The 239767-nt window shown below is 43.1% G+C and overlaps 3 protein-coding genes and 1 non-coding gene across 9 annotated transcripts in view; 3 read left to right on the forward strand and 1 right to left on the reverse strand.

Annotated features, from left to right (window-relative positions):
* The window catches only part of nin (ninein (GSK3B interacting protein)), a 163315-nt gene extending 63503 nt beyond the window's left edge, over positions 1–99812 (forward strand). Inside the window, exons 4-29 of one of the 4 annotated variants that reach the window (XM_078233948.1) lie at positions 749–903; positions 24750–24792; positions 32229–32419; positions 40741–40881; positions 42235–42402; positions 42575–42711; positions 43748–43888; positions 45589–45763; positions 46970–47080; positions 49349–49438; positions 52218–52356; positions 53086–53207; positions 54169–54707; positions 58088–59785; positions 63435–63560; positions 65072–65141; positions 67095–67301; positions 71771–71884; positions 72003–72116; positions 76004–76150; positions 77813–77995; positions 79724–79864; positions 81264–81377; positions 85429–85629; positions 95015–95128; positions 98478–99812. In XM_078233948.1, the coding sequence (XP_078090074.1) occupies positions 749–903; positions 24750–24792; positions 32229–32419; positions 40741–40881; positions 42235–42402; positions 42575–42711; positions 43748–43888; positions 45589–45763; positions 46970–47080; positions 49349–49438; positions 52218–52356; positions 53086–53207; positions 54169–54707; positions 58088–59785; positions 63435–63560; positions 65072–65141; positions 67095–67301; positions 71771–71884; positions 72003–72116; positions 76004–76150; positions 77813–77995; positions 79724–79864; positions 81264–81377; positions 85429–85629; positions 95015–95128; positions 98478–98690 (5594 nt within the window). In that variant the 3' untranslated portion in view covers positions 98691–99812. Of the gene's footprint in view, positions 1–748; positions 904–24749; positions 24793–32228; positions 32420–40740; positions 40882–42234; positions 42403–42574; positions 42712–43747; positions 43889–45588; positions 45764–46969; positions 47081–49348; positions 49439–52217; positions 52357–53085; positions 53208–54168; positions 54708–58087; positions 59786–63434; positions 63561–65071; positions 65142–67094; positions 67302–71770; positions 71885–72002; positions 72126–76003; positions 76151–77812; positions 77996–79723; positions 79865–81263; positions 81378–85428; positions 85630–92791; positions 93522–95014; positions 95129–98477 lie in introns of those variants that run through there. The other 3 variants (XM_078233946.1, XM_078233947.1, XM_078233949.1) reach the window with 3 other exon arrangements.
* LOC144507433 (U2 spliceosomal RNA) lies at positions 98935–99123 on the forward strand. Its single transcript, XR_013500107.1, has one exon. It is a non-coding gene; the product is annotated as a U2 spliceosomal RNA (small nuclear RNA).
* A 12801-nt stretch (positions 99813–112613) lies between the features above and the next one.
* sav1 (salvador family WW domain containing protein 1) lies at positions 112614–153667 on the forward strand. Of its 2 annotated transcripts, none has more exons than XM_078233951.1 (5): positions 112614–113103; positions 115223–115660; positions 120181–120451; positions 121913–122062; positions 127475–128615. In XM_078233951.1, exons 1-5 carry the CDS (start codon positions 113010–113012, stop codon positions 127686–127688), a joined length of 1167 nt encoding a protein of 388 aa, XP_078090077.1. In that variant the 5' UTR covers positions 112614–113009; the 3' UTR covers positions 127689–128615. The 2 variants fall into 2 exon arrangements, with proteins under 2 accessions (XP_078090077.1, XP_078090078.1); XM_078233952.1 differs by lacking the exon at positions 127475–128615 and adding an exon at positions 153320–153667 and having other exon boundaries at positions 112755–113103.
* On the reverse strand, positions 140537–228660 carry atl1 (atlastin GTPase 1). 2 transcript variants are annotated; one of them, XR_013500037.1, is made up of 14 exons: positions 228529–228660; positions 213334–213578; positions 185963–186097; positions 184563–184667; positions 176844–176894; positions 176695–176751; positions 171292–171384; positions 161831–161969; positions 161508–161635; positions 159313–159369; positions 154513–154584; positions 151104–151535; positions 142029–143104; positions 140537–141015 (listed from the first exon to the last, which is right to left on the reverse strand). XR_013500037.1 is itself a non-coding variant. In XM_078233950.1 (13 exons), exons 1-13 carry the CDS (start codon positions 228575–228577, stop codon positions 142997–142999), a joined length of 1671 nt encoding a protein of 556 aa, XP_078090076.1. In that variant the 5' UTR covers positions 228578–228660; the 3' UTR covers positions 141656–142996. The 2 variants fall into 2 exon arrangements, 1 of the variants encoding a protein (XP_078090076.1); XM_078233950.1 differs by lacking the exon at positions 140537–141015 and having other exon boundaries at positions 141656–143104.
* Positions 228661–239767: the final 11107 nt, after the last annotated feature.

The following is a 239767-nucleotide window of genomic DNA, read 5'->3' on the forward strand; positions in this document are numbered from 1 at the left end:
CCTACACCTCTCCGGGATATATGTTCTCCTCCAATTCTAGGCAACTGTGAGCAACTCTGATTTTAATCACTCCGCCATTACCAGCCGTGCCTTCAGCTGTCAGGCCTTAGCACTGGAATTCAATCCCTAAACCTCTCAGCCTCTCACTCTCCTTTGATTCCTTACTTGAAACCTCCCACTTTAACCAAGCTTTTAGTCATTTGCTCTCCTAATTCCTAATGTGGCTTAGCATCAAATTTTGTTTGGTAGTGCTTTTATGAAGCACCTTGAGATTGTTTACTACATTGAAGGCACTGTACAGATACAAACTCTTGTGGTTGTACCAAAAAGAAGTACATTGTATCCAGTTGAACTAAGTACAGAGGTTGAAGTCCTCTTAAATGTGGAAAGAAAACATGAGTAATGGATGACTCTATTAGCAATAATTCCATATTCATCATTCTACAATTATTAAATGATGTTCTGTCAGAACGATAATTGGCTTCTTTCCTTATTCTAAATTGCAATCTGCTCTTGCCCAAAGTCTATTCATGCATTTCCAATAGAAGACATGCCATAGTGATCGGGAATGATAACCCTGGTCAATTGTATCATTCTTATTGCAGCACTGATTGCCATGACGTCAGTCTGGGCAGGGCTTTTGTGAAATTTACTGGATAAAATTGGTGAGCTAGCTGAAAGCCTCTAAAGCTTATGCTAATGCAATTTGAAATGATTAGGCTGACGAAAATGCATTGTATTCCTGCAGATTCTACGGAAGTACAGCCAAAATATGTCAAAGATGGAAAACGATATGGGCGAAGAACAGCACCAGAATTTCAGGATTCAATGGAAGTCAAAGTCACAGAACCTTTAGCTGATGAAACACAACCTGAGGATGCTCCTTCTGGGGATAATATTGAGGTGGGCTGAAATGGTTTGTGTTGTTAATTCAGGTGTTTTTGAGGAAAATTCCAATTAATTTAAAATTTGGTTTTGGGTGAGATAAATTTCTAGGCATTGATTTTTGTCCTTGATATTACACAAGAGTTTACTTATTAGTGTCACAAACAGGCTTACATTAACATTACAGTAATGATGTTACTGTGAAAATCCCCTAGGAGTTCCCTGAGGAGTCCAGACTAAATGTAGTCTTCAAGTGAAGTGGAGTTAGAGGAGAAGAGATGATTGGACCAAGCTTTTACATTTCATTTACTGCAGAAGCATATATTATGTTGCTTATTTATGGTGGCAGGAGGCAAAAGCAAAACCTGTCTCAACACTTTGCGCAAGGTTGGAAATGTGCCTCAGCTGTGGAGAACAACCAGTGTGTGGCAATATCAAATTTAAAACTCACTTTAAAATCTTAGTTTTAACTTTTTACTCACTTCTTGCGGATAGCGAAGAGCATTGTCGGGCAATACAGCAGGATATAGATAGGCTGGAAAATTGGGCGGAGAGGTGGCAGATGGAGTTTAATCCGGATAAATGCGAAGTGATGCATTTTGGAAGAAATAATGTAGGGAGGAGTTATACAATAAATGGCAGAGTCATCAGGAGCATAGAAACACAGAGCGACCTAGGTGCGCAAGTCCACAAATCCTTGAAGGTGGCAACACAGGTGGAGAAGGTGGTGAAGAAGGCATATGGTATGCTTGCCTTTATAGGACGGGGTATAGAGTATAAAAGCTGGAGTCTGATGATGCAGCTGTATAGAACGCTGGTTAGGCCACATTTGGAGTACTGCGTCCAGTTCTGGTCGCCGCACTACCAGAAGGACGTGGAGGCGTTAGAGAGAGAGTGCAGAGAAGGTTTACCAGGATGTTGCCTGGTATGGAGGGTCTTAGCTATGAGGAGAGATTGGGTAAACTGGGGTTGTTCTCCCTGGAAAGACGGATAATGAGGGGAGATCTAATAGAGGTGTACAAGATTATGAGGGGGATAGATAGGGTGAACGGTGGGAAGCTTTTTCCCAGATCAGAAGTGACGATCACGAGGGGTCACAGGCTCAAGGTGAGAGGGGCGAAGTATAACTCAGATATTAGAGGGATGTTTTTTACACAGAGGGTGGTGGGGGCCTGGAATGCGCTGCCAAGTAGGGTGGTGGAGGCAGGCACGCTGACATCGTTTAAGACTTACCTGGATAGTCACATGAGCAGCCTGGGAATGGAGGAATACAAACGATTGGTCTAGTTGGACCAAGGAGCGGCACAGGCTTGGAGGGCCGAAGGGCCTGTTTCCTGTGCTGTACTGTTCTTTGTTTTTTGTTCTTTAAATTTCCTCCTTATTTGTTCTCTCTCTCTCACTCCACCCTCCCCCCAATGGTTTATGGGTACTGATACTAAGTGACAACAACTTCTTTGGGGACTTAAGAATTTTTTAAAAACCAAAGCAAGCAGTCTTCACCATAGAACTAATTCAGAAATATACCTTTAATCAGGCCACAAACAACTGCTGGGCAGAGCAGGTTAAAGCAGAGCAGGAGAACAAGGCAACATGAATATATTTTGATCGAAGTGATTTGCATTGAATTAAGCAACTTATTATTTTATTAAAAAGATCTCTGTAATGGCTGCTTTGGGAACAGTTGTGATTATGGATGAGTGTAGTCCAAAAACACCCACGAGTCTTTACATCAGCCAGGACAAAGTAGTCCATTTGATTGGAACCCACCCTAAACATTTACTCCCTCCACCACCGACGCACAGTGGCAGCAGTGTATAAGATCTACAAGATGGTCTGTATCAACTCGCCAAGGCTCCTTCAACAGCACCTTCCAGTCGCACAACCTCCACTACCTAGAAGGACAAGGGCAGCAGATGCATGGCAACACCATGACTTGCAATTTCCCCTCCAAGTCACATGCCATCCTAACTGGAACTATATCTTCATTAATTCACTGTTGTTGGATCAAAATCCTGGAACTCCCTACCTAACAGCACTGTGGCTGAGTCTATACCACAGTTCAAGAAGAGGTTCACCACCACTTTCTCATGGGCAATTAGGGATGGGCAATAAATGTTGGCCTAGCCAGTGGTACCCATATTCTATGAATGGATAAAAAACACACTAGAAGCAGTTGCATGAGTTGGGCCTTGAACTCTTGGTTGAACTGTGAGACAGTTGATAGGGGAGGCTGGGGGAGATGTATATTTAATTTCAAAGAGATCAAGTGTGGGTGGAGATGGTATGAAGAGAGCTGAGGAAAGCACAGTTTTTATGTTTAATTTGTAAGCTGGTGGGATTCGGAGGCTGAATGGCGGTAAGAGCCTTGAGGAGAATATAAGAGTAAGATTTAATTTTGGGAAAAGATTGCTGGGAGGGGGGGAGAAATAAAAGGGCTAAAGTTACCAGTTGATAATGCTGGAAGACAGCTGAGAAACCAGAGCTGCCTGATTGTACAATAATTGTGACAAGTTTACATAGGCAAAATCCAGTATAAAGGTGTACATAGGGATATAATGGGGGAAGGGAAAATTGTTTCAAAATGTGACATAGAAAGTACATATAGGTGCAGATAAAATATAGATAGACATGTGGGATGTTTTACATTGAAAATTGGGCATGAAACCAAAATTGTTTTGTCCAAATGTGTGCTTTAGCGAACTTTGTTCTTTACAGAGGCCAGGGAGGAACATGATGCCTATAGGGTTGCACTATCACAGTATGTCTAAAATAAAGATGAACAACAGCTGGAAGCTCTACTTACTTGGGTGAAATTTGATGAGTCTGTGACTGTTGCAAAACAAGTTATTTAAACAATTAGCAACAGGAGCTATTTAAGCAATTAGTTGCTATGATGTTCAGTGACATTACTGTCTGCAAACTGTATTGAAACGTTTGTACACTATCTGCATTGAGGTTATTTGTGTCACTGGTCCCACTAGTTTAGCTACTCTTTTCCAGGAGCTCTGTATCTCTCAATGTGTGTATAAGCTGCATGAACAGCTGGCAGGAAACCTGCTTTCACAGTCATGCTGGATATGACATTCATTCTGTAGCCAAATGGACTGCCCCACACTACATTGATGCGGCACCGTGGTTAGCATTGTTGCCTCACAGTGCCAGGGAGCCGGGTTCAATTCCTGCCTTTTGTGACTGTCTGTGTGGAGTTTGCATGTTCTCCCCGTGTATGTGTGGGTTTTCTCCGGGTGCTCTGGTATCCTCCCACAGTCCAAAGATGTGCGTGTTAGGTGGATTAGCCATGGTGAATGCGCGGGGTTTTGGGGCTGTGTGGGATGCCCTTTTGGACTCAATGGGCCAGATGGCTTCTTTCTGCAGTGTAGGAACTCTGTGGTTCTATAGGAGTACACACTGAACTGTTTTGGCCTCATCCAGTTCTCCTGGGTTGGCTCTAAAATGCACAGTGGGTGGGTTTCTCTGACCCATGCCGTTGACGGGATTTTCCAGTCCCATCGAAGGCAACTATCCGCACCCCAACCCCCCCCCCCCCCTCCACTGGCGAGCCACTGGAAAACACGCCCAGATGGGGAGAGGGTCAGTATTCTGCGGGGGGGGGGGGGGGGGGGGGGTATCCCATCCTAGATAGCCCGTTGAGTCTGGAAAATAAATTAAGGTGCTGATTCTGCCTGACCGAAGTAAATAGGTGGGGTGCTATTCTTATGATGTAATTATGTCAAGCTAAATAATCTAAAGTTTGACTGGAATCTAACATCATCTTGGGTATTAGCATAAAATAGTGATAGAAAATTGATAGTGAAGTTCATGGAAAAGAAAATGATGTGGGATATAAAAGGGGTTGTCAGTTCACCACAGCAGCATTCCTCGAAAGCAAACGTTTGTTGTGGTGGTATTCGGTGAACAGAGAATAAATCGGCCCGAACTCTCAATGCCACTGAACGCACAGATTGAATGTTAGTTTAACATTCATCCAAACAACAGCATCTCAGGTCCTGGTGTGAGTCTCATAACAACAATATCCTGACTGTGAAGTGATGGAGCTGCCAATTGAATCAATTTGACAATATTCTAATCCACTGGGCTGCGGCAGTTTTCTTTTCCTGACGGGTTACCATTTCTCTTTTGGCTTGATCATGGCCTGTCAGGTCACCTATAAATTTTCCTTTCTCACAATGTGAAAACAGCCCTGATGCCTGATCCTACCTCATTCTTCTTTCATGGGGGCTGTAATGACCCTTTACTGTTGCTGTGAATAATGCAGGCTGGCGAGTATATGGGAGATCTTTATTCTTTGGCATTAAAAATGAGAATTATGCTAATCTTGGGGAATTTTCCAACCCCATCCCCTCTTCCTTCATCTATTGCTCATTCTTTATATTTAGAATATGGAATCATATCTTTTAAGGTAACCTGCTATTTTTGAGACTCCTTTCCAGATTTAAAGATTGAGCCTTTCCCCCTAAAGTTAGTCTGTTTCATTTTACCTATTTTTTTGGACTGGTGGGCGTGCTGTATGTTTCCAACTTTTCCTCCATTTATTTTGGATCTTCAGTGCTGTTTCTTTCACCTTCCATATTTGTTGCCTTTTTCTTTGAATTGATTTGATTTATTATTGTCACATGTATTGGGATACAGTGAAAAGTATTGTTTCTTGCGCCATACAGACAAAACATACCGTTCATAGAGTATATAGAAGAGAAGGAAAGGATAGGGTGCAGAATATAATGTTGCAGTTAACGATAGAATGAAGAGGAAGATCAGATTAATATGTGATAGGACCATTCAAAAGTCTGATACCTGAAACAAGGCACCTGTATCATTTCTATATCCTCCAAAATTCTTTATAAAATGTTAATTAGGCATTTGATTTGATTTATTATTGTCACATGTATTAACATACAGTGAAAAGTATTGTTTCTTGCGCGCTATACAGACTAAAACATACTGTTTATAGAGAAGGAAAGGAGAGAGTGCAGAATGTAATGTTACAGTCATAGCTAGGGTGTAGAGAAAGATCAACTTAATACAAGATAGGTCCATTCAAAAGTCTGATGGCATCAGGGAAGTAGCTGTTCTTGAGTTGGTTGGTACGTGTCCTCAGACTTTTGTATCTTTTCCTTACGGAAGAAGGTGGAAGAGAGAATGTCTGGAGTCCGTGGGGTCCTTGGATTATGCTGGCTGCTTTTCCGAGGCAACGGGAAGTGTAGACAGAGTCAATGGATGGGAGGCTGGTTTATGTGATGGACTGGGCTATGTTCACAGCTTTCACCGTGCTTTTAAGCATTTTAGCTAATGACACTTCTGTTCTTGTGATTGCTATTAATAGCTTCAGTTGATTCATTCCTCCTTACAGGTGACTGTTGTTCTGTTAAGAGTTTTGCATTTATTCAATCAGTTCATTTACTCTGTGTGGTTACAGTATCTTCCTTTCCTATACTTTATTCTCTCCCCCTCCCCCTCGCACCCCAACCTTCTCTTCCATCCTACAAAGCTGCTCCATTGTCTTAACGTTTTTCAGAATTGAAAACTGTAGCATTCTGTAACTGTATAGATAGTCCAAAGATGTGCGGGTTAGGTTGATTGGCCATGCTAAATTGCCCCTTAGTGTCAGCGGGATTAGCAGGGTAAATATGTGGGGTGATGGGGATAGGACCTGTGTGGGATTGTGGTCGGTCCAGGCTCGATGGGCCAATTGGCCTCTTTCTGCACTGTAGGGATTCTATGATCAACAGATTTCTTACATTTTCAGTGGTTTCTATTATTGTTTTGTTTGTGTCAGGACGATTGTAACACACAAAATCATTGCAACGGCTGAAATTTTAACTATAAAAATATCAGCAGTTCTTGTAATTGTTGTTAATAAATTCATATGAAGAAAACCAGAGTCCACCCTAACGTACTCAACTGGAGTATTGTGTCCAATTTGGGGCACTGCACTTTAGGAAGAATGTAAAGACTTTGGAGAGGTTGCAGAAAAGATTTACATGAGGGATAAGGAACTCCAGTTCTGTGGGTATATTGGAGAAAATGGAGTTGTTCCCCTTAGATGAGATTAAGAGGAGATTTAATAGAGGCATTCAAAACCATGGGGGACCTAGACAGCATAGATAGGGAGAAACAGTTCCTGTTGGTGGAAGAATCGAGATCCAGAGGACTTCATTTTAAGATGAATGACAAAAGAATGAAAGGCAACATAAAGAAGAACTATTTCTTTATGCAGCGATAGTTAATGTTCCACGTGGTGTGTAAAATGACTATTGCCTTAAAAGCTTGGTTTACAAAAAGATAACATCAGAGGGCACATGAGTATAGCAAGCCATAGCGTACAAAGGTATTTCTTCAAACATATCCCATTGAGGAAAAAAAATGTATGGATTATCATTTTCCAAGTTACCTACATACATGGTCTATAGGGAGAATCACACATGAACAGAAAACTGTTGTTTGTTCTTGTCTGCCCTTATGCATGCATTGCATACACAGCCTTTGAAGCATTCAGGTCTTCCAATGGTATGTGAGTTGTTGGCTGTTCATCTGTGTAATGACTCAGGAAGCCCGACTGGAAAGGAACATAGTTTATTACAGAATGCAAAGTAAAAGCACTATTGTGGTGTACACACACTAGTCCCTGCCTGGGACTATAGTTCAGTAAGAAGTCTCACTACACCAGGTTAAAGTCCAACAGGTTTATTTGGTAGCACAATAGTAGCACTATAGTTCAGCAGGCCCAGTCCTGGGTCTGGCTTATAAAAGGCTCAGCTAATGACTTGCAGCTGGACAGGCCACTGCCTGTTACCAGGGGAATTCATACTCAACGAGACCCACAGGGAGATCAATCAGTGATTCCCCATGCACCTTGCGGGGGTTATCACAGTCTGGTGTCTGTTGGTTCCTGGGATGTTGTTGCCTCTCCAGGGAATGTCATTACCATGACAAGTGTTGCTGCTGTAGTAATTATTGCTACTGATCCACTGGGGAAGAGTTGACCTCTGGGACTGGTGGTTGTTCAGTTCTTGTTCAGCTGACAAAATCAAATCTTTCTCATCAGCTGTTTGTCTGCTGTGAAGGAGTATCTTGTCCGATTGTACCTGTATGTCTGTGTTTGTGACGATATTATATGTCTGTGTACATATCGTCACTGTGTATAATAGAGGTGACAGCCACTCTGCACAGGTTACAAGTTGTCAAGTGGCCTAACTTTTGTTGAATTTGTTGAATGTTTGCACTGTGGCCGACTCTCCAACTCTTAGCCCTGGCAATGATTTGGCAGCTTTATCAAAGTGAAGTTTGGCTTTCTGTTGTTTTGCTTTGCTTTTATCACTCACTCCTATTACCGTATGTGACTTCAGCAGATTTTTAGCCGTTGGAAGAGTAATTGCTGGACTAAGTCCATGTCTTCAGTAGTGTATTCCTTCAATCTAAGATTGCGTTGTACACACCTGTGCTGGAAATACTCAATTTTTGGATCATCTCTTTGGCAGTTTTCACTGCTGCCTCGGCCTTTCCATTTAACTGGGAGTGATGTGGCGATATTGTGTAGCGCTGAATTTCCCAGTCATTTGCGAAACCCCTGAATTCTTCATTCATGCACTGAGGGCCGTTGTCACTTCTGACACCGTGGCCGGAACTCTACCACCTCACCCACCATGGAATCGGAGCGGGCGAGGGACCGACAACAGAAATCTCTGTTGATGTCAGGCGGGAATTTCGGGTCTCGCCCGAGCGAGGCCATAAAATCCCGCCTCATATTCCACGTGGTGTGTTAAATGGCTACTGCCCTAAAGCATTCATTTTAAAAAAATGACAATAGAGGTTACATGATTATGGCAAGCCATAATGTACAGTGCAATTTCTCCAAACAGTTAGAATCTGGAATGTGTTGCCTGAGACTGTGGTGGAGGCAGATTCCATCATGGCTTTCAAAGGGCAATTGGGTAAGCACCAGAAGAGTAAACATTTGCAGAATTGCAGGAAAAGGGTGGGGGAGTGGAAATTGCACTTGCAGAGAGCAGGAATGGGCAAAACAGGCCAAATGGCCTCCTCCTGCGCTGTTACCATTTCCTTCCTTCAGCCAAAAAACACCAAGAAAAGTATATGGGTTAATTTGTCATTCACCACACCATTGTTTTTAAGGTCTTGCTATGCACAAAATGACTGCTACATTTACCCATGTAACATTAATACTTCAAATTAATTCTGTGTGTGTGTGTGTGAAGTGCCTTAATGCATTTTTAAGGCTTTGAGAGCTGCAGAGTTCCCACAGCTTCTGACTGAGATGAAGTGTAAAGGAAGAAAAAAAATGGTGTAATTCACAAACTTTGGATTTCCCAAGGTGCTTTCCAGCCAATTAAAATACTTCTGCAATGGAGGAAGCACTGTAGACAATTTGCTCTTCCAATTTACACAAGCTGACCAAAATACATTGTTTCTGTTCACATATGTTCAGGCCCACTGCTGATCATATAAGAAATGCCCTATATATGATTTGTGGTATTCTATACTATATTAAAGGCACTAGTAGTTAAGCTACCACCACACTCCCTAAAGCCTTACAGGGAATGAGGATATTCTGGCAAGAACAGAGCTGAGAGGAATCTATCACCAACGTGAGTTGTGTGTTGCAATGCTAAGCTCGTGAAAACCCCTGGAGATTTGTTAAATGAAATATTGATATTCACTGCTGGGAAAGACCTGAATATTTGCTCAATGACTTGGAAGATATAAAGCTGCTTTGATTCTTTGACCATCTCCCTGCTTTTTAATTTTATTGAACAGTTGGAAGCAACTGTAAACTAATTGGAGTTTCTTTTTCATCAAAGATATTCAACTGAGCAAAAACAAAGATGGGAACAAATCTCTGATTATTCAGCCATAAATAGAGTATAAGCACAAACTGCCAAGTGTACACAAAATTACTTCTGGCTGATGAGCTCATTCAGACTGGGATCATGTTACACACAGTCCAGAATTATTTAAGATAACTCGGAGGGAAACTTTTCAAATCTGTAGTGATTGCACGATATGTAATTATCACGGCTCTGGAAGGAGCAGAGATGCTCGAAGCTGGAATTCCAGTTTCCTCAATTATAACAAAGCTTATTTTGTGACTGCACTATACTTTCATGTTTTGAATTATAATTTGATTCAGTGTTGGACAAGAGTTGGAAATGTGGTTCTTGGTGATTTAATGAAAATGAAATAAGCTAATGTTGAATGCACATTAGCGTAAAACCCCCCCCCCCAGTTCCTTTTTAGAAAAAATGTAAAGTTTATTTATTAGTGTCACAAGTAGGCTTACATTCACGCTGTAATTAAGTTACTGCGAAAATCCCCTAGTCGCCACACTCTGGCGCCTGTTCGGGTACACTGAGGGAGAATTTAGCATAGTCAGTGCACCTAGCCAGCACGTCTTTTGGACTGGGAGGAAACCGGAGCAACTGGAGGAAACCCATGCAGACACGGAGAGAACGTGCAGTCTCCGCACAGACAGCAACCCACCCAGGAATCGAACCCGGGTCCCTGGCGCTGTGAGGCAACAGTGCTAACCATTGTGCCACCATGCTGCCCCACACATCAGTAACAGTAGCATGCTTTTATACAGCTAGTTTGATTAATCAAGAAAATGTGTTTAGATTGCTGGAAACGAACATTTTTATTTAAAGTACTTGCTTTATGTGTTTTCCTTTTTCTTGATTTTAAACTTCAGAGCTACGGAGCTTGAAAACTTGCATTGAATGCTTTTTCACAGATATGCGTTCTATCTGATGCTGCTTGTTTTCTTCTATACAACTGTCTGTCTGTGTCACCTGTCTCTTAACACTTTCCATCATTGTCAAACTTGCTTAGACCATTATACCACTTCTATGACATAGCTCAGTTTTAATTCTGTGCATCGTCGAGTCTGCACATTATGGTTGTAAGCTTTGAATCAAATCTTTGGAAATCAGTATTTCACTTTCAATATATTTTCTAAAACAAAATATATATTTTATCTGATGGTTTTTCTGGTTCTTGTTTTTATTTTTTCCTCTACGGTCCCACATAAGTAATGTTTCCAATTTGAATGGGACTTAAAACCTCTAAATTCCATTTCTTTTTTGGTGTTGCTTGAGTGCACCAACATAATCGTGGCGTGTTTGCTAATCAAGATCTTTAAACATGAATTTTATTTGACACTAACTTTCTGCACTAATAATATCCATGGAGTCCTCTGATTTCAGGATTTAAAACCATAAGAACTGGGAGCAGGAGTAGGCAATTCAGCCCCTCGAGCCTGCTCTGACATTCAGAACATGGCTGATCTCATCTCGGCCGCTTTCCTGCCTGTTCACCATAGCCCTTAAAACCCTTAGTAATTAAAAATCTGTCCACCTCTTCCTTAAATTTACTCAATGTCCCGGCATCCACCACGCTCTGGGGTAGTGAATCCCACAGACACACGACCCTTTGAGAGAAGTAATTTCTCTCATCTCTATTTTAAATCTGCTACCTCTTATCCTAAAACTATGACCCCTTGTTCTGGATTGCCCCACAAGAGGAAACATCCTCTCTACGTCTACCCTGTCGACCCCTTTATCATCTTGTACACCTCAATTAGATTTCCTCTCATTCTTCTAAACTCCGGGGAATATTGGCCTAAACTGCCCTTTGTAAGACAAACCCCTCATCTCTGAATCCAAATTCGTGCTGTTTTCATTTGGCATCCACATATTAATATAGAACAAACAATATGCAGTTTAATTGTTTTTACCATGTTTTGGAGAAGCAGTTTGCGCAGAATTTGAACTAGATTTGATAATACAACAAGCAATTTATTAGCCCAGTGTGGTTTAATTTGTTGTGACAAGGACTACAATAAGATTAGTTGGTCTGAGTAGGTCATGAGTAACAGCAAATTTCTGTTCAAAATTGGTTGGGTTTCCTGTTTCTGACCACGTATCAAATCAGCAAAAGCCAGGTGGAGCTTAAAGCCCTCACCCCTGCCCGGGAGTGGGCTGGGAGGTAAGGAGGCCATATAATCAGGTGAGAAGCTGCAGCGTGGAGAATCTATTGCTTCCCTGACTCCCCCCGATTAATGTGGAGATGCCGGCGTTGGACTGGGGTAAACACAGTAAGAAGTTTAACAACACCAGGTTAAAGTCCAACAGGTTTATTTGGTAGCAAAAGCCACAAGCTTTCGGAGCGCTGCTCCTTCGTCAGGTGAGTGGGAATTCTGTTCACAAACAGGGCACAAAGACACAAACTCAATTTACAGAATAATGGTTGGAGTGCGAATACTTGCAGCTAATCAAGTCTTAAATGTACAAACAATGTGAGTGGAGAGTTAATCCCCCCGATTAAGTCGGGGATGGGGGAAGGTCCACCCCAAGGCTGATCAAGGCCCATAAATGGCTACTTAAAGGCTACACAATCTGCCTGCAGATTCAGGGGATGCCCTCCTAATTGAGCAACCTCTGCCCCACAGATATTCTTGCCAGTGAAAGACCTCCATTCCCGTCACACCAACTCCCCATCCACCTTCACCAAAGCCAGCCCGAATGAGCTCCCCATGGTCCCCTACCGACTGGTGTTCAGGGACCTCCATTACTGCTGTGGCTGCTGCACGCAGTCTCAGCAACGGCCATCATTCCCTGTGGCGCTGCTGAGTCTAAAGAGCTGCCGGTCCTCTGCTCTGCAGATTTTGGTGGAGAGATCTTTACCTGGGGTCCCCACACTTCAGGATAAAAGTCGCAGCAAGACCACGTCAGCTGAGCACCCTCCCGAGTCCTTAAGTGACCATTAATTGGCCTTTTAAGGGCCTCAATTTCCCACAGGCAAGCAAAATGCTCGGCACCTCCCCCGTTACAAATAAAATCACTGCCAAAACAGGTAGGCGGCAGGCATGTGCCACTGCCATGGCACCCAATTTTACAACCCTCATGCTCATCATCCCACTCCAGAGGGGGCCACAAAGTCCAGCCAAAGACCTGGACACCAGAACAGTGGGCAGTTAACTTCAGGCATTTAATTCTGTTGGTGCTCTTCCAGCCTTTAAATTCAGCCTATTAAGTGTGGGGGTAAATCCAATTCAACAGTTACGGGTCCTGTAATAGAATCGTCAGCCCACATGTACCTTCAAGACTCACATGAATAACAGTAACTTGAGAGAAGTGCAGGAGGGTGTCGCAGGGATGTGGAAATATTTTTAACCAAAAGTTCATTCAAGGGAGGAAGAAAATCATGAGGGAAACAGTCAGAGAAAAGACCTTATGCAATGCTTTATAAATGCAGAGCTGGGATTTCCACCAGTACCTTATAGAATCATAGAATCCTACAGTGCAAAAGGAGGCCACTTGGCCCATCAAGTCTGCACCGGCCACAATCCCACCCAGGCCCTATCCCCTTAACTCCATGCACTTACCCTAGCTAGTCCCTCTGACACTAAGGGGCAATTTAGCATGGCCAACCCACCGAACCCGTACGTCTTTGGACAAAACTGGAGCACTCAGAGGAAACCCATGCAGACACAGAGAGAACATGCAAATTCCACAAGGACAGTGACCCAAGGCCAGAATCGAACCCCGTCCCTGGCGCTGTGAGGCAGCAGTGCTAACCATTGTGCCACCATGCCGCCCTTTGTCCATACTGTAACATTCAAATTAAGAATTTTTTGCAAGTTTTGCTCAGAATCTAATGCTTTAACACAACAAGATGAACAGTTCTATATATTGACAATTCAATAAAATGATGCTTCATATCTATGTGAACATGGTACACTGATGTGCAACCTAATCCTAATTTCCGCAAATCAAATTGATTGACTCCCACTGGACAACAATCCACTAAATAAGTTGTTAAAAGCAGTCGTGCTTTATTACTGTCATCCCACAAGTGGCACACATATACACAGTCTACTCTAACTCTGGAGTAGGTTTCAGTAGGATTGCATTTTTTGGAAGTGTTTGTGAAATAAGTTCAAAGAAGGTATCTAGGTGTTAGCTTAAGCTCACCAAGTCCAGTTTTGGGATCTAATGTTAATCAGTTTGCCACCATTTTATATGACATTGCTAAGGTAATGGTTTTGCTGTTGAAAGTAGTTAATATCATTGCCTGATCTTTCTGCAGCAATGCCTGCAATTATGATTTGCTTTAAGAATAAGACTATTTACTGGATGAGTTTCTGCCATAATGATAAACTCATCCGTGAAACTGCAGGTCAGAAGAACTTGTGGCTTCATACATAATTTTGTTTTAACTTTTTGGTTTCCAAATTTTTATGCAGTGCATGATTTGATCATTCTAGAAATGCATAGTCTATTAAGTCTGTGCACAAGCCTGGATGAATGCAGCTTCAACAACACTCAAGAAGCTCGACACCATTCAGGACAAAGCAGCCAGCTTGATTGGCACCCATCCCTCCACATTCACTCCGTCCACCACCATTGTACAGTGGCAACAGTGCGTACCATCCCAAAGATGCACTGCAGCAACTCACCAGGACACCTTTCAAACCCGTGACCCATGATGAGGAGTCCAGAACTAGGGGTCATAGTTTGAGGATAAGGGGTAAATCTTTTAGAACTGAGGTGAGGACAAATTTTTTCACCCAGAGGGTGGTGAATGTGTGGAATTCACTACCACAGAAAGTAGTTGAGGCCAAAATGGTGTCTGATTTCAAGAAGAAATTAGATATGGCTCTTGGGGCTAAAGGGATCAAGGGATTATGGGGGAAGGGGGGATCAGGATATTGAATTCGATGATCAGCCATGATCAAAATGAATGGTGGAGCAGGCTCAAAGGGCTGAATGGCCTTTTCCTGTCTCTAGTTTCTATGTTACCTAGAAGGGCAAGGATAGCAGATGCATGGAAATGCTACTACCTCCATGACCCCTCCAAGCCACATACCATCCTGACTTGGGATTATATCGTCATTCCTTCATTGTCGCTGGGTCAAAATCCTGGAACTCCCTTCCTAACAACACAGAGTGTTTCTACACCACCCAGGCTGCAGCAGTTCAAGAAGGCAGCTCACCACCACCTTCTCAAGGGCAATTAGGGATGGGCAATAAATGCTGACTGAGACAGTGACACCCACATCCTTTGCAGTTACCACTTCTGCTTTTCCAGAACAGAATTGTAGATGAATGGTCAAAACAGACACTTTAATAGATCTAACCTCATTCTTGACGTGAGAACAATAAATTACAGTGAGGTTAATCCAATTGTATAATGAAAAACAAAATGGAACTTCTCAGAGTTCCCCAAGGTACTAATTAGAACTATTTTGATTTTTTTGTTAAGAGACTCGGATATATACCTAAGGATAGGATTTATCATCCAAGTATGGTGTTTTACCTGGGAGAATCACAGAGAGGGATGTCAGGCAGAGATTCATACAACAGTAATAGACCCCGCCCCATTTTTTTCCTCTTAATGTAAGAGGAAGGGAACTCCTTCTGATCGTGAAGAACTCCTGTAGATATTTTTAACCAAAATGGCTAATATGAAAATGCACCCCAGGTTGAATTGTAGAAGTCAATTAAATCAAATCTGATTCACGACAGAACCATGACACTGTAAGTTGTCTTCCTCACATGATCAGTAAAAGTAAATAAGAAAAGGAACATGTTATCGATACTGCTTTCCAGAAAATTAGGATATAGCACTCATACCTTTCTCTTGAATGGTATTTTCCTCAAAATATAACTCTTTGTGGTGGAAAGACATATTACTTCAGTGTCTTCACATAAAGATGACATCCCAGCTCCAGGAGTACAACTACATTCCAATGAAAGCGAATGCTTGTGAAGATGTTGTTGTCTGTCACATGAACCCTTTTCCATTAATCCAAGTTAATGTGAGTTTGAGAATGTTTTCACAAAGGTGAATAGAGGATATGCCTTAAATTGATGGTCAGAAGCTGCATTTCTACTTCTAAATTAAAGAGGGGGGGGGGAATCTGCTTTGGGAGGGCTAACTTCCTAGTTATGAATATATTTGGTATTACGTTGGGAGCTAGGGTGTGCCAGTCAACTAGGCAACATTGTTATTGCTGTTTTTCCTGCTTTGGCTGAGCTTGGCGGATATGTCAACAAAAACAGTTTCCCCAAATGACATTAATATGGGAAAAAGATTATTGTTAACTTTTATAATTCAAATTAAAAGATTTCAATGTCGCTTTTACTGGGTCCAAAAGTATTTGTAAAATTATTGAATGGGTGGCATAGCAACGGTGGTATAATGCGGTTCCCATTTCAATTAAATAAATCAAGCCAGTGTATTGCAGCCAAATTCATTTAAAAAAATCTTGTGATTGAATATAAGTTCCATTTTCTATGTTCTTGCTGGGGATAGTGGAAGAGGTGAGCAGGTTAGACCATGCCCATGTCCATTTTCAAGATGCAGAGCATAATAGGAAACTGTTTCAAACATATACCAAAGAATAATCATGTCCCTTACGACTAAGAAAATTATAAATATTATCCTTAATAGCAAGAATGAAAATCTGCTCCTGAAAATTACTTGTGAAGCCATGGCCCTACAGTACTTCAAGCATGTCACAAATTGTGCACCAAATTATTTGGGTGGCCACTTCAATTCCTTATTTCAGGATGGTTTAGAATAGCAACAGTTAATTTCTACACTGGACCCATACACTCTCATCCTGCAAAACTCAAATATTATGAAGTTGCATTGTTTTCAATGCAACAAAAGTTTTCTCTTTAATATAAATTTCTCTAAATTCATATATTTTTGGTGTGCCTAACAGTGATTTAATATTTCTACTTGCATTAAATAGAGAAATGCTCGGGTGCTATACATTTGGGAATAGTCTTTCTGATCTTTTAAGGTGATTTCTTATTAACTAACTTAGATATTTACAGTTTGCAGATGGGCTGATCTGAGATTTATGTTGCAACTTGCTAGTTCATAAGTAACCACAGTGCTGGTCCAAACAAGCAACTGCAAAACTGTACAACCAATATGGTATTCACAGAATTGTTAAAGCGCAGAAGGAGGCCATTTGGTCCATCATGTTTGCACCAGCTCCCCGAATGGGTAGTTCACTTAGTACCATTCCCCCTCCTTTTCCCTGTAGCCCTGCACATTCTTACTTTTCAGTTAACAGTCTAATTCCCTTTTGAATGCTTCAATCGAACCTGCCTCCACCACACTCTCAGGCAGTGCATTCCCTTGCACAGGAATCCAGATCGAGTATTCATGCTACAATTCTAAATACATTGTGGATTCAAGAAGTGCGGGTCTGTATTCACAAGGTATTCCCAAACAACAGTAAATACGATGTTAAAGGTTCCAAATATTTAGCTTCTTTCCTTATCTCCAAACATTGATGTGATTATACTGCATGCATTGATCTTTGCATCTTTAGTGTTATGTTAATGAGATGCTGACAAAGGCTGGACTTTTTGTAACAGTTATTTGGGTGTCCTTAATTTATGAATAAGGGTCTGCTTCTATGAAACAGATGGTGAAGTGCAAAAGGTTGGTCGGTTTATGCATAAAGGGTGAAAGAGGCTATGACAAGTAAACAATAGCAAGTGTAGCATGTGCTTTTTTCAGTCCAAAAGATATGGTCTAGAATACTAAACTATACCATCTGTTCTTTGGTTCAGCTGTGCATGCGTCCATCTGAATAATGTATTTGCAATGCTCTGCCTTCCACACGGGTTTCAATAAGTGCTGACTTGTATCAAACCAAGCTGTCCTCTTGATCATGCACAAAATGCCCCTGCATGACATTAAAATACATAGTTCCCTGCCAGTAAGAGTTCATTCCTGACGTTCGAAGGCCAGAGCCATTTTGTTCCTGGCTTTGTGAAATTTTTAATCCACCTTTATATAATTAATTAGTTGTGAGTTGATCTGTGTGTTAATCAAAGTACAGATGCCTGAATGCTTCTATGCCAAATATCCAAGAACAATAATGATGCTGAAAGGCACTGATGAGTTATTTGAATTTCGGCAAGTCCAGGATTCTAGTTCAATCATTGTGCATTTATCAATAATGGTGTATATTGAACAGACATGTTTGAATGATGATAGTAAATCGATTTAGGTAACTTGAGAATTTTAACTGTTTTTTGGAAAAACTTTGCCAGGAAGCCTTTTAAGAGAAACAAGGGCGGCACGGTCGCACAGTGCCTCGCAGCATCAGGGACCCGGGTTCGATTCCCAGCCTGGGTCACTGTGCAGAGTCTGCATGTTCTCCCCGTGTCTGCGTGGGTTTCATCCGGGTGCTCTGGTTTCCTCCCACAGTCTGAAAGACGTGCTGGTTAGCTGCATTGGCCATGCTAAATTCTCCCTCAGTGTACCCGAAAAGGCATGATGTGGAGATGCCAGCGTTGGACTGGGGTAAACACAGTAAGAAGTCTCACAACACCAGGTTAAAGTCCAACAGGTTTATCTTGCAGTCGACTTGCCTGGGCTTGCAAAATCTCACTAACTGTCCTGTCTGGAGATAATACACATCTCTTTAACCTGTGCTTAACGCTCTCTCCACTCACATTGTCTGTACCTTTAAGACTTGATTACCTGTAAAGACTTGCATTCCAATCATTATTTTGTAAATTGAGTTTGTGTCTTTTATGTGCCCTGTTTGTGAACAGAACTCACACTCACCTGATGAAGGAGCAGTGCTCCGAAAGCTAGTGGATTTTGCTACCAAATAAACCTGTTGGACTTTAACCTGGTGTTGTGAGACTTCTTACCCGAAAAGGCGCCAGAGTGTGGCGACTAGGGGATTTTCACAGTAACTTAATTGCAGTGTTAATGTAAGCCAATTTGTGACACTAATAAATAAATTTAAACTTAAAGCAGTCCCACCATTAAGACTGTTAAGTTTACTGGCAAAGGAAATACAGAAAGTTGGTGTGATTTCTTTTTCTCTCCCCTATGGGAAAACTCCATTGTTTCTCCTCCTTTTACCATTTGGTGCAGGAAAATGCAGGGGGGGAAATAAATCACCACAAACTAAATGGCTCCCACGATCTATCAAAGTTACGGCTCTGGTTTCCTCTGCAATAATCTCTCCAATTCTGTTTCCTTCCCACACTCCACTTTCAGCAATATAAATTAAAAGTGCAAATCCTGCTTTTGGCCTCATTCTCCCTCTTCTCTCTTTCCCTCTTTTTCCCCCCAAAAAAAGGTCCGATCCTGTCAGACTAAGCCTCCAAACTGTCTGATCCGCTACTCTTTACATATCCTTTCTCTGCACTTGTCTGCAAAATAGCTATGTCCAAGGAAGCAAATAACAGCTGGAATTCTCCAACCTTGTCCGCGGCTGGGATTCTCCAGTCCCGCTTCAGTGAAGGGAGTTTTGGCTAAGCAGCAAATTCTCCGTTCTCGCTGGCAGCAATGGTAAGACGAATGAGATTGGAGAATTCCGGATAAAGTGTTTGAATTTCCCGTCCCGCCTGCCATGGGAATCGTAGCAGGCGGGACACAGACCATGCAAAGGTCCGTTGACCTCCGGCAGGATTTTCCGGTCTTGGGGTGAGCGCAGCTGGAAAATCCCACCCTTTATTTTTCAATGAAAGATGGAATTTGGATCGGATAGGTATCTAATTGAAAGATTTGATATCAAATTGATTGGAAGTATTGTGTGGAATGCTGCATGATCTCAGTCTTTGTATCTCTGCTGTTCCTAACCATATAGATGAGCTGCGCACCTAAAGTAATGATGTGGAGATGCCGGCGTTGGACTGGGGTAAACACAGTAAGAGTTTTAACAACACCAGGTTAAAGTCCAACAGGTTTATTTGGTAGCAAGCGCCATTAGCTTTCGGAGCGCTGCTCCTTCGTCAGATGGAGTGGAAATCTGCTCTCAAACAGGGCATAGAGACACAAAATCAAGTTACAGAATACTGATTAGAATGCGAATCTCTACAGCCAACCTGTCTGGAGACAATACACGTCTCTTTCACCTGTGCTTAATGCTCCCTCCACTCACATTGTCTGTATCTTTAAGACCTGGTTGGCTGTAGGGATTCGCATTCTAATCAGTATTCTGTAACTTGATTTTGTGTCCCTGTGCCCTGTTTGAGAGCAGATATCCACTCCATCTGACGAAGGAGCAGCGCTCCGAAAGCTAATGGTATTTGCTACCAAATAAACCTGTTGGACTTTAACCTGCTGTTGTTAAAACTCTTACTGCACCTAAAGTAATGCAGGGTTGTCAATTTTACAGAAGGTGCTGAAACAGGAAGGGTGGTATAAAGTTACAATTTTCAAAAAAATCCTCAATCACCACATTCCGTGAGAGAAATGGCAAATTAAACTGAATACAAGCAAATGGCATCTTAATGTGTAACAGGATATATAATGAATGAAAAAATGTGATGGTAATGTAGTAGTTAAGTTGGCTTTGTAACATAAGATCATAAGTTCACACCCCAAACATTGGCAAGTTCTGGAATTGGGTTTAATATATCTGATCATTTATGATTAGTGCCAGAACATATTTTCCCTTGAAAGCTGCCAGTTTGTCATAAAATACCAACTGATTCACTGAAGGAGAAGGAACCCTGTTACTTGTACCTATCACTGCTGCTCTGTATGATTCTTAGAAGCTCTAAAGATGAGTCATATGAACTCAAAATGTTAACTCTGTTTCTGCCTCCACAGATGCTGTAAGAAGTCTAACAACACCAGGTTAAAGTCCAACAGGTTTATTTGGTAGCCTGTTGGACTTTAACCTGGTGTTGTTAGACTTCTTACTGTGTTTACCCCAGTCCAACGCCGGCATCTCCACATCACGTCCACAGATGCTGCCAGACCTGCTCAGCTTTTCCAGCATTTTCAGTTAGATTTCCAGCAGCTGCATTATTTTGCTCTTAATTTAATTGTGCCCCGCTGTATGGAGAGTGCACCTTTTGGCTAGTGCACTGAATAATAGAGAAAATATTGTTGGCAAAATGAGTTTCTTCATTGGATTTAGATGGGATTTTTATTTTCCTAAAGCAAATAATCATGATCTCAGCCTGGGTTCCATTAAACACTGTGTATGGCAATGAAGGAAGGTCTGATTATTTTACAACTTTTACACCGCCGACCAGAGTTATGCTCAGTAACAGGATAATTGAAATATTCCACCAGCTGCTGCAATTTTTAAAGCCACTATATTTAATCCTGTTTCTATGGAAACCATGCAGAATGAATGTAGCCTCTATTTTCAATTAGATGGGTGCCCATCTGCAGTACCCTGTATTTATAGCCACACTTTCATAGGCTGCATATCGTACTGGCTGCCGTTATGGATGCAATCCATCTAGTTTACTATCTGGCTTTTGGCGGATGATACTGATTGTTGTCAGACTGCCTAGATGAAGGGCATATTAAATTTAACTCTAGGACTTGTGTATGTTCTGATCAAAGCTGAATATATTCCAGTTGATCAGGTGACTCTACTGTAATGCACGCAGCAACCATAATGAAGTAGCTTGGCCGAGAAGCCACTTCTTTGCAATCAGAATCAGCCAGAGTCCCTGCTTTGTCTTTAGATATGTCTTTAGAACATCATCAATAAGAAAGGCTTTGATGTTCTGACTTTGAAATGCAGTGAATGCCAATAAGTCCATAGAATTCTGCATTTGAATCATGTCTGTGCAGGCCCCACATAATTACATCTCACTGATTTATTCGGTAATTTATTTCCTAACTGGATCCATTTAAAGGTTTTTTTTTTGAAACACCGTAAAATGAAAATAATCTCAAAAATACCAGTGTTTTATGGGAAGAGTCAATTTGCAAATAATTGGCCTTGCAAGGGACAATTCATAATCCATATCATTTTAACGAGTGCTTTCAGAGGAGTAAGGAAAGGTTATAACTATTAACACTTGCTATGTCAAAAAAATGTTTAATGTTTTTACAGTATGGCTCTGAGGGGGTCCATGCAAAAGTACCCATCACACTTTTGCACACTGTTTCCCAATATGCTGGTTTTAGCTGAAATAATGTGAATAGATAGAAAAAACAGCATGTGGAGCCTTGTCCAGTATTATGCATGGATTATTATTGTGCTTGAATCTGAAATCGAATCTAATCGTAACAAACTTGAACTGATGTGTGCCGACACTAGGTGGGTAGTTATCTGGACTACAGAGAGAATTAAATGTAGTTAATCACATCAACATTCTGCCATTGTACAACTATTTAAGAGTCCCGTTCTGTTTTGTAATATTGTTCTTTATGTTTAGCGAGTAAATCTTAGGCATCTGCCCATTCCCTTTTAAATATTTACTTTTTAACCATGGTTTTTTTTTGTACATTCAGCCACAGCTTCCTACTAAACTGAGATTCACAATCAGCTGCTGAGGGAGATTTGTTTGTCTTCTGCCTCCCGGTAGTAAAGTATCTATCGTGCACTTAGGATTTGAATCATGGACAGAGGATTGGCTAATTGATAGTAGACAGAATTGGGATGAAAGGTCCATTTTCAGGATGGCAACCTGAAACTTGTGCAGTGCCACACAGATCTGTGCTGGGGCCACAATTATTTACAACATATAGTAATGATTTGGACGAGGGAAGTGAATGTACTATTTGCGGACGACATAAAAATAAGTGGGAAGGCAAATGATGAGGATGACACGGAGTCTACAGAGGAATATAGACAGATTAGGTGAGTGGGCAAAAACTTGGAAAATAATGGCCAGAATTCTCCAACCTCGTCCGCGGCTGGAATTCTCCAGTCCCACTGCCATGAATGGAGATTTGGCTGAGCACCAAATTCTCCATTCTTGCTGGCAGCAGCGACAGGGTGTACGGCATTGGAGAATTCCGGCCCATGTAGGAAAATGTGAAGTTATGCACTTTGGTGGGAAAAAAAGGATCTGAAAATTATTTAAATGGAGAAAGACTGCAGAAAGCTGCAGTACAGAGGGATTTGGGGGTCCTCATGCGTAAATCACAAAAAGCTAGCATGCAAGTTCAGCAGGTAATAGGGAAGGCAAATGGAATGGTGACCTTTATTTCAAAGGAAATAGAGTATAAAGATAGAAAAGTCTTGTTAAAACTATATGAGGCACTAGTTAGACCACATCTGGAATACTGTGAACAGTTTTGGTCCCCTTATCTAAGGAAAGATAGAACATAGAACAGTACAGCACAGAACAGGCCCTTCGGCCCACGATGTTGTGCCGAGTTTTGTCTGAAACCCAGATCAAGCTATTTCCTCCCTATCATCCCGAAGTACTTCATGTGCCTATCCAATAGCTTCTTAAATGTTCCTAAAATTTCTGACTCCACTATCCCTGCAGGCAGTCCATTCCACACCCCAACCACTCTCTGAGTAAAAAACCTACCCCGGGCATCCTTCCTATATCTCCCACCATGAACCCTATAGTTATGCCCCCTAGTTACCGCTCCATTCACCCGAGGAAATAGTCTTTGAACGTTCACTCTATCTATCCCCCTCATCATCTTATAAACCTCTATCAAGTCTCCTCTCAACCTCCTCCGCTCCAAAGAGAAAAGCCCAAGTTCCCTCAACCTTTCCTCATAAGACCTACCCTCCAAACCAGGCAGCATCCTGGTAAATCTCCTTTGCACTCTTTCCAGTGTCTCCACATCCTTCTTGTAGTGAGGTGACCAGAACTGCACACAATATTCCAAATGTAATGGAATATACTGGCATTGGAGGCAGTCCAGTCCAGAGAAGGATCACTAGGTTGATCTCGGATATGGAGGGATTTTCTTACGAGGGGAGGCTAAGCAGGTTAGGCCTGTATTCATTGGAGTTTATAAGAATTAGAGACTACTTTATTGAGACATACAGAATTCTCAGGAGGCTTGAGGGGATAGATGGCGAGAGGATGTTTCCCCTTGTGGGAGAGTCTAGGGACAGAGGGCTTAACCTCAGAATAAGGAGTCACCCATTTAAGGCAGATATGAGGAGGAATTTCTTCTCCGAGGAAAGTGAATCTAGAATCCTTTACCGTAGAGAGTGTCGAGGCTGGGTCATTAAGTATGTTCAAGTCTGCGATAGACAGAATTTTAATCAGTAAGGGAATCGAGGATTATGGGGATAAGGCGGGAAAGTGGAGCTGAGGATTATATCTGATCGGCCATGATCTTGTTGAATGGCAAAGCAGACTTGATGGGCCAAATGGCCTACTTCTGCTCCTTATGGCCTTATCTCAGCAAGAATTGCTACTGGAAGGGTGTCCTGGGTGCCACTCCAAACACTTCAGGGAAAACACTGCAAATAGTCGTGCTCATTAATTTTTTAAAAATGAAATACACACTTATAACTCATGCTTTACTTTTTACTTAAGTTGCTCAGTGGGAGCCTTTGGATCAGAGGATCGTGGATTCGAGTTCCACTCCAAAAGCTGACACTACACTATGTTGCGGGAGTGCTGCACCATCAGATGTACCTTTAATCAAATGAGACATTAACCAAGGCCTTGTTAGCTCTCTCAGGTGGTTATATTGATGGAAGAGCGGGGAGTTCTGCCAGCATCTTGATCAACATTTATCCCTCACCCAACATCACTATAACAGATTAACTGATCATTATCTCATTACTGTATGTGGGGATTTGAACTGCACAAATTGACTGCCATATTTCATCAAAAAAACATAAGCCATTGGCTCTAAAGTGCTTAGAGAAGTACTGAGGATGTGAAAACCACTGCATAAATTCAGTTTGTTTTTCAAAAATATATATAAGGCTAGAGCTTTCTAGTTTTCTCTAGTCATTCCTATAAAAGTAGGCTTTTTGTCCTCTCCCATTTCTTGTCACTTGGGTTTTGTGATGTTCACACATTTTAAAATTGTGTTTTTGATGAAGTCAAAATATAAATGAAACTTCTAATTATTTGACTTAGTTCTATTTCTTTTAATAGAAGTGGAAGACTTCCACAGAAGGTGAAGAATATGAAGCTGAAGGTAAGAATATCATATAGTCATTGAGGTTTACAGCATGGAAACAGGCCCTTCAGCCCAACTTGTCCATGCCGCTCCTTTTTTTTAACCACTAAGCTAGTCCCAATTGCCCGCATTTGGCCCATATCCCTCTCGACCCATCTTACCCACATATGTTGCAGAATGGAAGAAAATATCTTGCAACTATTGAAATGTTTAGTTTTTTAAAATATATATTTAGGGTTTTTTTAAAATTAGATTGCTCATTAGTTCAGTCAGTTTGCTATAAATAGCTGAAGTGTACAGACCAGGAAGATCCTGAGTTTGATCTGTACTTGATGAATTAACTGGGCTCAGTTGAGATGAAAGTCAGGCACTACAGGGCCTGAGGAGTCCTGGGCAGCAACCTTACTCCTGATCACTGAGTGGTGGGAGCATGTGGCCTCATGTGAGGATAGAATTGGGTTCAAGTTGATAGATAGAATATGATAGAATCCCTACAGTACAGAAAGAAGCCACTTGGCCCATCGCGTCTGCACCGACCACAATCCCACCCAGGCCCTACCCCCACATCCCTACATATTTTACCCACTAATCCCTCTAACCTACGCATCCCAGGACTCTAAGGGACAATTTTTAACCTGGCCAATCAACCTAACCCGCACATCTTTGGACTGTGGGAGGAAACCGGAGCACCCGGAGGAAACCCACGCAGACACGAGGAGAGTGTGCAAACTCCACACAGACAGTGACCCAAGCCGGGAATCAAACCCAGGTCCCTGGAGCTGTGAAGCAGCAGTGCTAACCACTGTGCTACCGTGCCGCCCACGGTATGTTCCTTTAAGTGAGCCACTGGAGACCAACCAGTACCCCATTATCCGTAATCCAGCAAGGAATCAAAGGTTTCAATGTAGAAAGAGGGCTAATCATTGAGATAGGAGGGTGAATTCCCACCTGACAATGCCATCATGTAAAAAATAAGGGGTATAACATATGGTATAGATGCAAGAAATTAATTTCAAATTACTTTTCAATAAAACCTGCAGCAAGCTGCATTTTCTAAGAGTCATTTTCTAAGGTCAACTCCCTTCACATCAATGTGACATTGCTGATAAAGATTACACACATCTGGAAGCCACTATCCCAAGGATCCTTACAATGACAACCAACACTGACACTAAATGCTCATTTAGATAAGTAAAGCCACAATCTGATAAAGGAACACTAGACCCTAAGTCTTATTATGTTACTGGATGCAGTACGTTAGCCAATTAGATTGATCAACATGACCATTACCCAACCCTAGTTTTTCAAGAATAAATTCAGAAAAACATTTCTCAGAAGTTGAATGGGCAATCATCATAGGAGAATCTTCTCACCCAATATGGGATAATGATTAGGGGTGGTCTGTTATTGAGCAAATGACCATCTTCTACATCACCTTTTAATTGTGCAACACAAAAAAAAAATGATTTAAATATCTCCACGTAATTTGAATAATCAAGCTTTGTTAGGGGAAAGTGCGTTAGTGGTCACCTGAGACCCATCCTGAACCTAACAAGTCTCTCACTCTGGGGATCAAGGTAATATTACTTTAATGTTTGATGGATATCAAGTTCTCTTTTAAATTCTAGTATTTGTATTAAGTAAAAGTATTGTTTAGATTCTTTCATAGAAATAAGATTTAGTTATCTTTTTTTCAGACTATTTTATAAATGGAATATTTTGTAAATGTTGCGATTTATACTCTTTGTAGAACCACCAAATTGCATGTTTTTTCATAGCATTAAATGTATGTGTTTGCTTAAAAGTTAAATTGTCTCATTTGACCTTCTGTATCAAACACTCCACAAACCAAAGTTCTATTCCCTTCAGTGGGGTAATAATTTCTGAGGAGTTCATATCACTTGGGCAAATGTGGGTTAATTAAGGAAAGCCAGCATGGATTTGTTCAGGGCAAATCAAGTTTGACTAACTTGCTTGAGTTATTTTGATGAGGTAACAGAGAAGGTTGATGAGGGTAATACTGTGGATGTAATGTACATGGACTTCCACAAGACATTTGATAAAGTGCCACACAATAGACTTGTGAGGAAAGCTAGAGCACATGGAATAAAAGGTACAGCAGCAACATGGATATAAAATTGACTGCATGACTGGGAACAGAGAGTAGTGGTTAAAGATTGTTTTGGAGACTGGAGTAAGGTTTATATTGGAGTTCCACAGCAGTCAGAAGTGGAACCCCTGCCCTTCCTGATATATATTAAGATATAGACCTTGGTTTATAGGGCATAATTTCAAAATTTGTGGATGATACAAAACTTTAAGTATTTTGAACTGTGAGAAAGATAGTGTAGAACTTCAAAAGGACATAAACAGTTGGTGGAATGGTTGGACAAGTGGCAAATGAAATTTAGTGTAAAGTGTTTCATTTTGGTAGGAAGAACACAGAGAGACAATATAAAATAAAAGGTACATTTGTAAAAGAGTATGCAGGAGTAGAGGGACCTGGGTGTATATGTGCTTAAATCATTGAAGCTGGCAGGACAGGTTAAGAGAGCAGTTAATAAAACATATGGCCTTCTAGGCTTTATCAATAGGAGCGTAGAGTTGTAGAGGAACTTAGGTTAAACATGTCTCAGCTGAAGTATTGCTTCCAGTTCTGAATGAGGTAAATAAGATGATAAATGATGGTGCTGAATGGTGAAGCAGACTCAAGGGGCAGAATTGCCTACTCCTGCTCCTAGTACTTATGTTCTGGGTACCACATTTCAGGAAGGAAGTGAAGGCATTAGAGAGGGTACAGAAAAGATTTATGAAAATGGTTCGAAGGATGAGGAACTTCAGTTATATAGATGGGGCGGCACAGTGATTAGCAGAGACCCGGGTTCCATTCCCGGCTTGGGTTACTGTCTGTGTGGAGTCTGCACGTTCTCTCCGTATCTGTGTGGGTTTCCTCTGGGTGCTCTGGTTTCCTCCCACAGTCTGAAAGATATGCTGGTTAGGTGCATTGGCCATGCTAAATTCTCCCTCAGTGTACCCAAACAGGCACCAAGTGTGGCGACTAGGGGATTTTCACAGTAACTTCATTGCAGTGTTAATGTAAGCCTACTTGTGACACTAATAAAGAAACTTTAATTTTTGGAGAAGTTGGGACTGTTTTCCTTGGAGCAGAAAAAATTGAGAGATTTGATAGAGGTATTCAAAATCGTAAGGGGTGTGCACAAATGGGAGCAATTGTTCCCATTGGTAAAAGGATCGAGAACCAGAGGCACAGATTTAAGGTCATTGACAAAGGAAGCAATGGTGACTTGAGAATCGCCAAATGGTTACAACAGGGAAGGAGGCCATTCTTGTCTTATCTGCACTGGCTCTACGAAGAAGCAATTTACCTTGTGCTACTCCCCGGCCTGGGGCCATGGACATTCCTCCTTTTCAGGTAACAATCGAATTTCCTCATAAATGCCTCGATTGAACAAGCCTCTGTCATACTCTCTGGCAGTGTATCCCGGATTCCAACCATCCACTATGTGATAATGGTTTTCCTCATGTCTCCATTACTTCTTTTGCTAATTAACTTAAATCTGTGGGAAAAACTCCACAAATACAACCAGCTGAATGACCTTCTTTTGTGCTGTGATCGTTCTATGATTCTATGATCAAACTGGTTGACTACTGAGTGGGGAACGGAAGGAGAAAACAATAATGAGGTCCTGCCATTAGTAGCGACAGGAACTCCTTGTTTTTGTGTTTTAGATGTCCCTTCCCTTCTTCCCTATAAATATCAGGTTCATTGTCTCCCAGAACTCTCCCAGGTATTTGGGAAAAGAAGTGCTGGCGCATCTTTTATTTCTGAAACATGGTTAATTTTAATGTTAATAGACCAGGATTGTATGATAGTTGGTGCATTGCACACACTGCATACAAACATTTCTCAATGTGTGAGGGGGCAGCTGACACACTCCCAAGGACTAACTGTCCTAACTTGTGAAAAACTTATCAGATACCAGAGGAAATAGTACAATCATTTCAAAGGGCAGCAGTAGGAACAGCCTGCTAGTAAACCAACGATACAGAAATCTGACGACCTTCAGCCCCTTTTAACAGATAGCTTAGGATCCAGGGACCCAACTTTCAAATTTTCTGCAATGATGTTCAGCAGTGCTGCCTAGGAACTTAATTGGCAAGCCTCCTTATTTGGATTGGTGGGTGAGCTTAATTGAGTTTGGACAGTGATAACTCTATTTCCTGGTGAAAATTAATTAATCCACAACACTGAACTGTGCGCCATTCAGAATCGGTCAACAGTTTGAATCTGAGAAACAAAGATAGCTGATGTGGGAAATGGGAAGTTTTGTTTTTGAAAGGTAATGAATTTTCTGCAAATGTTAATTATGACTTCCTGACATCTGCTATACTAAGAGGTCTCACAACACCAGGTTAAAGTCCAACAGGTTTATTTGGTATCACGAGCTTTCAGAGCGAAGCTCCTTCTCCATTCACCTGATGAAGGAGCAGCGCTTCGAAAGCTCATGATACCAAATAAACCTGTTGGATTTTAACCTGGTGTCGTGAGACTTCTTACTGTGCCCACCCCAGTCCAACACCGGCATCTCCACATCATCTGCTATACTACAAAGTAGAAGTGGTAAGCTATGTGAAGGAACTCAAGAGGGAGGAACAGCAGGAGAGACAATATTGAAGAAGACACTACCTAAATTGGTTATTCTTGCTTCCCTGCAGTTATTCAGTATGTGATATTGCTCCTTCACATCATGATGGTGGTGGGTGCCCTATAGAAGTGGGAAGGGTTTTTTAAAAATCTTCTTTCCAGAAGATGTTGATTCCTTTCTGAATCATGCTTCCAACAATCCAGCTGTCTCTTGTGTAAAGCCATGGTGGCTCTATGACCATTAGGTTGTCACAGCAAAGTTCAAGCCTGCCTTCACCCAACATCCATACATATATTTCTCAACAGTAATTGCTTGTCAGTGAATGAGGTACACACCTCTGGCTGAGTTTCTCACCTGGTGGTGCTGAGTTCAGTTGTTTTTGATTTGATTTATTATTGTCACATGTATTAACATACAATGAAAAGTATTGTTTCTTGCGCTCTATACAGACAAAGCATACCGTTCATAGAGAAGGAAACAAGAGAGTGCAGAATGTAGTGTTACAGTCATAGCTAGGGTGTAGAAAAAGATCAACTTGATGCGAGGTAGGTCCATTCAAAAGTCTGACAGCAGCAGGGCAGAAGCTGTTCTTGAGTTGGTTGGTAGATGACCTCAGACTTTTGTATCTTTTTCCCGACAGAAGAAGGTGGAAGAGAGAATGTCCGGGGTGCGTGAGGTCCTTAATTATGCTGGTGTGTCTGCCACCCCTGCTGAGATCAGTAATTTGTCAGAGATAGAAGTTTGTGGCTGTGACCTCTTCCACTGTATGAGTCAAGAACTGCTTCATTGATTATTGAAGAATTATGGTAGCATTCACATGACCAATGTTGCCAGAATATCTCACTAAGACTAGCAGTTACATTAAGAAATGAGAACCCTGATCTTGAAAGTGAAGGTCTGAATACTGAAATTGGAAACCTAAATCTAGATTTAAAATTCGCTCATCTTGTTTCTGCCTAACTAAAATTTACTACAAGAAATGCTCACGCCTCAACTAATCTTTTCACCCAATTCATACAGATTCAGATTCTACAGGTATGTATGCTGGATGGTGCAAACATAGAACTAACTGTAAATTGTCAATATCTGCAGCTTGCTTAGGTAGAGCAATTGGCTGAGAAATAAACATTTCTTGCAATAACTTGACATAAACCCCAGCCAGGCGAGAACAAGCTGACAAAAAAAAAGGCAAATTTAGATTTACAGCTCCCATATTCAGGTCTCAGTTTTTGTAATCCAGTTCAACATTTTTAATAGAGTGGACAACATTAACAGGTCGTGGCAATCTGCTAGAATGCTGATGTGGATAGCAGTAGTACACTTTGTTGTTTAGACATTGTTTTGAATTTTCTCCGTAGTTCAAAGATGTGCGGGTTAGTTTGATTGGCCAAGATAAATTGACCCTAGTGTCAGGGGGATTAGCAGGGTATAAGAGGGTTATGGGAATAGGGCCTGTGTGGGATTATGGTTGGCACAGACTCGATGGGCCGAATGGCTTTCTGTACTGTAGGGGTTCTCTGATATTCTATCAGGTAGAGTGTGAATCATTCAGAAAGGAGTCACACAAAATAAACTAACTTTCTCAATGTTTGATCCTTCTGAAATTTTGATTGCCTCATGGCAGCCATTGGCCTGAATTTTTCAGATGGTAGGAGATCAACCTCCACCACCTGGATAGTTATCGGAGAACACACCTCCACTGACTCTGACAGGCCTGCTTCCTTTTAACACTCAACTGAGCGTTGATGGACAGCAGGTGGGACTTTGCCTGCACTTGGAAAGAAGTCCCGCCTTGGAGAGCTGATGGCCAATCAGGCTGGCAGCTCTCCAGCCCATCCAGGCACAGCATTGCAGTGACCGGGAGAGGCACTGCAGTTTTGTCAGGCCTGAGACACAGTGCAGGGAGTTGATGTGAATGTAAGCAGCAAGGGTCCCAGGGAGACTCGGTGGTACCTAGGGGTTTGCGAGAAATGCAGTTGGGTTATCAGGGGATAGGCCGGGCTCGGTGGGAGGGGTTCAGAGATATGCGATGCTTGAAGTGAGGGTGCTGCCAGTCAGAAGGGGGCTTCTGATGGAGGTGCGTGTCACCACTTTCCTGCCTGAGATCGAGGATGGTGAATCTTTCTATTTCCCACCCTAAGCTACCTGAAGCCTGTCAGCCTGAAAATAGTGGCTGGATGAGAAAAGGCCCTTAAAGGCCTTATGTTGGGCAGAAGTGCACTTCCCGCCGGAGGCCCTGCCCACGCTACTGTAAAATTGTGTCCGGGGCAGGCAGGATTCCAGATGGAATCTTGTCCATGCAATTTCACACTCCTCCCATTCGCACCTTTAAACCAGGAAATAGATTTGTCAAATGAGAAGTAACCATGTATGCTGGAATGGAAGATTAACCATGCAAACAGCTTTATGTAAATGTGGTGGGATTTTCCATCCATTCCTGCCGGCGGGATTGTCCGGTCCAGCCGACAGCGAGCCCCCATCACAGGTTCCCCTGCAGCAGAGGTACGAACAACAGGAAACCCCGTTGATGGCAGTGGGACTGGCAGATCTGGCCAATGGCGGGCCTCCTCCACCGCAAAGTTCATCATGACACGGTTGATGGGAGGTGGGATGTGATGGGGAAATTCCATCCATTATAGATGCCCAATGGGTGCTCTCGAGAAAATCCATGTTGAATATCTTGGTTCTGAAAGCATTTTTAGTGGTTGCTTATCAATTCCTCTATCCTCATTGATCAACCTTTCCACTCCATAATAAGCCATTAGAAAAATGATGTATGTTTTCCAGGTCAGTTGAGATTTTGGAACCCAGATGATTTGAACACTTCCCAGAGTGTGTTCGGCGCTGACCCTAAGGATATTCAAGAACGACTTCAAGCAGTTTCCGAAGAGCTTGGAGTGACCAAAGACAGTTACCTGAGTAGCAAAGACCTGATTTCCATTTGTGATCAATGTGGCCTTCAGAATGTAGATGCGGAGGTGAGTTGAATGGACTTTTTAAAACTGATTATGGATTTTTTGTCCTCGGGTATAAAGTCCTTTCTTTTTAAATGGAAAAGGAAACAATTTAATTTCCATCCTCCAAAGGTCCACTGCACACTATGCTCCTTCCTCAACAAGCAGATAATCAACTGTTAAGGCATAGATCACTTCTAACTCCTCTGGTCAGAGATGCACAAGAATTACTTGATTTTTCTTTTCATTCATGCATTTTGTTTTCTCCCAAAGATGCGTCCACTGCTTGGTACTTCTCTGCTATCATCTGTGATAATGTGTAAAGCTGTGAGAGGCAACACTGAAATTTCGATATTATACATTTCTTCATTTCAAATGTAACAGGTTGCCTAACTGAGTTTAATTTATAATTTACTGCATGGTCTTAAGTTTAAAAAGTCGTGCAAATGTTCTAACTTCAGTTCTGCTGGATACATATACAAAATTTTATAGAACAGGGGGTTCCCAAACTGGGGTCTGCGGAACCCCGGTGTTCGTAAGAGGCCTCCGGGGGTCTGTGGAAGCTCCAGCAGCCACCTGACAAAAAGGCAGTATTTATTTTAAACTTGAAAAAATAGCGCACAAACGAAAATGCGCTCGTTAGACAGCTGAAGAAGCCAAGGTTTGAGAAAGAGTAACGGTCACAAATCAAAGAAGAACAAAACATTCAATTGACAATCGGAGCCCTCTTTCTCTGGGCGTTGGCTAGTCAGCCTATCAGTAGCCAATGCTCGGAGAGGTAGGGCTCTGATTAGCCAATTTGATTTCTTGCTTGTTTTCTGTTGCTGAGCAGAAAAGCGGCTGTGCAAGTGGAGCTGTGGCCTGTGTGACAAAGGGGTGGGAGCTGTAACGGAGGTAAACACTCTTACTCAGTAAGATAAATTGTTACCCCAGCAGTCTCAACCACATCCTGAGAACACATGTTTTTAAAAAATGTAAACCCTGGCAAATAAACTAAATGCTAGGTAAGGGGGGCTTTGGCAGGGGATTCATGGGAAGGGGGCTTTGGGATGGAATTATTTTGAGGGGGCCAAAACATGTTGTTGACACAAGAACATTTTGGGGTTCCGCAATGCTCTTGGGAGGTCACGAGAGGTACCGCGGCTGGAAAAGTTTGGAGAACCCTGTTATAGGATCTAGTATTGGTCCCTCACTGGCACAGAGGAAACTGTTATAATATTTTAAATATTGTTTTGAAGAACAAATTATATTTTAATGACTTTATACTGAGCAGCCTGAAGTGTTTAATTATTATAATTGTTGCATTAAAATCAGGCAATAGTAAAAGCTGCTATATTTCATTCATGTTTTTTGGGTGATCATAAAATTTATATTTTTTTCAATCATTTTTAAATCTGAAGTATAAATATACTTGGATTTAGTTTCATCTTGATAATTGTGCAACTAATTTACTAATAAATGCTGTGCACTAATGAGGAATATGCTTGACTTTGGAGTTCTAGTTCATTGTAATGATACATTGAATTTCCATGTGCTTAGATCAGATGTGGGTTTATATTGATTCGAATGAATTGCACAATGACAGTAACAATACAAAAGAATTTCTTTGTGAAATGCGCTGAAAACTGGGACACATTGTAGCTTTAGTAACCAATTATGCTAGAATATTTCTGTGATTTGCCCAAGGTCTTTCTCTGTGTGCTGCAGCAACTCATTGCCTGACTGGAATATGCCTCCTGCTGTGTGTTTAGATGAGAAATTTTTCAGTGTGTCTTCTAATTGTTTCCAGTGGAGCCTTGTCAGTTGCAGTTATACAAAGGTTGGAAGATTAAAGAATAGTATTGGAAGCTCTAAATAAAACTGGTGACACATTTTGCTTTGTTAGGTAGGATAACAAACTCGATCATTTAAAATTGCATGTGTGTCATTTGAAAATGTCTGAAGTTAAATCTTGAAAAGGAATTTTAAAAGTCCGACATCCTATAATGCGGTCAATTTTTTTTCAGTCCTTTGTGTACACCTTTCTGGATGGGTCGTGGAGAAATGTAACACGTGGTCTCCTTGCTTTATTTAAGTATTTTTAAAGCCTTTGAAATTTACCTTCCATACCACTGAGATCAAAAAACAACCCAACGTTTTTGATTAAGAAAGCATCTGAAGGTGATGGGTATGTCGCCCGTACGATTGTAAATGAGAATTTAAATTGAATATAGCATGCTAATATGCTTTGAACAATTTGAAGTAATATACTCGACAATTAGCTTGGAAAATTGATGGAAAAAGCATTGTAAATCCATGGGTAAATGTGCCGGGTAATGTCAAACTGCGCTGAATCTAGAATTTCTTCTTGTCAGTCACCTGATTTTTTTTTTTTGGCGGGCTGGTGGTAGTTGTGAGACTTTTTTTGGCCACAACTCTCCTGGGCTAAGAGAGATAAAGAAAAGCTATTGCTGTACGACAAGTTTGCACTTTTAGGGCAGGATTTTCCAGCCCTTCCAAGCAGCAAGCAACGTAAATGGCCATTGACTTCTACTGAACTGAAATATCCCCTGTTGGCAGTCAATGGCGAGCCGCCTCTGCTGTGGGTGAATGTGATGGGGGGGTGCATGCAGAAAATCCCAGCCTTAGATATCAGCTGAAGATAAAATTGAGACTGGCCGGGCTCCCTCTGATTGAGTAGCTTGCTGAGACTAATACAGAAAACAATACAATGTGGCCGATGGGCCTAGCTTTCAAATTTTGAAAATTCCTGTAGTTGAAGATTGCTTGCAATTTTACTAAATGTTTATTGACATCAGCCCGAGTTCTATCATTATAGGATTACTTCCATATGACTGGTTCCACAGCCCATCATTATCACAGTGCAGGCCTGGAAGTTCATAATTGATTGACAGTTCCAAGTAGTTATAGAAAAATTAACTGTCTTAGATATGGTCCTAAGAATACACATAATTGTTTCATAAGGGATTAAATACTTGAATGGATTTAAATGTATTGAATGGGCCTTAATCCATGAATGTGTCTGCAACAGATATTTAGAATTTTATTTTATTTCATCTCAGCTTGGCTCCTGAGGTCTGCCATAGGGGATTCTGGGTGATTTGGCATTGAGGGCATAAGGGCAAAGGATGGTGGGGGGCATGGGTTGGCATGAGCTGGCACTGTGCATAGAGGCTATCATGGAGTGTACTAAGGGTCATTGGGGGATGAATAAAGGTTCATAAGTTGGCATAAGGGGCCATGGGGGTGGGTAGAGGAGCATAGGTCAACATGGAAGGTCTGCGGAGCCATGGAGATAGGTAGACGAACATAGATTGGCATGGAGGGCATGAGCGGGTGGGGGGGCATTGGCATAGATGAGGCAAGGGGAATGTATGAGGGGTGAGAGCTTTAGGGTTGTTTTTGTTTTTACTGTTTTGTTTACAAACCTTTGGCTGCCTCCGAACCGTTTACGGGAAGATGGACACAACTCCAGGCTCCTGAATCAGAAGCAGAAATTCAGCCCATAGTTTTATGGTAGCCTTCATAGCCTCAGGAAGGATGGCTATATCTTGCCTGAACAATCTCTTTGAGGAAATGACATGTAAAGTGCACTGCATAAAGCTCAGCAACTTGGCGTTCCTAAACTTCTAAAAATACATTTAGCAAACTATCATACATACTAAAGACTATTAGTTCGGCTCAAAACTTGAAATGTGCATTTGGAGCAAACCTTCCAAAATGATTTCTTGTTTGAGGATTGTTGGAGTGGTGGGAACTATTCAGTGAGATGCTGCAGGAATCGGCATTAACCCTCCTACTAGTTCTAATTCATATTAACAACTCAGATTCAAAAACTAAACGCAAACTGGTAAAATCTTCAGATGCTACAAAGCTCAGAGAAGACAATTGTTTCTGAGGAATTAACCTGGGAACTACAATGAATTGAACAAAAAAGGTAATGGATAGAATAAAAGGTGAAATTTAATACGGACAAGTGTAAAATATCATGTAAGTTAACAACTGGTAAAATAAGTGCTCTGAATAATGTTGAAATAACTAAGGTAGGAGTTCAAAGAGATCTAGTGGTTTTACTGGACTTGACACACACTGTGGCTGGAATTTTCCTGCTCTGATGTCTTGGGACCCTGTTGCAGGGGTTGTGGCTGGCTAGCCTAAAGTCCATCGATTTCCAGCAAGACTGGACAATCCCGGCAGCAGGCGGACCCGGAGAATCCCGCCCTAAGTCTGACAAATGCAGTGCAACAAACTAACAAAGCAAATAGAATGTTGAATTATTTAGCAAAGACAATGGAGTACAAGTTAGGACATATCTCCAATTCTGCCTTCAATTCTCGAGGGAAACATTCAAGCCCTTTGAGGCAGTCTACAAGGCTGATTCCTAGCTCCAGGGGACAGTGGAAAAGATTGACGGCACCTGGATCCTTCACCTTGGAGAAAAAGGTTGAATGAGAGGTGACATAGAAGTACAGAGGATAGTAGATGATAGGGAAATGGTAAATCCAGGAAGTTATTTTAAGCTAATCTGAGGGTGCAAGATGGTGCATAGGTTCATGCAAATATAAGTAAATTGAAGTCTGATGTCAGGGAGACTTTGTCCCCAGGAGTATCAACCAGATTTCCATTGAAGCCATGTCAATGCAATCATCCAAAATAAGTTAATGGATGGCAAGAGCCCTGTTCACAAATGAATGGACATGCAGAGCGGAATGGTGAGAGCAGATATACTAGTAGAGTCCACAGGGCCAGCAGTGGAAGAGTTGAATTGAACAGAAAGGAGATTGGCAAGATGTCCCCAATAGACATGTAGGGCAGGCAATTCAGCAAGAGAGCAGGATGGGGCAATTGAGGTTGTTCCTCACAATGAGCCGACTGTGAGTACCTTGATAAGCTTTCACAGGAATGCCAAGAGAGGCACACAGGGAAGCTGTAGCCAAACCTGGGACAACGGCAACACAATACAAAGGTCAAAGAGTACTGAAGGGTTTAGTTGGGGAATTAGGAGAGTAAAGTACCTGAGGCGGGAGGAGTGAAAGGAGTCATGACGACAAAAGAGAATGATCAAGGAGGGATAAAGACAAAAGAAGATAGAGAAACATTGGAAATAGATTGGTGAACTTAGATCCAGAGCAGCTAGCGGCTAAAATGCTCATGTGAATGGACTCTGGGAAGGTTCAAATGACACACCAGGTTACATAAACAATTAAGATACAGAAAAATCCGACAGTAAATAGGAAGGAGTTCAGAATTAAAATCGGAAATCCCGTGGTGGGATAACGATGCTTGGAGTCTCAACCTATTGACTGAATTTGGAGGTGTAGTGAATTAAGTTCAGAAGCTATTCCAAGGTAGTGTATTGGAGGACGCATTGGTGGAGGTATACAGGATCAATTTTCTGATGGAAAAGATGATGGCAAAGTTGGAGGACGCCATAAAATCCAGAAGCCTCGGCCCAAGCTTGTGCATTTCTGACCATTGTAACATTCGACCAGGAGAGTGTATTGTTAGCTCGCTGGATCTTCCCATTATTCACATTGTTGTAAGTGTGTTGATGTGTGTATGACCATTTAGAATGAAGTCGATATGGTGATTACTGTTTTGAGTCACTGAAAGCTGCCTGTCAGAGACAATAAGAGTTTTAACAACACCAGGTTAAAGTCCAACAGGTTTATTTGGTAGCAAATGCTATTAGCTTTTGGAGCACTGCTCTTTCATCAGATGGAGCAGCGCTCTGAAAGCCAATGGCATTTGCTACCAAATAAACCTGTTGGACTTTAACCTGGTGTTGTTAAAACTCTTACTGTGTTTACCCCAGTCCAACGCCGGCATCTCCACATCATGTCAGAGACAACACAATTTCTGGTGTCCTGAATGAGCAAATGGTTTATCCATGTGATTGTCTAGAAACCTGGATACTCTAAAACGTTATCATGCAGTCAGTCAAATTGTACTTTTTTGTTTATTTTTGAAGTCTAATATCTTGGCATACTATCTGTTTGTCCAAATTATCTATAGGTTCTCGACACAATTTTGTAACACCAATGACACAGCACAAACCATCACCTACTAATTTTTTGATGGGGTACTTCAACAGGCATTAGGCTCCCAATTTACATATTGAAATAGCCTAATGCCCCTAAGTGCTGTCCAGGGCACCTTAAAAAAAGTGTTGCATGAATCATAGAATCTCTACAGTGCAGAAGAAGGCCATTCAGTCCATCAAGTCTGCACCAACCACAATCCTACCCAGGCCCTATCCCCATAACCCCCCATATTTATCCTGCTAATCCCCTGACACTAAGGGACAATTTAGCATGGCCAATCAACCTAACTCGCACATCTTTGAAGTGTGGGAGGAAACCGGAGCACCCGGAGGAAACCCACGCAGACACGGGGAGAATGTGTAAACTCCACATAGACAGTGACCCGAGGCTGGAATTGAACCTGGGTCCCTGGCGCTGTGAGGCAACAGTGCTAACCACTGTGCCACCGTGCCACCCAATGTAATAGTGAATATAATAGTGGAGCAATGCCTGTGAAAATTGTTAACCTTTGCAGCAGATTCCAATTTGTACTTTATTAACTGTTTTAGTTAGAAGAAAATCTATCATGTTGTGAAAAGTCTGAGGTGGCAGTATGTGCAGTAACTGCCCAGCCAAGAAAGAGCATGTCTGTTGTGGTATTTCAGATTACTTTTAACTCCATATACCCAGATTACTGCAAATAAGGCAATCCTCTGGTCATGCAATTGAAAAAGAAGCCCGTTCCAAATTTAAAGGATCAGGTTAGTTTAGCGGGATTACACTGAATGCTTGAAATTGTAAAATGGACAGTATAATGGAATAGGACTGCACATTTGTATCCATTCACACGGTACGTAATAGAGAATTAAAGGATAAAAAAGTTGGATCCTATTATTCGATTAAAGCCTTGGAAAAAGTACGCCTCCTCAAAATCAACTTGTTTTGAAATTGGCGTAGCAAATCACATAGCTACATTTCCACAGAATCAATTAAATCAAATTATTGTTGAGACTTTTTCACACTGTCCCCGGATTCCCAAACATAATGTAGTGGGTGAATTTCTCGTGAATGGTTTCTTATCAATGTTTAGTTTAACTTGATTCACCTGTAAGGTAATCAGACAGGCATAATTAAACAAAGAATGCTGTCAACAGAGCCTCCATGGGCACACAGCCAAGCGCTGATTTAATTTAATGGTTGTGTGAAATGTCCTTCTCATTGTAGACATGTTGGCCCCCCCTAGTGGCTAACATGGAAGCTAATCAGAAATGTGCTACACATCGCATCTGCTTCTATTCACAAATGTTCACACTTCAGCTTGCTGCCACCTCCAAATATCGTTGCGCAGTTACTTTGGAGCAGGCATCTACTGCATCATTTTGTTTCTTAAGAACGCCTGCCCTTTCTATGCATTAGATTCTATTTTTATTAGTTTTATTTTTTTCAAAAATACAATCTATGGGATTGGCCCTATGTTTGATCCCAGTACTTTGTCAATAATGAATGTGTTTCACTTACATGATGCTTTTATACAGATGGATAAAATGTATTCAGTTTGCAAAAAATACAATCAATGATGCATCAGCACATATTAGCACAGCAAAAAAGGAGCTGCTTTATTATATTTGTTGTGCTAATTTATATTATGTGGTAGTAGCAAGTTGAAGGATTATCTGCAGTACCTCCCCAAGACAGGGTTGCTGTTTAGGCTGTTCCATCAGCAGGGGAATAGCCCCAAAAGTGGAGTCATGGAAGGGGGTCGTTCCTAGAAGGCCTGATAAACTACCAGGAGCTGGCTCAAGAACAGTGCTGACATATCTGAACATTGATTTCTGCTTGAGGAATAAATTGTACGGTGAAGAATCTTAAAGTAGAAAGAGTTTTTTTTTAAATCATTTGCTTTTAAGATAATTTAAGTTACAATATTGTTTAAATTGGAGTCTGGGTTATAATTTCCACAGACTTCTTACTTCCTGTTTTAATCATCCTTTTCCTTTTTTTTGAGAAAGAACGACAGAATAATCAGATCAGCAAAGTTAGTTGTGGCTGCTGAGAAATTCACAATGTCGAAACTCCTGAAACTATTCGGATTTGTTTTGATTATCTGAGCAAATTCTGAATTTTATTGAGTTAAACTATTAAGTGGAATCATATAATATCTGAAACCAAGATTCCCGGATATGCTGTTTACACTTTTAGAAAATAGGTATAGAATGTATGCTTTGAAAACTCTACAGTAGTCATATAATTACAGAGGTTTGTTACCACTGATGTTTGCATCTTGTTGCATTGAATTTCTGAACACTTGCTTCTGGTTTACAGGTTCTGGATGACATATTTCAAAAACTAGACCAAGATGGTTTAATGCGTCTTGAAGATTTCCTTTATGGCATCTTTAAAAAGTCAACACCTTCATCTTCTTCCACTCCTTACAGGCAACTAAAGAGGCATCATTCCCAGCAGGTAATGAGCAATTAATGAATGGAGGCAGCCTCAAACAATTGAATGGTGTTGCAGTGATTTCACTAAAGTACGTGCTGTTGTACTGACTTTCCAGCTATTACATCTTTTAAAAAATGGTTTAACTAAAATGCCAGAAAAAGATCACCTTGTTACTCCCCCCTTGGGGATAAATTTTCTGGTCCTGTCCGCCGTGAGAATTATTGTGGGCAGGATGGACAATTTGACAGACAATTGAAAGGTCCGTTGACCTCTGGTGGGAATTTCCAGTCCCGTGGCTGGAAAATCCTGCCTTTTTCTCCTTTCACTTGAGATCAACAAATCTTTTCTCACTGCCTTCCCATGTTACGCTTTTGGGTTTTCACTTAACCAAGTTCAGCAGCTCTGATCGGTCCTGAGAGCAAGTCCCTGAATCTTGTAATTCAGTGTGTGAGGGTGCCCGTATCTGCTGAAACATCGCGTTCATTTGTTGTGAGCCCAGCCCAGGGATTGAACAGGGAGGTAAAAGAGTAAAGGAGGTGGAGGTTGGGGAGGGTGAGAGGAGAATGGCGAAGGCAAAGGAACTATCTAAATATTGAGAAGCTTTGAAAATTTCATTTGAGGAAGTGGGTCATGAACTAAACCTTGGCCCCAATTCCCATTTTATGAGGGAAAGAGATCAAATTAGTTGAACTTTCCCTCCCCCGGGCTCTAATAAGAATCACTATGGGGCTGATGGATGAACTAGTGCATTAACACCGACACTCAGCGTATTATTGAGACAGTGTGATGGGCTGAATCTTGAATATAGTAAGCTCAATCTCTTCTCTCCCAGAGACTGAAATTCCTGTCAGTGGGAGGGGATGGCACAAACTATAGGGTTAAAGATTTCAAGAGGTAAAAATTCCTACCGGTGGATAGGTTGAGCTGCATTATGTGTGTCCGCCCCCCCCCCCCCTTGCAGATCTAGTAATTGGTCTTAAAGAGGTTCCTGTGGAGTACACTTTAACTTTCTCTCTTGCTTCTACAGTGATCTTAGTGAGAGGGGCAGGTGGGTACAGCTATTTGTTTGCTCCATTATAAGGGTTTAGATTAATGTTGCAGGGGGAAGGGGGAAGGTTTCCTGCACACTTTGGAATGCTGAAGCTTCTAATATTTCTTTGGTATATAGGTCAGGGCTGAAGCCGAACAAAAACTTCCTTCAGCAAGCAATGCCAGTGTATCCGTGTGGTTAAATAGGTATAAAACCAGAACTTAATGAGGAAGAATTGGCTTAGGTACTAGCAAAGCCTGGGAGACATGCCTTGTTGCTAAGTTCACAAGTTCAGATAAGTAGTCAATATCATTACATTTTTTTTCCCTCTGTTCACGTGTTAGCCATTTGATGAAAGTGGACGGCGCACTGCTACCCCATCTGCTATGACAAGTACTATTGGTCTCCGCCTGTTTTCATGTTTGGATGATGGGACAGGTTACACCTCAGCAGATCAGATCTTGGACACCTGGCAGGATGAAGGAATTGAAAACGGCTTTGAAATCCTAAAGGTATGACAACAGATTCAAGTCCTTGGGTGGAAAATATGCTCACCTGCTTGAGTTTTATTTTGATCACTGCGACTGAAGATCTCAAATGTGATTGTGATGCGCCTCTGATTAATGGCGGCTTGTGCTGAAACGATCCTACACGGTGACCAAACTCAATGATTACTGTTTTCAGACCTTGGATTTTGCTCTGTATGGGAAGGTCAATCTGACAGAACTTACCCTGGCTCTGGAGAACGAACTTCTGATAACAAAGAATGGAATCCACCAAGCTGTCCTGGCCAGCTTCAAAAATGAGATTAGACATTTAAAGTAAGTCAATTGTTTCCTTTTCTTTTTAGTTGAAACAAGGAAACCAAAGAACTCTTTCAGATTACTTTTGCATATGCCCACACATTTCCTGGTTTATATACTGATTGAAAGACACTGATTGATTGTACTGGTGTCATTGTGATTCAGCTTCTAAAGCTCAGTATAGGTGAGTTTAATACTGTCTTATTAATTTACTTATTTTAATTTTTTCAGTTTAATTTTAAGGGAAAATGTTATATCTAGTTACAATGCAGTTTCTAAATTAGTGGCAAGAAAAGAAAGTAGTCAACTTAAATGTTCAGTGCTGCAGTAATTAGGGATTTCAATTTATTTTTAAAAACATATTTTGTAGTGGCTCAGAACAATAAAAAAAAGGATTATACAATTCACTTATGGTGCAGCCAATAAGTGTTCTGTGCATTATGGTGCTGAGCCATAAAGACCATGATGATCTTGGATTTGGCCCTGATGTGTTGTGAGTTGGTCAGTCTCAACCAGCATAGTAAGCATGGATGTCACAATAATCCTCAGCATCATCCCATAAAGTGGAAAAGATTAGGTAAAATACCATCCAGCAAACCGTGCTGGCGCTGTGTGTCTGTGTGTGTACCTGATGATAACCTTCAAAGTTCAGATATCATTTTCAATGTCAGAAAGTAAATTGTCCAGAAATGTCTTTGTACCACAGTGACATTGTGAATTGGAACAGTGGATGAGGGCAGCACTTTCCATTCACAAAGCCATTGGAACAGAACTCTGTAATACAACATAAGGGTGGGTTTTAAACACAAGCTGTGCTTTCAGACTCCCTATAAACAATCAGTGCAACAAGTGTAACAATTTGTAACAATGAGGAATCACAGAGGAACTCAGCAAAATCAACTTCCACTTAAAGAAAATGAAATAAACCATCGCAGTAAATCCCAAAATTATTACCAATTTCAGTAAAATTATTCTTTAACCAAAATCCTTCAGTTTGAGTTGAGTACATTGTGATAAACTGACTGTCATGAAATCTAATCACTTTTCCTTGTAGGGAGCGAGTTGATCAAGTTTTAAGAGAAAAAGAAAAACTTCGAATGGACTTGGAAAAAGCAGAAAAGTTGAAAAATCTGATGGCCTCTGAAGTGGATGATCGCCATGCTGCTATAGAACATCTCAATGAATGCAATCTCCGGTACTTGACATCTTTTGTGATTCTGGCACACACACACACCACGATCTTGTTTTTTGTTCCGCTTTAAGGATTTTGAATTTGTTACGAATCAATCACAATTATGTTAGAGCGGAAGGTCACTTCATTGAATCCCTACAGTACAGTAGGAGGCCATTCGGCCTATCGAGTCAGCACTGACCACAATCCCACCCAGGTGCTGTCCCCATAACCCCATGCATTTACCCTAGCTGCTCCCCCTGACACTAAGAGGCAATTTAGCATGACTAATTCACCTAACTTTCTTGCAAGAGGAGAGGGTAGACCACAAGAAGAGTCACTCAAGGCTATCGTCATTTACTTCTTTGAGCCTCGCCTAAATAAAATATTAGCCGATTCTTTTTTTTCGTCCAACTTAGTTAGCAGTTAAACTAGAACTTTGGAAGAACAGGCCAGCATAAACACAATAGTAAATAATATGTTGAACACTTATATGGTACATAAAATACTCCTGTCCTTCTAACCTAGCATATCATTCAACTTGCAATGTAACACATTATTGTGTTATCTGGACCCCATGATTTGGAGTAATTATCACTACGCCAAACAATTATGGATTAACTATTGTAAATAAATATATCAGTTATGGCAGTTAGTGAAATTTGAGTCTTTTAACACAGACTGTAAAATCCAGTAAAATTAATCTAAGGGGACAACTGTTAATCCTTAGGATATTGTTTCTGCAAGCGCAGATTACATAGCCCCATTTCTAGGTTATAGACGCCAAGTTCATTCAGAGGAATCAGTGTTAGACCTTTGAATGAGGGGGTGGCGCCGTAAAAATTATAAATATCTGCTTTCATTGGCTGGCATTGGGTTTTATCAGTTGAGTCTCCAGATGATTATTTTACATTGCTATTAACCACTCCTTGTATTTTTTTTATGTATCTGTGGGAGCAAGGAAAAGACAAATCTGATTGGAGAAGTACTTAACAGAATCGTTGAAAAAACATTTTTACAGTAGCAATGTTGAGAATGAGGAAGAAACCACTGCACAGATCATTGGAATGGAAAATGCTTTGGTTGGCAGGGTGGTATTGTGTGGAGATGTAAAACATAGCACTGCTGCCTCACAACACAAGAGACGCGGGTTCAATACCGGCATCGGGTGTCTGTGTGGAGTTTGCACATTCTCCCCCTGTCTGCGTGGGTTTCCTCCGGGTGCTCCGGTTTCCTTCCACAGTCCAAAGACGTGTGGGTTAGGTTGATCAGCCATGCTAAATTGCCCATTAGTATCAAGGGGATTAGCAGGGTAAATACGTGGGGTTATGGGGATAGAGCCTGGGATTGTTGTCGGTGCAGGCTTGATGGGTTGAATGGCCTCCTTCTGCACTTTAGGGATTCTATGATAAATATGGAGTAAGTCTGTTTTAACAATGTGCCAATTTACTGCAAATCCTCAAGTCAAGTCAGTGAAAAGGTGCAGAATGAAAATAAACTTGATTCTCTGATGAGTTTCACCATATAATTGAAAATTTAATGGTAAATATTAATATCCCACATTTCTCTTGTTAACTTTCAATATTAGTTCTCTGACCTGAGTTCTCTGACTTATTTACAAGTTGTCTGAAAATGTTCTGCTGTTCTAATGTACCTACATTAAAACTAACCCAGTACAAAAGCAGATTGCCATTGTTCATACTGGCGTGCTCTTTGGTGTTTAGCAAGCTGGAGCAAGAATACAGGAATCGCTTTGCTGCTCTGAAGGCAGACCTAACCAAAGAAAAAGACCAGATTTCCCATCAGGCCAGTAAGCAGAGAACAGAACTTGAGAAAGAGATCGAGAAAATGAAAGTGGAGGATGGATACCTCAGGGACCGACTTGCACTGTCTTTGAAGGTGAAAATTCCCTTTTTCCATTATAATCCCATGTGTGAAAGGGGAGGAACAATTTAGAGTGGTTAGATTCATATTTCAGAGCTCCAGGCAAGAAGCCAAACAGCTCCCTTTCAGCTGCAACAATAGCTGAACGTTACTGTTTAGACTGAAATTGTGATAAAATATTGGAAAACATTAAAACACTTGGGGTATTCTTTTTTCATCCGCATACACCACATTCCTACTGCATATCTTCATCGCTTGTGAAATGGCAACACGGTGGCACAGTGGTTAGCACTGCCACCTCACAGCGCTAGGGACCTGGGTTCAATTCCCAGCTTGGGTCACTGTCTGTGTGGAGTCTGCACGTTCTCCCTGTGTCTCCGTGGGTTTCTTCCAGGTGCTCTGGTTTCCTCCCACAGTCCGATGCTTAGATGCATTGGCCATGCTAAATTCTCCCTCAGTGTACCCGAACAGGCGCTGCCGGAGTGTGGCGACTAGGGGATTTTCACAGTAACTACATTGCAGTGTTGATGTAAGCCTACTTGTGACACTAATAAATAAACTTTAAAAATAAACATTGAAGATACGTGAACACTATCAGCCTATGGCGATCTTCCTAGGTACAGATCATTTTAGGTACAGCAAATAATGCAACGTGCAGAGGTATTGGCAATAAATTTAACACTGGACACACTTCCAGGCTGTTGTTCCCAACTCTTCTCTGTACACAGGGACCAATGTGAATGTGAAGCCACCCACTCTAGATTCTGTTAAAGGTCTGCTTAAAGAAGGAAGAACCTGCCATTATTCCTTGCCATGGCAAATCAGTATATAAAAAAACATTTCATTTGCCTGACAAGGCCAACAGCACAATAACAATGACATTTGCAAAAATCTTAAAGCACCACATATACCTGAACTGCAACATGAATGGAAATGTGTAGCACTTCTCCATGACAACCAATTCCTAATATTTCCTGTGCACACACATCAAATATACAGTAGTTAACTCTGTAGCAAAATAGATCACTTTTCCCACCGTATTTCTTCTTAACTTTTCAACGTACAGTTGGGAGTGCTGAATAGCTTGCTAAAAAAGCTGATTCTGTCTGTTGTGTTGCATTATTCACAATTCTATTAAGCTGTTCAATCCAAAATTGCACTTGCATCTCAGCAAATTCTTCCTCGTCAGAGATTATTCAAATGTCTTTTCATATCTTAAAGGAAAACAGTCGGCTGGAAAAAGAACTTTTAGAAAATTCAGAGAAGATGTTTGAGTTTGAGAACCTGGCAAAGAAGTTACAAAACAATTTGGACACAATCTTGAAAGAGAAGGTAATGCATGTGATTTTTCAACACCTAGATCATGCTTAGTATTGGATGATATGAGGAGTTTGACCTGTTATATATTCTTCAGTTATGTTTTTCGCAAGGGGAAAAATTAGTCCTTTGTAAATAAAAAAAAGTTTACTTTTCACATAATTAAATGAAACACAAGCAAAATCCTGCAGATGCTGAAAATCTGAAATAAAAACAGAACATTGGCTTGAGTTATCGTGAAGATGGAGAATGTCTCTTGTCGTGAAATTAGCAGAAGAGGCCTGAATCAAGAAGTCCCAATCCTGAAAATGACATCTACCATGGGCGGCACAGTGGTTAGCGCTGCTGCCTCACAGCACCAGGGGCCTGGGTTCAATTCCAGCCCTGGGTGACTGTCTGTGTGGAATTTGTACATTTTCCTGTGTTTGCATGTGTTTCCTCCGGGTCCTCAGGTTTCCTCCCAGAGTCCAAAGATGCGCAGGTCAAGTGGATTGGCCATGCTAAATTGCCCCTTAGTGTCTCAAGATGTGTAGATTAGGGAGATTAGGGGGTAAATACGCAGGGTTGCGAGGATAGAACCTGGGTAAAATGCTCTATTGGAGAGTCAGTACACACTCAATGGTCCGAATTGTCTCCTTCTACTCTGTAGGGATTCTATGATCTCCATTTTCGCAGAGGCAGGATTAGTTGGGATTCACACACATGCATTTCCCAAGGCAGCTGCCCATCTAAACCAGCAGTTGTCTCAACTCATGATTTTGATGTGAAATGCCTGAAACCCAATTTGCGCAGATTAGTCCAGCTAGGAGCATGTATAAACTTTGTGGATCATTTAAATAACCAGGTATGCTTTTGGAGAGGTGATGTACCCCTTTGGATATGGTCCTGGGACACCATTGGCAGAGGGCATGTGCCATTTGGAATTGTTAAAATTAGGCACGATTGTGTGTAAAAAGTGTATAAAGTCATTGGAACAGTGAAGCTGATCGGAAATGTCATAAACAACTGTCTAAAATTCCTGTCCTTTAACTCTATGGAAAAAATCAGTCAGGAGTGTTGAAAAAAATGATTGTTTACTACTTCACTCTGTTGACATAAGCCTTATGATAACCATTACTGGATTAGTGCTGCATGACTGATTTCACAACCATCCATTGTCATAGCAGGTTGTCTGCCATTTCTGTTTGCTTGACAGCTCCAAGTGGTTATGGACTTTTTGAACTGGGATTATGAATTCCATTGCTTGTTTTTGTAAGGGATTATGCAATTGAATGAAATGCTTATTGTTCTAAGGGATAATATAGTTGAAGGAGTGTAAAAGTAGTAAATGGGTTTTCATGAATTTGTTTTTAAATAAGATCTGCTTGCAATTTTATTTTATGTCAGCATGGGTTCTGAAGTTTGCCCATGGTGGATACTAGGTGTATTGGCACGGAGGCAGTAAGGGCAAAAGAATGGTGGATGAGGGTCATGAATTGGCAATAAGTTGGTATAGGGCCTATAAATGACCATATGAAATAGGCAGGGAGCAGAGGTTGGCATGGAAGATATGAGAGACCTTTGGGGGGGTGGGTATTATGAGGTAGCATGGGTTGGCATGGATGAGGGATAAGGAGTGTGTGGGGTGAGAGCTTTTCTTTTACACAGATGGGATGAAATCCAGATCACTGAGGCAGACCTCTTATACAGCCTACCTCCACACTCAACCGTCCCTGTGGCTGCCTCCGAACTCTTTCCCGGAGTGGTGAACCTGACTCCCATTAGCACCTGAGCCCCCTCTCCTGGAATGAAAATGACACCACCCGGGGCACTTTTTTCCGAGTTGGGGTTTGCAGAACCAGGAATTATACAGACCCTGTACTCCGGACTTGGGAGTGAAAACTCAGGCCGTTAACTCTGCTCCTCTTCCCCACAGACGCTGCTAGACCTGCTGAATATTTCCAGCATTTTCTGTTTTTATCTATAATTAAATGGAACTTGCATTGAAGATTAAGATTTGTAATAGTTATATAAATATATTCAATGACCATGGAAATATCATTGAGACAACAGTAATCATTCAGATCAATAGAAAAGATGGTTAGTTTTTGAAGTAAGTTTGCTGGCCTTGTTCTTGCACTTTTAACACTGCATTCATTTTGATTTTTTAAATAAATAATATATTACGTAACATGGGTCAGGGAAAACCGCTGACCAGATTCGCTGTAAACACATTTACAAATGGATCAATTCAAAATAAAGTTGAAAGTACTGGAAATAATTTTTCCTATCTATTGTTAACAGTTTGGAGACCTTGATCCAACCAGTGCTGAATTTTTCTTACATGAGGAGAAATTTGCACAGATGAGAAAGGAATATGAGCAGCAGTGTAGGGTAAGTAACCAGACTTAACGTAACATAGCAATCAGAACCTGGCCACATTTTTAGGCGATAAGCCGACAGTATCTAAACAGAGGGGGTGACTGATGGTGCGCCATAGACCAATCTCCCCATCTGTGTTGACATTGCTTCCATTGTTTCTTTAATGTTACTTTTAAGTTTCATTTCCTCACTCTTTTATGCTCTAAATTGCTTTCAGTTATTTATCCTGGCAGAGATCTGATGACACCACCCGGGGCACTTTTTCCCCCGAGTTGGGTTTGCGGAACCAGGAATTATACAGACCCTGCACCCCGGACTTGGGAGTGAGAATTCAGGCCGTTAACTCTGCTTCTCTTCCCCACAGACACTGCAAACCTGCTGAATATTTCCAGCATTTTCTGTTTTTATCTATAATTAAATGGAACTTGCATTGAAGATTAAGATTTGTAATAGTTATGTAAATATATTCAATGGCCATGGAAATATCATTGACTCAACAGTAATCATTCAGATCAATAGGATCTTCAACCTCAGTAAGAAATTTTCAGAGTGAATGCTGTCAAACCATGTACATGTTTCCAAATATAGCATTTCCGAATGACAGATTACCAAAAGTCCAGGGTATTCCTGATGGCATGCTTATGTGCTTCTGGAAACATGCCCCATGTATCAGCTGCAAGGGTTTCTGTTCCATTATTGTTCGGCTTGTGTGTGACCATCTGCACGGGACATTGCAGATCAATGCCCCACTTCCCCGACAACACTCATGAAGCTTTCATGTTATAGTAGTTCACTGTACACCCATTATTTGCTGGTACCTACCCAGCAAGTTAAAGATTGGACCCTGTGACCTGTAGCTTTAGTTAATTACCCTTCTACAGATCTACAGACAGCAGTGGAGCACTAATACAAAGTTGTGCACACTTCCGTCAGATCAATTATTGAGGATCTGATAGGTCTGGTAAAGCAGAGATACCAATGTCTCAGCCCTTGGACGTGCTCCAAGTACAGCCATGTCAGAACGTCCAGGATCACACTGGACAGCTATATCCTTATGACCTCTCAATTTAAAGAGGCATCCGCATGGAGCAGTGGAACAAGAACTTTCTGTTGAGCAGTCAGAGGATGTCATTGAAGAATGTGAGGAACTCTGAGCTTGCAGGAGCATAAACACCATAGGCAGCAAGAGGTATTCAGCAGACTTTCTCCTACTCACCTCCTGCATTTGCCCCATTGCCATGCCACCCTATATCTGCCCCATACTATGGAGTAAGTTAGTTACAATCCTCAACATTTGTGGTGCCATCCTATTTATCTGATGGTTTACCACTCCGACTAGATGTTTGAATGTGATTAAAACTTCTTTGGGATAGAGTTTTTCCTAATGCTGACACAGAAGGAGTTATTATAAAGTAAGTTCATTTATTAGTCACAAGTAGGCTTACGTTAACACTGTAATAAAGATACTGTGAAAATCCCCTAGTCGCCACACTCCGGCACCTGTTCGGGTACACTGAAGGAGAATTTAGCATGGCCAGTGCACCTAACCAGCACGTCTTTGGACTGTGGGAGGAATCCAGAGCACCTGGAGGAAACCCATGTGGACACAGGGAGAACATGCAAACTCCACACAGACAGTGACCCAAGTCGAGAATCGAACCCAGGTCTCTGGCACTGTGAGGCAGCAGTGCTAACCACTATGCCACCGTGCTGCCCATGGGGCATTGACCTGCAATGTCCCGTGCAGATGGTCACACACAAACCGAACAATAATGGAACAGAAACCCTTGCAGCTGACACATGGGGCACCCTATGTTTCCAGAAGGAAGTGCAGCTGAAAGCAGATATTGGGAAGTGGTAGTGAGTAAGATGAGGAAATTATTGGAGACAGTTTTGTCAGTACTAGACTCACTGGAGTAGGAAGATCACGGGAGCTATCAGGGGCTGTGGGGTGACCATAAATGGGGATCATTTCTTCAAATAGAGAGTTTGAAAATACACAAGAGATTGATGAGTTTAGAGGTCAGACGCAAAGGTTGGCTGAGATGAAAAATTAATTTACAAAAGATGGTTGCTGAAAGAGGCTGCTGAAAGAAATGAAAACTTATTCCGGAAGGAACTCTGGGAATTTGGAGAGGCTGTTTTCTGAAGACAGTCATCATCTGTTGGCGTTAGGAAGACATCCTTATTTGATGATAAAGGGTTTCCTTGAGATAGCCTTTTGGTCAACAAAATATTGAGGCACTAAACAGCCACATTGTGGAATGTAAGATTGGGTGGACATTTGGAGAACTTCCTACTGTTCTTTGAAGATGACATGGGATTTTTCATCCCATGTCATCAGTTGAATCACTGAAGCAGCAAACTGGGCCATGTTCATTATCTCACCCGAAGGGCTGTGTGCCCAACAATGCAGGACTTCCTTTAGTACTGTGTTAAAGTATCAACCTAGATCATGCCCAGGAGTGGGGCTTGGAGACAGTAGTGCTACCATATGAACCAAGCATCAGGGATAGAATAAAGCAAATATGTGTTAGTTCCCTTCGAGAAGAGCAGATCAGCCAATGTCCTTTATTTAGCTTCTAGCGACTGTTTACAAAGTTCTACTGGTTCAGTTTTGAGAAGTATCTTGTGCACATGTCAGCAACATTAAAGGGAGAGGAAACTATAAAGGGAGGAATAAAACTCAAAATCTTTCATTTTATTTCTCGCAGGGCTGGAAAAGAAAGCTGGTCACTTTAGTCTATGCAAATTAATTTCTATTTATGTTTTAATTATTTACCTGGTGTAGGAGCTCCAGGACCGAATTGATGAGCTCCAGTCTGAGCTACAAGCATATCAGACACAGGGGAGAAGTTTTAAACCATTGATGAGAAGTCCCTTAGCAGAGGAACTGGAGAGTAAAAGTGATGTTGTTGACTGCGATCAAGGTACTGCAACAAGCAAAGACCAAGCTTTTGAAATTAGTTTAGTTTCTTGAAATATTCATAGAAACCCTACAGTGCAGAAGGAGGCCATTCGGCCCATCGAGTCTGCACCGACCACAATCCCACCCAGGCCCTACCCCTACATATTTTACCCGCGAATCCCTCTAACCTACGCATCCCAGGACACTAAGGGGCAATTTAACATGGCCAATCAACCTAACCCGCACATCTTTGGACTGTGGGAGGAAACCGGAGCACCCGGAGGAAACCCACGCAGACACGAGGAGAATGTGCAAACTCCACACAGACAGTGACCCGAGCCGGGAATCGAACCCGGGACCCTGGAGCTGTGAAGCAGCAGTGCTAACCACTGTGCTACCGTGCCGCCACGCATTCAGCCACGCATTGTTAGATTTATGATCTAAGGACACCCTACTGTGGCCCAAATCCTCATGTAGACTTTACTACATTTCAGCAATATTTAAAGAGAAAAATAAATGCTTTTAATTCATTTAAAAATTCTTCTTCATTCTGGCATGGTGCATAGTGCTAATGTTGAATCAAATGTATTCTGTATTCACTTCTATACACCTAAGATTCTTATAGATGAGTGGCTATGTTTTATATTAAACTTTTTTTTTACCTTTAAGGGGCAGAAAAAAAAATCATCACAAATAATTTTTCGTTGCCAAATTCTGACTGGTTTTTGACAAAATGCTTTTATTTTTTCAGGTTTTGGGTCTGAAGAATGTAATCCACTAAACATGAGTTTGGAAGCGGAAATGGTCATAGAGCAAATTAAAGAGCAACACCATCAGGCGGTTGATAGTTTGAAAATTGAACTTGAAGCTAAGGCAAGTTTAAAAACAAGATATTTGGTTGAAAGTTGGCATAAAATTTTCAACTGAAAATCTCTCGATCTCATTTTACTATTCCTAGGCAAATTGCATTATAGTGTTGCATATTTAAATATTTGATAAACATTTCTGTTTTGATGAGAAAAGTTTGAGATCTGAGTTTTTAACAAAGTGTAGTAGATTGCTGACCAAAATAAAATCACTAGGTGCACCTACAAGATTTTATATCTTAATTTTCTCTGAGTTTAATGGCCAAATTTACCTATTTACTTATGTTATTTATCCATGGGATTGATCATTGCTGACAAGGCCAGCATTTACTGCCAGTTCATAGCTGCCCTTGAAATAAAGAGTCATAGAGTCGTACAGTGGAGAAAAGGCCATTCGGCCCATTGAGTTGGTGGTGGTGAGCTGCCGCCTTGAACAGCTATAGTTCATGTGGTGTAGGTACAACCATAGTGTTGTTCAGGAGGGAATTCTCGGATTTTGGCTTAACATAATTATTTATTTCCAAATAAGGGAAAACTAGCAGGTGACAGTGTCCCCTTGGATCTGCTTCCCTTGTCCTTCTAGATGGTAGAGGTCAGAGGTTTAGAAAGTGCTTTTGAAGGCACCTTGGCAAGTTGCTGCAGTGCATCTTGTGGATGGTACATACTGCTGCACTGTGCACTGGTGGTGAAGGAAGTGAATGTTTAAGGTGGTGGATAGGATGCCAGTCAAGCAGACTGCTTTTTCCTGAATGTTATCGACATCCTTGAGTGTTGTTCAAATGGCAATTATATAGTACGAATAACTACGCGGTACTAGTATGCTATCATCTCTGAATCTTTGATGACATTTTGTATCCTTGGGTTGGGAAGAGGCATGGGTGTGTGCATTTGTGTGTGTGTGTGTATGTAACATCTGTGTCGAAATTGCTAGCATGCTATATGATATTTTTCTCAATATACCATTTCAGGTAAATTATTACAAGGAGCAGATGGAAGAAACAAAAGTTAGATATGAATTGGAGAAGGATGACGTTAACCAGGAGCACAGCAATGAGATTGCAAAAATGAATGACGAGCTTAATAAACTCAGAAGCCAAATTTCCGAACTCCAAGAAAAGATAGAGACCCTTAAAATATTACAGCAAACGACAGAATGTAAACACAAAGAAGAAACAAGCAAACTGCAGAATAGGTTCAATGTAGATAAAGCTCAGCTAGGAATGCAGTTGAAACAGGAACATGAAGAAACACTCCAGAGCAAAATGAAGGAAGTAAGCCAATGTCTCCACAAGGAGAAAGAAGAATTGTTAGAAAAGCTGACTTCCACTGAAATGCTACTGGAAGCTCAAAGAGAAGAACTGAAGGAAATGTTCCGAAGAGAAAAAACGGAGCTGGAGCAGATTTACCGCGCACAAATTTCTGAAGTCACACAAAACATTGAACAGGAGAAAGAAGAATTGCAAAGGAATCTCTTACACGAAAAGCAAAATGAACTGCTTCAGGAAAGGTAAGGATTAGAGTGAAGAATGTTACGAAATGTCTTGATCTAAAATAGGAGGACAACTTTAAAACATTAAAGGCTATTCCAGGATTGTAAACAGAATGCCAAGTGGTGGATTGACACAAACTGAAATTAGAGCTTTCATCTTTAGATTTTTGACAATTTCTGATCTAAAATGTAACCTTATTCTTATAGATTTACAACTCTTTCAGTATCAAATTCAAAAGAAAACTTAGTGCCCTTATTCGGCCATTTTGGCTACAAAATTACATCCATGGTGTGAATACACATTTCTGGTGCAACTGCACTGGACATAATTAGATCAGGGCACTATCATGAGCGCAGGATGCATCCACCAGGAATATACGCAGATTGTGACATTAGTCATTGCAATACACTCATTTGACACCAGTGTTTGCCAGTTTGGAACTCAGTGCTCCCGCCGACACCATCACTTAAATGTGAACAGCAGACGACTCCTTCAACATCGGGAAAGAACCCCTACCCCACCTCTCCCAACACCAGCAATATTTAGAGGGATCATCAACTACTTGCAGGTTAGCTGCTGCTTGATTTCTACTGACTGTTGCTGCTGTGAAAAATTGCCCCATACATCTCTTTTAATCTTTCCTCATCTAAATCTATCATTGCCAACTTATATCCCCTTCTCCCGCATATACTTGTCTAGCTTTCCCTAAAATGCTACTCACTTCAGTCACTCATGTGATAGCAAGTTCTACATTCTTACTACTCATAGTATATTGCATTCAAACATTAACTAATGACCTTTGTGAGTTCCCTCGGGTTATATTTGTCTGGCCTAGTGCTCAGTATGGATGTTGGAAAGTTGCTGACTTTCAGTGAAGGGGACTGCAGAGGGTCTTAGAGGATGACTTTGGGCCTAGACTTTGAACTACACCACCTTAGTAAGGGCAGCAGCTATCTGGACTGGTTGGCTTATAGTCAACCTGAGGGCACTGGCTGAGTGGTAGGGGTGGGAAGATGAATGCTATCATCCTGAGAGAGGACAAGTTCACACCACTTCCCTAAGATGATACCTCAGCACTCCTAGTAACCTGTTGGAATACAGATTGCTAGACTATTGGGAGAGCCTGCAAGCCCTTTGAACACTGGCATCTGCAGGGATGATGGCAGCAATCCGGGCCTGCCTAGCAGCAGGCTGCATTACAGTAACCTGAGCTTCCATTGCAGCACTTGGACACTGGGAGGCCTCTGCTGCAAAGGAAAGAGAGACACTAACCTTAGACCTCCATATGGGTGAGGTAATGAATGCTAGATATGATTTGTAATTGATAGATTGTGTTTGTAGGTTAATGATGGGGTGTGGTGCAATGATCAGTGTGAGAAGTCTATGGTGCAATTGTTGGGATGTAGCATTTGAAGACACATTGGCCAATGTGAGGTCAACGAAGCTTTTGCTCCATTGCATCCAGGTCCTGGGAGTTTGAAATCTGGCATTGACCACCATGGCCATTTGCTCCGATTATCTTAGAAAAGTTTGTCTGGAGAGCACTGTCTCGCCAATTGTACTATAATTCATTCTTGTATAGATGCCACTGAAACTGGCCATTCAGTCCAACCAGTGTTCATGCCCCACAATCCTCCTCCCATCTTTCCTCCTCTAAATCTACCATCGTAACCATCTATTCCCTTCTCCTTCATATACTTTTCCACCTTTCCCTTAAATGCATCAATACAATGCACTTCATCCACTCCCTATGATAGAGGGTTTGGCATTCTCATCAGTTTTTGGGTAAAAAAGTTTCTTCTGAGTTCCTATTGAGTTTTTTGAAGACTATCATATTAATTGCCTCTAGTGGAAACATTCTCTCTGTATCCACTCTATCACAATTTTCAATACCTCTATTAGGTCACATCAAGAATAAAGAGACCCAGCTTTCCTGATATGTATACCCACGCATTTCTGGTATCATCCTAGTAAATCTTCTCTACAATCTCTCCTGTGCCTCTAAATGCACAAAGTGCTCGTCATTGTAGTCTAAGATTCGATATGGGTTTAGCATAATTTCCCTACTTTTTAATTCTGTCCCTCTAGACATAAAGCCCAGTGCTTGCTTGCTTGCTTTTTATGGCCCTGCTAACCTGTGGAATAACTTTCAGTGATTAGTGTATTTGTATTGTGAGATCTCTGGACTCCTTTACGAAATTTAGACTTGCACCTTCCAAGTAATAAGTGACCTCCCTATTCTTCCCACCAAAATGTATAACCCACATTTAGCTGTGTTGAACTTCATTTGCCAATGATTTATCCATTCTGCAAGTTTATTAGTTCCCTCCTATAATTTGTTGCAATCCCCCACAGTATTGATTATTTCCACCACCCTGACAAATTTGCTGTCACCCTCAAATTTAGGAATTGTTATTTTGATTACAAACTCTAAATCACTAATGTAAATTGTGAACAGCAATGGTCCCATCACTGATCCTTGTGGAACACTACTTCTCACCTTCTGCCCTCTAACTAACTGCGTAGGCTTCATTAGTTTGTTATAGGGCACTTTATCGGAGGCCATTTGAAAATCCAGGTACATCAATAGCATTACCATTGCTTGATTACTCTGCAATGTCCTTAAAAAAAATCAGTAATGTTGGTCAAACAAGATTTTCCCTTTTGAAATCCATACTGACTATTCATTATTATATTTTTTGTATCAATATGTTCTTCTATTCTCTCCAATAGTGGGGTCTGCATTATTTTTCCCACCACCGATGTTGAGCCAACAAAGTTTGTAATCCCTCTTCCTGCACAGATTCTCTTCCGCAAATAGTTCCAGCAGCTGCTCCAGTTAAAATACACCTTCCCATTAAGAGTGCAGGCTGCCTTTAAACAGCAAGTGGTGCTAGCTTCACAGAAACAATGGCACTCTACTGGGGTGTATACTCACGCAACAGGACATTTAGCAATGACTGCAGGCAGCAACCATTTAAACCAGCAGGCAGCACAGAATTGGCATGCTGCCTGCATCAAGCAATGGGTGCAGGTTAATCACACAACATGATTCCCGCGCCTATTTTTGAGACCTATCGATCTTTGCGCCTCCCATTGAATCCTTGATGCATTACAGTTCCATGGACCCCCAATTTCCTCTGCTACCTAATATTCATGTGAAGCTGTGTGTCGCTTTACTGTTTAACACTGATGGCCACCAGAGGTTAATCTGAAGATGTCCTCACCCAGCGGTTTTCACAAGCACAGTTCCAGTAGGTACCAGTGGATGGTAATTAGAAATTGGCTCCATGAGTAATTTTTCTCTACTCTATTAGAGAGACTGAGACTATTTAGTGTTCTCACTACTGCCTCAGCTGAGATCGATGTGTAACATTTATCATTATTTGTCTCACAGAAAAACCGTGGAAAATGAATTTAACCAGAAGATTTCTGAAATGGAATCCCAGTTTGCTAAAGAACATCAAACAATTGTCCTTAAATTCAAAGAAGAAACATCTGAACTTGAGGAAAAATATCAACTAGAACTTCTACAACTTGAAAAACAACTTCAGGAGGAGAAAGGGCAGTGGGAATTTGAAAAAGAGGAGCTTTTACAGGAAAATGAAGATGAAAAGGAACTGCTGAAGGAAATGTTAAAAGAGAAAACTCTACTTTCCCAGATACTCACTGAAGAGAGAGACAGTTTAGAGAAATCTTGCAAAGATGAATTAAATAAATTAGCTTCTGAGCACCAACAACTGCAGAAAGAACTGCAGGAATTAAAAGCTGCTACCTCGAAGAAAGAGGGTGTTTTGGCAGATGAAATTATCGACTTGAGGAAGGAATTGAAGACACAATTACAAAAGAAAGAAGAACAATTGGCCGAGGCTGAGGACAAGCAGGAACAGACCAGAGTGTTGATTGAAAAGGTAGAAGCAGAATCTGAAATGGAAAAAATTAGATTGAAATCGGAAAAGGTTAGATTGGAAGAAAACAACACCGTGGTTTCTGGTCAACTCCGGGCAGTGTGTGAAAAATTTGAAAAGGAAAAGGCAGAACTGTGCTCTGAAATCTCCAGACTGCGCGAGAAGATCAAAAATATGGAAGAGAACACGGTGGCCCTTGGTGAAAAGCAGAAGTCCAACAACAAGTTCAAGGGGAGAAATAAGGAAATGAAAAATAAGACCCCCCAGCCGCAGGAGAGGATGCTACAGTTGGAAGAAGAAACATTGCCACTTGCAGGAGCAGAAATAGTACACGAAGAATTAAAAAAAGATAAGGCGGAGAAGGAAACATTTTGGTTAGAAGAAAGTTCTAAAGAATTGAAAGGAAGATCACCAAAGCTGCAGGAAGCCAATGAACTCCTGAAAAGAGAAGGGGCAGAAATAATGAAGGTAAATTTTGAACTTCAAGCAAAGGTTGAACAACTGCAAGGCAAAGTCACTGCTCTTACAAACTTGGAGAAGATGTCCAAATTGTCTGAGAAAGAAATAAGATCAGAAAATGCCAATCTGAAACTGAGGATAAAGGAACTAGAAGAAACAACACTGAATGCCTCATACCTCCAAAGAACAGCTGAGTTGTTGAAAAATGAAATGGCAGAGATGAAAATGAAGAAGCTAGAAGGTCAAGAAAAAGTCGAACAGTTGCAAGAAAAAGTTGAAGTTCTCACAAAGGTGCGTGAAGAGTCTCAGCAGCAACTAGCAGAAATAAAATTACAGAATGCAAGCTTGCAAGGTTGCACAAAGGAATTACAGGAAAAATCTCTGGAGCTGTCAAACCTACAAAAAACTATTGAGCTGTTTCAAAATGAAAAAATAGAAATGATACAGGAGAGGGTACAACTTCAAGAAAAAGTTGAACGATTACAAGACAAAGTAAGGGTTCTTTCCAGCTTAGAGGCTGCACATGATATCTCTGAGAAAGAAATGGTAAAATTAAGGACTCAGAACACGAGCCTGCAAGAAAGGATCAAACAATTGGAAGAGAAGGTTGTGTCCATTTCAGGACGTCACAAGAGAAATGCTCAGACTGAAAGAGAGAATGCTGAGTTAAAAGTTGTTGTCGCCAAATTGCAAGAGCAAATAAATGAGCAGCAAGCCAGAACGAACAGGTAATGGTTATGGCAGTTTTATGTAACTTCAGTAAATTCCCAGTCCTTTGTGATAAAGGTCTTTCGGTTAAAATGAAAAAATTAACAAACTTTCATTTCCAATGCTTTTTTCCCCAAACACATGGACAGCTGACTTCTTTGAAATGTGGTAAGCTGGAAACCATAATGATTTAAGGTGGTGCATTTTAGTTGAACTAAAGGCTAGATTTCCCATGCCTTGTTCATAAATAGATGGAATTCTTGTCTTCTTTAAAGGCATGTCTTGTCCTTTGGTAGTGTTGGTTCTAAAGATTGCTGTGGAAAACCATTGTGAAAGTTAATTGTGCTTTGAATCACAAAATTCTAAGTGTATCATTGTTTCAACTGATGATTACTTTAAATGAGATTGGCACGCAGTAAGGAACATGGATGTTTAGTCCCTGTTAAGATACAAGTTCATGATGTTTCTTGCAGTTGTTTCTGATGTTGTTTGGTTATTTTGTTTTAAACGTTGCTGCTATCACCCCAACTATCATGTTTAATGTCATTTTAAAGTGAACTGAACTTCAGTTAATGATTAGAAGCAGAAAGGAGATGTGGATAATATTTTCTTCCTGTGCTTTTCTTAATTACATTCCAGGAATATTTTAAGGGAAGATGATTGCAAATGAACAAAATAAGCCATTATAATTATCATAGAATGCTACAGTGCGGAAGGAGGCAATTTGGCTCATCGAGTCTGCACCGACCACAATCCCACCCAGGCCCTATCCCTATAACCCCATGCATTTACCCTAGCTAGTCCCCCTGACACTACTCCGCACATCTTTGGACTGTGGGAGGAAACTGGAGCACCCAGCGGAAACCCACGCAGACACAGGGAGAATGTGCAAACTCACACAGACAGTGACCCAAGCCGGAAATCGAACCCAGGTCCCTGGCGCTGTGAGGCAGCAGTGCTAATTACTGTGCCACCGTGCCACCCCATTATAGCTGCTAAAACTGCTGCACTTCAATCAAATTGAGTTTATAAAAAAACAGAATTGCATGAAAAATTGGAATTAAGAAATAATGCATTTTGCTTTGCAATCATCAACTATGTATTTCCTTTAATGAAGTTTGTTTAAAATGGAACTTTGTTGATAGCTTTATTTAAATTTGTGAGCATTCAACGCTGTGTTTACTGTCACCAACCACCCTGTTGCATTTGTTGATGAGTTTGTAAGCATCATAAGAGCAAATATTCCTTTTGTAATCTATAGCATCTATAACTGCCCAAATGTTGGATGTCCAAATATATTATTGCAAGTTTACTATTCGGAATTAAATTCAGCAGCAACGGGAAGAGGGCATATTGTTAATGGGTGAATCTAAACTATCATAACCAAGATAGCAGATATTGACAAAAAACTGCAAATACAGAAACAAAATGATGGACTACATCAAATGTTCATTCAAAGCATATTTCAGAATGGAAAATAGTTTTCCTCTGTTTCAAAAACTTTTGGAATTTGGTATACTGTGGTATATAAAATGCACCACCTTGCCTGTTATTCATACAGCATGACAGAATGGTGAATGTTGATGTGTTAGTTTGTTGCACCATAAGGTGAAATGCATGTAAGACTGTCTTGCACAATGTCCTTCTTACCCTTTTGCTCATTTGCATGTTTACGCCTAATCCCAGATTAAAGATAAAGCCATGACCACATTATAGTTGCATAGCTAAATGACAAAACATTTTAAATATGCCAATGCTTCAACGTCAACTGTTCTATTTTTTCATGTGTTTGTGTTGGTATGTATGCATCCACACTGATCCGTGGAAATAATAGGTGGGCAGGGGCCTTGCCATGTGGGGAACACAACAAACAGCACATCAAGCAAGCCCATGCAGGGTCAGCGGCAGGCCACCAGGGTGGGGATCCTTGATTAAAGGCACTTTTAGGGACCCCCATATTGGGAAGAGGGGGGTCCCCCATATTGGGAAAAGGGGGGAGTCCCTGCTGAGAACCACCTCCACTCCCTTGCTGCCAACCGCCACCCAGAAAACACCCCCCACCCTCTCGCCATCACTCACCCATGACCTGGGCTCCAGCAATTAATGATGCCAGGCTGCAGCTAGATGTTGTACCAGCAGCAGCCACTGCTTCCCCAATGGTGCTGGCATTCCCAAGAGAACTGCCAGCCTTGATCAGCAGGCAGCTGTTAGCAGGCAAGACTTCCATCTCTGGGGTCCTTGATCCCAGAGAAGGCCCGTCACTTCAGTTAAGTTGCACTTAAATCAACAGGCCTTCCTAAAAGTGATGATGCAGGACACTGGCTAGTTATTCATTTAGTACCACCCTATATAAACTGCTAGCAGTGCAACCTAACCTTACAGAGGTGATTGTGATTAGTTCTTAGTGAGCAAGACAGGAAGTTTAGAGCCCATACCTATTAGCCATAGCTCAGTGACAGCAGTCTGCCCTCCATTTCAGATTCAAGCCCCAGTCAAAGACATAAGCCATTAGTCTAAGCTGACACATCAATGCAATACAATGGTGAGACAGTGCTACACTGCTGGAGGAGTTGTCTTTTGGGTGCAATGTTAAAGCAATGACTCTTCTTTCCTCGCAGGTGGATATAAAATCATAGAATAGAATCACAGAATCACTACAGTGCAGAAAAAGGCCATTCAGCCCATCAAGCCAGCACCGACAACAATCCCACCCAGGCCTTATATATCCCCATAACCCCACGTATTTACCCTGCTAATCCCCCTTACACTAAGTGGCAGTTTAGCATGGCCAATCAACCTAATCTGCACATCTTTGAAGTATGGGAGAAAACTGGAGCACCCGGAGGAAACCCACACAGACACAGGGAGAATGTGCAAAATGCACACAGACAGTCACCTGGGTCCCACTGAGACAGCAGTGCTAACCACTGTTCCATCGCGCCGTCCACAAACAATCCTCTTTCACAGAACCATACTGCGCAGGAGACCATTTGGCCAATCGTGCCTATGCCAGTCCTTTGAAAGAGCTTTCTAATTCGTTCCATTCCTCTCTTATCTCCCTTAGCCTTGCAATTTTTTTCCTTTACGAATATGTATCAAATTCCCTTTCGTAAGTTAATTTTAAACTGACTTCCATCATTCTTTCAAGTTGTGCATTTCAGATCGTAACAACTTGTACTGTAAAATAAATTTCTCCTCATCTCCCCTCTGGGTCTTCAGTCAATCGTTTTAATTCTGTGCCCCCTGGTTACAAGTCCTCCAGTCACTAGAAATAGATTCTCCTCATTTAACCTATCAAAATTCTTCATAATTTTGAAGAATACAGAGACATTTTGCCTTAAATTTCTCTGTGCTAAGGCCAACTAACCAACTTCTTTAGCCTTTCCACAACACCAAAGTCCACCATCCCTGGTATCATTCTGGTAAAGCTGCTCTGCACCCACCCCTGGCCCTCCACGCTTCCTCGAGGCCTTAAACCCCTTCCTCTATTGCCCAGAATTGGATTGGACACAATATTCCAGCTAGGGCTGAATCAGTGATTTACAAAGGTTTAAGAATCACTTTTCTTTTTTTTTTCAATTTCCTTTCCTTTCCATCTTTATTTGTTCTTTTTCTTCATCCAGCTGAGTTGAGCTCAAAGTTTTGCAGCTTTTTCTTTTTATTCTGCAGTGGTGAATCTGAAGAACTTGTTGGTGCGAATGACCTCTTTAAAGATCCAAAGGCCACACTGAGGGAGAAAGAAGGAGTTAATCACAAGAAAATCATAGAATTGAATGACCTGCAACAGGAATTAAAGTAAGTTGCTGGAAAAGTTCCTGGAGATCTCTTTACGTTTGTTAAAATCATGACCACAACATTCAATATATTCAATTATATCCTAAATTACCATGTTTCTGATGTTTTAACCTTTCAGGTTGGCTGTTTTAATGTAATTAGAATAATTTGAAAATGAAATTATTAACTAGCACTGATCTGACTGCTTAAGAATTTGTTTTTAAAATGTTTGCATTTTTCGCTAATTCTGATTGTTGCATTTTCTTGCTGCTACTTGTTTGAGAAAGAAATTGGGGGAACCTTACCAAAAAATGGCAGTGTTGTTTCCAGCAAGAAAACTGGCGTGTTTCTCCAACCCCAGCCCCCCAGAATGTCGGCCCCTTCACCCCTTTTCCATCTGAACATCGGCCCCTTTCCCCTTCCACAGTCAGAGCCAACGGCCGCTGCCCCCACTCCCCAAACGGCCATCGCTGGCATCCCCTCCTCCACTCCCAGCCCACAACTATACCTGAACGAATTTCCCTCCCCATGAGGCTCCCACTGGGGCCTACCCCTTGACAAGGGTTGGCACTGCCAGGTTGGCATGGTGCTAATCTGGCAATGCCAACCTGTTTGTGAACAGAATTCCCACTCACCTGAAGAAGGGGCTTGGAGCTCCGAAAGCTTGTGTGGCTTTTGCTACCAAATAAACCTGTTGGACTTTAACCTGGTGTTGTTAAAACTCTTACAATGCCAACCTGTGCCAGGGGGCATTGCCAGGCCACTGCCCTGGGGGCTATACTCACCTTTACGCCCCTGGGGAGGCCCCCACAACAGTTTCATGTTCTAGGTGAACTATTTGTAAATGGCGCCAGCATGACATCACACGTCACCACTAAATATCCGCCCACGGATGTCCAGGACAGAGTGCTTGCTAATGACATGCTAATGTATTAAAATGAGCTTCCTGGGGTTCCACAGTGTGTTTCACACCACTGCACCAGCAAGGGGCCTGGAAGATTGGAGCTCAGAAACTCACCGGTGCGAATCGCGCTTTCTGGATTTTGAAAGTGTACCGCCATTCCTGCGGATGGAGAGAGTAGGCTCAAAATCTCCCCATTGTTGACACTTGTTACATTCAGCACATGCGAATGCACAATATAATGTGCATAAATCTTGCACTTGATGATAGGCATACAGATGTATCCAACCTAAGACGACACTTAACAAGTACCAACAACATGTAACAATATAAGACAAGGCGTAATGTTATAGCAGGAATGGAGTGTTATGAATCAATACTATGATTGGCCAGCAGCTCTTGGAAGCAGAACATCCTATTTTTACAGGGGTGGAAACCATGACTTCATGGACCACATAAAATTCAGTCATGGCTTCCAGGGTAGGCAGATTCAGGCGAGCTCCCAACTTTTCAGCCAGTGGGTGGGATAGCAGCATTCAACTCTATCTCTATTCTAATCGCCTGTCAAGTGAGTTAGTGAGTCTATCATTAAAGGTAGAACATTAACATGCAGAGCTCTGAATCTTTGCAGGCAACAAGTGGAGATTTTGAAGGGTGACAAAATGACTGCTCAGAGAATTATAGAAGTCCTGAACAAGCAGGTATGTTTTTACTCCTCGCAAAGATATAAATTTGTGCCAGGTTCTCCACTGAATATTTTGTATTACTTTTATAAATCCAGCTACCACAGCAGTCGTGGCGTACTGCTTGTGAAATTCATAAGCAAGTGGACAGAGATTGCACCATGGGCAATTCATGTAGTTATTATCAGGGGTTCAGTTGTCTAACAATCCATTCGGGGAATTCTCACGGTTTTTTTTGAATAAAAAGGCCCAGGAAATTTTCCCAGAAAGAGCATTCCTATTCCTCCCGAGCCCACCAAATTAAAATGGAAGATTTCCTGGGTTTTATTTATCTGTGACACACTTAAAAGTGCCCCCTCCTTCGGATATCAACACCTCAAAACAACCCGTCCCACAGGCCCTACCAGCTGTGCAACCCCAAAGTGAGATTTTCTAACAACAGAATGAGGTGAACTATATCATTTTAGAAATGGGTGTCTTTCCCAAGGGAATGTAGGAAAACAATCCAGTTGGGGGTGATTTCTGGCTCTTCCCACCAAGTTCCCACCTATGGTGACCCCTCCCCCCCCCACCCCCACCATTCCTGTGCACGGGTTTCTCAGCGGTGGGGGATGGATTCAATGGGAAATCCCATTGACAGCTACGAGACCAGAAGATCCCACGCCCACCAATGGAGGGTGCCCTGCCCCGTGCAGAAACATGTTGTGGGGGCGCATGGAAAATCCCCAGGCCCATCAACTCAGATTTGTGTTTACATCAGCAATTATTTGGTTTTTTTTCCCCAGCAACAGGAGCGAGGAGGGATAAAAGTGAACTCTCTGCCATTTAAAATCCCTCAGATTGCTTATAAAAGCCACCAGGAGCTCGATGGTGAAACTGATAAGACTCCTGGCCATTCTGGGAAGGTTGGCAACAACAAGGCTTCTGTTTCCTTGAATGTATCATTTTAAGGGGTGATCCAATTGAGACGTTTAGGATGATTAAAGGATTTGATCGAGTAAATCAAAACTGAGAGTTCAGAACACAAAAGTACAGCCTTAAAATCGGGGTGATCTGAGAAGGCACTTCTTCACACAAAAGGGTGGTGAAAATCTGGAACTCTTCCCCCAAAAATCTGTTGAGGTTAGATCGGTTGAAAATGTAAGGGTTATGAAACCAAAACAAATAGATGAAGTTAAGACACTGGTTGGCCATTACCCAATTGAATGGTAGGCCAGACTCGATGGGTTGAATGGCCTACCTACTCCTGTTCTTACTGGCTTTGTCAATGTGTCACTGTTTGTAAATTGTTTCAACTAACTTGTCACCCAGAAGACATAGATAAGTCAAACGGTGGACCTCGCTCCCAACTAAAGAAAGAACTTTCCCTCCACTAGCTCAGGGCATCATGCTTCCTTAAGTTAATTAAGTTTTTTAAAAAACTTAAGTCACTGTTGTGGTGTAGGTAAAACCACCAACTAGGTATAAATTGGCCATGTCATAAAAATAGTTTAATAAATATTCAAGCATTTTTCTGTCCATGAGGTAATCAGAAGATACAGATTTTACCTGAATAAGGCACCACTTCAGCCAAGAAGGAAAAACTTTCAGCCGCACGACATGTTTAACCGTCAATTAGCAAAGAAAAGATCTAGGCCATGGTGCTTATAATCGTCGAATTAAAGTGCATGTATAAGGAGATACTAATCTATTAATCTGTTGTCACAAATCCATACGGGATTCTGTTTGTCTGCAATTTGAGGTTTGTTCTGAAGGTTGTGACCCTCTTCTTGATCATTTTAAAACCTTTTAAATTATAAATGGTTAATTTTAATTCCAAATAATTAAGCCTTTACTTGATGTGCAGCAGAAATGCAGTTGCTGCTTTCTTTATCGAAGATTTGCGTATGAAGTAATTATTTGTGGAAGTGATTGTTGGTTGCTACCTATCATTCTGAAAACCTTTTTGTTCCAAATGGTGCAATGAATCAGATGGCAGAGCTGAGATCCCAGAACCAACAGCTAGATGCAGAGAATGAAGATCTTTGCCACAGGAACTCAAAGAATCAAGCTGATGTACTGGAATTGAAGCAACGGCTGGCTGAAATAATTCATCAAAAGGAGAAAAGGGCTGGGAATTTTCAGAAAGAACGCGAACAAGAAAAAATTCATATCATGCAAGAAATTGAAAACAGCCATGTAAGGTTAAATTGTTCAGTGATGATTTTGGAGTTTAGAATCATAGAATCTTACAGTGCAGAAAGAGGCCATTCGGCCCATCGAGTCTGCACCGACATCAATCCCCCCCCAGGCCCTATCCCCATAACCCCACATATTTACCCTACTAATCCCCCCGACACGAGGATCAATTTAGCATGGCCAAGCCACCTAACCCACACATCTTTGAACTGTGGGAAGAAACTGAAGCACCCGAAGGAAACCCACGCAGACACGGGGAGAATGTGCAGACTCCACACAGACAGTGACTCAAGCCTGGGATTGAACCCGGGTCCTTGGCGCTGTGGGGCAGCACTACTAACTACTGTGCCGCTCCAGTCTTCCATTTCTTAGGATCATCAAATTTACTCAGCTTCATAGAACCATGTAAATTTCAACATGGAAGTAGGGCCTTCAGCGCATCATATCACTCCCCAATCAGAGCTATCCGGCAGGATTTTCCATGCTCTCCGCGGTGTGTTTTGCCATGGTGGAGGCGGTCCCACCGCTGTTAATGGGGTTTCCCATTGCTTGCATCCCTTGCTGCCAGGGAACTCGCAGCGGGTGGGCTTCAAAGGCAGGACTGGAACATCCACCGCCACATTAGTCAGAAAATCACACCCATCTACTTCTAGTTCACTGTTTGGTCATTGTAGCCATTATTATTTTCTGTAAGTGTTTAGCTGATTCCTACTTAAATGTTCTTATGAACTCAGCTCCAGTAGCTACTTGTGAGTTGTATTCTAATAACCATTTTGCAAGGAAAAAATCTAAACTGCTTTTTGTACAAATAGTACTAATTCTGTGTTTATGTCCCCTTGTTAACAGGGGAATAAATTATTCTCTCAAACCTTTCAATATTCTGCACATTTTTATCACATTCCACTTCAACTTTCTCTGCTGCTGTGAATGTAGGCCTATTTTTGTGAATCCTGCATCATAATTGTATTCTCTCTTCCCCGGTATCACAATAATCAATGAAAATCTCCATCTGCATCCACGAGATCTCTTCCACCACTCTCGAGGAATTTACCACTTGTATTTCCATTTTGTTTGTCCCAAAATACTTGAATACATTTTGCCAAGCTCAAGCAGTTGATGCAGCCAGCAACTTGCTGATGCCCATGTTGAAACCTCTTATGTTCATGGAGAGCAAGAGAAATCCTTTAGCATAGACTCTGGGTTACAACGCTAGCTAAACCTGGGCAACTGAAGAAATATCTATGTCCAAGAGGTGGATTTTCCAGCCATTTTGGTGTGGGAATGGAGGCAGATGGGGCCTGAAAATACCAACACTGGCCAATTTCCTGATGCTGAACCTGGCAATAACCATTATAGCGAAGGCAGCATTGGGGCATGTATGGTTACCCATCCCCCATGGGTAACTGAATATCCATGTTAGGAACTTTGGTAGCTCCAATTAAAGGAAGCTGACTGGAATTTTCCAATCGGTCTCCAGTTTCCTGCACCGGTAGGAGTTAGTTTTAGGTCCCTAAAGGCAGACAGCTAGCAACAGACCAGGGGCCAGCACTCCAGGCAGACCACGAGGCTGCATGCTATCCTGTAGAGGGACCCCACCATGCAGAAGTAGCTTGGCTTCAATAACTATTTTTTCATTAACATTTTAAATAGGATACTGACAGGACATCACCATGTTGAAGTGCCCTCTATTATTTATATACCATTTCAGCCTGCTGCTTCTCAAGCTGCAAGGTCTCCGGTTGGCCTTCCAGCTTTGAGAGTCTGCCCACCACCCTGAGTTGGACAGGGAACCCTCCTCAATGTCAATTAAACATGAAAATCCCGTGCAGTGACCTTTTCACCCTGAGGTGGGTTAGAGATCCAAAACAGTCCCGACTTCTGTCTCCCACCCATGTAGGGAAAATCCGGTCCCTAATGTCTTCTCTTTCCTTCAACTATACCCTCTTTAACACCGTTCACTTTAATCTTTGCAGTAAATCTCGTGTGCCAATTTGTCAAAAATATTTGAAATCCAGATATACCATTTCCTTTGTCTGTGTGCGCCCTTTACAACTCTGTGGAATAATCTCTGGACTAGCAATCCAAAGACCCAGGTTAATGCTCTGGGGACCCAGGTTTGAATTCCACTATGGCAGATGGTGAAATTTGAATGCAGAATTAAAAGTCGAATGATGACCATTAAACCATTGTCGATTTTGTAAAAACCCATCTGATTCACTAATGTCCTTGAGGGAAGGAAATCTGCCGTCCTTACCTGGTCTGGCCTACGTGTGACTCCAGACCCACAGCAATGTGGTTGACTCTCAAATGCCCTCTGAAATGGAGGGCAGTTAGGAATGGGCAATAAATGCTAGCCCAGCCAGTGATGCCCACATCCTGCAAAAATGATTTTAAAAAAAATCTCTGATGACCAATACTTTGCGAAGATTTGTGATTTTCACGTTGTTACCTTGAGTTATTTGCTAGGTTTAACTTTTTTCTGCCAAACTCCAATCTTTTGATGCAATTTCTGTTTCTATAAGTGTTTGGAAAATTATTATTGACACCTCTGTTATTTCCTCATGAGCCTCCTTTGGTATTTGTTAATACTAAAGGAGGCCAATGGTATCAATTTTCAATTTTATCAATTTTCATTCCTGTTGATCCTTTTAATACAGCTTTGTTAACATATTAGCTGTTCCTCCGCATTTTTGTCTTGAATCTTGCAGACCTTCTTTCATCCTTCTTTGTAAATAGATGCAAGCTACTTGGCTAACTCTCCTATTCTTTCGTTCTCTACGAGGAGATTACCTTCTTAGTGGCCTCACCACTTCCTTTTACTATCTGTTTGCTTTTAATGTGCTTATAAAAGCTTAAGTCGACCTATTTTATATTCTTAGCCCTTGTTTTACCACTTTTTTCTTCTCTTCTAGCTTTATTCTCTATTAGTGGTCTTTTTTTTAGTGTGACTCCTTTCCAGATATTTTCGTGGATAGAACTGTCCCTCTGGCTGGGATTTTCCAGTCCCGCCTGCCTTGCAAATTTCTGCCTGAAGTCAACAAATCTTTGGTTGGTCTGGAAAATGTGCTCTCCTACCCACGACAATTACTGCCACGGATAGGACCGGAAAATCCCGGCCTTAATTTCTGATGGAAATATTTTTATATTGTACCCTATCTATCTCATACTAAAATTTTCACTGCCAAATTTTCCATCAATGATTTTGCCTTTGTTTTTTTTTGTTCTCAATCATGCTCTTTTCCAGTCTAACGCTGGCTAATTCCTAAGCAATTCTAATGCCATTACCTTCACTGGCTGATTAATGTTCTAATGGTTTGAAGTTGCTTAATTATTTTATTTGAATTTTGCTGAAGAGATACTTGTTGCCGAAGCTTTTCATCTTGCACTCATCAGGACAAATGCAAGAATGACAAATTTTAAATGTTCGCTGGAACTTAAACTACAAAAGAAAAGGGTGTTGATTGGTTGACAAGTTGACACTAATGGCTGAGGCAGTGGGGAAACTATAGGTACCGCAGGCTCCTGGGTAATTCAAAAAAAGTGCAAGGCTTGAACATATTCCTTTTGTTAGGAGAGAATCGGTCCCTTGTCTGAATGTCGGTCACTTCTATTAAGTAGAAATGAGTCACATTACAAGCTCGACTGATCATCTTAAATTGGTTGTTAGTGTAGCTATTAGCTCACTCAGGATTGTTCAACAAATGCTGCCCAATCGTGGAACTTTGGGTTTTGTAAGTGCAGGCTGGTTCTAATGTTCTATTTTCCCAAATTCCCTGATGCGTTCTCCATGGCAATGCAAGACAAAAAACTTCAGCAACATCTCTTTCCTTTCAGCAATTGAGGAAAGAACTCTGTCTGCATTCTGTGACTAAAGCAAGTGTTTAATTATCAGCAGAAATAAGTGAGATACTTTTAATTATCTGTAACCTATTTAAAACATTGGGGCATGGGATTCATAAACGCTCAGTTTTGTTATGCATTCATGGGATGTAGGCAATACTATTAAGGTCTGCATTTATTGCCACTCCCTAATTGGTCAGAGTTGTTTGCGAGACTATTTCGTAAGGCAGTTAAGAGTCAACCAAGTTGCTGTGTGACTGGAGTCACCTTGGGCTAGACCGGGTAAGGAGAGCAGATTTCTTTCCTTCGAGCACATTGGTGAATCAAATATGTTTTACAACAATCCAGTCGTTTCACGGTCACATTTATTAATACTGACTTTTTAATTCCAGATTTATTTAATCAATAGAATTTAGATTCCCCAACTGCCATGGCGGAATTTGAACTCCTGCCTCTTTGCTATTAGTCCAGACATCTGGGTCTAGTAACATAACCACTGTGCTACCATCCACATACAGCACACATTCAAAGTTATTAATGTTCATGTGATTAAAAACCATGAGTGGAATTACACTTTGGAATGGGTGGATTTTGTGAAAAAAGTTCAATTCCATCTTCTGCATTTACAGTTGTCCAAATATAACAAACTGGAGGATGAATTCACTGCTCTAAAGTGCACACATGAGAACCTGATAAGGGAGAAAGAAACATTGAGTGATGAAGTGAATCGGTGCATTGGCAAGGTATGAAAATTTAAAGTTTAGCATTTTAAATCAGATTCAGAGCACCAGTTAGTAACCACTTACCACAGGAACAGTTGCTTTAGAATGTATTTGTAACTATATAAATACTTGCATTCAGATTGCCAAAATGAACATTATGGCGATGCAGACGGAAAATTTAAGGCAAGAATTGCAGACATCACTTCATGAAGTCCAAAAGTTATCTAGTCAGCTGAACACATCGCAAGAAAAGGTATTGCAGGTGAATTATAAGGAGATACAAGAAAAATGTCATGTCAGTTCTATTGCACCATGTCTTCAAGTTGCTCTGCAACCAACGTACTGCACTTGGTTGAGGTCATGGGGTTACACTGAGGCTTCATATGTTTCATATGAAGCAATTTTTAAAAGCAGCATCTCGGCCTTTTGGCTAAGATGCAAATGAGCTCAAGTCTTGGAGGAGGATCCTCCCCCTTCTCCAATCAGCTTGACTCATGTAGATCAGGCCCAGGACAGGGTGGTTTAGTCGCCCGCCCTGTCTTGTCAACCTGGATCGGAAATGTCTCAACTTGTTGAGACTCTGAATTGGATTTGATTTGATTGAATTGGAAAAGTATAAAAACAGACAGGAGGCCCACTTTCCCGGCATCTTTCAGAGCTACTGGGTATTTTTATTTGAACATAGGATGTGGGCATCACTGGCAATGTCAGCGTTTATTGCCCATTCCTAATTGCTCTTGAGAAAATGGTAGTGGCCTTCTTGAACAGTTGCAGCCCATGTGGTGAAGCTCTACTCACAGCAATGTTTCATTTCATTCCTCCTTACTGTGCATGGTCAGTTTCTTGCACTGCAGGATCTCTTTAAAATTGCTATGTGGCTATGAATGTGTACATATCAAGTGAACATGGACTGCGCATGGTCTATTCTCTGCGCAGTACATTTAGGCTGCACAGCTTGGGATCATTGTCCCACGCTGCTGTTAGGTAAGAAACCCCAGGATTTTGACTCAACAACAGTGAAGTCAGGATAGTGTGTGACTTGGAGGGGAAGTTTGCAGGTGGCGAACAAAGAACAATACAGCACAGGAACAGGCCCTTCGGCCCTCCAAGCCCACGCCGCTCCCTGGTCCAAACTAGACCATACTTTTGTATCCCCTCCATTCCCACTCCGTTCATGTGGCTATCTGGATAAGTCTTAAACGTTCCCAGTGTGTCCGCCTCCACCACCTTGCCCGGCAGCGCATTCCAGGCCCCCACCACCTTCTGCGTAAAATACGTCCTTCTGATATCTGTGTTAAACCTCCCCCCCCTCACCTTGAACCTATGACCCCTCATGAACGTCACCACCGACCTGGGAAAAAGCTTCCCACCGTTCACCCTATCTATGCCTTTCATAATTTTATACACCTCTATTAGGTCACCCCTCATCCTCCGTCTTTCCAGTGAGAACAATCCCAGTTTACCCAATCTCTCCTCATAACTAAGCCCTTCCATACCAGGCAACATCCTGGTAAACCTCCTCTGTACTCTCTCTAAAGCCTCCACGTCCTTCCGGTAGTGTGGCGACCAGAACTGGGCGCAGTATTCCAAATGCGGCCGAACCAACGTTCTATACAACCGCAACATCAGACCCCAACTTTTATACTCTATGCCCCATCCTATAAAGGCAAGTATGCCTTATTCACTACCTTCTCCACCTGTGACGTCACCTTCAAGGATCTGTGGACTTGCACACCCAGGTCCCTCTGCGTATCTACACCCTTTATGGTTCTGCCATTTATCGTATAGCTCCCCCGTACGTTAGTTCTACCAAAATGCATCACTTCGCATTTATCTGGATTGAACTCCATCTGCCATTTCTTTGCCCAAATTTCCAGCCTATTTATATCCTTCTGTAGCCTCTGACAATGTTCCTCACTATCTGCAAGTCCAGCCATTTTCGTGTCGTCCGCAAACTTACTGATCACCCCAGTTACACCTTCTTCCAGATCGTTTATATAAATCACAAACAGCAGAGGTCCCAATACAGAGCCTTGCGGAACACCACTAGTCACAGGCATCCAGCCGGAAAAAGACCCTTCCACTACCACCCTCTGTCTTCTGTGACCAAGCTAGTTCTCCACCCATCTAGCCACCTCCCCCTTTATCCCATGAGATCCAACCTTTTGCACCAACCTACCATGAGGGACTTTATCAAACGCCTTACTAAAGTCCATATAGACGACATCCACGGCCCTTCCCTCGTCAACCATTCTAGTCACTTCTTCAAAAAACTCCACCAGGTTAGTGAGGCATGACCTCCCTCTCACAAAAGCATACTGACTATCGTTAATGAGTTTCTTCCTTTCTAAATGCGCATACATCCTATCTCTAAGAATCCTCTCCAACAACTTCCCTACCACGGACGTCAAGCTCACCGGCCTATAATTTCCCGGGTTATCCTTCCTACCCTTCTTAAATAATGGGACGACATTAGCTATCCTCCAATCCTCTGGGACCTCACCTGTGTCCAGTGACGAGACAAAGATTTGCGTCAGAGGCCCAGTGATTTCATCTCTCGTCTCCCTGAGCAGCCTTGGATAGATTCCATCAGGCCCTGGGGATTTGTCAGTCTTTATATTCCCTAAAAAACCTAACACTTCCTCCCTTGTAATGGAGATTTTCTCTAACGGGTCAACACTCCCCTCCGAGACACTCCCAGTCAACACATCCCTCTCCTTTGTGAATACCGATGCAAAGTATTCATTTAGGATCTCCCCTACTTCTTTGGGCTCCAAGCATAATTCCCCACTTTTGTCCCTGAGAGGTCCGAATTTTTCCCTGACAACCCTTTTGTTCCTAACGTATGAATAAAATGCCTTGGGATTCTCCTTAATCCTGTCTGCCAAGGACATTTCGTGACCCCTTTTTGCCCTTCTAATTCCTCGTTTGAGTTCTTTCCTACTTTCTTTGTATTCCTCCAGAGCTCCCTCCGTTTTTAGCTGCCTGGACCTAACGTACGCCTCTCTTTTCTTTTTGACCAATCCCTCAATTTCCCTGGTTATCCACGGTTCTCGAATCCTACCCTTCCTATCCTTTTTTACAGGCACATGCCTATCCTGCAGCCCTAACAACTGTTCCTTAAAAGACTCCCACATGCCAGATGTGGATTTACCCTCAAACAGCCTCTCCCAATCAACAGCTGCCAATTTCTGCCTAATCCCACTAAAATTAGCCTTGCCCCAATCCAACACCTTATCCTTGGGACACCACTCATCCTTTTACATCACTATCCTAAAGCTAACAGAATTGTGGTCACTATTTGTCACATGTTCCCCTACCGAAACTTTGAAGATGTTCCCATGTGCCTGTAACTTTTGTTCTCCTAGGCGGCAGGTTTGGATGGTCCTGAAAACTGCACCTTGGTGAGTTGCTGCAGTGCATCTTGTAGATGGTACACACTGCAGCCACTGTGCACTGGCGGAGTAATTAGGCACCAATCATGTGCTAGAGAGTGTTGAATTTCTTGAGAAATGTTGGAGCAGCACTCATCCAGACAGGTAGAGAATATTCTATTATACTCCTGACCCGTACATTGTAGCTGGTGGAAAGGCCTTGGGTGCAGAATACCTAGTTTCTGAACTGCTTTTGTAGCTGGCTGGTATAGTTTAGATTCTGGTCAGTGGTGACCGTCCCAGCATGTAGATGATGTGGGAGGTGGCAATGCCATTGAATGTCACGGGGGCTGGTTAGACTCGTGTTCGTGATGGTCATTGTCCGGCATTTGTGTGGCACAAAGGTTACTTGCCATTGATCAACCCAAGCCTAAATGCCTGAAAGGAAGATGTGTTGACTCATCCTTCCCTCAAACCCATCAGAAAATATCTTGTTTTCACTTAGTAATTGCCCAGTGGTGAAGGTTTAGGGCACAGCTTTAAGCTCGTTAGTGGCATTGAGTTACTGGATCACTCCAAGGAAATTGTGCTTAAAGGAATTAACTTTGTTGAGTACTCATAAGAACAAGGTGAAAACGCCAAGTCTGGAGCAAACGTACCATCGACCATAAGAAGCTTGCCTTGTATTTTCGATGGCCTGCTGTTGGGAGGTTATAATCGTTTGCTGAATTTAATAAAATTCACAAGAGATATTTGACTTTTTTAGATACAGAGTTTGGAGGAAAGTTTACAAAGTGGCAATCTCCAGACAGCAAAATTGAAATCAGACTTCCGTGTAGCTCAACAGGAAAATGAGGCATTGAAACAGGAAGTGATGTCATTGCACAAACAGCTACAGACCACCAAAGATAAGGTAAATGTTGCCTGAATTCTTTCAGCCTATAACATTTTTAAATCTGTATGTAACTTTGTGTGCTCCCATGCATATAGATGAAGTTAGCTTTATTGTATTGGACATTTTTGAAAAGAAGTCCAATCCAAGGCTTAGTGTAAATTCCATTGAGAGCTTTATTCAGTTATTCATAAGAACATAAGAAATAGGAGCAGGAGTAGGCCATCTGGCCCTTCGAGCCTGCCCCGCCATTCAACAAGATCATGGCTGATCTGAAGCGAATCAGTTCCACTTACCCGCCTGCTCCCCATATCCCCTAATTCCCTTATCGATCAGAAAACTATCTACCCGTGATTTAAACATATTCAACGAGGGAGCCTCCACCACTTCAATGGGCAGAGAATTCCAGAGATTCACTACCCTCTGAGAGAAGAAGTTCCCCCTGAACTCTGTTCTGAACCGGCCCCCCCTTATTTTGAGGCTGTGCCCTCTAGTTCTGGTTTCCCTTCTAAGTGGAAAGAATCTCTCCACCTCTACCCTATCCAGCCCCTTCATTATCTTATATGTCTCTATAAGATCACCCCTCATCCATCTAAATTCCAACGAGTACAGACCCAATCTGTTTAATCTCTCCTCATAAGCTACACCCCTCATCTCCGGTATCAACCTGGTGAACCTTCTCTGCACTCCCTCCAAGGCCAATATATCCTTTCGCAAATAAGGGGACCAAAACTGCACACACTACTCCAGTTGCGGCCTCACCAGTGCCTTGTACAGTTGCAGCAAGACCTCCCTGCTTTTATATTCTATCCCCCTCGCGATAAAGGCCAACATTCCATTCGCCTTCTTGATCACCTGCTGCACCTGCAGACTGAGTTTTTGCGATTCGTGCACAAGGACCCCCAGGTCCCTCTGCTCCCTAACTTCCTACTTCTCCTTACAAATGCTGACACTTGCTGCAATAGAGCATGATACCAGGTGCCTTTTAATATTCAGCTAAATGTAGTTTCTTTGTCACTGAACTTATACAATGAATGGGGAGGCAATGGCCTGGGTGGTATTATCGCTAGACTACTAATCAGCTTATGTTCTGGGGACCCATGTTTGAATCCTGACATGGTAGATGGTGGAATTTGAATTCAATAAAAAATATCTGGAATTAAGAATCTATTGATGACCATGAAACCATTGTCAATTGTCGGAAAAACCCAGCTGGTTCACTAATGTCCTTTAGGGAAGGAAATCTGCCATCCTTACACAATCTGGCCTACATTTGACTCCAGAGCCATAGCAATGTGGTTAACTCTAAACTGCAACTAGGAATGGGCAATAAATCTGGCCAACTAGTGATGCCTATGTCCTACATATGAATTTTAAAAAAATACCAGTGGGAACATCACAGTCAGTCCAATGCTGTTCTCTTCCAATGGAGTTCACATTCCACCAAAGTCACTTCATGAACCCAGCCTCTTCTCCATTTCCCTTTCATAGATAGCGAATAGATAATCCAACATTGAGGCACCTTGTGCTAGGCCTGTGTGCATTTCCGGATCTGGTTGTCATGGTGATGAATGAAAAAGAGGAGCAGGAAAGAATAACAAATGACTTGTTTCTGCCTCTGAAGACAAACACACAGAAAGGAAACACTTTTGCTGATTTACCTAAGTACATGTTTCCTTTCAGAATCAGGTGCTGGAGCAGACTTTGCATTCTGCAGATTTTCATCACCAGCAACAGAAAATGTTTTACCAGGATGACCTGGCACAGCTCGTGGAGGAGGAACAGAAATTTCTACGGCAGGAAAATGAGAGGCTGCAGAAAGAGGGACAGCACACAAAAGGAGAGTTACAGCAGACCAGGGAGAAGGTAAGTGGGAAAATAAACTGACTGACTTCCCAGGCCTGGATTCTAAGGATCCTGTTGTCAGAATTAAGCAGACACTCAACCCTGCTTCAGCAGGTGGCAGGACCGTTTTATGGGTGAGAGCCAATCAAATGCCAGGATCCACACCTGCAATCCAATTAAGAATGGTGGCCCAGCCCCCAAGAGCTGTAGACCCAATCAGAGGCCTGGCAGTTCAGCGCCATTGGAAGTGGTGGCCACTGCTGGAACTGCACCTGAAGTAAGAGGATGCATAATGAACATATGTCCCCATGACCAGCTGAATGGGATTGGGGATCGAGTCATACTAGCCCCACAGGTGGTCGGGGGAGGATTGCTGGGGACAGGCTGCAGAATGTCCCAGGCAGCTGTTGCCCTTTGTCTGCCAAAGGGTGCCCTTAAAAGCAGGAAAGCACGCTGGAACATTGCCAGGGTTTACATGATGAAGGGGTTCCCTGTCTCTGGTAAAATGCCAGAAAAGGCAATTAGCCACATAAGTAGCTTATTTGGGATAAAATAGCTTGGCAACAGGAGGACAATGGGCATGCCACCCATTATCATCCTGAGTCATTTTGCCAGTCTCCCCATCTCCAACCTCAACCTGAAACAGCCTGGAAAATCCTGGCCACAGTGAGCTGTGTAAGATGGACTTCATTTTGAGAGTACAGTTATACTGAAGAGAGTTTTAGAAACATCTGCAGTCCACTTCCTCCTGCTTCATTGGGTGAAAGACACCAGGAAAACAGAAGAGCAGCAGATCAGGAGAAGTAATGAAGTTTTGCCTCAGAAAAGTTTTATACATGTATGTATATGTTACGTAGAATCCATCTCCCCCGTACTTCAACTATTTGATCCATTTGTTCCTTATCAATTTTCACCACTTGCTTCCTTTTCTGAAAGCACAGCTTTTTCATTGGAACTGGTCACATTTTGATGTCTTGCCCAACTGGCTATCACACAATGTGACCTTGTCATTTCTGCTTTGCAGCCTGCTAACACTCAATGTGCAATGTTCACTATCTCCTAATGTCTTGAATTTAAAATTCCCCATCCATTGTCATCTTCACATTTCACCATCACCTCATGCCTTCTGTCCTTTACAATCTTGTTCACCCTGCTGTCATATTTGCGCCCTTTGATTCTCTAACCCTGGCCTTTTGTACAGTAAGGAGTCTAACAACACCAGGTTAAAGTCCAACAGGTTTATTTGGTAGCAAACGCCCCCAAATAAACCTGTTGGACTTTAACCTGGTGTTGTTAGACTCCTTACTGTGTTTACCCCAGTACAACGACGGCATCTCCACATCGTGACTTTTGTACAGTCCCACTCTCTCTGTCTCATTATTGGTCTTGGCCCTATGTTCTGGGATTCCCTCCTTAAACCCTCCCTCCAGTTCACTTCACCATCACACTGCCATCTCCCCTGTAAAGAAACGTCACTGGAATAATAATCCTGAGGCTTAGCCTTATGCTCTGGGGACATGGGTTCAAATCTCACTATGGCAGTTGGTGGAATTTTAATTTAATTAACTAATTAAAAATCTGGAATCGAAAGCTAATCTCAGTAATGGAACCATAAAACTATCATCCATCACCAAGTTTCTAGCAATCATTTGCAGTTAACAAATCGTTCTGTGTAATAATAAATTGGTAACAAATTGACCTTGAAATTTGCAGATGATAAGATTGCAAGTTATTTTCTCTTTCTCACAGATCAAACACCTGGAATCTGCAATTTTAACTCTCAAACACCAGAAACACTATAACAAATCTGCTGCACTAAAGGCTGCTGATCAGGAGAAAGTCTGTCTGAAGAGGGAAAATGATCAGATTCAGAAAGAGCTCAACAGAAAGGTAGGTATAAAAATAATGAAAAAAAATTAATATCACTCTATGGTTGGGTTAGAGTGGAGAAAAATGGCTTAGACCAATCATGTAATAGTATCCCGAGTCACTTTACTGAGGATTAGGTGGACACTCTGCAGAAAGGTGTGATCCAAGAGGCAAACTTCGAAAGGATTTTCAAGGGAGTGAACAAAGAAAGGGGTTTCAACATGGAGTGGCAATTAATGGTGGGTTAGAAGGAGGAAAAGACTCATGTTAGATAAGAGTTGGATAAGTGAAGTGGGCGCTGGGACATATTGCTGAAAGGTTTTACAGAGATCAGGTGGGATTTTGAGACTGCAACTCCGTGCAGGGTAGAGGCTAGAGTTTTGGATGAGTTGGATTTTATGGAATGGTAAATCTGGGTAGACTATCAAGAAAAGGATTGAGCAAAAGATCCAGGGGTATCAACTGCCCTAATGAGAGTTTTGGTGGAGAGTAGGGTAAATAGGGGATGAGCAAGTGATATTCCTGTACTGAAAATATCTTCTTAGTAGTGGGTCAAATGTAAATATAAAGCTCGGGGTTGGTCCGAATACCATGTTGTAAACTGTCAGGAATAGACATGGAATCAGCACTTGAAGTGCAATTCTTCTATTAGAAGCCAAACACAATGGCTGAACAAAGCTCTGTTTATCTGAAATTGTGGATGAAATTTTCTGGCCTTTCCCACTGGCAGGAACTTCTGGTCCCACCTAAGTTGAGCCCACTGCAGGTTCTTTGTTGGTGGGACGGAGGAGCCAAATTAACATTCACTTTGGTATGCTAACTTTAAAGGTGTATTGTAAAGTTACGTATATTATTATGAAGTAAGGGATGGTTTTGATGGGGTATTGGTGTATACTGAAGAGGGCAGTCCTGGCATTGCAACCATTGCAGGAAATGTACAAATTTCAATGGGGCAGGTAGGAATATAAACTATAAAGGGTAATTTCATAATGGACCAAAGGGGAGAAGCAGTGGAGAGGCATATAATAATTGATCCTATCAGACAGTGGGCACAAAGAGGTCCAAACGTGATATAGTTGCAGTTGTTGGGTTGGAATTAAGATGCTTAAGAATTTTAAATAAAGGAAGTTGAGAGGGTGAGCGAAAACTTGTGATGAAGTTTATTTGTCTGCTTTTGAAATGTTTCTGCATGTAACCTAAAATTAAAGAACAGCTACATAAAGTGTTATTAAAATAGTTATTATAAAATGAACACCAAGAAAGGATTAAAATGGATCTTCAGTAAAGCAGATGTTGTTACTCAAGATCCTGACACCACTATTCATTCACAGTCAGAAGCTAAGTCAGACTATTGTCCCAAGATAAAATAATTTCTTCTCGAGTTCAATGTTGCTGACGCAGAATTAATTTCTCTTGACAGATTAATCTGATGGCCTCACTTGAACATGAACTGAAAGTCCTCAATGTCGAGAATGAAATGCTGCGAAAGAAACAGGCAGGCTTGGAGAGCCAATTATTGGAGACTAGTGACAAGGTATTCACTAAGAAACTGAGAAAAATATGATGGCTTGGATTTTGCAATGGCAATGATGGCTAAACTGTTAGCATTTGCCAACATTGTGCCATTGGGCTGATGACAACTCAGGGAGTTCATACATGCACAGAATCCAGAAGTTGCTGTCAATGATTAACACTCCTTCAGAATATTTGCTGCTGAGTTCATCCTCCCCACACTGTCCCCCAGAGTGTAATCCCTAAGCAAGGAATTGATGAAAACTTCCACTTTTAGAACATAGAACATAGAAAAACTACAACACAAACAGGCCCTTTGGCCCACAAGTTGCACCGGTCATGTCCCTACCTACCTAGGCCTATATATAGGCTTACCTACAACCCTCAATCCTATTAAGTCCCATGTACTCATCCAGAAGTCTCTTAAAAGACCCTATCGAGTTTGCCTCCACCACCATTGACGGCAACCAATTCCACTCACCCACCTCCCTCTGAGTGAAAAACTTACCCGACATCTCCTCTGTACCTACTCCCCAGCACCTTAAACCTGTGTCCTCTCATAGCAGCCATTTCAGCCCTGAGAAAAAGCCTCTGAGAATCCACCCAATCTATACCTCTCAACATCTTCTACACCTCTATCAGGTCACCTCTCATCCTTCGTCTCTCCAAGGAGAAAAGACCGAGCTCCCTCAACCTATCCTCATAAGGCATGCCACCCAATCCAGGCAACATCCTTGTAAATCTTCTCTGCACCCTTTCAATAATTTCTACATCCTTCCTGTAATGAGGCGACCAGAACTTTTGCACCACTAGTCGCATTGTAAAATCCTTTGAAAAGATTACACCATATTAAATTAATAATTACTGCCAAATGGCCTCACTGGCTCTGAAAAGCTAATTTTATATAATTGTAAATGTCAAATTTCTCCATTATAATTTTAAAAATCACAATTTTAAAATTGGAAAACAAATTATCAGCTGGATTTTCTAGTCATTGGCCGGTGGTGGGATCTTCCAGTCCTGCCGACGCGGCCGCCATGGGTTTCCCGGCAGCGGAAGGCTGGATGCAATTGGGAAATCCCATTGACAGCAGCGGGACCAGAAGATCCCACTGCTGGTTAACAGCAGGCTATCTCCCAAAGTTGTGCAGGTTAGGTTGATTGGCCGTGCTAAATTAATCCTGGTGTCAGGAGGATTAGCAGGGTGAATATGTGGGGTTATGGGAATAGGCCTGGGTGGGATTGTGGTTGGTGCAAATTCGATGGGCCGAATGGCCTCCTGCACTGTAGGGATTCTGTGATTCCCGTTGCCAAGAAATATGCCACGGGGAGCTCTGAAAATCCCGCCAATCATTGTTTGTTTTATTTTAGTGGCAATCTTGATCCTATCAATCATTTATTTCACTGTTGGAGAATTTAAATCAAAAGTGACGGATGATTAGTACTTTTAGCTTTGTGGTTTGCTATCTGTGCGATCATTTCAATATGGTTGGCTGCTTAGCCTGCTTGCTGACACCACTGCTGCTGGATTCCCGGCAATCCCCTTGACCTGGTACCAGATTTGAACTGCCGTTGGAAACAGAGATGTCCACTCGATCTTTGTGGGTAGTTTTCTTCAAGATCAGCATTGAGCATGTGGCTTATCCCTGACCATAAATTCCAGCTCTATTAAATCAAAGTTTGAAATTACTTTCTATCCTTTAACTCAAATCTGTCCAGTTCTAAATAAAGCTGGCTGACAACTTGTGATCCTCAATGGTTTATGATTGCAAACATAGAAATACACAGACATTACAACATGGAAACAAACCATTCATTTCAACCAGTCCGCCAGCATTTGCCCTTCATGTCAGAGAATGGTACTGATCTCAGTTTCCCCAACCTCTTCCCATTATCATTTCATCCCTATTCCGTTTTTTCACCTGTCCAATCTAATGTTGAATCTTGACATAGAATGGGATTTTCCAGCCCTTCCCACTGGCAAAATCTTCTGGTCCCACCGGCATTGACCCCTGCGGCGGAACAGATGAGCCATGCAAATTACTATTACCATTGACTTCAGCAGGACTGGAGGATCCTGCCAGGGGGAGGTGGGGGGAGGCCTGGAAAATTCCTGCCATAGTTTTTGCCTCAACCATACGCCTGCAAGTAAATTCCTGCATGACTCTTTGTAAAGAAATTGTTCCGGCCCTTTCTTCCAAATTTCTTACATTGACCCTGAATATGTGGCTGGGATTTTCCAGTCCTGCCGGCAAGGATCAAAGTTTGATGGACCCAGCTAAGGGTCCGGCTTTGAGCACGAGTTCTTGGTCCTGTGGCCGAAACGGGAAAATCCCAGCCTATAACAACTCCCTGTTCGAGATTCCCCCAAACAGCTGCTTCAATCTATCCTATCCCACACTTTCATAATTTTACTCACTTTTCTCATACCGCCACATTATCACTTTCTTCTAATGAAAAAAGCCTTTTCCAAGTTCTTCGTATTTTTCCTTACCAAATGGCAACATAGTGAATCTGTGCTGTACTCTCTCCAAAGCCTCAATATTATTGCTTATAGTATGAGGCCAAGTACTACACTACTGAGATCTTAATTAGGTTTCATACAAGCTCAGCATTTGCTCTTAGTTAATATATCATTTATCACTACACATACTACCTATTTGAGCAAATCCCTGCATAAAGCCCCATGGAATGTTTTTGTACATTATCCTGGTATATCAATTAAGGTTGCTGTTGATGAGTATATGGAATTCTAAAACTTCTACCTTTTCTAATTCTGGGTTCTGAGACCATTTGCTTCTCAATTTGTGACTGACAGTGATCAACTTGTTCAGCCCAGAGCAAGCATTAATGCTGAAACTTCCCCTTAGCTTGTGTGGTTATTACACAGGCTTTTGTATAATATCCACTGAATTATTATGGGGTAATCATTAAAATTGTAGGCACAAGTGAATGCATTGTGAAAATTTGAGTTATGGTTTGTTATGCTATCAGCTGCTAGGTGTGCACATTGCATGTATGGCCACACATTATATAGCGATTTTTAAAAATTCGTTTACGAGTTGTGGGCATCAGTGGCTGGGCCAACATTTATTGCCCATCCCTAACTGCCCTCCATTTCAGAGGGGCATTTGAGAGTCAACCACAATGCTCTGGGTCTAGTCACATTTAGGCCAGACCAGGTAAGGACGGCAGATTTCCTTCCCTAAAAGACATGAGTGAACCAGATGGGTTTTTATGACAATCAACAATGGTTTCATGGTCATCATTCGACTTTTAATTCCAGATTTTTATTGAATTAAAATTTCACCATATGCCATGGTGGAATTCGAATCCAGGTCCTCAGAACAATAACTTGGGTCTCTGGATTACCAGTGACAATACCACCATGCCATTGCCTCCCCTCGTAACAGGGAAAATATTCAGAGAGGAAAACAATTAGTTTTGATCATAATATTTTGTTGCATGTACAATAATCTGTAAATGGAAGCCAAATTATCTCTTAATGGAGTATTAAAAAACACATTGGTTATGTTGAAGCTTCAAAAAAAAAAACCACTGAAAACCCAAGAGGCAATTTCATTTTGAAAATGTTCTAGAAACAAAATGCCATAGTATTTACTGATCTATCTTTTGAATAATCACAAGTTGGACTTTATCAAAAATATAAAGGCTGGAATTCTCCAGTCTTGCATGCGCCTGCCACTGCTGCCAGTGAGAATAGTTTAAGTTTATTTATTATTGTCACAAGTGGACTTACGTTAACAATGTAATGAAGTTAATTTGGCGCTCAGCCAAATCTTCATTCACTGCAGTGGGACCGGAGAATCCCAACCACGGGCAATAATTCCGGCCATAATCTTCCACAGCAAAGAATCTTTAATGTGTAGTCTTTGATTTCTTGTCATTTCTAGACATGCTTTAAATTACGGTCCAGTTGTCCTTTTAGAGTTTGAATTATAAACAGACTCAAATAGCATGATGAAATGATACTTGAATCAAAGTGACATTGTTAAGTATTTTAATTAGTGTCACACAAATTACAAATTTTCTTCTTGCATTTTTTTACTTTAGTTGCTACAGTCAAATTCAAGCCTGACATTTACCCATGCACAGGGTCTTAGAGAGCTCCAGCAACTACGGGAACAAGTCTGTACCATGGTACCTAAAGAACAATTAGCGCAGCTTCAGCAACGCCTGAGCCTTGAGGAAATTCAATGCCGTCAATTGCAAGAGCAACTGGACAAGAAAGTCATGGAAAGCAATACACAACAGGTAAATAGCAAGCAATAACCTAGATTGTACGAGAGCTTCCTTTCATTTCACATGCATATTGAAAAATAATCCAGATAATCACAAAAATGGAAGACACCATGGTGATGTAATTGTCATTCCATTGTTATTCTTTTCTGATAGTTGGCTTATATAGAAGATTCTAGAGAGAGTGGTCTTTTTGTTAATTAACAATAAGAACATTAAAATTCTAATTTTGTTTAGCAAGTAGAGTGAGAGCTGACGGGATTTGGCTCATCGGGCTTCGGCGTAAACAGGCAGAGGTGGGGTAGGTTTAGACAGGTTTTTTTTCTGTGTCATTGGAAGAAAGGGGGAATTATGATTGTGAGGCCAGTTTGTTGTTCTCAGTGTCTGATGTGGGAGGTCCTGGAGTCAGCGAGCCTGCCAGACGTCCATATCTGCGCCAGGTGCGTCGAGCTGCAGCTCTTAAGGGACCGCGTTGGGGAACTGGAACTGCAGCTCAATGACCTTCGTCTGGTTAGGGAGAATGAGGAGGTGATAGATAGGAGTTACAGGCAGGTGGTCACACCGGGGCCACGGGAGACTGACAAGTGGGTCACGGTTAGGAAGGGGAAGGGGAAAGGTCAGGTACTAGAGAGTACCCCAGTGGCTGTGCCCCTTAAAAATAAGTACTCCTGTTTAAGTACTGTTGGGGGGAGCAGCCTACCTGGGGGAAACAACAGTGGCCGTGCCTCCGGCGCAGAGTCCGGCCCGGCAGCTCAGAAGGGGAGGGAAAGGGAGAATGAGCAAACTGACCACAGCACCAAGGTACAGGGAGCCGTCCAAGTGGGGGGAGAAACAAAAAATGTCGTCGAAATTGGGGATAGTACACTTTTGGATGCTGTTGGGGGGGACGACTTAACAGGGATAAGCCATGGTGTACAGGTCACTGGCTCAGAGTCTGTCCTTGTGGCTCAGAGGGAAGGGGGGAGAGGAGGAGAGGATTAGTCATTGGGGACTCCATAGTTAAAGGGACGGATAGGAGATTCTGCGGGAACAAGAGAGACTCGCGGTTGGTGTGTTGCCTCCCAGGAGCCAGAGTCCGCGATGTCTCGGATCGTGTTTTCGATATCCTTAAGGGGGAGGGGGACCAGCCCCAAGTTGTGGTTCACATAGGCACTCAAGACATAGGTAGGAAAAGGGATGGGGATGTAAGGCAGAAATTCAGGGAGTTAGGGTGGAAGCTTAGGGCTAGAACAAAGTTGTTATCTCTGGTTTGTTACCCATGCCATGTGATAGTGAGGAGAGGAATAGGGAGAGAGAGCAGTTGAACACGTGGTTACAGGGATGGTGCAGGAGGGAGGGATTCAGATACCTGGACAATTGGGGCTCTTTCTGGGGTAGGTGGGACCTCTACAAACAGGATGGTCTGCACTTGAACCAGAGGGATACCAATATCTTGGGGGGGAAATTTGCTAATGCTCTTCGGGAGGGTTTAAACTAATTCAGCAGGGGGGTGGGTACCTGAATTGTAGCTCCGGTGTACAGGAGGTTGAGAGTAGTGAGATCATGGATGAGGTTTCAGAGTCGCAGGAGTGTACTGGCAGGCAGGAAGGCGGTTTGAAGTGTGTATACTTCAACGCCAGGAGCATCCGGAATAAGGTGGGTGAGCTTGCAGCATGGGATGGTACCTGGGATTTCGATGTTGTGGCCATCTCGGAGACATGGATAGAGCAGGGACAGGAATGGTTGTTGCAGGTTCCGGGGTTTAGATGTTTCAGTAAGTGCAGGGAAGGTGGTAAAAGAGGGGGAGGTGTGGCATTGTTAGTCAAGGACAGTATTACGGTGGCAGAAAGGACATTTGATGAGGACTCGTCAACTGAGGTAGTTTGGGCTGAGGTTAGAAACAGGAAAGGAGAGGTCACCCTGTTAGGAGTTTTTTATAGACCTCCGAAAAGTTCCAGAGATGTAGAGGAAAAGATTGCAAAGATGATTCTGGATAGGAGCGAAAGTAACAGGGTAGTTGTACTGGGGGACTTTAACTTTACAAATATTGACTGGAAAAGCTATAGTTCGAGTACTTTAGAGGGGTCGGTTTTTGTCCAGTGTGTGCAGGAAGGCTTCCTGACGCAGTATGTAGATAGATCAACAAGAGGCGAGGCCACATTGGATTTGGTACTGGGTAATGAACCAGGCCAGGTGTTAGATTTGGAGGTAGGTGAGCACTTTGGTGACAGTGACCACAATTCGATTACGTTTACTTTAGCAATGGAAAAGGATAGGTATATACCAAAGGGCAAGAGTTATAGCTGGGGGAAAGGAAATTATGATGCGATTAGGCAAGATTTAGCTGGCATAGGTTGGGGAAGGAAACTGCAGGGGATGGGCACAATTGTAATGTGGAACTTGTTCAAGGAACAGCTACTACGCGTCCTTGATAAATATGTACCTGTCAGGCAGGGAGGAAGCAGACGTGTGAGGGAACCGTGGTTTACTAAGGAGGTTGAATCTCTTGTGAAGAGGAAGAAGGAGACTTATGTTAAGATGAGACGTGAAGGCGCAGTTAGGGCACTTGAGAGTTACAAGTTAGCCAGGAAGGACCTAAAGAAAGAGTTAAGAAGAGCCAGGAGGGGACATGAGAAGTCTTTGGCGGGTAGGATCAAGGAAAACCCTAAAGCTTTCTATAGGTATGTCAGGAGTAAACGAAAGACTAGGGTAAGATTAGGGCCAGTCAAGGACAGGAGTGGGAAGTTGTGCGTGGAGTCTGAAGAGATAGGAGAGGCACTAAATGAATATTTTTCGTCGGTATTCACACTGGAGAGGGACAGTGTTGTTGAGGGGAGTACTGAGATGCAGGCTGTTGGACTGGATGGTATTGATGTTCATAAGGAGGAGGTGTTAGCAATTCTGGAAAGGGTAAAAATAGATAAGTCCCTTGGGCCGGATGGGATTTATCCTAGGATTCTCTGGGAGGCTAGAGAGGAGATTGCAGAGCCTTTGGCTTTGATCTTTGTGTCGTCATTGTCTACAGGAACAGTGCCAGAAGACTGGAGGATAGCAAATGTTGTCCCCTTGTTCAAGAAGGGGAGTAGGGACAACCCTGGTAATTATAGACCGGTGAGCCTTACTTCTGTTGTGGGCAAAGTATTGGAAAGGATTATAAGAGATAGGATTTATAATCACCTAGAAAGGAATAATTTGATTAGAGATAGTCAGCACGGTTTTGTGAAGGGTAGGTCGTGCCTCACAAACCTTATTGAGTTCTTTGAGAAGGTGGCCAAAGAGGTGGATGAGGGTAAAGCGATTGATGTGGTGTATATGGATTTCAGCAAAGGTTCCCCATGGTAAGCTTTTGCAGAAAATACGGACACATGGGATTGAGGGTGATTTAGTGGTTTGGATCAGGAATTGGCTAGCTGTAAGAAAACAAAGGGTGGTGGGTGGCAGTTCTGGTCACCTCATTACAGGAAAGATGTTGAAGCCATTGAAAGGGTGCAGAGGAGATTTACAAGGATGTTGCCTGGATTGGGGGGCATGCCTTATGAGGATAGGTTGAGGGAGCTTGGTCTCTTCTCCCTGGAGAGACGAAGGATGAGAGGTGACCTGATAGAGGTTTACAAGATGTTGAGAGGTCTGGATAGGGTAGACTCTCAGAGGCTATTTCCAAGGGCTGAAATGGTTGCTACGAGAGGACACAGGTTTAAGGTGCTGGGGGGTAGGTACAGAGGAGATGTCAGGGGTAAGTTTTTCACTCAGAGGGTGGTGGGTGAGTGGAATCGGCTGACGTCGGTGGTGGTGGAGGCAAACTCGTTGGGGTCTTTTAAGAGACTTCTGGATGAGTACATGGGATTTAATGGGATTGAGGGCTATAGATAGGCCTAGAGGTGGGGATGTGATCGGCGCAACCTGTGGGCCGAAGGGCCTGTTTGTGCTGTGGCTTTCTATGTTCTATGTTCTATGATGGGAAATATTCATCCTGGAGTTCAGTTACTAGTGGTGTACCGCAAGGATCTGTTTTGGGGCCACTGCTGTTTGTCATTTTTATTAATGACTTGGATGAGGGCGTGGAAGGTTGGATTAGTAAATTTGCGGATGACACTAAAGTCGGTGGAGTTGTAGACAGTGCGGAGGGAAGTGGCATGTTACAGAGGGACATAGATAAGCTGCAGAGCTGGGCTGAGAGGTGGCCAATGGAGTTTAATGCGGAAAAGTGTGAGGTGATTCACTTCGGAAGGAGTAACAGGGATACAGAGTACTGGGCTAATGGTAAGATACTTGGTGTGGATGAACAGAGGGATCTGGGTGTCCACGTGCATAGATGCCTGAAAGTTGGCACCCAGGTTGATAGGGTTGTTAAGAAGGCGTACGGTGTGTTAGCTTTTATTGGTAGAGGGATTGAGTTTCGGAGCCAGGAGGTCATGCTGCAACTGTACAAAACTCGGGTGCGGCCGCATTTAGAGTATTGCGTACAGTTCTGGTCGCCGTATTATAGGAAAGATGTGGAAGTGTTGGAAAGGGTGCAGAGGAGATTTACCAGGATGTTGCCTGGTATGGTGGGAAAATCGTATGAGGAAAGGCTGAGGGGCTTGAGGTTGTTTTCGTTAGAGAGAAGAAGGTTAAGAGGTGACTTAATAGAGGCATACAAGATGATCAGAGGATTAGATAGGGTGGATAGTGAGAGCCTTTTTCCTCAGATGGTGTTGGCTAGCACGAGGGGACATAGCTTTAAATTGAGGGGTGAGAGATATAGGACAGATGTTAGAGGTAGGTTCTTTACTCAGAGAGTAGTAAGGGCGTGGAATGCCCTGCCTGCAGCAGTGGTGGACTCGTCAACGTTGAGAGCGTTCAAGTGGTTATTGGATAAACATATGGATGATATTGGAATAGTGTAGATTAGAGGGGCTTTAGATTGGTACCACTGGTCGGCGCAACATCGAGGGCCGAAGGGCCTGTACTGCGTTGTAATGTTCTATGTTCTATGTTCTATTTGTGTGATGATCTTAGATTTTTTTTAAAACTGGTGTTGAATTCTTGGAAGGAAACGATTTAATTTTTGTACTGAGATAGTGATATGGGTTTGCAATATATTTACTAATGCCTTTCAAGGCTGCATTAGCAATGTGCTAAACATTATTTTATTCCGACTGTAATTAAATTATTTTTGTTCTAATCCTTGCAACACTAAAAATGTGGTTCACCTCGGTCCATTGGTTCCCGCCTTTTCACATCAACAAAAGGAATGCTGTTGATTTAGCTGTTTGCTTGTGTGTGTGTATGTTTTAATTACTTTTGCAGCTCAAGAAAATTATAGTGTTGACAGGCCCAATTTTATACCACTTCCGTTGCACAGATTGTAGTAGGCACTTTGTCCTTGCTAAATAGAATTTTGTGGTAGAAAGTTCTTTTGGTAGCTTTATGGGTCTATTGGAAAGGTTTACCTCAATGATGGGGCATAATTAAATTATGCCCCTTTGTTCTGAATTAATTCAATGCTTAAACATTTTTGACCTGAAGCAAAGTATTAAAAACACTTCTTGCAGCTTAGAATATGATGGAGCCTCAGTTGTCAGGGCTTCTGCAATTTTTTTTATGAATCTCCATTAAATCCATGAGGGTACATGATCATTAACTGTTAGCAATATTCATGTTTGTTGCAAGAAATTAACATCTGATCAGCCAGCTCACAGCTTTTTCATCCATCCACCCAAAACTCTAGTCACTAAACTCCCACAGACTTACTTTCCTCTTCTACAGAGATGAGTGGTGAATACAGTATTCATTCACCTTCATTTAAACCATTGGCAGCCTTTAACAGCACCTATGTCTGCTGGACCGTGACAGTAAAACCAAAATAGAACCTGCCTGTTTAAATGCACTTTTCACTGGTAGGTCAACTGTTGGGATAATGGAAAGATGTTTGTACCAAAGTTCACTCTAAGCTGCGCAGCAATCTCAGGTCCTAAGTAGGTCACAGACAAAAGTCGGCTCCTTTCATTCACCACGTGTGTGTGTGGCCATGCAAAATATTCAAAGGACCTGAATACAAACGTATCAGCAGTGCACAACAGTAAAAAAGGGTATGTTGGTACAAACCTTTCAAAAAGCCCAAAAAAAGCACCAGTTGGTCTGCCAACAGGGTCAGCAGAGGTAGCACTGCTGAGAAAGCCTATGTTGGTGAGAGGGAAAACCAAACTTCAAAGCAGTAATCGGCAGGGTAATTTCTTAATTATTCTTCAAGATATTCCCCATTTGGAAAAGGGTTGTCTTCAATATAGCATGCTGCGAATTACCGACAAATATTAAGTTTTCATCTTGACCATGATGATGTGAAGAAGTGATAGGTGAAATAGGCTTCTTAATTGGGTAGGAGCAAAACAGTTATCTCTAAACTGTATTCATGAACATACCACCAGAGAACGCCTTTTGTAAAGGATACCAAAGAGGGTCAGACTGTTGGAATATGGTCCAAGGAAACCAGGCGGCAGGGGGGAAGAAACAGAAAAAGAGGGTATGTTGGTACAAACCTTTCAAAGAGCCCCCAAAAAACATGAAATGCAGCAGCCGTATAACATTGTGTGTGAAGAGAACTATTTCTCTTCCATTGGACAAAGAGAGTTGGTGGATTCTGAGAACAAAGGTTATTCTGAATGAATGTTTGCATCTGATTGCTACGATATGATGATTAAAATTACATTTGTGAGCTCCTTCAGTGATTTAACCGATTAAGATTGTGAATAACTGAGCCAGACAGATCAGAAAGGTCCCACTTTGGCCTTCAATCTATCTGCTTTAACTGTTCACAGGCAGGGTGATGGTGAAGTTGGCTTTGGTGCCCTGGCTTAAGGAAGGAGAATTAGCCAGGATTTCCCCTTCTTGACCCACGTGTAGTGATCCCTTGCTGCAAATACAGATAAATATGTGGACATTGGGTGTGGAAACGATTGGGTCACAGTGTGATTATCTTGCAGTATTACATTCATTCCCATACATGAAGAACATGTTCTTACCAGAATAAAACAATATGATTTTCTGGTTATATTGCCACTTTTGGTCCAGATGACTTTACCATGATAGCAAATTGTTTTTAATTTGTTTTGTCTGTAATGCTTTTGTCATGGTGATGCGTAACTATGAGTAATGTGGGATATTGAGGCAATTCTTACATAATACAGGGTGAAGTGTACCACTTACATTCTTTCTGTAGGCCCTACCACCGGAGCAGAGAGCAGTGCATGCTGATACCTACAGGCGGATTGGGCACTTGTGAAGGCTTTCGTTGTAAACAGCTTTTTATCATAAGTAGAAATTCTTCTCAGAAAAAAAAAGAATATTTACACTTCCTTATGTTTTGGATAAAAATATATGGTGTTATAAATTATTCTTATTTATTAAGTATTTGATGTAGAAATGTGATTTTTTTTTAAGAAGACCTATTATTACAAAAGTGCCAAGCGTAACATATTTGTTGAATTTTATTTAAAATATTTAATTTTTCTAGTGTTGTAGATATCCATCACAATTGTCAATTATGTATTTAAGTTTCAAACTTCCACATCAAATGAATTTGTTTTATTTCATGTCTTCTGGTATAATCTTCCTACTCTTAATTGCAGCCTTAAGTTACAGGCTATGAGTTATAATGGACGATGTCAGAAGTTTCCTGCAGCTTGGAGAATGTTAATAGTCCTGATTTTTTTTTATTACCTCTGAGAAAATTGATGCATATATGTTAGTCTCTTATTTTGCAAATATTTTCCTTTCTGTACCTACTCAGTTGCTTTATGCTTAGTACCAATAAATCTGTTTCTTACACTTTTTTGCATCTTCTGTCTAAATTAAAAATACTTTTCTTTCTAGTAATTTAGTGTCCTGATTGATATGGATACCTCCCCTTTGTTATACATTTTTTATTTTTGCAATAAATCTGTGATTTTAATTTGTGTCTGTTTTTTATATAACTTAGTATTTGCTTTATAGTTCGTGGAAAATACTAAATTTAATAAGACAATGCAAATCATTTGAAATTAAACATTGTATGCAGTTTTTCATTGGTTCAAATTTCCCAATTCAACATTGTCTTTGTCTCGACTATTGTAGACACTTAACCACAGTAAATTTATTTCTACTGCTGTGGTGATGGCGTCATTATCCTCTTTCTTGGTCAGAGTAGCTTCAGGTGTTTATTTTTTTTCTTAAATTTCATAAATCTTTATATTATTTACACCTTCATAGAATCATAAAACCCCAACAGTGCAGAAGGAGGCCATTCGGCCAATTGAGTCTGCACCAACTCACCAACAAAATCATATTACCCGGCCCAACCCTCGCCATATCCCCGAAACCCTATGCATTTACCAAAGCTTCCCCCCCAAGCCACATCTTGATTTGATTTATTATTGTTACATGTATTGAGATACAGTGAAAAGCATTGATTCTTGCGCGCTATACAAACAAAACATACCATTTATAGAGTACATAGGGGAGAAAGACAGGAGAGAGTGCAGAATAAAGTGTTACAATCATAGGTAGGGTGTAGAGAAAGATCAGCTTAATATATGGTAGGTCCATTCAAAAGTCTGATGGCAGCAAAGAAGAAGCTATTCTTGAATCGGGTGGTACTTGATCTCAAACTTATGTATTTTTTTCCCCAATGGAAGAAGGTGGAAGAATATGTCCACACATGTCTTTGGACATTAAGGGGCAATTAGCATGACTAATCCATCTAACCTGCACATCTTTGGACTGTGGGAGAAAACCGGAGCACCCGGAAGAAACACATGCAGACACCGGGAGAATGTGCAGACTCCGTACAGACAGTGACCCAAGGCCGGAATTGAACCCGGGTCCCTGGCGCTGTGAGGCAGCAGTGCTAACCACCGTACCACCATGCCGCTTAATTAATTTGAACTCAGAACTTTCTTTTGATTGACTGTTCAAGCAATTCTAAAATGTTGTTGACCTTACTGGCTGTCCTGCCGTTTGTAACATTAACTGACCAAGCTTCCTCTCACTCCAAATATCATTCATTCAGTAATATCTTTTCACAAAATACACAGTCACTGAAGGCATATTGCTTTCTCTTCATTGTGTTGTTCATGAAGTTCAAACATGTTTTTAAATAATTGTCTAACAAGTAGTAAAAATATTAAATAGATGTCTACTGAAATTCAGTTGACTAAAGTGATATAAATAAACCGAAATTATATAAACCAGTTGTAGATTTTTGTATTTTCTGTGAAATTCCACTTAATTAAATATTTTATCGAGTAGCTTTAGAAATTTTTGCACTCAAATATGTTTTGAGGATTTTTTCACATGATTAGAATGTTGCATTCATTTTTTTTTCTATAATTAGAAGTAAATTCATGGTTATGGTTTTCACCTCATTTTTGATCATCATACAATGTATTTAATATTTTTCTTCTAGGAGTCATATGAACGACTGTTAAAAAAGATGGAAGAAAGGATGCAAGATGTTGAAAATAAGTTGAGGAACATGAAGCTACTTCTTCAAGACAAAGCCATGCAACAGAAAGAACAAGTAAGTTGTGCATGATCATTAGGTTTGTTGCTGTAATGAATGTGCTTAGATGTATCTTAATCTTATCTCAAATCTTAATAATATTTAAAGAAAATGTGATAGATCTCCAGTCATTTTTTAAAAAATCACTGTCCAATCATTGAATCCCCCACTGTCAACATCTTTGGGGTTAACATTGACCAGAAACTCAACTGGACTTGATGCATAAACACAGTGGCTACAAGAGCAGGTCAGAGTCCAGGAATACTGTGGTGAGTAACTCGCCTCCTGACTCCCCAGAGCCTGTTCGCCTCCTGACTCCCCAAAACCTGTCCACCATCTACCAGGTACAAGTCACGGGTGTGATGGAATACTCCCCACTTGCCTAGATGGGGGCAGCTCCAACAACACTCAAGAGGCTTGACACCATCCAGGACAAAGCAGCCTGCATGATTAGCACCACATCCACAAACATCCACTCCCTCCACCACTGACGCTCAGTAGCAGCAGTGTGTACTATCTACAAGATGCACTACAGCAATTCATCAAAATCCTTAAACAGCACCTTCCAAACCCACGACCACTTCCATCTAGAAGGACAAGGGCAACAAATACATTGGAACACCACTCCCTGCAAGTTCCCCTCCAAGCCACTCACCATCCTGACTTGGAAATATATCGTCATTCCTTCGCAGTTGCTGGGTCAAAATCCTGGAATTCCCTCCCTAACAGTAATGTGGGTCAACTCACAGCATGTGGACTGCAGTAATTCAAGAAAGCAGCTCACCACCACCTTGTCAAGGGCAACTAAGTATGGGCAATAAATGCTAGCCAGCCAGCGACGCTTGTGTCTCAAACCCATCAGAGGGCCCTTCCCCAGCTGTATAACCCCCAAGTACCTCTTTCCCCCCCCCCACCCCATGACCATCCTATCTTGGCCCTGCATCCTCCTCACTCCATTCACTGAGCTTGGCCCCAGGAAGAACACAGTAAGAAGTTTAACAACACCAGGTTAAAGTCCAACAGGTTTATTTGGTAGCAAAAGCCACACAAGCTTTCGAAGCTCTAAGCCCCTTCTTCAGGTGAGTGGGAATTCTGTTCACAAACAGAGTTTATAAAGACACAGACTCAATTTACATGAATAATGGTTGGAATGCGAATACTTACAACTAATCAAGTCTTTAAGAAACAAAACAATGGGAGTGGTGAGAGCATCAAGACAGGCTAAAAAGATGTGTATTGTCTCCAGACAAGACTGCCAGTTTCCAGATGCAACTTTACATCTCATCCGCTTCATCCTGGACCACAATATCTTCACCTTCAACAACCAGTTCTTCATCCAGACACACGGAACAGCCATGGGGACCAAATTTGCACCTCAATATGCCAACATCTTCATGCACAAGTTCGAACAAGACTTCTTCACCGCACGGGACCTTCAACCGATGCTATACACTAGATACATCGATGACATTTTCTTCCTTTGGACTCATGGTGAACAATCACTGAAACAACTCTATGATGACATCAACAAGTTCCATCCCACCATCAGGCTCACCATAGACTACTCTCCGGAATTGGTTGCATTCTTGGACACGCGCATCTCCATTAAGGACGGTCACCTCAGCACCTCACTGTACCGCAAGCCCACGGATAACCTCACGATGCTCCACTTCTCCAGCTTCCACCCTAAACACGTTAAAGAAGCCATCCCCTATGGACAAGCCCTCCGTATACACAGGATCTGCTCAGATGAGGAGGATCGCAACAGACACCTCCAGACGCTGAAAGGTGCCCTCATAAGAACAGGATATGGCGCTAGACTCATTGATCAACAGTTCCAACGCGCCACAGCGAAAAACCGCACCGACCTCCTCAGAAGACAAACACGGGACACAGTGGACAGAGTACCCTTCGTTGTCCAGTACTTCCCCGGAGCGGAGAAGCTACGGCATCTCCTCCGGAGCCTTCAACATGTCATTGATGAAGACGAACATCTCGCCAAGGCCATCCCCACACCCCCACTTCTTGCCTTCAAACAACCGCACAACCTCAAACAGACCATTGTCCGCAGCAAACTACCCAGCCTTCAGGAGAACAGTGACCAAGACACCACACAACCCTGCCACAGCAACCTCTGCAAGACGTGCCGGATCATCGACACAGATGCCATCATCTCACGTGAGAACACCATCCACCAGGTACACGGTACATACTCTTGCAACTCGGCCAACGTTGTCTACCTGATACGCTGCAAGAAAGGATGTCCCGAGGCATGGTACATTGGGGAAACTATGCAGACGCTGTGACAACGGATGAATGAACACCGCTCGACAATCACCAGGCAAGACTGTTCTCTTCCTGTTGGGGAGCACTTCAGCGGTCACGGGCATTCGGCCTCTGATATTCGGGTAAGCGTTCTCCAAGGCGGCCTTCGCGACACACGACAGCGCAGAGTCGCTGAGCAGAAACTGATAGCCAAGTTCCGCACACACGCGGACGGCCTCAACCGGGATATTGGGTTCATGTCACACTATTTGTAACGCCCACAGTTGCGTGGACCTGCAGAGTTTCACTGGCTGTCTTGTCTGGAGACAATACACATCTTTTTAGCCTGTCTTGATGCTCTCACCACTCCCATTGTTTTGTTTCTTAAAGACTTGATTAGTTGTAAGTATTCGCATTCCAACCATTATTCATGTAAATTGAGTCTGTGTCTTTATAAACTCTGTTTGTGAACAGAATTCCCACTCACCTGAAGAAGGGGCTTAGAGCTTCGAAAGCTTGTGTGGCTTTTGCTACCAAATAAACCTGTTGGACTTTAACCTGGTGTTGTTAAACTTCTTACTGTGTTTACCCCAGTCCAACGCCGGCATCTCCACCCCAGGAAGAACCGCAGCTCTCTAAGGCATGACCTCCTGTTTCTGAATGGTGGACATCCCATCTCAATTCAGTCAATGTCCACTTGGCCATTTAATCCCTGCCCAGCAACCATTGGTGTTGTGGATGGACTACTCCCTTGACTTTTTAGCCGGGGTTGGGTGGAGTGGGGAGGGGGGGGGGGGGGGGGGGGGTGGGGAGGGGGGGTGGGGGGTGGGGGTGGGGGTGGGGAGGGTGGTGGGGAGGGGGGGGCGGTGTGTGGGGGGAGGTGCAGGGACTATGGTCCCCATTAAATTGGGTCCATAGCATAGGGAAACAATAAAATTAGGCTAAAGTAGTCATATAACTGATTTAATCAAATCAAGAAAAATTTCACAGATGAAACAAGAAAACTCTACAAGACTTCACCGACTTTCCAATGTACATCTCTTTAAGCAAACAACAAAATAATGGAATGGCTTTTATAACTTTATTTACTATTCATTCCCAGTTGTCAAAGAATGCTAAAGCAGATGAAAAAGTCAAGGACTTGTATGTTGAAAATGCTCAACTCCACAAGGCTCTTGAAATGTCTGAACAGAGACAGAAGACAACAGAGAAGAAAAACTACTTGCTTGAAGAAAACATTGTAGGCCTTAATAAAATTCTCAAGGACCTATCAGCACCACCATTGTCTGGGGCCTCAACTCATTATTCATCCTGATGGATTCTATCAATAAAATCGCAAGGTGCAGTGCAAAGAAGCAAAACACTTGAAACACTAGTGCACTTTAAAGACTGAATATTTCTTTTAACAACTGCTTAGTTTTTCCTGGACTCCAGCATTTTGTGGATTTCAGAAAGGAAAACCTAAAAGGTGGCGCTGCGCATGAATTACATAATACTGCCCGAAAACTGCACATCATTGCTCCAAATTACACATTCAGTAATGAGATATGAACTGCTAATTCGCTTCTCGGCCTTTTGGCTAAGATCAAGTGTAGTATGGATAGGATGCTGCGCTTGGTTGAGGTCATTAGGTTACATTTAAGCTTCATTTGAAGCAATTTTTAAAAGCGGTATCTCGGTCTTTTGGCTAAGATGCAAATGAGATCAAGCCTTGGAGGAGGTGAGTCTGCACCTACTCCAATCAGCTTGGCTCATGTAGATCAGGCCCAAGACAGGAGTGGAGGCCCTGTCTTGTCAGCTTGGATTGGAAATGTCTCAACTTGAGACTCTGAATTGGACTTGATTTGATTGAATTGGAAAAGTATAAAAAAAATATGAACTGCTAATTACTTTTTTGAGATCATGGGGCGTTTTTTTAAAAAAAGAACTGCTGTTTATAAGTGGGATATTTGGTTTGCTTAGTTTTTAAACATCCTAGACCAAAGAATACCGTAACTGGGAGAAAAGCCACAGGAAAGAAACTGTTGTGCTGGTGTTGAAAAATATTAAGTGTATTTGTAAATAAGACCAATTTTGGCTTCTGTATTATCCAAAGTATGAATGCTGATAATTTAAATGTAAAGAAAGATTGTACTGTGTATAACGTGTACAGTTTGTATGCCAGAATGTAAATGTGAATCAGTCATGTGTTTGAGAAATAAATGTAAATACTGTTATTTAAGGTTAGACTATGCAGAACAATCTAATCAAATCAATGTGTTTCAAACTCCTGGAAAATCCATTAATATGCAGAATTTTAAGGAGTATCATGCTGCCTAATATTTAATTTTGTACTAAATAAACATTATTTGTATTAGAAAACAAAACTTCAAATTAATGTAACAATACAAGTCGTTTGTATATGGTGTTTACAAGCTATAAATATACATTTTCATCCATGTAGCTCCTCTGAAGAAGAAATCCGTAATATGTAGGACTTGCTATTTAAAGCAATGGTTCTCCCCATAAAATTAACATTGGTTACAATTTATAGAAAATCAAACCTTTTTAATTGCATGAAAACCAAACTTGAAGGTGGATAGAACTTTTCTTTTTCGATCAATTTTGTATTTATTTCAGGAATAACATGGGGGGGGTGTACACAGCCAGTGTTTAAAAACTTATACATTTATTTAAACTCCGAAAAATGAAAATGATAGTGATGAACCAATTTTCCCACTTAGTTTCACTGGTAAGTGTTTAACCCTGTTGAGTAAGGTGGGATAAGCAAAACCTGAATGAAGACAACACAAAATCATCTTTTACTGCTTCCTTCAACAGGGTTTTCACAGATGTTGACATGAAGCTGGAATTTCAAATAGGTTCCGCACTATTTATTTTTCCCTTTTGTTCTGTACCGTTCTTCCTTTAGTAATGTAGAGGAACACATAGGCAGGATCTCTGGAATGCAGAACTTTGAAACTACTTCTCTTGCTGCCTATCAATGCAATTAAATATTTAGGGGGCGGTTCTCCCAAAAAGGTTCAAAGTGCTGCTTTCGCGGGAAAACTGGTGTAAATCACGATTGTTTTTTTCAGTGGGAGTTCATACTCCAGTCTCCCACACTCTGCAGAGGTCACAATCTTGAAGATCAATAAAAACTCCGGGGGGGCCTATTCACGCTGGAGTCTGACAGTTCCGGAACTCTGTGCATGCGCGGTGGCCCAAACTGTCAGCCTGCAGTTTGCTGACCAGCTCGATCGCTGGCCAGCCCGGGATCCCCGCAGGGCTGCACCTCCATCCCCTCCCCTCACTGCCCTATTGCAGCACCCATGAGCATTCCTGGGCCAGCCCTTCTCCCCCCACTAGTGATGATTCCCCCGCCCCCCCCACAGGAGGGAGAACCCCCTCCACCCAGTCTGCCACAATTGCTGGCCTCCTTCCAGTCCCGACCAATCCCCCATGCAGACTGAGAATTCCCCCCCCCCCCCCAATCGCCTCTATGCCCCACCTCTTGGCGATGCCTGGTGGGCAGTACCAAGGTCCCCTAGGCATAGGCAATATGCCCAGGGGCACCACCCCCTGCCGCCCGACCCCTTGGGGGCCACGACTGTCCCCCTTCACTCCCGTGGGGTCGCATGCTAGTTCTCCGAAAGTGGGGAGCTACTCTAAATCCCCCCCAGAGTGAAATTGTACTGGCGGGGTGGGAGAGGCTATTGGACCCGGAGAATTCAGTCCCGGGCCCAATAATGACATTTAAATAACATTCAAATAAGATTAAAATCACTTACCTGCTGTTCCCGCCGGTTTCCAGTGTGGTCATGACTGCACTGGATATCCGTCGCTGGGAGATGCACGCACGCACGCCGGGAATGCATGCGCGAATCCCGCAAATCGGTGCACACGTGATTCTCCCGGCCCAACCCGTCAAAAAATTAGCGGGTCGGGATGGGAGAATCGCTCCCTTGGTATTTCAAACAATATTTCATAAGGTTATCAATTGTATTCTGCCTTGTGAATAAAACGTTAGATTTTGGGGGCAATGCTCCGGCCTTTCGACACAGGCACTATGGCACAAGGGGGGTGTAATGGGATTCGTGTCACAGATATCTTAGAATGAGATCTTCCACACCTGGCGATGTCATCCGGTTCCTGGCCAGCGATGCTGGGAACCTGACCATTCACCTAAATATATTTAAATATTCAAAACAAGCTTAATGCCGTGCCTTCCAGGAAGGTCATATGTTCCCACACTACTGGTCTCCAAAACAGAGATCAGACGTAATGACCACACCAGGAGCTCGCCACTGTAGCCCCTGGGAGGTCGGGGACATGGCAAGGCAGTGACGCCTGGCAGTGGCAAGCTAGTAGTGCCAGATTCGGGGCTTACAGCAAGTGGGAGTTCACATGGAGGGGGGAGGGAAGGAGGACAATGCCGATGATTAGAGGGAGGGCCTGATGTGGGTGGGTGGGGGGGGGGGGGAGGATACCAACAATTGGAGGCATGGAGAGTACTTTAACATTCATTTGAGATTGGGGCATCGTGTTTAGCACCATCTTACTCTTTGATTGTTTGTAATTTTTCTCTACCTTAAATTATCGGTTCTTAGATCATCCCTTCACTTGTTATACAGCCTGTCGACACTTTACACATACTGATTATACTTAAGTGCTTGCACTTATCTATTCGCACTCGTGATTACCTGTAAAGACTTGCTATTCAGCCGGTCTACACTGCACTACATTGTCTGTACTTATCCATCGACACTCTTGATTACCTGTGAATGCCGGGCTATCATCACTCCGCCTATATATTCCGTGCCTGCACGCCTCTCTCCACTTCACCTGATGAAGGAGCAGCGCTCCAAAAGTTTATGGTTTCAAATAAACCTGTTGGGCTATAACCTGGTGTTGTGTGACCTCTCATCATTTCAACACTGTTACCATGGCAGGCTCTGATGGATCTTTCCCTGACCCCTGCATCTTCCTCATTAACTTAACACCCCTGATCACCTATTACTCCAGTTCTCTCTAAACTGTATTGGTTTCTACTCCTTGAAGGCTTCAAATTTGATCCCTCACCTGCACTCAAACATCTGTATATCTCCTTATTTTTGACCTCCCACAGCTCTATACCAATCCACTTTCGTAAAGCACCTTTCCTCTGATACTAGTCTTTCCTCCATTACCCCTTCACCCCACTATTGGTAACCGTGCCTTCAACAGCCTGGACTCGCCCCTGCCCATTCCCACCCCTATCTCCAAGAATCCATAATTTAGGAAACATTCCCTCAACATCACCATCCATCTCACTTTCTCCTTTAAAACAAAAGAAAATATTGACATTGTTGCTGTGGAAGTTTCCTCATTCTGTAAAACACGAAGGAGGTGTTTTTTGGGCATTTAGAACTTATCCAACTGGCTAAGCCTATTAGTGGTCATTATTCTTACAGTTTTTATTTGGCGCCTGCAGCCTAATGGAACTTACCTTGGAATTGGCAAGTTCACAGAAGTACTGAATTTTCATGGGGTAGAAGGCCACTTAAGCCCATCAGGCAGGATTTTACAATCTCGCTCGGGCGTGGCTCGTAAAATCCCACCCGCGGCCAATGGAGAATCGGGACGGACGAAGCGGTAAAATTCTGACCAATGTGTCTGCACTGCCTCTCCAAATGAACATTATAACTTTGTGCTATTCTCCTGCCTTTCCCCCATAACTTTACATGTTTTTAATTAAGTAATCATCTTATGTCCTCCTGAATGCCTCAATTGAACCTGCCTCGGTCGCACTTCCAGGCAGTGCATTCCAGACCCAAACCACTCGCTGTGTGATGGAGTTTTTTCTCACGTCAAATTTGCTTCTTTTGCAACTCACTTTAAAGCTGTGACCTCTTGTTCTTGATCCTTTCACACAGAGGAACAGTTTCTCCCCTATCTACTCTGTCCAGCCCCCTCATGATTTTGAACATCTCTATCAAATCTCCTTCTAGCCTTCTCCTCTCCAAGGAGAATAGTTCCACCTTCTCCAATCTATCCTCAGAACTGAAATTCCTCATCCCTTGAACCATTATTGTAAACTACCTTTGCATTTTATAGCTGCAATATTTTAAAGGTAAACTTACACTATTTTACATTAGCTAGTACAGTAGACAGCTTTAAGAACAAAGAACAGTACAGCACAGGAACAGGCCCTTCAGCCCATCAAGTCTGTGCCGACACAGATGCCTTTCTAATATTTTCTTGCCTCTATGTGTTCCATATCCCTCTATTCCCTGCCTATTCAAATGCCTCTTGAACGTTTTTATAGAATCTGCTTCCACCACCTCCTCCGGCAGCACATTCCAGGCATTCACCACCCTCTCTGAAAAACCCGCCCCTTACATCTCTTTTAAACTTTCCCCCTCTCACTTTCAACCTCTGCCCCTGAGTAATTGACCCTTCGACCCTGGGAAAAAGACTTATTATCCACTCTATCCAAGCCTGTCATAATCTTGTAAACCTCTTATCGGGTCCTCCTTCATCCTCTGACGCTCCAGTAGAAACAATCCAAGTTTGTTCAACCTTTCTTCATAGTCTATATCCTCCAAACCAGGCAACATCCTGGTAAATCTCTTCTGCACCCTTTCCAATGCATCAACATCCTTCTGGTAGTGTGGCGACCAGAATTGTACTCCATACTCCAAATGCAGCCTAACTGAAGTCTTATACAGCTGCAACATGATTTTCCAGTTCCTATACTCAATGTCCTGACCAATGAAGGCCAGTATGCCATACGCTTTCTTGACCACTTGTCCACCTGAGTTGCCACCTTCAGGAAACTGTGGATCTGCACCTCTAGATCCCTCTGTAAGCTAATATTTCTAAGGACTCTACCATTTACTGTATACTTTCCTTCTGCAGCAGACCTTCCAAATCACATCCCTCACGTTTGTCCGGGTTAAATTCCATCTGTCATCTTTCGGCCCTGGTCTCCAGCCGATTTATATCAATTTTAAACCACTTCTTTAATTCGCTTTATGTAAATTCTTATTGTTCATCACAATATCAAACCACTTGCCTTCAAACTTCTTCTATTTGTTTGACCTTTACAATCTGTATTGAATAGAATTAAACAAGTCACACTTCCACAAGCTTGTTTCCCACTTTATGACCATATGACAAGGATATTTCAAAAAGGAAATATTAAACCTCGCGTTTTCCTCACAATACACTCAAAATACTGGGGCTTCATCAAGTGTATTTCTTAAAAGTTATCTATGTGATTGCTAGACTGATATATTGGTCGGAATTCTCCAACCTCACCCACGGCTGGGATTCTCTGGTCCCACAGCTGCGAATGAAGATTTGGCTGAGCACCAAATTCTCCATTCTCACTGGCAGCGAGGCTTGGGTGTACGACCTGAGAATTCTGGCCAATGTTGTCCTTCCTGCAGTGCAGCAGCAAATACGTCACCCCCCAGGATAGATGTTCACACAAAAATCAGTTCCTAGCTCTTTACAAATATAGTACTACAACAATATAACATTGGGTTTAACTTCCATCGGCCATTGGAAAGAGGAAGGCTGCCATAAATTCAACCAAAAGATATGTGCCGACCTGCCCTGCAAACTAACGCCCACACTTCCAATCACGGGAGCTGCTTGGGGCCAGCATTGGGGAACTTCACGCAGTGAAGTACAACCCCCTAACAATGCAACCGGACCAGGGAATACCCTGCGAGGTCAGCTTTTGACAGATAACTTCCGAAAAGACAAAGGATTCCCCACAATTTTAAATATATATCCCAACATTTCTTATTTCTTTTAAACAACTAATGCTGTTATTATTGACTCACTATAAGTGTAATTATTACATTTCTTTTACTGATTGAATACAATTATTAGTGTGTAGCATGCTTAAAGGCATTCATATTTTTGCATTCAGATTTGGCAACTCATGATATAGGGGTGAAAAAAAGGTCAAAACCTCATATATGAGAAATTGAATATGTTATCAAGTAATTTCTGAAACTTAGAACTCCCAGTTTCTGAATTTAAAAATTAAGGAAGGGCAGAAATGTTTGTTCTTTGCAGTTCCTGAGGTATCAAATCCAAACTAGGTGAGACACAGTCCTTGCTAACTTTGAGGTGCCAAAAATGCAGGTGCTTTGGATATGAAATGAACTAGTTCTCCCCCCAGTCTTCATTAGGACAATATAGTTTCTTTGCTAACTTGCTGAGGTGTCATCATCGCGGCAGTGAAGCACTGTAGCTGAAGCAAAGGAGGGTGAGATTTTAGACTTTTGAGGGTGGTGATGAGAAAGATCTGGTGGTAATCCTAAATTTAGTAGCGGTTTGGGAGGGGGGAGGCCTATGGTATGGCTGCTGTGTCGGAGGGAAAGCACGGTGGAGCCTGCAGCATTGGCAGCAGAAGCTCCCACACCTCCACAACCTCAAAGGCAACCTGCAGACCATGCAAGCGATGATGAAGATGCCGAGGTTATGGTTGATCATCTGTATCAGAATCTGTTACGGGGTGAAAGTTGTGAGGCCAGCTCACAGCTGCAACTCCAAACCTTAGCGTGTTTCCCAGCAGCTGTAAAGGTTGAGGTCAATACTCAGCACGTGTAGATTTCTTAGGAGCAGAATGAGCTGATGAGATGGCAAAATGAGTTGCTTCATGAGATTCTCACTAAAATGCTGACACCCGTCCACCTTATAACCAGAATCCTTACAGTACAGAAACAGGCCATTCAGCCCATTGCGTCTGTACTGACCCTTCGAAAGAGCGTTCCACCCAGGCCTTCCCCTCCACCCAACCCTGTACACTTGCCACGGCTAATCCCCCTTAGCTACACATCTTTGGACACCAAAGGAGCAATTTAGCATGGCCAATCCACTTAACCTGCACATCTTTGGAGTGTGGGAGGAAACCCAAGCAGACACAGAGAGAATGTGCAAACTCCACACAGATAGTCACCCAATGCTGGAATCAACCCGGGTCCCTGCCGTTGTGAGGCAGCAGTGCTAACCCACTGTGCCATCCAATTCGGAGACTGCTGGGAAAGCAACAGGGCCTGTACCTTCTGTCCACTAGCCACCCAGTTTAAATACATTTGCTGCTGGGCATGCATCTGGGACATGGGTGGTTATTTCACGGCAAAAGGGCTGGGGGCAAGGTGGAAGGAATTAGCATCACTCTTCTCTCACTCCCAATTCTACCTCATCCACCCCTTTAGCATGATGAGTATTTTATTCCATTGCTGTTATCTTTGATTTAATTTATTGTCACATGTATTAACATAGTGAAAAGTATTGTTTCGTGCATGCTATACAGACAAAGCATACCATTCATAGAGAAGGAAATGAGAGAGTGCAGAATGTCGTGCTACAGTCATAGCTAGGGTGTAGAGAAAGATCAACTTAATGCAAGGTAAATCCATTCAAAAGTCTGACGGCAGCAGGGAAGAAGCTGTTCTTGAGTCGGTTGGTACGTGACCTCGGACTTTTGTATCTTTTTCCCGACAGAAGAAGGTGGAAGAGAGAATGTCCGGGGTGCGTGGGGTCCTTAATTATGCTGGCTACTTTGCCGAGGCAGTGGGAAGTGTAGACAGAGTCAATGGATGGAAGGCTGGTTTGCGCGATGGATTGGGCTACATTCACGACCTTTTGTAGTTCCTTGCATTCTTGGGCAGAGCAGAAGCCATTACAAGCTGTGATACAACCAGAAAGAATGCTTTCTATGGCGCATCTGTAAAAGTATCTATTGCGCATCTGACCATTGACTTGAATGTAAACTGTGTTTTGTTACACTGGACTTATTTCCGGCTTGTTTTGTTTGTTAGTATGCCTGTGCCTTCATTTGAAAGTTTTCTTGTTCAGATTTGCTGTTTGTGTTTTGTTATTCAGTTGTAGTTATTTTCCATTTAAATGATGTCATAATAACACTTTAGACTGCTACAAAATGTGTTATGAAAAGCATTTATTCACAAAAAGAATTTGATGTACAAAATCTTGTAACCTTGACAACTCAGTAATCTTTTAAATTAAGCAGCTGCACTGTGACATTTTGAATAAGAACTACTCTAATTTTTCAGAAATTAAACTGTTTTTTAAAACTTTACCGTAACAGTTCTCATCTTATTTTGGAATAAAGGAGGGGAGGAGGAAAGAAGGAACATGTTGTTAATTTGAAAAGCTCAGATCTCCAAACCTAACAGCGACCAGGCGATCTCGATCTGCTCTCGCAGCAGCTGCAGCCTGGGCATCCTCACCCACTCCAGAAGGTATTTCTTCATCCAGCTCTACAGTGCCCTCCTCGATCTCTGGTGGCAAGTAATCGCCAGAGCGAAGCTTCAGTCCTTGCTGGAGGGCAAAGTTGTGTAAAGCGCAACACACTACAACAATCTTTGAGACAATCTCAGGGGTGTACTGTAACGTGCCCCCTGACCTGTCCAGGCATCGAAAACGTGACTTTAAAAGTCTAATTGTCCTCTTCACCACCTGATGTGTGGCCGCATGCACGTGGTTGTATCGCTCCTCTGCTTCGTTGGTGGTCCTCCGAAATGGTGTCATTAGCCACCGCCTCAGCTGGAATGCCTCGTCACCCAGTACCCAGTTTGTAATTTTTTGTGATGTTGTCATGGCCCGGTATAACATGGAGTTTTCCAGGACGAATGAGTCACGGACACTTCCTGGGTAGCTAGCGTTTACATTGAGGATCCTCATTTGGATATCGCACACTATCATCACGTTTAGAGAATGGAAACCTTTCCCGTTCAAAAAGAAAAGAGCATCATCCATTGGCGCCTTCAAAGGAATGTGTGTCCCATCGACAACCCCCATAACTTTCGGGAAACCAGCAATCTTGTAGAATGCAACAGCCCTCTCCTTTATCTTCACAGGGGACATGTCGAAAAAAATTAACTCTGAAGCCCGATGAAAAATGGCCTCAGTTACCTGGTGAATGCAAGCCCTCACAGCATTCTGCGAAAAATTATACATGTCACTAAGGCCATGTTGAAAACTGCCAGATGCAAAGAAATTCAATGCTGTCGTGATCTTCATCTCCGCTGTTAAGGCAGTGCGACATTTCGAATTTGGCTTCAGGTCTTCCTTGAACATTGCACAAAGGAGTCCCATTGCTTCCTTGCTGAAGCCTAGTCTCCTGAAACACAGCTCCTCTGACATCATTTCATATGATGTCCTTTGCCTGTACACTCTCAGGTTTGGGTAATTGATCCGTTTTTTCAGCACGCGGACATGTTGCTTGACTCTCCTCTCGTGGTCCCTGCGCCTACGTCGAATCTTCAACCGAAGTGCAGTGATTTTAAGAAGGCAAGCTATGATGCACCAGTGTGGTGTGACGTACTGGTAGTCAAACATGACTCCTGATCAAGTTCGCAATCTGCACTGGATTCTGGAATCCCTGTCAGAAAGATTGTTCACATCAGCTTACTGGGGGCTTGCATAAGTCCTTTTTAAATATTACGCTTTTCTAAAGCCATTGAAATAGTCAAATTACATTCTTGTCAAAGTAAATGCGGAATTTATTTTCCCATATATCAAATTTACTATTTAAAAGATTTCTAAATCAACACCGGGGGGTGGGGGATTTTCCAGGCCCGCTGGCCCCGATTGCGAATCACGACAGCCCGGAGAATTGGGAATCAGCAGGAAAGGAAGAATCCCACCTGTTTGACGCTGCTATCACCAGCATTCCCCACTAGCATGGGCACTTAATGCCAATTCGGGAGAATTACCCCCCATATTAAAGATTCTTAAAATTGGAACACTCCACATGCGTTGTAAACACAAATTTTACAAAATAGCTTTAGCTGAAGCTTATTACAGACAACCATGATTCATACCCACCTTGTTACTTATAAAAACAGTGGAATTACGAGTAGAATAGCATGACTAAGTTGTAAAGTTGTTGTGCTGAGCTTTGTCCGAAACCAAGATCAAGCTATCCCACTCCCTATCATTCTGGTGTGCTCCATGTGCTTATCCAATAACCGCCTGAAAGTTCCTAAAGTGTCCGACTCCACTATCAAAGCAGGCAGTCTATTCCACACCCCAACCACTCTCTGAGCAAAGAACCTACTTCGGACATCCTTCCTGTATCTCCCACCTTGAACCTTATAGTTATGCCCCTTAGTAATAGCTACATCCACCGAGGAAATAGTCTCTGAATGTCCACTCTATCTATCCCCCTCATCATCGTATAAACCTCTATTAAGTCGCCTCTCATCCTCCTCTGCTCCAAAGAGAAAAGCCCTAGCTCCCTCAACCTTTCCTCATAAGAACTCCTGGCACAGGGTCACTACCAGAACCACTGGACTGCCATGCTTTTTGGGGGGAGGGAACCTGAATTGCTGGAGATATGGGCTGGTAGCATATACACACTGACTTCACTGGGAGAATGTGCTACATCAGGAGTTAGTGAGTAACAACCATCCTTCTGAAGTGGAAACAGTGAAGTTCAGTCTGTTCATCACAGAAGGGCCCAAGTCCATCCTCAGTCTCGACTGGTTGTAGAAGTGCTGGAGTTGGTCTGCCCCTGGGCTAAATTTACTCAGTGTATTCACGTGACTGAGGTCAGGTTTGAAGGTGTAGAGATTTATTGAAACACTGATCCATAGTCTAGGCTTGGGGGAGGGGGACAGTGCAGGGGTTATGTCACTGGACTACAGATACCACAGAAATCCTGGGCAAGGATCTGAGGACCCGGGTTTGAATCCCACCACTGCGGATGGTGAATTCAATAAGCTCTGGAATTAAAAGGTTGAATGATGTTGGTGAAACAGTTGTCGTAAAATCCCAGCTGGTTCATTAATGTCCTATAAGGAAGGAAATCCGTCATCCTGACATAGCTTGGCCTACATGTGAGAGATGCTGGTTAGCTCAGTAGTTTTAATGGCTGTTATATTGACCAAATGAACAACAAACCACAGGAGTGGTTATTAGGCCTCGCATTAGACAAATGCGAGGTGATGCATTTTGGTAGACTGAACCAGGGCAGGACTTACTCAGTTAATGGTAGGGCGCTGGGAAGAGTTACAGAACAAAGAGATCTAGGGGTACATGTTCATAGCTCCTTGAAAGTGGAGTCACATGTGGACAGAGTGGTGAAGAAGGCATTCGGCATGCTTGGTTTCATCGGTCAGAACATTGAATACAGGAGTTGGGACGTCTTGTTGAAGTTGTACAAGACATTGGTAAGGCCACACTTGCAATTCTGGTCACCCTATTATAGAAAGGATATTATTAAACTAGAAAGAGTGCAGAAAAGATTTACTAGGATGCTACCGGGACTTGATGGATTGAGTTATAAGGAGAGGCTGAATAGACTGGGACTTTTCTCTCTGGAGTGTAGGAGGGTGACCTTATAGAGGTCTATAAAATAATGAGGGGCATAGACAAGGTAGATATTCAATATCTTTTCCCAAAGGTAGTGGAGTCTAAAACTAGAGGGCACAGGTTTAAGGTGAGAGGGGAGAGATACAAAAGTGTCCAGAGGGGCAATCTTTTCACACAGAGGGTGGTGAGCATCTGGAACAAGCTGCCAGAGGTAGTGGTGAAGGCAGGTACAATATTGTCTTTTAAAAAGCATTTAGATAGTTACGTGGGTACGATGGGTATAGAGGGATATGGGCCAAATGTGGGCAATTGGGATTAGTTTAGGGTTTTTTTAAAAAAAGGGCGGCATGGACAAGTTGGGCCGAAGAGCCTGTTTCCAGGCTGTAAACCTCCATGACCTACCCGCCAAACCAGGCAGCATCCCGGTAAATGTCCTCTGCACTCTCTCCAATGCTTCCACATCCTTCTTATAGTGAGGTGATCAGAACTGCACACAATATTCCAAATGTGATTAAAATTTCTATTTCTTCCACTTTCTGCATATCCTTTGGACATGTTTTAAGTATGGATACAAAAAAAACAGTAAGAAGTTTAACAACACCAGGTTAAAGTCCAACAGGTTTATTTGGTAGCAAAAGCCACACAAGCTTTCGGAGCTCCAAGCCCCTTCTTTAGGTGAGTGGGAATTCTGTTCACAAACAGGGCTTATAAAGACACAGACTTAATTTACATGAATAATGGTTGGAATGCGAATACTTACAGCTAATCAAGTCTTTAAGAAACAAAACAACGTGAGTGGAGAGACGGCGACACACGACGGCGCAGAGTCGCTGAGCAGAAACTGATAGCCAAGTTCCGCACACACGAGGACGGCCTCAACCGGGATATTGGGTTCATGTCACACTATTTGTAACCCCCACAGTTGCCTGGACCTGCAGAGTTTCACTGGCTGTCCTGTCTGGAGACAATACACATCTTTTTAGCCTGTCTTGATGCTCTCTCCACTCACATTGTTTTGTTTCTTAAAGACTTGATTAGCTGTAAGTATTCGCATTCCAACCATTATTCATGTAAATTGAGTTTGTGTCTTTGTATGCTCTGTTTGTGAACAGAATTCCCACTCACCTGAAGAAGGGGCTTAAGGCTCCGAAAGCTTGTGTGGCGTTTGCTACCAAATAAACCTGTTGGACTTTAACCTGGTGTTGTTAAACTTCTTACTGTGTTTACCCCAGTCCAACGCCGGCATCTCCACATCATAACTACAAAAAAAACACCCACCAAGAAAACTCCAAGATGTCGGCTGCCTTTCCTCGCTGCAACTAGACGAAGAATGAAAGCGTCTAAAGAAATCAATATAAAGATTTACCGTTCGATTCCCGGCTTGGGTCACTGTCTGTGTGGAGTTTGCACATTCTTCTCGTGTCTGCGTGGGTTTCCTCCAGGTGCTCCGGTTTCCTCCCACAGTCCAAAGATGTGTGGGTTAGATTGATTGGCCATGACAAATTGCCCCTTAGTGTCCTGGGATGCATAGGTTAGAGGGATTAGCGGGTAAATATGTGGGGTGGGATTGTGGTCGGTGCAGACTCGATGGGCCGAATGGCCTCCTTCTGCACTGTAGGGTTTCTATGATTTCTATCGAAGCATCTGTGCGAAGTTAGCGCTGTCCCATCAACAACTGAAGCGCCTCAGCGCAGTGAAGCCGACAGTGAACACATTCCCGGCCGGAACATTAAATCCAGCGCACTTTTAGTACGCATGCGCATTTCCCGCCGGATCGAGGGACAGCCCCGACACACTGCGCATGCGGAGCTGCGCGCCGTTCATTGGCTGATGTTTGTAAACATTGGCGAGCACCTTGCCGTCTGGCGTTCCCGGCATTCCGCGGGCTGGCCAGGCCCCCTGATTCCCGGCATTCCGCGGGCTGGCCAGGCCTCCTGATTCCCGGCATTCCGCGGGCTGGCCAGGCCCCCTGATTCCCGGCATTCCGCGGGCTGGCCAGGCCTCCTGATTCCCGGCATTCCGCGGGCTGGCCAGGGCTCCGCCCAACCGGTTATCCGGCATTCCTCGGGCTGGTTAGGGGGATTCCCGGCATTCCTGCTGGCCCTCCCGGCGTTCCTTGGGCTGGGCAGGCCTCCGGATTCCCGGCATTCCTTGGGCTGGGCAGGCCTCCGGATTCCCGGCATTCCGCGGGCTGGGCAGGCCTCCGGATTCCCGGCATTCCGCGGGCTGGGCAGAGGGGCCGGGATTGTGCTGCGAGCTCCGGGCAGGATGCGGGTGCCGCCATGTTAGAGGGGCGGAGCGCTTCTTTAAAGCAATGTTATCGAGGAAGAAAAGTAAAAACGAAGCGTCCAAACCGCCCGAAGTGCAAGGGAAGTACGTCAAGAAGGAGACCTCTCCGCTTCTGAGGAGTGAGTGGCGGGCCAGGAGGGGGAAGGTTGGGTCCGGGCTGGGAAAGGCCCGAGGTGGGAGGGAGAGGCCGGGCTGAATGGGGCAGCTTTTAAATTTCCCTCACTGTTTCTCAGGGAAGCCCACTGGACACCTCTCTCTAAAGATAACATTATGCTGCATCTTGCATTTATTTTTACAAAAGTGTTTACAAACGTCGGAAAAGAGAGTTGTGATTTGCTCGAGAACGGCAGTAAGTGAGGAGAGGGATATGGGCGAGGTTTCTGGTGGATTTTAACTTGTGTTGTTGAAGCCCAGCACAGCAGATGTGTTGCGAATCCTGTTTTATTTGCACTTTTTAGTGTCCAGTAATGTTAGTTGCAGAAACAGGGCAAGGTATCTTCAACAGAAAGTAGCTGATCCCCGTGCTTTGCAATTTAGGCTGCGTCTTGTACTCCACTCAGTCTGACAACAAAAGCATAGATGGTGAGGATTTCAACCATGGTGAGTTTGAGGCAGACATTGAGGTGGATGACGTTAAGGAGGTGGAAGCAAATTATCTTTGTGATGGGGACATCTCAAGGCTGAAAGGATACCAAGACTGGCAAACAGCTCAGCCTAAGACAATGGCCATGGAGGGGAATGGAGTTGTGACTGAGTACAGGAGAGGTAATGTGGTACCATTATTCAAGAAGGGAAGTAGGATAAACCAGGTAATTGTAGGCTAGTGAGTCTAACATCAGTGATGGGAAATTATTGGAAAGAGTTCTGAGGGACAGAATTAATCTCCATTTGGTGGAGATAGTCAACATGGCTGAGTCAAGGGAGATCATATGTCTGACAGATTTGATTTAATTTTTTGAGGTGGTGATTAGGTGTGCAGATGAGGACAGTGCAGTTGACGGAGTCTGTATGGACTTCAATAAAACTTTTTTGACAAGGTTCCACATGGGAGACCAATCAACGGGGAGGAGTCTGTGGGATCCAGGGCAGTTCAGCAAATTGGATCCAAAATTGGCTTAGTGGCTGGAAGTAAAGGGTGATGGTCGAAGATTGTTTTGTTACTGATAGCCTGTGTCCAGTGGCGTACTGCAGGGGTCGGTGCTGGGTCCCTTGCTGTTTGCGCACATAATCTAGATGTGAATGTGGGGGCTGTGATCAGTAAGTTTGCAGATGGCACAGAAATTGGTGGTGTCGTAAATAACGAGGAGGAAAGCCTTAGATTACACGACAAGATAAACAGGCTGGTCAGAACGGTGGAATGTAACCGCAAGTGTGAAGTGAAGCATGTTGGGAGGACTATCAAGGTAAGGGAATACACAATGAACAGCAGATCATGAAGTACAGAGAGGCAGAGGGATCTTGGGGTGCATATGCAAAGATCCCTGAAGACAGCAGGACAGGTAGATAAAGTGGTTAAGAAGGCATATGGGATATTTGCCTTTTATTAGCTGAGGCACAGAATATAAGAACAGGGAAGTTATGATGGAGGATCATTAGAGCTAGAGTACTGTGCAGTTCTGGTCACCGCACTATAGGAAATATGTCATTGGATTAGAAAGAGTGCAGGGGAGATTGGGTTGAGATGTTTCAGCTATGAAAAGAGGCTGGTTAGACTGAAGTTGTTTTCCTTAGACCAGAAAAGGCTTGATTGCAAAACTGAGGGGACATGGATAAGAAGACATTTTTCCCTTTAGTAGAGAGGCCAGAAACTGGGGCACATAGATTTAAGGTAAAGGGCAGGAGATTTAGAGGGGACTTGAAGAAAACCTTTTTCACCCAAAGAGTGGTGGGAGTCTGAAATTCACTGCCTGAAAGGGAGGTAGAAGCGGGAACCCTCAACATTTTAAGAAGTGTTTAGCTGAGCACTTCAAATGCCAGGGTATTTAGTTTTGTTATTGAGGAAGTTACTGGAGATTAACTTGGAGGCAAGTTCTTTGTCTTGCCCTGCATAACTTTGTAGAGGATTTTGATATCTGGTTTTGAAGAAATAACTAGATAGAATTCAACATGCCTATTAACAGTAAGAACCTGCTTTAAACTGTTAGCAGCTGAGATAAGTTGAATATTACACTGAAAACATTATTCTCCTATTTAAAAGCTATAAGACAGCATGTAATGCTTGCTATCTTTTAATTACAGATTTAATGCCGTCATTTATTCGCCATGGGCCAACTATTCCAAGGCGAACTGATGTTTTAGTAGAGACAGGAAGTTCTGTTTACCCATCGATTGATATTGTTTCCCGAAACCAAAGTTTCCTGCGCATACCTGTCCATAGGCCAGCACGTGAAATCATTAGACGTGAAAGCAGCAGGCCTTCAGGACCTTCCTACATCACACGTAATGAAGTTCCTCAAGAGTATGGTGTCTCATCACAAACCTATCTAGCTGAAATTAACTCTGAGAATGGTGATGCTGGCCAGCCTACAGCCCGTTATTATTACCATGAACCATATTATGAAGACGGACAAAGACGGCGGCAGGTAACCGAGCGTATCTGGGATGACTATAGATATTACGATCACAGTCCTGATCCTTTTCCACAATTACCACAGGGACAAAGCAGGCATCCAGGAGGTAAGCTTTCTGTTCATGACTATCGGCTAGGTGCAAGTATAGGTTAAAGCACGTGGAGTGTTTAATTTGACTTTTGACTTATCATTTTGCTACTTTCTCATGTTACATGGCACACCCTTCATTACTTTGTTAGCTTCTTGTGGTATAATTTGAAAGATATTCTATTTTAAACGTGTTGGCTGCAATCAAATATTTCACCGTAAGCCTAAGAAATTTCAGCTGTGAAATTATCTGACCTCATTACTGTCATCAGTACATTTTTTTGGGAAGCAACTGCACCCATCTCTGCTGTATTCATTTTAGTTTCAGACTCGCTCTAGTAATTTGCACTGTATATTTACATCTTTAAGAACATATTAGAGAGCTTTTCCTTTTGAAGTAGTTCAGAACCACAAATTCTGGAATTGAAACTTATAATTAAGTCAGGGTTACTGGTTTAGATTGGTGGTTCAACTTTCAACATTTCTTTTCTTGATGTGTGTCAGTTTTGAAGTTCTAAAATTAAAACGAGCAGCTATAAATTTTAGGTTTCTGGACCTGTATTAACTATTTTCGGTCATGAGTGAGATGTTGCAGCTTGTGATGGAATATTCTCTCCCCCCCCCCCCCCCCCCCCCACATCTTTGCTAACAAATGGCAATGTTAAAATCACTCCTATGAAGGCTTGATAAGAATAAGTGCATGCTCTACTGTGCCAGAGCTTCAAATGTTATCCATTTCTTATGCCAGTTGTAATTAAGGCTTCTGTAACATCAATGTTATTTGTATTTGGAATCCCTTCTTTTCTAAATTCTGAAATCCAATAATACAGGTTCGGCTTAGGGATTTATTGAGTCATCCAATCTGCAGATACACAAGGGCAGTGATATTCATCTCTGCTTACAGGCACACAGTCCCAGAAATAAAGGAGCTCAGCTCGTCCCTGTCTGTAGCAAATTTATCTTTTTGACGTAGTTGCAGAATCTTGTGTACCTGTGCAATTAGCTAAGTTTTTCAAGCATCAGAAAAGTACAATGGGTAAAGGCTCTGGACAGGAATTATCTCTGGCGGTGAAAATTATGAGAAAAGTAGGCCATGCCACAAGTCAATTGAATTTTTATGATGTATCTTACCGTGTGTGTTCATAAACCTTATGGACATGTTTCATACTTGCATCTAAGGAAACGGTTGTATTTGTTATTGTATAGAGTTGGGTAGATCAACCAGAGTTAAACTGCACACAATACCACAATCGTTTATTCTGCACTTAAGCACATCATTTTCAAAAGGCCAAAAAGGGTTCACTCCTGTTTCCATTCTCAAAAGGCAGGGCAGCTTGAAGAAAAGTTCACGGTTGTAATATTTTCGTGCCTTTTTGTGTTAAAGGCTAGTGGACATTAACAGTGGAGAATTTTCACTGTTACTTGAGGATGCATCACCTGATAGCTCAACAAATGTATCCAGTCAGTAACTTTCAGGATGGCCCAAGCTTCAGTCCCTAGCCTGTGGCAAGCTCATTGCACTCAGCTGAGGTGAGAGAAATTGGTCTTTTTAAAAAAAATGCCCAGAAATTGAAACAAGAGAAAATGTTTGAGGTCAGCGTACCTGCATGAATGGACATGAATGATCTTCAGCTGTAGTTATCCATCATTGCCAGAACAGTGGAGGTACCAGTCTGGCTAACAGGATCCTGTCATCACAAGAATTTTTCACAAGTTCTTAACAAAGCAAACCGATGTACTTGGCTTTCAGTTGGCCTCATTTGAACAACCAAAATATTCATGAAGCTGCTGCTTTGCTGTCTGCTTGAACCATTTGTAGGCAGAGCAAATGTTGAAAATATGCAGCAAGTTCACATTTTGGGTGTAAGTTTCACCAGGTCGGAAAATTGAAAAATGAATGTTTTCATAGGGTTTGAAGGAGAACAGAGGAATATGCAAATCACAAGTAAATGAGTTGGAATGACCTGTATTAGGAAAATGAAGGTAGGTTTAAGGAACTTGTATTCGTAAACATTAGAAATAAGGCATAGTTTTATGTGGGTTTAATTTGATATTTCTGTGCCTGGAAAGGGAGCTATAGTTGGGTTTCATGCTGGACAAGGGTGTTTATATGCGTGGGGGTTTGCTTCAGTTCCAGCTGGAATTCCATTTTGCTTACAGAGAGCTATGGCGTGAAAATAAATATAGTTGCTTAGCTCCAGTTTTAGCTGGAAGCCAGAGTCAGTTGGTAGTGACAGGCAGCTAGAGAAAGAACATCTCTCTCTTCTTTGTTAGAAGAAAAACCATACAGTGGAGTAATGTTTTAAAAAGTCAGTGCCAGAAATCTAAAGAGCAGCTATTTAAGGAAACTTCAGAAATGAAGCTGAGTTTCCAGAAGGTCTGAATTTAAAGGAAAAAAGAGGAACTGGGAGCAGAACAGGGTACTGTTCATTTCAAGTCACAGAACTGAGAAGGAATCTGTTGGTGAGGAGGTTAGAGAGAGGCTTCTAAAGTATTCCTAAATTTTGTAATGTCTTATTACTGTCTGGGAGACAAATTTTAAAGTAATTGGGAACAAAGTACTAGTTGGATCTCAGTTTGTGTAACTGTGGAAGACAGTCAAGGTAAAGAAATCCTAAAAGGGTTGGCGCAAAATCTTGGAATGGAGTCTCTGTTAAAAGTGGAGCAGTAGCTTTGTTTCAGAGTGTTATTTGGAAATTCTGGACTGGATTCAGGGATGCAGTAAGTGAAATTACTGTTATGGGAGGTTTTAAAGCATGTTTTTGGTAGTGGAATTTGGAAACTCTCATAAGACAATCATCTGGGGGGAAATTCTGAGGGGATATCCAACAGACACTAACTTGTGTGTTGATTAGACCATTGTAGCTTTAAGTGTACTGTGTCATCTGTGGTGTTCTTAAAACCTGCTGTTATTTGTTACACTAAGGGGAATATAATGGATATTGTATTGTAATCCATTTTTTCATGTTAAATACATTTTTTTTCTTAAAACTAATTAACTGTCCGGTGACACGCTTCCTCTGCATTTAGATGTAAAAGTTACAGTCTTTAGAGCCAGATTTCCATTCTGGGACCACCATATCCATTGTAACATCAACTGGGATTGTCTTCAGATTTATTTCATATACAGGGAACTATAGAATGACATAAATGATCTTGGTGAGTCAATGAACGACAATAAAAAAAATGTGCAACTAGCTAAGATAGTAAAATGATATGGGAAGAGCCCAACAAAAAGGCAAGAATGTAGGACAGGTGGGGTGAGAGCAGAAACGGAAGGAGAAAATTAAAGAAAATCCACTGATACAGGAACCAAAAGGAAAGAGAAAATATTGAAGCCTCTTCAGTCTACCAGTCCCCCAAAAATGGGGGAGAACTATGTTCTGCCAAAGAGTCTGCCTCTTTCACCTGCTCCCCAACACTGCAATATGCTATCATCTCAGCACCCTCTCCTGTACGGAAATGGGTTTTAGTTGAGATATGAGGTTGCTGAAGTCAGTATTCTGAGCGGCAGAATGAAGAATGTCTGGCTAAAGGTGAACAGGGTTCCTAACGTTTGCATTGTGGAAGACCAAGATCCTCTACAGACAAATCAAAGATATAAAGCAAAACAGTCATCCGGTTTGTTCTTTTCCCATCACAAAGTGCTGTATTTTTGTGTTTTTTTTAATCCAAATTGTGGAAATTGGTTTACTTGAATGCTCTCGCTCCCTCTATGATGTTGTACAAATAGTAGTCCAGGTCTTGTTTGTAGCAGGAAAAAGTAGTTTCAAACTTTAATTGAACAATGATAGTGACAGTACTGTTATGTATTGCCAATGTCCTGAGATTTCAGCCCTGTTTCGATATGCCCATCTCTGACCTATCCATTTTAAACACCTGTCAAATGATTTGTACGGTATTTGCATAAGATCATGTGTACAATTACATGAATTTAGTTTTGGTGTTTACCATTTATCTGCTCTGTATTGTGGGCTAATACGAAGGAAAGGTCACTTGGATATATGATAAGCACAAGTGGACCAATGTTTAATGTATTGCGATGTCGTTTTCAGCGGGAAATTTAATTGTACTTGCATTAATACTTTGGGCCATAAAGTTTTAAGATCAGTTCTGAAATTAACTTCAGCAATATTGCAATTGTCGAATAAATCTGTGAAAACCAATGGGTAATTTGTGTAATTCTGTGACAACAGTCCAGATTCGGTCCTTTTGTGGCATTGGAATTTCAATCATATTAAAGATATTTCTTAAAAGCATATCCGTTTAGAATCATGGAAGGAGGCCATTTGGCCCACTGACTTCATGCCAGCTATTTAGAGCAACCTAGTTCCAACCTTGTAGCCTGCATGTTTATTTTCCTCAAACGTCTATCCAATTTTCTTTTTATTTGAGTAAGGTTTTAAATTTTACTTTTTGAATGTAATATAAAATTTTCTGTTGACAACCCCAGAATTGATATTTTTAAGACAGAGATCCACATGTGATTTTGCTTGCTTCGAGGGAAGAATATTTAGTTTATTTTCTGTCCATGTTTAGGTATAGGAAGAGTTCCTTCAACATCCGTGGGAAACCTAACAAATCATGGCTCTGACGAATTGCCTCTTCCTCTTGGTTGGTCAGCGGACTGGACTATTCGTGGAAGAAAGTACTATATAGACCATAATACTAACACAACTCATTGGAGTCATCCGTTTGAAAGAGAAGGCTTGCCGCCTGGGTGGGAGCGAGTGGAATCGCCTGAATTTGGTGTTTATTATGTGGATCACATCAACAAACGAGCTCAGTATAGGCATCCTTGTGCTCCCAGGTGCAGTAAAGGATTTGTTTTATCAAAATTTGAGAGCAAGTTTATGTAACAAATAATATTATATTTAAATACACCAAAAGTTAATGGATCACTTTAACATTGCTGTATATAGCCTTACAGCCTACTCGTTATTTTACATTTAAGAATTGAAATTATTCAGTAATTTCTACAAAATAAATACAATGCTTAAAACGTAAACCATAAGATCATTTCAATTAAGATTAGATTGTAAATCATGTTAAATATTGCAGAGTACAATGAAGTACTGATCTAATATGCAAATGTACCTTCTACAATCTTCATCTTACTGCTTACTGTTCAATTATCAGTTGGGTGTAAAAGCAACGTATGTTTTCAACATTACATTTGTATTTTGCTAATGGAGCTTGTCTTGTAAGTTTTTTTTCAAAACTTCATTCTTCTGTGGGTAATAGGTATGATGTGTTTTGTGTGAAATTCTTTTTATCTTGGGAGACGCAGTACCAGCATTCATGCCCAATATCCACTCAGCATAATTACAAGGTGTTACATTTTAGGGGATCCAGTCTCTCATTTGTCTCAAATGCCAGTACCACACTGTTCACTGCATTGAGTACCCTGCAAGAATTTTCACTTGGATGTCAAAAGCCCTCATTCTGTAGTAACTTGACAACCTTGTTTTAGTTCCCTGTGTGTCTGTGTAAATTTGTTGACATTGCAACAGGATGTTAATCTTGTTACAGATGTCATCAGGCATGTATATTCCATTTTGTTAAAACTTTTCTGTACATGAAAAATATTTTAATTTTCAATGTATAGATATATTTTACGTCTTATGGTTGCTATCAATTTACTTGTAAATATATTTTCTTTCATGCAGGCACAATGACACCTGAGCTTCCATTTTGTATTCCCCTCGGATATCTTACGTAAACTTTCCCAAAGTATACAAATAGATATTTTTCCGAATGACACATCTTTCCTGCTCGCCTTTTTTTTTACTGAGTTCACTTTTGGAAGTTCTTCTATAATTTTGATTTGAAGCTAGCTGTTTTATGTAATCCAACAGATTTCAGCCTGGTCTTGGCTACTAGTGTAACTTTTTCTTGAATTGAGCAATGGCTGTGCTAAGAGCTATTGAAGGGAGTAAGAACCCTTTTTCCTGATCCCCACAATAAGAGGCATTTTGTCAAAGCAGCATAGCTAGCGTTGGTAACTTGGTAGATTGGAGGAATAGACCTGATTCCGTGTAGATAATGAAAGCGCCAATGTTATATTAATAAAACCAAATGTTGTACATCAGGATCCAAATAGATTTATTTTCTGCATGGCAAACAGCACCCGTTGAACTTTATGTAATAATTCAAAATTCGATGTAATTGAATGTATCTCTTCACCTTCTACTGGAAAATATTTGGGTAAAGTAAGGCTGGGTACGTGTCCACATTTTGTTGTTTGATGTGTGAACTTTTTTTTTTGCAGTGTTCCTCGGTATGACCAGCCTCCACCTCTTGTTCCTCCTGTAGCATATCAACCACGACAAACTGATCGAAATCAGCTGGTTCCTGCAAACCCATACCACACAGCAGAAATTCCAGATTGGCTGAAGGTCTATGCCAGGGCTCCAGTGAAGTAAGCATTCTCTAGAAATACTTAAGCAGGAATAGTACTTTAGTGTCATTCCTGTAGCAGCATATTTCATTTCTCCAAGAATCTGAATAAAATCAATGCAAAGATTTCTGGTTTTTACCAATCTGAAATTTAGTTTTTCACAAAATGGAATGAATTGAAGAGTAGATGGTGCATCCTCTACTCAGTAGTTTGCCTGAAGTACTTTTTTATTTTGCGCACTTTCCTGCAGCATGTCCATGAGCTACAGTGAGGGCTATATCTTAATTCTTCAACAGCTGCTAGCAGTGTGCTACAGGATTAGTTTTTGGGACCAGAAACAGGAAATATACATATTTTCTTGCCCTCGCAGCTTGGAAGCTCCCCTTCCAACCAGCAGGATAGCAGAGGCCATTCTATCACATGTTATGATGCTCCTCGGTAATTGACTGACTCATTACCACTGAAGATGTATATAATGTTCACCTGAATGCTCCTGTTCATAGAGTCATAGAGATATACAGCACTGAAACAGGCCCTTCAACCGAACTCATCCATGCCGACCAGATTTCCTGAACTAAACTAGTCCCATCTGCCCTGCGTTTAGTCCATATCCCTGAACCTTTCCCATCCATGTACCTGTTAAAATGTATTTTGAATTTTGTAATTGTACCCACCTCTGGCAGCTCATTCCATATATGTACCACCCTCTGTGAAAAAACTGCCCCTCAAGTCCCTTTTTAAATCTTCCCCTCTCACCTTAAACCCCTATGCCCTCTAGTTTTGGAATCCACAACCCTGGGGAAAAGACTGTGGCTATTCACCTTATCTATGCCCCTCATGATTTTATAAACCTCTAAGGTCACCCCTCATCCTCCTCTGCTCCAGCGAAACAAGTCCCTGCCTCTCATAACTCGCACCTTCCAGTCCTGGTAACACCCTTGTAAATCTTTCCAGTTTAATAACATCCTTCCTGTAGCAGGGCGACCAGAATTGTACGCAGTATTCCTAATATGGCTTTACCAATGTCTCGTACAGTTGTAACATAAGGTTCCAACTCTTATACTCAATACTCTGAGTGATGAAGGCAGTTTGCCTGATTTTGAACCTTTGTGCCTGGTATCAATCATCTACAATGATGGACACCACTGACGGAAAAAAAAATTGAAGGCAATATGGGCAGGTGGACTTTGTTAACCATCTGAGCCAGGATTTTGTTGCTTGATTTTCTTAACTATTGTATCCTCAAAGTTTATCCCAGCATGTGCATTGTCCTAAATGTAATTCACTAACAGCCTACTCTATGGAGAGAAATTCCTAATTTTTAGATTGGGTTGACAATGATATCTTATAAAAGGACCAGATTATCTTTGAGATTGTAAGTTCCGTATTTTTCCCTTGTTGGATTTTTCACAGGTGCAATATGGCATTGCTAACAAGGGCATTTTTAAAAGATCATTTTTACATGCGTAAAACCACTGCCAACATTGCCGATACATAAATTTTAACTTTACTGTTAACTATGGTAAAGATTCTTTTATTTTTAAAAATTGAAACAGTGGTATTATGATCATGTAATCAACTAGTGACCAGATAATCTATTTTCTTACTATTTGAGAGACTTGGCTACCACAGTTTCCTACTTTACAAAAGTTACTACACCTGAAAAGTATTAATTGGCTGGAAAAGATTTGGACTTCCTGAAATACATTATGTAATTACAAATTCTTGGAGAAAAATACACAAGTTATTCATTAATTTGTAATACTTTTCTACTCCATAAAATATTTTGGAGAGGATCTCACATTATTCATGTAGTGCATGATGGCGACTCCTCTTGTTCTGTGGTTTTCGAGTTGTGTAGAAATTACATTTTCTTTACCTGTCCTCCTTGCCCCAAAAAATGGTCAGTCCTTCAAATCAATTGTTGTACAAACAAAATGAACTATTTGATTTTGAATTTATCACAGATGAACTGCACAGTCAGAGGAATATTCAGAAAGACTCGCTTGTTCTGTTTGAGCCATTGACTTGTGTAGAACAAAGAGGAGTTGCTAGCACGTTACTCAGCCATGTAAAAAAGGCCAAGAGATTTATTACATGTATTGCTATAGTTGGAAGTTAGATGTGCAGAAATAGTTGAGCTGTTTCCAGGAGAATGTACCTCAGGATGGAGGTTGAGTTAAGCGATGTGTGGGGAGATGGGAGCAAGAATGTGTTTTGAATACTTTTTTTCAAATGTGAGAATTTAATTTACAAGGTCTACCATTCCTTCACCTGTTTTAAAAAAATCTTTCGTTTTTCATTATATTATAGTGTTAAATCTGGTGAAATGTGATGGGGCAATTTGATGGGTGACAAGTGGAGAGTTTATGTCTAGTTCTCAAAATTAATTGCACGCTGCTGTATCTTGGTGGAACTCCTTTCATTCACCAAATCTCATGTGGCAATTGCAAAATGAGTGTTTAAGGAGCAATATGTTTACTGACTGTAAACAGCCGATGTAGACTTAGCAACTTTTTGTTTGGATGATGTGGGGGATGTAACTTTCTGACATGATGTTGATCACTGGAATTTAATAAACGGATCAGCAAAGCCAGCTTTCATCTGTCTTAATAGTAATTTGGTAGCTAGATGAAATTTATGGCTACTTGTTGACCTGCACGAGCAAAAAAGGTTTTCCTTGCTCGGTAGTGTAGGGAAGTGGTTACAAAGTACTTTAAAGGGAAACAATGAAGTTGGCCATTAAATAGAGAAATCATGTTGGTTTACAAAGGTGTCTCTGAAAGCATTTCAGACCTTTCATGTGTCTGTAACAGATGCAGGATTCTGTGTTCTACAGCAGGGTGACAAGGACAATGGCCTGGTGGAGTTTGATTTTGGTCTTCAGCTTAATGCCACGCTGCTTCAGCAAAGGCACCCAAGATCTATCATGAGAATTCAGTGGCAGGACAAACCACAAACAGCGAGGTCCTCTATTGTGCTGGGCTCAGCAGCATAGAGACCACCCTCCAGAAAATTCAACTTTAATTCAAATGTGTTCACTGTACCAGATATCCCAAGCCAACTATGAAGTTCAAAATCAAATAAGAAGCAAATTGTTATGTTGGGGAAGTGGAATTTTTCTACTTTGATTAGTATGGAAGACTAGCAAATTCTCAATCAAAGATGAGAAATTTGTGCTCACCAGAAAGGTGCATGGTGATCCTCAAGAGCTTTTGAGGCTACACAGCTGAGCCATGGGGCTGCTACGTCCATCTTTATTTGATGAAGGTGGCTGTCGGATGCTAAATTAGCTTCTGTGATCAGGTGTGAAGAAGTAATGATAAACTAAAGTTGTCATTCCTGGATTGCCATAAAGCAAGTCCTGTTGCAAGGACAGACATGAATATCTGGCTGAGGATCAGAATATACTTCAATATTATGTTGCAGTGTAACACTGGCACTTACTGTTCAAACTGAAGTCACTAAGATGAGATTTGGGTTGTGACTGGTGCCATATAAGCACACCCTGGAAAACAGCACTTTTAGCAGAACATGGGATGAGAGGAATTTGGAGAAATAATGGTGGGAGGAGACAAGAATTTCAACCAAGTTGTCAGCATTTTTAAATAGCGTACATAAACTGAATGCAATGTGGGTTGGGGGGGGTCAACATTTGTTTTTAAACATAGCAACCTACAAATTACGAGTAGGACACTCAGCCCCTTGAGCTTGCTCCACCATTAAGATGATGGCTGATCTGATTTCACCAAATTCCCACCTACCCTAAAGGGCAGCACGGTGGCACAGTGGTTAGCACTGCTGCCTCACAGTGCTAGGGGCCAGGGTTCGATTCCTAACTTACGTCTTTCAGTACGAAGTCTGCACGTTGTCCCTGTGTCTGCCTGGGTTTCCTCCGGATGCTCTGGTTTCGTGTCTGTCTGAAAGACGTGCTGGTTAGTTGCATTGGCCATGCTAAATTCTCCCTCAGTGTACCCGAACAGGTGCCTGAGTGTGGCGACAAGGCGATTTTCACAGTAACTTCATTGCAGTGTTATTGTAAGCCATCTTGAGACACTAATAAATAAATTTTACCCCCCACCTAACCTTTCACTCCCTTATTTTTTAAGAATCTACCTCTGCCTTAAAACCCTCAGGATCTTGCATGTTTCAATCAAGTAACCTCTTGCTGTTCTAAACACCAGCAGATACAAGCCTAGCCTGTCCAACCTTTCCTCACAAGACAACCTGTCCATACCAGGTATTGGTCTAGTAAACCGTCTCTGAACTGTTTCCAATGCAGTTACATCCTTCCTTAAATAAGGGGACCTGTACTGTATGCAGTACTCCAGATATGGTCTCACTAATGCCCTGTATAACCGAAGCATATCTTCCCTATCTTTTTATTCAATTCCCTTCGCACTGTACAGCAGCATTCTATTAACCTGCTTAATTAACTTCTTATATCTATATACTAACCTTTTGCAATTCATGCATTAGGGCACCCAGATCCCTCTGCATCTCCAAATTCTAAAGATTTTACAAACAACAGATGGGGGGTAACTTTTATTCTAGATATAAAATGCTGAATTTAAATTCCAGGTGTACGGCTGTGTGGTAATTCTCTTTTGTCCTGGTCAACCAGTCTCCATTTGAACTAGACTACATGAAATTCTGACTTGGGCTGTACCCCTGGAGTGACTCCAGAATCAGTTAAACCTTTTGTGTATATGAAAGGTGTTTTTATATTAATATGGCCATACTGATACAAAATTAGGCCCATCGAGTCAATGTTAGCTTGCTGTTGAACAATCCAGTCATTCCCAACTCTTCTCCCCAACCCCGTAGTCCTGCAAGTTTATTTTCCTTAAGTGCCGATATAACTTCCTTTTTGAAATCATTTTACGATCTATGCTGCTACCACCTTTGTAAGCAGCAAGTTCCAGGCCATCATATTTGCTGTGTGAAAAATGTTCTTCCTTGCTTGCTGGGACTTTGGGAAATGCTGAAGTGTTAGCAACTATGTTGACAAGGAATCCAATTTGAAGCCAAAATATATTTTGCTTTAATCCGAACTACTTTTAAAGGGTATGTTGCGAGGAATGACTATATTGTGTTACAACCTGATCAAAGCAAACTGTTCACTATATGAAGGTTTCAAGTACCAGGATGCACCAATTAAAAATTTGGAATAGTTCATATATTTTTATTTTGGGGAATATGGCAATTAAAATAGTTTTATTTTGGGATGCAGGAAAATCATTTGGAATTCTTTTGAATATAGGATTTACTGCATGTTGCATATAATGGCTAGCGTATTATTAGTCAGTGACTTTCTTCTACAGTTCCACTCACCTATATTTGAATAATTTTTAATTGCAAATGAACTATGTTAAGATTAGGGATATGCTGTTTTCAACACAATGTTGATGTTGGTCTTTGACATCATTACAGATATGATCACATTCTGAAGTGGGAGCTCTTCCAACTAGCAGACTTGGACACTTACCAAGGATTGCTGAAACTGCTCTTCATGAAGGAATTGGAAAGGATTGTAAAGTCATATGAGGCTTATAGACAAGCACTTTTGACAGAACTTGAAAATCGCAAACAAAGGCAGCAGTGGTATGCACAACATCATGGCAAGAATTTTCCAGCAAATGTCTGACAGCCCAAGTATTTGAACACTATAAATGGTTTTACTTCAGAAAACAATTTTCTTTCGAATGCAAAATACCAGGTTTGCTGCATTTCTAATGAAGAAAAAGAAGTTCGGCAAGGAGAAGATCTTGCCTCTAAATTTCAACATTATGACCAATGACACTGAACATGCTGCATAGAATTTGTTTCTGTATACGCTGGTTTATCTATTTTACCAAGTCTTTGTGCACTTCGTGCCTCAACGTAAAAGTACAAATATTCCTCCAGAAACAACAATTTTCAACAGACATCAAGGTCTGCTTGTAAAACTTTGTGTGGGCGTTAACTTTGGTTCATGAAATAAGCTAAAGCATCCAACACTAACTTGGTAAGAGGACATTAATGTGTCTGTGTTTACATACGAAGCCAAACTCCCAAAGGTTTTCTTGTGAACATTGGAAGCAATGTTTGACATTATGGCATTGTTGTATGCCAGCTTTTTTTAAGAGTCGTGACATGAAAAATCAAAAACAACCAGTTTGGCATTCCACTGTGCTCCCTTTGTTTTTTTTAAATTACTTTGGCTGCATATATTGCATTCATTGAGGACAACTTTGCATTGGGTGCAATGAGGCTTATTTTGGCTTGCAGTTTATTTAAACTGACCAGTCACCAAGTTATTTCAATTATTTTGCAAATAAATCAGGGATACAATATTTTGAATCTTGTTATCTATAAACTGAAGCATTTTATACAAACTGTAATAATGTTTTGTACAAATAAGCTGATTAGCAGGAGTGTATTTTCATAGATGCCATGCTTTAAATAGATTGAAATTTCACACTGTATGTGGTTTCTGCAATTCCGTAGTAGACAAGATTGCTATTTATTTTTATTTAGTGCAATAATATGTATAAACTTAAATTTTCAATAAACCTATTGTAAGTGTCCCCTATATTCCTCATTCATTCTCCAACATCAGTTAGAAATTGCTACCTACTTTGGACAGAGATCCTATCACTAACATTAGTAACTTGCCATAATTGAAAAAATAAAGAGCAGTAGCATATTTTTTTAAAAACACATGTTTCTGTGCACTATGCTTTTTGGAGCATATAATTTTCATAGCCTTGTAAATTCTTCTGAAACTCCATTGTTTGGTTTCAATGAAGTTCCTAATTCCAAAGTTTTTTTCTTTATTTTTTGGCTAACTGTGGGTACTATGATGTCTGCAAAAAATTCCATATTCGGACCAGAGGACAAAGAGGTACTTGAAATTGCAAGAGCAAAAATAATTCTTTAAAAAGTGACATCTTGACAAGAAAGTGTTAGTATTCATGCAATTTGATTAGATATGGAAAGCTACAGCAATACAGAGGACAAAGTGGAGGGCAGCAGGAAGAGTGATCAGTCTAGGGATGGGTGGCACAGTGGTTAGCACTGCTGCCTCACAGTGCCAGGGACTTGGGTTCAATTCTGGCCTTGTGTGGAGTTTGTACTTTCTCCCCATGTCTGCATGGGTTTCCTCCAGGTGCTCTGGTTTTCTCCCACAGTCCAAAGATGTGCCGGTTAAGTGGATTGGTCATGCTAAATTGCCCTTTAGTGTCAAGGATGTGCAAAAGTTGGGTGGATTAGAGTGGGGTTACCGGGAGAGGGCCTAAGTAAGATACTGTCAGAGAGCCGGTGCAGACTCAATGGGCCAAATGGCGGCCTCCTGCACTGTAGGGATTCTGATTCAAGTTGGATGATAGATGTCAGAGTGGTTGCAGATGAGCTACAGTAGATGTGAGGATGATGCAAGGCAGTTGAGTGTGGCGTATAATGGCAGAAGTAGCGACAAGCAGCAGCAGGATTGGCCCATTGAAATTCTTCACTCATCTAACCATGAAAGAATCTGGTTTGGTAAAGAGCACTTGGGATTGCTGAGCAAGGCCAACAGCATCTCCCAACAGTTGGTGATGATACAAAGAGTTCTGCATTTGGGCAGCTTTCTCCAGTGTATGTCACAAACTTATCCATGTCCCAAGTGCTCCAATGCAATATCTCAACCAATTGAGTAAAGCATTTAAACGCAGTGGCATTATTACTAGCTTTGCCTGTCCATTCTCGCTACTACACAGTAACTTGTATTTTGTCAGCAATTCCCATTCTGCACAGAAATAATGCACACTGGGAAGCGGCCACAGCCAGTACGTCACCTACTTGTACTCAACAGTAACTTTTCAAATTAGGTAGGGTGCATGCAGTCTTTAACTTTCACAGTGGGCAGTGTGCTGATGGTTGTACTAAAAGGTTAATTTATTTCAAAGAATGACAGTCATGGAAGTTTATTAGTGGTTTGGAGTAATCCTGCATTTAGCAAAAAACTGCTCAAGATCTTTCTAGCTATTTCAGGAAGACTATGAAAAAGGCCAGTACTTTTGATTTGAAGGTACATTGGAACTGCTGCAATTTGTGCTTGAACAATCAAACCCCAAGTCCAGACAGTTCTAATTTTATTTTCTAGTTTGTGATATGTAAATAATGTGGGTCCTTGGAAAGAGTTGTTTTCTTGAGGAATAAATCCTAACTCCGGATATCACAATCTTAGTATTGGCAAGAGGAACAAGAAATCTATGTTGAGGGTTGTTCATCTTTGGAATTCAGCACCTCCAGTCAAGGCTGGGTCATTGATTACTTTCATGGCTGAATTAGACAGACTTTTTTGGTCTACAGGGGAGTCGAAGGTTACGGGAGTGTGTGGGCAGGCAGGGAAGTGGAGGTAAGCCCACAATCAGTTCAGCCATTATATTAAATGGCAGAGCAGTCTAGAGGCACTGATGACCTAGTTCAGTTCTTAAAGAGTTGTTTGGGTTTAATCTCAGTTGTTTGGATTTAATATTAGTCGTTTGGGTTTAATATCAGTCGTTTGGGTTTAATATCAGTCGTTTGGGTTTAATATCAGTCTGGGTTTAATCTCAGTTTGGGTTTAATCTCAGTTTGGGTTTAATCTCAGTTTGGGTTTAATATCAGTCGATTGGGTTTAATATCAGTCGTTTGGGTTTAATATCAGGTTGTTTGGGTTTAATATCAGGTTGTTTGGGTTTAATATCAGGTTGTTTGGGTTTAATATCAGTTCATAAGAACATAAGAAGAAAAGAAATAGGAGCAGGAGTAGGCCATCTAGCCCCTCAAGCCTGCTCCGCCATTCAATAAGATCATGGCTGATCTGATAGTGGGTTCAGTTCCACTTACCCACCCGCTCCCCATAACCCTTAATTCCCTTAATGGTTAAAAATCTATCTATCTGTGACTTAAACACATTTAACGAGATAGCCTCTACTGCTTCATTGGGCAGAGAATTCCTAAGATTCACTACCCTCTGGGAGAAGAAGTTCCTCCTCAACTCTGTTCTAAATTGACTCCCCCGTATTTTGAGGCTATGCCCCCTAGTTCTTGTTTCCAATGTAAGTGGAAATAACCTCGCTGCTTCTACCCTGTCTAGCCCCTTCATTATCTTATATTGTCTCTATAAGGTCTCCCCTCAACCTTCTAAACTCCAATGAGTACAGGCCCAGTCTACTCAATCTCTCCTCATAAGCTAACCCCCTCATCTCCGGAATCAACCTGGTGAACCTTCTCTGTACCCCCTCCAAAGTTAATATATCCTTTCTTAAATAAGGGGACCAAAATTGTACATGGTACTCTAGGTGCGGCCTCACCAGTACCCTGTACAGTTGCAGCATGACCTCCCTGCTTTTATACTCCATCCCTCTCGCAATAAAGGCCAACATTCCATTTGCCACCTTGATTACCTGCTGCACCTGCAAACTGAGTTTTTGTGATTCATGCACAAGGACCCCCAGGTCCCTCTGCACAGTAGCATCTTGTAATTTTTCACTGTTTAAATAATAGTCCATTTTACTATTATTCCTTCCAAAGTGAATAATCTCACACTTACCAATGTTATACTCCATCTGCCAGATCCTTGCCCACTCACTTAGCCTATCCAAATCTCTCTGCAGACTCTGTGTCCTCCACGCAATTTGCTTTCCCACTCATCTTTGTGTCATCCGCAAACTTTGTTACCCTACACTCGGTCCCCTCCTCCAGATCGTCTATGTATATGATAAATAGTTGAGGCCCCAGCACCGATCCCTGCGGCACGCCACTAGTCACTGATTGCCAACTAGAAAAGCACCCATTTATTCCGACTCTCTGCTTTGTTAGATAGCCAATCCTCAATCCATGCTAACACTTTACCCCCAACTCAGTGTACCTTTATCTTATGCAGCAACCTTTTGTGAGGCACCTTCTGGAAATCTAAATACACCACATCCACCGGTTCCCCTCTGTCAACCGCACTCGTTATATCCTCAAAAAATTCCAGTAAATTAGTCAAACATGACTTTCCCTTCATGAATCCATGCTGCATCTGCTTGATTGAACCATTCTTTTCCCGGTGTCTTGCTATTTCTTCCTTAATGATAGATTCCAGCATTTTCCCAACTACGGATGTTAAGCTAACCGGCCTGTTGTTACCTGCCTTTTGTCTACCTCCTTTTTTAAACAGTGGCGTTACATTAGCTGTTTTCCAATCAGCTGGCACCTCCCCAGAGTCCAGTGAATTTTGATAAATTACAACTAATGCATTTGCTATTTCTTCTGCCATTTCTTTTAGTACCCTGGGATGCATTCCATCCGGACCAGGGGACTTGTCTACCTTTAGTCCCATTAACCTACCCAGCACTACCTCTTTAGTAATAGTGATCGTTTTAAAGTCCTCGCCCCCTACAGTCCCATGACTGTCAATTATTGGTATGCTATTTGTGTCCTCCACTGTGAAGACCGACACAAAATACTTGTTTAAGGCCTCGGCCATTTCCTCGTTTCCTATTATTAAATCCCCCTTCTCATCTTCTAAGGGACCAACATTTACTTTAGCCACTCTTTTCCGTTTTATATATTTGTAAAAACTTTTATCAGTTTTTATATTTTGTGCTAGTTTACTTTCATAATCTATCTTTCCTTTCTTTATTGCTTTCTTAGTAGTTCTTTGTTGTTTTTTAAAGCCTTCCCCAGTCTTCTAGTTCCCCACTAATTTTGGCCACTCTGTAAGCATTGGTTTTTAATTTGATACTCTCCTTTATTTCCTTAGTTATCCATGGCTGGTTGTTTGGATTTGGCCAAACAGGACAGTTTGCACCTGAACCAGAGGGGCATCAATATCCTGGGAGGGAAATTTGCTACGGCTCTTCGGGGGGGGGGGGTTTAAACTAATTTGTCAGGGGGATGGGAAAATGAGCTGTAGTCCAGAAGCCAGTGTTGAGTGTAGTGAGGTACTGAGGAGGGTATCAAGGTCGCGGGAGTGTACCGGCAGACAGGAAGGTGGGTTGAAGTGCGTCTACTTCAATGCAAGGAGCATCCGGAATAAGGTAGGTGAACTTGGAGCGTGGATTGGAACAACTGAACAATCTCAGTTGTTTGGATTTAATCTCACTTGTTTGGATTTAATCTCGGTTGTTTGGGTTTAATCTCAGTTGTTTGGGTTTAATCTCAGTTTAGAGTCTCCCACCCTCCCCCCTCCTCTAACCTGAAAAAAAAAGGACTCGGAGTGAGAGCAGTTAAGCTTTTTTTTCTTTCTTTCGTTTCTTATTAAGGGAAGTTAGCAGGGATGTCAGTGCAGGCAGTGCAATGTTCCTCCTGTGGGATGTTTTGAGGTGAGGGACACCAGTAGTGTCCCAGTTGAGTACACCTGCAGGAAGTTCATCCAATTCCAGCTCCTTGAAGACCGTGTTAGGGATCGGGAGCTGGGTGAACTTCGGATCATTCGGGAGGCAGAGGTGGTTATAGAAGCTTCAGGGATGTAGTTACTCTGAAGAATGAAGATAGATGGGTGACGGTGAGAGGGGCTGGGAGGACGCAGTCAGTGCAGGAATCCCCTATGGTCGTTCCCCTCGGCAACAAATATACCGCTTTGGATACTGTTGGGGGGGGACGACCTACCAGTGGTAAGCCACGGTGACCGGATCTCCAGCACTGAGTCCATCCCTGTGGCTCAGAAGGGAAGGGGGGAGAGCAGGAGAGCAATAGTTATTGGGGATTCGACAGTTAGAGGGACAGATAGGAGGTTCTGTGGCAGCGAGAGAGACTCACGGATGGTATGTTGCCTCCTGGGTGCCAGGGTCCGTGACATCTCGGACCGTGTTTTCACGATCCTTAAGGGGGAGGGGGAACAGTCACAAGTCGTGGTACACATCGGTACCAACGACATAGGTAAGAGAAGGGATGGGGATTTTAAACAGAAATAAACAGGGACTTGGTACTGGGTAATGAACCGGGCCAAGTGTTAGATTTGGTTGTGGGAGAGCACTTTGGAGATAGTGACCACAATTCGGTGTCTTTCATTATTGCAATGGAGAGGGATAGGGCCTTACGGCAGGGCAAGGTTTATAATGGGGGATGGGGTAGTTATGATGCGATTAGGCAAGAATTAGGGAGCATAAGATGGGAAGAGAAACTGTCAAGGAAAGGCACAAATGAAAAGTGGAGCTTGTTCAAGGAACAAATACTGTGTGTCCTTGATAGGCATGTTCCTGTCAGGCAGGGAGGAAATGGCTGAGTGAGGGAACCATGGTTCACAAAAGAGGTTGAATGTCTTGTCAAGAGGAAAAAGGAAGCGTATGTAAGGATGAGAAAACAAGGTTCAGTTGGGAGCTAGGGTGGAAGCTGAGAGCCAGGACAAACCATGTTGTCATCTCTGGTTTGTTGCCGGTGCCACGTGCTAGCGAGTTGAGGAACAGGGAGAGAGTGCAGATAAACACGTGGCTGCAGGGATGGTGTTGGACGGAGGGTTTCAGTTTCATGGATAAGTGGAGCACATTCTGGGGGAGGTGGGACCTGTACAAACAGGATGGTTTGCACCTGAACCAGAGGGGCACAAATATCCTGCGAGGGAAATTTGCTACGACTCTTCGGGGGGGTTTAAACTAATTTGTCAGGGGGATGGGAAAATGAGCTGTAGTCCAGAAGCCAGTGTTGAGTGTAGTGAGGTATTGAGGAGGGTATCGAGGTCACAGGAGTGTACCGGCAGACAGGAAGGTGGGTTGAAGTGTGCCTACTTCAATGCAAGGAGTATCCGGAATAAGGTAGGTGAACTTGGAGCATGGATTGGTACTTGGGACTACGATGTTGTGGCCATTACGGAGACATGGTTAGAACAGGGACAGGAATGGTTGTTGGAAGTTCCGGGGTATAGATGTTTCAGTAAGAGTAGGGAAGGTGGTAAAAGAAGTGGAGGAGTAGCATTGTTAATCAAGGATAGTTTAACGGCTGCTGAAAGGCAGTTCGAGAGGGATCTGCCTACTGAGGTAATATGGGCTGAAGTTAGAAATAGGAAAGGAGCGGTCAAGTTGTTGGGGGTTTTCTATAGGCCCTCAAATAGTAATAGAGATGTGGAGGAGGAAATTGCAAAGCAGATTATGGATAGGTGTGGAGGTCACAGGGTAGTTGTCATGGGTGACTTTAACTTTCCAAATATTGATTGGAACCTTTATAGGTCGGATAGTTCAGATGGGGCAGTTTTTGTACAGTGTGTGCAGGAGGGTTTCCTGACACAATATATGGATAGGCCGACAAGAGGTGGGGCCACATTGGACTTGGTACTGGGTAATGAACCGGGCCAAGTGTTAGATTTGGTTGTGGGAGAGCACTTTGGAGATAGTGACCACAATTCGGTGTCTTTCATTATTGCAATGGAGAGGGATAGGACCTTACGGCAGGGCAAGGTTTATAATTGGGGGAGGGGTAATTATGATGCGATTAGGCAAGAATTAGGGAGCATAAGATGGGAACAGAAACTGTCAGGGAAAGGCACTAATGAAAAGCGGAGCTTGTTCAAGGAACAAATACTGCGTGTCTTTGATGGCCATTTTCTCCCTGCCTGACAAGAACATGCCTGAGTGAGGGAACCAGGGTTCACAAAAGAGGTTGAATGTCTTGTCAAGAGGAAAAAGGAAGTGTATGTAAGGATGAGAAAACAAGGTTCAGTTGGGTCACTTGAGGGTTACAAGGTAGCAAGGAATGAGCTAAAAAAAGGGCTAAGGAGAGTTAGGAGGTGCCATGAGAAGTCCTTGGCGGGTCGGATCAAGGAAAACCCCAAGGCTTTTTAATCTTATGTGAGAAATAAAAGAATGACCAGGGTGAGGTTCGGGCTGGTCAAGGATAGTAGTGGGAACTTGTGCATGGAGTCAGAAGAGATAGGAGAGGCGATGAATGAATACTTTTCTTCAGTGTTCACCAAGGAGAGGGACCATGTTTTTGAGGATGAGAATGGGATACAGGCTGATAGGCTGGAGGAGGAGGGAAGGTGTATTAGCAATTTTGAAAAACCTGAGGGTCGATAAGTCCCCTGGGCCAGATGGGATATATCCTAGGATTCTTTGGGAGGCAAGGGATGAGATTGCAGAGCCTTTGTCCACGGGGATAGTGCCAGAGGACTGGAGAGTGGTGAATGTTGTTCCTCTGTTCAAGAAAGAACAAAGAACAAACAAAGAACAAAGAACAATACAGCACAGGAACAGGCCCTTCGGCCCTCCAAGCCCGCGCCGCTCCCCGGTCCAGGATTGAATCCTGAATCCAGGATCCCCGCCTGGAAAAAGGAAAAAGAAATGACCCTGGTAATTATAGGCCGGTTAGTCTTACTTCGGTGGTCTGTAAGTTAATGGAAAAGGTCCTGAGGGATAGGATTTATGACCATTTGGAAAGATGCAGCTTAATCTGTGATAGCACGGATTCGTGAAGGGTAAGTCTTGCCTCACAAATTTGATTGAATTCTTTGAGGAGGTAACTAAGTGTGTAGATGAAGGTAGAGCAGTTGATGTCGTATACATGGATTTTAGTAAGGTGTTTGATAAGGTTCCCCATGGTAGGCTCATGAAGAAAGTATGGAGGTGTGGGATAGAGGGAAATTTGGCCGATTAGATAAGTAACTGGCTAACTCATAGAAAGAAGTTTAACAACACCAGGTTAAAGTCCAACAGGTTTATTTGGTAGCAAAAGCCACAAGCTTTCGGAGCCTTAAGCTCCTTCTTCAGGTGAGTGGGAATTCTGTTCACAAACAGGGCATATAAAGACACACACTCAATTTACAGAATAATGGTTGGAATGAGAATACTTGCAGCTAATCAAGTCTTAAAGGTACAAACAATGTGAGTGGAGAGAGCATTAAGACAGGTTAAAGAGATGTGTATTGTCTCCAGACAGGACAGCCAGTGAGATTCTGCAAGTCCAGGCAAGCTGTGGGGATTACAGATAGTGTGACATGAACCCAATATCCCGGTTGAAGCTGTCCTCGTGTGCGGACTTTGGCTATCAGTTTCTGCTCAGCGACTCTGCGCCGTCGTGTGTCGTGAAGGCCACCTTGGAGAACGCTTACCCGAATATCAGAGGCCGAATGCCCGTGACCGCTGAAGTGCTCCCCACGACACACGACGGCGCAGAGTCTCATTCCAACCATTCTGTAAATTGAGTTTGTGTCTTTATATGCCCTGTTTGTGAACAGAATTCCCACTCACCTGAAGAAGGAGCTTAAGGCTCCGAAAGCTTGTGGCTTTTGCTACCAAATAAACCTGTTGGACTTCTTACTGTGTTTACCCCAGTCCAACGCCGGCATCTCCACATCATATCTCATGGAAGACAGAGGGTGGTGGTGGATGGAAAATTTTCAGACTGGAGACCAGTTACCAGTGGTGTACCACAGGGATCAGTGCTGGGTCCTCTGCTATTTGTGATTTTTATCAATGACTTGGAGGAGGGAGCTGAAGGGTGGGTCACTAAATTTGCTGATGACACCAAGATTGGTGGAGTAGTGGATGTGGTGGAGGGCTGTTGTAGGCTGCAAAGAGACATTGTCCGAGATTGGATGCAGAGCTGGACCAAAAAATGGCAAATGGAGTTCAACACTGATAAGTGCGAGGTGATTCATTTTGGTAGGACAAATTTGAATGCGGATTACAGGGTCAACGGCAGGGCTCTGAGGAATGTGGAGGCAGTAAGAGTTTTAACAACACCAGGTTAAAGTCCAACAGGTTTATTTGGTAGCAAATGCCATTAGCTTTCAGAGCGCTGCTCCTTCATCAGATGGAGTGGATATCTGCTCTCAAAACTGTGGAGGAACAGAGAGATCTTGGGGTTCATATCCACAGGTCTCTGAAGGTTGCCACTCAAGTGGATAGAGCCGTGAAGAAGGCCTATGGTGTGTTAGCGTTTATTAACAGGGGGTTGGAGTTTAAGAGCCGTGGGGTTATGCTGCAACTGTACAGGACCTTGGTGAGACCACATTTGGAATATTGTGTGCAGTTCTGGTCACCTCACTATAAGAAGGATGTGGAAGCTTTGGAGAGAATGCAAAGGAGATTTACCATAATGCTGCCTGGTTTGGAGGGTAGGTCTTATGAGGAAAGGTTGAGGGAGCTAGGGCTTTTCTCTTTAGAGCGGAGGAGGATGAGAGGTGACTTAAGAGGTTTATAAGATGATGAGGGGGATAGATAGAGTGGACGTTCAGAGACTATTTCCTCGGGTGGATGTAGCTGTTACTAGGGGGCATAACTATAAGGTTCATGGTGGGAGATATAGGAGGGATGTCCGAGGTAGGTTCTTTACTCAGAGAGTGGTTGGGGTGTGGAATGGACTGCCTGCTGTGATAGTGGAGTCGGACACTTTAGGAACTTTCAAGCGGTTATTGGATAGGCACATGGAGCACACCAGAATGATAGGCAGTGGGATAGCTTGATCTTGGTTTCGGACAAAGCTCGGCACAACATCGAGGGCCGAAGGTCCTGTACTGTGCCGTACTGTTCTATGTTCTATTTAAAGAGATGTGCAAATTCATGAGCATGGATTTAACGTTTATCCCACAGAACCTTATGGCTACATATAAAGGCTAATTACTGTGGATGTTGGGAATCTGAAATAAAACATAATATCGAAAGTATTCTGCAGGTCAAGCAGCAAGTGCGGAACAAACAGCCAAAATCTCAAGTTGAAGTTCCAACAATCTTCACCAATCTGCTATTTTAACTGTTTCTCTCTCCACAGGGTACTCCTTGACTTGCTGATTGTTTCCATTACTTTGAGGGTTTGTATGTTTTGAACTACCATAACAACTATCAACATTTCATCAGTTAAAGTTAGCCTGCAATGAATTCCTTTCAATTCCTCAATGATTGATCCACAAGGTATCTCAATTTTCAGTTAGGCTGGATGGATCAGGGGGTCTTTCCCATCTGCCATTGTTAATGGGTTCATATGAACTTGGTACTTTTATCTATATGTTTGATTTTTGACCCTGAACCATAAGGTCAGACCAACTCGATGAATGAACCTCCTTCATGGTAGTTTTCGTTACTTCAGCCAAAGCACTGGGGCTGAAATTCTCAGGGCTGATGGGATGTTATTTGGGTTTTTTTGTGGGCATGAGTAAAATTTGGGTTAAGCCCTCCATCCACCATGTTTCTGTTCCCTCAGTGGGGTGAAGACTTTGGTGCCATTAGAAGTCAGTGTGGGCAACATGAATTGGGTAGCATATTCAAAGTTGTTAACAGCACAAAGTTGTTGTGCAGGATTTGGTGTTAAGGCAATAGAAAGATCAGTATTTTTCCTATAGGTTACAATGGTATCCTAGAATTGAATGACCTTTTTCTCATTACTTGTGAATACTGCCCAATTACACTTCAACAGGTACCCGTTAGTCATGTTTATGCCTTGATGCTCAGTAACATTGCAGACGTTTTACTGGGGAAAGCATTATAATTGTGTTCAATCCTATCATGCACATCTGGGAGGGTTTAATGCGTAGAAAATAGAAGTGGACGGTCCGGCAGTCAATTATATCATGCCAATCAATGGCGCTGCTGAGATAAGCTACGTCTTAGCATGGGTTAAAGACCTAAGCTCCTTTGTTGGGTTCAGAGACAGAAATACCTCAGAGCTATTAGAGTAATCACCCTTATTTCTTCCTACTCTGCCAACCAACCACAGCTCTATTTTTAACAGACTCTTTTATCCCTCAACCTTAATCTTAAGTTAATAGCAGAAGGTTTGATGTGAAGGTTACTTGTTTTTTTTTAAGGATAACTTCTGTCTGGCAGCAAAAAATAGTTTGCAATTTGGCAGAATTGCTAAAATCGCATGACAATGTGTATGTTACAGTGGCAGCAAGGTTATGCACTGATTTTCTTTACCTTGGTTTAAATCCAACCTTAAAATGGCTATTGCCTCTTTGGTAGCAGTAAGGACTCTAATGGAAATGGTTTCAGAAAATCTCAATCTAGTTCTTAATCAGACCATGTCCACAGAGCAAAACGGTGAACAACTGGATCATCTGCTACTTTGACTCAAATTTTGTGAATTTTTTTAATGTAGGGCTGTACATGACAGGTGTATGAAATTATTTTTGATCAATTAAATTAGGAAATCCACGATTGAGCTGAAGTGTACTGGTCAGAGAGATGGAAAATGTTTTCACAAACACGTGCACATAACTAGGCCTATAAAATAATGTATTGATTGTTTTATAAGTTAGTTAATAAGGGCAGCACGGTGGTTAGCAGTGCTGTCGGACAGTGCCAGGGACCTGGGTTCAATTCCTGGCTCGGGAGACTGTCTGTGCAGAGTCTGCACGTTCTCCCCGTGTCTGCGTGGGTTTCCTCCAGGTGCTCTGGTTTCCTCCCACAGTTTGTAAGACGTGCTGGTTAGATGCATTAGCCATGCTGAATTCTCCCTCAGTGTACCCGAACAGGCATAGGGGATTTTCACTAACTTCATTGCAATCTTAATGTGAACCTACATGTGACGCTAATAAATAAACTTAAACTTAAATCATATGGCATACCAGTTATGGTCACTATAGCACTAAGTATTTATTTATCAAATTATTTAAACATATACAATAAGGCAAGAATAAATTGCAGTTTTTGCAGGATAGTTACAATATTTGCTACAATTTAACTGCAGTTCAGCTTGCATATTTTAAACGGAATTGTAAAAAGTGCAAAGAATAAGATCACACCGATACGAACAGATAATCTGAAATGTCATTTTAAATGGGACCAATTAAATTGGGTAGAATACAGATAAAACTTCAAATACTTACTGTTGTTTCCAGGAGAGACCGGGATATTTTTTGTATTTACTTAAGCTGATAATCTCATTAGTGCAATAGTAATATTTCTGTTGAATTGCCACCTTTTGAAATTTAGAATATAAACATTCCTGAATCTGGCACTCTTAGGCTCTTAAGGCTTTGAAGCTTTATGGCACATCTGCAATATTTGCAACCCTGTGATCCAATGAGGCTATCCAGTACGTGATGTGATCTGAGAAAACAATTGTACAATTTTTGTGATCTTTGCAGAATTTTCAGTTTCTGTTCATTAATTTTGTCATAATTATGCAAACAGTTTGTGTATAAATCTCTCAATATTTCCTATAACCTAAAATGACATTGGTACTGAGTTACAGCTATTCCAACCTCGATTCTATTTCTACCATCAAATAAGAACTTTAGTCAGTGCTGCTACTTTATATTGAAAGCCCTTGTGCAATAATTTTACAACTGGTAGTAGATATAGCGTTGAACCTACTGAACTGAGGCAAAGCTTCCTTTAAGTATTCAAGGCTTTTAGTTTTTATGCGTTATAAAAATGGCATGTTGCGTCACATACATCATTTCTGATTAAGAAAGAACAGCTAAATGAATCAGATTCCCCACACCCACTTCCACTTTGACGGAACCAAAGCTGCTGCTGTTAGCAGTTGAAATGGATAGGTTTGTGCAGCGATCCTCTAACCATAGTAAAAAAGAACAGAATTGATTAAGTGGAGGAAGAATTTGATGTGAGCAAAAGAAACCGTGGGTAAATAAAGCAAGATAGAAGGGGTAACAAGATGTATAAAAAGTGTGTATGAATGGACAGTTGAAAAGCTAATGACGGAGCCTTCCAGAATAACAATGCTAATATCTTATCCTTGCGTGTTTTATTGTCCTCCAGATCAAACAACCAAGTTTTTAGCTTAACAGCTCGTAAAAGAGACATAATACAAATAAAATTGGAAAATAAAGCCTCTTAATCGTGAACAGCTGATTACCTTGTAAAAATATTTTATTTGCATTGGGTAAGGGGGTCTTCTGAGTTTTATCTGATTGGAGATTAAGGACGATAACTACTTTTAAGTTTGGAAATCAAATTTCATACTCGTGAATTTCAGTAAATGCCTCCCATGGTGATTGACTAAAGTCTATACAATCTCATAAAATAAAATCTACAAAGATTTTTGGTCGCATCCAACAGACCAGAAAACAGCACTACCAGACTGCAAAACTCTTTACCTGGAGATCGTTCTTCAATTTTGATTTCCTGTATGGGCGGACATGTATACTTCCATTGCAACAAGTCAAAACTGTGCTTGGTGGTGAGGGACAAAAATTGTAGGAATTTCAAAAACCTCCGGCCACACTAAGTTTCATTAGCTTTTGACTCAAACAGATGGTGTGAATTTTTACTTTCCATGAAGAGGAACAACTTTGTACTCTGGAAATTCGGTTACATTTGTGCGTTGGAGCCATTAATATAGGGCCTTTTTAAAGAATTCGGCCACTGAATAACTTGGATTTTATACATAGTGTTTGTGCTCTTTTGCTACTAGTAACACTGCTATTTTTGGTCTTAAACTGAAGCAAATGTTGCATTTAAGATTGACTTGAATAGTTTATAAGGACACATAAAACAAAATGATTTGTTAAGGACAGCTAGCATATAGTAATAAAACAAATTTATTTTACACATGTGGAAACATTTGACTGCAGCTATGAGCAAAAGTGATGATTCTTTTTAAAATATACTATATTGCAATCTGTTAAGACAGTAAAGAAAATTTGAGTTTTAAAACATGTTTTAACATTCAATAAATAGTAAATGTTTTAAATGTGCAATGCTTAAAATGAAAATTAAAGTTCTTATGGAAGACAAATGTTCCGTTGAAGAAAAAAACATCAGTTGTTCTTTAAAGTGATTTAAAAAACATTCATTGTACATTCTTGATGGAAGAACATTTGACTCGTATATCAACAGTTAACAAAATCATGCAAACTAGCACATTTTCACGATACAATTTGCAACATAACTAGAAGTGAAAGCCAGCACAGTGTTCAGTGTTGATACGTGATTTCATTCAGTTACAAGCTATCATTGGCTTTCCATTTATATAGCACTTCTTGGATTAGTGGCATGGGAATGCACAATAATAATGAATGAAAAAAATTCCCTTGTGAATGTGCAGAAGAGGAATCCAATCAAATCATTTTTTCTTCTTGGTGTCTGCATTGGTTTCTGGTTGTGCTGCAGAGAAGGTGTGGTGATAAATATGTCTGTGGCTTGTAGCAGCATCGTATAGCCTGAAAAGAGCCTATTTGGGTACAAAAATAACACACATTATGCTCAGAGAAACCAGCAGAGCCAAATAAAATGCATAGTTAAATCAGCACTACTTCCAAATCATTAAGTCACTGTTGAGAAACATTGTAGCTAAACTGGACTTGATCACAATTCAATCTCATTATGACTGAAACAGACCTTTTTCGGGTGTGTTGATATGGCAGCTCACACTTAATTTTACAAGCCTCTATTGATTTGCCATTTTTGTTTGATTATCTAGGTTTACACACACAGCAGGAATGGATGGTGTCTTAATTCACAAACAAGAAAACCTTTAGCTTATTGTAACTCCAAAACAACAGGTCTAATTTGCTAGGTTTCCTTGGGGAAATTAATTTCTATGGAATAGAGGGGAACACAATTTTGATTTTGACTGGGAGGAATAGCTAACTTGAATAGTCATGGATAAAGATGTGTGTTTCTCCAATCAGAGGTACTTAATGTCTTAAAATCTCAGGTAAGATAGTACAGATGAATTGAACGACTGTTAGAAGATCGGTACACTATTTTATAACATTTGAATCTATTTAATAGGCTATACAATGGCATGGTACGTTGCCGCCATGGCTCTACATAGAGGGAGTTCCCTGTTCTTCCTCTTGTGCTGGGCAGATGCTTCTGTTAACAAATAGAGGGGAGAATAAAATAAATGGGTAAAGGTTTCCAAGTGTACAATACTGAATGTTTAAACAGGCTTATACCAAATGCTTTTGTTAAATCTATTATACTAATCAACGGGTTATATTTAGATAAACATAATCCTTCAAGATATTAGTTTCATGCTGTTTGTTACTTCCAAATGAAAATAACTACCCTATTATGCTGCGAATAGCCAATGCAATTACAGACTTGTGTCAAAGTTCATTGCCATTTTTGTTTGAAAAACCATTCGAGATATTGCAAATGATGCTGGCTTGATATTCATGCTGGTCCTGAATTAATTGTATTAGCATCCCCTGCTGGCCAACAATGATCAACACAGTCAAAGCAGTGAGTATGAGCTTCACCTCTAGCTGAAGTGCAGCAAATAGGTAGATGATTGACCCCTTCTTTAAGGATCACAAAGCTTAACTAAAAATTCCATATTGAAAAGATTGCATAAGACTCAACTATCAAAACTCCATACGCAGTTAATCCATACAAATGAATTATTTCTGGGGCAGCACAGTGGTTAGCACTGCTGCCTCACAGCGCCAAGGACCCAGGTTCAATTCCGGCCTTGGGTCACCGTCTGTGTGGAGTTTGCACGTTCTCCCCGTGTCTGCATGGGTTTCCTCCGGGTGCTCTGGTTTCCTCTCAGTCCAAAGGCGTACGGGTTAGGTGAATTGACCATGCTAAATTGTCCGTTAGTGTCAGGGGGGACTAGTTAGAGTAAAGTTATGGGGATAGGGCCTGGGTGGGATTGCGGTCAGTGCAGATTAGATGGGCTGAATGGCCTCCTTCTGCATTGTAGGATCCTATGATTTCTCATTTATTTTAAGGTAGCAAAGGTAAAGTAATTTACTATTTAAGTTCTTGATGCAGCTTGTGTAATTTGGTCCATGATAGAGTTCAGTAATAGTGGATTAACCTTTCTCAGTTCCCTACCCAAAGGCTTGGTTAGAGTCATAAAGGTTTACAGCATAGAAACAGGCCCTTCAGCCCAACTTCTCCATGCCGCCCTTTTTTTTTTAAAAACCCCAAAGCTAATCCCAATTGCCCGCATTTGGCCCATATCCCTCCATACCCATCGTACCCATGTAACTATCTAAATGCTTTTTAAAAGACAAAATTGTACCCGCCTCTACTACTACCTCTGGCAACTTGTTCCAGACACTCACCACCCTCTGTGAAAAAATTGCCCCTCTGGACACTTTTGTATCTCTCCCCTCTCACCTTAAACCTATGCCCTCTAGTTTTAGACTCCCCTACCTTTGGGATAAGATATTGACTATCTGGCTGATCTGTGCCCCTCATTATTTTATAGACCTCTACAAGATCACCTCTCAGCCTCCTATGCTCCAGAGAAAAAAGTCCCAGTCTATCCAGCCTCTCCTTGTAACTCAATCCATCAAGTCCCGGTAGCATCCTAGTAAATCTTTTCTGCACTCTTTCTAGTTTAATAATTTCCTTTCTATAATAGGGTGACCAGAATTGCACACAGTATTCCAAGTGTGGCCATACCAATGTCTTGTACAACTTCAAGACATTCCAACTCCTGACCGATGAAACCAAGCATGCCGAATGCCTTCTTCACCACTCTGTCCACCTGTGACTCCACTTTCAAGGTGCTATGAACATGTACCCCTAGATCTCTTTGTTCTGTAACTCTCCCCAACACCCTACTATTACTATTAGCCGAGCCACAGAAAAGTGCCATGAACTTTCCACCATCGGAAAGGGTGCAGAGGCAGATCCAAATCTGCCTCAGTAGGAATGGGGATTAGACCCCGAGGCATTGGCAAAAAATCTGATCTACATGCTAGCCATCTAGCGAACTGAGCTAAGCAGCCCCCCCTCTGGTTGATAATGAGGCCCTTATGAAGCAAACCCTTTTTAAGATAAGTATTTATGTTGAAGAGTTATGCCCTCTGAAATTTATGGAAACTATGTTTAATAATAAATGATCTACCATGAAGGAGTGAATATTAAGAGATGGAGAACTACCTAAGATGCTGTTTGTTAATTTTACAATAATGTAATTACCTTTTTATATTTGTTTCATGCAATTTATCAGCTTGAAATCCCCCTGAATTATCTATGAATCAGAACATAATATAATATATTGAAACACTTTTCCAGTATGCCCCTTTTGGTCTTGGGTGTTAAGAATCTCTCCCAAATTTGGATTCAGCCAAGTCTGCCAAACTCTCTCTCTCTAAATTGGTTTGATTAAGGTGATGAGAAAAGTTGTTCTAATCCTGCAAACTGCAACCATAACTATTAAAAAGTTACTTTAGCTTTGAGTTATTTTGTTACATAAGAATCTCTCTTTTTGATCTAACCCCACTAATGTAGCCACAATATTATTGATATGGCTACTGAACTGCCATTAAACTTGCTGCCTATATGCAACGTTTTTATTTTGAGTACCAGTGGTTGCCATTTTTCTCTATCTATAGTGAACACATTGCCTCATTGGTTGGTAAATTTATTGGAATCATCAAAAGAAAATTGGATAAATACTCAAAAGAACAACAATGCAGGGATATCTGAAAGAGTGGAGGAGTGGCACTAACTGGATTCTTGACTCTTGCTGGTGCAAACTTGATGGGCTGTTGCATTAGTTTTAAACTAAAGGACGTGCACAAAAATAGCAAATAAGTTTCTATACAGTAAAAGTCTAATTTTGACAAAGTAATGGTGCTCCACTGTACTTCACCACAGAAAAGTTAAGGTAAATTTTGTCTGCACTGTTTGAGAGAATAGCCAAGAAAGAATGGCGAATCGAAAGGTCAATTATCACAGCCAGTCTCGTACATCTCAGTGGTCAGCTCCTGAGCAGATCCAAACGTATAAGATTGCATCGTCACATTGGAATGATGGCATTGTGGAAGGGAAGGAGGAAAGCAATACATTTAAAAGGGGACATCTGAAGTGATCTTACTACCTGTTTATGCCATGCTCCTGCTGCAGCGAAGACAAAGAATTTGGCGACAAGCCAAATTTCCATTCACTGCAGCGAGATGGGAAAATCACGCTGGCGTGAATGGTAGGAAAATTCCAGCCATAATGGTGGTGGAAGCAGACACATTAGCAACATTTAAGAGGCATCTGGATGGGTACATGATTAGGGAGGGAATAGAGGGATTCGGACCAAGTAAGGGCAGAAGGTTTTTTTTTAGTTTACTTAGGGCATCATGATTGGCACAGATTTGGAGGCCAAAGGACCTGTTCCTGTGCTGTAAGTTCTTTGTAATTTTAACATTTGCATTTTGATCTGTTAAGTTTAACTTCTATGTTCTTAGTCTAATGTATTGCCTAATCTAATGAAGGGTTTTTACCCTCCAAAATGCAATGGTTGTTTATACAATGAATCATACATTAAAAGGAGAGACAAACTTGCATTGGGAGCAATTCAGAGAAGATTCACCGAGCTGAACCCTGGGATGCATCTTATGAGGAAAGATTGAGTGGGTAGGGCCTTTGCTCATTTGAGTTGGGAAGATTGAGAGGTGATCTCATTGAAACATTTAAGATTCTGAGGGAGCTTGACATGGTAGATGCCCAGAGTAGATGTTGAGAGGACGTTTCCACTCATGGGAGAATCTGAAATTATGAAACTCAGTTCAAAAATAAGGAGCCTCCCATTTAAGAGAGATGAGGCAGAATTTCTTCTCTCAGTGGGTGTTTGGAATTCGGAATTTGGAATCTTCTCCAGGGAGCAATGGAGGCTGGGTCATTGAATACGTTTTCAGGCTGAATTAGAAGATTGTTGATTGACAACTGAGTTAAGGATTATGGGGTCAGGAATGTGAAGGTAAGGCCACAATCAGCCATCTTCTCCTTCTAATTCTGATGTTCTTATCTGATATTAACTCAATAGGCTCAGAGATGAATAGTTTCGGAACTAAGAGACAACATTTATACAAATTCCTGGTAATATAGTAAAATAGAAAATAATTCTGTTATACAAGAATAAGTATTTTCTAATATATTCTGCAAATTTATTTATCAAGGGGGAGGGAAGAGTATTCCTACTCCTCCAATCCACGAGAGGGGCAGTATGGTGGCACAGTGGTTAGCACTGCTGCCTCACAACGCCAGGTGCCCGGGTTCAATTTCGGTCTTGGATGACTGTCTGTGTGAACATTACACATTCTCCCCATGTCTGCATCGGATTCCTTTGGGTGCTCCAGTTTATCCCACAGTCCAAACATGTGCGGGGTAGGTGGATTGGCCAAGCTAAAGTTGCCCTTACTGTCCCATTATAGATATATAGGTTAGGGAGATGAACGGGGTAAATATGTGGGGTTACGGGGTAAGCCTGGGTAAGAGTTGGTGCAGACTCGATGGGCCAAATGGCCTCCTTCTGCACTGTAGGAATTCTATGATTTTCAGATGTTGCGCAGGATTCAGAAGAAAATCCATTTTACAGAAATTTATCAAACCTGAAACCTTGTCAAATAAAACTGTTTTTCTGTTAGGCACCAGCACAAGGTGAAAATGATTTTAATATATACAATCTATGGAAAAATGCAGGCAAAAGATTGATGCACAATGAAATTTTTTTGACTTTACAATGCAGCCTGTTGCAAGATAGTACATAAAATAAAGGCTTACCTCATTAGTACTTCCCTATGAATTGCAGAAAGGAGAGAGACAGTGTTGAAAGGAGAAAGCTAAACTGAGCACCAGTTTTTAAAAACAGCAGGCAAAAGAAGAGATCTTAACTTTGTATATATTGCATTTACAAAAAGTAGATTTATGGAATGTGTTTAATTGAGACCATTTAGGGTGCATCTTTATTCGATTTCCTTTTGGTCCTGCCTCTTACGATCCCTGCTGTTCCGGATTTGTTTCGATACAACAATATTCAATAACTTTTTTCATCATTGCTACGTGCTCTTTTCCTCTGAATCATACTTTCTTATTCCTCCTAAGCTTTTACGGGCTTTCAAGTCCAAATTTTAGAATTACTTAAACATTACATCCTGATTTATTTCATGTTCTATTCGACTGTTTTCACCCTGGTAGTGACCTGCCTTGGTCCTTTGCATTCTAACAACAAAATAAATCCATGCCCATTCCCTCCCTCCTTTCTAGGTTCTCTCCTTCAGATGAGGAAATTATTACACAGTCTGAGCTTTACAATTAAGTTCTCCTGCTATTCACGTCAGCATGTGGAGATGCCGGCGTTGGACTGGGGTAAACACAGTAAGAAGTCTAACAACACCAGGTTAAAGTCCAACAGGTTTATTTGGTAGCAAAAGCCACTAGCTTTCGGAACAGGCTATTGGAAGGAACAGCCTGTTCCGAAAGCTAGTGGCTTTTGCTACCAAATAAACCTGTTGGACTTTAACCTGGTGTTGTTAGACTTCTTACTGTGTTCACGTCAGCAGCAGATGTGCTTCCTAAGTAAAAAATTTGTTGAATCAGTTTTCTCCTCCTAAGACAGAATGATCTCTGTCCACTGGTTCAAATGACCGTACCAATGAGGACAGTTAAGATTGGATTGAGATGCAAAATTTACTCCCTTCATGTGGGTGGGAATCCAACACCACACCTCAACATAAATGCACTGCCTTAATGGTATGATTTATCAATTTGGCAATTGTCAATATTTGTTGTATTTTGTTAAGTAATGTGTTATCAGACACAATTGAGCAGTAGATTTCAATTGGGTGCCTGGAACTCGCTGCCGGGGAAGGTAGTGGAAGCAGATACAATAGTGACTTTTAAGGGACATCTGGACAAATACATGAAGAGGATGGGAATAGAGGGATATGGTCCCCGGAAGGGTAGAAGGTTTTAGTTCAGACAGTCAGCATGGTTGGTGCGGGCTTGGAGGGCCAAAGGGTCTGTTCCTGTGCTGTAATTTTCTTTGTTCTTTATATATTTCAATTAGTTTTGTTTTACTGTGTTACTCTTTCTATTGTTAGATATAAATAACATGTTGTTGGCCACAATTGTTTTTTACTAGATCTGTCCCTTCTAAGTCCCTCTTTTAAATGGTCAAGAATTTTGACAAGAGGAGGCTCTCTCTGTTTGGCAACTACAAAGCACCAAGTGAAAACTTAAGATCATAATTGCGAAACATAAAAATAAATGGAGTAAAGCAGTGCCCTTTTCCTCAACTTTTTCTGGCAATATTTTTCCTTCTCACTTTGTTCTCCTGAAGACCTCAATTCCTTGCAGTGATAAAGTTCCACTGATGCTATCCACTTTTTGGCCAGGTGTGCATTTCCCATGCATGAATGAATCTTGGCAGTGATCATCGGGGAAGGGCAATCATAACCTCTCTTTTCTAATGCTTCCCCTGAACCACGTGCCCACTTCCAACAGAGGTCACTTGGTAGTTATCCAGGAACGCCGGCCAAACCGACTGGCACCGAAGTCAACACAGTCTTGCTCCTACCATTTAAGATCAGCTATCACAGATGGGAAATATTAATCTGGAACAGCATGTGGGATTGGATGGCGGTTGGGAGATTATAGAGGGAAAACGTTGGAACATGTTGGGAAGTTAGCCTCCAGGCAGACAAGGAATGGGCAGCTGAGCCACTGTCAGGAAGTGCGTTGGCGTTTTAAATATGTTAATGAGGCTGGCTGCCTCTGACTTAACTGTGAATTTAACTAACACATCAGGAGAGCTAACACTGTGCTGTTTGGAAATAATATTTGCTGAACTATGCTCCAATGACTTGCATGGATCAATATTCAAATCTCAAAACCAAGATTCTGAGGCGGCACGATGGCACAGTGGTTAGCACTGCTGCCTCACAGCGCCAGGGATTTTCACAGTACCTTCACTGCAGTGTGCATGTAAGCCTACTTGTGACTAATAAATAAACTTCGACTTTGGGACCCGGGTTCGATTCCCGGCTTGGATCACTGTCCGTGCAGAGTTTGCACGTTCTCCCCGTGTCTGCGTGGGTTTCCTCCGGGTGCTCCGATTCCCTCCCACAGTCCAAAGATGTGTGGGTTAGGTGGATTGGCCATGCTAAATTGCCCCTTAGTGTCAGGGGGACTAGCAGGGTAAATGCATAGGGTTATGGAGATAGGGCCTGGGTGGAATTGTGGTCGGTGCAAACTCGATGGGCCGAATGGGCTCCTTCTGCACTGTCGGATTCTATGATTCTATTCCAAATTTCTTATAATGAGAATTCAAATCTAAAAGGAAATAATGTTACATTGTTAGGCTGTCTCGTAACATTATGTATCTCTATTTTAATGCTGTTTGGAGTAATTCTGTGTCATGTATACAGCAAAATATCACAGAAATATTTAATTGTACTAGAATACAGAAAATAAATCAGCAACACACTTACCTGATCCCATAAGGCTCCTGCTACTTGGTCTATGACAGCTCCAAGCTCTCTGTATTCTCCAGAGTATCTAATATATGCCCATGTGCACAGAGTGATCAGAGCCAGCCCCATTATCATGTTGCACAGACTGGCTATAATGTCCACTCCAATAAATCCTGTCACTCCAGCTATTACATACATAATAAATATCACCACAAATAGAGTGGCAGGGGTACGAGCAGCGTGGAAGATGTTTTTACTATCGTTGTGTTTTATGTAGTTTATGTACAACTCATCAATTTCACTCTCCAGCTGTTGCAAATAACGGCGACTGAATTCCTCTCCTCCCATCTTCTTAACTCCACGGAATAGCTTGACCGCTTCATCTCGGAGGCCCAGGTGTTTGTTCTGGAGGTCACTGGGTGCAAGGAATGGTTTGTCTCCTCCACAAATCTACAGGATAAAACATATTTGTAAGAGAAAGGAATAAAAATGTATCCTACAAGAAGCACCAAAATCAGCGCTGCATCAAATTTGCCAGCGCATGAATAACATTGTGATTAAAGATAATACAGCAGGTCTCCGCCTTCGCCCAATGATGGCCAGGAGCAGTGCACAGAAAGCTGTGACTTTCTGTTCTGGGTCATTTATACAGTCAGGGCTACTGTCAGTGCAGGCTTGTCCCCTGGTGTGACCAAGCACAGTCGAAAGCACTTAGTGTCAGGGAGATTAGCAGGATAAATACGTGTGTCTACAGGGATAGGGGCTGGGTGGGATTGTGGTCTGTGCAGACTCGATGTGCCAAATGGCCTCATTCTGCACTGTAGGGATTCTATGGAGTCTATGAATTCTATGGAGACTGTGAGATTGGGATCTTCCAGACGCTAGTGGTTATGTTTAAAAGAAAGTCTACTTTATTATCTTCAGCAAACAGCTGGGAACTCTTACCTCATTTAAATAAGCCTGGAAATCCCAGGGCAACATACAAAAAGGTGGAGATTGGGTTGCCAATCCTCCAGGGTTGTCCAGAGGTTAAGGATTAATCTTGATGTCATTGGTGCAAGGAAGCCAGCAGAAAAATTGAGGGGCACTGGAAATATTGGGAGAAATTGTATCATGGAGGAGTGCATTGGATTTGAGGTGGATAAGGGGGTGAGGGGTTAAATTAGGAAAACGTCCGAGCATGCTGGGAACGTGGCTCCAATTCTCCAACCTCCAGGTTTTTGAAGGGAAGACAAGGGATGGACAGCTGACTCACTGTGAAGTGGGTCTGAACTTAGAGATGTTAATGAGGCTGGCAACCTCTAATTTGGGTTGCACTGTGGTCAACCGGGCTTACTAGGCCTCAGTAGGAGCAGGACATCTGGGCCCAAGGCCTTTGCTATACAGTAAGTTTCCATTCCACATTGCATCGTTTAACACTGCTTCACTTTAACATTGGGAAGTTAATGGGGCCCTAATTATATTGAGCAAGCAAGATTCATTTTAACTTGATTTCCCACCTGACCCAATTGGCAGCATTTTGGAGTAGCCTCTCCTGCTCTCTAACTGACTTGGGGCCTTTCCCCATGCTCAACCCTGCGACCTTCCCCAACTTCCAACCTTCAGCCTCTTCCATGCCTGACCTACCCTCCTGCTCCATGACTCACCCTTTCACTGCTTCCCCTTCCTGATCCTGTGTTCCCATTCAACTGCCAGATCCAATCCAGAGCCCAGAGACTGCAAAAGCGTGGTCCCAATGGTGCAGAAATAAGAAGCTGGGGCGGTTATCATCCAAGTTTTTAAAAAAAATAACTGCAAAGCTTCTTCTCCTGTCTCTTGTTGCTCATCTCCAGAGCTTCATTCATAGCAAGAGGTCAGGAGAGGGAAGTGGTGAGCAGGAGTATTTAAAAAAACAGGCAAGGACAGCAGATTTCCTTCCCTAAAGGACATCAGTGAACCAGATGGATTTTTACAACAATCGACAATGGTTTCATGGTCACCATTACTGAGACTAACTTCTTATTTTACATTTAATTTGGTGATGTGAATTTAAATTCCCCAACTACCATTTGAATTCATGTCACCTGAACTTTAACCCAGCTTTCTGGATTACTAGTCCAGAAACATAGCCGCCAGGCTACTGTGCCCATTTGTACTTTTTCCATTTCATACAACAACCGTCCTTGAAGCCTCGGGCCTCTCTGACAGACGATGGCAATAAGTCTCCAATTTATGGATTGTTTTGTGTTTTGCAGGCCCTGGCTCACTGGAAACTGAATGAAGACTGCCTCAAATCATTTCACATGTGATGCTTACCACCAGCAACCACAGGAACTGTTCATTCCAGATGTGAAAGACCAACGTCACTTACTGCACCAACCAGTTCTTAATCTTTATCTGTGAACATGCTTGTGCAGGGATCCAGATCCAGCCAGTCCACTATGAATCATTTGATGATGTTGACAAGGGCATTTGCTCTCTCAAAATAAATTAGCTTTGCCTGGATTTCTGGAGTGCCAAAGAGAGCCACATGGATCCACAACCATGTATTTAAACCTGGCTTGCTACTGTACTGGAACCAAATTAAACATGTTGTGGAGTCCAAGAGAAGGTATGAGACTGGATGACAAAGCTAGTCTCCTCACCTGCTGTCTTTTTTTTTGGTACCTTATTTCTCTTCAAAAAAGCCGATTCAAATTAAGTCCAATCACGGTCCCCACGTGAGGGACAAACTAGATCCAAGCTGACAAGATAAGACATTGCATCGCATCTTGGGCTCGATCAAACAAGATCTAAGCTGACACCCCCTCCTGGGCTCGATCGAACATTTCATCTTAGCCAAAAGGCCGAGATGGCTTTAAAAAGTTATGTCAGATAAAGCCTCGGTTTAACCTCATTGGCTACCCTGATCCTTTACTCTACCCTAATTTAGGCAAATCACAATCTTGAAACCGGATGCCAAAACATTTCCTCCATTCTTTGCATAGATAACATATTTCTGTCATTCTTGAGATTAGACAGTGAGTAGCAATTAAAGCACATGAGAATTATTTGTGGATGTCCTGTAGACAAATTCTGGTGGCCAAATCCAATTTCAGCCATTTAAATCGTTGATCTGTGCTGAGCAAGAGCAACAGTTGCAGACAAAATCAATGGGATTAACTGAATTTGACTGAGAGGAGAGAGAAAGCAGCTGATTAAATTAGGAATTTAAAATGCCTGGCAGTATAACACACTGAAACCAACTACAGAATCCTCTGATTATAATAGGAACTTGGGCCACCGGCCAAATCGATCAATATAACTAGATTCAAACATATCTTCAAATAGTTTTCAAGCAATTCTCTCTGCACCCCCGCAATTGTGCACTCAGCTCAGATTAAAGCTTCAGCCTTTGAAGGACATCGAAACAAGATTCTTTCATGTTTAAGACATGCAGCTTCCTTACCTCCTCCATTTTTTTACCATATAAGTCTTTGGCTGCAGCTACAGCTGCTAAATTGTTAGCTTCTGCTGTGGCCTAAATCATGTGAAGGGACAAAAAGAGTGATTAGAGCAAATTATGAATCAACTTTTGTTAGTGTGCATTGAATAAATGGTAATTATCAGGAATCAGGAGAAGTTATATGAAAACAAGATTTAAACGTCTGTTAAATTCCTTCAGGATAATTTCTTAAAAATCGCAAATAACAGATTTGACCTGTTTTAATCTCTTGCAATATTATATATCAATGCTGCATTAATTATACCATGGAACAATCAATAATGCAAACCTGACCTAGGATATTTCCACCTTGCTGGCTTTTCTAGGAGACTGTGTAGGTGTCTTGTTGGGAACAGGTAGCAATTGCACTGTGTTTAAGGTGCACCATGATGGTATAGAATAGGCTCGCTGGGTTGGGCCAAAGATGTGCAGGTTAGCGTGGGTGGCACAGTGGCGCAGTCGTTAGCACTGCTGCCTCACAGTGCCAGTGACATGGGTAACCGTCTGCGTGGAGTTTGCACATTCTCCCCATGACTGCGTGGGTTTCCTCCAGGTGCTCCAGTTTCCTCCCACACTGCAAAGATGTGCATCTAGGTGGATTGGCCATGCTGAATTGACCTTTACTGTTAGGGAATTAGCATGGTAAATATATGGAGTTACAGGAATAGGACCTGGGTGGGATAGTTGTCGGTGCTGGCTCAATGGGCCAAATGGCCTCTTCCTGCACTTTAGGGATTCTATGATTCTTCTATGATTGGCTGATTGATACAATGTGTATTTTACCATGAGAATTCTACTGTGGAGAGGTCTATCAGAAGGATCCTGGGCAGGTTTGGCTGTACCAGAGCTATTCTCGGCCCAAATACCATTAACCCATGACTACTGGAGTGCATGCACCTCATTCTGTCAGGATCTGCACATCAGAGGTTCCAATTCTCAAGGGAATTGGTGACAGTGGACTAGATGGCATGTGAAAGGTGAAGACTGACCTCTTTCCTCCCACTTAGATAAGTATCTGGTTCTCCATTGAAGTGGTACAGAATTGAAGACAGGACACACCCTCTTTTATGACACGTGCTGCCATATAAGAATAGAATAGAATAGAAACCCGACAGTACAGAAAGAGGCCATTCGGCCCATCGAGTCTGCACCGACCACAATCCCACCCAGGCCTTACCCCCATATCCCAACATATTTTACCCACTAATCCCTCTAACCTACGCAACTCAGGACACTAAAGGGCAAATTTAGCATGGCCAATCAACCTAACCCGCACATCTTTGGACTGTGGGAGGAAACCGGAGCACCCAGAGGAAACCCACGCAGACACGAGGAGAATGTGCAAACTCCACACAGACAGTGACCCAAACCGGGAATCGAACCCAGGTTCCTGGAGCTGTGAAGCAGCAGTGTTAACCACTGTGCTACCGTGCCGCCCGTATAAGTTTAAATGTCCAGACTTTGAATGTGAGTCAAAGAGTGAGTGGATGAAGAGTAGCCAGGTAGGTTAGATGGGTAGTTGGGTCAAGTCAAGTTGGGAGAGGGGTGTTAGTTTGATGGGGTTGGGAGGGTAGTCAGAAGGGATAATCAGGTCAGAGGGGTAGTCAGCTTGTGGAGGTTAGACAGGCCTGGTCAGGCAGGGTAATCAGAAGCACAAAGGGACTTGGGAGTCATTGTTTAAGACTCTCTTAAGGTTAACTTGCAGGTTCAGTCGGCAGTTAGGAAGGCAAATGCAATGTTAGCATTCATGTCGAGAGGACTAGAATACAAGAGCAGGGATGTACTTCTGGAGCTGTATAAGGCTCTGGTCAGACCCCATTTGGAGTATTGTGAACAGTTTTGGGCTCCGTATCTACGCAGACAGTTACCCTTGGAAAGGGTCCAGAGGAGATTCACAATAATGATCCCTGGAATGAAGAGCTTGTCGTATGAGGAATGGTTGAGGACTCTGGGTCTGTACTCATTGGAGTTTAGAAGGATGAGAGGGGATCTTATTGGAACTTACAGGATACTGCGAGGTCTGGAGAGGATATTTCCACTAGTAGGAAATACTGGAACCAGAGGGCACAACCTCAGGCTAAAGGGACAAACCTTTAAAACAGAAATGAGGAGGAATATTTTCAGCCAGAGAGTGGTGAATCTGTGGAACTCTTTGCCTCAGAGGCCAGGTCATTGAGTGTCTTTAAGTCAGAGATAAATAGGTTCTTGATTAATAAGGGGATCAGGGGAAAAGGCAGGAGAATGGGAATGAGAAAAATATCAGCCATGATTAGTAGCGGAGCAGACTCGATGGGCCAAGTGGCCTAATTCTGCTCCTATGTCTTATGGTCTTATAGTAAGTAGTTGGGTCAGGGGTAGTTAGGTCAGGTTGAGGGTGTAGCTAGGTCAGGGGGTGGTCGGGTGGTGACCAGGGTCAGGCTAGGGGCAGTCTGGTCTGATCAGGTTGTGGGGGATGGGGGTGGCAGGCAGATCCTGTTGGGGTGGTTGTCGAGTGGTGGGGGAGTAGGGGAGATTTTCAGGGGTGTCAGTTGTGGCATTACTCAGGTGTTAAGACTAGGTTTTAATCTGTCTAACAACTCTTGGGTAACTATCCAGGTAAGTACAGTAATTTCTGGCAGCAGATAAGATCCACATGGAAGTTTCTGGATTATTATAAAAATTCTACTGGCTACCTGGTCTGCCTCACCCACCCTGTGAAATTCAGTCAATAATATCACTAGAAGATTATACTTGACACCAATACTAACTGCCTGGGTTTAGGAGCTCGCTATGACAGAGCAGCAGCTACCATCTTGATGCATGTTAGAAGGCTCACGACAAGAAAGAAATATTGTTATAAATAATGAAAGGACCCTTTACACATTCCTGAGAAAGGCAGTGACATAATTCTAGTTATAACCTTTATCAGCTGATCAGGCTAAACGAATGCCTCACTGATTAAGTTAATCTATGTTACCATAACCTTGGCTGTGAGTTTTGCACTGAATTCATGTACGTTCATATAGTACGCAATGCAAATTCAATTTGTATGGACTGCACAGTGGTTAGCACTGCTGCCTCACAGCGCCAGGGACCCGGGTTCGATTCCCGGCTTGGGTCACTGTCTGTGCGGAGTTTGCACGTTCTCCCCGTGTCTGCGTGGGTTTCCTCCGGGTGTTCCGGTTTCCCTTCAGTCCAAAGATGTGCTGGTTAGGTGCATTGGCCATGCTAAATTCTCCCTCAGTGTATCCGAACAGGTGCCGGAGCATGGTGACTACGGGATTTTCACAGTAACTTCATCGCAGCGTTAATGTAAGCCTACTTGTGACACTAATAAATAAACTTAAACTTAACTCAATTTTGCTTTATTTGTAAGGGCATAAATCCTCCTATTGCAGACACACCTATCCTCCCAATATACATCCTTCCCCCAATTTGCTGGTTCCCTTGGGGCATCTTGCTTTCTGCTAGAAAAGCGTGGAAATGGCATCTGGTTCTTTCTGTCAGTGACACCACTGACTGCCTGACCAGAGCAGTATGGTGGAGGCTTCTCATCCAATTATCTGTTCTATTCTCTTTGTCTTGCCCTACTCCCATCTCCCAACTAAGATTGTTTGGCCTCGTTAAGGACTCCTCTAGAGCAAGACAACCAAGATCAGGAACTTACTCTGAGATTTTCCACAACTTGTTGCATTTCCAAAAACAAAAGTTTCATCAAGGATCTCTATTTAATGACCAGAAAATTGTTGCATTTTAATTTAATCATGCTTTGTGGGCAATTGTTATGCAGCAAAACTGAGTGAAATAGATGGGATGGGCACTTTACTTCAGTGTAGACAAATGCACATGTTGGAGAGGGATTTTAACCTATCATTTTGGGGGACAGGAATGGTGGCGGGGATGGAAAATCCCACAGGTGTCCCAAAATAGCATTTACACCGGCAGGATTTTCCCCAATTGATTGGGAGGTACGGTGGCACAGTGGTTAATACTGCTGCTTCACAGCGCCAGAGACCCGGGTTCAATTCCGGCCTTCGGTGACTAGCTGTGCAGAGTTTGTACATTATCCCTGAGTCTGCGTGGGTTTCCTCCGGGAGGCCCGGTTTCCTCCCACAGTCTAAAGATGCGCACATTAGGTGGATTGGCCATGCTAAATTGCCCTTTCGTGTTGGGTGGATAGGTCATTGTAAATGTGCAGAGTTATGGATATGGGGGGTGGGGCGGGGGGGTGGTGATGGTGATGCGTGTAAGATGCTCTTTCGGAGAGTTGGTGCAGACTCGATGGGCTAAATTGCCTCTTTCTGCCCAATAAGGATTCTATGGAGATTGCCCCTGCCCCTGCCAATGACACAACGTGAATCCTCACTTTAAAAAAATCAGGATCCCTATTTAAATACATTATTTTGGGGATGGGGGAGTCCCGTGGTGGGGAAGTCCCATGGTGAGGAGTGCTGCATTGGGGGGGACAGAATGCAGAGGGGTGTGGGTGTTTCTACTTTATCTATTTTTATTTTTTAAATGGGTGCCCCAATCTTCTGAAAATCTAAGTTGCTGCTCCTCGCTATTTATTTTTTCTAAGAATCTCACAATACGGCAAAGGAGGCCGCTCACCCCAATTTCTCCACCCCCCCCCCCCCCCCCCCCCTCCACCACTGCGGCACTCCGCCAAATAATGAGAAAATACCACCCATCGTATTGTGTCAGGTACAAGGTTAGAAAGTAAAGAGAGAGCAAGAAATAATGACTTGCAGAAGAGTAAGAGTATTAATAATGGAGCTACAGTACCTGCAACATGGACTTGGGATGCGGTAGTTCTTCTCCTTGATAGATCTTTATGTATGCCTAAAATACAATTTAAACAGGGAGAAGTCTGGGTTCATCGGTAACTGGCAACCATTCAGAATTAAACAGACATGTCATTTTTTCAACTTGCTGGAATCAAAGATAATAACAAATCCTAAATTTAGGTGAAGAGTTTATGAGTTTATCATAGAATCATAGAATAGAATAGAATCCCAGAATTCCTACAGTGCGGACGCTCAGCCGGGGCAGACTGGTTTCTGCCTCCCATCTCCGTGCCAAGCTGATCTTCATGAGCAACACCGTGCTCCTGGGCCCATGAACTCACCTGTGTCACTGTGTCACTCGACAATCACCAGGCAAGACTGTTCTCTTCCTGTTGGGGAGCACTTCAGCGGTCACGGGCATTCAGCCTCTGATATTCGGGTAAGCGTTCTCCAAGGCGGCCTTCGCGACACACGACAGCGCAGAGTCGCGGAGCAGAAACTGATAGCCAGGTTCCGCACACACAAGGACGGCCTCAACCGGGATATTGGGTTTATGTCACACTATTTCACATAAATATTTCTGCTTTTTTCCTCCTGAGTCTTTATCATGCGATCCTAGAATCAGAATTTATGTCACACTATTTGTAACTCCCACAGTTGCGTGGACCTGCAGAGTTTCACTGGCTGTCTTGTCTGGAGACAATACACATCTTTTTAGCCTGTCTTGATGCTCTCTCCACTCCCATTGTTTTGTTTCTTAAAGACTGGATTAGTTGTAAGTATTCGCATTCCAACCATTATTCATGTAAATTGAGTCTGTGTCTTATAAGTTCTGTTTGTGAACAGAATTCCCACTCACCTGAAGAAGGGGCTCAGAGCCTCGAAAGCTTGTGTGGCTTTTGCTACCAAATAAACCTGTTGGACTTTAACCTGGTGTTGTTAAACTTCTTACTGTGTTTACCCCAGTCCAACGCCGGCATCTCCACATCATCACTGTCTTAGACCAGCACCTGGGGTTGGGGAGTACAGGGGTCTCCTTCCCCCAGGTTCCACATACCAGCATCTATCTGGACAGCACAGTGCTGCGGGACTCATGCAGCCACTGCAACAAAAGTCCAAAGTTCAACCGGGGGTGGAATGCGAGATGAGGTTGGGGGGGGGGGGGGGGGGGGGGTTGGGGAAGGAGTCACCTGATGAAGATGAGTCACCTGATGAAGATGGGGGGGTGGGGCAATTTGGAAGGAGGGCTATGGATGGCAGGAGGAAGGACGAGGCCTCACGACGGCAGGCAGAGGGGCAAGGAGATGGATGAAGAACATGAACAATAGAAGGCAGAGGGAAAACCGAGGGGAGGGAAGATGAACCCTGACAAGGCTCCATGGAAAGCTCACAAACAAGGGGCTCAAAGAGATGCCACATTGTTTACTGGAAGGGGATGGATGAAGACTCCAAATGCAGTCAGCAGAGGTTCAAGTGGGCTTGGGGTGGGGGGGTAGTTGAATCAAAGAAAATACTTTTTCTTGAGGTTTCCAGCTTTTTCCCTCTGGGTTGCTGACATCCTGCATGGTCTGGTGAAGACAGGTGGGCTGGAGAGAGTGATATGAGTGTGCTGGACTGGTGTTTAAATATGGCACCGGGACCTTTGAATTGCCAGCTGAGGACAGGCGGATGAATCAGCTGCCGGCCCGTCAGGTGACTTGGAGGAGAACTCGCCTGCGCATAATTAATGAGGTTCCAAGTGCAGAATCTGGCGTGGGGTCCCACCATTTTGGTTGGCGTGAAAGGAGGCGCCAGAGCCACCCGACATCACACGTAGCCTCAAAATGGGAGAATTCCACCCTCAATGTTCTGTTTCCCTTCATTCCAAACTTCCATTCCTGATTAATCTTTTACCTCTTCCCAATTCCCAGGTCAGAAACTATCAAAATGGAAAACGCAAGGATATTGTACATTGTTCCAATCACATTCCAGATATAACTTGAAGCATTCCCAAGCAAATTTCTGTAAAACATTCACATGTGCAAATAGCTTGCATATGAAAAAACTTCACACGCAACAAAAAAACTCTCTCTTATGTGGACACCCCTTCCAAAGAAAGGCCAAAAAAAAAGTGACCACTATATTTAGGGAAAAGGCACCCATTTTTTAGTAACGTTATGAATCTACAACTAAGATAATAGCCTGTGATGTTACCTTAAAATACTCCACAAGCCCTCGACCTGTTATTTTATTCCCATTGATTTCTTTCAACTCAAGGTTCTCGGGACTCAGAAGCCAGGAAACCAGCACTTTCAGATGTTTTATAAACTCGTCATCAATTTCTAAGCAAAATGAAATAAACACTTCTTAGGATTTGATTAAAAATATGTATCTGTATGCAATAATAAATACATTTTCAGAAATGTATAATAAAAAATAGAATGGAAATCTTTAGGTTTCAGATATTACACAAACGTCAGTGAAGGCATATCTGAAATGGGTCTAACGTAAGCGGGCAATGAATGTGGAATCTGTACCGTTTAGCCGTCCATCAAAGTTGGGGTTCGTGGCCACTTTCAACCCAGGGTGTGGCATTAGGAAGCAGGCGATATTTGTGAAACAAGAATAGATGTGTTTCCTGACATTCTGTAGCTCCTCGTGCTGGTTTTCCGAAATCTGGAGTTAAGTTTGGACAGTGAGGGGAAAAAGCAAAGATCAAGTAAAAATATAAATAAAAATTGCTCCAGTATCCACAAGTAGCTCAAGGAAATTTTACGGTCCTTGTTTTTAATTCACTGAACAGTAAAACGAAGGACGCAGTTTCAACAAGGAGGAAAAATAGAACCACACCAATTCCCGTGCACGTGCAAGAGGGGAAGTGGAATACCTACTACTTCACCATGTCTATTTTCCTTATCTCCCCTGTTCTGTTCCTTTTGAATTTTGTATTTTCCTTTGATCATAATGTTAATGTGCCTGTTCTCAGATACTGTTTGATCTGCTGAGCACTACTGTTTCTGTTTCAGATTTCCTGCAATTCTTCGAATGAAGTAAATGATTTTCACTCTATTTATGTAAATTTGCTTAGAAAAGTTCACTTCAATGTACCACATTGCACGGGTTGGCTCCTTTTGGCTATAAATTAACAAACTGGAATATTATCCATTACCCTGTTACATGCCTCACGTGTCTATCTGTGGACGTTTGCACGTTTTCCCACTGTCTGCATGTGTTTTCTCTGGGTGCTCTGGTTTCCACCCACAGTCCAAAGACATGCAGGTTAGGTGGATTGGTCATTTAGTTTGTCTGTGAATGAGTGTGGCTATGCTTGATGTGGTGTGTCCCTCAAGCTATAAGCCCCTGATGACGGACTAATGACCTTATCCGGGAATGATTAGCTACAGAAACAGATGAAAGTCTGACCTATGCACTTGGCAAGGGATTTACAATATAGCACAACAAGAGCTAGGAACTTGAAGATACGTGTCATTCTGAAATTACCCCACTGATCATGGCATATAAATTGACCTTTGAAACCTCAGGGAAAAAACCTTCCAAAAAGGGAATCCACTTATAGACCAAAAATAAAATGTGAATTGCCAGTGTTGTAGGTAGTCACCATTTTGAAATGTGAAAACTAAACACAACACCAGTCATTCAAGTTAAATCAATTAACATCAGGGCGTCACAGTGGCACAGTGGTTAGCATTGCTGCCTCAGCGCGCCAGGGACCCGGGTTCGATTCCCAGCTTGGGTCACTGTCTGTGTGGAGTTTGCACGTTCTCCCTGCGTCTGCGTGGGTTTCCTCCGGGTGCTCCGGTTTCCTCCCACAGTCTGAAAGATGTGCTGGTTAGGTGCTGTGACCCGAACAAGCGCCGGAGTGTGGCAATTAGGCGAATTTCACAGTAACTTCATTGCAGTGTTAATGTAAGCCTTACTTGTGACTAATAAATACACTTTAAATTTTAAGGTGAAATGTTTCAATGAATGAATTAAGTCTACAAGAATACCTCTAAACCACAATCAAAACATTTAAGAAACCGTTTCACCCATGTTGCCAATGCGACATAATGTGTACATGTGTTTTTACCAGGGGCCTGATGATGAATTGCTGGAAACTAGTAATTTTGGCATCGAGGTCTTTTGGTAGTCTCTGAGCGATCTTAGTCTTCAGCCACAACACAAAACATTTTGTTCCATCAAGACTAATAAATACACTTTAAATTTTAAGGTGACATGTTTCAATGAATGAATTAAGTCTACAAGAATACCTCTAAACCACAATCAAAACATTTAAGAAACCGTTTCACCCATGTTGCCAATGCGCTTGTTCGGGTCACAGCACCTAACCAGCACATCTTTCAAACTGTGGGAGGAAACTGGAGCACCCGGAGGAAACCCACACAGATGCAGGGAGAACGTGCAAACTCCACACAGACAGTGACCCAAGCTGGGAATCGAACCCAGGTCCCTGGCGCGCTGAGGCAGCAGTGCTAACCACTGTGCCACTGTGACGCCCTGATGTTAATTGATTTAACTTGAATGACTGGTGTTGTGTTTAGTTTTCACATTTCAAAATGGTGACTACCTACAACACTGGCAATTCACATTTTATTTTAGCTGCTGGTATGAAATCTTTGCTGGATTTGGCCCAGTTAAGTGTCTATATAAGCACTGCGTTTCTACTGATGATGCAGCTATTCTGACGATTTCCGAGGAACCATTTGGATACATGATGCTCAAGGCTGGTCCCTGCTCTCATGGCAAATCAGGTCTTGAGCACCTCCTTTAGGGCAGACTCCTTCTTCCCCCAACCTCTCACCTATTTCTCACTAACACAAATTTTCCTTGTCTTAGCAAGTTACATACAACTTTCAACTTGAAACCTGTTTCAAACTCAACCCATTTTGCTGGAAGACCCACTTCTGTTTGTCGCTTAATGTGTGCAGTCTGCTTTAAGCATGTTTCAAACTCTGCGTCTTCTTGATAACGTGGCCTGTATCCCCCACTGGATCCCATGCAGGTATAAAGTCAGTAAAACAAGCATCTCGGAGGTGAAAAATTGAAGCCCGCTCCGGATGTATTTCTTGGCAAAAAAGGGGGTCAACTTATGTGGCAGGTTTGACAATGAATAAAGGATGTCATCTTATATGCTGTGTCGACTTATACACTGTGATCTATGGTATCGGTTTTGATATTTTAACACGACCAGTAATGAGCTGCAAAATGACAAAGAACAAAGAACAAAGAACAATACAGCACAGGAACAGGCCCTTCGGCCCTCCAAGCCCGCGCCGCTCCCCGGTCCAGGATTGAATCCTGAATCCAGGATCCCCACCCAATTTTCCAGCCTATCTACATACCAATATCCTATCCACCGAGCTGTCCCTCACAGCTACGATGCTTTGTTCATTACAACCTATTAACTTACCCCCACCCCCCCATTCCAGACCATGTGATCTCCAGGGAGAGGCGAAAACCCAGAGTGAAAAACCCCAGGGCCAATATGGGGAAAAAAAAATCTGGGAAATTCCTCTCCGACCCCCTGAGGCGATCGAAACGAGTCCAGGAGATCACAATGGCCCCGATCGGAAAATGCTTCCCAACCCTAGTCATTTCCACTTCCACGAACACCATATGAATTCCCTGCCCCCGAGACAGGTTCCCAACTATCCGCAGTCTCACTCTGTACTGGCACCAGCAAGATGATCGTAGAATGAAGCCTTGAAACGAGAAACCAGGAACAATTAGCCCGCGCCGCTCCCTGGTCCAAACTAGACCACTCTTTTGTATCCCTCCATTCCCACTCCGTTCATATAGCTGTCTAGATAAGTCTTAAACGTTCCCAGTGTGTCCGCCTCCACCACCTTGCCCAGCAACACATTCCAGGCCCCCACGACCCTCTGTGTGAAATATGTCCTTCTGATATCTGTGTTAAACCTCCCCCCCTTCACCTTGAACCTATGACCCCTCGTGAACGTCACCACCGACCCGGGGAAAAGCTTCCCACCGTTCACCCTATCTATGCCTTTCATAATTTTATACACCTCTATTAAGTCTCCCCTCATCCTCCGTCTTTCCAAGGAGAACAACCCCAGTTTCCCCAATCTCTCCTCATAACCAAGCCCCTCCATACCAGGCAACATCCTGGTAAACCTCCTCTGTACTCTCTCCAAAGCCTCCACGTCCTTCTGGTAGTGTGGCGACCAGAACTGGACGCAGTATTCCAAATGCGGCCGAACCAACGTTCTATACATCTGCAACATCAGACCCCAACTTTTATACTCTATGCCCCGTCCTATAAAGGCAAGCATGCCATATGCCTTCTTCACCACCTTCTCCACCTGTGACGTCACCTTCAAAGATCTGTGGACTTGCACACCCAGGTCCCTCTGCGTCTCTACACCCTTTATGGTTCTTCCATTTATCGTGTAGCTCCTCCCTACATTATTCCCACCAAAATGCATCACTTCGCATTTATCAGGATTGAACTCCATCTGCCATTTCCTTGCCCAAATTTCCAGCCTATCTATATCCTTCTGTAGCCTCTGACAATGTTCCTCACTATCTGCAAGTCCTGCCAGTTTTGTGTCGTCCGCAAACTTACTGATCACCCCAGTTACTCCTTCTTCCAGATCATTTATATAAATCACAAACAGCAGAGGTCCCAATACAGAGCCCTGCGGTACACCACTAGTCACAGGCCTCCAGCCGGAAAAAGACCCTTCCACTACCACCCTCTGTCTTCTATGACCAAGCCAGTTCTCCACCCATCTAGCCACCTCCCCCTTTATCCCATGGGATCCAACCTTTTTCACTAGCCTACCATGAGGGACTTTGTCAAACGCTTTACTAAAGTCCATATAGACAACATCCACGGCCCTTCCTTCGTCAACCATTTTGGTCACTTCTTCAAAAAACACCACCAGGTTCGTGAGGCATGACCTCCCTCTCACAAAACCATGTTGACTATCGTTAATGAGTTTATTCCTTTCTAAATGCGCATACATCCTATCTTTAAGAATCTTCTCCAACAACTTCCCCACCACGGACGTCAAGCTCACCGGCCTATAATTACCCGGGTTATCCTTCCTACCCTTCTTAAATAACGGGACCACATTGGCTATCCTCCAATCCTCTGGGACCTCACCTGTGTCCAGTGACGAGACAAAGATTTGCGTCAGAGGCCCAACTACTTCACCACTCGTCTCCCTGAGCAGCCTTGGATAGATTCCATCAGGCCCTGGGGATTTGTCAGTCTTTATATTCTCTAACAAACCTAACACTTCCTCCTTTGTAATGGAGATTTTCTCCAACGGTTCAACACTCCCCTCCGAGACACTCCCAGTCAACACATCCCTCTCCTTAGTGAATACCGACGCAAAGTATTCATTTAGGATCTCCCCTACCTCTTTGGGCTCCAAGCATAAGTCCCCACTTTTGTCCCTGAGAGGTCCGATTTTTTCCCTTACAACCCTTTTGTTCCTAACGTATGAATAAAATGCCTTGGGATTCTCCTTAATCCTGTCTGCCAAGAACATTTCGTGACCCCTTTTTGCTCTTCTAATTCCCCGTTTGAGTATTTTCCTACTTTCATTATACTCCTCCAGAGCTCCCTCCGTTTTTAGCTGCTTGGACCTAACATACGCCTCTCTTTTCCTTTTGACCAGTCCCTCAATTTCCCTGGTTATCCACGGTTCTCTCATCCTACCCTTCCTATCCTTCTTTTTTACAGGCACATGCTTGTCCTGTAGCCCTAACAACCGTTCCTTAAAAGACTGCCACATACCAGATGTGGATTTACCCTCAAACAGCCTCTCCCAATCAAGAGCTGCCAATTTCTGCCTGATCCCAATAAAGTTAGACTTCCCCCAATCCAACACCTTACCCTTGGGACACCACTCATCCTTTTCCATCACTATCCTAAAGCTAACAGAATTGTGGTCACTATTTGCCACATGTTCCCCGACCAAAACTTTGAAGACCTGACCGGGTTCATTCCCCAGCACCAGGTCCAGTATAGCCCCCTCTCTAGTTGGGCTGTCCACATATTGTTCCAACGAACCCTCCTGGACACATTTTACAAATGCCTCACCATCCAGAGTCCCTGCCCTCAGCGATTTCCAGTCTATACCAGGGAAATTGAAGTCTCCCACTACAACAACCCTATATTTCCTGCACCTATCCAGTATCTCCTGACATATCCATTCTTCCACTTCCCTTGGGCTGTTGGGGGGCCTGAAGTACACCCCCAACATAGTGACTGCGCCTTTCCTGTTTCTAAGCTCCACCCAGAGTGACTCGCTACACGACTCCTCCGAATTGTCCTCCCTCTGCACCGCTGTAATATGCTCTCCAACCAATACCGCTACTCCCCCACCTCTTTTGGCCCCTCCTCTGTCTCGTCTAAAACACTTGTACCCTGGAATATTCAGCTGCCAGTCCTGTCCCTCTTTCAACCAAGTCTCCGTCACCGCAACCACATCCAAATTCCTCGTGCGCATTAAGGCCCCAAGTTCGTCTGTTTTACCTGCTACGCTCCTTGCATTGAAGTATAAGCACTCCAGACCCCCAGGCTCAGTGAGGTCGTCCTCCCCCAGAGTGCTCTTCTTCTTTGCCAGCCTTGTCCCAGCCCCAAGCTCGTCCCCAGCCACCACACTTATAGACCTAATAGTTTGATCCCCACCCCCCTGCCACACTAGTTTAAACCCCCCCGAACTGCATTAGCAAAGCTCCCAGCCAGGATATTTGTGCCCTTCCAACTTAGTTGTGACCCCTCCCTCTTGTACAGGTGCCATCCTCTCCTGAAAACCTCCCATTGGTCTATGAAAATAAAGCCCTCCCTCCTGGACCAGTCCTTTAGCCAGGCATTCATTTGAACCAACTCCCTATTCTTATCCTCACTGGCACGAGGCATTGGGAGCAGCCCAGAGATGGCCACCCTAGTGACCCTACTTTTTAACCTATTTCCCAACTCCCTGAATTGCTCCCTTAGGACCCCCCTACTCTTCCTATCTACGTCATTTCCACCAATGTGTATAATGACATCCGTTTCTTTATCTTCCCCTTTTAAAATGCCTCCTATCCGCTCGGAGACATCCGTGACCCCAGCACCAGGTAGGCAGACTACCATCCTGGAGTCCCGTTCGCCCCCACAGAATCGCCTGTCTGTCCCTCTAACTGACGCATCCCCCACCACTATCGCTCTCCTAACCCCTCTCTTCCCTTTCCGGGCCACAGAGCCTGACTGTGTGCCAGTGACCTGGTCACTGTGTCTTACCCCTGGAGAGGCACACTCCTCCACACTATCTAAAACAATGTACCTGTTTTGGAGTGGGACAACCACAGGTGACCCTTCTTCTAACTGTCCACTCCCCTCCCCTCCCCTCTCACACCTGTCACCAAGCCCTTCCTATTTTGAGACACCTCTGGAGACCTCCCTTGTACTTTACCCTTCTGCCCTTTACTCCTCCTAACTGTGACCCACGTGTCATTCTCCCGATGCCCAGGTGTAACTAGTTGCCTATAACTGCTGTCAATTTTTCTCCCATTTTCCCTGATTAGGCTAAGGTCAGCGATCTGCAGCTCCAGTTCCCTAACACGGTCTCTCAAGAGCTGCAGTTCCACGCACCTGGCACATATGTGAACCTCTGGGAAGCTCGGTGTTTGCAGAAACTCCCACATCCCACATCGGAAGCACTGAACTGGCCGATCAGTCATACCTGCCCTTATCCTTTATAGGGTTGGGTAAAAAATAACTAGCCTTGCCTTGCCCTTTTAGCCCAAGCCCTGTGAGCCAAAGCCCTTATAATGCACACTCTGCTCCCCACTCACTCCACTGCCCGCTCCCGACGCTGCCCGCTGTATAGTGCAGACGGCTTTTTATGCTCCCGACGAACCCCCCAAGTAACTGCCTTTTATACTAAGACTCAACCTCCCAGAATCCCCTTCAGCTGACCTCACTTCCTCAATTCAAAACCCTGAAAAAAGCCCGCGAAATATACTAGGAATACCCTTAAATGAATAAATGAATAATTAAATCACTTCTTAGCTTACTCTCAGCACTCCTGCTAAGACTCTCTCCCCCACTCTCACTCCAGTTAAACAAAGAGATCGAACCCCCCAGGTAACTGCCTTTTATACTAAGACTCAACCTCCCAGAATCCCCTTCAGCTGACCTCACTTCCTCAATTCAAAACCCTGAAAAAAGCCCGCGAAATATACTAGGAATACCCTTAAATGAATAAATGAATAATTAAATCACTTCTTAGCTTACTCTCAGCACTCCTGCTAAGACTCTCTCCCCCACTCTCACTCCAGTTAAACAAAGACCGGAGAGAGCTGGCAGGGGTTTGAATTGAGTACATACATTGTCATTTCCAGCTACACCTGCGGGTCACGACAGTCCTCATTTTTCTTCCTGGCTGCATTTTCCAGCACAAGTGAAAGAATGTGTGACTGCAGATGCACTCATTGCCTTGTGCCTGAGGCCTCCCCAGCAGCAAAACTTTGTACCCAATATCGGAATGACGTTCTGCAAGGGGGTGAGTGACAGGTACATATAGGAACAGGAGTAGGCCATTCAGCCCATTAAGCCTGTTCCAATTATTCTGTTTCGTAACTGGCCTGATCTGGAATTACAAAGCAACTCAATAGAGACATTGGTCATTTTGGGCCCTCACTGAGCTGCATCCAACCTTTCTTTGGCTCCCATCTCTGTCCCTTCTGTAACTGATACTACTTTCTCCAAATCTCAGAAATCCTCCAGAATGTTTGCCTCTGGGCTGGTGCCTGTTTTAAGTGGTGAAAAAGCAGAATGCATTTATTGCTTCATAACTGCAGAAACCACAGGGGCCTGGATAGGGTATGTGCATTCAGCTGTAGAAACCTGAACAAAACTGCAGCAATAGTTGTAGAAACAGGTTATTTTCTCTCAACGTCTATGCCACCTACATTGTATACTGTCCTATCCAATGATTTTCAGGATCACCCCCTTTAAGGTTACTGTACCAGTTTTATGTATTATTCAGGCAAACCAGGTAGACAGCTCGAATGTAGATTGATTAACATCAATGATTAGCTGCACATACGGCAGCTACATTCTCACAGTCATGTTAATTTCTCACCTTGATACTTTTCTACAAGTTAAACATCTTCTTCCTGATATCCTTGCCACTTCTGTGGGTATCTAAGCTGCATTTATGGCCAGAGCAATGGTCTCCCAAGCCTCCGGTTATTAGTTGGTCACCCTTCCATTGTGTAGAAAGAGACTAACCTTCATTCTCATGGCAATCACCAACAGATTTTTAATATTAAATCATGAATTCTGCTATCTGCACGATCTGTGGTTTTCTGTGACTGCATTGGTTTACAAAGTGCTACTTAAATCAGTTAATTGGCTGTTCAGTTCGTTAAGCAGTAGTTTGCAGATGCCTTTGGGTTGGGTGTGCAGCATTCTCCGTGTTCAAGCTTCCAGACAGCTAATTAAGTAAAGTTTTTGGCTGACACTCGGGACGATTTCAATACTGAAGATCTCTGTGAAATATTTTAGACACCTGTCGCAGTGAATGCTGCTGCATTCTGGTTGCGAATTTGGTCAGTTTGCCACAGAGCAGAGAGCGCACATGGGAGAGCGAGAAAGAAACAGAGAGCGACAAAGGGAGAGAAAAAGAAAGGGAGAGAAAAAGAAAGACAGAGAGAAAGAAAGACGTTCAAAGTCAGTGGTTTGTTTGTGGCAGGTTCATACTTGCAATACATTTGCATGCCATGAATACTAATTATAATCACGTGGAAAAAAGCAAATACTTTGCAGAAATGGTGCACAGTTCCAGTTACAATATTGGGAGTGACATGCTGGCAACAAAATCCTGGTCATTATGATGATATCCAATGTTACTGCATTGGTCCAACTCTATTTTTACTCATTGAAAATACAGCACAAATTTCATTCCAAGTTATTTAGAATTGACTAGTTTATAATTGACTAGATCTCACAAACCTTTAGTCGTTTCTCCAGAAATTTGATGCCTCCATCCATTCCGTAGTTGAATTCATACGGAAAGCTCCAGTCACGGACTAGAAATATAAGTGACTGCATATTAAAAAAAAAGAAAGTAATCTTTAGTCTGAGAGCTGTTATGCAGGGATATGTTAGAATATAGTTTCTCTTAAGTTTAAAACATTTCCAGAAGTTTAAGAGGCAACTATAATGTTCAATAACTTCAATAGTTCATTGTTTACACCCACGCGCACCCATCATGAACAAAGAGACAACAAACTAATGCAAACATGATGCCATTTTTCGTTTGCAATATTTAGTCAATCACATGCCCCTATTTTAAAATCAATGGGGGCGATTTTCCCAAAAAAATTCTAAGTGTCAAATTTGCGTAAAAACTGGAGTGCGGGACGTTTCGGTTGGGACCCGGGTGGGGTGTGTGTGGGGGGGGAGGGGGGGGGGGAAATCTTCCAGCTAGCTTCTCTCGCCAGGGTGACATGGCAGAGGACAGCCGAGTGAGTGGCAATGAATGCCGACATTGCCAGCACAAGCGTCACGCAGCGGAGGAGAAGGAGCCGGAGAGCAAGAAGCAAAAACAGCTGCACCAAGAAGTGAAGAAAATCAAACACGTCGAGACCTTGTAAGGACGGGAGAATAAAACCAAAAAAAAAAAGCGGTCGATGAGAGATGGAGCCGCGGGGTGGGCGAGTGTAATTGCCCAAAGAGGTCGCCATCCCCTCCATTCACTGCCCTGTTGCCCACTGCAGGGGCTGCCACAGAATCAGTGTCCTGCTCTAAACTCAGCGGGACTGGCGGCTGCGCAGAGACCCTCCTCAGGATGGTCTTTATCCAACCCATGTCCCAGGGCATGGACACAGGGAATCTGTGCCTGATATTATTATTTCAGATTTGCAGCATCTATAGTAAAAAAGATTCTGATGATCCAAAGCATCTACTCAGTTTCTTTCCATAGTTGTTGCCAAACCTGCTGAGTATTTCCAGCATTTTCTGTTTTATTCCAGGCAATCTGTGGCTTGTGTGAATAGGATAGGCAACAGTGAGGTTGGTCAACCACGTACAATCTTCAATGGGCTACCAGCAAGTATAAATAGAAAATACAAATTATATGGAAATTGTCTGCAAAGTGAAATAATGTTTGGAAAATGCAGGTGGGATTAAGGATTGTGGAATCTGAATCTTTGTTTGAAATCATTGGTGATACACCAAGAACAGGAAGAAAAGAATTTGATAGTTCCAGCTACCAGAACAGTCATAGTGATAGAGCCATAGAATTTTACAACACCAAAGGATGCCTTTTGACCTATCGTGTCTGTGCCAGCCAACAAGCATTTATCTATTCTTGTCTCATTTTCCAGCACTTGGTCTGTAGCCATATATGTTATGGTGTTTCAAATGCTTATCTAAATGCATCATGAATGTTGTGAGGGTTCAGCCTCTACCACTCTTTCAGGCAGTCAGTTCCAGATTCCCACCACCCTCTAAGTTTTTTTCTCAATTCCCCTCCAAAATCACCTACCCCTTACCTTAAATCTATGCTCCCTGGTTATTGACCCCTCTACTGAGGGGTAAGGTTCCTTATCTACCCTACCTACGTCCCTCATAATTTTGTACCCTTCAAACAGGTGCTCCCTCAGCCTTCTCTCCTCGAAGGAAAAGAAACGCAGCCTAACCAGCCTCTCTACATAGCTCCAGCCCAAGGAACATCCTGGTGAATCTTCTCTTCATCCTTTCTAGTGTAATCACATCCTTCCAATAGTGTGGCGACCAGAACTGCACACACGCTACTCCAACTGTGGCCTAATGAGCTTTTTATACAGATTCATCATAACCTTCCTGCTTTTATATTCTATGCCCTTACTAATAAGGTATATGCTTCCTATATATCCTCTTAACAACTTTATCTACATGTCCTGCTGCCTTCAGGGTGCTCTGGACATGCAGCCCAAGCTCTCTCTGGTCCCCTGTACTTCCTAGTGTCCTACTGTTGTATCCCCTTGCCTTGTTAGTCCTCCCAAAATGCATCACCTCATACTTTTCAGGTTTAAATTTCATTTGCCACTATTTTGTCCATCTGACCAGCCGATCTATCATCCTATAATTTATTAAATTATATTCCTCCTTGCTATTTACCATACCCCCAATTTTGATATAATTTCCAAATTTACTGATCATACCTCCTACTTTTATTCTAGATCATTAATGTACACTACAAACACAAGGGACCCAGCACGAATCCCACAATACACAAGCTTCCAGTCACAAAAATAACCTTCGACCATCATCTTCTCTACCTCCTGCCATTAAGCCAATCTTGGATCTAATTTGCCAAGTTACTCTGGATCCCATGGATTCTTACCTTTTTGACCAATCTCCCATGCGGAACCTTGTTAAAAGCCTTACCGAAGTCCATGTAGACTACATCAACTGCATTGCCCCCATCTATACACCTAGTCAACTTGAAAAATTTAATGAAATTTGTTAGACATGATCTCCCCCCGACAAAGCCATGCTGATTATTCTGGATTAATCTTTGCCTCTCCAAGTGAAGATTAATTCTGTCCCCTCCAAATGTTAATGATTATTGCTGCTGATCACTTTGCAGTTAACATAATTCTAACCTGTCATGTATATTAAGAGTGCCAAAACTATGTCTTATAAGTAAGTTGTGTTAACATTGTCACCTCTGAGTCAGAAGGTTGTGGGTTGAAATTCCAGAAACAACCACTGGGACTCCAGTGCACTAAGCACTGGTGCTGGGTCCACTGTTATTTATGATTTGGATGAGAATTTAGGAGACATGGTTAGTATGTTTGCAGATGACACCAATATTGGTGGCATAGTGGACAGTGAAGGTGGTTATTTAGGATTGCAACGGGATCTTGATCAATTGGGTACAGGTTCATAGTTCCTTGAAAGTGGAGGCACAGGTGGACAGAGTGGTGAAGGCGGATTCGGCATGCTTGGTTTCATTGGTCAGAACATTGAATATAGGAGTTGGGACGTCTTGTTGAAGCTGTACAAGACATTGGTAAGGCCACACTTGGACTACTGTGTACAGTTCTGGTCACCCTATTATAGAAAGGCTATTATTAAACTAGAAAGAGTGCAGAAAAGATTTACTAGGATGCTACCAGGATTTGATGGTTTGAGTTATAAGGAGAGGCTGAGTAGACTGGGACTTCTTTCTCTGGAGTGTAGGAGGCTTTGGGGTGATCTTATAGAGGTCTATATAATAATGAGGGGCATAGATAAGCTAGATAGTCAACATCTTTTCCCAAAGGTAGGGGAGTCTAAACTGGAGGGCATAGGTTTAAGGTGAGAGGGGAGAGATACAAAAGGGTCCAGAGGGGAAGCTTTTTCACTCAGGGTGGTGAGTGTCTGAAATGAGCTGCCAGAGGTAGAAGCGGGTACAATTTCATCTTTTAAAAAGCATTTAGATAGTTATATGGGTAAGATTGGTATTGAGGGATATGGGCCAAATGCGGGCAATTGGGACTAGCTTAATGGTAAAAACTGGACGGCATGGACAAGTTGAGCCGAAGGGCCTATTTTCATGCTGTAAACCTCTATGACCATGACTCTATAAATCACACTGGTTTCTTCAGCGGGAGTTTCAAAATGAATCTCCCACACCCTCGGCACCGCAGAGTGCCTCAGCATGAATCACGCAGAAAATCAGTGGACATTCCCACTGGAGAGGCTGGCAGCATTGGGCTGAGCAGGCCACTGCACATGTGCCAATCTGTCATAGCAGAGATTGGTGCATGCGCAGTAGCCCACACTGCCAGCCTCCCAATTGCTGGCCAGCCCTCGACCCCCCCTCGGCCCGATTGCCAGCCCTACAGACCTGCCCAGGCCCGCCTCGAATTCCCACCCCCTCCGCAGTCCTGACCACCCCCCCCCCCCAACCCCATTGGCCAGCCCCAATCGGTGGATTCCCTCCCTCTGTCATTCAGCCCAAATGCAGAGTGGCAGCAGGACCCCCCACCTGCACCGATCGCCCCCCCCCCCCCGATCGCCCCACCTCCCCTCTCCCCCCCCCCCCCGATCGCCCCCCCCCACCCCCCGATCGCCCCACCTCCCCTCTCTCCCCCCCCCCCCACCCCCCGATCGCCCCACCTCCCCTCCCCCCCCCCCCCCCCGATCGCCCCACCTCCCCTCCCCCCCCCCCCCCCCCGAGGCCCAGCCCCATTAGGCCCTGCCTCCTTGGCACTGCCCAATAGCCAATGGGTTGTGCCAAGATACTCCTGGGAATTGGCATTTGCCCTTTAGGCAGTGCCGGAGGCCCAGGTTGGCACTGCCCAAGGTGGCACTGCCCAAGGGCAGCCCCCCCCAGCGCCTGACTGTCTGGGGTGGGCCTCAATTGCCTCCACCTTCACTCCAGCGGTGTCGGGCTGCCAGCTCCCCGCAAGTGGGGAGCTATACTAAACCCCACGAGTGAAACACTCCTGGCGGGGGATGGGGGAGAGGCTAGTGGGCCTGGTGATTTCAGTCCTCGGCCCGCTAATGAGATTTAAATTGGATTTAAATTCTCATTTAAATAATATGTGCAGCTCCGTGCCAGAAAACCTCCGCCAGAGATGCGCAGAGGCTGTGGCGCCCAACGGCCTCTGCTCAAGTCTCCCGGCCTGGTGCACTACAAAAGCAGCGCAGTGGGCTGGGAGAATCACCCCCAATATATTTCTAACAGGTTACATAGTAAAATCTTGAGTGTAGAGGATCTGGGTCCATGCATCTAATTCTCAACTCAGCCATAAGGAAAAGTCCAAAGCAGAAGCTTGCTGAAGATATGACACTGGAGAGAGCAAATCATTCTGCCACTCTCACACATATTCTAGTGGGTTGGTTCAAAATTAATGCAAGGGAAATCCCCGCAGCAGGTTCCCGGGCTAGCTGCTCAGCACTGGAGGTAGTGAGAACTGAATTGGTTAAATTGAATTGATTTATTGTCACATGTACTGAGACGGACATTCTCTCTTCCACCTTTTTCCGATGGGAAAAAGATACAAAAGTCTGAGGTCATGTATCAACTGACTCAAGAACAACTACTTCCCTGCTGCCGTCAGACTTTTGAATGGACCTACCTTGCATTAAGTTGATCTTTCTCTACAACCTAGCTATGACTGTAACACTACATTCTGCACTCTCTTGTTTCCTTCTCTATGAATGGTATGCTTTGTCTGTATAGCATGCAAGAAACAATACTTTTCACTATATGTTAATACATGTGACAGTAATAAATCAAATCAAAATACAGTGAAAAATAATGTTTCTTGATGTGCAGAAAATATATATTTTTTAAAAGGGCAACAATAAATGGTTATATTAAAGCAACCTGGCCTTTGGCAACTTTGTAATGTTTAAACATTTACTATTTCTCACCTGAAATGGTTTCTGGAATGTTTCTTCCATAGCTAGTCGTCCATATTCAGTGAAGAGCTGAAGAAGATTAAACAGCAACACTGAAGTGAACAAGTTATGCTTCTAGAGACGATGCTACTTTGTTTAGATTTTATTAGTTGTCCAGTTACCTGTAGATGCTGAAGATCATCCTCTTGAATATTTTGTGACAAGTTATATACCTGGACAAAGTGAAATAAGGGCCGTTATCTTTCTGAAAAGTAAGACATGGCAATTGCTTTATTGAGATAACAAAGAACTTTATAATATCGCCAGTTTTAAATTATCACTGAGACTCAATTAAATGGTCAGTGATTGGCTGTTGATACAATGTGAATTCTAATTATCTGACTTTAATTTCAAAGCCACTATTGCTTTTCCACTGATGTTCAGGCAAGGTTAGCTGCCAGTGCATTGACTTTTACCAAAGGAAGATGATTGTGGTTGGTGGAGGTCAGTTATCCCAGACCCAGGATATCGCTGCTGGAATTCCTCAGGTAATGCCCTCAGCCCAATCACCTTCAACTGCTTAATCAATGACCTTCCCTCTATCACGGGGAAGTTTACTGAGGATTGCATTGTGTTCAATATAGATTGTGAATCTTCAGATACTGACACAGTCCATCTATGCAGCATTATCTAAATGAAATTCAAGCTTGGGCTGGTAAGTGGGAAGTAACATGCGAACTACACAATGCTAGGCAATGACCATCTCCAAAAAGACAGAATCTAACAATATTCCCTTGGCACTCAATGGCATTACCATTGTGGAATTCCTGACCATCAACATCTTGCGGGTTACCATTGAACAGAACTGGACCAGCCATATAAATACTTTGGCTACAAGAATGGGTCAGAGACTTAGAATTCCGCAGTGAGTAACTCACCTCCTGACTCCCAAAGCCTATCCACCATCTACAAGACACAAGCCAGGAGTCCAATGGAATATTCACCATTTGTCCTGATAAGTACAACTCCAATGACAATCAAGAAGCTCAATACCAATACCATCCATGAAAACACAACCTGCTTGATCTGTAGCCCAACTACACCTTAAACATTCATTCTCTTTACCACCTTAAACATTCACCAGCAGTGACACAGGACGCCAGCAGTGACACAGGACGCCAGCAGTGAGTACCATCTACAACATCCACCGCAGCCACTCGCCAAGTCTCCTTTGGCAGCACCTTAAACCCATGACCTCATCAATCTGGGACAGGCTTGTCCAACCTTTTCATTTACGTATTTTTCCTTAAGTCAAGAGGCTGATGAGCAAATATCAGAAGGATAAGGTTCAGCGGAACAATAAACTGAATTTCAAAATAAAATTAAGGTATTAAGAAAAGAAACAATTCCTGGGAAAAGTAAAGCAATGTCATAACAATAAACTGTTAAGTTAAAAAAAAAGGATAATTAATTTTAAAAATGACCTGTGTGAGAGGGGGTCAGTTGGAGTGCGTCTGGCTCACCTACTCATCCTCACACACTGAGAGTGTGTGTGTGTGTGTGTGTGTGTGTGTGTGCACGTATCGGTTTGTGGTGGTGAGAGTGAGTGCGAAACCGGAGGCTGGGACACACACACACGCGGACACGGACACACACACACGCGGACACACACACGCAATCCCTCACTCCTACACACACCCACATCCAGTCTCCTCCTTAAGTCTGCCAAAACTTTCCCCTTCCCAGGCTCACGCCCCTGTTGCGCCTTTGCTCCTTGGGCTCCAGTCCTGGCTTGCTTTAGCCTCCCAGCTCCAGCCCCACCGCACCATCACTTCCCTTGGGCTCAGCACACTCGCCACTGCCGATGTTCACTACTCCTCCAATCAGACTATTTCTCTGCATTATTTGCTGCTGATAGGCTCACTACAGCAGACATGGGAAAGGACTGTCCTGTGATTAGAAGAGCAGCACCTCACAAAGTCTTGAATTTCACTCGCCAGTATTTCGAGCTCACCACTGTGTCAGACCAGCTTTCGAACAGTGGCTCCGCAGGCCAGATAGAGGGGAGGGGCTTTGCGGGCCGCCGCCAACCGGACAAGCCTGTCTAGAAGGACAAAGGCAGCAGACACATTGGAACACCAAGTTCCCCTACCAGTCAAACACCATCCTGACTGGGAACTAGGTCATCGCTGGCACTGGAACTTCCTCCACAACAGCATTGTGTGCATACATACCCAACATGCACTGCAATGGTTCAAGAAAGCAGTCACCACCACCTTCTCAAGGACAGTAAGGGAAAGGGCATTAGATGCTGGCCTAGCCACTTTGGACTTGTGGGAGGAAACTGGAGCACCCGGAGGAAACCCACGCAGACACGGGGAGAATGTGCAAACTCCACACAGTCAAACGAGGCCGGAATTGAACCAGGGTCCCTGGCGCTGTGAGGCAGCAGTGCTAACCACTGAGCCACCATGCCACCCAAAACCCGTCCCGTTGCGCACTGGTCCACCCATCCAGCGTGTTCCCCGTTCAAAGTCACAGTGGCATTTAAGTGGCCATTGGAGGGAAAAGTGGTGACACTTCTGGAATTTTCTCAACAGTGGGCAGGGCCCTTGCCTTGGTTGAAGCTTGGCCAAGTGCCTGGATGCAGCAGGGTAAGGGACCAGCGAGGCCTCCTCTCATTTACCCAGTTACCCATCCACCTGAAGCTGTGGCTACCAGAGAGCCGTAGTTAGCGCATCAGGCCATCCTGTCGGGGGGGGGGGCTTTTTAAAAAAATTCATTCATGGGATGTAGGAGTCACTGGCTAGGCCAGCATTCATTGCCCTTGCCTAATTTCCCTTGTGAAGATGATGATGAGTTGCCTTCTGTAACTGCTGCAGTCATGTGGTGCAAGTGTTGGGAAGGGAGTTTCAAGATTTTGACTCAGTAAAAGTGAAGGAATGGTGATATATTTCCAAGTCAGGATGGTGTGTGGCAGGAGGGAAACTTCCAGGTGGTGGTGTTCCTATGCATCTGCTGCCCTTGTCCTTCTAGATGGTAGCAGTCATGGACTTGGAAGCTGCTATCTAAAGAGCCTTGGTGAATTCCTGTAGTGCATTTTGTAGATGGTACACATGGCTGCCACTGTGTGTTGGTGGTGGAGGGATTGAATGTTTGTGGAAGGGGTAGCAATCAAGCGGGCCGCTTGGTCCTGGTATCGAGTTTCTCAAGTGCTGTTGGAGCTGAACTCATCCAGGCAATTGGAGAGTATTCCATCACACGACTGACTTGTGCTATGTAGATGATGGACAGGTTTTTGTGAGTCAAGAGGCGAGATACTCGCGACAGATAGGACGTCTAGCCTCTGGTCTGCTCTTGCAGTCCACAGTATTTACGTGGCTGGTCCAGTTCAGTTTCTGTTGATGGCAGCCACCAGGATGTTGATAGTGGGGGATTCAGATGGAAATGCCATTGAATGTTAAGGGACAATGGTAGATTCTCTCTCGTTGGAGTTGGTCACTGCCTGGCATTTGCCACTTATCAGACTAGACCTGCATATTGCCCAGGCTGCATTTGGACAAGGACTACTTCAGTATCTGAGGAGTTATGAATGGTGCTGAACATTATGCAATCATCAGTGAACATCCCCACTTCTGTTGGAATGAAGCTCTGTGGAGGACAGCAAGGGCTCCAGGTGGGAGGCGGGGCAGTGAGGGCCCCGGGAGGGGTTGGGATGGCGAGCGCCCCGGGTGAGGGGGGGAAACGTGAGGGATCCGGATGAGGGGGGGATGGAAAGGGCCCCGGGGTGGGGGGGGGCCGAGGGCTCCGGGTTGGAGGGCGGGGGAGGGGGGGGGGGGGGAAAGAGACGGTACAGGGGACGGCGAGGGCTCCGGGCGGGCGGGGCGGGAACGGCGAGGTCCTCGGGCGGGCGGGGCGGGGACGGCGAGGGCACCGGGCGGGCGGGGCGGGGACGGCGAGGGCCCCGGGCGGGCGGGGCGGGGACGGCGAGGGCCCCGGGCGGGCGGGGCGGGGACGGCGAGGGCCCCGGGCGGGCGGGGCGGGGACGGCGAGGGCCCCGGGCGGGCGGGGCGGGGACGGCGAGGGCCCCGGGCGGGCGGGGTGGGGACGTCGAGGGCCCCGGGCGGGTGGGGTGGGGACGTCGAGTGCCCCGGGTGGGGCGGGGATGGCGAGGGCCCCGGGCGGGCGGGGTGGGGACGTCGAGTGCCCCGGGTGGGGCGGGGACGTCGAGGGCCCCGGGCGGGCGGGGTGGGGACGTCAAGGGCCCCGGGCGGGGACGGCGAGGGCTCCGGGCGGGGACGGCGAGGGCCCCGGGCGGGGACGTCGAGGGCCCCGGGCGGGGACGTCGAGGGCCCCGGGCGGGGACGTCGAGGGCCCCGGGCGGGGACGTCGAGGGCCCCGGGCGGGGACGTCGAGGGCCCCGGGCGGGGCGGGGATGGCGAGGGCCCCGGGCGGGCGGGGTGGGGACGGCGAGGGCCCCGGGCGGGCGGGGCGGGGACGGCGAGGGCCCCGGGCGGGCGGGTCGGGGACGGCGAGGGCTCCGGGCGGGTGGGGTGGGGACGGCGAGGGCTCCGGGCGGGCAGATGGGAAGGACAGGTGGATGGCGAGGGCCATCGGTGGGGGGGGGTATAAATGTTTTGATGCGAATACTCCAATGAATTTAGCCCTGCTTCTTCTCCAGCAGTGAAAGTGTTGATTCCCTTCTGCAGCCTCATGATGTGAAACTGAATTTTCAGCAACAAAATTCACAGAAACGAGTGAAGGTGAACACTAACTGTGATGTGCAAGTGCGCTTGAAGATACCTCATATCTCGACAGCATAGTTTCACACCAACAAGCTACACAAGAATTGGATGAAACAAAGTATTATTCCTAGTTTAATTGCATAACTAATAATATTTTATTGCATAACTAATTTTGTACAGATAAATAGTAATTGCATTACTTTGATATGTACAAACACATTTCAATGACATTTAAACTGCTTGTGTTCTTCATAATTATTACATAACCTGCAGCTGGTATATGAAAGTTTATTTAGTTTGGCGGTTCAAATTAGATTTAAAGTTTTTCAATATTTTTGAGCGGGGATTAATCGGAATAATTTTGGGTTGAATTGAGGGATTGGGAGGGGCAAATAGCAGGAGGGTAAAAAATAATAAGACATTAGCTGAGATCTGAATAAGAGGGAATGCAATAAGATTGAAGTTAGGTTTAAAATGCATGGTATGCGAATGCACAGAGCACGGTACAGTTATTGAGTTGCAGGTGCTAATGACCACGTGGGAACATGATGACATGGCAATCGTGGGAGTCCTAGTTCAAAAACTGGGTATGAAATATTCCTGAACACTAAGCGTCAGGAAAGTTAGGGTTGCATGGTGGCACAATGGTTAGCACTGCTGCCTCACAGCACCAGGGATCCGGGTTCCATTCCCAGCTTTGGGTCACCGTCTGCGTGGAGTTTGCACATTCTTGTCGTGTCTGCGTGGGTTTCCTCCGGGTGCTCCGGTTTCCTCCCACAGTCCAAAAGATGTGTGGGTTAGGTGGATTGACCGTGCTAAATTAACCCTAGTGTCAGGGGGATTAGCAGGGTAAAAATGTGGGGTTACAGGAATAGGACCTGGGTAGGTGCAGACTCGATAGGCTGAATGGCCTCCTTCTGCACTGTTGGGATTCTATGATTGAGGGAGGAAAGAAAGAAGGAAGGATGGCAGTATTGATTATGGAAAATGTTACCGTGCTGGTGAGAGAGGATGTTCTCAGGGGTCAAGGACAGAATCTATTTAGTTACAATTTAGGAACTGTAGCGGTATCGTTACTGGGTGTATTCTACAGCCCACTGATGAGTGGAAAAGATACAGGTTAAAAAACAAATTGCAAGGGAATTACAGGAAAGTGCAAAAACTATGGGGTAGTTTTAATGGCGGGCTTTAATCATCCTAATATTGATTGGCATCATAACGGTTAAAGGGGTTAGAGAGGAGGGAGAGCTTATAAAATGTGTTCAAGAAAATTTTCTACATCAGCATGTTTCCAGTGCAACAAGGAAGGAGGCAATGCTGGATTTGATTCTTGGTAATGAGGTTGGACAAGTGGATCAAGTCTCAGTAGGGGAACACTGAGGGGACAATGAACATTGTATCATAAGGTTTAAGTTGACAACGGAAAGGGCAAGCAGTTGGAAGTGGGCCAACCTCGGTGGGGTAAGAAGGGATCTGGCCCAATTAAATTCGAATCAAAGATTGGAAGGCATAACTGCAACTAAACAATGAGTTGCCTTTAAAGAGGAGATAGTTTGGTGCAATCGAGGTAAATTTGTACCTAGGGAATGGTAGGGCAAGCAAAGTCAGAGTTCCCTGAATGACGACAGATGGAGAGTTAAGATAAAACAGAAAAAGTATGCGGGTGACAGATGTCAGGTGGATGATACGAGTCAGAAACGGGCTAAATGTAGAAAGTTCAGAGGAGAAGTGAAAACTAAGCAAAGTAAAGGGGCAGGTGTTGCACCTTCCCCTTCCTGTGGCATCTTCCCATGCAATCGCAGGAGCAGCAATACCTGTCCTTTTATCTCTTCCCTCCTCACCGTCCAAGGGCCCAAACACTCCTTTCAGGTTAAGTAGTGTTTCACTTGCACCTCCTTCAATTTGGTTTCCTGTATTCACTGCTCCCAGTGTGTTTTCCTCTACATTGGCGAGACTAAATGCAGACCAGGTGAGTGCTTTGTGGAACACCTTCACTCCATTTGAAAGCATGACCCCCACCTTCTGGTTGTTTGTCATCTCAACTCGGCGTCCTACTCTCATGCCTACATGTCCATCCTCAGCCTGCTGCAAAAATCCAATGATGCCCAATGCAAACTGGAAGAGCAACACCCCATCTTCCTATTAGACATGTTACAGCCTTCTGGAGTCAACACTGAGTTCAGCTACTTTAAACTGTGACCTCTCCCCTCCATCGTGGCTCCTCCTTTTTGCTTGCTGTTGTTTGGTTCCCTTGGCTTGTCCAACACAACTCCACCCCTCTCCCACATGGCTACTGTCCCTTGTTTTACTCCCACTGAGCACTGACCTCTGTTCTCCTGTTAGCACATTCTGCTACCCTACCTTTGCCACTATTAACACTCTTCAGTCCCTAATGGCGCCATTAGCAGCCCCTTTGTCTCATGTCCATGACATCTTTGTCAATCTCTCCTCAACTCAGACCTATCACTGCCCCCCCCCCACCCTTATAATTTGTCACATTTCTATTTGTAAAAAAGTCAGACTCAAAATGTTAACGGAGGTATTAGAAAGGCTTGTTGTACATAAAATTGTTTGGACCAAATGCATCTAAGGATACAGAGGAAAGCAAGGGTAGAAATTGCTAAAGCCTTGACAAAAGGAAAATGCATTTATTGCAGAGCAACCCAATGTTGTTACTCTGGCCCCTCCAGTTGCTGTAACACACCTTTTGCTGTCCACTATGGAGGGAATGACATGGATTGAATTCACGTGACGTTGGATTCAAAACATCATAATTTCAAGGCCATGCATTTTCTATCACCAAAGTGTTAGCTAATCAACACAATCATCTTGCTTTTTATTTTATTCTGATTTTTTTTTATGCTTGGGAGGACTTGGCCACTTCTGTTCTGAAGGGGACTAAAGTCATGTCTTCCTAGCTCTTTATTTAAGTTCTAGTGCATCACATGAAAAGATGCAGCAAGTTAATTTAAAGGAATGCTCAATTATTTCAGAGTATTACAACAGTTCAGTGAATGGAAGAACGATGCTGCGGGATGCTCACTGTTGTGTCAGCATTCATTTAGTTTCCCACTATTCAGTTTCCCATTTCACTTCTCCAATTTTGAGGCTGGTCAAAAGATCAGAATCGGAAATCTCAGAACCAGATTCTCCTACCTGCATTGAACTTATCATGGTGCTAAGTGCAAATACTGTAGCAGAATCTCTGAGAGTTGACTGACTGTCAAATGTCCCTTGGGTGTCCATCAGCAGCACTGCAACCTGCAAATGAGACAGAACTGTTCGTGAACTTTGAAAGCCAAGTAAATGGCAATATTATCTGCAAAAAAAAAAGAATCGACTCTACAGATGCACCAACACAATTGCAAAACTGAATAATCTAGTCCCTCTGATTAGAAAACAGAAAAGGTAAGTAGTGCATTTTAAATAAAATGATGTTAATCATTATTATACAATCCTAATCGTTTCATTATGGACAGAATTTTACATTGCTCTGGCGGGCACGTGCCCAACCCTGAAGCATGTGAAATCGCGCAAAATGATATTGGGCGTGCATCCCGCTGTCATCGCACACACGCACGACATTTTGGTTGGCGGGTACGCATGGAAGTCGGAAGCACATCCGCCAACCATCCAAGGCGGCAATTTATCCGACTAAGGGCTCATTTTACGTGGCCTGTCTATTTTCATGCTTGCTGAGCAGGCCAATTGGCCAGGTGGCCTACATGTTTTAGCTGCAAACTCGATCCGGAGCTGGATGAACTGTTCGTGTTGAAAGGAAATTTTTTTTAAGTGTCTGGGGATGGAGCTCTCTGTTTGAATGTGCTGCTGAGACACTCTTTTTCTATCCTAATTTATTTTTCACGGGTCAGCAGCTGTTCCCGAGGGAGCACATTGGAAACACTGGCCTGCGCCCTCTCCGGCTGCACTGAGCCTTTCCCGACACATGTTTCATGCTGCTTGTTAACTGGCCAGCCAGGGTGGAGTTGCGGCCTGCGGTCGATCGCAGCCGGGAATGCGGTTCTAGCCCGTTTCCTGGACCACCAAGGCCCAACGGACAAAAAATTCAGGCCTATATCTCTGCTACATAAAGGATTCATTGAATATCCTCTGCAACCCAATAATTATAAAAAGACCAAATCTAACAATGCGATTATGAATTCTGATTATTCTTCTGTCTGCTGTTAACATCTTAAATTAGAATAAAATCAGCAAATGCTGGAAATGTCCAGCTGGGAGGGGGAAATGTCCACATCAAGGAGGGGGAAACAAACATGTAAAGTTCTGTACTTTGGCTCTATTCACCTGATGAAGGAGCAGCGCTCCGAAAGATCGTGATACCAAATAAACCTGTTGGACTTTAACCTGGTGTTGTGAGACTTCTTACTGTCCTCACACCTTAAGGCAGTTTGAGAATTACCACACTGTCTGAAGCCCATTCCTGAAGAGAGGTGGAAGGAGGCTTGTGTGGAGCATAAAGTCCGGCGCAGGCAAGCTGGGCCGAATGGCCTGCTACTGGGCTGTAAATTCTATGCAAATTCTTTATCTGTTCTCACCTTCTCCCCATCAGGTTTGTCCACCAGAAACACTTCACTCCATATCTGTATCCCTGTTGTTTCTCGCTCTGATCCTCCACGCCAGGAGAAGCCAGTCAAAGGCTCATCATAGTGACCTAGCCAAGCATTGCGATCCTAAACAAGAGAAATAAAACAAACACTAACATAAAATTTGCTCACGAATACCATGGTAATCTTTTGAATTGCTGCCACTGGAAATATAATTCTAGTCAAAATCCAAATGACCCTTGAACTTGAGTGTACGTTGGAAGGGAAATACTCAAAAGGAATCAAGGCCCTCCTGCATCTACAATTCTGTGGAAAATGGCTTGTGGTGATATAATCTTCCTCCAGTCAGCCCAACTCACTCACTGATGTCTTGGTCAGTGCCTTCAGCAGGACACTTGATCAAGTTTACAAAACAATCGGTCTCTTTGGGGTCCCTTGGTCACTGCTTCTGGTTCAGCAGCCCCATGCCTTCTGGGATTTTCCACTTTCCTTCTATTGGGTAGGGAGAACTTAATTCGGAGCTCAGCTTGCATAGCAACAGGTGGCCAACCCATGAAATAGGTTGAGACTGAGTTTCGCGCATATCCAAAGGTAAAAGAGCAGAACCCTGTTCTTTGTGACATCATCCCATTAAGGTTTGGTTTACAAAAAATATTTAATGAATTCCAGATACACTTTCCTGAATTGCACCCTACTTTATTCCATTCTGAATGGACAAAGGAAGTTTGATGTGCAATGGATGTGGCCTAGCCTTTACCTCATTCTACCATTACCATCAAACCTGGTTCAATGTGCAGAGCAGGAGAGCATGCAAGGTACAACACCAGGCATACCAAAACACAAAGTGCCAACCCCTGCTGAAGCTGCAACAAAGGCCTACATACATGCTAAACAGCATGCGATAGAGCAAAGCAATTTCACAACCAATAAATCAGATCAAAGTTCTGCAGTCCTGCCACATTCAGTCACATATCACGGTGGACAATTAAACAGCGAACCAGAGGAGAGGATTCCACAAATATCCCTCTTCCACCTTGAAGCACAAGGGTGGCAGATGCATGGGAACGCCACCACCTCCAGGGCACTCACCTTCTCCTGACTTGGAACTACATCGTCTTTCCTTCACTGTCACCGAGTCAAAAACCTGGAACTCCTTCCTACCGGCACTGTCAGCACACCTACAGAAAATGGACTGCAATGGTTGAAAGAAGTCTCACAACACCAGGTTAAAGTCCAACAGGCTTATTTGGAATCACGAGCTTTCGGAGTGTTACTCCTTCATCACTCACCTGATGAAGGAGCAGTGCTCCGAAAGCGCGTGATTCCAAATAAACCTGTTGGACTTTAACCTGGCGCTGTGAGACTTCTTACTGTGCCTACCCCAGTCCAACCGGCATCTCCACATCATGGTTGAACGAGACAGTTTTCCACCAGCTTCTCATGGGCAGTAAAGGATGAGCTACAAATGCTGGCCTTGACAGCAATACTCACACCCCATGTATTAAAAAAATCTTAAACAGAAACAGATTTTACATATTTTTGTTGCAGTGTTTACCATACCATTTTAATATTTAAGAGTTAATTCATCATTTTTGAATTTTTCATTAATGAGTGTATTTACTCATTAAGAGTGCAAGTTTGGAAGTCCATTTTTGTGCGCAAATCATGAGGAAACAGGCCATCGGTGAATTACTTAGAGAATCTCAGCAGGAAAGAACCAGGAGGAAAATAAAATAGGGCACGTGAAATAGAGTTCTAAAAATATCAGCTATTATGTGAGCTCAGAGAGTCATAAAGCAGCTGATGCAGAGTCCCATGGCAGGCAGCAAGTGAAGGTAAATTTAATGTCGGGGTTGGTTTGATGCACCCAAATTTTTCATCTTTGACATTTAACTGCTGGCTTTCTGAAAAATCAGCAGCTGTCAATTATGATTTAATCGCACACCTCCACCACATCATCTAAGGGACATCACGGTGGCACAGTGGTTAGCACTGCAGCCTCGCAATGCCCAGGGACCCAGGTTAAATTCCTGGCTTGGGTCACTGTCTGTGCGGAGTTTGCACGTTCTCCCCGTGTCTGCGTGGGTTTCCTCCGGGCGCTCCGGTTTCCTCCCACCGTCTGAAAGACGTGCTGGTCAGGTGCATTGGCCGTGCTAAATTCTCCCTCAGTGTAATCGAATAGGCATCAGAGTGTGGCGACTAGGGGGTTTTCACAGTAACTTCACTGTTAATGTAAGCCTACTTGTGACACTAATAAATAAACTTTAAACTTTAAGTCCACCTGAGGTAACATTCAGGTGGGTGGTAGAGTGAACCTGAAACAGGCTGGTAAAGAGGTTTAAATGTGCAAATTAGTGTCTCATGCCAATTGTTGGACCCCATTTCTAACTTTAAAGGTACAAACAGACATAGTGTGCATCATGCACATTCATTTTTACCAGAAAGTGAGCAGCCCAGCAAGCAGTCTTGAAGGGACTGGGGGAAGATGCCCATAAAACGACAGAGAGAGTTTTCAACTTTGATTTGGTTGGGCCAGGAGGAGCTTTGCCACTTGGCATCATTGCTGACCCTCCTCCCCCAACCTTCCCACATCATCCCCCATGCACAGCTCCATCCCACCGTTACTACATCTCACCAGAGCAGAGCTGACCTGCACGAGAGGTGGCTGATTTCCCAGTCTGCACAATCAGCAAGGTGCAATTGGAAACCCTGCTGCAAATTCCACATACCAGGAAGTGAGAACAGGGCTCAAAATGACACAAGTCAGAAACGAGAGAGGGGCACCACCAACTCTGGTGTCACCCTTGGTTCAATGGTAGCACTCTTGCCTCTGAGTCAGACGGTTTTATGTTCGAGTTCCACTCCAGAGGCTTGAGTGCATAATGTAGGCCCATCCTGAGGGAGTGTGACACTGTCAGAGATGCAAATCTCACCCGCTGTCCTTTGGATGAAATGTTAAACTAAGGCCCTGTTTGCCCTTTCAGGTGTTTGCAAATAACCCTACGAGGACGTTAGTAGATGCAATTCCCCAGGTGTCCTGGCCAATGTTTATCTCTCAGCTAACATCAGAAAGAGATCATCTGTTTATTGTCACATTGTTGTTTGTGTGACCTTGTTATGTGAAAATTAACTGCTGCATTTATATAGTACACTGATGTCTACACCTGAAAAACACTTCATTAGCTGTAAAGCAATTTTAGGGCATCCTAAACACTGTGGAGCTTTCACTGGAGCGATGGAGGATGATAGGACACAGTGGTTAGCGCTGCTGCCTCAAAGCGCCAGGGATCCTAATTTGATTACAGCCTTGGGTGACTGTGTGGAGTTTGCACATTCTCCCCAGGGCTCCGGTTTCCTCTCTCAGTCCAAAGATGTGCAGGTTAAATGAATTGGCCATGCTGAATTGCCCCTTTGTGTCCTAAGATGTGTAGGTTAGAAGATTAGCAGGGTAAATGCATCGGGTCACGGGGATAGGGCACGGGGGGTTGGGCTTGGGTAAAATGCTGTCGGAGAGTCAGTACAGACTCGATGGGCTGAATGGCCTCCTTCTGCACTGTAGGGATTCTATGATTGGAGATATCTTTGCCCCATGTGCTCAAGCTCATGATTTACTTATTATCTTTTAAATGATGAGAAGTGATGAACAGAGGGAAGTAGAAATATTTAGGAATCCAAGTACTGAAAGCTTGTGGAAGGGACAATAATAATTTGAATGGAAGTTTATAGAATAGAATAAGAATTCTTACAGTGCAGGAGGCGGCCATTTGGCACATCGAGTCTGCACTGACAGCAATCCCTGCTAGCCCCCCTGACACCAAGATTCTGGTTTTACTGGCATGGCTGCCCGAGGCTCATACGTTCTGCGAGTCTCACCCGCCCCAATAAAATCAGGGCCTAAGTATCAATTTAGCATGGCCAATCAACCTAACCTGCACATCTCTGGACTGTGGGAGGAAACCCACGCAGACACGGGGAGAATGTGCAAACTCCACACAGTCACCCAAAGCCTGAATTGAACCCGGGGGTCCCTGCCATCACGAGGTGGCTGTGCTAACCACCGTGCCCAGTGCAGGTTTACCAGAATGAGACCAAAGTTAATTTCTGAGGACAGGTTGCACAGACTAATCTTGTACTCTCCTGAGCATAGAATATGAAGAGGTGACTTAATTGAAGTGTTTCTAAAACAATTAAAGGATTTAGGGTCAAAACGGAGAAACTATTTCCTTTCAAAGGAAAAGCCAGAACATGCTGTGCAACCTTAGGTTTGGAGCTCGGTCATTTGAATGGTGATGTCCGGAAGTAATTCTTCACCTTAAGAGAACTGGAAATCTGGAACTCAATTCCTCCAAATGATTATTAAGGCTAGGTCAGTTGAACATTTCAAAACTGGATGAATGGATTTTCTGTTAGGGAAGAGCATTAAAGAATATGGAACCAAGGTAAATGTTGTTGAAATATATATCAACCACAATCAAATTGAATGGCAGAGCTTGATGGACTGGATGGCCATCCTCTCTTCCTGCCCCCTCTCTCTGGCAAGCTCCTTATTAAAATTTGGCTGACCAGAAATTTCAAGCCCTATTGAAGAATGTTCTAAGCATGGAGGCTTCCTCCATAATTGGCATGACATTAATTCTGCTGCCTCTGCTTCGTAAAGTGTGTACATGGTACTGCTGTGCCCATTTTGCATCTGAAAGTTGCAAACAGAGTTCTACAACTGCAGTAGGGTCCTAATTTGTATATATAACGACGGTAGTGAATCAATCGCAGGAAAGTTTGCTGTCATTATATGTTCACATACAAATTAACTCTCATCACATAGATATTTCATAGAATCCCTATAGTGCAGGAGGCCAGTCGGCCCATTGAGGCTGCATTGACCGCAATCCCACCCAGACCCTATCCTGTATCCACACATATTTACCCTATTAATCCCCCTGTCAATAGGGTCAGTTTAGCGTGGCCAATCAACCTAACCCGCACATCTTTGGACTGTGGGAGGAAACCGGAGCACCCGGAGGAAACCCACGCAGATATGGAGAGAATGTGAAAACTCCACACAGACAGTGACCCCGAGGCCAGAATTGAACCCGGGTCCCTGGCACTGTGAGGCAGCAGTGCTAACCACAGTGCCACCCTCAAGTGACAAAAAATCTGTATGGTTTACCCACATAGGAGCAAAGTTTATGGGGAACGTGACATGGATACAGCAGAGAAAAGTCAGCCCAGAGAAATACTCCTGAGAGATGTGGAGATTGATTAGCTCACTTAGCTGGATGGCCAGTTTGTGATGAGGAGTAACTCCAACAGTGCAGGTTCAATTCCCATACTGGCTGAGGTTATTCATGAAGGCACCACCTTCTCAACCTTGCTCCTCACCTGAGGTATGGTGACCCTCAGGTTAAATCACCACCAGTCAGTTCTCAAACGTGAGAGAAGCCTATGGTCATCTGGGACTGTGGCAAAATTTACATTTAGGGCAGCACAGTGGTTAGCCCGGCTGCCTCACAGCGCCAGGAACCCAGGTTCAATTCCTGCCTTGGGTATGTGGGGTTTGCATGTTCTCCCCGTGTCTGTGTGGGTTTCCTCTGGGTGCTCCGTTTCCTCCCAGAGTCTGAAAGATGTGCTGATTAGGTGGATTGGCCATGCTAAATTGTCCCTTAAGGCCCCAAGATACATAGGTTAGGGGGATTGGTGGGGTAAATGTGTGGAGTTATAGGGTTGGGTTGTGGGGGGGGGAATGGGCCTGGCTAAGATGCTCTGTCAGAGACTTGGTGCAGACTCGATGGGCCAAATGGCTTCCTTCTGCACTGCAGGGATTCTAGGACTATCTGGGTGAAGTTTTCCTTCCTTTTTTCAAGTCAAAAAGCACAGTCTCAACATACAAAAGCAGGATTTATTTTTAAAGTGGTTAGATAGAGCGCAGCGTTCGACAGTCCCTCCCTTTCAACAAATGGGTCAATCTGATAAACAAACTAGAAAACCTGATGTTTCACTGCTTATTTACCATCGCTTTTTGTAATCATGATTAGTCATGGCATTGCATTGCATTGAATATTAACTCCCCGTCCCCCCAACACCACGGAGGTATCTGGGGCGCTTCCGTCCCGTCCTGTACCCTACCCCCTCCAAGATGAGCATTGCCAAAATCCCCAGTAACCTCCCCACGATCATCCCCAGCATCCACACCCACCCCCCCCACCCAATCATCCACAGCCCCCCCCCCCCCGCCCCTTCCCAATCATCGCAGGCATCCAGGAACTGCCTGGCCATGTTTCTCTCCCCCAGGGGCTATATTTACCTTCTTGCCCCCAAGGGAATCTCCTCGATATGTTTACGTTTTTAAAAATCTGTCAAGAACCTCGCCGACGGGACAGTGGGGAGGGATAATTTGGTGAGGGGACTAGTTTATCACATGGAAATTTATTAAAATGTGTTAAAATCAGATTCTTGCCCATTATAGGCACGAACCTGATTACGGCATCCACGAAATTCAGAAAGCAGGTTCACACCGGAGTCAACTGCACTTTTTGAATCTCACGGGATCCTGACCCCACTCGACCAATCCCGTGCGCAGAGTCAAAATCTCTTCCTCCCCCCCCCCCCCCAATCAGGACTTTTCTTGCATTTAATCCAGAATCCGATGTGAAGTAGTTAATATGACAAACAACATTCCAAAGGCTTGTCAGACGGGCTGGGTTCCTCGTGCGGCTTTCTGCAAAAACAAGGTTGCTTTGTTTGCAAGTATCGAGTCAAAGGGAGGTGGAAAAATCAGTCAAGATTTCTTGACTGCTCTCCAGTGGTTCCATCTAGAAAATGAACATGTGAATACTGGACGGGGCAAGATCGAGCTTGACTGTGACACACCCCCCATTGCAAAACAGCCCGTCAGCAATTGCTGTACAGACAAATTAAAATTGGTTATTTGCAATGATGCTGCACCACCCAATGTGTCAATGCTTTCAGGAGGAGACGGAAAACAAAACTGGAGGCTGGAGAAATATAGGCCCAGATCATAAGTTTAAGATTGTTTATTCGTGTCACAAGTAGGCTCACATTAACACTGCAATGAAGTTACTATGAAAATCCTCTAGTCGCCACACTCAGGCGCCTGTTTGGGTACACCGAGGGAGAATTTTAGCATGGCCAATGCACCTAACCAGCACGTCTTTCAGACTGTGGGAGGAAACCGGAGCACCCGGAGGAAACCCACGCATGAATGAGGAGAACGTGCAGACTCCACACAGACAGTGACCCAAGCCGGGAATCGAGCCTGGATCCCTGCCGCTGTGAGGCGGCAGTGCTAACCCACTGTGCTGCCCTTGCAGAAAGCTGTGAAGCAGAGACATACACTGCTGACTGCATTAAAAATACATTCTCACCTGTTGCAGGGGCTAGAGCAGGAACCCGCTCTCCCGGCTGCAATGTGGATCCACCTACAGGATAAGTAGGGAGGCCTAATGGTGACATATCATTCCAGCAGTCATGTCTCCTTTGGCATCACGAGCTGGAGACATGCCCCTTAACGTCTGCCTTCAGCTCAATTTCTTTCGAGCTTTTCTTTCAATTGATTTTTACTTTAGCTCCCCCTACCCTATAACTTAGCATTTCTCTAACAGTGGGACTAAGGAGCATTGGTGAGTTGAGATATGGGACCGTGAGGTCCAGCCTTTTGTTTGCTATCTATCTTATCAACACTAATCAGCCAGCAAAATAGTTCTGTGTTGATTAAAAAAATTAAACTGGCAGTATCCAATTCATCATTTATGAATAAGAGTGGAACTCCACAGGACAATTAGATCATTTTCAGTTCATTTCATCCAAGTAACTTGTGTGCCTCCATTCAATTTTGTCTTCGAAGAATTCTGGTAGATTTGGGAATATTTCAAAAAACTTGACCACTCTGTATTCTTTGAATGTAGATGAGCAATGTTTCTAACTGATGGAACCACCTACACCACATGGACTGTGGTCGTTCAAGACAGCTCACCATCATCTTCTAAAGGGTAATTAGGGAGGGGCAATACATGCTAAATGCTGCCCTCACCAGTGACATCCGTATCCCACAAAAGAAAATGTTTTTAAAATCCTGATGTGTGTTTCAAATTTTTGAATAATTGGCTTTCCTCCAGTACTCAGGCCAACTTCTGCATCTTTGGCTTCATCTATTTCATGTCCATCGAACAAGATAGAATCCCCAAATATGAATATGGATGGTACGCTGAATGCTATAGGATGTACTGGCACTGGATGGGGGTCAGAGAAGATTCATTAGGTTGATTCTGGAGTTGAGAGGGTTGGCTTATGAGGAGAGACTGAGTAGACTCATTGGAATTCAGAAGAGTGAGGGGAGATCTTATAGAGACATATAGGATTATGAAGGGAATAGATAAGATAGAAGCAGGGAGGTTGTTTCCACTGGCAGGTGAAACTAGAACTAGGTGGCATGGCCTCAGAATAAGGGGGAGCAGATTTAGGACTGAGTTGAGGAGGAACTTCTTCACCCAAGGGGTTGTGAATCTATGGAATTCCCTGCCCAGTGAAGCAGTTGAGGCTACCTCAGTGAATGTTTTTAAGGCAAGGATAGATATATTTTTGAACAGTAAAGGAATTAAAGGTGAGTGGGCGGATAAGTGGAACTGAGACCACAAAAAGATCAGCCATGATCTTACTGAATGGCAGAGCAGGCTTGTGGGACCAGATGGCCTACTCCTGCTCCTAGTTCTTATGTTCTTATAGGATGCACAGAACTGACATGAAAGTTTGGGTTGCAATAATTGTGCGATATACTGTTTCTGTGGGCATCTATCCAATTCCTTTTGTTTGTACTGATGCACTCTGTGATCAATCAGCCTTATTGAAACTGAGCCATAAAAAGCATCACACATTCCGAAGGTGACTGCAAGAACAAAAGGCCAGATTTTCTGTCTGTATACACATTCAACAGAAGTCAGACACCTTGGAAAGAACATCAGAACAGTAGCAGGTCATGTTGCTCCTCAAGCTCTCGCTCCAACCTGAAACACATTGTTTTAATCATTATCCTTGGGTCAACCTCATGAACACACTGGACAAGTTCCCCACATCTCCACAGCAGGATGGGGAATCAGGTGTTGCTGTAGGACTTAAAGTCCTGCGGCAGTTTAAAGGTTACGCTTTGGCATGACAAAACAGCAAATCTTTTCTTAGTTCACAACATCTGAAAGAAGATCAGGAGTGCAAACAGTGCCCTGTTTTTCACCAGATGCATTGAAATAAATTCTGCTACAGGGAATGAAACGTAGGGAGGTCTCCAGTTGGAACAGAGTGGCTTAAAGCCAACAGCTAATCTGCTGGACAGCACGGTGGCACAGTGGTTAACACTGCTGCCTCACGTTTGATTCCCGGCTTGGGTCACTGTCTGCACAGAGTGCACGTTCTCCCCATGTCAGCATGGGTTTCCTCCCACAGTCCGAAAGACGTGCTGGTTAGGTGCATTGGCCATGCCAAATTCTCCCCCATTGTACCCAAACAGGCACCAGAGTGTGGCCACTAGGTGATTTTCACAATAACCTCATTGCAGCGTTAATGTAAGCCTACTTGTGACATTAATAAATAAACAATGGAAATGGTAGCAGTGGCTACCAACGAAACAACATAGTAATTGAACCAGGAAACTTAAGGCAATGAAATGGATGAAATTTAGCAGCTTAACCAAGTCAGCTAAGATGGAGAAGACCACTACCAGCTTCCAGTTATTCAGTGTCCAATGAATGCACAGCATCTACAAATATCTCTTCCTTCTCACCATGTCAGTGGGCCATAAGCACCCATTATGCTGCACCAGTGGCTTGTGGAATTGTCCTTTTACTTGAATCCTTGCATGATTCAGCCCCAAGATCATTCTTCCAAGTAATGTAGCTGCATGGTGCATAAATGCATCAAAATACTCACGTTTTGTTGCAAACAGACACTTGGGTAGCACTCTATATGACCATGATAGTTACAACTCTCACTTTTAAGAATATCAGAACAGTCCACAAAGCCTGTCGAGGCTGCTTTGCCATTCAATAGGATATTGGCTGATCTTTGGTCTCGACTCCACTTTCCTGCCCATACCGCAGGTGGAATTCTTCCATTTTGAGACTAAATGCAGTGGTGAGCAGCTTCAGGTTCGAAAGCATTGGTGCCATATTTAAATATCAGTCCAGCATACTCCTATCACTCTCTCCAGCCTTCACTAGACAATGCAGGATGTCAGCAACCCAGAGGAAAATGGCTAACAACCTCAAGAGAAAGTCTGTTCCTCAATTCAACCACCTTTCCCCAGAGCCCATCACCTGCAAGGTGCCCATGCCCCAACTGGACCTCTACCCAGCGCCTCTGGAGACTTCATCCATCCCCTTCTAGTAAACGATGTGTTATACCTTTAATTCCCTTGTTTGAGAGCTTTTCATGAAGGCTTGTTGTGGTCCAGCTTCCCTCTGCCTTCCATTGTTTGTCTTCTTCATCCATCTTGCCCCTCCCCCTGCCATCGTGAGCCCTCACCCTTCCTCCCACCCCTTGCACACCCCTCCTTCTACAGTGTCTCCCTTGTCTTCATCAAGCCACCCCCACCTTTGCTTCACAGCCCACTCCTGGTCAAACTCTGGACCTTTATTGCAGTGGCTGCATGAAACCATAGCACAATGCTGTCCAAGTAGACACTGGTGTGTGGCACCAAGGGAAAGAAGACCCTGTTCTCTCCAACCGAGACAGTGACATAGGAGGGTCCATGAGTCCACCAGCATGGTGCTGACCATGAAGACCAGCTCAGCACGAAGATGGAGACAGGAACTGTTCTACGCCAGCAGAGTGGTGAACAGTTCATCAGGAACAGTGCAGCACTACGGCAGAAAGGTTGTTGCACTCACTTCAAAGTCTCTGATTAACTGAGGACCATCTTGTGCACACCACTCTTTAACAATCAGGTTTCAGACCAATGTGATTCCCCATTGGCCTGACACAAGATTGAAAGGCCTGATGGGACACCCAGTGGGCAGCTGTTTTAATGAGCATTCACGAGATGCAAATGAATGCAAATAGCATTCACGCCACCAGGAAGACTGACCTTCCATTAACCCATCATTTGGAAAATCGCAACATGATTGGCTCCTGCTAGATTCTCCGCTCCCGCTACCAAACACGCCAAGGATTGGGTGGGAAAATTCAGCCCCATATGTCCCTTGGTTCCCTGAAAGACCAAAACCCTGTCTATCTGAGCCTGAAATCCATTCAATGGTGGAACATCCATAACACTCTGGGGTAGAAAATTCTAAAGACTCGCAACCCTTTCCAAGACTAAATTTCCCTTCATCTCAGTCCAGCTCTGCATGCCAAGGAAATGCCCAGCAGCAAGAGCATAGTTGCAACTGATACACGTAATGGTGCTGTCACTCAGGACAGATCCAGATCCAACTGCCAGCCATCTCCAATGTCACAATGAAGTTTGGAGAGGTGTCTTTGGATGTGTTTTGGCTGACTACGGCACATGAATATCTGACGATCTCTGACCATGCTATTGCTATATTCTTGCCATTTCCAGCAAAATATCCCTGCAAGCTAACATTTTCAACACTGGCACACGTAAAAAACAACAGGAGGGAGCGCTCGTCAGTGGAGCCGGATTTGCGGGTGGCCATCTCATCAATTCCTCCCCAGATCATAGGAACATAAGAACTAGGAGCAGGAGCAGGCGATCTGGCCCCTCAAGTCTGCTCTGCCATTCAATAAGATCATGGCTGATCTTTTCGTGGACTCAGCTCCACTTACCTGCCCGCCTGCCCATAACCCTTGATTCCTTTGCTGTTCAAAATTCTATCTATCTTAGCCTTAAAAACATTCAATCAGGTAACCTCAACTGCTTCACTGGGCAGGGAATTCCATGGATCAAAAGGCCGGCAGCCTCAGGTTTCTCACTAACCTGGGAAGTTGCTATTTACTCAACTTTGCGTTTTGCTCTTATCCATTGAATTTCAACTATATACTGCAAACCTTTCTACCAAGTGACTTTAACCATAGTAAATGTAAGTAAATGTAATGTTTATGAGCAATCGATTCAGCTGAAAATAAAGCGGGTGTGGCATGGAATTGTTTGTCTCATTGAAGTGTGCCTTGTTAATGAAAAGATTGGGAACCACTGGCATAGGTATTAAATCCAGAGGCTCATAGGTAGCTCAGTAGGAACATAAACATGTAACTGCCTAAAATGCAAAGAGACAGAGGGTTTAGGGAAATGAATTTTCCACCTGACACACCTGGATTTTACAGCTCTTGCAATGAGGTAATCAAGGTTTATAACATGACTGTTTGAGATTGGGACCAAAAAGTGGTGAACTCATCTGAAACTTGTGCCACTGAGGTTGGTCAAAAATGGAATGGTCATTGAAAGGAAAGGGTTTTTAAAAAAAATCAAAAGCTGCACCTAATGATGTAGAGTTTGGAGCTTCTTTTCCTTTCATTAGTTCTTGTTATTTTTCTAGTCTTTGGTGAATGTTAATAACAGAGAAACCACTTTACAATGAGTGCACCTCCAACTATATGAGTTAGAGAGGGGTTGTACTATACAGATCCAGCAGATATGTTTGTCACTTCAATGTGTAAATGTCCTAACGATAAAGGGAGTTGAGATTTAAGCCAGTTGGTCTATATACAGTCACCATAACTGTACCCAGGATCAAAGAATCCGAGAACAGGTCACACCTCCACAGATATAGTTTTATCACCCAAACATGCAGGAAATAACACCATTGTCGCTGGGAAGGATTAGATAACCAGGTGAACCGTGCTGCTCTTAAACATACAGTCATAAAAGTTCTGGAAACAGTGTCAACAGCTAAGTGAAATAGAAGTATACAAAGTGGAAAGTGTCTTTCTAATCCTCAGGTGGGGCTTTTTAGAAGCAGCTCTGTCAAGTGTCAGCCCCTGGCATCTCCAGGATTGACACAGACATTAAATCGACACAGACATCAAGTTTCTACAAAGATGCAAGAAAGCAGACAAGATGCAGAAAGGACTACAGATCACGAACCCACTCAGGTCAACCTATAACACAGACTACGCTGAGACTTTTTGCCATCGCACCTCTCTCACACTCCTCAACCACCTCCTACACCAGCTCTACAGCAAACGCCGCATCCTGGAAACCAAGATAGAGTCCATATTCTCAACTTGCGCTCAGGACGCAGACCAGCTGCGAAACTCTGCCAAGCAGGCGAGACAAAGGAACTACACCATCTACATGCACACCAAGAACGGGAAACTTGAGAAACGAAAGCTAGTGGCTTTTGCTACCAAATAAACCTGTTGGACTTTAACCTGGTGTTGTGAGACTTCTTACTGAGTCCCCAGGATTCTCATTTTATATGGGTGAACTACTGATAACTCAAAAGGAATGCAGAGAAACTATGAAGAATGTTATTGTGTCATTTGGAGGTCATTTGTGTCAAAGCTCACATCCATCACGGATGTCAGAAGGAAATACTGTGGAATATGGGCAGGGAACCTCCATGATCATTTCCAGAGGCATTTTGGATAAAATTCTAGCAGTGATGGTATTCGGTACAAAGTTGAGAATACAGACCAGAAAGGCTCAGGGTTCAAACCTGCTAAGCACTAGGTTGGGAACAGAAACATACAATTGATCTTGGTTGCAAATTCCCCACCGCAGTTAAATAAATTAGTGATGCTCACTGTCAAATTGCACAAGAAAGAACCACGTGGCATTCAAGTTGGGCTGAAAACTTTGGAATGCCTTCAGAGAACACAAAAAATCTGTGGCAAAAAATGAGTAAGGCAGTTTGCATGTTGAATGCTCTTTTGTTGTCGGATGGAAATTTTTCTGCTTATTTTAAAATTGAGGAATTTAGGTAAGCAATACTTAGTGCAGATTGGAACTGTATGCTTTGCCTAGTTTTGTTTCAAAGGGTATGCAAAGTGACCTTTCCCGCACTACAAAAGCTGTCCAAAAGGTATTAACAGAAAGGATGGAGAGGAATAGATACACAAACCTGGTTAAAAATTCAGGTGATTTTTGAATAATTCAGCAATTAAAGCAATAAATATGATGACCGAATTCTGATTTTATGGGTCAGCTGGCCAGAAAGAAATGCATTCTATATATAGAACTGAAAATATGCAAGCACCCTGGATCTGCATCAGTCACTTTTAGATTATGAGCCAAATCTTAATTAAGGAACCTCAAAAAAGCAAAGTAAGATTTCCTTTTTAATATGGCACCTTCTTCCAGTGGAACATTTATGGTAACTAAATTGCAAGAGGCATTTTCAGCAATGACTGCAGCTCTACTTCCATGGGTACTCTGTTATCTATTTAAAAAGGACACTTTATGACAAGATAATACTGGTTTAAATATATATTGTGTGTGTACATGTAAAAGTATTTAATCACTGCCAAAAGACAACAATTAATAATAAACTTGACATTAAATTGAAAACAGCGTTGTAATGAACAAAGTCATGGAATAAAATATGACTCACTGACACTAAATAAGGTGAATGTAAACTAGTATGTATTAATACTTTGAAGGGCAGCTACATTACTTTGAGTATACTGATAGTCCGCATGGTCAGGAACTGAAGCAAGTTAACTCCTTCTTTCGTGAGGTAACTGGGTGAAAATTCCAGTATCAGAAATTGTTCCCAACAGAAACCAAAGGCAGAAGTTTCATTTGGACTCGAAACGCTAACCCTGTTTTTCCCTCCACAGATGTTGCCAGAGCTGCTGAGTTTTCTCAGTATAGTGAATAACATCGTGCCTATCAAATAAAACAGAAAATGCTATGTAGGATGGCGCCATGTGGGGGTTCACTGAAGTAGACATTTGTTAGCAATGGGGAGATTCAGTGAATGGATAGCAATGTCCATGGGTGAAAACTGGAGTCTATAACGCTTCTCATCTCCATTGAAACACAACAGTTCACAGCACAGAGGGGCATAATTTAAGCCTTTGTGCCTTTAAGCTATCCATAACTCGTAACACTGGGCGGCACGGTGGCACAGTGGTTAGCACTGCTGCCTCATAGCGCCAGGGACCTGGATTCGACTCCCGGCTTGGGTCACTGTCTGTGTGGAGTTTGCACATTCTCCCCATGTATGCGTGGGTTTCCTCCGAGTGCACGGGTTTCCTCCTACAGTCCAAAGATATGCTGGTTAGGTGAATTGGCCATGCTAAATTCTCCCTCAGTGTACCCGAACAGGTGCCAGAGTGTGGCAACTAGGGGATTTTCACAGTGCCTTCATTGCAGTGCGAATGTAAGCCTACTTGTGACACTAATAAATAAACTTACTTATTCTCTCACACAACCCTGCAATCTCTTCTGCATCCAAATTCTTAACCTAACTTAAGTACTGAGATAAGATCCCTTTCTGTCCCAGGAGGGAGCACCATCCAGCCTTGAGTTCTGCTGAAAAATCAGGTCATGCGGTCAATGAACATAATCTGCTTTTTAAGATTTTTGTTCATCTCCCCTTCTGCCTGATTCCAACATTCCCAGAATTCATCCACGACAGTTTGATGCTAATTTGTATATCCAAAAGAAGGAATACTGGATTTGACCGTGGGTGGCAAAGGACGGATAAATAACCTAAAGGTAGGAGAACACTTGGGAAATAGTGAACATAACCTAATTAGATAGAAAATTGATAAAGAATCAAAAATAAAGATGTCAAGAGTGGAGATTAGCTAATTACACTTCAACAAAAGGGGACCTAGCCCAGATTCACTTTTTTTTTAAAAAGGGCAAGCTATCTTTTTAAATGTGGCAAATCAGAGAGCAATATTCAAATACAAGGTAGATAAGGTTCGGCTAAATGCATTCTAACCAGAATACATGGGATGCATCAAGAGTTCCATAGATATATAGAGAGAATAGAGGCTTAAGAAAAGCATATGATAAATAGAGAGGGAACTAAACGCATAAGAAATATTAAAAATATAGAAGGAAAGCATAGAGAAAAATGCAAACCAAGAAGCAACACAAAGAAACAATGGGTGAGATATTCTGGCCTCTCTACAGCGTGTTTCTTGGTGGTGGGAGGCGGCACACCATTGGCCAGCAGTGAGATCTTCTGGTCCCACCGCAGTCAATGGGATTTCTCATTGAATCCACCCAATATAGGGCGGTATGGTGGCACAGTGGTTAGTACTGCTGCCTCACAGCGCCAGGGACCCAGGTTTGATTCCCAGCCTGGGTCACCGTCTGTGTGGAGTTTGCACATTCTCTCCATGTCTGCGTGGATTTCCTCCGGGTGTTCCAGTTTCCTCCCACAGTCCGATTAGGTGCATTGACCATGCTAAATTCTCCCTCAGTGTACCCAAACAGGTGCTGGAGTGTGGCGTCTAGGGAAATTTCACAGCAACTTCATTGCAGTGTTAATGTAAGCCTGCTTGTGACACTAATAAAACAAACTTTAAACACTGCCAGGAAACACACTGCAGGGGTGTGCCATTGGTGGGACTGGAAGATCCCACTGGTGTGAACAGCCAGAAAGATCTGGCCAATGGTGGTCAACATGAAGAGGAGTAGCTTTTGTAAGGAAAATGTCATTTAAAAAAGGCATGGACATGAAGAGAACCATCTTGTATTGAAGAATCAAAGAATGGCAGAGCTGTTTAGCAAATAGTTAACATCGGTTTTTACAAACAAACGCAAAAGTATTGCAATACCTGAAGAGGATAAGGGAGGATCAGGGTTGTAGATAAATTTTCAAAAGAGCATTGTAACTAAAAAATTATTCCAAGAACTGCGGAGGTTTAATAGAAAATAATACTGTATTAGTAAAGCTGATGAAAAGTTCAGTCAAAGTGATGGAGTTTACTACAATTCTTAGAAGAGATGAAGGAGCTTAGAGAGAGAATTGAAGGAGCTTAAAGAGAAAATAGCACTATTACTATGTGGCTGAAAGCACAGCCACTAATAGAAGGGGGAGGGGAGAAACTCACAAGAAGGTAGAATCAGAGGAATGCAGAACTTGGGGAAGACAATATGTTATCGTGTTGGAGCTGGTTACAATTATTGGGGGGGGGGGGTGGGAGTCCACAAAATTACTCAAACACAACAAAGAAAATATTAAATTGAGTTGTTGAAGAACTGGGAGACAAGGCAATAAAGGTCAGTCGTGACAGGAGTGGTGGGTGAACAGTGTTTGCTACACAAAACACATGGGCAACAAAGTTTTAGATGGACTGAAGTTCACAGAGATTTGGAGTGCTAAGACTGGTCACGAGATCACTGGCCAGGAAGTTAAAATGTGGAGATGCCGGCGCTGGACTGGGGTGAACACAGTAAGAAGTCTCACAACACCAGGTTAAAGTCCAACAGGTTTATTTGGTAGCAAAAGCCAATAGCTTTCGGAGCGCTGCTCCTTTATCTGCAGCGCTCCGAAAGCTAGTGGCTTTTGCTACCAAATAAACCTATTGGACTTTAACCTGGTGCTGTGAGACTTCTTACAGGAAGTTAAAGGCATAGCTTGAGGCAGAGATGGGCAACCTGGTAGAAGTGATCTTTGTGATGGCGGAGGTACGAGATCAAAAACTCAGCTAGCATTGCACAGGGCAACAAGGTTGTAAACGGACTGGTTCACTCTGAAACAGTGGCTGGGGGATTTTCCAGCCCTGTCATGATAGAATCTGGAAATTCAACAGTTCAGCTAAAAGTCCATTGATTTTCAGCAGGACTGGACAATCCCAGCGGTGGGCAGGGCCAGAAAATCCCACCCAATGGCTGGGGAATGCGGGGATAAGTGGCAGGGGTACAGAATTTATTACCAATATGTAGAGATTGCAAACTGTGACTTAACCAGTACAGGATCTCAGACTGGCAGGCAATTGTGATGAAAGGTCGCAAGCTGAAATGCTCTTCACAGATGCTGCCAGACCTGCTGAGTATTTCCAGCACTTTCTGTTTTTACTTCAGATCTCAGACTAGCAATCTGACAACACAGAAGCTGTGGAGCACTAGCAGTGGGCATCAGCAGTGTACCTAATAATAAAATAATCCTTTAGCCTGGAGTTGCAATACAAGTTAATTTCACAGTAACTTCGCTGCAGTGTTAATGTAAGCCTTACTTGTGACTAACAAATAAACTTTAAAACTTTACACAAATTAATAGAGTAAAATGGAATTGAACAATTCTGGTTCAAAGTAGAGTGGGGAATAATAGTGCAAGTGTAAAGATGTCTTGCTGCAGTTGTATTGGAGAGACCTCACGTGGAGTATGTGTGTATAGTTTTGCTCCCCTTATCTAAATAAGGGTATACTCGTCATAGAGGGAGTGCAATGAAAGTTCGCCAGATTAATCCCTGGGATAGTGAGATTGTTTATGAGGAGAAATTGGGGAGATTAGATCTGTAATCCCTAGAGTTTCAAAAGAAGGTGGGGTGACTTCATTGAAATTTATAAAATTCTGACAGGGTATGACAGGGTGGATGTAGATAAGATGTTTCCCTGGCTAGACAGTCTAAAACCAGGGGACATAATCTCAGGATAGGACTGGCTATTCAAGACTGAGATGAGAAGGAACTTTATCACTCAGAGGACAGTGAATCTTTGAAATTCCCTACCCCAATCATTCGTGGAAGCTCAGTTATTGAACATGTTCCAATCAGAAATCATAGATTTCTGGAGACGAATGAGATCAAGGGAAATGGAGATAATGATAGTGCAGGAAAGTGGTACTAAGGTAGATGATAAGCCAATTGACTGGTGGAGCAGGATCGATGGGGTGAATGGCCTACTCCTGTTCCTATGTACTGTATAGTTGCCTAGGCTCCCTTTGCAACCAAGGCCAGATTTTCTTTATATAGTAACTAGCAAGGTTAATTGTGATTTATTTCCCCACAGTGTTTGGTACTTTAAGAAACAGGATAATGAATATTAAGTCAATCACCGTGACTATGACCTAAAAGTAAAAAATGAAAGTTAAAATTGGTTGATTCCCAACAGAGATTCCATTTGCAATACAACCTGTGATGGACAACATTAGAAGGACTTTAGGAAATGTTCTTCCGTCTTTCCTTGCCCATACCATCACCACCACAAACCACCATAAAACCAATCGGCAAGGTTCTCTGGCCTCCCCTTAGCATTTTTCTTAGTGGCAGGAGGGAGCATGCATTTGCTGGCAGCAGGATCCCCTGGTCCCACCACTGTCAATGGGAATTCCCATTGAAATCACCACATGCCACCAGGAAACCCATGACAGGGGTGTGCCACCAGCAAGACTAGAGAATCCCACTGGTGTGAACGATTGGAGAACTTCAACGAATGAAACAAGGGGGCACTGAATGGTTCAGGTGGAATAGCTACTAAAGATATAGGCTGGAATTCTCCGGCCATTCACATCGGCGGGATCTTCCATGCCACTGACGGCGCACCACCATCACGGATTTCCTGGTCGAAGGGTGTGGAAGCAAATGGAAAATCCCACTGGCAGCGGTGGGACCGGAAGATCCCACTGCTGGCAAGCGGCGCGCCATCTCCCATTGGTGAGAAACATGTGGCTGGAGGCCAGAGAACCCCGCCCATAAATTTTAACTAGCCTGTGTTTACATTGTGAGTTGAACTATACAGAATGTATTGTCAACCAATCACGAAAGCTGAACCATAGGCTGTGTGTTGACACTCTTCAATACCCATCACTCCAATCCACTTATGTGTTTGGATATCAGCTGAGCTGCTAAGTGGCCTTTCTTGGACACCTGAATTTTATAATTAGAATGGTGGACAAAAATAGCAACAATCCATTGGTCCTGTCCAATCATGATACAGCATAAGACAAATTAGCTAAGCATCACCACCAGAGTCCAAAATGAACCTCCACTTTTAAATGAAAATATGAACCAGTTTAGCAGAAAAAGTACCAAATACAAGTCTCACAATTTAATTTACTGCCTCAGTGCTTAAGGTGAAAAATACCCCCAACATTGCAGTAAACAGTGGTTGCAATAGATCCATTATAAACTGGGAATTCTTTAATGCAAGTGAGACAAGAGAATCAGAACTAGTGAACTTCGAGCAAGGTTACTTTTTTGCTGGCATCGAGGCCTACAAGTGATCAGGATCACATCTGCAATCTGGTAGTGGAACCAGTGGCACAATAATTAAGATTATCTGTCCATTGTGACATTTAAGGGCACAGAAATAAGTCACAATTAACCTCGCATTTGGCCTAGATGTTTGTCTGTATCATCTGGCTGTAAATTACCAAAGCAGAATAGAGAATGGAAGAGTAGGCAGGGAGGACTGCACACCTATAGTGAATCAGAAAGGTTCCCTTGTTGCAACGTAGTCCTCACTACTTAACTTTCTTCTGTTTGTCACCCACAGGTTTTCTATCATACCAAAGTGTTGAACAGGGAAACTACTCCTTTGTGCCTAATTTTAAGCAGCTTAATTCATGCAAGCTCAAGCCCCTGGAGAGGATACAGGGGAAATTCACAAGGATGATACCAGGAAAGAGAGGCTTTCATTATGGGAAGAAATTGAAGAACCTGGTGTTCACAACTAAGTCGCATTGATGAGGTAAACTGATGAAATTCTATTTCCATTGTTTTGGTGATAATCTTAATTAAGGCTTCCTGCTTATCAAGTCACTGACCAATGGAAGTAGAGTTTCATCAGTTTACCTCATCAATCTCTTCCCATAAGTCGAAAACCTGATATACAGCCAGCCTGTTAAAATGGAAATCTGCATAGGCTTTGCTAAGGCTCTGGAATGCATTGCTCAGGCCACAGTTAAGCATTGCATATTCATTGCTCTTGTTTATCCCAATACAAAAAAAACAAGAATTTTTTTTAAAAACTCATTCGTGGGACATGGGCATCGCTGGCTGGCCAGCATTTATTGCCCATCCCTACTTGCCCGAGGGCAGTTGAGAGTCAACCACATTGCTGTGGCTCTGGAGTCATATGTAGGCCAGCCCAGCTAAGGACAGCAGACTTCCTTCCCTAAAAAGTGAACCAGGTGGGTTTTTCTGACAATTGACAATAGTTTCATCATCATCAACAGACTCTTAATTCCAGGTATTTTTTATTGAATCCAAATTCCACCATCTGCCGTGGCGGGATTCGAACCCGAGTCCCCAGAACATTAGCTGAGTTTCTGGATAATAAAGTCTGGTGATAATACCACTTGGCCATCACCTTCCCTAGGTATGAAGACATGTGCCTAATTGTAGTGGGGTGACTTATGAGGAAAAACTAAAGAAGCTTGAGCTTCAGAGAATGGAAGAAATTGCCTATGGGCAATGGTTATGAAATAATTAAATGATATGGATATGACCCAGATTTTTACTCCAGTGCAAATATGAGCGGCACGGTAGCACAGTGGTTAGCACTGCTGCTTCACAGCTCCAGGGACCTGGGTTCAATTCCCGGCTTGGGTCACTGTCTGTGTGGAGTTTGCACATTCTCCTCGTGTCTGCGTGGGTTTCCACTGGGTGCTCCGGTTTCCTCCCACAGTTCAAAGATGTGCGGGTTAGGCTGATTGGCCATGCTAAAAACTGCCCCTTAGAGTCCTGAGATGCGTAAATTAGAGGGATTAGCGGGTAAATATGTAGGGATATGGGGGTAGGGCCTGGGTGGGATTGTGGTCGGTGCAGACTTGATGGGCCGAATGGCCTCCTTCTGCACTGTAGGGTTTCTATGATTCTATGAAGTCAAAAAAGGAAGAACAGAGAACATGGAGGTCGGTCACCAGTGGTGTGCCCCAGGGATCTGTTCTGGGACCCTTGCTGTTTGTCATTTTCATAAATGACCTGGATGAGGAAGTGGAGGGATGGGTTGGTAAGTTTGCCGACGACACGAAGATTGGTGGTGTTGTGGATAGGTTGGAGGGATGTCAGAAGCTGCAGCGTGACATAGTTAGGATGCAAGACTGGGCGGAGAAGTGGCAGATGGATTTCAACCCGGATAAATGTGTAGTGGTCCATTTTGGCAGGACAAATGGGATGAAGGAGTATAATATCAAGGGTAAGACTCTTAGCAGTGTAGAGGATCAGAAGGACTTTGGGGTCCGGGTCCATAGGACTCTAAAATCGGCCTCGCAGGTAGAGGAGGTGGATAAGAAGGCGTACGGTGTCCTGGCCTTCATCAATCGAGGGATTGAGTTTAGGAGTCGGGAGATAATGATGCAGCTTTATAAGACCCTCGTCAGACCCCACTCGGAGTACTGTGCTCAGTTCTGGTCGCCTCATTACAGGAGGGATGTGGAAATGATTGAAAGGTTGCAGAGAAGATTTACAAGGATGTTGTCTGGATTGGTTGGCATGCCTTACGAGGATAGGTTGAGGGAGCTCGGTCTTTTCTCCTTGGAGAGACGAAGGATGAGAGGTGACCTGATAGAGGTGTACAAGATGTTGAGAGGTATAGATCGGGTGGATTCTTGGAGGCTTTTTCTCAGGGCTGAAATGGCTGCTACGAGAGGACACAGGTTTAAGGTGCTGGGGAGTAGGTACAGAGGAGATGTCATGGGTAAGTTTTTCACTCAGAGGTTGGTGGGTGAGTGGAATCGGCTGCCGTCAGTGGTGGTGGAGGCAAACTCGATAGGGTCTTTTAAGAGACTTCTGGATGAGTACATGGGAATTAATAGGATTGAGGGTTTTAGGTAAGCCTACATATAAGCCTAGATAGGTAGGGACATGACCGGCGCAACTTGTGGGCCGAAGGGCCTGTTTGTGCTGTATTTTTTTCTACGTTCTAAATAGAAATTAATTTTTTTTTAAACTCTTAAGACAGCTAAGTGTTTCAAGTAATTTGCTGGTTGGGTAACAAAGGCCAAACAACAAAGTAAATTTTACAAGAGGATGGATTACCCAGTCCAACCTTCGACGTAAAAGTCGGTCAGCACTTAACCAACGTAAACATCTGACTGCCCCACAGCAATAATATACGGGGGCAGCCTTAAACAGTGCAGAGTGTAACATCTGCCTCTGTGGAACAGGAAACCCTGCCTTAGAGAGCTCCTGGCCAATCTGATTGGCAGCAGTTCTGTAGCTGTAGGCTCAGCGCAGCCAGAAGAGAATGGCCACTGCTGGGACTTGTCAGATAGATGTGAAGGCAGAATAAAGCCTTTAACTGGAAGTTAATTGTCAACTTAAGGACCCTAATGGGTCTAAGGATGGGTGGGCTGTCTGACACCAAATCTGACCCTTGTAATATGGGGTACAGATCAGGGGTGAGCGAGAGGGCGGCCGCCCTCTTTATTTTACATGCCCCTCCTCACCCCCCCCTTTCAAACATGCAGCTAGTAGGCTGTAAAATTCATCCCATTGAGATTGTTAACAAAACAGAGTTGAAGCTTTGGTGGAACAGCTAACATATTAAAAAGGAAAAAATTTTGATTTCCCTTTCTTAATCCTGACTTTATCTGTGTTTATATGCCTTCAGAGGTCTGGTATGACTAATGATTCCTAAAAATCTATGCAGTTCACTAACACTGCAACTTTAGAAATTCATGTTACCAAGCATCAGTAGCTTATTCTACTCAATCATGTCCACTTCTAACTCAAAGTGAATGAAAAATATTGAATTTGAATAACGTATTTCCTGTCCTGTGTAATCACAGGCTCCACTATAACTGCAGTCTATTGTGGACCGGAGAAAGGTCACACGGCTCTTGCCTTTTTTCACAGTAAAACATTCACATTCTGCTTGCTCAGAAATTTATTTTCTAAATTTTGGGGGCTATCCTAATGGTATAAAGAGAATAAACGGAATTTAAAGAATGAAATACTGAAAATAGATAAATGTGCGCTTTCCCTTCTAGTTCCTCCGCTTTCTACATACTGGCATAGTTGCTGTGCATCCTCTCACATTCTAATTGCTTTAAAGGAAATGAAAATGCTTGTAATTCCATCCTCATGAAACAAAGATTATTTCAAAATTCTTAAATGACTTAGTGGAACATTGAGCAAAGTGTGGCAGCAAACTAGAAGATCCTATTATCAATTCCTGGTCTGTACTGGGTTACAGATTGCTGTAATTGACCTCAGTGACCCTAAACTGCATAGTGGCAAAATTAAGCAACACTATTTTCAGCTGACTGCTATCCAGAGACGCCATAGGAAAGCGTATATGTATCAGTCTTGTCTGTGGTGCTCCCTGTAGCTGAATAGCCTATTGACACTGTATGTGGACTCGGACATGAGCAATGGATACATGGGCAAAATTCTGTAGGGCTGACACTGGCCCTAACATCATGGCCTGAATTTTCAGGATGGCGGATGTCCCCGCTTACTCTGACAGGCCTACTGCCATCTCACATTCAATTGAGTGCAGATTGGCAGCAGGCAGGACCTCCTTCTGCCCTCGGAAGCAAGTTCTGCCTTGGAGAACTGTTGGAAAACCAGATTGGCCAACAACACTCCAGCCCCTCCAGGCACAGCGCTGCAGTGGCCAGAAGAAGTACTACAATGCTCTGTCTCGCCTACGTCCCAGGGGTGGGAGGGGGTGGTCAGAAGGGAGGGTGATCTCAGTTTCTGGGGGGTTGGCCAGGGTGGGGGAAGGGCCAGAGTTCCCACGTCCAGAGGGAAGGGCATCCCAGATCTGAAGGGTCTTCCGATGGTAGTAACCGCCCTCACTCCCCTGTCCTGCCCGAGATGGAGATTCGTTCATTTATCAGTTGCCCACCGTGCTCTGGGCCGCATCCACCAGTCTAAAAATTGAGGCTAGCCAAGAAAAGGCCCTTAAGTTGCCATGAAGCAGCCTCAGAACCCAACTGGGGGAGTGTAAACTTCTGGCCTATATTACAGCAAAGGTCAGTGATTTCAGTTGGATAAAGGAGTATTGGACTTTTTGAAATTATTACTCCTGTGAGCTCAGAGAGACTACAGTTCTCTATGTATAAATTGTAACATTACTGTGTAAAGGAACTAATACATGGAGGGAAAGAAATTTTTTTTTTAAATCAGACAGGGATCAATGCAAACTACAGGCAAGTGGGATGATAGTCCAGTGATTGATTCATTCATACACTGGACCTAGGAACTTGCAGTCCTTAATTCAAGGATGCCAATTTTACTTAGCTTTATTAAAAAAATAGCATTCCAAGAATGTACAAGAGATTACTTTTATTCCTTGTATTTTACTTGTATCACAGCAAGAGTCAGTGCTTTGAATTGGGCATTTAATCAATTACATTTACTGTGCTATGTGCCAGGTGTATGTTTGTCACGACTGGAAATGACACTGATTGAACTGCGGTTTATAATAAATTCCAACTCCTCAAAAATATGTTGTGATAGGTACGTATTACTGCTAAGAAGGAGGGTAGATTTCAGTGTTGAATGTATAAAACCATGCAAATTCTGATCTATATTTTAGCTGGAAAAATGGATTGCATATTTTCATTTTTTTGGTTCTCTCATTGTACATAAGCATTTAATTATTGGACGTTACACATTGTTAAATGTATTCTGCTTTCCAAGTATCAGCATTTTTCTCTTGCTGTCTTTTGAGTTTATTTTTCCTGGGATTAGATTTTTCACAATGGCCATCATTCCTCTGTCTGAATTTGTGTTGTTTCCATACTTGTTGCACATATCTAGTTCATGGATCATGTATTTTAGAATATAAAACTTTTAGTTTTGTGTATTAACGTTTAACTGTAAAAATGGGATAAATGCAATTAAAGCAAGCTTGGAGTCTATTACCCTTAAAAGTTTGGGGCCATGTTGAGGTAAGAGGTTAACAGCTAAGAAGAACCATAAAAGCCTACGGTGCAGAAGGAGGCTATTCAGTCCATCGAGCCTGCACTGACAACAATCTCACCCAGCCCTTTCCCCTTAATGCCACATAGTTATCCTGCTAACCACCCTGATACTAACAGGCAATTTAGCATGGCCAATCAACCTAACCCACATATCTTTGGACTGTGGGAGGAAACTGGAGCATCCGGAGGAAACCCACGCAGATACGGGGAGAACACGCAAACTCCACGCAGACAGTCACCCAACGCCAGAATTGAACCCTGGCACTGTGACGCAGCAGTGCTAACCACTGTGCCACCATCCCCTCCTAAAAAGGTAAAGGTTTTAGAGACTGCCAAAACACCTAAGGAAATGGCAGTTCAGAAGGTGACCCATGTTTGTTTAATAAAGTCAGAGTAGAAGAGACAGAGCTATAAAACAGCCTAGCTAAAGAATTGGAGACATGATGGCCGAGACTCTACCACCTTGCCCGCCTGAGGATCCAACAACAGAAATCTCCATTGACCTCAGGTGGAAATTTCCAGTCTCGCCCAAGCGAGACCATAAAATCCCGCCCAATGTCTGCTTTCCTCGCAGAGAGATATGTTTTTGTTTTGCGAATTAGAATTAAATTGGTTGAAAAGCATTAAGTGAACTCTGGAAGGTTGTAATACCCATTTATGTCAGCAGAACAAAGAATAAAATATAAATGAGGGATAATTAATCTAAAGATCAGTGAGTACATCCCAGAGCAAGCTATGATGCAATGGGGATGTGTGGAGCAGAGGGAAGTTCTCTGGTTTTAAGTTATCTGGGTGTTCGCTGAGAGTTGGTTGCAGTTTGGACCTTGTGTGGTTGCAGCTCACTGAGAGAAGAGAGTCAAAGTGAATGATGGCTAGATAGGCCTACGCTGTAAGCGGAGTTAAAAATCTAATTTCACCACTGACCATGTGGAATGCAGGTGAGGCTTAATCTCGGTTTGAATTTTATCTGAAAACAGAAGCTGGATTGCCTAGTTTGAAAACTAATGGAAGAATCTACAGTGTTTCTCACAGAGTCTTGTGAAAAAGAAGATAATAAGTTGAGTTACGCATTATTGGAAAAGTAACCTGAACAACAGACTGAGATATCCACAATCAAGAAGTGGTAAATGAAAGTTTCACCTCGGAGAATAGCTGGAATTTATACTTGTGACTGTTCCCCAGAAGACAAATAACTTTAAAATTGATATGCCTTATAAGGAAAAGGCTTGGGGGGAGTAAGAAGTAAACCTCAAGACATGTAATATGTGAATATAAACTATAATCCTATTTGCTTTGATTTAATTTGTTCTATATAGAGTCTCGTTAAAAGATTTGAAAATTTGTGGCATAGGATTGGTGTTCAGATAGGAGGTGTTCAGATTTCTCTTTCGATGTTAACGTCCCTTACCATAACAGTCTACATACCAAATTTTTCTGCACCTCATTTAGAAGGAGGCAGACCTGGCTCCCCAGGGGAGTTAAGAATTTTCTCATATAGAGAATCTACAACCAACCAGAGGACTTCTGGAAGGCTTAATAATCATCTTTGAAAGAAATGTCTCGCATATTAAAAACAACAACTGTTAACGTGTGGATATATTATTTTTACTTTACCTGACTGTACATGTATCGCAGCATGAAGTCCATTAGGAATGACTTTCCTTTTCTGAAGGCACCAGCAACTGATAAGGCTACCACTTCCCGATCTCTAACTTCTTCTGAGAGGAGAATTTTGTTCAGTGCCACTTCATCCAGTTCAAAAGTATGGTCATCGTTAACAACAAGGATCTGAACTGGTCTGGCCTGCTGCTCAGCTTCATCTTCTGATGTCCAACAGAAGCTAGTGTCTGAAAATCCTCCTACAATCAAAAGTTTGAAAAATTAATAAATCAATTCACTCTGTTTAATAGAAATGTAAAATGAGTGCTGTACCTCAAAATAGTCACGATTAAAATAGGAAAAGTATTTATGCCAAGTGTACATTTCAAAATATTCACATGTTTTATCCCAAATGATCTTATATAAATTAAAGTTTCAAGTCTATTTATTAGTGTCACAAGTAGACTTACATTAACACTGCAATGAAATTACTGTGAAAATCCCCTAGTCGCCACACCTGTTCAGGTACACTGAGGGAGAATTTAGCATGGCCAATGCACCTAAACAGCATGTCTTTTGGACTGTGGGAGGAAACCGGAGCACCCGGAAGAAACCCACACAGACAGAGGGAGAACATGCAAACTCCACACAGGTCGCCCAAGGCTGGAATGGAACCCGGGTCCCTGGCGCTGTGAGGCAGCAATGCTAACCACTGTGAATAAATGGTTACTCAAAGGAGTCAGTTTAGCATTTAATTTATCTAGTAAGCAAAATCATTTTTTGCTGTTCCTATGGAAATGTTTCTCTGTGTCTATGGAAATGTATGTTACAGACAGGAACTTACAGGATTTTATTTACAGGTGGCAGCGTTTCCTGCCCTGCCAAAAAAGGTCGCCAAAGGAAATCTCCCCAGCAGGCAGTCCCACAGCCATATCACTTGGACAAGTGTTTAATGACTTAAGACAACCCTTCTGCCATCCCACAACCCCGCCATCTGGGGAGGAAGTCCCACCTCAGATTGGACGGCAGCTCACGAGTGCCAGAATCACCACCGGAAGCGGAGGTCACTGCTGGGACCACATCCAGTCGCTGAGGGATCGGCACAGCAGGATAGCAGGCTCTGGGGATTGGAGGTTGGAGTGAATAGGCTGGGAGGAAAGGGGGCACCTGGGGGCTGGGGTGTTGCGGGGGGGGGGGGGGGGTCTTCCAATTGGAAAAGGGGTGCCGAGAAGGAGACAGCACCCCACCTGAAACCAAAGCAGTTTCACCTTAAGAGACCACTTAAAGACCTCAATTGGCACAAGGGCCTTGCCCACCGCTCATTAAATTGCAGTCAGGTCAGAGGCGGCAGGCTGGCAGCAGGAAAGGCATCCAAGGAATTTTATGGGCCCCACCCACCCGCAAACTTGCCCACACGAGATCATAAAATCCTTCCCATGATGATTATTAAAAATCTTTGCATACATGTATACTTTGTGTAAAAATATTTAGGAAATCTGTAATTACAGTTCTGAGGAACAAACCTTTGCAGATTTTTCAATTAAGATCTGTATTTTGTTTGTTCAGAAACACCTTCAGACGGACAGAGTGGCTGGGATTTAATATGGGTGGTGGGGGTCTCCTCCACTGTTTGGAGATCCAGTAGAAGCCCGATGTCACTTTTCTCTGGGGAGTTCAACACTATTACAGTCCAATCAGGCATTTACCTGGGCAAGGTTGGGCCTTTGTCTGATCAAGCCCCCAGTAGGGCAGAAATCCCACCCCCGAGAGCTATAGGCTAATCAGTGGCCAGCAATGCCAACGTAAGCCTTCACCAGCCATCACTGATGTATCCCTGGGGAGAGGCGAGTGTGGGCAGAATGGGGTCATGGCGACAGGTTCGTTGATGATACAAAAATAGATGGGAAAGTGAGTTGTGAGGAGGACACAAAAGATATGCAACAGGATATAAATTGTTAATTTGGCAGATTGAGTATTATGTGGGAAAATGTGAGGTTGTCCACTTCAGTAGAAAGAAAAGCGATGTTATTTAAGTGGAGGAGAGACGGCAAAATTTTGCAGTACAAAAGGTTCTGAAATTCTCCTACATGAATCACAGGTAACATGGAGGTGAAGGATATAATTAGGAAGACAAATGGAATGTTGGTTTTTTAGCAAGGGAGATGGAGTATAAAACTAAGGAAGTCGTGCTACAATTTTACAGGACATTGGTGGAAGCACACCTAGAGTACTATGTACAGATTTAATCGTGTTATTTAAGGAGGGACATATTTGCACTGCAGACAGTTCAGAGAAGGTTCACTTGGTTGATTCCTGGAATGAAGGGGTTGTCTCATGAGGAAAGGTTGAGCAGGTTGGGCCTATACTCATTGAAGTTTAGAAGTATGAGAGGTGACCTTATTAAAGCATGTAGGAGATACTAAAACTAGGGGGCTCAGTTTCAAAATAAATTGGAGGAGGAGGAGGAATTTCTTCTCTCAGAAGATCATAAATCTGTGGAATTCTCTACCCCAGAAAGCAGCGAAGGCTATAATCACTGAATATATTCAAAGCTGAGTTAGAAAGATTTTTGATCTACAAGGGAATGAAGTGTTATGAGGGGCAGGTAGGCAAGTGAGGTTGAGGCCACAATCAAATGGGCGGCACAGTGGTTAGCACTGCTGCCTCACAGCACCAGGGACCCAGGTTCAATTCCCGACTTGAGTCACTGTGCGGAGTCTGCACGTTCTCTTGTATCTGCACGTTCTCTTGTATCTGCATGGATTGTCTCCGGGTGCTCCGGTTTCCTCTCAGTCCCAAAGATGTGTTGATTAGGTGCACTGGCCAGACTGAATTCTCCCTCAGTGTACCCAAACAAGAACCGGAGTGTGGCAACTGGAGAATTTTCACAGTCACTTCATTGCAGTGTTAGTGTAAGCCTACTTGCGATACTAATAAATAAACATGAAGATCAGTCACGATTTTATCGAATGGCAGAGCAAGTTCAAGGGACCAAAATGCCTTCTCTTGTTCCTATTTCTGCTGTTCTTAACAGCAGTACCACTTAGCAGATTGAAAAATGATCCACTATCACATCCTGAGATAGATTTTGGCCTTCAGACTGGGCACTTCTATGTCACCGTTCATGTATTCCTTCAGCTTGGGGTTTCTCAAGAACACTTCTCTGCTTGAGAGTCAAAATAGCACTTAATTCAAACGCAGAGCAGAAATGGAGTGCAGCTAACAAATCACAAGTACATCACTCCTCTGGAGGAGATTAACTGATTAATCCTGCTTTATTAGGGCAAGGGTAAAGTAGGGAAATATGAAACCACCAACGGAATTCTTCAACCTTGTCTGCGACTGGGATTTTCCGGTCCCACCGCAGTGAATGGAGATTTGGCTGTGCATCAAATTCTCCGTTCTCGCCGGTAGCAGTGGCGGGGCGTCCGACATTGGAGAATTCCGGCCCACATTCTTGTCTGTTTCCCGGGTGCAAGTTTTATATAAGTTGCCCTCCATTTTTTCTCTTCTGTGAGATGATATTTGGCACTTGCTCACCCATTTCTGTTTTTAGTATGAATGGCAGCAGTCCATGATATGCATCCCACCAAGTTTGGCATGGCAGAGAAATTTGCCTTTGACGTCAACTGCAGCTCAAAATTATATCTGAAACGTCCAAACATTTGGTGCACAAAAAAATGAGGATTTTCAGTTGCAAGTAACTTAACTGCCCAAAGATGAACACTGTTGTGCTGGGTTTTTGTTTGTATATATAGCAACAGCTTACATTTTAGGGATGATAATTTATGATATAACCTAAGCTTATTCTAAACTAAAACCTTCATGGGCACACTAGGGAAGGGAGATTGATTGGTTTAAATGTTTTGCTTTTTTTGAACACTTACCAGCAGCTATTAACTGAATTCTGATTTTGATCAACCTCTCTTGAACCATGACAGAGCCAAACAAATGCAGTAGTACCTTCATGTTCAGAGTATTTTTGAAGCTAAACTGTGTGCAAGTTTATTTGTACATGGGAGATATCAATAATTCATAATATAAAATGTGTGAATACCAGCATAGTTCAAGAATCGTTTTATCATATCATTGTAAAACCAGTTCTAAAGTATGCCATGAAGTATTTGGGTTAAATATGCACATCTGTATTCAGATCTTGACTCCAATTCATTGTACGGAGCAAGCGAAAAAGAATTTCATTAGTAATTTCAACAAGGCAAGAATCTAATTTAATTGTGAGCTAAAAGTCAATATATTACTCCCTTTGATTGGAAAGTCATATCAGAATATTTATCATAAGTGTATCGGCCTTTTGAAGACAAATGTGCCATGTAATAAAGAAGCATATTAATTTAAAGTATATATCAGACCGTTAAACTATTTAAAACAATGATTGATTCTCAGAAAGAACACCATTTTTATAATTTTGACACTTTATGACTATTGTTAGATCTTTGTTAATGAACTGCTTGAAAAAAAAAACAACAGCTGCCAATACTGTATTGTGTTCAAGTGACTTGAATCTGCACCCTTCTAATTCTGAGCCAAGCTAACACTAAAGGCCATAGTGTTATTGTCCCAACTGGGACCATAAAAATGGCTGCCAAATGGGGCAGCTGGAGTTCTCCCCCTCTGTTCCTGGCTTTGGTCATTTTCATGAGGACAGGGGAGGAAGCAGGTCCTAGAATCTGCCCATTACTACGAAGAATGAAACTGACAGCATTGTGGGCTCATTGAGTGCATGCCCTAGTTAATGTCCTTCAGCTTACATCAGCTGTATGGATGCAAGGATTGGTGCTAAGAGTTTAAAACGTAAATGAAATGGTTTTTCCTCCTTTACAGTTCATCAAATAAAAAGGTGTAGCCTGAGTTGTATCTATGTTCAGTAAGGTGAGTCATGGCACTGCTGTGATCGGGAGGTGTAATTACTCTTCGTGGATGTCAGATTGTCACTTCTGCCAACTGACAAGCTGTCAAGAAAAAGATCAACATTGTAAAGTGGAAAAGTCTTCAGAGGAGTTTAAAAAGTTCATCTAAATGGATCAAAAGGTAGAGCGCACTTCACACTATTGAAAAGAGTAGCTGGTATGATTACCAAGCGTAAATGTTTATTTTTTCCCATTGCTTTTGTGTATTCTGTCTAGACATCTGTTGAGATAGCAGTTCCACAGTCTGTTTGTTTACCCGTGGCATTTTATGGACTCTTGACTGCAATTCAACTGTGTAATTATTTTACAAGTGGATGTCTTTGTATATCCAGTTGCGTTGAACAGTCTGTTGTTAATTCCAATAATTGAATATCAAGAGAAAATGAGCATGAAGCTCATCTGTACCTTAAAGCAGGTTTATTTCCAAGCCAGCTAAGCAAAATCACAGACACTCCCAGTTCCTCCCAAACATTCAGAGTGAACTGATTTATATGCTCTTATAATAATTCCCTAATCTTTCCACAACTGGGGACAGCTGTACTTAATTAACAATTTAAAGCATGCATTTCATTGCAACACAAATTCAATATTAACAGATTCCCTCCTCTTTTTTAAAGCAAAAAAAAGTGCATTTTCTTTTCAGGGAAATAAAACACTGAAGATAGAAAGATAATTCACCCATTTCCAGGACAACAGTCACTTCCCAAGTTGTCCTTTTTCTAATACCCCCAACAATTTTTCACTATAAACATTCCTTTTGGTGAAACAGTCTGATGACAGGTGACTTGCATCAACCCACTGGTCCTTGGAGATTTTCCTTTCCCCCACCTTTAGTTTTAGACACTCTCTTTGTGGAGTGTACATGAACAGTTTGATTGTCAATACAGCACTCTACTAGGACATTTCCTTCATTATTTCCCGCGTTTAGTGTTTCCCTTAATGCTTTAGATAAAAAGAATATCATGTCAACTACTTTTATTAATGAGAGAGTCTCTGCAGCCAGGATGCTTTTTGCTACTTGACTTATTTTCGTGGCTTCCCGAGCCAAGGAACAACACTTCCCATTTTCACCCACAAGAAATATTATAAAACCTGGTGCACCTGAAAGCCCATTAACAAGATTTTCATGAGAGGTGTTACTGAACACAATTATTTTTATGTTCTTAGGATCACCCAAAAGCTGAAATTTGAGTACACATTTCTCCATCCTTATCTTCTTTGATGTATCGTTTGCCCATAAGAAATCCTGGACCTTGGGATGTTTCATTATAGGTCTCGGTTCAAGAACATCAAAAAACTTACATCTGGCCTTGTCTGAGCGCCCAGCCAGTTTAACTGCCCAACCAGACTTTGCGGCTTCTCCATCTCATCCCTGGAAGCGTCAGTATCTTTTTGCAATGACCCTAGCCCAACTGACTGCATCTGGGCTAACACTTTCTAAAATACAATTGCTGATGTAATCTCAGAACTATACATAGAACATAGAACATAGAAAGCCACAGCACAAACAGGCCCTTCGGCCCACAAGTTGCGCCGATCACATCCCCACCTCTAGGCCTATCTATAGCCCTCAATCCCATTAAATCCCATGTACTCATCCAGAAGTCTCTTAAAAGACCCCAACGAGTTTGCCTCCACCACCACCGACGTCAGCCGATTCCACTCACCCACCACCCTCTGAGTGAAAAACTTACCCCTGACATCTCCTCTGTACGGTTTTATTTCTAATCCAATACATGTAAAGGCCCTGTTAGGCTAACTCCCAACCTTAAAATCTGTCCTAATCTTGTCAATAACTCTGTTTTGAAATTTACTTGGGCCATCCCACAGGAATTCATCAGCACACATCAACAAGATGCCTCTCTGTTTCCCATCATACTGCCAGTAAAACATGGCAGGAAATGCCTTCAGTTGGAGACAACCCAACTTTAACAAAACTGATCAAACTGAAAAGTACCACATACTAGAGGCATTGTTTCAAACATATACGCATTTATTCAGTTTCCAAAGTTTTCCCTCCATCTCTGGTGCCTCCTTAGCTTAGGAGATTTAAGAAACACTTCCGTCTGGAGGTGACTGCCCCTGTAGAATCACAGCTTTTTAAAAATCTATCGACATCACCAAAAGAGCCAACAGAAATTTCAAAATGATTTTCTCTGCTGTGGGGGAGTCCACTCTGATTTCTTTACCTGCCGAGCATTCTTAAAATCCATAGATCACTAATCTAGCCTTGGCCTTTTAAATGCCATCCAGTAGGATCTTTCCTGTGCAGACCCAGCTGATGTGATAACACTGGCTGACCCATTTGGGGCTTCTGAATACACACCATTCCCTCCAACTCCCATTGTATAGCCTCCCAACTTGTCAGTCGTTACAGAAAGCTTTTGGTCATGGAGTCATAGAGCTTTACAGTACAGAGAGGCCCTTCGGCCCATCGTGTCTGTTTCAGCCATCAAGCACCTATCTATTCCAATGCCATTTTCCAGCACCTGAACCATAGCCTTGTATGCTATGGCACTTCAACTGTTCATCCAAAATGCTTCTAAAATGTTGTGACGGTTCCCGCCTCTACCAGCCTTTCAGAGTTTCTTCTACTTTGTCGTAATGATTCAGCATTCTCCACTCTACTCTGTCGACTGGTAAGGCTGTGACCCTCTACTTTCCTGTTTAAGACTTTCCAGGTTTGCACATTTACATCCCCCGCTTACCCCATCAGAGACCCTATCCACTGTACATGAACGTTTTCTCATCTGGGATTCATCATCCGACCCATCACTGCAAATTGGGCTAGACTTACTTCTTGTCCATTCTCATAACCTACACTGCTTGCCCACCATCCTGAATATTCAGCCTATTCTTATATTTTCTGGTAAACAACTCCAGATCCATCATATCCTGTCCCTCAGGCTCTGCCCCACAAAACATATGAGTATATGATGCACAGGGTGCTTAGTCATATTCTATCACATTGTCAGTATTCACAAATTCATAATTCATCCCGGTGACCCGTGAGGAATGGGTTTTTACTATTTGACTCCCCTTCACGCCCAATTACTTTCCTTAGGCCTTTCCATTCCCTTTGCCCCTCTCTTATAATAAACCAGATCATCTGAATTAAATTCCACCTCAGACGATTATATGCGGTGTTGCAATGCTCTCCCAATTCATTCCAAAACCTCAACCTTGATGAAAGCTTTCCTGCCGACAAGACATTTAAGTGGGCAGAAAAAAAGAGCAAGTGTTAGTTCCTTCAAAAGCAGGGGGAGCACCTAAAAGCACTGGAGGAAACTTTGGATTCCGTCCGAACACACGATCATATGAATAAGAAGCATGAGTAGGCCATTCAGCCCCTCGAGCCTGCTTCGCCATTTAATAAGGTCATGGCTGATCTGTTAGCAACCTCCTGTACACCAATCGGCATGGGCTATAACTCCCAACCATTTAAAGAACTATTTGTTTGCAGTGTCTTTGCCAATGGTATTTGCAATCCATTTGATTGGCCAATATTTCTTGCAACATGTCATCTATACTGCATGAATCCTCTCGCACAAACCATTGCTGAATGGGCTCTCAGCTACAGTAGGCAGAACTATATTCAAATTTTCACCCACATCCCGAAATTCCTCATTTTCAAATTCCACTCTATCAAGAGTTCTATTGGTGTTCCTAATCCAGGACCCACCCATTTGTCCATGACCTTGCTGACAATGGTCTGTTTTCCCTTGCCATGTATTAACACAGATAAGCTACATCTGGTTGCTATATTCACAAAGTGTAGGAAAAAAAAACACCCCGATTTTTGTCCCATGCTTTTAAGTTCATTGCCACCACGTCATTAAATTCCCTTGCCAGTGGCAGAGTGACAACAGGACATGGTGGTGTCCTTCGATATTTAACACAAATGGCACAATGAATCATGACTTTCTCAACAAGGTTTATCAACCACTCCAGCATCCCAGGGTGGAGCTTTCTGTTTTTGTGCTGCTGGAGATACAAATTATCTTTCTGTCCACCAAACTTTTATCCCCAGAAGTTAACAAGACAGTTTGAACTCTCTTTGACGAGAAATATCTGGCTTCTTTAATGGCAGGCAGTCATGGCCTGACCGAGTAAAATGTAGATCCATGGTTTTCCCAAATACAAGCACTCTGTCATTCACCATTCTGTTGAAGATCATAGAAACCCTACAGTACAGAAAGAGGCCATTCGGCCCATCGAGTCTGCACCGACCACAATCCCACCCAGGCCCTACCCGCATATCCCTCCAGATTTATCCACTAATCCCTCTAACCTATGCATCTCAGGACACTAAGGGCAATTTTTAGCATGGTCAATCAACCTAACTCGCACATCTTTGGACTGCTTAACATCTGCTTAAGATCTGCTTAACATTAGAGGAATCACATCAGTAAAGGTGAAGAGACTGATCCCGGCTCTCCTAAAGGGAGGACTACTCTTTCAGAAGACGTTAGGGTGTCATCACCCCCAAATCTGAAGCAAATATAGCTTCCACACTCCTTAACCTCCGCCGAAGAGATTCCAGGTGTCAGTTAAACCAGTCCATCCTACACTGTGGAAGTGCAACCTCTATCTAGTTGAATGAATGAGTCATCAAAATACTCATCACCGGATTCAAACTCCCAGTGACCAACACTATTCCTTCATGGCAGTCACCTTCATCATTTTCAGCCTTGGAATTATCTTTTTCATGCACTTTTTCACAAACACGATTCTTTCACTGCAGACAATTCATTGTGTAATGAAAGTTAGAATCACAACGTTAACCATCTCCATGCATTTTTCGGGTTCAAGCATCTAAAGTAACCATCCCAGATCTGCTTTTTGTCTCGACTCTCAAATTGGCTAAAAGTACAACTATCTTCAGATGGCCTATCAGTGGCCTGTCTTTGTACTGGAATCTGCATTCAATATTTTGTCAATCCACCATCCCGGTACCTAAGAAAAACCAAGCAGCGTGCCTTAATGACTATCGTCCGATGGCTCTGACATCCATCATTATGAAGTGCTTCGAAAGGCTAGTCATGGCACGAATCAATTCCAGCCTCCCGGACTACCTGGGTCCACTACAGTTTGCCTACCACCGCAAAGGTCCACAGTAGACGTCATCTCCCTGGCCCTGCACTCAACTCTGGAACACCTGAATAACAAAGGCACCTATGTCAAACTCCTATTTATTGACTACAGCTCAGCCTTCAACACCATTATTCCCACAAAACTCATCTCCAAACTCCATGGCCTGGGCCTTGGCACCTCCCTCTGCGACTGGATCCTGAAATTCCTAACTCACAGACCACAATCAGGAAGGATAGGCAACAACACCTCCTCCACGACCATCCTCAACACTGGTGCCCCACAAGGCTGTGTTCTCAGCCCCCTACTATACTCCTTATATACCTATGACTGTGCGGCCAAATTCCCCTCCAATTTGATTTTCAAGTTTGCTGACGGCACCACCGTAGTAGGTCGGATCTCAAACAATGTCGAGACAGTGTACAGGAATGAGATAGAGAATCTGGTGAACTGGTGCGGCGACAATAATCTCTCCCTCAATGTCAACAAAATGAAGGAGATTGTCATCGACTTCAGGAAGCGTAGAGGAGAACATGTCTACATCAATGGGGACGAAGTGGAAAGGGTCGAGAGCTTCAGGTTTTTAGATGTCCAGATACTGTCCTGATCCCCTCCATGCCGACACTATAGTTAAGAAAGCGAACCAATGCCTCTACTTTCTCAGAAGACTAAGGAAATTTGGCATGTCAGCTACAACTCTCACCAATCTTTACAGATGCACCATAGAAAGCATTCTTTCTGGTTGTATCACAGCTTGGTATGGCTCCTGCTCTGCCCAAGACCGCAAGGAACTACAAAAGGTCGTGAATGTAGCCCAATCCATCGCACAAACCAGCCTCCCATCCACTGACTCTGTCTACACTTCCCGCTGCCTTGGCAAAGCAGCCAGCATAATTAAGGACCCCACGCCCCTTGGACATTCTCTCTTCCACCTTCTTCCGTCGGGAAAAAGATACAAAAGTCTGAGGTCACGTACCAATCGACTCAATAACAGCTTCTTCCCTGCTGCCAACAGACTTTTGAATGGACCTACCTCGCATTAAGTTGATCATTCTCTACACCCTAGTTATGACTAACACTACATTCTGCACTCTCTCCTTTCCTTCTCTATAAACGGTATGTTTTGTCTGTACAGCACGCAAGAAACAATACTTTTCACTGTATGCTCATACATGTGACAATAATAAATCAAATCAAAATCAAATCAAATCAAAAGGATCTCAAAATTAGCCACCATGGAGTCCTCTATTCTTTGCTTTACCACCGAGTTGCTTGCATTTGATAGGAAAGTAGCTGGAAATGACTGTTTTCCTAAAATCCTTTTTAGGACAGCAGCCATTTGGTCTGGGAGAGATTCTTTCCCATGGAATTACATCCCTTTTCATATCAAAAGTTAATCGACATTAGAAACGCATGCACAATAGAGTACCTTAAATGCCAACACAAATCTTCCCAAAAATGCATAGAGTGTTAGCTCAGCCAAGAAAACCCGTGTGAAGCTGGCAGGCCTCACAACCATCTTTCCTCGATGTATCGAACAACACTGTGCATCTTAAAAGGGGAAGCAAGAATCAGACAGTCAGCTGGAGGGGCGGGGCCTAAAAATGCAGCAAGGCCAGGAATCCTTAAATTGGGGCGCTGTTTTTAAAGGGCGACTCAATCTCTGACTTAAACAACTTTAATTTTGCTGCAATAACTTCCATTTTACTGCATCAAACCCACTGCTCAGTAGAGAAATATGTGCTGGTGTTTTATAGAATTCCTGATTTAACCTGCACTTGAACAGGAACATAAGACAAACCAAAAAGAAAATCTGAAGAAATATCTACACTTATTGCAGCAGGTTACCACATTGTTGTCAGTAATTGTTACATCAACACGTATGGCAGCTATTCTGCACTAGCAAAGTCCCACAAACTTAATCGGAATATGTCCTTTGGGTTTCACTGAAGGATGAAATCTTGGCCTGGTTAGATGGAAAAACTTCTGCTCTTCTTCAAATAATGTCATGAAGTCTTTAAGACCCACCTGAATAGATGTGAAGGACCTCATATTAACATCTCATCTGAAAGGTAGCACTTCACACAATGCAGCATTCCCTCAAGACTGCACTGGAGTGTTAACCCAGATGATATGATTAATTTTCCAGTTCAAATGTAATCCTTCTTACCTAGAAGATAGAATGTTGCCACTGACCCAAACTGATGTGTCATTGATTTACTGACATGTTTATCTTCACCTTCCCCCCCCCCCCCGCTATATATTCCTCAGACTAATTCTATTTCTAACATAGAACCACATTCAGTTCTAAATCAAATGAATCAGTCTCCAAGAATTTACCAGTCTTAGATGAACCAAAGAGACAATTGAAATTGCAAAGTCTGGACCAGGAGTGGTTACATGTGAACTCTGAAACCATCCTCCTGCTGATGTCCACTGAGCAATGACTGGACCCACTGATTAAGAAATCAAGGGATAGAGTCATCACAATTCTATCATGTCACCTACTAGAGACATCTCATCCTTTAACTTATATTAGTGGCCCATTCCTTATTTAGTAATATGTTGTGTGTGTGTCCCCAAACAGAGGTAGAGTAGATTAAGCTTAATTTTATGCGTTATTCTAAAATAAGGGGTCAAGACTTGTTTGGTTGTGATGGTGAGGAGAGCGGAGGCACTCCAAAGATGTGCGGGTTAGGTGGATTGGCCATGCTAAATTGTCCCTTAGTGTCAGGGGGATTAGCAGGGTAAATAGGTGGGGTTACGGGGATAAGGCCTGGGTGGGATTGTTGTCGGTGCGGTCGGTGGGCCAAATGGCCTCCTTCGGCACTGTAGGGATTCTATGATAATTTTATAGATGTTTTAGTCACACACCATTAGGAAAAAATTGAGTAATTGTGTTCCAACCCCCAGCCACAACTCTCAGCATTTCTCATTCATTTACCTTTTTTTGAACATGTTGCATTTCTCATAACTTTCACATCTTCAAAAAAACCCTCACTTTGTCACTGACCTTGCTAAATGCTTATTTTGCTGGGTCAATTTGATTATTCCTCGTGGCATGTCCATGCCCACTAGTTCTATCACTGATGCTCTACAATTCCGAAGTTACTTATTACCTCATTTACCCATACCTCTACTATGCTATCTGTTTCAGCTCTGGAGGATTATTTCAGTCTTCATGACAATTCCACTACTTTAAGGAGTTGGAGATTTTAACCACCCTTCTGTTTCCTTCCTTTCTCCAAAACAGACTTCTTGCTCTTCATGAGCTTACAAAAGGCTCTAATAACAGTACTAATAATAGACAACTACAACAATCATTTGTATTTAAATAGCATCATTAATGTAATAAAATGTTTCAAAATGCTTCACAGGAGCACTATCAAACAAAATTAGATACTGAGTCACATTAGGAGATGACCTGGGATGGAGGGAGCTAACAATGGATCCTTGGGGGACATCTAAGGTAATGGCATGGGAGAGGGATCAGAAGCCATCGCTGATGATTCTCTGGCCATGATTAGATAGATAAGGATGGCACTAGGCAAATGCAGTACAACCTAGCTGGACAATGGTGCAAGGAGTGGAGGAGGATGGTGAGGTCAAACATGTCAAAGGCTGGGAGGATGAGGAGGGGTAGTTCAGCTTTGTCACAGTCACATAGGATGTCATTGTGACTTTGGCAAGAGTTGATTTGTACTGTGACGGGAACGGCAACCTGATTGGAGGAACTCAACCATGGAGTTCTAGGAAAGGTGGCCGTGAATTTGGAAGGCAAGAACGCACTGAAGGACTTTGGAGAGGAAAGGAAAATTGGTAAGGATGGCGGGTCATACCTTTTCAGAAGCGGGCTCATGGCAGTAGATTTCAAGGTGTGGGGAGATGGTACCTGGGGAGGGAGACCAATATCAATATATAACAATGCCAGCTAACACGGAAGCCAGGAAGATAAACTGGGTGGTCAGCAGGTTTTGAAAAAACAATCTGGGGTTCTGGGGTTCTGTGGTGCTGAGATGAGGGTAGGGAAGTAGCACAAAAAGAGATAAATAGAGGGAATAGAAGTCATCACATGGAGAAAAATGTGTAATACTTTAATTGTTCTGTTTCACTGGGCCACCAAGGGAGGCATTCAGACCTAGCATCCTTCTAATTGCTTGGGTTCCTGAGCCAGTCGTGGATTGTGAGTGGATTCTGTAAAGGTCACCTACACCACAGTAATAACAGGTCCCTGATCATTTTGACAACCGTTTTACATACCTAGTGGAACTGTGCCTTTCCATGCAAGATCGGTGTGTGGATTCGGCACCAAATTAAGTAGGCAACATTTGGCATCAGTATCTAGTGAACTGCTGTGGACCCCCCAGTCATTACAATTTAGCATTCCCAATTATGAAATGAAAAACATCAGAAATAAAATTACTTCAACGTGTTACCTGTCCGGATATGGGAAAAAAACAAGCGTCATTCTGGGCGGTGGTGTGGAAGTGTTTGTTGGGAAAAGGGTTTTTTTGTACCTCAAGATGACTCTTTTGGATGATGAAGAAGAATGCGATGGACAACATCTATCTGCCCTTTTGAATGCTGTGTATGAGAATGGCGGGAGGGGGCACAGGGGACGAAGGAGAGATGAATCTACATCTCAGCGACCTCTTTAAAAGCTGAGGTGCTTCACCCCCCTTTTCTCCCAGGGCGGCTTCACTGCAGAATTAAGGATGTCCACGGCAGCAAATTCCTTCGCAGCCCCCCCTTGTGAGCTCTAGCCCCGGGCGGTGCACACACGCTCTCCTTCCCTTTCCCTCCTTGTATTTATTTAACTTAACAAGTTGAAGGCCTGTCTGAATAAGCTCAGCCAGCTACCTGGGCCGCCTTCTGCAAAAAAAAACTGCACAAGACCAAATGGGAATACTCAAAAAGAAGAGGGGTGACGAGTTAATAATATTTTGTGCTACATTTGGCAACAAACTCGTCCTTTAACCCGCCCTGTTCAACTGGAGCTACATGCCATCTCTCCCCTTCCTCCCCCACCTTCCTCCCCTCCAGCCACAACAGCATCATGCCTCCTGCATTGATTCCTTCCCCTGCCTCCCCTCCTGGCCTTCTCCAGAGAAGGTGCCAGTGTTTCTTGCTTTGCTTTCCCCGCCAGCTTTAGCCGAGGAATTCCGACGGGCCACACGGACGTCTGACTTACCCCAGCTATTTCTTTCTTTCCGATTTCTCGCCGTGTTTTTCTGTGCCATTTTTGTGTGTGTGTGTCGGCGTCTGCACCGCGTCCGGAGGAGGATCCCTTTAGAAAGGGCGTCTCTCTCTCTCTCTTCTCTGTGTGTGCGAGGATGACGAGCTGTGAGGATGGAGCCTTCCGCAGCTCAGAATTAAACAATGTGCTGGAAACAGCAGGGGGTTGCAGTGTGTACCACATTATGAGTTCGCGCAGGGAATGGGATGTCGAATACATCGGTATTAATAATATAAAAGGGAAAAATTTATTTTATTTTTTTATTTGTTATATGTAGATACCACAGGGTGGGGTCAGGATTGTGTTATTTCTCAGAGGGATAAGTTAATGTATCCTTCGAGGGGAAGGCATGATCTGCTGTGGGGTTTTTTTTCCCATTTATGTAAACCACAAATCACAGCAAAACAAATAATACGAAATGTGAATATATTTTATGGTAACATGCGAGGCACAACGAGAAATGTAAGAATATTAAGCAGATAACATGATGATTATTCAATAATTGTCATTTTATGGACCCTCAAAATTCTGAAAAATATTGTCAGGTACAGAGCCCACAGTAGATTGTAAATGTGAATTCCACTTAATGACAGATTAAACGAGAAATTGTGACTTATTCATAGTCAGTCGAGGCCCTTGCTCACACAGATGGAATAGCTGATGTGCATTATCTGTGACCATATCGCCTTCATGCTGGTGGTACATGCAGGTTGTAATGCCAGCACTTGGTGGAGCACTGAATTGGGTCCAATGGACAGGGGTCACAGTTGGTAAACTGGTATCTGCACAAAGTTTACTTGCTTCGATGTTAAACATACATGGTAAAAGTAAAGGCGCCATATTCCCAGCCAACTGAGCTAACCCGACCCCCCTAAATATACATAGACTACACCTGTGAATCTCATCAAACAATAATCCGAAGTATCCATCCAACCAAGGTAAAAGTGCTTAGTCTATAATGAATAAAAGAGCAATAGAGATCAGTATTCATACAGGGTTTCAAAAGTACTCAATTTTGACAAAAATTGGAAAGCTTGGTTGGCAACCTAGTTCAACCAGATATCCCAGCTCATTCCTAGCCCCAACGCTGGCAGCACCACACCTTCATGTACAATCTTATCAGTGAATGGAGAAATGTGACTTTTATCGCTAAATCACACCTTCTTCCTAGTCTTCTGGCACCTCATCATGTTCCACCCTTCTCAATATTCCTTTAAAATGTTTGTTGATTATTTATTTATTTGGCAGATGGAGTTTAACCCTAACAAATGTGAGGTGATTCATTTTGGTAGGACAAATTTAAATGTGGATTACAGGGTCAAAGGTAGGGTTCTGAAGACTGTGGAGGAACAGAGAGATCTTGGGGTCCATATCCACAGATCTCTAAAGGTTGCCACTCAAGTGGATAGAGCTGTGAAGAAGGCCTATAGTGTGTTAGCTTTTATTAACAGGGGGTTGGAGTTTAAGAGCCGTGGGGTTATGCTGCAACTGTACAGGACCTTGGTGAGATCACATTTGGAATATTGTGTGCAGTTCTGGTCACCTCACTATAAGAAGGATGTGGAAGCACTGGAAAGAGTGCAAAGGAGATTTACCAGGATGCTGCCTGGTTTGGAGGGTAGGTCTTATGAGGAAAGGTTGAGGGAGCTAGGGCTGTTCTCTCTGGAGCGGAGGAGGTTGAGGGGAGACTTAATAGAGGTTTATAAAATGATGAAGGGGATAGATAGAGTGAACGTTCAAAGACTATTTCCTCGGGTGGATGGAGCTATTACAAGGGGGCATAACTATAGGGTTCATGGTGGGAGATATAGGAAGGATGTCCGAGGTAGGTTCTTTACACAGAGAGTGATTGGGGTGTGGAATGGACTGCCTGCAGTGATAGTGGAGTCAGACACTTTAGGAACATTTAAGCGGTTATTGGATAGGCACATGGAGCACACTAGGATGATAGGGAGTGGGATAGCTTGATCTTGGTTTCAGATAAAGCTCGGCACAACATCGTGGGCCGAAGGGCCTGTTCTGTGCTGTACTATTCTATGTTCTATTATCAGTCTCAAGCCCTACCCGATTTCTCCTCAAGAAAGTTTTCCTCCCTAAGCCTTTGCACTCCTTATCCTTAGTAATTTCAATCCTCACCTCAACTCAGCTCATCCTTTCTCCTCTGATTTGTGGCTGGTTTGGTGCATATCAGATCCCGAGAACACATGGGTTGTCTCAAACATACCCTTTCAAAATGCCAGCCTCTACCATGTTGACAAACCCTGCCCTACGTTTAGAAAGCCATCTCTAAAGCCCTCATTGTATCCTCCAAAATCCACAGCTAACATGAATGGATCACATTGGCTCCCCAGTCTAATTCCAATGGGCACCTGGATACAGGAGTTCAAGGCCTTGCACCAAGAAAAGCAGAGATCCAGAAGTGGCTAGGAATGGGATAGTGAGTGCTGCATTGCCATTTGGTTTGTGCTAACACTCCATTTCTACTTGTGCTTAATTGGGGGGGGGGGGGGGGGGGGAGGGGGCGGAGAGTGGTACACGGGATGAAAATCAGTCCCATGGTCTTCACATTTCTCAAAATGTTTTTTATAAATGGTAATAAATCACTTTTTAAATTCTAAATGCATTAATCTCATTGCTCATAGATTAGATGGGGTAAGATGAGAGGAGGCTGAAGTGGAGCATAAATGCCACATGGGCTGGTTGGGCCAAATGGCCAGTTTCTGTGCAATCCTATGTAATCTCGTTTCAGCATTTTTTCATGCATTCTTCTATTTGTATGTGACGACACAGGTCAAGGAGGTCTTTAATATTTAAGGTGGGAAATTAGTGTATTTCATCTAATTTACCATTAGGTGGCAGCTTAATGTTAAAAATTACTGTGCAGAAATAAAATCACAGCTGTAATTATAGCTTGGGGAAAATATGCATTACTTGCTTTTCTTTCTTCTACCAAAATTCATTGCGGCTTCCAAATGGGATAACTTTAACCTTAAATTCATAACATTTTATCCCTATGCTTTCCTCAGCTTTCTCTGGGTTAAACAACCCAGACATCCTGAACCCTACTGATTGCAGGATCAGTGTGCATGCTGTGATATCAGTTTTATTTTAGAATATTTGAGCATATAATGTTTTCAGCACTTGTTTTGAAAAATCATTTTTGAAAATAAAGTAAGACTTGCTACCATGATCTCATGACATCCCAAAATACCTTACAGTCAATTAAATACTACTTGAAGTGTAGTCACTGTTGTAATGTAGGAAAATTGGCAGCTACATTGCACACAGCAATCTTTCACAAGCAGCAATGAAACAAATGGCCGGATCATCTGTTTAGTCGTTGGCTGAGGGATAAATATTGGAGGACCCCAAAAGGAGAACTCACTTGTCTTCTTCAAGAAAACTGCACCATAGAGTACTTGCTTATTTAGGTGGGTTAGTACAATGAATAATAGACAAGACAGAGGTAATTGCAAATAACTAGACCTAAGATATTTAACATCTCCACAAATAGAATTAGGCAATAAATATAGTTTTGCCAGCTTCAGCCCCAAAAGAAATAAAAAATGGAAATTAGTGCAACTAGAGAAGCAACTCAAATACGTTAATAAATATTTTAAAGAACTTACTTTAAATCTATACAACACTGGCTCAGATAGGAAAACAGATGCAAGATTATAAAAACATTTGTTTTTGATAAACCATGATAAACCATTCCCTAAGGTTTTACCAATGCTGCTTTGAAATGGTTGAAAGTGGTTCATGATCATTTTCATTTTGATTTTTCATTATGAGTAAACGCAGTCACACACTGGATTCTCAGCGCAAAATAGCTATGATTAATAAAATCATACATAGGGTACAAACCTGTTGCCCTGTACAATTGATCATTGCTATAGCAGCACATTTCTAATAGACAAAAGAAAACTAAATTCTGCTAGTAGAAATTGGCAATACACATTATCTTAATCCATTTTGTGTTCAATCATAACAAACTGTAACAGTAACAAATATAGAAGAATAACTAAATCAGTTTCCATAAATGAAAAACTCAGGTAGTATAGATTTATCTTTTGACAGAAGAATTATGTAGGGGCCAGTAAAGAGCTAGAGCATCATTATGTGATAAACCTTGTAATTTATTGGGCTAGCATTTCCTGTAAAAATAACAATAAGGCCTAACAGCATTCACTTTTTTGAATTCTTTCCTATATTGTGGATGTCACTGGCAAGGCCAGCATTTGTTGCCCATCCCTTTTTGTCCTTGAGTGGACGGTGGTGAGTTGCCTTCATGAACTGCTGCAGTTCATCTGGTGCAGGGTAGACCCACAGTGCTGTTGGGAAGGGAATTCAAGGATTTTGATCCCATGACAGTAAAGCAATGGCAATATAATTCCAGTCAGGATGGTGTTCCTTGGAGGGGAACTTGCAGGTTGTGTGTTTCCTGTCCTTGTTCTTTTTTTCATATTGATTTGATTGAATTTATTATTGTCACATGTAGTAGTATACCATGAAATGTATTGTTTCTTGTGCCCTATGCAGACAAAGCATACCGTACATAGAGAAGGAAAGGAGAGGGTGCATGGGGTCCTTGGTTATGCTGGCTGCTTTTCCCAGGCAGCAGGAAGTGTAGACAGAGTCAATGTATGTATGGGAGGCTGGTTTGAGTGATCGACTGGGCTTTGTTCATGACCCTTTATTGTTTCTTACGGTCTTGGACAGAGCAGGAGCCATGCCAAGCTGAGATTTTCATGATGTGGAGATGCCGGCGTTGGACTGGAATAAACACAATAAGAAGTCTCACAACACCAGGTTAAAGTCCAACAGGTTTATTTGGTAGCAAACGCCACTAGCTTTCGGAGCGCTGCTCCTTCGTCAGGTGAGTGGGAGTTCTATTCACAAACAGGGCACAAAGACACAAACTCAATTTACAGAATAATGATTGGAATGCGAGTCTTTACAGCTTATCAAGTCTTAAAGGTACAGACAATGTGAGTGGAGAGAGCATTAAGCACAGGTTAAAGAGATGTATATTGTCTCCAAACAGAACAGTTAGTGAGATTTTGCAAGTCCAGGCAAGTTGTGGGGGTTACAGATAATGTGACATGAACCCAATATCCCGGTTGAGGCTGTCCTCGTGTGCGGAACTTGGCTATCAGTTTCTGCTCAGCGACTCTGCGTTGTCATGTGTCGTGAAGGCCGCCTTGGAGAACGCTTACCTGAAGATCAGAGGCCGAATGCCCGTGACCGCTGAAGTGTTCCCCAACAGGAAGAGAACAGTCTTGCCTGGTGATTGTCGAGCGGTGTTCATTCATCCGTTGTCGTAGCGTCTGCATGGTTTCCCCAATGTACCATGCCTCGGGACATCCTTTACTGCAGCATATCAGGTAGACAACGTTGGCCGAGTTGCAAGAGTATGTACCGTGTACCTGGTGGATGGTTTTCTCACGTGAGATGATGGCATCCGTGTCGATGATCCGGCACGTCTTGCAGAGGTTGCTGTGGCAGGGTGGTGTGGTGTCGTGGTCACTGTTCTCCTGAAGGCTGGGTAGTTTGCTGCAGACAATGGTCTGTTTGAGGTTGTGCAGTTGAAGGCAAGAAGTGGGGGTGTGGGGATGGCCTTGGTGAGATGTTCGGCTTCATCAATGACATGTTGAAGGCTTCGGCGGAGATGTCGTAGCTTCTCCGCTCCGGGGAAGTACTGGACGATGAAGGGTACTCTGTCCACCGTGTCCCGTGTTTGTCTTCTGAGGAGGTCGGTGCGGTTTTTCGCTGTGGCGCGTCGGAACTGTCGATCGATGAGTCGAGCGCCATATCCTGTTCTTATGAGGGCATCTTTTAGCGTCTGGAGGCGTCTGTTGCGATCCTCCTCATCTGAGCAGATCCTGTGTATACGGAGGGCTTGTCCATAGGGGATGGCTTCTTTAACGTGTTTAGGGTGGAAGCTGGAGAAGTGGAGCATCGTGAGGTTATCCATGGGCTTGCGGTACAGTGAGGTGACTGTCCTTAATGGAGATGCATGTGTCCAAGAATGCAACCGATTCCGGAGAGTAGTCCATGGTGAGTCTGATGGTGGGATGGAACTTGTTGATGTCATCATATAGTTGTTTCAGTGCTTGTTCACCAAGAGTCCAAAGGAAGAAAATGTCATCGATGTATCTAGTGTATAACATTGGTTGAAGGTCCTGTGCGGTGAAGAAGTCTTGTTCGAACCTGTGCATGAAGATGTTGGCATATTGAGGTGTGAATTTGGTCCCCATGGCTGTTCCGTGTGTCTGGATAAAGAACTGATTGTTGAAGGTGAAGACATTGTGGTCCAGGATGAAGCAGATGAGTTGTAAAATTGCATCTGGAAACTGGCAGTTGTCGGCGTTGAGTACTGAGGCAGTTGCAGCAATGCCATCATCGTGGGGGATGCTGGTGTAGAGTTCCGAGACATCCATTGTGACGAGAAGTGCTCCTGGTTCAACTGCTCCAAGTGTGCTGAGTTTCTGTAGGAAATCCGTAGTGTCGCGACAAAAGCTGGGGCTTCTTTGTACAATGGGTTTCAGGATGCCCTCGACATAGCTGGAGAGGTTCTCGCACAGGGTCCCATTGCCCGATACGATGGGATGGCCGGGTGTGTTTGCCTTGTGTATCTTCAGGAGGCAGTCGAGATCTCAAAAGCGGGGAGTACGTGGGATGAGAGCACGGAGGGTGCTCTGAAGGTCCGGATCAAAGGTCTTGATCAGAGTGTTGAGTTGACGGGTGTGTTCTTTGGTCGGATCTGCGGGTAACTGTCTGTAGTGTTCCTCGTTGTTCAGTTGTCAGTACACTTCTTTGCAGTAATCCGTTCTGTTCAGCATGACGATGGCCCCTCCTTTGTCTGCTGGTTTGATGACAATGTTGCGGTTCGTCTTGAGAGCGCGGATGGCGTTGCGTTGTGCTTGGGTGATGTTCGGGACTGTCTTGTGAGTGTGGCTGATGAATTTGGTGTTGACGCACCTCCTGATGACTTGGGCATACATGTCATGTCGAGGGCAGTGGCCTTCCGGAGGAGTCCAATTTGACTCTTTCCTCTTCGGTTGCTGCACTGTGGATCTCTCTGTCGGCTGTTCCAGTTCATTGGCTGTCTCATTGTGTTCGCTGTTGGCCTCATGGGGTTTGTGGAAGAACTCCCGCAGCCTCATTCGCCTGATGAATTCCTCTGTGTCCGCTGCGAGACTGGTGGAGTCTATTTTGGTGGTGGGGCAAAAATTGAGCCCTCGGCTGAGAACTTCAATTTCATCTGGTTGAAGTGTGTAGTCCGACAAGTTGACAATGGACTTCCCTGCAGTGGTACTGTTTTCTACTGTGGTACCGGGGGAGGCTTGGTTGCTGCTGAGTTTCTCAAGTGTCCTGTTCTTGGTGTGCATGTAGATGGTGTAGTTCCTTTGTCTCGTCTGTTTGTGAACAGATCTCCCACTCACCTGACGAGGGGGCAGCGCTCCGAAAGCGTTTGCTACCGAATAAACCTGTTGGACTTTAACCTGGTGTCCTGAGACTTCTAAGCTGTGATATAACCAGAAAGAATGCTTTCAATGGTGCATCTGTGAAAGTTGGTGAAAGTTGTAGCGGAAGTGCTGATGCGCGATTAAATCACTCGGGAGGCTAGAATGTACCCGGGAAATAAAGGCTTTTATTACTGACAAGAATGGAGCACACTATATACAATACAATCCCAGACTAAAGGGTCTCCAGGCAGTGCAGTGACCTTTATACTTCCCCTGGTAGGCGGAGCCAACTGGAGTGTACCACAGAACAATATCAACAGGTAGAACAGCCCAACCCTAACACCAACAGTAATTACAGTAACATATCTACAAACCCCATAGTGCTGACCATCCATGGCTCAGCACTCATAGTGGTAACCAACTATGGTTCACCACATTCACCCCTCCTTTAAAAACAAAGGCCGGTGGGGCAAAAAAAAAACAGAACAACTGTTCATATAATCACAAGTTCAGTCGTATTGGAGGACCGCACCATCTCTGCGACCTCCTCAACACTGGCGGTAACGCCGGTTCTGGTGACCGTGGTGACCTTCTCTCCAAGGCGGTGTCCAGTGACTCCTCCAGTTCCTCACGGACAGGTGGACCACGAGGTGGCGACAATCTGCTGGACTCGAGCACGCCCCGAGGTGGTGACAATCTCCTGGACTCAGGCAAACTGCACACGGGAGTAAGAGGATTAAGTGGTGGTCCCGATACTGCCCGCGCCGTGTCAGGAGGGGAGATAAGGGTCGGGGTTCCCTAACTAGGGGTGTGGGAGCGACTGGGGTGTCCAAGTCCCCTGCTGGCGCCAGATCTCTAATAGAGACCGTGTCCTCTCGCCCGTCAGGATATGCCACATAGGCATATTGAGGGTTGGCGTGGAGGAGATGGACCTGTTCAACCAAAGGGTCGGACTTGTGGGTCCTAACATGCCGCCGCAGGAGGACAGGTCCTGAGTGCGTCAACCAAGACGGTAATGAGGTCCCAGAGGAAGACTTCCTAGGGAAGGAAAACATCCTCTCATGTGGAGTAGCGTTGGTTGCCGTACACAGGAGTGAGCGGATAGAATGGAGCGCATCAGAGAGTACCTCTTGCCAACGGGAGACTGGAAGACCTTTAGACCTCAACGCCAGTAAGACAGCCTTCCAGACTGTAGCATTTTCTCGTTCAACCTGTCCGTTACCCCTAGGGTTGTAACTCATAGTTCTACTTGAGGCAATCCCTTTTGAGAGCAGGTATTGCCTCAAGTCGTCACTCATGAATGACGAGCCCCTATCACTGTGGATATAGCTGGGGTAACCGAACAGGGTGAAAAGATCCCGTAATGCTTTAATGACCGTGGCAGTGGTCGTATCAGAACAGGGAATGACAAAAGGGAATCGTGAGTACTCGTCAATCACATTGAGGAAGTACACATTCCGATCTGTCGAAGGAAGGTGGCCCTTAAAGTCCACACTCAGTCTTTCAAAAGGGCGAGTGGCTTTAATGAGGTGTGCCCTGTCAGGTCGGTAGAAGTGCGGTTTGCATTCAGCACATACCTGGCAGCTTCGGGTTATGGACCTGACATCCTCCACTGAGTAGGGTAGATTCCGGGCCTTTACGAAATGGAAGAGCCGAGTGACCCCCGGATGGCAGAGATCATTGTGGAGGGCCTGTAATCGATTCTCCTGCACACTTGCACATGTTCCACGCGACAGGGCGTCTGAAAGCTCATTGAGCTTCCCTGGACGACACATGATATCATAATTGTAGGTGGAGAGTTCGATTCTCCACCTCAAGATTTTATCATTTTTGATCTTACCCCGTAACGTGTTGTTGAACATGAACGCCATGGACCGCTGGTCCGTGAGCAGGGTGAATCGTTTTCCCGCCAAGTAATGTCGCCAATGCCGAACAGCCTCCACAATGGCCTGGGCCTCCTTTTCCACCGCAGAGTGTCGAATTTCGGGGCCTTGGAGGGTGCGAGAGAAAAAAGCGACGGGCCTGCCCACCTGGTTAAGTGTGGCGGCCAAGGCGAAATCAGATGCATCACTCTCCACCTGAAAGGGGATGGACTCATCGATAGCGTGCATCGTGGCTTTTGCGATGTCGGCTTTTATCCCTTCAAAGGCTAAGCGAGCCTCTGTTGCTAGGGGAAAGGAGGTAGACTTGATGAGCGGATGGGCTTTGTCCGCATAATTGGGAACCCACTGTGCATAGTATGAGAAGAAGCCTAAGCATCTTCTCAGTGCTTTGATGCTAGTGGGCAGGGGAAGTTCCAGTAGGGGACGCATATGGTCTGGATCAGGGCCAAGGACCCCGTTTTCCACCACGTATCTGAGAATTGCTAAACGGCGCTTGCGAAATACGCACTTCTCCCTGTTGTAGGTCAGATTCAGGCGAGACGCAGTGCGCAAAAATCTAAGGAGGTTGGCATCGTGGTCCTGCTGGTCATGGCCGCAGATAGTGACGTTATCCAGGTACGGGAAGGTAGCCCGCAGCCCGTTTTGGTCCACCATTCGGTCCATTGCACGCTGGAAGACCGAGACCCCATTCGTGACGCCAAAAGGAACGCTTAAAAAATGATAAAGGCGACCATCCGCCTCAAAGGCCGTATATTTTCGGTCCTCTGGGCGAATGGGGAGCTAGTGGTAAGCTGACTTCAAGTCAATGGTGGAGAACACCTGGTACTGCGCAATCTGGTTGACCATGTCAGATATGCGCGGGAGAGGATATGCATCCAGCTGCGTGTATCTATTAATGGTCTGACTATAGTCTATGACCATCCGGGGTTTGTGTCCAGTTTTAACCACCACTACTTGCGCTCTCCATGGACTAGAGCTAGGTTGGATGATCCCTTCCTTGAGGAGCCGCTGAACCTCAGATCGAATAAAGATCCGATCCTCAGCGCTGTAACGCCTGCTCTTGGTTGCGATGGGCTTGCAGCCTGGCACTAGGTTCTCGAATAATGATGGTGGGGTGATTCTGAGTGTTGAGAGGCTACACGTGGAGCGCGCTGGGCAATTTGGAGGCTGCTGTGCTCCCACTGAAAGTGGAGGGAGTGGCCCATCGTACTGCAGGGTTACACTCCTCAGGTGGACCACAAAGTCTAGTCCCAGGAGCATCGGAGCGCAAAGGTGCGGTAACACAAGGAGCCTGAAGTTCTCGTAAACTGTGCCCCACACCGTCAGATTGACCACGCAGCTCCCTAGCACGGTAACAGACCGGGACCTCGACACCATCGAAATTGTCTGTCTGACAGTCCGTACTCGGAGACCGCACCGTTTCACGGTGTCAGGGTGAATGAAACTCTCCGTGCTCCCGCTGTCAAACAAACAATGAATTTGGCGTCCGTTTACCTCTATGTCCATCATGGACTTGTCGAGTCTGTGAGGCTTGGCCTGGTCCAGGATGATTGACGCCACCGTCGGATCTTGGGTGCCGCTGCAGGCAGCTGAGATGGTTGATGATGATGACCCCTGATGGTCGTCCGCGGTCGGTGCTGACCAAAATGGCTGCGCCCATGGATCGCACATGGTCGGTGTCACTAAAAGTGGCGGCCCCTGCAGGTCGCACATGTCTTGCGTCTCCGTCGTCAGGAATGGCAGCGCTCTGGAATCGCACGTGGTGGAGGACCTCGAAGACGCTGGAGACAAGGAGACAGGCTCAGGAGAATCACACGCCGCACTGCTATGTTTGGAGGG

Source organism: Mustelus asterias, chromosome 18, assembly GCF_964213995.1.
Source record: "Mustelus asterias chromosome 18, sMusAst1.hap1.1, whole genome shotgun sequence".
NCBI classification, from domain to species: domain Eukaryota; kingdom Metazoa; phylum Chordata; class Chondrichthyes; order Carcharhiniformes; family Triakidae; genus Mustelus; species Mustelus asterias.

What these genes read in the sequence shown, in the direction of transcription:
- sav1 (XM_078233951.1), top strand. Translation starts at nt 113,010, where the DNA reads ATGTTATCGAGGAAGAAAAGTAAAAACGAAGCGTCCAAACCGCCCGAA. An exon ending in GACCTCTCCGCTTCTGAGGA is followed by an intron (nt 113,104 to 115,222) that starts GTGAGTGGCGGG and finishes TTTTAATTACAG; the next exon opens with ATTTAATGCCGTCATTTATT. An exon ending in TATGCCAGGGCTCCAGTGAA is followed by an intron (nt 122,063 to 127,474) that starts GTAAGCATTCTC and finishes ACATCATTACAG; the next exon opens with ATATGATCACATTCTGAAGT.
- atl1 (XM_078233950.1), bottom strand. Translation starts at nt 228,577, where the DNA reads ATGGCACAGAAAAACACGGCGAGAAATCGGAAAGAAAGAAATAGCTGG. An exon ending in CATTCCAGAAACCATTTCAG is followed by an intron (nt 171,385 to 176,694) that starts GTGAGAAATAGT and finishes TTTAATATGCAG; the next exon opens with TCACTTATATTTCTAGTCCG. An exon ending in ATCCCAAGTCCATGTTGCAG is followed by an intron (nt 154,585 to 159,312) that starts GTACTGTAGCTC and finishes CACATGATTTAG; the next exon opens with GCCACAGCAGAAGCTAACAA.